The sequence below is a fragment of the Anopheles merus genome, chromosome 3R (genome assembly GCF_017562075.2).
Source record: "Anopheles merus strain MAF chromosome 3R, AmerM5.1, whole genome shotgun sequence".
Lineage (NCBI taxonomy): Eukaryota > Metazoa > Arthropoda > Insecta > Diptera > Culicidae > Anopheles > Anopheles merus.
Genome location: NC_054084.1, coordinates 44,589,998 through 44,868,793, shown reverse-complemented (window position 1 = coordinate 44,868,793; position 278,796 = coordinate 44,589,998). Strand labels below are relative to the sequence as shown.

Sequence of the window (278,796 nt, the reverse complement as noted above, 5' to 3'; positions counted from 1 at the left end):
TGGAGTAAGAACATCCAGCTCGCAAGGATCTTCTGATAATGGTGTAAGGGGTCTAGAATTGAGTTGCGCTTCAATTTGGGTCAAAACAGTTACAAACTCTCCAAACGATAGTTGTCGATCGCCCAGCACTTTCCGCATAGTTCTCTTCGCCGCCTTCACCGCTGCCTCCCAAAGTCCGCCGAAATTGGGAGATCTCGGGGGGATGAAGCTCCAAGTTATGCCAAGCTTCACTGCTTCACTCTGAACGATCGCTTTAGCCGACTTGTTTTTCAGCATGCCCAATAGCTCCAACAGTTCCTTCTGCGCGCCTTGAAAGTTCAATCCATTGTCCGAGTACACATGGATCGGTAGCCCGCGCCGAGAAATGAACCGACGAAAGCCGCGATGAAAGCTCCAGTCGAAAGATCTTCCACCAGCTCGATATGGACAGCTTTGGTGCTAAAACAAACAAAAATAGAAATGTAAGCTTTTAAAGCCGCCGCCTTACGGTGCGTTGGCTTTAGAAACACCGGTCCACAGTAGTCCACTCCGACGAAAGAAAACGGCCTGGATGGTGTTGTCCTCTCAGCCGGAAGTTGTCCCAGAGGCTGCACGATAGGCAAAGGGTCCGCCTTGAAGCATGTCATACAGCTGCGACAAACAGCATTCGCAACCGATTTTCCACTCAGGATCCAAAACTCCTGCCGCACCAAAGCCAGAGTTAGACGGGGACCAGCATGCATCGCCAACTGATGATACGCCTTCACCAGGATTCTAGTGAAGTTCGTCTTAGCAGATAGAATCATAGGATGCTTCGCACCATACCCGATGGTAGCATGTTTAAGGCGGCCACCAACACGGAGTACACCTTCAGGATCCAAAAACGGTCGCAAGTACTTCAAGCGCGAATTCAAAGACACTTTGTCACCCTTCCGTAACGCCAGCAGTTCATCACCAAATTCTTGCTGCTGCAGAATTTTCACCAACAGTTTCACCGCATCACGAAATTCCTTATTAGAACACTCTCCTTGATCGTGTTCCTTTCCAAGACGTATTTTCACAAATCGGGAACAGTAGGCAGCAACACGAACTGTTTTCCAGTATGAAGAAAACTTATCCAGCAAAAAATGCGGTTCGAACACCTTTTCCGTCGCACTTAACAACACAATTTTCTTCCGCTCTTGTAACGCTTCTTCAGGATCAGCCAATACTGTTGCACGATTCCACTGCTCTTCACACATAGATAGCCAAGAAGGCCCTTTAAACCAACACGAATGTGCTGCAAACTCTTGAGGTAGTAATCCTCTAGAAACAATGTCAGCAGGATTTTCTGAACCCTTTACATGGAGCCACGGAAAACCCTTACACGTTTCCTGCACTTCAGCCACTCTGTTTGCTACAAAGGTAGCCCAAACATAAGATGGAGATCGGAGCCAACACAATACCACAGTGGAATCCGTCCAGAAAAAACACGGAATTTCCGGTTCCTTGAAGGCCCTGTAAACCGATTTCCACAACTTTGCTGCTAGCAAAGCACCACACAGCTCGAGTTTCGCTAAACTCACACGTTTCAACGGTGCTACTTTGGATTTAGCTGCCACCAAAGACACCTTCACACAACCACTATCATCCACCGATCGAACATAAAGGCACGCACCATAAGCCCTTTCCGACGCATCCGAGAAACAATGCAGTTGGAGTTTGCACTTTCCAGGCAAAAGCACAAATCGCGGAACACGTATACACTGCATACACGACAATTGCTCCACAAAAGATTTCCATTTGATCTCGATCTCTTTGTTAACCGGTTCGTCCCAACTCGTTGTTGAGATCCACAACTGCTGCAACAGAATCTTAGCCCATACTATCACAGGCGCAATGATTCCCAACGGATCAAAGAGACGCGCAATTTGCGAACAAATTGTTCTTCTTGTAAGAAATTCATTTTCTTCCGGTTGCCTGATCTCTACACTTATGTCATCTGAGCACGGTCGCCACAACAAACCCAAGGTTTTCACAAGAACATTTTCACCAAGATCGACGACATCAGGACACGATAGATTTTCTACAGGCACATCGTTTAGCACAGCTGATACATTAGACACCCACTTTCGTAATTGAAAACCTCCTCCACTCAACAATTCACTCAACTCAGCACGAAGGGTTTCTGCTTCCTGAAAGCTATTCGCGCCACTAAGAAGATCGTCCATATAGAAATCTTCCCTGAGGACACGCTGCGCATTAGGATACCTTGCACCATCATCTTCTGCTAGTTGCTGCAAAACCCGCGTTGCAAGAAAAGAAGAGGGAGCCAAGCCGAACGTCACCCTTTGCAGCTCGTATTCTTTAGGCTGCATTTCCACTGACGATCGCCACAAGATTCTTTGCAATGGTGTGTGGTCTGGATGCACTTGCACTTGCAAATACATTTTCTCAATGTCGGCTGATAACGCTATCGCATGCATTCGGAAGCGCAGCATTATCGCAAACAACGATTCCTGTATCACTGGTCCAGTAAGCAACAGATCGTTCAAAGCATATCCACTTGCGGTTTTCGCTGATCCATCGAAAACAGGTCGAATTTTCGTGGAAACACTGCTCTCCTTCACCACTGGCCTATGAGGAAGATAACACGAAACCACTCGCGAATCTACACTTGTTACCTCCTTCAAATAACCATTAGCGCAATATTCACGCAACACTTCACCGTAGCCGGATTTTAATTGAACGTCACAGCTCAATTTTTTTTCCAATTGCTTCAAACGTCGCAAAGCTATTTCTTTAGAATCACCCAGCAACATTTCGTACCCATTTTTCAGTGGAAGTTTAACCACGTAACGACCACTAGAATCTCGCGAAACGCTTTGTACGAAACTGGTTTCACACTCCTTTTCCTCATCGGTAAGCTTCGATGCTTCTTTTACTTCCTCTAGCTGCCAAAACTTCTCCATCGCCACCGTTAGGCTGTTTCCAATCAACACACTATGGACACCTTTTGTTTGCGCACAATAACCCAATTGTCCGAACGGTACCCATCCCAACTGAGTTAATACAAATTGCAAACCATCCACTTCGCAGAACTGTATTGTTTGGTTTGTTTTATGCAGCTCATAAAACACTTCTTGCCCCAATAGAATATCAATTCCACTACACTTGAAGAAACCGGGATCCGCCAATTTCAAATCTCTTGGAATTACCAGCTTTGACAATTGTAAAGTGTTCAAAGGTTGTTCACTGGTAATTTTTGGCACCACAATAAATGAAACGCCTTTCCTGAACTCATTGTATCGCGAAGCAATATCTGTCTCGACCACACACGTCGCTTTTAGCTCCTTACCACCAACCACACTAATACACACATCCGCACATTGTCCCGAAATCGCCAACGAATTGTACAGCTGCTCCGTCATCAAGCAAGATTGCGCACCACCATCCAGAAGCGCACGCGCAATTTTCCATTCTCCCGTTCCCGTTCGCACCCGTACCAATGCAGTAGACAATAGCTGATACGAATTCCGCGAATCTCTCACTTCAGAAGAGGACAAAGTCGTCACATTTACTCCCGAGGTCGAAGGTTCTGCCGATGCCTGCTGATCTACGGTTGTATTTGTGAACAACGATGTTGCTTCACTCGCTTGATGCAGCAAAGAATGGTGTTTTTTGCCACAAATTTCACAATTTCGCTTCGATTTGCAAAACCGACTAAGATGGCCTCCAGCGAGACAGTTCCAACACAACTTTCGAGATTTGACAAAAGCGATCTTTTCTTCACTAGGCATACTCTTAAACCGTTCGCACACATACAACAAATGTGTACCATCGCAGGCTCGACACTTTGGCGTGTCGCTCGCCGCGTTCACTAACACTTTCACAGGTTGCTTTCTAGCCGAACTTTCCTGTACGTTCTTGTTTCCCGACACTGCTTCTAATAAGCGATTTGCATTACGCAAGAATGTAAGCAATTCGTCATAACCAGACTCAGGGTTACCCACTACATGCTTCTCCCATTCTTTCTGCGTATTTTCATCCAACTTGAGCACTATTAACTGTGTGAGCAAAATGCCCCAACCATCAGGCTTTTCATCTAATTGCCCTAGCATTTTCACGTGCGTTTCACAGCAATTAATTAATGCGCGAAGTCCCTCCGAATTGGGAACTTTCATCTTCGGAAACAAGATAAGCTCGTTCACGTGCTTTTTCTTTATGAGATACTTATTTTCGTATCTTTCCACTAATGCCGACCAAGCGACCTCATAACCTTTGTCACTTATCGGGAAAGCTTGCACTATGGTCAACGGTTCACCTTTCAAAAAACTTTTAAGGTAAAACCCCTTTTCCGTGTTTGACAATGCACTGTTTTTGTGAACCACTTCCAAAAACATGTCATGAAACGATGTCCACGTTTCATAAGCTCCGCTAAAAGTGGGAATCGTAAGTTTTGGGAGCTGCACTGGTTTTCTTTCACTACTGTTAACTGGTTCTTGCAGCACACACACATTTGCATAGGCAAGCTTTTCAAGCTTCTCCGCGGCTTCGAAATAGACACACTCCACTTCCTCGTACAATTTACTGTCACATATTTCAAGCTGCAATGCGTTGAAACTCGTCCAAGCTTCCTCCAAAACCTTACTACGCACACTTATTTTCTCCTTTTCAGCGGTCACATGCGATTCAGCAAACGACAGTATGCGTCGCATTGTTCCAACCAAACACTCACACTTCTTCCTATGAAGATCGTTTGTGGTACCTCCTACCTTCTTCGGAGCCTCCACCAGCGTACTGTTTGACTTTCCAACGTAGCCGCGGAATTCTTCATCGCTCGACTCGTTCTCCATTGTTGACTGCTACACTTTTGCACCGACCGGTCAATTTCACGGAATTCAATCCTGGTCGCCACGGCACCAAATGTTGGGACCAAAGATTGGGTCTGTTTTCCTACGTTGTGTTTTTTATTTTAGCGAAATTGCAGTGCAAAAAGAGGACGATACAAAATTCAGACTTCTTATATACCCTTCTCTAGAACCTGTCGTTCCTGACGGACATAATCCTATCCGTTCCCAACTGACAAAAACCCGCACAACGGTAGCTCCTCATTCCGTTAATTCAAATTATGCATGAATCCTAACAGTAACTGTAACGACCTTCCGTTCACGCACACTGTCACGTATTTTCTTCGTTTCGTTATGCAACACGCATTCACACGCACCACCCTTACGTGTGTATTAGAATAAATTGTTTTCTGAGGGCTCTTTCGATTTCTGCAAAATCCTTCCTTGTGACCTACTGTTCCACATTGCTTGCATTTGTGATATTTGAATGTACAATCACGCACCCAGTGCTGCATACCACAATACCAGCATGGGGTTTTTGGTTTGATGCCTGATAGACCTCCTCCATTTTGCAAACGTTGCTGACTACCATTTTGAAAACGTTGCTGACTACCATTTTGGAACCGTTGCTGACTACCATTTTGAAATCGTTGCTGATTGCCATTTGCTTTTGGCAGAAATTTCGAGTTTGCTGACGGCCATTTTCTTATCGCGGCTACCTTTCTATTTTCACTATCTTCAATCATTGCGCTATCTGCGTGCAAATTAATTATGCCTTGACATTCGGTAGATAATTGTTCCAGGGAAATTTCTGCGTGCTTTTCGATCGTATTCAATAACCGCGTTCGGTACTCTAAATCATTTTCGTTCTTGAGACCACACACGAATACTAATGCCTTTAGTTGATTTTCCGTCATAGCTTTCAATTCAAAATCTTCACACGCACGGTTAACCCTACACGCATACGACATAAAGTCTTCCGATTGAGTTTTCACTATTTTCAGACACTTGTAACGCTTGCTTAAAATTGTCTCTTTCGCACTAAATAACGCTTTCAGTTTGGTCACTGTTTCCGCAAACGAAAAATCTCCGGGATGCTTGGGTAGCACAAAGTTCATATAACGCTCGTGTTCACTTGTACTAAGCTTCCTCAGAAGCACCTTAACCTTAGCTGCATCCTCTATGTGTAAAGCATCTTTCTCAAAAAGCTCCTCATAACGTGCGTACCACGCGGTAAACGTTCTGTTTTCTTCGGGTTCATATTTGTACTCACTGATTTGTCGCGCAATGAAATCCAGCGTTGTTTCTACTGGTGATTCACTGCTTAGGCCGGGTGTGGAGCGCTGCATAAGCGTGGTTAGCAGCTCCTGCTGATGAGCCATCTGCTGCTGCATCAGTTGCATCATCTGCATGATGGTTGCATTTGTGTCGCTTGGGCCGGCCGTGGCACTGTTTGGCTGAAAAACAGTTCCAATACTGTGATTAGTTAAATTTTGCCTTGGTTGGGAGAGACGCCTGAGATTCTCTTCCACTTCGAACTCCATTGCGTTCGGTTCCATTTTTGAGATGGATAAACGGCGCTACTGATAGCGGTTTCTGCTGCAAGGCGGTGAGTGTTTTACGCGATGGCGCTTTTCTTCACGATGCTGTGTGAAGCTTCCTTCTGTTGCTGTTGTAATTCACTCGTATATTTGTACTTCTGTATCTTTTCCGTTTGTACGCTTCTCCCCACGCTGCTCCAGTGGCGCCCTTTTTTCCCGTTCCCCCTGTTGACAGCCGCTGTCAGCCAACCGCTACCAGGTTGGTCCATTTGGTGATGTTGACATTTCGATGGTTATGACAGCTCTTCCCTCCGAAATAGTTATTTACAGTAGTAGCCTTTGTGGTGTTTTGATACTCCTTGCTGGTCGCCGCAGTTTTGCTTCCGGTGGTATTTCCGCTGAACATGGAGCCTCTGATGGAAAACTCATTGGTGGAGGGTTGGATGGTTGCGCTTGTACTATTGACCTAGATCCACAATCTGTCATTAGTTCTGGTGTACTGCTATTTTTCGGGATGGTATTAGTTTCTGATTCCAAATTATGCGAAGTAGTCTCTCTGCCTTGCCAAGAAGTGTTCCTATTTATGGGTTTTTGCATACTAATACCCACAGCGCGCATTTGATCAATGTGACGTCTCCAAGTTCGTCCATCATCTAACTCTATTTCATAATGCAGTTTACCTAATCTTGCTGTTACTTTTCCGAATTCCCATTTGTTATTTTTAATGTACTCCCTTGCAGCTACTCTTTGTCCTATTTCAAAATCTTTAGTTTTTATGATTTCTCTATTGTTCGAGTTTGAAGTTGGAATCATTATGTCAATACGGCTGCGTATTTGCCTTCCAAATACTAACAAAGAGGGCGAAAAACCAGTGCTAGGATGAATTATTTTTCTGTAAGACAATAGAATATTGCTCAACACTTCTGGAATTTCTGTACGATTACACTTTACTGCCTTCAGCTTTGATTTTAGTGTTTGAATAAAACGCTCGGCCTGTCCATTTGTCGCTGGATGGTAAGGTGCACTAAATTTATGAATCACCCCGTTTAGCTTTAAAAACCTGGTAAATTCCGTTGACGAAAATTGAGTGCCATTGTCGCTAACCAAAACCATAGGAATTCCGAATGTACTGAATATTTCCCTGCAGGCATTTATTGTGGTTTCGGTAGTCATGTTGTTGACGACACGGACCTCAGGCCATTTAGAGAAAGCATCCACTAAAATAAAAATGTAGCTTCCCATGAAAGGACCAGCATAATCCACATGCACCCTCTGAAAAGGCCCTTCTGCTTTCTCCCAGCAATGTATCGGTACTTTTGGTGGGTTTGCTCTTGTCTCTTGACAGGGTTGGCAGTTATTTACAATATTTTCAATTTCTTTGTCTATGTTGGGCCACCAACAATAACTTCTTGCCAAAGATTTGATTCTAGAGATCCCAAAATGAGAAGAGTGAAGCTCCTGTAATACCTTTTCTCTTAATGAAGGCGGAATGTAAACTCTACTCCCCCGCATAATACAATCACTTTGTAAATCGAATTCATTTTGATCAATACCAAAACAGTGTTTCGGTAAAATTATTTTACCCGTTCTGAGGGCACGCAGTAGTTCTTCAACATTTGGGTCTACAGCTGTGGCTTTTGCCAATTCAGGAACTGTTAAAGGCAATGTTTCGATTACGTTGATCTCAACTAAATCGGAATCCTCTATTCTTCTATCAGAATCCTCTGACGGTAAAGGCAACCTTGACAATGCATCGGCGTTACAGTGGTTTACAGATTTCCGGTGACGAATGTTATAATCAAACCCTTGTAAAAAAGCTGCATAGTGCTGCATTCGCATTGCCGACATCGTTGGTAATCCTTTGGATTCTGAAAATATCTGTGATAAGGGTTTGTTGTCCGTTACCAGAGTAAATTTCCGTCCATATAAATATTGGTGAAATTTATGCACTCCGAAAATGATTGCGTAGGCTTCTTTGTCGATCTGAGAATATCGCTGTTGAGTTTTGTTTAAAGTTTGCGATGCGTATTGTAATGGCCTTTCGGTTCCATCGGCAAATTTATGGCTAAGGACGGCACCTACCCCGTAGGGTGAGGCATCTGTAGCTAATATGAGAGGAAGGTTAGGATCATAGTGTACCAGTACTCTCTCCGTTTGCATTTCCCTTTTTACCTGAGCGAATGCCTTTTGGCAATGCTCGTCCCAAACGTATGGTATTCCATCTTTTAGAAGATTGTTTAAAGGATAGTTTACAGTACTTAAATTTGGGAAGAACCGTCCGTAATAATTTACCAAACCTAGAAAAGATCTTAATTCATCTACGGATTTCGGAGCCGGCATGTCCTGTATGGCCTTAATTTTTGTATGTAGTTTGTGTATGCCATGTTTATCAACTAGGTATCCACAATATTCTATTTGATCTGCGAAAAACTCGCATTTAGCTTTGTTTACTTTTAGATTGTACTTTCGTAATCTTTTTAGTACTTCTTCTAATCTTTTTAAATGGATTTCATCGTTTGGCCCTGTAATTCTAATATCATCAATAAAAGCAGTTACTCCTGGAATGTCCTGTAGAATCTGTTCGATTAACCTCTGAAATATTGCTGGTGCCGATGCCACCCCGTACATTAGTCTGGTAGGGCGGTACAATCCTTTGTGGGTTGCTAAAGTTAAAATATCCCGACAATCGGGGCTTACCTCCAATTGCAGATAGGCTTGGGAAAGGTCTAATTTAGAAAATTTTTCCCCGCCTGCAATATTTGTGAACAATTCCTCAACTGTCGGTAGTGGGTGCTCGTCTACTAATAGGTTTGGATTAACCGTGATTTTATAGTCACCACATAATCTTACATTACCCCCTGATTTTTTACTGGCACAATAGGTGTAGCCCACTCAGAATGATCCACTTTCTCTAGAACGTTTTCCTCAACTAACTTATTGATTTCATTGGTTACAGCATCTCGGACAGCAAATGCGACAGGCCGCGCTTTGATAAAAATAGGTTTTGTTTCTTTGCGAAGAGTTAATGAAGCTTGTAACCCTTCAATTTTGCCTATTCCTGCCTCAAATACTTCCGAATATTTTTTTAGTAGAGCTTCTAGTATTGAGCATGGAGTGAAATTTTCCTTTTCACAATATGAAACTTCTTGACTGGTATGCATAAATTTATTCAAATCTAACTTTATAGTTCTCATCCAGTTACGTCCAAGCAAAGGATTTCTGTCGGATTTTGTGACAAGCAATGGCAAAGGAATTTTTAAATTTTTAATTTTTGCTCTCACTTCGATCTCTCCAAGAACGTTGATAACACCGTTGCAGTAACTTTTCAATTTTACATTGCTTTTCTTCATCAATGTGTTAGGAAAACAATTTAATCTATCCCTGTTACTTATTAGTGATACTGGAGAGCCCGTGTCCACCTCGAAAATAAGTTTTCTATCAGAGATTTCCATTTCCAGCAAAAACTTACCCGCCAGATTTTGCACTGCTCTCAGGTTGAGCACATCCACAACGTCATCGTCACAGGCAGGAAGATCAGGCTCGTACTCCAGTGTGTGTACTCCTGCTCGTTGTAGTTTTGTACGACACACTTTATCCAAGTGTCCCATTTTCTTGCAGTAGTTGCAAATTGCATTCCGGTGTCGACACTTATCCGCAAAATGCTCTTCGTTTCCACACCGATAGCAAGCTGTTTTCCTTTGAACCGTTGTTGGCTTGCTCTTCTTCTTGCTCGTGGTGCTGATGTGCTGAACTGGATACGCTGCACCGGCGCCGTGTATTTCGTCTGCGCCTCGATTTGACATTTCCATACTAAAAGCTATGTCCTTCGCTTTAGCCAATGTTAAGTCGCGCACCTCGAGCAACCGCGATTGGATCGCACGGTTTTGGAGTCCGAATACAAATTGGTTTCTCAAGGCTTTGTCGAGGTAATCCCCAAAATTGCATGTTTGTGCTAGCTTCTCCAATTCCATTAGATACGTAGACAGTGTTTCGTTTTCAGCTTGCTTCCGATTTGCAAACTTGAAATTTTCCAAAATTTCTAAAGGATTTGGGTTGAAATGCTCTTGAAGAATGGAAACAATTTCCTGGAACGTTTTAGTTTGCGGTTCTGCATTCTTTAACTTGTTGCACAACACGTCATAAGTAGCACCACCCATATAATGGAGAAGGTAATCACGTTTGTCTTCTTCGGAAACTCGATGGATTTTGAAGGCAATTTGCAACCTTTCCAACCATCTCTGAAATTTGCAGTTTGTTGGATCAAACGGCTCAAATGAGAACATTGTAGACATATTCGTAACAGCAGTAGTTATCCCCCGGACCGAAACAGACAGAGCGGTACCTTCACCCACACTTGAGCCGGGCACCGATGTGCTGGATGTAGTAGAACTGGATGCCTTTGGTTTTACCGCAGCAGAATGGGCCGTAACAGGGCCTCTAGTAGAAGTGTTCGAAGAAATAGGCTTAGCAGTAGCAGAATTGTCCGTAGCAAGGACGCCAGTAGGAAGGTTTGAAGAAGAATCGGCCGTAGGTGTTCCGGTACTGGCAGATTTAGCAGCAGCCCGTGTGGTGACAGAAGCAGCAGGAATTTCGGTCTTCTTTGACGCCGGATCCATGAAAACAACACAAGCTTAGTTTGCTTAGGTATAATAACGTGATTTTCGTACTTCCTCGTCGCCAATTTGTTGTAATTCACTCGTATATTTGTACTTCTGTATCTTTTCCGTTTGTACGCTTCTCCCCACGCTGCTCCAGTGGCGCCCTTTTTTCCCGTTCCCCCTGTTGACAGCCGCTGTCAGCCAACCGCTACCAGGTTGGTCCATTTGGTGATGTTGACATTTCGATGGTTATGACAGTTGCGATGGCGGTTTCCTTCACGATGCTGTATGGGTCTTCCTTCTGTTGCCTTTTCTCGTCGCCAGTTGTTATGTCCGGGTTAGGGTGATATAGGACGGAGGCCGATTAAAACTCCGGACACATCGTTTAAACTTTAAAAACATATATTACAAAACTCCTTAAAGCTAACACGCTAAAAAGAACTGTCCGCGGCACGTCTGTGTTCCCTCGCTGCTGAACCCCGAAGAAGCACGATCGGCTTTCGCGCACGATCGCAGCCTCCCGATCGTTGACACCGAAACGTCTGACAGTTGTCGCACGGTCACGACAACCCAGAGTACCAATGTCGTGCGGCGCTGCTAGCGCCCGCAACAAAACACTATATTACAATAACGGTTTAACAACGCATTAAAACTTTACCTATAAGCACCGATACGCCCGCTAGTCCCTAACGCTCGCGCTCGTGCCTGTTAACGCTGATGGCCTGCAGTGAAGTGTGTGTGAAGTCGTCGTCCCGACCTCGGTCCTCGGAAGGATTGCGATGACGGCGCCCGTGGATGTACGTGGATGTTGACAGCTCTAGCGTCTGAAAGCCGTCGCACGTAACGAGCGGCCCAGAGCACAATGTTGCGCAACGTTGATTCCGTAAACAACAAACTCCATATGGAAATCACTAGCAACCTGAACTAGAAGTTCAACAGAGACAACTAAGGCCAGTGTCTGTACAGTCATTATCCGATATACGCTATCGTACGGGACCGAGCGCAATAGCGTATCTCGAGTTTTCCCGTATAGCGGATTCCTATGGAAAACTAGTTAACAATACCAGTTCGAGGGTTGAAATATGTAGCCACAGAGTTTTGCATTAAAGTTTTTTGTTATAAAACAGGTATCTTTTGCACAAATGTAATGCAAAATGCATTAAGAATATCAAGGAAATTCAAAAAGAGCATAAAATATTTCAAAGAACAAAAATATTTGCAAAAACACATGGAGCTGTCAAATTTCGCGTACTGCGAATTCGTCCCAGGAATCGCGTACGTAAAAATTCTGCGTAAAAACGTCCCAGGAATCGCGTACTGCGAATTCTCGTATATCGAATATCGCGTACTGCGGATAATTGCTATACTTCAAGATATACGATGAAATAGGACGTGTTGGTAAAATTTTATATGGGATTTGACAGATAATGTAACCCGGCGCTCTAGCAGCAATCGAACACGACATCGAACATGAAAATGTATGGCCCCGAAAAAGGAATCCTCAACGCTCTGAAGCAAATGTGCATCTCAATTATTCGTTGGGTTAGATTCTCAATTTCATTTATTGTACAATTTTCAGATCGACACTTCAGAAAGGCCTCATGTGACCGCTATGCACCAAATCTAAACTATCTCGATTAAATAAATAAAGGATGTATTTTTTCGTGCTCCTGAACCTTCTTTGGGTCGATTAGCCGCGCCCCTATAGAAGTGAATGCCATAGATGCTGGATATCTCTGCGAAACTGTTATATGGTTATACGCGCTTGAATGCGCTCGCGGAAACGCGTATAACTACCCAGCTATAGAAATGAAATGTCGTTCAAACGCGATATCAAGGAAACGCAGAGATGCTCATGCTGGATATCTCTAAGGAACTGTTATACGCGTTTAAACGCGCGTCGTGTATTTGCGGCCTTACAATACTATTTCATTTAAATGGCATCCAAGATGACCAATCCGATTTTGGCTAATATTTGACCTCGTTCCTACACAGTCCTTGGTCCCGTTCTAGACCCAGAGGGAACTGTTTAAGAACCAGTACGGGTACAATGTCAGTTCGAAGCCCGGTATGGGTTCGCGATCGGTTGTAAACTTCCGGTATAAGTTTAATATAAGTTTCAGAACCGGTATGGATGCAATATAAGATTCAGAACCAGTATAGGTTTAATTATATAATATATGATTTTCCAGGAAGTACCGTCTATCTCTTAATCACCCACAAAGTACGACATCGGAACGATTTTTCGTTTAACAACCCCAAATCAGATATTGAGTTCGAGCTGGCTATTTTGGGTTTATCCCCTTCATCTCCTTAAACTGCGCCGCCCTTAACGGGCGACTCGACGCCATCTTACCTCCACAAATCAGGTCTACCACGCCCGCTCTGTCCTTGTGGTCAACATAAAAAGAGTTTACGGGCTGGGTCGTCCGTTTCCATCCGTTTCCATAACATGTTCAGCTCACCAGATGCTGTCGAGATTGATACGCTGGTCGCCTTCAAATAGATCGTCGTTATAACGGCTCCCCCGTCGTCCTTTCACACATACGGGGCCAAGTATTCTTCTGAGCATCTTCCTCTCGAACGCTGCCAGAAGGGTTTCATTTGGACAATGCCCATGTCTCAGAGGCGTATGGGAGTACCGGTACTATATAGCTACTATATAGTCCCAGCTTCGTCCTTGGCGACAGGTTCTTTGGCAGCCAAGCTACAGGTACCGGACAACATCGGACGATACCATAAAACGTAGGACCGCAGACAAGAGGTTAACGTCGGACCGGGATGTGTCGGATCTCAGCGGGTCGATTTTGTATGGGATTTGACAGTTGGCGTTAACGGATTTATGGCATCGTCCGATGTCATCCGGTACGTGTAGCTTGGCCGTGAGGTGAGCTAATTTTTCAGGCTATAGAATGTCCGGTTGGCAGCCAGCATCCTTGCGCGCAACTCTGCTACTATGCCATTGTCGTTGCTGACCTTTGACCCAAGATGGGTGAATTGTGGGACGACTTCAAAAGTGCGTTCATCTATCTGTACGTCAGGCCTTCGTAGATTCTGATAATTTTTTGGTAGGTATGTTGATGTTGCCACCATCAGTTTGGTCTTTGCCTTGTTTATCTGTAATTTGAGGCTCTCTGCCGCCTGATCGATCCCTTGGTAGGCTTCTGCTACATAGGAGAGCCGCAGACCAATGATGTCTATATCATCAGCGTATGCCAGGATCTGGGTTGACTTATAGAAGATGGTTCCCGTAGTCTCGACTCTCGAGTCACGGATGGCCATCTCTAGCGCCAGGTTGAATAGGAGACAGGCAAGCCCATCCCCATGGCGCAGACTCTTGGTGGCAGCAAAAGGTCCTGAGAGTTTTCCATCCACCCTCACCTGGCAAGTGACGTTGGTCATAGTCATTCTAACCAGCCTTATAAGTTTGGCCGGCATTCCAAAAGAGCTCATAGCGTCGTATAGTTTTACCCTGACGACGATGCTATCATATGCTGCTTTGAAGTCAATGAAGAGATGGTATGTTATGTGTCTCTATTTTCTCCAATATGTGCCGCATGGTGAATCTTCCTTCGTTGATAAGGCCGGTATGATTTATCAACAAAACATAGTGCGAGACCATAATTAATGCAGAGGGCTTTCAACCGCAAAGAGATCGTGATGAAAATTTGTTTATGAGCGGAGGGAAGGTCAGTTTGCAGTTGCTGGAAACCTTAAATTTTTATAGATCATAGGTTTGTAGCATGTTAACCAAATGGATATTAATAAAAGATTCTAGTTTTTTTTCTTATATATTTTTTTATTAAAAGCACAAATTCTCACGAGATTAGTAATTAAAAAAAAACTAAATAAAAAAATCGCTAACGATACGGTGTACGACTGTCGCTAGGCTATAAACGATCGTCAATTAAACTACTCGAAAAAATTGTTCATATTTGATATTTCTCTGTCGTCAGTCTTAACAATTGTAGTTAGCTGCATTGTCGTTTATAATTTGACGATCGTATGTTGCTAGGATACCTGTACAAAAATTAACGATAACGATAGTCGTTACGGTTTGCAATTCCACTCATTGTTGGTGATATGATTAAGAATGTGCAGTATCATACCATGACAAAAATGAGAAGATTGCTTCAAGAAAAAATATGATCAAGAACATGCAGATATACAGTTAGATTGTTGAAAAACTGATCTTTGGACAGATGAGTCCAAATTAGAACTTATGTTCAAACATATCTAGACGCGATGCAACAAACGATGATGTATGAAGGGTGCAATGTGAAGACCAGGAAGGGTTTTTCTATACGAGAAGTGGGGAGCATGGTACGAATCGACGACATAATGAGAGTTAATATCTATGTAAGCATCCTGCGTAAATATATCTGTTTTCTGTGAAAAATACGGAGTTAGTAAATACATTAATGATCCAACAGGAAGACAACTCAAGATATACACGAATATTTTTTTCAATTGAAAAGATTAAAACTTCTTGAATGTCCCCACTTAGTCTTAATTTTAATCCTATCGAGATTTCGAGTGCGATTTTTGATTATTGTTCCACGGTGTAATTTCCTAAAGGGAAGTTCTAGACTGTAAGCTGGTGCAACGTAAGCTGTAAGTGCCCGATATTTCATTAATATTTTAGATTCTACATTATTCGAGGTGTTAGAAGTGGCGCTAACAATTTTAATTTAGGAATTATACATATATATATATATATATATATATATATATATATATATATATATAATTTTAATTTAGGAATTACATATATATATTACATATATTACATATATATATATATATATATATATATATATATATATATATATATATATATATATATATATATATATATATCCTAAATTAAAATTGTTAGCGCCACTTCTAAATTCTTCTTCTTCTTAAATTCACTTCTCGAATAATGTAGAATCTAAAATATTAATGAAATATCGGGCACTTACAGCTTACGTTGCACCAGCTTACAGTCTAGAACTTCCCTTTAGGAAATTACACCGTGGAACAATAATCAAAAATCGCACTCGAAATCTCGATAGGATTAAAATTAAGACTAAGTGGGGACATTCAAGAAGTTTTAATCTTTTCAATTGAAAAAAATATTCGTGTATATCTTGAGTTGTCTTCCTGTTGGATCATTAATGTATTTACTAACTCCGTATTTTTCACAGAAAACAGATATATTTACGCAGGATGCTTACATAGATATTAACTCTCATTATGTCGTCGATTCGTACCATGCTCCCCACTTCTCGTATAGAAAACCTCTTCCTGGTCTTCACATTGCACCCTTCATACATCATCGTTTGTTGCATCGCGTCTAGATATGTTTGAACATAAGTTCTAATTTGGACTCATCTGTCCAAAGATCAGTTTTTCAACAATCTAACTGTATATCTGCATGTTCTTGATCATATTTTTTCTTGAAGCAATCTTCTCATTTTTGTCATGGTATGATACTGCACATTCTTAATCATATCACCAACAATGAGTGGAATTGCAAACCGTAACGACTATCGTTATCGTTAATTTTTGTACAGGTATCCTAGCAACATACGATCGTCAAATTATAAACGACAATGCAGCTAACTACAATTGTTAAGACTGACGACAGAGAAATATCAAATATGAACAATTTGTTCGAGTAGTTTAATTGACGATCGTTTATAGCCTAGCGACAGTCGTTCACCGTATCGTCAGCGATTTTTTATTTAGTTTTTTTAATTACTAATCGCGTGAGAATTTGTGCTTTTAATAAAAAAATATATAAGAAAAAAAAACTAGAATCATTTATTAATATCCATTTGGTTAACATGCTACAAACCTATGATCTATAAAAATTTAAGGTTTCCAGCAACTGCAAACTGACCTTCCCTTCGCTCATAAACAAATTTTCATCACGATCTCTTTGCGGTTGAAAGCCCTCTGCATTAATTATGGTCTCGCACTATGTTTTGTTGATAAATCATACCGGCCTTATCAACGAAGGAAGATTCACCATGCGGCACATATTGGAGAAAATAGAGACACATAACATACCATCTCTTCATTGACTTCAAAGCAGCATATGATAGCATCGTCGTCAGGGTAAAACTATACGACGCTATGAGCTCTTTTGGAATGCCGGCCAAACTTATAAGGCTGGTTAGAATGACTATGACCAACGTCACTTGCCAGGTGAGGGTGGATGGAAAACTCTCAGGACCTTTTGCTACCACCAAGAGTCTGCGCCATGGGGATGGGCTTGCCTGTCTCCTATTCAACCTGGCGCTAGAGATGGCCATCCGTGACTCGAGAGTCGAGACTACGGGAACCATCTTCTATAAGTCAACCCAGATCCTGGCATACGCTGATGATATAGACATCATTGGTCTGCGGCTCTCCTATGTAGCAGAAGCCTACCAAGGGATCGATCAGGCGGCAGAGAGCCTCAAATTACAGATAAACAAGGCAAAGACCAAACTGATGGTGGCAACATCAACATACCTACCAAAAAATTATCAGAATCTACGAAGGCCTGACGTACAGATAGATGAACGCACTTTTGAAGTCGTCCCACAATTCACCCATCTTGGGTCAAAGGTCAGCAACGACAATGGCATAGTAGCAGAGTTGCGCGCAAGGATGCTGGCTGCCAACCGGACATTCTATAGCCTGAAAAATCAGCTCACCTCACGGCCAAGCTACACGTACCGGATGACATCGGACGATGCCATAAATCCGTTAACGCCAACTGTCAAATCCCATACAAAATCGACCCGCTGAGATCCGACACATCCCGGTCCGACGTTAACCTCTTGTCTGCGGTCCTACGTTTTATGGTATCGTCCGATGTTGTCCGGTACCTGTAGCTTGGCTGCCAAAGAACCTGTCGCCAAGGACGAAGCTGGGACTATATAGTAGCTATATAGTACCGGTACTCCCATACGCCTCTGAGACATGGGCATTGTCCAAATGAAACCCTTCTGGCAGCGTTCGAGAGGAAGATGCTCAGAAGAATACTTGGCCCCGTATGTGTGAAAGGACGACGGGGGAGCCGTTATAACGACGATCTATTTGAAGGCGACCAGCGTATCAATCTCGACAGCATCTGGTGAGCTGAACATGTTATGGAAACGGATGGAAACGGACGACCCAGCCCGTAAACTCTTTTTATGTTGACCACAAGGACAGAGCGGGCGTGGTAGACCTGATTTGTGGAGGTAAGATGGCGTCGAGTCGCCCGTTAAGGGCGGCGCAGTTTAAGGAGATGAAGGGGATAAACCCAAAATAGCCAGCTCGAACTCAATATCTGATTTGGGGTTGTTAAACGAAAAATCGTTCCGATGTCGTACTTTGTGGGTGATTAAGAGATAGACGGTACTTCCTGGAAAATCATATATTATATAATTAAACCTATACTGGTTCTGAATCTTATATTGCATCCATACCGGTTCTGAAACTTATATTAAACTTATACCGGAAGTTTACAACCGATCGCGAACCCATACCGGGCTTCGAACTGACATTGTACCCGTACTGGTTCTTAAACAGTTCCCTCTGGGTCTAGAACGGGACCAAGGACTGTGTAGGAACGAGGTCAAATATTAGCCAAAATCGGATTGGTCATCTTGGATGCCATTTAAATGAAATAGTATTGTAAGGCCGCAAATACACGACGCGCGTTTAAACGCGTATAACAGTTCCTTAGAGATATCCAGCATGAGCATCTCTGCGTTTCCTTGATATCGCCGACATTTCATTTCTATAGCTGGGTAGTTATAATATATATAGGAATCATATATATATATATATATATATATATATATATATATATATATATATATATATATATATATATATATATATATATATATATATATATTATATAAATATATATATATATATATATATATATATATATATATATATATATATATATATATATATATATATATATATATATATATATATATATATATATATATATCGATTATTAACATTTTGCTGAAGGCGTCCGTCTTTACCTACCTTCCCCTATCCATCAATACATTCGGTCCCCGAGATACACGGGACCAAAAACGGCAAATAAAAAACAGCTTATCTCGAATTTCCGCGTAAATCGAATCTCGTGATTTCCAGAAAAAATATCACTAATATTCGTATAATTTTGCAAGTAGGGGTGGTTTTATATACCTTATTAACTATTTGATATGATACTGACTGATTACATTTTTAACCTTCTGTTTTATAGTTATTTAACCTTTTGTAATGGTATTTCGCATTCGATCTAAAGAGAAATTATTTTGCATGTGACAATTTATGTGTCAAACTAGTAAAATTTGCTGAAACAACTGTCAAATAAAAAACAAAAACCGCGTATCTCCCAATCTTCGTATAAGAGATACCGTATATCTCGGGGACTGCCTGTATTGAAATAATAACTTATAGAACAGAAAGTGAAGCATGTTAAACGCTTCATGCACAAATATAAACAATATTTACTCTGTAGAGCAGGTATGTCAAACTGGCGGCCCACGGGCCGCATGCGGCCCGCGTCGATTCTGAATGCGGCCCGCGAGAGTATTTTGAGAATTGCTAAAAGCACTGCAAACCATAAATCTGTTATTACTATTTGTCAAAGTGTATTAAATTTTCCAGAGAAAAACAATCCTTCTGTTGGTATATTTTTCGAAGCTAACATGAATGTATCCATAGCATCTCATAAACTTATTCTACACAAACGTACATATCAATCGAGACCCTTAAGAATCATTGAATCGAATGCAAGCTCAGTCGTATTATGCTTCGATTAAATTCTGAATATTAGCATAATTTTGTGCACACTCGATTGCACATTCTGTATGGAAAAAAAATTGGCGTCAACTGTCTACAAACGAAAAAGGAATGAAAATAACTTGTTACACACACTAGGAAATTCTTCAACAACTAGTGATTGATTGTCGGAATCGCATCCACGACTCAAAACCATTTCCGATCATAGCTATTCCGACTTCGAATCCGGCCAAATCAAACCTACAGTTCCGTTCGGTGCCGTCCGAAGCCTATCGAGTAAAGGATTCATTCGGCTCCGAATGTTTTCCCACCTTAGAATGTTACATCATTGATATTCGATTGGAGCCTCTTCTGTTTTTTGTCATAATCATGCCACCATAAATGTTAATAAAAATGATTTTAGCCAAGTTGGAATTATTTGTACCCAACATTCAGCAAGACGTATTAATGTAATTTCCAACCTCCCCAAAAATCAAAACCAAAATGATATGATTACGCTCAAGCCTAAAGGATTTAGATTAAGGATAAAAATAATCGAAATGCCTAAGCCTTGCAATACAAAGCTTATTAATAGATTAGCTCACACAGTCCTCAATTCCTCAATTTGCCAATCATCTCCCTTTAAGTGTCAAAAATAGAATTGCCGATCTGTATGGGATCACACACCACGACTCTTCGTGAGATAAAATTATCGTAATTTAAGAAAAAAGTTATTCGTAAAATACGGGTTCTTGTTATAAGAAATGAATATATCACCAGAACACTTGGAACTTGGAAATTAGCGAAAAATAATGTTTCAACACGTGTTATTACAATTTTTCTCTAGATCTGTCAAAAAATTGCAAGAAAATATTTTTGTTATTCATCCAGTGATGGATAGCTCGGATTGTTTGAAAAAGAATCACTGTAAGCTGCTAGACTTCTCCTACTTCAGTGAAAAAGTGTGTTTGACAGATATTTTTTAGCAGAACTGCCGTAAGAGAACGCGAGTAATGAAAAATGTTCTATTTTTATAATAACATTGAAAGTACATTAAAAAAATTTCTTATATAAAAAAGAGCACATATAAAAATAATATCGCCAATTTGTACATAACAAACGATTCCAGATAAGAAGCGAGGAGTACTAAAAGACAATTTGTTTAACAATAAAAATCTAAAAAAGTATATTACATAAACAATGGGGTATATTTTCCATTCTCAACTTTGCGGCCCGCGAAACACTGAAAATTTGTACTAGCGGCCCTCTGATGAGATGAGTTTGACACTGCTGCTGTAGAGCAATGCAGAAAAAAAAAATAAAACGAGAAACTAGGGAACGCTTCCTATTTAAACTAGATCTCATGCTAGGAACAGTACCGCCAAATGAGGTCCATAAAATATGTCCATCTAATCACGATTGTTTTTAACCAGTTATGTTAAATATCCTCGGTTTCTGGTTGCTGCACCCTGTAGAAATAAGGTTGACCGGGCCATGTTGCAACAACGTCGATTCGCAGGCAACAAATAGGAAAATTTCTCCATTGTTCAATACCCAATTTGCTTACCTTGTACATTTACTATCATGCTTTTAAGAAATAACAAAAATGAACTTGTTCTACACAACATTGATCTTGACTACCAAATAAGTTTATTTTTCTTCTTTTACATCTGACAATATATCTTATACAATGTAAGTAGATTTTTTCTGCAATTGTGTGTGTGTATGCTTCATTTCATCCACGTATCTCCCCTCCTTTGTGCTAGATTGTAAGGACCGTTGTCCTGTTACGTTGCGTTTCGTTTGAATTCCTGCAGCTCGCTAGAATAAGTATGCTTGGGTTGAAATGTTTTCCGGCTCGTTATTAGTGTTAGCTGCGGTATAGTTTAGTTGACGTTGACTGATGGTGAAGGATCAGGAGGGCATGTGAAGAAGGTGAAAGCAAATGGCAATATTACAGAGGGTACCTTAAACCATAGTTCTTTCTACCAGCATACATTTGCCGGTAATGTTTACTCCGTAATTCATTTCGTAGATTGTTTTTTTGTCTTCTGTAATTGTTTGATTGAATGCACTTGCTCTTTTAAGTGCCGGTTTGACTGTTGATTTACATGTGTTTTTATGCTGAAGATATGTAAAACTCTTCATACACTTGTCGTTTTGGGGATTGGATTGAAAGTGTTCAACATAAAACCATTATCAAATGCGGTCTGCACGTCGGTAGTGTTACGTAAAACGGTTTAAGAACATACGTTTTTGGTTTAATTTTGGGCAAATTGCGGCTCACTGTACCGATTCGGTTCCTATAGCTAATAGTTACTTTTCACCATATTTTTAATGTTATCTTTACAATTTTTCATACATCAAACTCATCAAGTAATTCTTACATCGTAGATCAGTGTTTCTGCTTTTTGTTGTATATTGATAAAGGGTTACAAAAATGTAAAAGTAACGTTGTAGTATTTCACCGAGTGTATTAAAAGACAACAGGAAAATAAATAGAAAAAAATTGTGTTAAAAACTAATTAAAAAAAGAAACGCAAAACTAGCATGAAAACAAATTAACAAATCAACGAAAAATATAAACATAAACAGTCACTGCGTGTTGCGAGTGAGTATTGTTAGTTAGTAGTACTTAATTTATAGGAACTCTTTTTACCATTTTCGTTAGGTTAGTGTGTTTGTTTCTTATCTTCTTTTTAACATTTGCTTTTGCTGCTCTTTCCTTTGCGTTTCCCAGGGTTACATTTGCTCGTGGTTGGCTACAGAGGGCGGGGTGGATTTAACCGCTGCCATCAACGACATTGTTGAGATCCAGAACTGGATCCAGTTTGATGACCTCACTATCTCACCCTCTGGAAGAAAACTGGAATCAATTCAAATCACTCACCATGGAAGAAACAACACTTTGCTTCTGGTAGCTTCAGTGTCTCCCGAGTGAAAATTTGAATTGTTTCAAATTCAGTTTTCGTTTTCATCATTTGTAGCGTCATAAATGACAATCCTCTACCATCACGCTCACACATCATGTTTATCTAATCATTGTGAAACGCTATAATTTATTCTGCCAATCATTGAAAAAGTGTGTCGGAAGCAATACCGCTTCAATAAGCATCGTTTGTCATGGAGTATTGTAAAGTTTCTTTTTTTTTCTTGTCTGAGGAAAATTTGAACGAACGACTTTAAAATAAGACTAACAAATATGTTGAAATAACAAACTGAACAATTTTTCCCACGAGCACCGATCACACCCCTTGCGATCGCGTGCCAAAATGCAAGGGAACAGGAACTTTGTAGTAGAGGTTGGTTTTCTTTTTTAAGCGCAGTTTAGTCTTGGCCTTCTACAGGATGCGTTTGGTTTTTTGTTGGAGTTTTGGGTTTGAACTTGCTTAAAACAAGGAGTATAGATCACAACAGTTTAGTTGAGGGAAATAAACGGCAACGAAGAAAGTAGCCCTGGTATTTGATCTCTGTTCTGCTGCCTTCTGTAGAGTAGTTGTTAGTAGTAATAGTAGTAAGTAGTAGTATTGGTAGTAACAGTAATATTACTAGTAGTAGCAATAGTGTGTTATGTTGGTTGACATTTGACACATGAAAGAACGTTTTCTTCTTCAGCTTCCCTCATCTAAATGATTCACTTTTTTAATGCGGTTGGGTTTAAAAATTTTCTTAGTTTCACTTGTTTAATGCGAGGGCAAAAGTAATCGTTCATGATATGTCGAGTCTTTCTGTGTTTCTTTTATCTTCCGTTATCTCTTTCTCTGACTCTCTCTGGTTGTAGAAATGTTTGATTATTTGTGGTTGTGTGTGTTTGTGTGTGTTTTTTATCATTATGATTTGATGTTTAATTCGCATGAATTGCTACGGTTTTCTGGTTTTGTATGGTTATTTTTGCATTTTGCGTTTCTTTCTTTGTTAATGTTTGCCATATTCTTTGCTCACACTTGTGTTTTCTCGTTATCTCTCCAATCTCAAATAGGAACAAAATTCGTTTCATTTAAAGTTATGCATGTTTTGCCATTACATGTCTGCACCTTAGCCACCTTTTTGAAACAGTCAAACATACTGCTGTCCTCTCTCTATTCAACCTAATAAACTATTATTGTTGTTTTCGCGAGTATCAATTGTCATGTTTTTGTGTAACATTCAATTTTGGTAGTTTCAGTAAATTATTTTTCACGAAACAATGTCATTCAGTGAGTGTGTTTTTTTTTGTTTTCCATTATGTGCCTACGTGTGTTGGTGATCGCGTGCAGTGGTGTTTCGGTTTATTTTACCAACAAACCTTTTGTGTCCATATTTATACATCGAATAAAATGTCTCTTCGAGTAGTAAAGCGAACATTTTCGTTATAAACGAAACGATTCAATTTGGTGAACAATCCATTATTAAAAATTGTTATCTCAGACAGGCAGGATGCTGTCTTAAAAAAATCCAACGCTCGTTACAGTACTAATAGATGGAGTTCGATCCGGCAAATTAAACTCTCTCGATGCACTGGTGTGAAAGTTCCAATAGTGTTTTATACATTGCACTATGTTTCCTGCCGTTTGGACCGTGTAAAGCAGTTGCTCTAGACAGAACCTATCATCATCATTAGATTCGGTAAGTTCCCTTGCACATGCATCGAATCATTATTGGAAACTGCACAAACTAACTTAAAACATTATCAAACGAAACATTGCCGTTTATACATACGCTTGTTTGTTTAGTAGTATTATATAATAGATTCATATTTACGTTGAAGTGAGTGTGTAATGTAATGTCTGTAATATTAATGACAAATGGTCGCACACCCTCATTCCCGATCGACTCGAAGAATGCGGGTAATGCATTATAGGAACTTTTCATCAGTTAGTGCTACCGCTTAGCCACTGGCCGTATGACTGCCGTCTTCTTTAGCTCTTAGTAAATCTAAAAAAATATCTCACATCAACTGCTGGCTCAATCTAATCATTTTCCCTTTCTGCCGATTCCCTTTATCTCCTAAACAATAGCTGCAAATATTGATGAATTTTAATCCCTACAACGTTCAATCCGTTCTGCTGTCGACTTCAGCAGAACGGTTTGAAAGTTATAGCCTCCCCCGTTCACTCGGTTCACACACCAAAACGAAAGAGACAAAAGGAACAGTGAGCCTCCTCGCATATTCAGCACACCTTTCCTCTGTCTGTTTCATTGCTCAATTTTACCCTATTTCCTAATATCAAACTGTTGTCCGATCAATTATCGCACACAACATTAGCGAACAAATTTTATGTTTCATTGCACATGGATTGTATGTTTGCACATGAGCCGACTGATCGTACGCGCACAGCGAGCAACGATCGAACGCACTCGATCACTGTCACTGTGGGTGACGAATATAGTCGCTAGAGATCAATTGATTTTCTTCGATCGTCAATGAATAATAAATATTCAAAGGGTATGTATGCATATATTTAACTTTCATCTATTTTACGCACTCGATATTTTTTTGTTTTTGTTTTATGATTTTTATGTTTTTTTTTGTTATATTTTCCCACGTTTTAAAAAATATGTCTATGCATTTCGATAAGCTAACTACAATAGTATATAAGATCGCAATGCTTATCTTGTTGACTTAACGAGCCCGCTTGTGTGAAACGGTGGTAAGTTGATGTTGGAATGTTCCACTAGCTGGTCCAAACTGTGTTGTTGATCGCACAGAAACAGTTGGTTGTTGTTTATGCTGCAATGTATCGAAAATCGTCCGCTTCAAAATGTGGAAACGTGCAAAGAGTAGAGTTTAATAGCTCGTGGATCTTTTTGTCAAGTGTTTGGCGCTGGAAACTTTCTGCACCTTAGCCCAGAGAACAGCAAAAAGAAAGGTAACGGCGCAAAGATGTATGATACAAGAATCAAAACCCTATCATCGAGATGGATTATGAGATCGATCTCGATCTTTCTGCTGCCTTTTTGATATCATTATGTTCAATAGTGCTTTTACATTATACTGCTGCTTGATTTCGTTTTAATTACACACACACACACTCACACATCGTATGGCATTGTTCGCCATGATTATTCGTCTTTTGTGCTTTTCTTTTTGCAGCTTCTCCTGTCCATCACTTTATACATTTATTCATCAGTGTTTAATTGTCTCACACTTCGTTTTACGCTTTGTTTGCGTGTATTTGTGTAGCTTATGTTATCGTTTAATCATTCTGAAATGAACTTTCTTTTCACTTCGGCTTCAGTGTAACTTTCTTAATACTACATGTTATAGTTAGTAGAATTCTAGGTCTCATCTCAATTTGTGTTGAGATGAGAACAAGCGAGGTGCAAAAACTGTTCTGTCTGCCATGTGTGTGGCGACGTTTGGCTGTTTGTGTTTTACGTCATATTTGAATCTTCCATACTGCAGAATGACACATCGTTATAGCTTAGATCTTAAACCCTTTTTAAGGATTAATCGCGCACGGTCAAAGTGGTCTTCACGCTGAACAGTCCGGAGACCTGCTAGTAGGTTCCGATGGCGAAAAAACACTCCAACCGCAAGGAATTGATCATTAAAATATAAGGTCTAGGAGTAGGACTATGCATTATGCTGATCATGTAGCATAAGGGTTTTTTTTCTAATATGTTAAAACACAATCATAAACCAAACGCCGCCACCCCAGGGCAAACGTTCAGTCTCTTGTAACTTTACATTTTGTCACGATCACGATTTGCGTTCACATGATTTGTTTGCTGATGTTTTTCTTTTCTCCTTTTCTCTCCTACTCTCATGTGTGTATATGCGTCTCGGGGGGTGTGTATCTTTTCTTTTCATTTTCTATCTCATCTTCTTTTCGTTTTGTTTCACTTCCCAAAAAACATCGAACAATCCGATTTTGGGTTAAATTCATGCGCCTAAATAGTACAATTATTACACTCTCGTTTATAACGTATATTTTTATCTATGTTTCATGTTTCATTTTTCTTTATTTTAGAGTAGGAACTTAATTGTTGCATTTCTTCTGTTTATCTGTGTTTCTTCTTGCTTCTTGCATCTGTATCGTGTCGCACTTGCTCTTGCTTCTTTTGCGCGCATGTTTTACGCCGCAATCGGTTATGTCAAATCGTTTTTTTTTTCGTCAGGTTTGTGCTCCTGGTGAAACTGTTTAGTTTCGACACTCTTGTGCGTTTGCTGCTAGAGCAAATGCTCCCTTTCAGGATAGAACGGAGCGAAGGGTTCGTGTGGCGGGTATCGTTGTGTGCATTTCTCGTGCTTTGTTCAGTGTAAAGCGAGCGGGTTTCGGCAGGAATCTGTTTCCCTTTCCGTGGTTTGGAACGTATATTGTAGTTGTTGAAACATTCGAAATGTGTTGTAGGCTGTAGAACCCAAACCATTTTTAAGTTGATCATTCGTGCACGGGAGCGTGTGTAGTCCACTCGAAGGTTTTTTTAGTACTAAGTGATAGATTTCCAGCTAAGGAAACCTGTCTAGTAGTTTAGTAGCAACGTCAATGGACGAAGGTGTGAAAGCAAGGACAGAACGAGTGAGATTTCTTTTTTGTTGTGCTGTTAAATTGCACTAGAACGAGAAAATAATACAAAAAAACAATTTAAAACAATCTTTTATACACGTTTATCGCAATACACAAAAAACATACCTGTAATAAAACTAAGTAGTGGAGTTGGTTACTGCAAATAAATTAGCTAGAGTTTCCATAGCCGATTCCGTTGAGTGTTCATATCTATAACGAAAGCCAAGAGTACATAGAATGAGTAAACTGTCATTAGTAAATAGGAATTGGTATGACTATAAATAGAAGGACACGTAGCATCAGTAATACATAAATTACAGCAAAACAATACAGAACATAAAACTGAATGGCATAAAAAAGGAAATAAAATGGCGTCCCTCCGTTAGAAACCAATCTGCTGACTATGCGCTAATGCTCGCTTTCCATCTCAGTCAGGCGCATTCGCCTGTGTGTATCATCGTCACTCTTAATTAAAGCAGCAAATTAAACGAAGCACCATCGCTCTCGTTCTCCATGCGCATGATGCTGCGGAAAGGATCAGGGATGGGGGAGAACACGATGGAGAAGCACAAAACGGAAGCGCATTGAGACGAGATACTCATTCGCTTAATGGTAGTAGTGATAGTGGCTGTGAGACGACTAATCGAGACAAAACGATGGATGCAGTATAGTATAGAGATTATTTCCAGCGAGCGAACGATGGGTGCCGATGTACGAAGGGATGAAAGAATAAATGAATCAAAGTTACATTGGGATGATGGCAAGCCGGGTTTGCGTAAGTATGAATGAGAGATAATCAGCGTGAAAGAGCGAGAGAAGGAACATTTCGTACCACCCATTTTCATTTTCCTCGCTTGGTTTAGCGTCCCGTTTAGTGAAATGGTACGAAAGTAAAGAAATGCTTACTGTAGCGGGTGTGTATTGGTGTGAAACAAAAACCCTCGCTACAAAATCGCGACCGGCTTTAGATGAAGTGTGACAAGCGAGAAAGAGAGAGGCAAAGAGAGGCAGAGAGAGAGAGAGAAAGAGAGCGCAGTAGGTGAAGAAGAGAAGTTACCCCGTAAGCAAGAAAGGAACGGAAAACAGCATCTCCCCTACGAAGGATGTGTTGGAGACACCATCCCGAACCCACGAACAACAACAAAAAAGAGCATCTTTGGCAACGCGACGCCAGAAAGTGTTTATCATGCGCCTCGGTGTATGAGTGTGTGAGTAGGTGGAAGAAAGGATAGAGAGCCATTTGCCATTTATTTCCATCGGCCGTCAACCCGTACGTGCGCTAATGTGTGAGGTATATAATGAGATGAATATGGTGAACGAGAGATGCGGGGGATGAGAGGGAGGTTAGAGGTGCCTGAGGGGGTGTTGAAGAGAAGGAAACACGGAAGAGTATAGTGGTGGTGGTAGCAAGGCGGCAAGCAAACAAAGGGAGGAATAGAACGATTATACCAATGTTTTCCACCATGATGTTGCCATGGTTTTGCCAACGTATTAGTGAGCGAACGTTGACGTGGGGAGTCTCCGGAAAGACATTGGGGAAACGACAAACACACCAAGCTACACACCACCACAAAAGGAAGGCAGTAAGGAAGCATTAGCAGAAGGATGAGGGGATGAAACCACGCTCTCACTGTACTAATTAGTACGCCAAGCGGACAGAACGAGTGAGCAGATTCACTCGACACGAGGAAAGGGGATACCCGTTTTTTTCCTACCAAAGGACACATTAATTTATAGGACCGAACCGGAAAAAGGGCGTTCACGATGCTTGAGCTTGGAAAATTAAATGGCGTAGTAGCGTGTGGTAGAGAGGCAAAGTGAAACCCGTCCGGAGTGTAATTGGCTGTCGAGTTAGGTTGGGCTTCCCAGCATCCTATCATCCTAGGGGATGTAACAGAACGTATGTACATAATTTGCAGAGCCCAAGTGGAGCTGAAGACGATGGAAATAAAATGGCGGACGAGCTGATGATGATTTAATGTGCTACTTTGTAGCACGGTCGGAAATAGTTTCCACAGTGTAGAAAAGCGACGAATGAGAGTAAATTAAAGTACATAAGGTTTCTCGTAATACACGATAGAAGTACTGTACATATGCTATCATTACTAAAGCATTGTACTAGCCTTTTTGATACAGTTTTACATATTAGGTAAATAGATGGAAAAATTCGTTATCATTAACTCATAAAATCATTTGGATGTTTATTTGTATGAATGAGAAAATAGTTTAATTTTCTTTCATTTTATAAAAAGTATATATTTGATACATCTTCCTTTTGAATTTTTCTCTAAGAAAAATGTCCACATGATTTCCTACCTCCCGTTTATGGCTGTTAATAAAATCAATCCAAAACATCATGCGTCATGTGCGTCAACACAACGCGACGGCACGGGATGATGCGACAGAGTGATTATACTCATTGCAGACGCATAATAAATGCATCTTGCGTCAGAGCAAAGCATCATTCCACCACATAGGACTCCAACGACCATGATCGTTCAAGGTTTCAAGCATCCGTGCAGCATCCGACAGCTTCCAAACGCGGCACCGTATTTTTCGAACCGTACGGCCCCGTTAAAAAGGTCCAGATCCAGCCGGCCAGTATCCCTCTCCCTCCCCTTCGAAACACTGATTGTCAGATGTGTCGTTGCAGGATTGGCTTCTCCCGTACGGATATGTTCTCCTTCCACCGTTCCGCTATGATAAAGCGCCGTGAGATGAGATTATGGTTCTTTGTCCCACGTGGCTCATGGTTGCTGTTTCCGAAGCGCACCCCCCTCCCTCCCACACTGCCACCATATTAGTCCATTAGTCATTCAAAATTTCATAACCTCATGAATAGCTCATGGAGATGGCTCGAATCCGCTCGCCCCAAAAGCCGAAGCAGCAAGGCATCGGTACCGGCAAACCGGGCCGTGCCGTGATGGTACGAAACGAATGAGTATAATTGAAAATGTTGAAAGTTTTCATATTCATCAATAGATTAAATATGAATGAGTGCGCTGTCCTCCGCCGTGCCCGGTGCCCTCTCTACCCTGAGGGAGGCCCTCGTAGCATCGTAGCAGTGCACCCTAAATTGCGCACCGCGTGGACCATGTTCTAAGACCATTCAAACTAAAGCCCCTCGTTCCGGAGGACCGGAAAGTGATTTGGTTCGGGAGGATATTTGGGAATGGAGACGCCCGTTCCCTAGTTCGCTTGAACGTTGCCATACGTTGCATTCGAACCGGGATCCAAGCACAACCAACCGTATGGGTGCTAATGGGTTTTATTGGGGGTCTTTGCTTTTTACCAGTGGCCGGCCGGTTCTACCGATGGGTAGGAACAATGCACGCTGAACAAATTCCATGCATTCCGCTCAGATCGTATCGTCTAAGCTGCACGTGTTCGTACCGTTTTCGACATTGTGCGACTAGTGCAGCCAAATTGGGAATATATTTACATACAGTCGCACTTTCTGTTACTGTACAAGATTGGGTCCGAAATGCACCAAAGATCGCTCATTTCGAACGAAATGGTAAACGAGTGGGGCTTACTTAATGCAGCGTTTTCCCCACAGATTTCTACTTGCATCAACGGCTTGTGTGCTTGAATTGAGTTCAGCTTATTATTTTGGAAAATGCAAAAACCATCCTATCTAATAAAGGGACAATTTTTGGAAGCAGCAAATTATGGTTCAGTTTTCAACGTTTCACATCATAAAGTGATAATGGTAAATTCAGCATAAATTTCGAATCGAAGCAAAACGACAGCTCTGCAAACGGCTTTTTAGTACGCGTAGTGCTCGTTGTTTAATCAACACGGAACGCGAACAGTTTGAAATAGATGGCAAGCATCGTTCCTATATGGGATGATAACATGAACCCGGGCAAGGGAAAATTATTGTAATTCATAATTTATGATATACCGCTCACAAGCTTCCCTACTCTATTGAACCTTTATGGTATGTGATTTCTGCTCATGCACGACCATTGAATGGAGAGTTTAGTTTACTTCTGAAAATATTGCTTTATGTCCCTATAACATGCCCCCGTCCATTCGTTTCATTTGCGCGAATCGACTGTAACCGCAAAAACCCGCTTTGTGGCAATTTAATTTCAAAACGGACGATTTTGCATAAATTCAATTATCAGCCTCCCAACACCGATATAAACAGCAAAACTAAGCTCGGTCATCATCGGAGCTTTGTGGCTGACCGCGCGAATGAACGTGTGAATGATCGAACGCACGCATTCTGTTGGCGTGGGGAGTAGATACAAAAAAAAAACACACACACACACATAGAGCGATGAAAAGCGATGTACATTCGATCGTTTTTGTGGGTAGTTAGCAAAATTAGGATTCTATGGAATGATGCACCCCCTACATAGGAATAAATTGACCGCTAAACCGATTGGAATGCAATTGTGCAGCGATCCGATGATGGGTTAGGTTAATTTGTTCTGTCGTGTAATGTTTAAATTTAAATCCGGACCGGAAGCTCACAGATGAGATATCCGGTTAGGTTTGCATGATAATTTTTAAGAGTGTGTTAAATAAAAAAAACGCTTGGAATAGATAAACGTTGATTTTATGTTGTATTTGCTATCATCATATTTTACGCAGTTTTTAAGAGCAGTACAGGTTGTTTTGCTGAAATTTAATGTTTGGAAAGATAATACATACACAATTCATTTTTAAAAGTAGTATTAGTAAAAAAGAAACCTTGCATCACGCTATAACTTATTCTCGATGATATACAAACAGCTAAGCAGTGTTTGATTCGTACACATCGCAGACCTGCAAGACCATAACGAGGGCGATTTTGTCAAAAGCTCCCACGCAAAAAAGACTCACAGACACTCACGACAAAGTACCAAGAAATCGATAGCATTAGGAGAGGTCAGTTTAGGAATCGTCCGAAAATTCGACCTAGCCCTAGCGACACTGCGAAAAAGGCTAGGAAAAAAAGAAGAAGGATGCGATAACTTGACCAGAAACGTTGCACACGAAGCAAGCAAAAAAGTTGACGACAATGTGAGAGCCTCGCCCGTACAAATGAACTCATTAAAAGTTTTTGAGTATCACTCACAGCGGGCTACGTGTTTGATGCGATGAGCAAAAGCACTTAAGGAGCGTCCAAAATTAAACTTTTTTTTAATGTTTTGCATGTTTTTGTCGAGCGTAACTGTTTTTCATATGTATTTTGCTTTGGATTTGTAATCATTACTTGTTGGTGACTTGAATCTTTGGATCTCCTAAAAAAATCTTTGGATTCTACTAAAATATGCTATATATATACATATCTGTTAAAAATCCATTACACATTTTTGCTTCATTATTTTCTCCTGTTTTCTTCTTTATTTTTTAGTGCACACTTGAGTCCCTGCAAAAAAGCCATTCCCTACGGACGGTGTCAGACGAAGAAGATCATTAACGAACACGTTTCTAGAGGACTTACGTATGTCTGTTGGTTTTGCTATTTTTGCATTTCCATCTTAGCTTTACTAGATGATGTGGGTAGAAGGAGGTTTTTATCCTTCCCTCCTGATCAAACACTGCCACCTCAGCGCGCCCTTCATCCCCTTGCAGGGTGTTGCATTTTACAAGAAGCCCCATTGAAGTCCAATATTCAAACGGGAATTTGCGTTTGCAGCTTCCCTCTTTTTGCCACCCCACTCCTCCACCCTCACTGACGCTTTTGATTGCCCTTTGACCCATTCGCTCCCCCACTGAGAGCCCTCATTTCCCGATAATCCCTACCTTCGGCATCGTTATCGAAGAAAAACATACATATATGGGATTCTCTCGCTCTTCTTTTTCTCTCTCTCTCTCTCTCTCTCTCTCTCTCTCTCTCGCATCTCATTGTGTTGCTCCTTTTTTTCTCACTTTCTCACTCTCATCTTCTGTCCCAACTCCCAACCGTCCCGGGCACTCTACGTACAAGTGGTAGTCTTTTAGTTAGTGGGAACCGCTTTCGTGGGTCCCGGGGTCGGCAGCGTTCGTTAGCGTTGTAATGAAATTCTGCCATGCGCCGGCATTCCCTGCGCCACAGCCACACCATTCCCTCCAGCAGCCAGTGGCAGCCTTCGTGCATTTCCGGTTCCGCTCGCCTGCCATTTCCATGCTCATCGAGGCTTTGGGTTCCCTTTTTTGTGTGCGCACACGCTAACCACCGCCGCTTGCCATCCTTCCGGTTGACGACGAACCGAGGCAATTCGTTTTGCTTTGGTGAAGTTCAATTTCTTCATTCGATTGACTCGTGCCTTTGCCGGTGCTCGCTTTACATTCAGATTCCTTGCACCTTTCACAAACCCCGCACCCTGTACCGCCCCAGCTTTTGTGGACGATTGAGATTATAGGTGGCGCTCATTCGAAATAAAACTTCGCGGATATAAGGTTCCGATAGGAGTGTGTCTGCTTGTTGAGCCTTGTGCTTAACGCATTCCAGAGGAATTCGGGACCAAGTGTAAGCCTAAAGCGATGTTGTATGTCTTATGTAGATGAGCCCAGTCCCATCGGTCGCATACGTAATCGAATAGATTGCAGGGTGAAGGTAGAGCAAGAAGAGCAAAACCTTGCTTCTCCAACACGTGTGGGGAATTATGTTTGTGACCTTTTTTCAGTTACTTTTTATCATTACAGGGCTAAGTGTATGGGTAAAAAAGGGACATAGAAAAGCAGAGCCAAGAACGAGGATGAACAAAATAACTCTAAACGTTGTTAGTTTTTTAAAAACCATATCAGACTGGGGGATGGATACTTTAATATAAAGCCTTTTAGCTTTGTTTGAAAAAATAAAAAGGCAATTATGTTTTACTTAAATGAAGCAACATCCGAAATGACACTGACAGCATGTTCACGTGACACGTCAGACCAACCAAAGGGTAACTGGCAATCGGGAGCTAAAACATACATTGAAGTACTGCATCCTGCTCGATTTGTATTGGCCGACCGTGCCGACCAGCGCACCTTCCTTCAGACGTCAAACTCATTTTCCCACATCGTGACACCATGGCAGCAAGAGAAAACCATGAAAAAGCACGAGCACATTCACCTTACCGCACATGGCCGTGGATGGGGAGACACGTAAATAAATAAAACTCAAATTGAAGAGAAAGTTGAATAAAAATCAATTTACTTTCCATCTTCTAGCGCGGGCCATCGAAAGAAGACGGCCAACTCCCGGTTTCCGGGCTTCACTTGGGGTGCTGTACGCTGCCTCATACGGCTAATGTAAGACGACCTCACAAGGAACAAGAGCAAACAGCAAACAACTAAAAAAAAACGCATACAGAAGAAGAAAACCTTCGCGTTTACCATTTTCGCCCGTTACTTAGCAAAGGGCAGAAGCTTTGGGAGTTTTTACAGCCTCCTACAACTGCTGTGCGGGAATGTGTTTGTGAGTCCCACTCGTGCCGTGTCAGGGTAGGGCCGAGGTAAGACGGCATGGAAATGAAAATTGGTAGAAGCGAAAAATAAAGTAAAAGCATGCCGCACTCCACAAGCACACACACACACGCGTGCTCGTAGGATTCCACATAGCCCCGGCTCCGTGTGTAGCAACGGCATCGGTACGGGCGGTGATGCGCGTGGTTGGAAAATCGCAAAAAGGGAAGTGGAAAGAAAATTTGCACACGCGAATTCAATTCCACGCCACACGAGAATGGCGGCGGTGGGTATAAAAGGGTGTTCCCACTGTACACTCACCTACACATACACATAGATACACACACGCTCTTGACGTGTTTGCCATGGTAACGCGCGAATGAAAATCTCCTCTAAGCGCTTGCCTCACCGCACCACGCGGTCGGTTCGCTCTGCCGTCGCTTGCGTATCGTAAAGGGATCCCTTCGTTGGTGGAAAGAATTGCGCGTTCCTCGGAGCAATAAAGAGCTTTCTCGTGTCACACACCAACCAGGGTGAAGATGGAAATTGCCGACGGCTTTCCATTATTTTAATGACGTCGTGTCGAGCAAGTTGCCGGTGCGACGGTGTGTGGATGGATGCTAACGAGGCGAGGGGATGCAGATTGACGAATATATAGGGGCGCGTGGATGATGACTGAAGTTGACACCAAAGATGTATGTGACATACTCTCCTTCTCTTTCTATCTCGATTACTCTTTCTCTCTCTCAATCGCTCTTCGTCGCTCTCTATCACACACACACACACACACTCATTCGCACGCGCTGATGGAGGACGTGTGTGTATGGGGGTTCGAAAAGAAAAGCTCCCGATTTGCTTTGGTTTCGTTTCATTTCTGTTTCGGGAGTGTGTTTTTTTTCTTTCTTCTTTTCCTCAGGAAGTGGAGAGGTTTTGATTGCAAATGGCAGTTGGTAAGCACCAGCACGGCTCGGGTACACACTCCCTCACCCTCCCGTGCGTGGAAAGTGTTGGTGCAAAATTTGCAAAATTGAAAAGCGAACCAATAAACGGATTCCGGGCCCGGGTGGGTAGGTAACGAGGCAATATCGAAAACGAGTCTCGATTGAAATACGAGTGATTCGATGCAAAATCTTATTACCGCTTGCTTGTTAGTAGTTTGGTTGGTTGAGATGGATGAGCTTATCCATCGAGGACTGTTTGCGCGAAACAAGAGTGGTTTTCAAATAATGTTGACGTTTTTAAATATTTATAACACTAGGCAATCTTTTATTGTGTATGTACTCATAACCGCCATTAATCATTATCATGGTAGTATAGGATTGCTAATAATATACAAAACAATCATAGAAAAAATCATTTAATGTTGCTAGTATATTCCTATCAAGAAAAGCTTTCCTTCACTGTCGCATGACAATAATGGAATGATTTATTTAACGGTTATATTCACAACAAGTGTCCTTTTCCACCTTAGTGTGATAAAATCATTTTGCCACTTTTGCCATTTATGGACGAGGAAACAACCACGTGCAAGATCTTTTTTTCTTCTTATATTGAATCAATTCAAGCAAAATACCATATAACAGATAGCTTGAAGAGATCGCAGAACTGTAAACGGCCGATTTCAGTGAAACCTTTTATTTTGTGGCCAACCAAACCGCCCTTTAAAAAGAGCGATCGTAAACCGAATAATGCTTGAATCACAGTTTAAAGGACGCCACAGTAGACGAGATTCCCGCCAGTCAGCAAACCCAGACGGTGGAGTATCACCCAAAAGTGACTTTAAACACTTTTCAAGCACTCCTCGTTTGACCTTCCCTGAAATGATGCCCGGCATAAAGTGATGTTTTACGACAGACTGAATCGTTCTCTTCCCTTCATGGCGCTGCCCGCGCGCTCTCCTGCCTGTACAGGAATTTAGTTCACTTTCCCCCCCAGCTCGATGGAAAACTGCTACACCAATATCACTAGGCCACGCTCGCATACACACAGGTGCTGACCTCAATCGAGAGAACTGTCATACGTCCAAGGACGTTCGGCAGGAGCGTACTTCTTCTGCGTCGGTGATCCGGGAGGGGGCTGGACCGTCATCTGCGGTACGATGGATTGTTCAAAGTCATGCTGCGCTTCTGGTGCGGCTGTGTGTGGATTCTAGGAAGGAAGAATCATCAAACGACACCACACCGCCCCTGAACCCGAGCAACGGTGCACGACGCAATCTATCCCAAGCGCTCCAACTCCAACTCCAAAGCGCGCCCAACAAAACCAAAACCGTTGGATGCTACCATTTTCTAAAGCGGTTAACCTTTGAAACCTTTGTGCGTTGTTCGACGATTTTCTGACACTTGTAGAGGCCTCCCCCAAGAGTACATCCAGTTTGCCAGTGCGACCAACCGAAGGGTCACCAACTCTCTCTCTCGAGCGAGCGAAAAAATCGAAGGTGAACAAAAGGGAATGGCTTTAACTCGGCTTTCTGGGGCTGTCGGTGGCTCTAAAAAGCGGATGCAGCGGATACGACGGGGCTACCGGTGGGACGTTCAACAAAGTGAGGGTTATAGCGGCAAAAGCCACCCAGACGACAGCGGCAATGGTCAGTGTCTGACGCTACCGGTCGGTGGGTTATCGAGCGGTACACATGAACACATATGCTTTTGCTTGACCGGTTGTTTTCTTCTTTTTTCGCAAGTTAAAGAGGTTGCGTCCGTTTAAGGATCCGTGGACGAGACTAAACATATTTTGCTGTACCGCTGGGAAGGGAATATAAGGCATTGATGCATCCTCAAAACGGTGCCCTTAAAGTGTGAAGCTGGTTGGGTCATCATCGTTCGGAGATAAAACCATTTGATCGATAGCATGTTAAAGAAGATGCTTTCAACGGCTCTTTCTTCTGGTATGCGCCTTAAAGATACTGAAAGATTGAGTATTTGTTACATTATATTTTGTACAATCAATTCGAATGGCTTTGAAAATCATCGCGTTCCTTAAACAGCATAAATGTGATCGACTTTACTTACTTGCTTACTTACTTACTTACTTATCCGGCGCCACAACCGCTTTGCGGACTTGGCCTACCTCAGGAGGACCTCAATATGGGCCTACCACGCTTCCTCTGTCCTTGTGGAAAATGTTCTCGACATTCTTGCTTATTCATTAGCAATTTCGATTAAAATATCAATATTTTGCTGGTTCAATTCTGTGTAATTCAAAAGATACAAACTGAGAGAAAAAACAGTTGTGTTTAAACATCCGCTCTTCTAATTCTAAGTATTTTAATTTCATTCCTCAAAAGTCATTATTGTGCAAAGATTATGAATACATTAATGACGCTCCTCTATCATCCTCCGACGACTCGAACGGTTATTATTGTTCGCTTAGAATGATTTAATTTTACGGGTACACAAGCGTCGCTTAACTATCGGCCCGGCCAGCTTTTTTCCTAAAGTGCTTCATTAATCCCGAAACATTAAGCTTCTGCTGGATGGCAGTAGCATGACGAGCAGTACAACAAAGTAATAACAAAACCCAAGAAGCAATCAGATGGAAGCCATAATGAAAGTAATTTCCCCGGTCATCAGTCCCCGGGTATTCCGGTTGCCGGTGAGCGGTCGAAGCTCGAATCATTTCCACCCAGCGCCGAATGGTGGCGGAAAATCTCTCTTTTCTCCTTTTCCTTCCTCTCGCCAAACTGCCCATCCAAACCCCCATCATCCTGAAGCCGAGGGCCTCAACTCAATGATGATGGCAATGGAATTTAATTGTGTCGCCATCGAGGGACTCTTCGGTTTTAAAAACAAAATGCCGCCGCACCGTGATTTTATGCTGTCTGTGGTGTCCGCTGCTGTCCCCACCAACCCGGAGGGACTATTTTTTATGCCCTCCGGTCGATAGTCACCCCGTCTCCCTTCGTTCGGCTTATGCCGACATGCAATATTAATTTCCGCCACTTTTCCGCAGCGATGGTAGATCCTTCGACTCGGAGTCCGTAGCGGTCTCGTTCCTGTGTCATTTCCTTTTTGGACGTTTTTGTTTCTTGCTCCCTTTTTTTCCTCGATTGAAATCGTAGCATCCCTTTGGTGTGAGTTTTCGTTCGGTTGCCAGCAGATAGCTTGAACTGTATGTGTGTGAGTGTGTGTTTTTTTGTTTTTCTTACTCTTATCTCTCGAGTTTTTTATGCTTTTAATATCACTTTATAACGCTCACTCGATGACAGGACGACAAATGGTTCAAGTGACTGAAACGGCTAGACTGAGCGCGTGATAGTGCTGCGCGAATTGGGGAAAAGGATGCAATGCGTTCGCATTTTCACGCCAAACAATCTACCCAACCGAGGCAATCCCATGAAACTGTCTACTTCCCGTCGCAGTCCCTACTCGCACTCGCTGTCTGTACTTTTCTCATCCATCGTATAATTAAATTGAATTGGGTGTTCTTGATTATGGAGTGAATCGTTCGTTCGTTCGTTCGTTCGTTCGTTCGTTCGTTCGTGCGTTCGTTGATGCTTTCCATTCCACCCCGAGCCTTGGTTGGTCGGTTTTGCATTTTTGCACAATTTCTTTGCACTTTGTTTTGCCTCACAGCTCCAACTTTTTCATGCGAAACAAGTAAAACATTAGTGTACGAGAGACTGGGTTTTTTTCTTTCTCCGGAAAAATTGAAAATGAATAAGGGTACACACACACACACACACACACACACACACACACACACACACACACACACACACACACACACACACACACACACACACACACCACACACACACACACACACACACACACACACACCACACACACCACACACACACACACACACACACACACACACACACACAAGTGAACAGGGAAAGTTGTGAAATTTTTAGCGAACGCAACTGGGATGGGCTACGACAACGAGGAAGTTTTTCCCTTTTTTCGTATATTCCTCTTTTCGTGCCATTCGCATTCTGCTAATGGAAGGATGTAATTTGAATTTTAGATGTACACAGACACACACATACTTTTTCTGTCGTCTATTTTATTTTTTTGTGTCGTTCAACTTCCTGCGCCTTTCCAGTTCCTAGCATGAACGGGCGCATTCTAGCGTCCTTTCGCATCGCGGGATACTTTTTTTTCATCATCATCATCAACATCGTACACTTCTGTACCCTCCCTGCATTTTCTTAATTGGATTTTTAATGAGATCGTCCCGAGTTTGTTGCCATTACCACCTCCGGGCGTGTTCGTGTGCGGAAGGTAGTGTTTTTTTTATTCGAAAAAGAAAATAAAAACAAGAACATCGAAAAGAAAGCATGCTATACGATCCTTACCCACCTCTGAAACTGCAGCGCCAGGACACGGGCGGGAAGGAAAGAGCTATTTCTTATTATTTTATTCATCTCGCCGCACTCGGAAGTGATAGAAAAATGTCGATACTTAACGCTCGGAACGCACGTGGACGGGGGCGGAGGGTAAGGTTAATGGTTTTTTTCTTTTCTTTTTTTGAACTCTCTTCCACTCCTCCCCCCTCCCTCCTTCACATGAAAGTGTTTCCATCGAACGGAAAGTTCATTATCTTTCTCCATTCGGTGGACAGTGCTTTGCCGATGGAGAAATTTAACTTTCTCGCAAGTGGTTTAATCTTTCCCCGGAATCGCTTAAGCCATTCGGCGGAAGGAATGGTGTCTCTAACGAGACGCTAGCGCTCTATTCCGAGTGTATTTTTATGTGCTACTTAAAAAGTTTGCCGGCCTCCAGCGTTGTAGTGCTCATTTATGCATCTTTTGTTGCTATCACAATACGAAACGTCGAAGCAGTGAAGACTCACGGTACTGCTTATGTTCTGTGTTTTCTTAAGAAATAATTTTAATAAGCGAATATTGTCACAAAAATGTACTTATAGTATTGAAAAGTATCCTAAGTAAAACCAAACTCTCACACTAACTTGCGTTCAAAGCACAGTTTACATACATCAAAGCACGCCCCATTGGCTCTTAGCGATGGCCACTCGGTTGCAAATGCGTACGGAATGATATTGAAACAACCTTTTCAATCGTATGCAAAAGCATGTCGGGCATGCTCTTTGATCCTGTTGCATATCCCACAACCGATGGTGGTTTCGGACTACTGCCGAAGCAACAGTGAAACCCATCGTATCAGATTGGTTACTTGCCGTCGTCTGGCTGGCTTGGAAGTCAGAATAAAATAACAATCATATCAACGGTACAACAATGTGAAATAATGTCGAATATATTTTCCACCATTTTTGCCCTCTTTCTCTGGCCCACCAAAGAGTGCTTGTGTGTGTATGTGTTATCTCTCGTGATGCTTGGCATTTTTTGTACACGTTTTCGAGTGCGTGCTAGGAAAAATGGACACCCGCTAGGATGGATCGGTTACCACGTCAACCGGATGGACCAGCACTGTGCGGTGTACGCAGAGTGTATCATGTCTGTGTCCACACTGTACGTACACCAAGATATTGTACCATTTACAACAACAACAAAACCCAACACATTACATAGGTACATCAGTACCAGCTGGCAGAAGCGTGTGAAATAAGACCGAACCATTGGCCATTATCATCGCACGAGCGGAAAGGAAAGCGACTCAACCCCAGAGCTCGAACACAGCGCAACGGAAAAGTGATTGAAAGGAGTAAACTAAAGCACGAATATCAGTTGTGCGAATGTAAAGCATAAAAGAGTAAAATCGACAGCGAATCAAAATAACGAGATTGTCTTTGGTGTCGCTACTGCCTTGTGTGCACTCACCTCGTCCCTTCGTCCCTCTACTAAAGGGCTAAGTCATGTTCCTTTCACTCGGTGCCGAACACGCTCGGTTTGCCAATGTAATCTGCATATCCAAACATGGTCACATGATTCGCATGAGCTGTTTTCGTGCGAACACATACACACAGACAGTACGTCACGCTGCCACCAAGCTGCAGGACTTTGAAATGCTGCCGGCATGTAGGGAGTGCTTAGATGCTTTCTTGTCCCTTTTTATACGCTAATCTCGTGTGTGTTTGGGTCCTAGTATGCACGTTTCCTACGATAAACGTTCTTGTACGGCGCACAAAGACTAGCTAGTCTCCAGATGAGAAGTGTGTAATGTGAGGTGAAATTAATTGAATTTGATCGAAATCACGAAATTCATTCCCAGTCCAGACGGTTGACCAAATTCAAGAAATTCCTGCTATCGAACCCTTAGTTCTAGCGAAGGAAATAAATTCTCATTTCAACAATTCACCCCCCCTCCCCTTAAAGGGCACGAATTTTGGACGCGTAACAGTGGTGGAAATTAAATTCCACGAAATCGAATGCGGTTACGCCACGAGACCCGGCGATTGTTTGAGAAGGACCCTCCAAACCATCATTCAAAAGCTGGTGACTATCGTTCCCATAGTTTTACAGTTTACAAAACACCGTGAACCCGCTTGGGTGGGGTTTCTATAAATCTTCCCAGCAAAGCACTACGCAGCGCGATTGAAATCAAACTGGAGTTTATCCTTTTTTGGCTGGATTTTTTTTTTCGAATGGCAAGGACTGTAGATGTGCCCCTGATAAAAAAACACGATTAATCACCTAGGAACGGAAGGAATGAAGAGTTCGAATAGGCAGCCCTCGCAAAGCGGAACCGGAAGTGACAAACGATGGTTAGGGCTGCCCAGGACCACCGATTGGTTCGGTTTCAGCATTTTACAAAGCTCGTGTTGAGTCTGTTACCTTATCTTGATATCGATTTCGATTTCATTGCTACTAATCGGTCGGGCTGAAAGCACTTAAGGAAGCAGCTGGGATCCGGTTGAAATTGGCTAGCCTTTTCATTTTCGATATACGTTTTTAAAGAATGCCTTATTTTCAATAGCAAGAATGAAGTACAGCGTACATGATGTCAGATAATAGAAACAGAAAATCAAGTGTAAGTTATTGATAAAAATCTATTTTTCATTACTTAATTACTTACCAAATGTTACACTCACTTTCATTTGTTAAATTAAACTACTTATTTACTATTATTCCAATGAATCTTCTCCTATTATAAAATATTGCCCGACAATATCGCTATTGAATTTAAATTCCAAAAACATAAATGTATACTTTCTCTGTTGTCAGTACCATTTCCCCAGTTAGAGTTTTGTCGGACAGTTCATTGCTTTTCTACCCTTTAGTATAGTGAGAACCGCCCATGCGAGGACGGTACAAAATCAATTCAATAAATATAATTAGTTTTCCATTCAATCGTGCATCGTGAAGGTAAGGCAGGAAGTAGAGCCTTCCGGAAACACTGGTCGTTCTGTTCTGTGCTGTTGCCGTTTGGCCCAGGAACACCAGCCCATCAGAGCCAATGCTATGAGGGTCGAGCACCACGGGGAATGGGTGCAACGCAAAGGGGCGAAAAATTACATTAATTGACTTTCAGACCCGTCATTAAAATTAAATACCAGCTTTACGTGCGGACTTTTACAATGAGTGCTAGCGACTCTTTCCTCGATTTACCGTGTGTTTTTCTTGCCTTTTTCCGACTTACAACGTGGCACGGTTGCGGGATTGTCAGGAGCCATCTGATGGGACAGCGTAGCATTCACTGAAGCCATACATTTCGCCTGCGAAAGGTGGCCGGGTGTTGCAACCTACAGCGGGAAATGGATTCAAAAAATCGATTTTTTCTGGCGTGATGTGAAACGATTTTCTCCTGTTTGTTCCAGTAATTACAAAAATAGACAAACGGCGATTTTATCAAATTAGTTATTTTTTAATATACATAAGTTTGATGTTGTATATTGTTTTGATTATATTATTCGTAAAACAAACTTAAATGAAATAGACATTGGTAAAAACAAAGCGTTCTATATTTCAATAAAACCTTAAAAATAAACTCTAAGAAACTTTAAGAATATCGCCCCATATGGTCAGTTTAAGTTAAAAGGTTTATGATCTTCACCCGACATCATTAATAACAATGATAAACGATAAAAACTGCATCAGGTTCAAAGTTTGCGTTGCCCATTTCAAGTCATACGCTCTAGGTGTGGTCCAAGGGTAGTGCGCTTTACCGCCACAAAAAGGATGTTATGTTAGCTTTCTTCAGGGGAGACAAGGGAGGGAGGGATTTTGCTCTTTTCCTTAAAAATTTAACTCCAAGTGACTGTTCGTACACTATCCGGTAGTAACTGGCTATTTTTGAGAACAGTCCAGCAGCTAAGCATCGAGAACAGCACCGGAGTAAGAAGGTATCCCAAGGTGTGCATAATTTATGCATCATCCACATTTGTCGCCACTCCTAAAAAAGCAAATGTAAATGAAGAAGGAAAACATTCAACAGAGAACATAAATAAACATGAAAAAAAGTACAGCAACTGTAGCGCAACTATATCTTGAACGGAAAGCCACTTCGCCTTTGGTGTACACGGTGGTGGTAATGACTGTAGCTATGCTGGATACGGGAAAACAAAATAAATAAAATCCAATCTAGACCGGTGCTCAACGTCCACGATTCTTGGGTGCAGTATTTCACATTAGTTGAAACTCCATTTTTCACACGTCCTGCAGTCAGAAACGCCTCGTGCCTGTATCTCATGCATGGACAGCAGAGGAACATTTTTCATTCGGTAGAAACAGTTGCAAAACTTTTTTTGTATAATATTACACGCCACGGGGATACAGTTTCTCCGTTGGTTGGATTGTGTGCCATGCATTGGAATCCATTGTTTCAGGATGCATCCAAAATACGGTGTAGCATTGGTGGATTGCCGGGACGGACAATGATCGTTCTGAGTGAAGAATAGTCTTTGATTCTTATAATGTGTCTTAATTTAAGAATAAAGATGATATTTGTTGCGGTTTTTTTCCTTTTTTGTATTCAATTTGAGGCATTTGAATTCTCTAAAATATAAAAAATCTCCTCTCAGCAACACATTCAAATTGAAAAATAGTTTACAAAAAGAAAACATTTCAAACCCCAACAACAATAAAACATACAAAGCAATTTGTAAATGTAAAATAACACAATGATGGCATCGGGGCTGGTTGCCAAAATGGTGTCAATAAAAAAAACCCTTCACAACGCCCCTGGCTGAGCAGAGCCGAAAACAGAGACCATAAGCATGTGACATTTTTTGGGAGCGAAATAATAAAATATGGGCGACAGATTTTGCCATCGTTCGAGCAAGTTACGGGCCATCCGTGTGGCAAGCGAACGCGTTCCAACGTTAACATTTGTGTCGATATCCATCGCTTGCTGTTGGCGCTTCGTCAAAGGGCAATGGTGTAAAAAAATGTATGATCCACCCATGCGAATAGCGAAATGTGTGAAATTAGTGTAGCATACTTCGGCTGGCTGTCGGCCGGTTAGAACGTGGATAGAAAATGATGAAACATTTCATTCTGCGCCCGCGACATGTATGTGAGAAAGGGAACGCAAGTCAAAACCACCACATCCATGTGCAAAATGCGAAAAGCTACGAGAGTAAAAAAAGGTGATGAAAAGCGGTGAAACAGTTCGCCCTGGCAAGTAGAGTTTGCGTACCCACCAAGATGCGTACCCTGGACCGTACGTTAGGAAATGAATCTCGTTTAGTGGAAGAGTGTGTTTTGTTGGGGATTGGAAGCAATTGGGGCAAATGGACGGGGTGTGTAGCGGGTAAACATAAATATGAACATATTATGAAGGTTTTGGAGAAAGTATCACTTCCCAAAACCAAGACGTGTAAATGTTTGTACGACAGCTACGAGTTCCACGTGTTCCACACACGAATGCCATCCAAAATCGACGTTGTATGAATTTTGGCGCTATGAAACATTTTCTAATTCCATCCTCCTCCACTGGGCTGCGTTTATACTTTTCTTCTCGCCGTATTGGAAAGTAAAAAGTTATGTCATTATTCATTCAACGATACGACGCAATCGCGAAAGAGGGCGCTAGGATACAAAAAAACACACACACACACACACCGGACCCACCTCACAGGTTTCCCTACGTTATTGGGTTGCACGTGTGTGTATGTGTAGACAGAAATAGCAAACAAGGATAGGATTGGTAGAATGCACGCATAATTGAAATCTCAAGAGTGAGTTTTCTCAACATGAAAATTGGTTTTATTCCTACAGACTCGTACCGGGGGCTAATCAATACCACGCGTTTATGTTGCTTAAGCGAACACAGTGTATGCATAAACACACATAAATTTGAACATGTTTGCCTCATAAGTTTAAGAGGAACAGCAAATGGAACAGCAAAATATGCAAGTTAGCTGGAAATGTTCCAGGAGCAAAACATATCTACACATACGACCAGATACATCGCATATCTGGTGGGCAATGGCATAGAGATTGGGAAATTATTTCTCACTAATTTTACCACTTTTCATTTTGGTTTGGACATGATTGCGATCGTTTTATTGGACGAGCTTCGTTTGTCAACAAGCGGTGCTGGTGAGCATTTGGCCGCATTTTTTTTTGTGTGATAATATTACACAATGCACATTTTGGAGAAATTTTACAACGAATATGATTATTCTCTTTTGACTGTGTTTATAATATTACAATTACACGTCTGAACATTTAAAATTCATATACATTCACTGAAGAAAGTGCGAACATGTGAAAACCTTATTACTCAGCAACGCATTTGCTCCCGTTGATTCTAGGTTTTAGCTTTTGAAATTAAAATTAAACGAACAAAACAAGTGTTCAGCGTGGATTTGTTTGCTTTATCGCCTTAACTGCGACTACCCGCCAACAAATCGACATCTCATCGACCTAACTCCGACCCAGGTGCTCAGCAAAACACATGAATAATTGATGTCCTTTCCGGACCGTTCGGTTTCGAAGAAGCGGGGGAGGGAGGGGGAAGTGTATGAGGGGACTGAATAATTATGATACACTCCTTTCCGACGTTCATTTCCGCACCGGTTCTCGCACACACCAGTGTTGAAGACGACGCAAGAGGGACATTGCACGATTATCGCATGCAACATCGAAAAACCATCGAACGTGGTTGTGCACGTAGCTGAAGGGTATTCTCGTCAAGAAATTGTTTGGGTATTGTTATTAGAAAACGGTCGTTCGTCTAGAAAAAAAAGATGAGGTGGGTGAATGGGTCCTGAGTTGGCTGGTAAAGTGGATGAGCTTATGAGGTAGATTGTGGTAGCAGTAGTAGTAGAAGAAATTGTAGACAACCAAAGGTGGACTGACAATCGTTTGTTACAAATGAAATGAACGAAGCGGAAAGGTAAGGTGATTTTTTACCCCTCTTTCTGAATGTTGGTGTCTTGTTCGCACAGGGATAAGAAGGAAGTGTAACGTTGTATCATGTAGCGGCCCTGTTCCGCTAGATAGTTGATGACAACGGTATAGACGGTAGGAGGATGGTTGCGTTGAGGTAAAGAATATGAGTTTGTTTCCTCGCCAGGATGTAGTCGATGTGAACCAAAAGAAAAAGACTTGAGAAGTTCGGTAGCATATTGATCGATTATACATGCTGTTATTATGCATCGTATTCTTAGAGTGTGGTTTGGTTTTCGGGTGCGAACTGTGGCGTACCGTGGATCGTGGTCGCCAGTGGGCACAGCAATGGGAATGGCACAAACAAGTCGCTCGTAAACATGAAATCACGTGGTGTAAAAACTCGGTGGCGTCATAAAAAAGCCACAGGACACTTGACGGTGACAGTTGCGCGAACGAGCCGCAATTCTCCGTCTGTCGGGCGTTTACCAAACGTGCCAACGTTTTGCGACGCACTAATGGACGGTAGATGGTAGAGGAAGTGATATACTTAACGAGAACATGCTCGAGGAGAGTTCAGCTTAGAGGAAGTTGGTTGTAAATGCATTCGGTGTGTAATAGATATTATCGTTTAACAAATAAACAAAATTAAAGGAAAGTTTAACATTCCTCACAATAATTACCAAAACTAAAACTAAAAAACTCCCTGTTTTGTAAATTAAAAAAACGTGGATCTTTTTTAGTAAACCTTATTTATCAAAAATCAAAAGAATGAAGGTCTGGTGTGTCTATGAAAAATGAAAAATTGTCATATTTAGCGATTACAATAAAAAGATTTTTAAAACTTTTTTTATAGTTCCTCATTTCATGGTTGATTATTTATATAAATTAGGAATGCGAATATTTAAGCCCTTCCATCAATAATATTTAAATATAAAGCGACGTGTGGGTATGATGTATGTAAACCAATCGGCTTTGTTTCAAGTAAATTGTATTAAATTTACAGATATAATATTTTTAAAATTAAATATGCAAATTAAAACAAAAAAATTTGAAATATAATTATTTCAAGAAAACCTGGACTCATATGACATTCACTATCATTTAAGTAAGACCAATACTGGTTATTTATATGAAACTTTTGTCTTTTATGATTCAAAAAGTACCTATGATTTCGAACTGCTCGCAGCACAAACCATTGCAGCGTGTAGTTCCGGTTATTCGGTTACAGAAACTAGGAGTTTTTTTTCAGTAACCGGTCCGTACCTCAAGCATTGCCTGACGTTCGGCGATGAAATCAGAAGCAAATCGCATCGTGACAGCGATTGGTTTATGAGCTTTGATTCCGTTTCTAGGTCGTCGTTTTAATTTATTTACGTAAAATGACAACGGAAACGCCGAATGAGCCACCAGGAGCAGGGCCAGCAGGGAAACGTATTTCGTCTTGTTTTATTTTACTAGTACGTGGTAAAATACGTGGGACGTAGCTAACTCCCACCCGTTGCCACATTGGGATGTGTATTTGATGGTACCCGATTTGGCCTGCCGGAAGGCCACGTGCATAAGCAATGGTGAGGAAGTTTGATTGATTTTTGTGGTTTTGTGGCATGCCAGCTTTGGTGCTTTCGTGCCATCTGTGATGCTTTCGTTCAATGGCGGCTTTATTATCCGTTTCGGATTTACGATAGATGGCCCACACTAAAGGATGGCCTTTTTTCTTACCACCTTTTAAGAGGTTTCATTTAGCCTTGTCTGAGTAAATAAATCCTTGGCTTGAATTTAAGCCATGCTGTGGTGTATTTTGTGTGTGATTGTGTGTGTGTGTGTGTGTGTCAAATAATGAAAACTATTTTGCTTTTACACGAAATGACAGTGTCTGAAAGCCGCATTATGGTTTATGGTTGAACATTGCAACTAAGTTTTGAAAGTGTTTACAAAATAACTTTTCTTACTTAAATTATAATAAAATACTTTAACAAAAGCATAATAAGCTAAACAACTTACAACTCCTCTAAAACAAGCCTTCCTTCAGTGATTCTTACCTAAAAAGAGACAACAATATACAGAAAAGTTACTTCGAATGTTTTTTTTTTTTTTGTAAAATTTTTCAGTACAATGATCTAATCTAAGTATATGTAATAGCATTCAGTGAAATGAAACCTCGACTGAGCAACGCCAATAACACATATAAGTAGTCCTTCGATATTCATGATGAGATGAAAGGGTAAGGAAATGTACTCAAAAGCAGTTTTTCACAACTTTTTTATCCATACAAAACAAGGTGTGAAAGTAGTGCAACGACCATTCCATTGCAATGGAATAATGTTGTATGCAAATGCAGCGATGTCTACAGCAAGCAGTAGTTTTTCGCGGATGTAACGCATTCTCCAGCTTCTCGCTCTAGATCGCTTGTTGGTTCGAGATACTGTGTGAAGAGAGCTTTTGAAGAGGTTGGAAATCAGTTCATTCATACATGTGATTTATAGGGTAGGGGAACATTTCATCAGAAAGATGCATTGGACGGGTTTCCAGCTGTAAGGCTACGAGATTGAGGCGTAAGCCAGAACGCACACCTGCAGCAAAACCATAATAATAAGTTTAAGGATTACCTTCAAATTGCAATATACGAGCGTGCATATATGAAAAGAAAACATTTTTTAATAAAGCCCACCAGCAACACCATCACCGAGCTTGGTTGAAGGATTCCTGTTACTGGCAATTTTGGGAGTCTATGTGGTTTAGCTCTTTACTTCCCCGTTGCTTGGAAGCCTCGATGTTTGGAGGAAGTTAATTTGGATTGAAAATGGTACCGAAATTCTGCACTTTTCTGCAAAGTTGCAACTCCTAGAAGAGTAAAAAAATGTTGACGAAAAAGGAGTACAAATAAGCTACCGGGAAAGTGAAAGCTTTGAAGTTTACTGGACGGATTTTCCGGCCAAGAGTTTCCGTCCAGAGGATTTGTCAACGAACCAAAGCAAGTGTACACTGTATGCATGGAAGTATATTGACTAATATTGACAACCCTAACAAGCTTTAATTTGGCCAAATGTAAATATATAACCACATGCAAAGCAGCAGTAGGACGGTGTCAGAGCCTCGTTTTCGTTTTCCGGCTGCTCTTCTGTAAAGCACGAGAGAACGAAAACTAACGACGTTTTGTAGCGGGCAAAGAAGGAGGAAACGAAAAGAGCACGACCATGTGTAAAAATAACATCAAGCGAACGAGAACAGGATTTGAGCTGCAAGATCTAGGAAGTTTTGAAAAAAAGAGGCAGGTTCAAGAGATTGGAAGGAACCGACCGTGTACTGATATACATCCTTAATTGACTTCGGTTATGGTTATCGAGTACCGGGTTGTGTGCTTTCGCACTAAATTTATGTGTATGTAGCACACCTTTTTTAGTTCAAAACTAACTGTTCCAGCGCTAGTCGCAGATATATATATATATATATATATATATATATGTTATTTCATTCAAATCTATCATCGATAATTCATCACAATTTCCTAAAGTACGCATTGATACACCGAGAAATGTACACAAGATAGGCGAGTTTTTAACTCGTACAATGCGCATTACAGTGTATGGGACCAGCCCAAGTTATTAACAAAAGCACATTCTGCTCCAAGTCACGTTCCGGGAGTGTCATTCAATTGCCTCTGTTGTCGTGGTTTGCACGTTAATGAACAATTTTCCTTGCTAAACGATTGCCTGCAACATTAGGTCTTCTATAAGCCACTTAACTGCTATCGTCATTACTATTATTATCATCATCGTACTTGTTTCCCTTCTTCATTTATATCACTCTGTTTGGTAGGAAAAGTCATCAAGGGTACAGTTATAAGTGTAACATATGCTCACAATTCATTAGCTGTCGTGATTAAGTAGCACAGGCGAACGATTATGATGGGCTGTTGTTAGTAAGGATGGCATTAATGTGACTGGGAGATCCTACTGAACCCATGGAGCCCATGTTTGATATTGTCCTCCCTATTTCATTAGCAGCTCGTTATGGTGTCTCCTTTTATGTGTGTGGTTACGAACGGTAAGAGGGAAAGGATTTTAACCGACTACAAATCGTCCCATTATCTAGCGCAGACATACAACTCGTAGATAGCTTAATTAAATCACTTCCGATACAATAAATCATTTCATTAACATGGCGACATACGTGCACACGTTCACTGCCGGATGCTTTTCCGTTTTCCCATTCCTGTGTGCTGGTCATCGTATGCATTTCCCTGTCCAACATATGCTTAAGATTGAAAACATAAATTATATCGCACAATTCATGCCTCCACTGCAACGATCGTATCAGCTTTCCTTTGGTAAGATTCCCTTTGCTGGACCGTGTCTTCTGTCATCTAAATTGCTCGTAAATTACCACCAACCATCCAGCTGAATCGGACACTATCAGGCGGCTAATGTAGTAATCATGTCCTCGGACGCGAAAAGTTCGAACCGAATCCTCCTGACCATGCCATAAATTAACCTCATCTCCTTTCCATGTTTCTTCCATATGGATCCTGTCTGCAGAAAGGTCGGAAGAGAAAAGAAACGACCAACTGCAGTGACATAATTAGAAGGAAGTAGCCCAGAAGGTGCTACTACTACTGAACACACACGCACACTCCCTAGCGCGATTGAAAGAAGGTTGTCGCCGGCGGTTAGTGTACGGTGTGTTATTTTACCCACCCAACACCAGAGCTGCAACCGAAAGATGCTGACTTCTTGACGGACCATGATCTTATCGATGTTCGGTCCCTCGAAGGCACGATGTGTAAAAGACATTCTTGCACCCTCCGACTTGTGGTCAACTGGACGGGCCTCTCGAATGTGTACGGTCGTTAGTGCTGACCAAAAAACCCGTGACGATGTCGATGATGATGGTGATAAGACGATGCTCAAATTACAGGCCGCACACGTACGGGCTGGCTGCTCCCTGCAGCAAAAGTTATCGTTTCGGTGCTTGTTCAAAAGAAGCTCAGAGGTGTTGGGCCGAAAATGAGTGAAAATAGCAACCGTTTCGCAAATAATTCTGCAAGTCGACATCACATCTGAAGGGGGAAGTCACCCTGACATACCGGCAACCGAAATTAAGACCGAAACTGTTATTATTATTTCTTGCCTGTTGTTGTGGAGTACGGAAGTAGCACGAGACACAAAAACAATTGAATTGAAGCTCATTCCAGTTGAGCAAGAGAAGAATACAGTTTTCGGGACACGGTCGAAGGTATTGATAATTGAAAGAGGAGAAAGTTTCTACAATTCTGTTTTCCTTTCGGATTAGGACGGCCAGTCAACCGAAGGGACGTGAGTATGTATGTGTGCACTTCAATTAGCTGCCGGAAGTCACAACGTGAAGACATACTTCGTTACGCAGAACTGACGCAAACTTGACTGCCTTCTTGGTTCGTAGAAAGGAATGTAAACACACAGCCACACAGTGTGAACATGTCAATCTGGTATCTAGATGTATTGGGAAGCTGTTTTATTAAGACGCGATCCTGTTTGCTTCCGGAGGGTAAGTGTTGGTGCGTGTAATCGAAACTGAGTGCGTCGCTTTCATCCGCATTTGGCAGCAGTTTGTTCTAATTGGATCAATTAGTTTGTTTTCCTTTGCCGAAAGCTGAACATAGGCTGAATCAAATGCGTATGCTTGGTAATTGGGGTTTGGTCAGTTATTTGGTAAACAGACAATTGAATCTCGTGTGAAAAAAGATTTGCTCGGACAATGATGAGGGTGTTGGGAAGCGCTTCAACAGGTGTTTGGAAGAAATTAATTATCTCAGTGCGTATCGACAAAGATTGTGGGAAAATTTCCCTCAAACATTGTGCATATGATTTATTGCGATTAATTTAAGCAAAATGTAGATTTTTATTTGATCAACAGTTGCTAATAAATTGTGTCATATTCAGCTTTTAAAATGGAATCATGATAATCTATCAATCACAAATCAACGATTTTAAATTGTATCGAAATTATCAGATGCAGGTAAAAAATATTAAATTTACTGCAAGAGAATACCTTTAAATTTTAAAATCATATGAGTTCTCTTTTATCCAGGTGAAATAATTGACAATACACAAAATGTATATAATAATACCACAACAATACGCATTCACAATTCTTGCTCTAGCTCATTACGTTCAATTTGCTACCATAACGAGCATGAAAGACTGATCCGTACGTATGTGACAACATGTGTCCTCGCGCACGCTTGCGATAGGACGATAATTGATCATTACATCACTCATTTGTCCGTTATGATTTACATTATGCAATGACAGACTGCTAGCAGGACTGCCTATCTACAGGACCACCCTTCAGCGTCTGCCATCGCCATGCTGTACATCCATTCTTTGTCTCCCAATGTGTCCTCACTCCAACGGGAAGCTTCCCAGTCCGCGTCATTCCCGCTCATTATTATCGCCAACGAGGTGGAGAACTCATTAGTATGCATTCGTTTGTTGGCCGTCCGTCGTCGCTCTGTAACAATGTGTCGAGTGTTCATCCTTCTGGTACGTGAAGCGTACGTTACCCGGAGCCGTTAGTGTCCTTCTGGAACGTGGGTGTAAAGGTGGGTTTCGAAAAAGGGTTCGTCACTTCCGTATCCGGTTCGAAAAGCGCCTGAATGTCGTTTGATTTGTGCCGATTGGTTGTATATTATTTTCGTACGAAATCATTAAGCTTAGCTCTTGTGCTTTAATCTTTTACACTCTTGTACTACACTGTACTACGAAATACTGAATTTGCAGTTTATTACGCGTTTGCTGGACGATAATGAACGGTGTGTGGTAGAGAGCTAGGGGTGATTTCATAACTTTTCCATAATTATTCATGAACTTCCCACACCATACAGCGGTACCAACGGCTGATTGGTTTACTCGAGGCACAATCATGAAGGCCAACGCCGTAAAGGCCAGCCCGGAATGGTTTGAAAACGATAATTTCTCTCATTTGGAAGCAGCAGCAGGCGGCAGGTGCTGGCTGGAGCAGGGTGTACCAAACGTGCGAAGATAATCATTATGATGAATGATGATTTGATTTATAATTTATGCGTTACGAGTGATTAGTGTGTCATGTTTCCGGGCGCTTCAAGTTGGAACAAAGGGCAACCATTTCGGGGAAGCCGGATTGAAATGTGAAGGAACCGAAAAATGGGTGTGAAGGTGGAAGGGTCGAAGGATAGCGCTGTTGGGTGTGTAACGCTAACGAGACAGGCAAGAAGCTTAATTACTGTAGCGCTGGCTGGTATCGATTTTCCCCGTCGGTAGCAGTTTTCCACTTCTATTGTGGTGGTGGGTGGTTCTGGCCCCAGCCAGAGGTATATTGACGCATTTTGACCCTCATAAAAGTGGAATAAAATGCATTGGAATATGTATGCAAGGTGTATGTGTGATTGTGTGAACGTATGTTTAATAGGTACTAGGATATCATCAATCATGCATCTTTAGAGGGGATCGATTGTAGCATGGGAATAAACAAGAAATTGACGCTGTATGGAACTTTTGGATCGAATAACGTTAGCGAGGTGTACTTTAAATGTAACGTGAGCGTGGAGTTTAAAATGTTGTAATCTACACCAGTTCTTACCAATAGCATATTTGAAAAGAAACCGTTGAAATGATCGTCATCGTTTTCGAAATTTATACCTCCAAATATCTCTATAAATCGGACAACTTATATTTAAAATTAAAATGACCATTAATGCTATTATTGCAATGAAAATATGCTGATGAATGGACACTACAAGTATGTGAAGTTACAGAAAGATTTAATTATTCTAATCAATATTTGTCATATTGGCTAAAACCATCAATTCAATTTGTTCTTAATCCAAGCGATTATTTTAAGCAAAGTGCTAATAATAAAACTCGAAAAGTGAAAAATATCTCACTTCAGACGTTCATTAACCCTGAAAGACAAATTTCTCTTCCTGCTCATCCGAGGACTTCGAGACTCATTGTATTATCACTCCCAGCATCCTTTTGCTATGCAAAACAGGCAAAACAAATATCTCCATCACCAAGTGAAAACACTTCACATTGTCGAATAGCTTCCCTTGCGCTGCAAGAAAAGAGGGAAACGCGTTTTCCACTTGCTAGCGCACTGGATGATGCTTGTAAAAGGGGTGACTTTTCAGGTTTGCATACGCAACAAGCCAATGATGGCATGGTAGAGAAGGTGGTAGTGTTAAACAACCGCAAATTGCTCGCTTAATTAATTGCCAGCTTGAGAGGCCGTACCAGCGCAACAGGTTAATTAAACCTAACCCTTTGGAAAAAGGGGTATTAATTTTCAAGAGGGTTTGTGTTGTTTGTGTTGGGAGATTTTAGTCACCTCCTTTTTGTTTTGCCAATGGGCTGGGAGCAGGGTGTTAATTAAACGCTGGGAACGCTATCATCGTGGGAAAATTTGGCCCTATGTGAGTAATGCATAAAGCAATTCCTTTACATTAGCAATTGAATTGTAGAATACTTTGAATGTAGTACTGCATGCGATAGAAGATATATGAATACGTGAGGAATTTTGTTTAAATTAATGATAGTTAAAGCATTTCAGCAGTCACGTATGACATGCTGCCTTTTTTCATTTAAATTTATTTTTTTTTTTCTTTGGCACAACAACCGTTGTCGGTCAAGGCCTACCTGTACCACTTGTGGGCTTGGCTTTCAGTGACTAATTGATTTCCCCCCATAGCAGGATAGTCAGTCCTACGTATGGCGGCACGGTCCATTTGGGGTTTGAACCCATGACGGGCATGTTGTTAAGGCGTACGAGTTGACGACTGTACTACGAGACCGGCCGTGAAATTTAAATAGATGATATCTTATTACCATGCATAAACAAAACAGTTACACCAGATTCGAATCATTGGTCGAATACCATCCCTAATTGCCTACGTAATCTTCACAGATCAAGACATAATTTCTCATAAACATCCCACCCCATCTAACCATCGTCCGTTGTCTACCCAAAAAGTCAAGTTTGTGCATCTACAATGAAGCAAACAAGACGCAATAGAATACGCCAGCCGAGCCGCTGAGCACGCGCTGTGTGCATAACGATTTCCGCTCCCAGGCTTGGAGTTTTTTTTATGAATTATTATTAAATTATTAGCAGATTTTTTGCTGCTTTCAATTTAACGTAGAAAACCTCATACTAAAACAACCTTACTAGCTAGTATTCCAAGCGCCGTGACGTTCGGGGGTTGTCTGCCCAAACCAACTTCGATTGAATTTGTTTTTCCTTTTTGGCGTAACGAATCAAACCCCAACACACAACGTGCGAGAAGTGGATGGAGAAACGCAAAAAAAAAAAAAATGAAATCATCTCCATCCCAGCGGGAGTCAAGACATTACGAAGGAACAGATCAGAACAGAAAACGCACACATAGACGCAGCATCGTAGCATCGTGGTACTATAAGTCTGGTCCCTTCCGTCCTTCAGGCAGGTTCAGTCGTAGAGGGATTCGGGTCGATCCTTTTTCACCTGTAGACAGTGTAAAGGAACGGCAAGCAGGTGGTCAAGCAGGTGTGTAGCAGCATTATGAGCAGTTTCCACTGTCCAAACAGCAATGCCGGCAGACACAGAAAGGCAGCCGAACGAGGCACGCACAACCTCCAATAAACTCCTTGGCCAAATTATGCACGTAAACAGAATTATGTTATTATTTCCAGTGCTCCGCACAGTTCGCTGGTGTAAAGAAGGCCGAAAATGGAAGAATTGCTTTGCTTTATGCGTCGGGCAAAAAGGAGCGCCAGAAACATCGTTCAACGATAAGCAAAGATCCCCGCTCGGTGGAACGCAAAGAACGAAGGTGGAACGATGGTGGAAAGAGAGGACGGTGTGTAAGCTAAAAACCAGCGTCCGGCAGCATCACCTTCATCCGACTCCACGGGACAACACAGCATTATGAGGCATCGCATAATTTTCATTTTCCTCGTTGCCTTTCTTTGCATTTTTTTATCGTTCAGTCGAATAAGCGGTATGGTTTATACTCCCGCTGGAAATATACACAGACGAAAAACCCCGTCATCGATGGCGAACGGTGCGTTCGGTCATTGGTATGGAACGAAAATTTTCATCACCGTATTCTACGCCTAAGCATCCCTTGACTGTGGCCGTTCAATATGCGATGTAATCAAGAAATTAGATGATAGAATGTAGAGTCAGCCCCTCGGATGAGCTTGGGTTTCTTTTTTATGGATTTTTGTGAACTGTTTATTTTTCGTTTTGATTTTTGTTCCATCCTTTTATCTTGCTTGTTTGTCGTTGAATTGAGAAGGACTTTGATTTCTGTACAAAGTTTTATGGTGGCTTAAGTCATAAGCAATGTATACTTTTTTTCTACTATTTGGCAGTAAGCACACAAGGGTCAAGCTACATGCAAAATTGCTAAATTAATATTCCTTGTCTTACTTTGAATGATAAGGTGCTTAACATGGTGTGATACATAATGTAAAGCTCATAATATGAAATTTAACAAAAATCCTTTAGAGCGTTGAATCCATCAAAAAATGATAAAAAAGATTTTTATTTTCTTCAAAACGGTAAATTAAAACCCATTCCGACTTCCCCTTTGCGGAACACATTCTTCAAACCATGGAAAACCAATAGCCCCCTGTAGATGATTCGAGAGAAAGGAAAATGAAACTAAATGAAAAAAAAATCTTTGTGCGAGGCTTGCTGTTGCTTATTTATAATTTATTACTTCTACCATAGCCGCTCCGGTGCCATCGAATTTCTCCCTCGTGCACCTCTTAGATATCCATCCGATTCCATGGTATAGCTTTTCCAATATGACTCCGTACCATTTATCGTTTTGTCTTCCTCTCTCTTTCGATTTCTCTCTCTGTCCCCCTCTCAGTCTCACTCTCTTTCGCTCTCTCTTGTTCATCAATCGAAGAGAGCATTGATCTAGGCAAGTTCGATTCGTACTGTTCCGTTCGAAGGGTGGGTTTTGATTTTCCCTCCCTTCAAGCGTAAGGTCGTCTTGGCTCTCTATGCCCGAACGTATCCGTTGGGAATTCTCATCATCCCTATTTCGTACGGAGTTTTTACTTCCCTGCTCATTCACCATACCTAGCCGAAAGCATCGTGGATCGTAATTAAAAAGGGAAACGTCTGTCCGCTATACGCCTGGATAGAGTCTCCAGTAAAAGAATCGGTATCGGAAAGTAAAATAAAAATCGGATCATAAACCACCCCTTGCAGCGCGGATAAAAACGAACAAAGAAAAAACACAAAAATAGAAGAAAAAAAAGATGCTCCGTCACAAGTGCAATGGCCCTCGGTAAATGTTAGCACTGTGTGCGTGCTGTCAGCTTCCCTTTGGGCCGATGATAATGATAATTTTTTATTCCCTGCTACCACCACACCGTCACAGCCACAGGATCACGACCGTCTAATGACGGTCCTTCGAACTATCAAACGTTGCGTCTTTCTACGGCTCAGTTCAGCATGTGTCGGAGTGGTTTCTTTTTTTTATAAGTGTGGAGCACAGAGGGCATGGATAGAACAGGAAAATAAAAAAAAGGCACACATTAGAAACATGTGGAGAGGAAAAGCCGCTTGTTTTTCCGTTCCCCGTACTTTGCAGTGCTTGTGACGAACTTTTCCAACATTTTTGCTTCATTTCCCTTCCCAACACTCCCGCAGTCCCAATCATGGTGTTAGACTCAATAGGTGGCCCATCACATACTCGTATGTGTGTGAGTGTGTGAGAAAAAATGAAAGTTTTTGTACCTTTTTCTTGGTCATATTTTCCGGCAAAAAGAAAACTCTTCCGTGCCTCACACCAGCGTGGGACAAAAAGATGCTGTGCTCGTTTCTGGGTAGTGCTATTGCTGCTTATCATACACAAAGACGCTCACAGATTTTTTACTCGCCTACGAAAGCGCAAACACATTCATTTGCCGCCGCCGCTGCCGTTCCGTTGCCGTTGCCATGTGGATCGGCGAGCCAAAGTTGAGAGCTAGCCTGTGGTGTTTCTACATATGGGACGCTTGGGAGTCTAATGTTCCCCGCTTTTCCACTTTTTAGCCCTCTCGCCCTCACCAACACTGCTGGGAGGAATGGAATGGAAGCGAAGAGACGTTCGAAGAAGGAGGAAAAAAGTATTTTTCATTTTTTCCATCCCACCGTTTTCCACTTCACTATCCCCCGATCATGCAAGCTTAGCTGTATGTATGCTGTATGTACATGTTGGGAAGGGAAAAGGCAACTTTGGAGAAAGCGCCGAGCGGAAGGAAGGAACGAAGGATAGACCGGTTGGGTGAATGTTTATCCTTTCTTTCGCCTTCTTTGTTTGAAATAACACAATTAAGAAATTGTGTATACTTTGGCCACCGGAGAGGACTCGAACGACCCCAACGACGGACAGCGCTTGATGGATGGCTTGGATCGGATTGCACGGTGGCGTTGTTACGATATGTGCTCATACATGTGTGTGTGTGTGTGTGTGTGTGTGTGTGTGTGTGTGTGTGTGTGTGTCTGTGTGTGTGTGTGTGTGTGTGTGTGTGTGTGTGTGTGTGTGTGTGTGTGTGTGTGTGTGTGTGTGTGTGTGTGTGTGTGTGTGTGTGTGTGTGTGTGTGTGGTTGCTTCTGAGAACAGTTTTTCTGTATGGGTTTGTGTATGTGTGTTATTCAGCGAGAAAGGATGCTAGAATTTTTCATGCAAAAGAAAATAACATCTTTCCCGTAAGCAGACGGTCGAGGTGCATTGAAGGGAATCAAGACGGGGCGAGGTGTTTGAATCAAATTTTCATACATGGTGCGCTCTAATGGAAATTCTTATGTCACAATGTGGACCCGTTCGCGAACAGCGTATTCCAGGGCGAAAGGGATGCCATCTCCGAAAACAGATATTAATAAAAAATCGCCAGCAGGCGAATTACCAAACGACTATATGCTTATATTGGTCTTGGTGGCTCCGTGTTGGGAAGTAATTCGTGTTTCTTAAATTATAATAAATTGTTTATACTATTGATCCGATTACCAATTTTAAAACATTATTAATATAACAAATTTGATTTGTTTAATGGTTGGTTTATGAATTATTTAAAAAAAAGGAGAAATAAAGGTGTGTAAGAGTTGTCTGCTGGAGTTCAACGTGGCTTTTGTATATATGCGCTCATTAATTCAGCTTAAGTTGTAATTTTCATTGTAAGGGTTTTTAAATTGTTTAACAATTAATAGCTAGATGCATACTGGAAATAATGGTGTTATTAAAATTATATTTCAAGATAAAATATGTGACAAGATTAAACATAAAAAACCTCTTCATCTCTTAATCTCTTAATCTTCAAATTAAGGATACAATAAATAAATAATTACTAAGTAGAGAAACTGGCCAAAAATATTGCAATTTTATATGTTAAGATAAATAGCATTCTTTGTTTGATAATGTCGTATATGTTCCCATTTTATTTGGTAAATAGCAGCGTTAACTTTAGCTAAGATGTTTTTTTACGCAGCCCATTGCAGTCACCTTCCCGTAATATGATATGAAAATTTATATCTTTGCGCACACCTACTTGCATCAGCGTATGAGGCGGAAATTGTGTGCTGTGTGTACATAAGACAACAAAACTGTTGGAACTATATCGTGGCGAGGAAACCGCAACGGGCCGCATGAGATACGTTTATTAGTGGATATTGCCAAAACGAATTATGTGCTCGTGTTAAGGGGATGATAAGAAACTAATGGACAGGGCAGGCCGGCTTCAAAAGAACGCAGCAGAAGGAAGCATTGTGATTAGGTTGTCCTTCGGCGAAGAGACATATTTTTATGCCCCGTCTCATTGCGGGTTGCTTTTTACGGTTTTTTATATCATTGTTTTGTGCGCTGTTTGCGCTGTGTAAGATTATCATCACACACACATACACATATGTAGCAAACCATATAAAACCTCCAAGGGACGAGCCGGCAAAAAAGACGGAAAAATCATCAAAAAATCAGACGGTTCAAGAAGGACAGTTTTGTTTTCCGACTCAGGCTGGGCGAGTGGAGCAGGAAGTTAATCTTAATTGTAATTTCATACCGCACGGTAATGGGTCGACCGAACGTATGAAGCAAACCCGTGTCCACATTGTAGCTTCTGGGAACCGATTTGAGAGAACGTTTTTAATATCCCTGCCTCTGGGTCTGGACGGAGAAGGGATGTGTGTAGAAGCATGGGGTAGTAGTGGTAGAGGATGGAGATGCAATTTATTTTGGAATTAGTACAGACTAATGGAATCCGTAAATTATATTACATTCAATGGAATCGACCATAATTCAGACGGTACTCTGTTGGATTCAGATTTATTTGTTTGTTTTGTTTTATAGAAGTTTGTCTTTTAAGTTATGTTTTAATATTGATAATGTGTGACCTGTTCTCATTCACTCCATTTAATTTAATTGTGCTTGGCACGCATGACATTGTTTGGTGTTTTTGTAGAACAATAGACTTGACGTTATATTTAAAAAGATTAATGAACCACAATACTCAGCTGCCCACGTACTATTATCATACAAACATTAATCATGTCTGTGTAAGTATTCTATCGTCCCGCTGCGACCCTCACATGCTTCAGAAAGGGTGTGTCGGTACGAATGAAACCGAAATAACGCACACCAGTTGAGAGGATTCTTTACTTTTTTGTTCAAGCTGCCTATTTATTTCGTTTTTTGATTCTTCACTTTCTACACCACCAGCTTCTTTGCCTTCTGCTCAAGCTGCTGAGGGTGGAGTGGTGGAAATTTTGCAATGAAGATTGAACAAAACGAGATTCACCCGGGAGGGAAATAAGACCGCGCGTACCAATAGTATGCTCGTCCTTATCGCATGTGTTTTGTACGCGAGCTGAGATGATAAATATAACGTACGACTGTTGTTCCAGTTACAGTGGAAGCAGCAACGTGTGTGTGTGTGTGTGTGTGAGTGTTTTTTTTCTTTTTTCTTTTTGCACGTTCCGTACTCATCTACTGGCCATCAAGGAGTGACACAGCGGGCCCTAGGGGAACGGGAAGCAATGCGAGGCAAGGAATTACTCCGGAGCGGTGAAAGTCGCACCGCCTGCGCCAAAAGTACATACCGGACGACTCGTATTGGAGGGAGGCTAGCGCTTGCTCGATATTTATTCTCTACGTATGCAAATTTATTCGCAACCTTCCTTACATCTGCGAGAGGGTACGATATATTAGATTTCGCGTCACACATACGCGCTTATTTGTATGTGCATGGTATGTGCGCACAATTTCCATGGTGTGATACTTTTTCTTTGCCGAATCTTCGCTGGTTATTTTATCCGGCATTTACATGTTTTATTTTTTTCCAATTCGGCATCTGACACCAACATTAATCCGTTGAAACCGTTGGTATATGTGGAAAGCAGGGAGAGACATTCAACAGTGCATACCGATCGAGGGCAAGCTACTATTTTTTGTGAAAATGAAGGGAAACCAAATGGACTTTAAATACTCTTACTAATGATTCGAATAAGCAGGTGATGATGATTTGTTCGAAACTTGAATATGTCAAATGTATAATTGCGTCCAAGAAGCGTGTATTTCCAAACCTTGACAGGCAGTTCAAGAAAACTGATAAATTTAAGAATCATTCAACTTATACTATAAATCGACGAGTAAAAATATCACCACTCACATGGATTCCGACAAATGGTGAGCTAGATAAGAGCAAACGTGCTCGATTGGGGAACGGAACAAAAAAACACTCTCATTGCAAAACGTGAGGAATTAAGAGAACGCAGAAGAGGCAGCAACAGTCGGGTGAAATTTCCTCCCATGTCCTTCTAGCAAAACGATAAAAAAACCGAACCCATACCCAAAGAAATCATTCGTGGTGATAGAAAGAGAGCTAGTAAGACCATGTCCTGCCATCTCGCTGGTTCACGATAAGAGAAAGAAAGCGCAATTTAAAACGCAAATAACTTTCCCCTCATACACACGCGCCATACCACGTAGGGCACACATACAGCATGGTGAGATGATGCGAACCATTTACATATCCTCCCACACACCCACACACACACCCGCACACGGTTCACACATGTATGACAGTATATGTGTGTTTGCATATCTTCCTTTCACTCGCTCACTCTCTCTCTCTCTCTCTCTCTTTCACTTTTTATCTGTACCTCTCTCTCCCTTTCGTTGTGACTTGCATCATCCCTCTAAGGTACCATCGTAGTCCGCGAATAAATTTGGGGATTCGATCGGAAACGGTTCTCGAGCGGTCCTGATGGAAATGAAAGGACACGTAAGAAGGCCAAATATACGCAAATGAAGAAAGAATGAAAACCCGACAAGAACAGCAGTCCGCGGGTACCCCGTAGGGGGTAGGGTAGTCAAGGAGGCAAGGGTGCAAGCGAATGAAAATGAAATGCCAAGGAAACTAAGGAGGCTCCTTTCAGAAGCCGAATGACGTCTTTGGTGGAAGTGGAGACGGGAGGAGTGGAGAAAACCCAAGATGGCATCCTTCCACATCACTTATTCGTTGGGTGGTTTAATGTGTTTTGTTCTCTTTTGCACAGGAAAGGAAGTTTTAAAAGTTTTGAAAAATAATACTATATTTTTCATTTTCCCTCTTTAATCAATTAATCAAAATGGAAATGAACCCATTTAACAACAATAAAATAGAATTTATGTTTAATTCTTTTTTTTTAATACACCGTGATTTAATTTATGTTTAATTCTTTTTTTTTAATACACCGTAAACTATCTCAAATACTTAATTTAGTGACTGACTTTAAATATAAAAAAAAATCATAATAATATCAATTAGGAGCAAAGCAAAGAGTTAAATATAAAAAAAACAAATGCCACATATTTTTATGATTATTGAAATAAAAACTACAAAGCAAACATTAAAATAAGCGACACATTTCCTTTAACAACAAGCCCTATGTGTTGTTCTCTTGCAATCCAAACCCCAGTTCTTGTTCGATTTTTTTATCTCTGGTGTTTCATTCAGCTGCAAAACCGAGCATTCGTGCGCGTTGAACTGAAACAACGAACCGAACGAGGACGAGCGGAATCGAGTGCACGCCATGTTAGCATATATTGTATTTTAATGAAAATACATAAAGATCCATCGATAATCGGGACATGGAGTGGCACAGCCAGGAGGGGGAGAGCAAGTCGATAGAAAGTCGCTCGTTCCGTGATGCTGGCAGAGGATGATGGCAACAGGGGGAAGATCCCACATCGTGAGGAGGTAATAGGGACGACCCTAGATCTTTCCTCTCACGCCAACACGCCCTTGCTGTATGTGTGAGGTACATGTGTGTAGGTGCATTTTTTTCGATTGGAAATCGGTTCGCTTCTCGAAGTGTCGTTACACTCTCGGTACTCGGAGTGTGTGTCGTCCTTTAGCTCATTTTATGTGTGGTTGCGCTAGTCGTTTTTTTTACTACTCTGCCACCTTCTCGCTTCCGGCATAGAGAGGTGAAGGTTTTTCTTGTAGTTTTATTCGGCTCACTGTTGGTGCTCGTTTTCTCATCTTACAATTCAGTCCAGCTAACGAGTTTAAGCAGCGAAAAGAGAAGAAAGGACATCGGCCCTCCATTCGAAATGTCCATGCAGGGAGGTAGAGGAGGAGGAGGAAAGCAAATCTACTTTGCATACGCCCGCACATGTGCTGCTTTTGGGTCGGTTAATGGTTGGGAAAACGCAAGGGAAGATTCATTGCGAATGAAACCCCAGGACTTTTTGTTGGTCCTTTGTTCCTTAATATTAAATGAAAACTAGTGAAATAGAATATTTTCATCGGTTTCGGTTGTGCTCCAATTATTACTTTCGTATTTTAATTAAAAAATATGAAATATTTCATTTTATTATTGCAGCAAAAGTTTAACATAAACTAATATGTTCCACATATGAGAATTATGACTACACCGTGAAAAAATAACAAAGTACACCGACTTAACATCCTTCTTCGGTTGTAAGCATCATCCCAACGTCTGGAATGGATTATTGGCTCCCGCAACAGAAAGACAACATTCCATTATTTCCCGCAGGAAATACGCTTTCATAACATTTTCCTTTCATAGCATGATCTGGAAACCTGGCAATGGAACATGCAACAATCGCGGATTTAATCCATCGATAAGATGCCTCATTGTCTGGCGTCTGACTTCAGCTTCGTCTTTCCAACAGTGTACTCTACAGATTTGCCATATTGGTATATCAAACAATAGCAGACGTAGCCGCGTCAAGACAGTGATTCACGTTGGAGCAACAGGGCTTAGTACAAGCATTACGCTGCAGCTTTTGCAATATCAACAACAATTAAAACCATTTTCTGCACACAAAGTCGGTTAGATTACTCCCTCCGTCCCATACAGTTAGTTCGACCAGATGACCTCATTATCCATCGTTGCCATGACTCAGTGATGGATGTAATGTAAACAAAGCCTTACTCTTGGTAAGAGATTTTCGGTGGAACGGTTTTTTGATAAGGTTCCGGACGATTACTGCACGTACGGTCCCCTCTATTTCAGAACTTTCTTCATCTCAATTTGGTCCCTTAATTCTGCAATGCTATTGTTTCTTACTCCTGGTTGTGCTCCGCGTACGTTTTTTGTGGCCTATATGTCTCAAGATCTACAAAGTCATCGAATTTATGATGCAGATCCTCTAAAGAACCGTCTCGACAGCGAAAGTGACTTGTATATTTTGCTTCGGAAGAGACAAGAAGAGAATTTTACGCCAACACGTACCACCGAGCCGCAGTGCGGTTGGGAGAGAACGAAGAGACATCGGTAAACGGCTGCACTTCCGGCAAACTGGAGGTGGCACTCGGCACGCCCTTTGCAGAAATGACAATTTTCACCCTCGATTGAGTCTCGTAATTGTCGTTTAATTCGAAAGTATTGCTCAAAGGCCTTATAAATGGATTTTGGCGCCAGTATTATTACGTCTTATTGGAAAGACAATTCGTTTTCAAAAAAAGGTAACCCACATTTTGCGTTGCAATCAAACGTGTTACTGGTGTATGTTGTGCAAGATAGTCTTATACAATAGATGTTGTACTGTTCAAAAGATGAAATAACTTACATGTCTCCCGAAAACAAATAACTGTTATTGATTATGAAGATAGTTATGGAAACATCATTTACCTAAAATGGCAAGAAAAACAAACAACTTTTGTGAAATATGATCATATGCAAGATATAATTGAAAAAAGTTTATGAAGCTAATTTTTATTGTTTCATCAATATCGTTTTGGAACTAGAAAAAAAGTGCAGCACATGATGCTGTACATCTTGCAGTACTGATACTTTTGGTTATTTAATTATTTAACTTGATATTAGCGTAGTCTTTATTTGTGCTGGCCTTAGCAACTTAAATAAACTATCTTAATACTATGCCGTAACGAACGATCTCGCGTCGTCCCGTGGTGCAGTCGTACAGGGGCGGTCCCGTGGTACAGTCGTCAACTCGAACGACTCAATAACATGCCCGTCATGGGTTCAAGCCCAGAATGGACCGTCCCCTCGTAGCAAGGATTGACTAGCCGGCTACGTGGCAATGAATTAAGTCACGAAAGCCTGTATAGACCGGCATGTCCGCGTAGGACGTTACGCCAAATAGAAGAAGAAGAAGAACGTTTGTCATGGAAAAATAGTCGCAAACGAAACAAATGTGTTTAATGACAACATACTGGACAATTAGTTTTCAATCAATACGAACTACTTCCTTACGAAATTATGATACGTGTACGTGTAACGGAAAATATATGAAAAGGAAGGCAATCTCATATCAAGAAAAAAAGAAGCTAAATGCAATCTCTTACACTCGCTGAAATCAATTCATCAATACACCAACATCCCGTTCGTTGCTAATCCCTACTCTCGGGCAGAAGACAGGTTTTGTAGTTACACAAAAACATATCCAAAGCAAAACGGTTGTAACTTATTTTCTTACATAAAAATCCGTCTTGATTCGGTTGGTGGTGGGGGAATCGATGAAAGTATAGATTCACCAGCTTCTTTTTCCCCTCATCAGAAGAAACATGTTTCGTTCGTTTTTACATTAAGCGCAGAACGGGGCTCAAGCCACATGGCTCATAAATATATAAAGGGTAATCAAATTTTGGGATGAAACCCGTTGATTAGAATGCGCAAAATTAGGACCGAATTGTTTGGCTGCGCCCGACAATGTAATGCAATATGCCCTGAAGCAATTGGTAGCATGCTGCTGCTACGGTATCTACATGATGTATTTTTGGTATACTTTAATCGATGAGTTGTAGGAAAATGTATCATCAGTATATCAGTTTTTGTTGCATTAAATAGTCCCAAGTGTAGAAATAGAAGGTTAAAAAATTATGTTATGGAAGTTCACTAAAACCTTTTTTGGTTTAATTTTTCTACCTTTCTACAAAGAGAACTTTTTATCTATTTTTCTTTTGTATTTTTTATGTCCAAAGTTTTAGAAATGTTAACACAGTGATTATTTTTTTCTGATTGTTTCTGAAACGAAAAAAATCACATTCCATTGTAAAATTAATAAGTATTGATTGCCTTTCAACCTGCTATTCAGCATCAATATTTTTTTTGTGCAATAGGCCGTTAATGGATTACCTATACATCAATTACACACTCGTCAAACGTGCACTCTATCATAAAACATGACATGAGAGTGCAGTAGCTTTAAATAAGAGTTTAAAATAAAAACATAAAAACACAACTGTAGCACATTTATACAACTGATCAATCCTCCCACATATTTTGTCGGGGAGCAGCAACAATAAAAGAACAGTTCGTCAAATGCTCATCATATTCAAATCATCATATTCTTCATTCAGGCTCACCCGACCGTATGCGTTCGCCTTCTCGTTTTTCCACTGTTGTTCAGCATTCAAATTCAACGATTCAAACGGATTTTGGTAACAAAAAAATGCACTCACAATCGCACAGCAAAACATCAGCAGTACATAATCTTGTATCAAAAGCATTTATGAAATAACAGGATTTTTGTGTGTTTTTTTATTCATATTTTCGATCGGTTTAAAATACGGGAAAAGCGTAGCATCAAGTCCAGCATAACGAAGTAGCTCCGTTGCCGAGAGGAAAAGCAAAGAAAAAAATCTCATTACATCTTTTCAAATGAAAATGATACGTATGAACCTTTTCCAGTCCATTTTATCGGCATGATTATGGCATGATTACAACAGCGAAAGAGCATAGAGAGCATACTGCCCAAATGCTAAGAGAACAAGTAAAACGTCAATCCTATAACTACAGAAGGGCTACACTGGGTTCTTCTGCCGTGCCGTGTATCGTATATACCATCAATTGACGAAAGTTCGTTATCGGAACCGAAATGTTGGCCACATTCCATCGTTCGTTCAAACTTACTCCCGAAACCATTTATGGGTTGTGGCAGTGTGCATCATCAGCGGAAAAGATCTTAACTCTGCCCCGCCGAGTTACGGAGCGACTCCCTCCGGAACCATCAACCCTAGGAAGGAAGCTGCAATATGCTAGCATCAACGGAAAAATTGCGCCTAATTGGAGTACGCGCTTATACGATGTGCATGCTGTCTTGATTGTTTTTTATCGCTTCCGCAGAGGGCGCCATTTTTGGGCGAAATTTCTTTCGTCTCATTTTCGGCCCCCGTGGGTGCCGCACGTTTTATATATTGTTTTTCGCAAAACATACGCTGGCAAAAACGGAAAAGGACGAAGAGTACGGCCGGTTTTATGACCTATTTTTATGATACCTCATAATCCATAAATAATTTTTAATTGGATTTACGCGAGGCACTGTTGTGCGCACGTGTGTCCTTTTCTGAAACGATGCTTTTAGCCTCAGTCACAGGAGAGGAAGTTTTTTGTGACGATAATGTATGAGCAGTAATACAATAAGAAGAATAATCCAAACGATACCAATCTGTGTTAATTATTCACTATGCGTCATAGCATAGAAGCAACTAAAACATTAGTGATTCAATTTCATCGTTAATAATGTATGAACAAAGATCCATGCTGTAGCTCGAAGGCACAACTATGTACTGACGCGTATCATATATGAACGGTATATATATTTGTATTTGTATATATTTGTTATATTTGTTACCATAAGAAGTTATGCCATGTACTTAGATGGAAAATTTAGAGGTGTTTAGAGGTAGCAAACAAAATTAAAAATTAAAAAAGTCTATCGTTTTAACCACCAGGAATAGCATCTTTAGATGAAATAAGGACAATTTTCCTTATACTGCAGCAAACAATTATTAATTAAGCTTTTCAAATTTGAGTTCGCAAATTGATGTCTATTTATTCGCACATTTTGACAAATATTTTATAGAGCCATTGTATGAAAAACAACAAATTTCTATTGTTTCTGCATCTTACTTGTATGCAATGTAATTTTAGTCTAACAGCATTTATGGTGGTGTTAATTCAACGCTCATAAGTTGGTTTTCGACAGCTGTTATCGATTTGAAACACTATTGTTTTTGAAAAGATTCAATTAACATCGAATTAACAATGGAAACTGCATCTGAAAAAAATGTATTTGTCGGTTCTTCTTTAATTTTAATTTTTGATTTTAACCTAATAACCATACATGGTGTAGCACTAAAGTTAGAACGTGTTTATTCGAATGATAATTGGATAAATGTGTTTATAATCGTATATACACTTGCATGAAATCTAATTAACCACATTAAACATCTAGTGATTGTGTTAATTTATTGAACAAATCTTTTCTTCGATGGTGATATGTGCTTCAAAAAAGCTAATTGACTTAACAACCAGAAATAATGCTTAGCTAGTTTGCTGTTAGCTAGTAAGAAAACAGTGAGAAAAGTTTGAATTTTTCTTGTAAAGATGTAACATTTTTTATTTGAAACATCGCCCTATTCTTGGATTTAATGTCTCCTCAAAACCTCGCAAATCAAACCTGTTTCATCACCTCAGAAGCTTATTCGGAGGTGTTCAAAACATTGTAAGCTACTACACTACAAACCAATCATTTGCTAAAACCACAATACACCTCAATGCTCTGTAATGGTTTGGACGAAACTAGCGTAACGCCCTCCGAAAAAAAGGTTACGAGAATGTATGTATCCTGTTGTCCCGTCGAATAATATGCACTAAAACTGCACCCAGCTAAACAGTTTAGAGTATATTTGGCCGCTCAGCACACGGGCAACAGCAGTGATGCGGTGGAATAAAAATGACTGACATAAATAACGTCAATTTATGCAATACTTCTTCTTCAGTGCAGGAAGGTGAATTCTTTTTTCCTTCCTCCTGTCTTACGATTCACCCTCGGCAGCGCTAGTATGTTTCGTGGTAGAAAGAGGCCGAAAATCCTTGCTAGAAGCAACATAATATTAAACGAACGAATTTAGCACACATCATTGCAGTGGGCCACCATCCAAAAGAGACATGCATAGGGAAGGGTTTGGTGTCGGCATGGCGCAAAGCAAATGCATCCAATGTATGCAGTTCATTTAGATTTCTATCAAAAAACGTATCGATTTCTATCGTTTATGAGCGTCGTAGGTATGCGTCTGGGAGCAGGGTACGACCGAGGGATTATGATGCAACGAAGAAAACAAATGCACCGTACGCTATTGGTGTTTAGAAAGTAAATTACTCGTCATAAAGCAACGAAGCGATGGATGCATTTGCTGCATCAGCCCCGGTGCATCGGCAGCAGGTGCATCGAGCCAGTAGTATCTGTCTGAAAAATGAACCTCTGTTTACAGGGATCAATCGGGTGCATGCATAACAGCCCCGCTTCACATCCTTGCCCACGGTTCGAACGCACGCGATACGTGTAATAATAAAGGTAATAATAATCCTGCACCGTTTCCTGCATAAACATTGACCTCCAGCGCTGAGGTTGAGGATTGCCAAAGAAGGAGGAAGGAAATGAGACATGGGAGGAGCATTGGTGTCAAGGAAAAGCTTATTATGCACTTTCACGTATGGCAAAGGTACGGGGGAGTGGATTAGATTTCCTTTGCAGACAGGGCAACGATCGGTAGCTTTGGCATTTTCTTATAAAACACTATCAACCCCATGCTACCAGGCGGTTGCAAAGCAACACCCCGCCACGGTGGTGGCAATATGATGGAAAGCATCAAACGCGTGCCAAGACAAAGAAACGGATGGAGTTTCGGGTAAAAATTGCAAAATGCAGTAATGAAACGGTTGGGTTCCAAGGGAGGGAGGAAAGACAAGAAGCAGGAGCAGGTGAGAGAAAAGTAAAATGCAATGTGTTACATACATCCATCGTTCTTGCCCTTTCTCGGTACAGTGAATAACGCTGGCATAGGGAAAGTAACCAGGCACAGGGACCAACTTTGACAACGGGCCCGTAAGTTAAATGTTTGCTAGAATGCAATGAACAGAGGGACCCGTGCAATGCGAGAAAGTGAAATGGAGCATGAAATAAAATAAATATAATGTAATAAATTACACCTTCTCTTTGTTCCAAGTTTGTTGTCGTGCACTGAAAAACAGGGCCAAAAAACCTAGTGTATCGTTGTTATTGATATTTCTATGTTAAAATGTGTTATCCTTCAGATTGCTTCATGATATGTATATATCACCTTTCCAAAATTCAAAAATGTTTCATTATTCTTTGCAATACATTTAAAACAGTTATAATTGAAATATGCTACAACTTTTTTCACCGAACAAAGATCTTTTATTTATTGAAAAGAAATAGAGAAAGAAAAATAAAATTTGGCCGACAAGATAAACGAACAAAATCCAACGTTTTGGAATGAATCAATTCTGTATCGATTGTTATAACCTTCTCACGAGATTCAATACATAGGTTGTGCAGTGCAAGAAGAGAAAAATCGGTTGCTGGACTTATTTGCTATTACTTTTCTCGAGCCAATATACATCGTTTCGAATTTAAAACTTGCAGCAAAAGTACAACTCCGTTCCATTAAAACAAAACACCCTTTTTGCATCCTTCTTATGTTGAATGCGGATAAGTTGAGATTCTTTCACTATACGGCTGCATTGTTTTGGTGGCAGCCGAGGAGCAGGGGTGTGCTAAAGTGTAACGAAATTGGATTTTTCGTACCAGACTTTGATGAAAATGCCATTTGGTGCGAACGAATGGAAAAATGTAGCTGCACTGAGCCAAGTGTGAACTCCCTTCCTTTCCTACTATTTCATTGCAAACTATCAGGATCACAGAAAAAGGCAGTTTTCAAATGAATTGAACTATCAAAGTTGTTTTATTTTTTGTTTCTGAAGTTTTAAGGCATGATTTGTAATTCTGCTGGATGTTACGGCAATCCACAAGATCGGTTGAAATCAGTTTTATTCTTATTTATTTATTTCTTTAAATTCAATGTGTGTCTTGGTAACTGTTTGCTATTTTAAAGTACAATAATGAGTTTGTCAAATTCAATGAGTGGAATATTAAAATTTATATTAAGAGTAATTGAAAAACTATTTACGTATTATTACCTATTATCATCAAACTTTTACATGGCTTGCTACAATTAAAACAGATTTAGTTTTTTTTTCTTGAACATTAAACGAGCTTTATCTAATACCCATATTGATATGACCGAAAAACCACAACAAACGTTTAAAATGATTTACAAATCTCTTGTCTTCAAAATCAAAACCGAACCCCTGTTTTGGATTCTAAAGTGTGGAAAAGCATGTTGACAATCTGTAATTTATTCATGACCAGCGGCTCATTCTTTTCTAATCCGATAGGTTGCGTTTAATCGTCTCGACACAACCACTTGCCTTATTAACCTTTCGAATAGCTTGCGTTGGCAGCTCAATGCGGCAACCCTTCCATTTTCGGGAAAAACAGATTGAAACGGAAGTTAGCATCATCAGTCGCCAGCAACGATACGGATGACAGTACAAAGTAGATTCGCGTAAGGCAGGGTTCAGTGATTTCCTGAAATGAATATTAATTGGGTGTAATTTCCTTAATTTCATTCATTCGCCTTGTAAAGGGTTACCCTTTCTTGTGAGACAGATATAAAATGTTTCTGATTACCCCGTTGTAAGATTTCCTTCTTCCTGCGTGTACACAAATGAAGAAAACGGAAAGACCACTCATTAAAGATTTTCACTCTTCTAGGTCGTCGTTTCTAGCTGCTGCTGTGTGCCCGAAGGTATGTTTGCCGTTGTATTTGCCTTTTTATTTTGGCGCTGGACAAATGAGCACATCGCCCGAAGGGTTTGCTCAGTTACAGTGGTCGTCGTCAGTATGTTAGCATTGAAAGGGTTGAAATATTATTTTAATTAGGGCGCTTTTTCATACCACGCGTAACGAGTGGTTTCGTTACGGGTTGAACAAGAGTGATTTTGTTTGGTCCAAGGGTAGGAAGGCACGTGCCCAAGCGCGTCAGCATGTTTCACATCAGTGGGGTGTATCCAAAGAACAATGAATGGCAGTTACGGGATCTGCGCATTATGCACAGTAGCAGTTTATGATTTTGAGGAGTGTTAATCTTTGTAAAAGATATTCACACCTACTGTTAATGATTTGAACAGGTTGGATTTTTTTTTATTTTCTCGTTAGAACGGGCTAGTTAGTCGTATCAGTTAGAAATAATATATTGTTTAATTCAATTCAAGATTAAAACTTTTTCTTATCCACGCAGTAAGTGGTTTGGAATTTGAACGATGTTGTAATGTGAAAGACGTTTGAAATCGTTTGAAATAAATTAACTCAGTAAAGCACTTTGTTATTGACATTGCACTGTTTCGTGGTGCTAAAGATAAACAAAGTGACGCCACCGAACAAAAACATACAAACATTAAACGTATCAACAGGCGTACGCCTTAAACGTACACATATGTCCTTAACTTAAAGCTTACTGACCGCCTCTGTGAACATTTTCTTTGTCTTTTTATTCTCTTCTTCCCGAAAAAAACTGATAAAAAAAGTTCTGAAACACCCTGCAAAGAGCAACTTGAAGACAAGTGCCATGTGAGGGTCTCACAGGATAGCAGCACCAACACGCACAGTGACAGACCACAACGGCAACAAAAAAAACTATTCTCATCCAAACCCAAACAAAACCTTTCTGGACAGCTCCTTGAAATCGAAAGAGCCTAGCTAGCCAACGGCTATTATCATCGCCGCCGACAGACCAAAACACTTCTTCATCACTTCCACAAGGATGCGAAGAGTACCGAGCCTAGCTCGATGTTTATCTGTCCAGTCGTGCTTGTCACGTGGTGTGTGTGTGTGTTTTTTTTTTCGACTCGAGAAGGGACACCGGCATAGGAATTGAACCGACACAACCAAAACAACAACACGGAAAATCGCTTCAAGGTTTGGTTCCGATTTTCCCGCCCGCTCAAGCAGGGAGGCGGCAGCACGCTGAAAATGGGAAAGGAAATGAACGTTTTGTCCGCCGCGGTGCGTCCAGCTGGTTGAGGAGTGTGGGAATAAAAACATTCCCCTCAGCAGCTCACCTCAGAAATGGTCAAACCATAGCGGTAGTCTTGAACAAAGTTTGAGAGGGATAGTACTAACAGTCAGTCGCGCATTGAAACAGTTTGAAAAAAAAAACAACGCACAACGCAAAGGATCAAAAGGTTCCGGCAAAGCGTGTAGCATGAAGAACGTATCGGACACCCGGAAGCAAAAGAAAAACAAAGCAGACCAACGCTACACATGCTTTCATCGGCTACATGAACTTTGCGTGTTCGTTATCTTTATTGCTACAATCGTACCATTTTGTTCACCGGTGATGTCCTTTGGTCAGTTTGTTTGAAAACCTCGAGGGAAGGGGTTGCGGTGACAGCGTACGGTAGTAATACGAACGGTAGTAATGGTGCAACAATTAAATTCACATAGCACAGCTCGCACTAGAAAGCCTGCATTGGAACATCTGCTGCATGGGAAAACTGTGAGCCGGCTCAGTAAAATTTGAACTTTCTGTCTGTTGGTTAAACACACAATCAGTAAAACAAACAGGAATTGTTAGCATAATTATAACACACTGTAAAACTAGCCCTCTCATCGAGCTGTATTAACATAAAAAATGCAGTTAATGCGTGGACACTGAGCCTTTGCCAAAAGCAAACCATTCCAACAATGAAGCAAACCAAATCGCGACTGCTATACTCCGGCTTGGACCAACGTCGCCCAACGTTGCCCAACCGGTGAATAACCTTTGAGCATTGTCAATGTGAATCGCTTTTCAACTAGCACCAGCACTCCGGCTCTCTCTCTCTCTCTCTCTCTCTTTCTTTCTCTCTTTCTTTCTCTCTCTATCTCTCTCTCTTTCTCTCTCGTCCCTCGATGTTCAAAACCTTCCGCCTGGAATTCGACTGAAAACAACCTTCGCTAGAAAATACCCGAATCGCCAGCAACCATCCTGACCATCGCAATTTCATTCATCCATTTCGGTTTCCACCTTCCGGTACGGTAGCCCGCTGGAAGCATAGGTAGATCCTCCTTCTGTTGGTCTTGGACAGAAAAGGTAGCGGCCGGTACGCCGGGCTCGTTCTTATCATCCCCTGTACGCCCATTTCCCGCCAGCAATCGGACGGGGCAGCCAGCAACTCCTGCCGCTGTCCTTATTATGGGCTTCGAGTGTTGTAAATTTTTACGATACGCCAAAGACGACCGCTTGTGATGTGATGTTATGTATCAATTTTTTTTGTGCCGATTCTTCTTCTTCTTTTATTTTCACTCAAATGGCAGTGATTTTTGTCAAGGAGGATGTTTCCTAGTTTGTCCTACTTTCGCTACTAAAACAACGCAGCATTGGTGGTGTTTGGTAAGCAGCCAGGCAATACTGTGGTGTGCCAGTTTTGCATGCTACCCTTCCAAGCAAGTGCAAAATAGTATCGTAATTAACATTCATTTATTTTTTTTTTTTAATTGATTGGTTATTGTTCCTTTTATTCGACTCTAAAACATAAATCATTTAGTAGTATTTAAACCATTTTTAATAATGCATGACATTGAACATATTTTTATAGTAATATATTATTTTTCATATTACAAGAAAGCAGTACAAATGCTGTAAAAGTACATATAAAAGGCAAAACTCTATTTACATAAATTCTCTAATGAAAACAACCCCATAAGCTCAATGACAAGGATAGCATCTAGTCGAATGTTTTCCCACCGCTTCGGGGCGCCCTCAAAGTATAGAGTATGTACTTTCTTTTAAACCTAAAGTATATGTATGCACGTGCTCGTCCGTCTGTGTGTGCATGAAAAGCATTTACCGGCTAAGACCCGTCAGAGAGGATGCATTTGTCTTTTGAATTTTGTCAAAAAACTCGCCTCTTATTACACTCTACTGCTCTTGCTTTTCTACCTTGTCTGTATGTGTGTTGGTGTTTCCCTCTTAGGTCTGTTTGAATTTTCTTCAAATTTATCCCGCTCCTCTCGCGCCTCAGCACACTCTCTGTTAATTTCTTTTTCAATGTCTCCATAGTACTTTCGTATGCTTTCCTCACCAAGCGTTTCTCCTATTTGTTTTTCTCGAACCTCACTCGCGCACACACACAGAGAGAAAAGGTTTTTCTTGCATCTTTCTCTGTTTTTCTCTCGCAGTTACTTCAATCCTTCGCTTTCCCTTCTCCCTCATGACATAGGCGAGGGGTGGGTTTTTTGCTGCTCGCAACCCTCGTCAGCAGCTCGTGATATCGATTTTTACCGCACTTTTTTACATTTCTGAGCCCTTCAGCGATTGCAATTTTTTTTGTATTCCTTCCTCTCAATGCAGCTCCCTCACCTTTTCGGCTGCAGGCAAGTTTCTCTCTCCGCGTGCCACCAAGGTGCTTCGTCCTGCTTTCGCACACTCAAAGACACGGTACGTTCTTTAGCAACTGCTTCAACGATTCATTTTCCACCGTCACCATCCCTGGGCAGCTAACGGCTCACCCCATTAAATTCATACATTTGCCAGCATCTTTCGCAGCCCTTGTCTTATTTTTTTTAAGTTTCTACTTTTTTATGCACTCCCAGTTGCGTTTTTCCTTCACTTCACGCGACTAGAGGTTTTTTGCAAGATTTGACTCCAATGCCTGCCATTCCCTGATGACTCCTACACGCCCCGGCCTCCGACTCACTCACACACTTGCACATTCGCATTATATATGCAATAAATTATAGCCACCGTTTGAACTGCCCGTGGAACGGAGAGGAAAGGAAAAAGATGGCAGGTTTTTTTTTTGTTCCTCTTCCCTGGCGACAGATGAAAAAGGGAAGTAAAAAAACTCCCCATACCAGTGAGAGAGGGTGACTAATACAAGAAAATCTCACAGCGCTTTTCACCGGATGCTGTGTACGGTCGGCTTGATTTGAGTGGCGCGGAAGGGAAGTCGATTCGAAGGAAGGAATCGAAGATGAAAAATGCGATGATGATTTTGGACGGGGAGAGGGAACTGTCGAGTCGACAGAGAGAAAGAGAGAGGATGGGTAAGGAGACTAAAAAATGTGAAAGCACACACGAGCGCGAAACGAGTGGAGTGCTTTTGTTGCTATTGCTGTTGCTGCTGCTACCGCTGGTGATGAAATATATAGATATATAAAGTATACGCAGCCTGCAACATTGTCTCGGTAGGCAGCAATTACAACTACCAAGGTAGATATGGAGAAATTATTGATTGAATTTGAACAGTGAAAGAAAAGAGATTGTATAGAATAGGTTCACTTTCGAAATCTAGAGAATGAGATTTCTGAATGAGAATGAGAAATATGATAGAGTTGGCGACGTCGTTTTCCTCAATTTTAAGCATATTTTATTTTTCAAACAATACTATAAATCAACCTTAGAGAAAGTCAAATGAATCTTTTTTCTCAACAAAAAAAAATCTACCTTGAGCACTTATTCCAATAGATCCTATATATAAATATTCAATATATGTATTTATATTTTTTGCTAAATTGCGCATTTAATAATGTACCAAAACATCATATTTCCATAAGAACAAAGCTGTACTAAATACTATTTTCAAAACAATGCTTGCATAGAAAGTATTAAGTGTTAAATATTAATATAGAGAACTACTTAAAAATATCTCAAGCGGTTGTCCTGAAATATTTTGTTTCCAATCCATACCTAACAAAATGACACACACACACAAACGCACACATCGACACCCCTTTCCGTTTCCGGCAATCATCTACCGGGACCTTCGATGTGCCATCCGCCATGACGTTAGCGAATCGCTTCGTAACGAACAACCAATTACAAGGCGCAGCATCGTATATGTGTGGCCTGATTTTCATATTTTGCAAAATCAAATTTCGCGCAAAATCCTCACACATGCATCTCGCCTTCCGTGTGCACGATTGCATGGTGACACGAGTGAGCAGTACAGATGGCCAACAGTTTCACTCCCTCGCACCGACTACGAATAGCATTGGTACCCTTCTCCTTTTATCCTTTCTATCCCTGTCACACTTTCTTCGGCTCATTTCGGTGGCTCATTTACTTCACACATGTGCTCGTATCGGTGGGACGACTACTAATGTTGCTACTAATACATGTACTAACAGTGCTAGTAGCCGACTCCACACCAACACACGTGCATAGCCGGATCGTAATAAACACCAATGATAAGCTCAAGATTGTTTATGTAATTATGATTACATCGCGCGCAATGCGAGATAAATCGAGAAAAGTGGCAGAAAGAGAGCTGCTGTAGGAGGACGAAAAGCCAGCGATAGTATTTAACCGTACTGGTAAAGCTGTGTTGGTAGTTTTTATGTTTTCCAAGACCTGTCGCACACGAACAGGTTTGGCATGCTCGCAGGCAGTCACTTTTTTATCCCTAATCCCGCTCCTATTGGGAAAAATTCTCTCTTTCCGTGTTGCTTATATGTTTTTTTAAGACACACTCATGCACTGCACAAAATGTGTCCTCTCTCGCTCTCATCCTCTCATCTCATATTTTGTTTTCGTTTCTGTGCGAAGCCGCGTTTCCCCTTATTTAGGATTTTTTTGGTCATTTTGTATGTGCAAATGCATGATGAGCAATGTTGGGGAAATTTCTGGTGGGGAAAATGCCCCCCGAATGTTAAACTTACCATTTTAAGGAAATGAGAAATTACTTTTAAAAATCTTCTCAACACTAGTTTTATGACAGTGTAGAGTGAATGTTTCAAAAATCGTAGTATGGTCGTTGTGACGTTGTAGTTTTGAAGCGTAGGACAAGTCCTGCTTTTGATGCAATAAATCTATTAGTATAATCTAGCTTAAAACCAGAAAATTAATTGAGACTTCATTCAGACTGCATTCATAATTTGATGAATTATTTCAGGTAGTAATGAATGGTATTAAGATTTATTTAATTTAATTATCTTTTTATCATTACTATTAAGCATTACATTTGATGTATATCTATCAAGCTATTAATTTGTACTAACAAATATGTTTTGCGTATTTCCCTGTGAACTAAATTTTATACTCACAAATTCATTTTCCTCACATTTTTTACACACATGCATTTTCTTCACATGTTATGCTCAAGCACTCAAGCTTTACTTATTTCATTAATATTCACTTTATGTCAGTTTTATGGTAATTAAAACATGGTGCAAATTATTTATATTGCCTGTAACCCTTTTATTAAAGAAGTCTTGTTCTCATTTTACACGAACTGCGATTAAACTCAATTGCGAACTGCGCTGCATAATTTTCTCTGCATTTGCTAGTTAAAAGTATTCCTCATTTTGTCGCCCGCTATTGCTAATGTATTACACTTAAGATCAAGTTGTTCCTGGTACAAACACGAACTTTTTTTATGCCATGCTTGGACTCTCTATCTTTCCATGTAGCTCTCTGTTCTTTCCACCCACCCTAAATTTCACCCACCATCGACGGAAGGTCTTTACAACCAACGAACTGAAATACGCGAGAGCGAGAGATTAGCTGATGATGAGACGAGATGAAAATAAGTACATGAGCGCCAGAGAGGTGTGTATGTATGTAACAAGCGACAGCGCTTGGAACGTTGTTTGATATTTCTAACGACGTTGGCAGCTGCCTCTAGACCGTGATGGTACGGTATGGAAAATGCGACAGAAGGGTGCAAGGAGCAGTGGAAAACTTAGGAACCAAACAACAACAGCGGTAGCAATAATAAAAAAAAACACACACACACATTCATATGTGTCGGGATGCTGGGTGCTCATTGTGGGAGTATGAATTTGGATGGCAGTTTTGGTTTCATTCTTTACCAATTTTCCCTCTCATTCTCGTAGCCGCAGTTAAAAGGCATTGCTAAGATCCTGCGTTTTTTTATTGCAATATTACCTCTCCCATACACGAATTTATTAATAAGATGAAGGGAAAAGAGAGCATGAGAGAGCCAGCTTTGGCACATGTGTTGAGGTGAGGTTGAAGTTGGTACACATATGTACGTGTGCTGCCAATTGAGAAGTGGAGAAAAAGCATCCCGAGTAGAGGGAAAACGAAGGCCAAAAAAAGGGAAGAATATGGGATTTTTCAGCAGGAACTTGCTGAGGGGGGAAGGGAGGGGGGCGGTGCTAGGATACGTGCAAGAGGAAATTCCGTTTGCTTGCACTCGCTCCATCATTGCTCAGAGAAATGTCACACGTACACGAAGTGTGCGCAAGAAAGTTTTGTTGCTGTGGCTGGCAAAAACGACAACGGCACAGCCCCGGCGACGACGACGTCGGCGAAGACGATGAAAGTACACGCTTACACGATCTTAATGGGTGGTGGCCTCGCGTTGCCAGCAGAACGAACGGGAATATGCTTATGGGCTTCCACCACCATCCGCTTCCACCCTTCCATTATCATGTACGAGGCAAAACTGATCGTGGAATGATTTCGCGCGCGCGCTTACAGCAAAACAGCATACATGAATTTATGTATATTGTCTCTCCCACGGATGAGGTTCGTACGTACGAGTTTCGAACGGTAAATGGAGAAAGGGGCAAAAAACAATGGAGAAGAAGTGCCAAGCAGCGCCGTTGGAAAATTGGAATTGGAAAATGTTAATGATGAGCAAGCCCTTGGTGGGGATCCTCCGCTCAGAGTATGTGCGAGATAAGACGTGAGATGGAAGGAGGGAGAGAGGAACAGAGTGAGAAAGAGAGAAAATAAGAGAGAAGAAGTGTCAAACATGCTTAAATAATGCATAAGCGAGAAAGAGACCCCCACACGAGAAGGAAAACCCGTACCTTCTAGTGACTCGATTCGGGCGAGGAAAATGAGTGGATTCCGATGGATTCTGAGGATGACAATGACAGCGGATGTATGTTTGGAGATGGTTTTCCGAAGGGTTTTACGTTCGCTTTTCTTTTATTTCTTTTTTATTTCGTTTGGCGTTCCATTCTACCGGGTGCTCGCGATGGACATAGAGATTAAGGATTCCCATAAGCAGTTCAACGTAAGGGGGGGGGGGGTCTTCCTGCTGAGTGGCGGGAAAAAGCGAGACAGTCGAATAAAATTATGCTAAACTACCTTACTCTTCCTACACACAAACACACCACCGTTGGTTATTCGAAGGACGAAAGAGAACAGTTTAGTAGTTAAATGGATAATAAAACAGGAAAATGGAGTAACGATACACACACTCCCTAGGATATGACAATATAGCTATTGCGTAGATGTGGGCGTTTCCAGGGCCACGATTTTTTGGTTCCAATGGAAACAGATTCAATTTCGTTAATTGTGTTAAATTTAGATCATCTCAAAGGAGTTCTCAAAACATATCAATTCACATACTATTGATCGGTTATTACAAAACATAATCAAAACATCCGCTTGTTTGTTTAAAAAGCTTAAGAAAAATACTCGTAAAACTACCTGGAATCAAACTGCCCGTTCCGTAGTTCAAACAGAATCTGAATGATCAGTTGATGTGTATGGGCTAAGTCTCTATGCCATAGTATGCTCTCGGTGAGGCTTTTGCGACACTGACGATGATGCTGAACATTACGATGAAACTGTTTTCGATGACGAAAGCAATGTCTCGGCTTGTGTTGTGAGTGTGCGTGTGTATGTGTGTGTTTTTTTTTTGAGTGTGTCTGTATAAAACCTTGACCTTCGTCGCTTACGCAGACACGATGATTTTGACCAAAATTTTACTTCCAACCTCATCCTCGTCCGATCATCCATACCGGCCATATCACGTGGTTTGAATGGTGGTAAATTGGGATAAGGAAGCAAGGTTTTTGGCGAGGATCAACATTACGAAATCTTCTGGTTGAATCGCATTTTTTCTATTTCTTTTATCTTTTTTTCATTTTGCTTAGTTAATAGAACAAGTAGACCCATTTTGACCACGTGGATATAAGATGTAAAATTGTTAGACATAATGAGATAGTTATTCTTCTTTAGTACAATAACCGTCGTCGGTTATGGCTTGGCTGTACCACTAGTTGGCTTTTGCTTTCAGTGACATACTGATTACACATAGCAGGATGTTCAGTCCTACGTATGGGAGCACGGTTCATTCGGGGCATGAACCCATGTCGGGCATGTTGTTAAGTCGTACGCGTTGACGACTATACCACCAGATCGATCCTGAGATATTTATTAGACTAGCTCAAAGCATTATTGTGAGTTACGGAAACAATTTTTAATTCAAAAACAAAGTATTATTGTGCATTTTACATGTTTAGTCTAAACATATTAAATACACAATCTCTTATCACAACTGTTCCCATGAATCACTATAAACCATGGTGGTAATAATGGGTCCCATGAACTTTTTTGTGCTCGATGGAATTTGGAAAATAGATTAATGTCAAAATGATTAATCATACATAAAACATAGTACTTATAGGCGTATATGGGACTGTAGTAAAACATAAAATCGATTTTTTACACATGGCAATACAAAGACTTATCTCAATTATAACCCAACCAATGTGAATCATAAGAATATTGTATCGTTGCTATTGTTTTTTTGTAATTCAGAGTGCGACAAAAAAGAAACTATTAATTACAGTCATTATCCGATGCGCTATCGTAAGGGACCGAGCATTATAGCGTTTTAAATATTCTTATCTTAATATTCGAGATCGAGTATCTGCTGTACTGTTAAATTAAATATAATGTGTATAACCACCACATAAAAAGTAATAGACAACTGAGGCAACCTGGATTTTACAACATGGGGGAAAAGATTAAAACATACCTTGATATAGTTTAGTTGTTATTAGTAACATTGTTGCTTTTCACGTTTGGTTTGAAGAATCATGGTTGAATAATATTCATGTTCAAGTCTAGAAGAAGAAAAAGACAAAGGTGATATTTATAAGGAAATATTTAGTTTTATTATATCGTTACGATATATTACGTTTATACATTTGCATAAAATTCAAATCTTTAAAAAGTAATTACTCTAATGATGAGACGGCTTATCCTTTGTTTTGAATTATACAGAAAGAAGCATAATAACGTCTTCTAATCTTCTGATCACTGACCATTGGACATTGATGATATGAATTGTTTGCTTTTCTAAAAATTTATGTATGCCTTGCTCAATTGCGACCATTTTAATCAATGATTGAATAATGCAAGAAATACAGCTAAGTGATGTTCACTATTGAGAATATGTTGCACTCTATGTCATATTTTATGTGTGGTATTGGTTGCTGTTGTCAATAACAATATCATTATAGTGATATAATTTTCAACTGAAAGAACTGACCCTCAACAACAGGTCCTATGCAACACGTTTGCAGAACGGCGAAGCTCTTTTTTCAACCAAAAACGCCACTAGAACCTGAACAAATCGGCCATATGTGCTGCATACACACTATACGCAATTCGATTCCCCGTACGCACCCCGGAAATGTGCCAAGCCGTAGCATAAACCCCGCTAGGGTTGGCTGTGTTTATCCGATAGGTTCATTGAACCAAGGCCTTTGGGTCGATGCTAGGAGCTGTTTGTATCGACCTCGCCAAGCCTAGGTTGGCAGTGCATTGTTTAATCAATAGTGGAACAGTTAATTATTATACTAAATAATGGCCGGGCGAGAGCGCCTTCAACAGTTGTGAAATTGCGTACGGTATAAAATGAACTGTTTTGTTGATTGATCACTCCATACTTACCAATAAGAAACGGAAAATAAATAAACAACGGGAGTCATAGGCAGCCAAAGAATCTTTACAGGAGTTTCACTTGCCATTTTCTGCACACCGTGCAATGTTGTTTAAAAATGAATTGAACGAAGAATCACAAAGTTCGCACTGCAGGTAGCAAATTACTTGCTGTCCAACAACACCGATTGCACTGTGTTGTGTTTTGTGTTGAAACCATGGTTCAGCAGCACGTTCCAGCTCGTTCCGGTACGGCACAAACAGCTGAGTCTCGCATTCACATTTATGCTTATCACCGTCGAGGCGAGAGAATGCACTCAATACTATCGTCGTGTGTCCTGCCGTATCCTTCCGCGAACCTAACGACGCTCGCACATGATGATGACGCACTAGGTTACCATAACCACTACGAAAGGCGGGCACGGGTCATCACGCATCGAACTGGTTTGTTTACACTCAACGGTAGAAGGGATGAAAGTTGACCAAATTGAACGCAAAATATGTTGTGTTTCCAAAACTTTACAGTGTTATTGTACGTTCACGGATAAAAAAGGCCACAAAACGAAAACAACAACCGTTACTGCTCCGGGCTAGATTCACCAAATCACATGCACTCACGAAAAAAAATGCGAATTGAGCGTTTAATTAAACACACTCATTTATCCTTCAATCTGCTTCCGTTCCTGTCGGATGGTTTTCCACTGCATGCACCGGAAGAGCTACAACATCTTGCACAATGACGCGAGGCCACTGTTGTCCACTGCACGTTTATTGTTGACAGGGTCGGATGATAATAAACAAACGAAAACGTACACTTTTCACACCGGTCACGGTTTCGGAGAAGGATAGCACACACGCTTACGCTGCACGCACACCACCGCCTGGAGAGGGTTTGTTTCCCTGCCGAACTGCTGCGACTGTTGTTGTTGTTGTTGTTGATGTAGTAGCACAGTTTGCATCAAATATTTTTCCAGCTGAACGCACGCACTGACCACGACGCAGCGAAAGGGCTGCTTGCTGGTTGTAGCCCATCTTTGCATCCTTTCGACGGTATGACCACTTGCACTCGCACTCAACACACTCAAACGCACCACACTGCCGAACGCTCGCGTTTTCCGTCCAGGGAAGGATTTGCAATCTAGCGACACTACTGACCATACTGCCTTTCGGCTACTAGAACCCGCTGGCAACTGTTGCGAGGTGAACAACTCTTTGCTTCGGGAGTGGGGGGGCTGTTGCGAAAGCGGCTACGTTCAACCAACAGCAGCGGCATCAGCAGCAGCAGACAACCGTGTCCCAGCCGATGTGTATTAGCCGAGGGACATTACACAGTTAGCCGCTGCTGCCGTTGCGCTGTGTGGTGCTGCTACTGCCGCCGCTAAATTGCTGGCTAACGGCAGCAGTAGCAGCCAAAGCCAGCACCCAGCAGCGCTTGCCAGGAACCGTCTGCTGCCGACGCCGCCTGCTACGCGTATGCATGCATAAACAAAGTGGACTGGCGTAATGATGTAAAAATGGTTACCGCGGAGCAATTATTTCACACCAGAATGAAGTTATCACCGAGTGGGAAATATTAAAAGGAAAAATTATTTCATATATAGCAAATATATGCAAATTAAGCGCTTGCTCTCTCGCTCTGGCCCGTGGTCTACTGGCGCACACTAACACCATTGCGTCCGACGCGGGGTAGTAAATGTGCATACACAGACACACAGAAACGTCCCTGCAGGAGGGGAGGCTTTGCTTTACGCTGCTCGCTAATGTGCGTTTTCCATCCCGCCGAGCGGCGGTGAGATCGTCAAAGCGAGATGACACGTGTCGATTAAATACCCTTCGGCTTCGTCCTTTTCATGCTCCGGTTACTTACGACCCAGCAGGGAAACGTGCGGATATGGTGCGGATGCTCGGTGTGCCGTTTCTTCCACCCCGTCTGCCTCGTCATGCCGTCAATGAAGGGTTGATTTTCCCTGCCACGAGCGCCACATTGCAAACACGGTGATTGTGTGTGTACCAAGAGGGGAAAAATGAAACTGTTTGCCTTCTTTCTCTTTCCATCTCATCCCAATGGTTTCTTTCTATGTGAAAGGTTCGAGGTTGTATTTAGGAGCGCTGGTTTTAATTGTGCTTACATATGTATGTGTTCAAATATACTACCATGGAAGTGTGTTTGTGTGAGTGTACAAGTAAGAGAAAGAGAGAGAGAGAGAGAGAGAGAGAGCGAGAGAGAGAGAGAGAGAGAGAGAGATCGAGAAACAGAAAGTAGTGGACAGGGTGCATAGTTGGGAGAGCTGAAGGGAGAAAATTTACGTAAAAGGTAAACAAACGCCCGAGTAGCGTGCTCGTGCCCGGCGTTCGAGTTTTCCGCACCGTATCCTTGAAGCGATAGGGGTGAGTTATATTTACTGTTTCTTTTTTTTTCTCTCTCTTTCTCTCTCTCATGCTACCATGGCTGATTTTTTATGCCAGTGCGGCGAAAAACAAAACAGTGCTGGAATATTTGCATGGGTTATTATAAAAAATCAATTTTTGAATTGGATCTTGCTCTCTTATTTTTTATATTTTGTGTAGATCACCCATATTTTACAACAAATAAGTTATTTCTATTGAAAAAAGCACTTCATAATCTTGCAATTAATTAATTAATTAATTATATTTATTATTATTTTTTTGAAAATAGTAGCCTATGGAATGTTGATGTACTACATAATACTACAATACATTGTCATGTTAATTCAAATAATTAATTAATTAAAAAAATGCGTTAATCATAACAATCATATTAATTACAAATATGTATGACAGAATTTAATATATTTTAATTTTACTTCAGATTGTACAAAGCTAGCATTGTATAACATAATTTCGCACATAACGTAATAAAAAAAGACCGAAAAGTTGGCAGCACGGTCACGAAGGAACTGAAAAATCATCATATCTTACCAAATGAATGGGGCGTTCGGGCAACCTCCCGCGACTGCTATGCTGATGAGAACACCCGGATGAGACGGTTGTTGAACCACCGCTCCCCAACAACCCCCGTTCCTTCGCCAACGTTCACGTGTTCACGAGTGTGCGCGCAAAATATTTCCTTCAGTTTTTGGGACGCAAACAGCAAAAATTTCCTTCTTTTTTACTCCCCGCAAAAAAAAAGTTGCCCTCAAGCTACTTAAAACTCTACTTAGTCACTCTTACTCAGCAAGCGTGTTTGCATGTATGTGTTACTATTTTATGATTCCTTCTCGCTCGAAGTGGCTCTCCTCCCGACTGGATACGAATTTCCCTTCGTCTTCGTCTCATTTCCCTTTTTCCCAGTGTAGTGAAGGCATGGTTTTTCTCATTTGTGTAAAATTAGAAGCGCGTTTGTTCATTGGCTAATGAGAATCGATTGCTATGTGTGTATGTGTGGGTGTGTGTATGTGACCGTATGATGGCTAGTATGTATGGGTACTTGTATATAACCATACTAGTACAGTACTGCTTGATGGTATCCGCGTCTAACACCCTCTAACGTTTCAAATGCTAAAGGAAACACATTTTCCCCAGCGAGCCTGTTTTCCGAGCCTGCACCTGCGCACAATGTGCTTTCAAATTGGTGGTGGTACGTTCATTGTTTTTACTCTCATCAAAACATGTGGTTCATTTTCCTCACTATGCATTTCTCAGTAGATTCTCCCCACGGTGTGTCGCAGGAAAAGGATACAGCAGCGATTTCCTTTTTTTTCTCCAGTTGCTGCTCCCTTTCTAATTCGCTCTCCTGCTCTCTGACATTACCTTGGCTATTGTGTGTGCAAACCAGTGGCCGAGCAGAACACGAACACGAAGCAGAGACTCATAATTATTCGGTCCCTTCGGCATTGCCGGAAGCCGACGAAAACCCAGCGGTGGGAAAACACGCTGCACCGAGAAACAATGAGAATAATTATTTAATTTTTCCATTCGCGCATCTCGCTTTCGCCCGAACTGGTTCGTTCTGTCCCGTTTCTGCCAAGCCGTTCGCACTACTCTCAGTCTCTGCGGGGGGTTTTCCCGATTAGCGAGTGGAAATAAGAAGCGAAAAAAGGCTCTCCGGACCCAGGATGCTGGAAATTGTGTGTCCCGGGAAAAGTCGTCGCTCGTCGTTTGCGGGCGTTAGCGCCAGGACGCTGATTTGTGGGTGTTGCCAAGTGCGAAAAATTGCAAATATGTATAAGCCAATGGGTTGTGTGTGTCGGGGGTTTTCTTCGGCTTTTTTTCTGCTCCTTTTCGTGCTTCCTTCCCAGCTCCTGCGCTCCTTCATTTGTCTTGGAACAGTGGGCACATAAAATCTGTTTGCCAAACACTTTACGGCTGGCGTGAGAAGAGGCGCGGGTTGCCCTGGTGATGACGCTCTTGCGCACAGCAATCGCTCCGTCCAGCCTGGCAACATTTAGCACTCTCATTACATAAATACTGACAAAGGATAGTGGCGAGCTATGGGGAGAGTTAATGATAATGAGCTTAATTAATTTCGTTTGCTTGCTGCTCCAATCGGCGATTTGCTCCTCCCTTTCGATGTTGGGTAGGTGATTTCTTTTGTTTCATTCCGATACGTTTGTAAGTGAGTGTTTCTGTGTGTGTGAGGGAGAGCCATCGGGATTCGGGATGACTAAGTCTATGTAGTTTTCTTTCGCGTGCTTGTAGAAAAGTGAACAATTAATTCAATCTACCACCTTGCTGTGTGCAGTGTGTGGATGGAAAGCTTAGATGAGAATTATGAGACGAGATGGACATGGCTGTGAGCTGTGAGTATTTTGCAGGCGTGAGAAAATTCATCTCACGGTGGAAATTCTCTCGGGAAGGAAAAAAGGCAGTACACTTCTCCACATCACTTTGTTTTACAAGAAAGTTTGTCGTTAACACTTCTCGAAGCGGCAATATAGAGCATTGGCAAACTAAAACATGTTTTCTGCATACGGGAAAACAATAGGAACAATGAATCATATGCATCAGAATCGCATATAGATTTTTGTTAGGTGCAACTGCAACAAAATCCAATTCTTTGCATATCATGCATCAAGTACCGCTGCACCAGCTACAGAATGTTCTGTTGAAGGTGTCAGTGGTTAGTTGTTTTTTTTTTTTTAATTTATTTTTAGACTGTTTTAAGTAGTTGATATGTGGTAATGGAAATAACCTAGGTAATAGGTAATTACAAATGCAAAGGAAAATGTATCGTAAAGTGACGGTAGCGTTCATATAATTGGGATTATTCACTTAAAAATTGTTTATCATTTTTAAAAATTGATTCTCCTGCTCAATACAAATTAATTTTTTTTATCCGATGTAGAACATTTAACATACGTATATACACTCCTCAATACTCATAAGCATCCGTCCCTAATAGCGACATGTTCGCGAATCTCGCCGAAGTAATTAAAGCAAATGTGCCGTCACTATGCTAATGACCAGTTTTAAATCCCCTTTTCAAGTCATCGTTAGCCGTACACTTTAGTGTCATTAAACGACATTGTCATATTTTTTTTTTTTGGCCTTCTTCACATTTTTGACCATGAAATGAATAGACGAACATCTAAAAGGCTGAATTTAAATTGAATTGAAATAAAATTAAAAATACTCCTTGCCATGGAACTACACACAATACACAACAACAGCAAATGCAGAAGAAAACACAAAAATTCCCCCATTTATTTGCGGAAAAGGAACGGAGCCTAACTAAGAATAAAAAATAATGTCCTCACCGTAGGTTCCCTAGCCTAATGCAATAAAAATAAGACAAAACCATCACGTTCACGTTCTCTTGGCGCAAAAATAAAAACTCACACTGTCGCCACTGAATACCAAAAAAGTGCGTCCTCCGTAGCGAAATACAAAAAAAAAACACTCGTCCGCACAATCCGTGGGCCTCATTTTTTATCATTCGTCTAGTTCCTGCAGCATTTTGCCGGTTGCAAACGACCCATCCCTTCCCTGCCCTCTCCCGGAGAAGATTTAATGTCGTTCCCTGCTTGCATCGTTCCCCTTCCTGGCTAACCTGCTTTCCACAAATGAGCGTACTCATCTGCTCCGGAACTCGGGGGCAGTGGTTTTTTTCACCCTTGTTCACACACAGAAGAAAAAAAAACGAAGGGAAATCTTCCACGGTGTCGTTTCGACGTTGGACAAAAAATAATGAAGGGGACACAAAACCATTCGAAATGGTACAAAAATGCAATGTTCTATCGCTGTATAGAGGAACAAAATTCAGATACGCTAAATTTCGAACACAAAAAAAACAACAAATTCAAACAACAGATAAACAACAAACATAGAAAAAGAACACAAAACACTGTAACCCAATTAGCAAAAGTAAAAATCGTTAATTTTCTAGAATTTTTTCTACTAAGGTTTGAATTATTATGTGCGTGAAATGGTCATTAAGAGTTAGACAAATAAGGCGTTACTGCATGCTTATAATGGCATCCTAAAATTTGGTATGTATGTTACAATTAAAATCAAATCATAAAAATGAAAATCAAAAATCATGACACATTGTATGTATTTAATCAATATTTTTTTTTATATTATCTACCATTGTTTTAATTTTAATTAAAAATACGAACATAATTGTACAAATTACAACAGAAATTACTTCGTATGAAGATATGTGTTTGGTACACCCATTGAACGGAAAGCTGAATTAGTAAGCTATTTAAGCTAAGACAACAACCTATTTTCTTGAGTGAGCTTTCGATTTTAGGAAGATACATTTTAAAATGTGTGCAAATAATTGATTGCACTAAAAGTTATATCTTGTTTAATTTGCCAATTGTTTCAATATTTAATCCTTTCTGTAAAAGTAACTAAGCATCCAGATTATTTTAGCCTTTAATCCATAATTTACCTTTCACCATACCAAGATAATTACAAGATTTTTTCTTCGTATTTTGTTGTTTGTACTTACCTTGTCGGGTGATAGTGTTATGCGAGTTTTAAGTTTCTTTCATGTTTCTTACGTTAGTAGAATCATTGGTGATATTAAATCTGTTAAAATATTGACAAAAGAAAATAAGATATTGGAACTACCTACATCAGTAATACAAGCACCGGAATCCAGCTCGATGAAACTCTAATCGATTCCACTTCAAACTGGCATACAAGAATTCAGTACTTGCTTGCAAGCTGTATGCAACAACAAAAAAAGTAATCACGATAAGTCACAGAAGCGTAAATGATTGGATCGCGAAACAAAGAATGGGATACTAATTTAAAATTATAGCTTTTGTTTTAAAACATTTCAGTTTGGATGTCCTTCGGACTCATAGATAAATGAAAAATTTAAAAAGCCATACTTATGAATAATAGAACTTATAAATTCGAAGCTTCTCCCATCAAGGTAAGCAAAGCTACGCAAAACATAAAGTTTGACTGTTTACTTTCATTTACTTTATTTATAAGAAATGTGAAATTTACCGCATTAATAGCTTTATATTTGTGTTATTTAATGATTATGATTCTATTTCAAATGGTTACTAGGTTTTACCGTACTGCAACAGGCAATTTGTAGAAATAAAATCAATGAAACTTCAAACAATCCTTCAAGGTCCTTCGATTTCGGATTTCCTCTATAGAGGGTAGCTAGTAAAGTACGCGGTTCCCATCTTTGCACGGGAACGTACTTTCACCATCCCACCGTGAAACATCCACATGAAAAGAGCGAAAAATGCTTCATTCGTACAGTATGGTAGAAACGGACGATACGGTTGAACGTGATTGATTAATGAAGATTGTGCCCCCGAGTTTAAAATGTAGTTATTCAGGTTAGAAACGACAGACAGGTGTAGAAATTCACTGATACTCTGGGTTCGTTAAATCTTACATTAGTGACATTTAAAAAACGAACAGCGACGAATCGCAACTCTCTAGCTCTAAAGTTAGAAAAAGAAAACCCGTTCCAAAAATCCAGTTAGAAACTACGGCTGATGCGAAATACTACTAGTGAACACACGAGCTCTTGGCAAGGGAGCTCAGTTTGGGGATATATTGTAGAGAATCGGCATGGTAAGAAGGGTCTAATTCCTGATTTTTATCATTTTCTGCCCATTTGGGCATCTACTAGTTTCGTTAAAACAAATAATTCGCCTGTTAACTTTTCTCATGTGACTAGCTGCTCTGCTGTTTGACTAAAACAAAACACAATTGAATAAAACTTCTCATGACTAGATTCGTATGCAACGCAATGCGCAAACAAAAAACGATCCTCTTCTTGTTTGTGGTGATTGTGCGTGGAATCATTATCGGTTTTGTCGTCTAGCCAGAATGGCATGTCGGCCAAATGATGACACTCGTTATCCTGTTGCATTACTGCAATGAGCGAACTGGCCACTGATTCAACCATTCTCTCCTGCTTTGCATCCTTGGCTCTTTCAAAAAGTTAATGCTACAAACATAATTCTGGAAAATCCATCGTGCACCGCGTGTTCCAACCAATGCTAATCTCTCGTTTGCTCTCGGTGCTTCGGTTCGGCGTTCATTTGTTATGACTCGACGAGGTGAGCATTGCTAATGACAGTGGTGAACATCGAACGTGTGTCATTTTATCTGTTGAAAGTAAAGAGAGAGAAAATAGCCAAAACGACATACATTGGCCTGGCTTAGTGATGCGTCAACGACTACTATTGCGTACAGTACAGTAAAATAAACAAGCTTTTTCCATTGTTGAATGCGTCTTTGTGTGCCTCATTGTACAGTTTGTTTAAACAAATTAAAAGATATTTGAAATGATATTTCACACAAAGGAAAAAATATAACACACTATGGAATGGTCATGTTTGAACCAGGACGCAAAATATGTACATGACCTTTCCTGTACTGTTGTTCGTGAAAAATGAAAATAACATTGTGGAAAAAACATAAAACATTGTGGAAATACAAAACCATTGTTCGATAAACATTCCAAACAAAATGAGCACAATCAATATTTGTATCAATTAGCATAACAACGGAAAATATTTTTTCACATTGAAAACCAACCTCGCAACGTTCACCGAAGGCAGAGAAAAACAGAAGCTTTGAACAACCACCAACAATAGAACTACGCCACAAAACAAACAAAAGAGAGTATATAACATAACATTGCACACAAATCACATAAAAGAAAAGAAAAGAGAAGACGTAAACTAAAAAATAGAACAAACTCGAAACAGTAAATAAAGATAAAAAAAAATACATCAACAAGGAAAGGACGCCACACAACGATACAATTAGTCATGCATGTGTATGATTTATTCTAGCAGACGTGTAAAACCAGTACACCAGTAACTATCATGATATTTACTTCCATTTTACAATGGACTCGTGCATGTGAAAATAGGGCGAATCTCATTTATGTTGGGTTTTTTTTTGTTTTTGTTCTTGCATTCCAACGAATTGTTTACAAAATTGTCCCACAAACCCCTTATGGCCAGTATCTTTTTTTGTTTTCAATACATATGATGTGATGTGGGTAGTGAAGTGTGCCAGTTGTTACCCTAAGTTCATCTTTGTGTGCCGATATAAAACGACCAAAAAAAATAACAAGTCAAACATCCAGGCGAAAGTATGCAACAATGATAGAAATGGTTTGGTTTTTTGGTAGATCGGTAGTGCAATTAGCTACACACGCTAATTGTTTTCTTTAATTTTTCTCTTAAATTTTGCACATTTTGCACAGTTTCGCTGCTTTACGTGTTTGTTGCTACACCGGAGTTGAGGGAAGGGAGTTACAAACATTCGGGAGTATTTGGGTTTCTTTTTCAGATTCTGCTATTGCATTTACATAATTAATAGTTGACAGGACAGTACCAACAAACAAAACAAACTGAAAAACACCGATCTGATAGGAACTTAAAGCTAATAGACAGAACGCAATGAGATTAAAAGCAAGATGGAAATTTAGCCCTGCTGGGACGATCAAATATGCCACAAGTTTTGCTTTACTTTTTTTCCTTTCTTTGCCTTCCATTTTTCACTTTTCCAGCTTCATTTTACATACAATGCATCTTTTTTTAGGATGTACACTAAAATATTTCAAAATCTTTAACATCATAAATCAAATCATTATACGAATAACATCCTTGTTTAAACTAAATTAAATTGAAAAAAGTACAAACATACAACAAAACGTTTTCTTATGATACATAAAAGGAACTGAAATGACTGACATGACGCCAGCGTAAGCTTGTTGTCAACTTCCGCACAGATCTTTTAGAGCTTTATGTTGATTGATTTTCGCATTTGTTAGCATTTGGTTCCTGTTACTCTTATTTAATTCTTTTTTTAACAGATCCTTCGTCAAGGACTGAACCACAAAACGGATGCACTGAATAGAAAGGAGGGTAGCGGAAACAAAAGCTGCTACAAGCTACATCTTGCATCACTGTAGTTAGAGATTTGAAGCTGATACTCTTGGACACCGATTGAAATGTTCGACGATTTGAAGTACTGTGTTGGCCGAAGAGGCAAAAAGTGGCACAAAGTAGTACGGATTTGATAGTTTCGATTCGTCGCTGAAGCTCTCTGCTTGATGCTTATGGTACATTTGTTGTAATGGTAGCAAGTTGTTGTAGTAAATAGTTGATTGGTTTTGGGGTGTAGAAGTAGTTCTAGTGGTAGTGGTAGTTGTGGTAGTAGTAGTAGTAGTAGTAGTGGTAGTAGTAGTAGAAGTAGAAGAATTATCGGTAGAAGATAGGACGCTATTTACATGATGACACATTTGCCCTTCTCGGCCCAAGGATTATTCTTCTTGTCCGGTGCGTGAATCAGTGGATCGTTCTTTTCGTTCTCCTCCACGTATTCTCGCATGCTGGAAGAGAGGGATAAATGCAATGATGGTTAGTTGGAACACAGTATTTGAAACGATTTAGTAGTTTTATAGTTGAACGTTTATCAGAAAAAGGATTATTTCCTGAACAAAACTGAGTAATATAAGCCTTGGACATAACATACATTTTAGACCTGTTAGCTTTAGTGAACCCTAGTTTCTAAAGGATAATTTAAAACATTTGTAGAACTGGCAGAGCATTGGTATTACATAAAAATTATTAAATAAATTCATGAACAAAAATAGTTAGTATTATCTGTTTATTTCAAGTAACATGAAGAATTTAATATTGAAAACATGACTTATAATGTGCTTTACAAACTTCTTCAATCAGGAAATATGATAAAAAAATAACCTTAAATAACTATTTTATTCTGTCAATTTCCAGGTGTGATCGATCTCCAATCAGACAGTCTCTCCCAAAGAGAGGACTGTCTACCCGAGGGGGGTTTTACTAATAAATCTCAGAAGCCTATATAGGCTGACCGTAAAGTTTAAGAGTACGAACTATTTTATTTATTACATTCAAAATGACTGCATTGAACATTTTGCATCTGTTGCCCAATAGCTTTCTCCCGATTTATGTAAACATGAAAATCAGGACAACGAAAACGAAAACTGTAAAACCTGGAAGACCACATTCCTTCTGCATGAAATATTTCAATCTTTTTCCGGCTTGGATGGAAAACAGACCTTTATACTTTATATTTTGAAATTTTCTCAGAAAAGGGTCGAAAGCATTTGCCGCATTAGAATGTGATTCGCTCTTTGATCAACCCGTCGGAAATATGATGAGAATAAAAGGAACAAAAAAAAGGATACCTGCAAGCCGGTTACAGCGAAGGAACGTGTTGCCATGACAGCTCACAGCTTTTATTGGTTACTTACTTCTTACCCAACCGTGTCGGTTGCTAGCAGTAAACCTTTTGTAAGTGCGAACGCTCTCGTGAGTGGATGGGTGAAAAATGCAAACTATTTACGACACATAAGCTTTAAACGGTTGATGTTACATTTCTCATTTTATTTTTGTTTTATTTTTAAACTAGAATCTTGTAGTTTTGTTTAAGAAAATCCCACAAAACTAGTCAAAATCCTACATTAATGATACAAAATTGGGCTCCAGCGTTTATAGCGAGATCAGGAATTACCCCTGTTAGTAGTAAGTGATCGCCACTGTGTTAGTCGCAAAACATACAAGGAAGTTAGGTGGACAAAACCCGACCCAGGATTATTAAATATTGAACATCGCACACCACGCTTCATGTTTGCGTGAAAGCTTTGTGATGGATTTTTAATCTCCAAAAGATTAGAAAGATATCTTTTTCGCGTAACAATTTCCCTGCAGCTTAAATGTAATTGGAGTAGCCGGCCAGCTAAGGTTATTTAACGGTCTGGATAATCAGTCCGTCCGAGAAAACAAACTGATTAACCAGAACCGGTTTAGCTTGTGAAGAGCTTTGGGAAAAGCTCCAAATATCTGGCACGTAGAACAAAATGCATTTTTTTAGATTTTTAACGTGGATCTAGAACAGGGGTCTGCAAACTACGGCCCCCAAGAGCCTGTTATGTGGCCCGTGATGACTTTGTGAAGGTCACAATAAATAGTAAATTATATTGAATATTTCAATCAATATTATACACCTGTTCTCACTTTCCTCTGAATCGTTATTCGGTTGCTATGGATCGCAATCCATGAGAATGGATCGCAATCAACAACGTCTGAATCGTTTTCAGCTACGTTTGGATCGTTTTCAGCTACGTTTGGATCGCTCTCAGCTACCTTTGGATTTTACGGTAGCTCGCGCAAATTTTGTTGCGGCGCAAAGTTTATTTAGTGACCCCTTGGCGTACTGCACGATTGACATCATAAAAGACAATATGAAAAGCGACAAATTCATATTGTTCTATGTTTGAACCCAATTGAGAACTTGTGTTGAAACCCCAGTTTTAGGCAATGAATAACAATTGACAGATTTGTCGGCTTCTACGCATCAGAATAGATTCCCAACCAGATCGTCCCTCCATAGTCGGAATATCCGACTAAATCTCGAAAGCCTAAACAGGACCGAATGACCACGTAGGTTGTTACGCCAAAAAAAAGAAGATTGTGCAGGTTTATTTGGAAAACTTGGTCAAATAATCAATAAAGTATGGATGGTGATGTAAGCTTCAAATAAAAAAAAAATACGATTAGATTTTACAATTGAATGCATTAATTACACATTTAATTATTTCCTTGGAATTCAAATGTGTCCCGCGGTCACTGAATAAACGGTTGCGCTACAATGAAATTTGCGCGAGCTACCGCAAAATCCAAAGGTAGCTGAGAGCGATCCAAACGTAGCTGCAAACGATCCAAACGTATCTGAAAACGATTCAGACGTTGTTGATTGCGATCCATTCTCATGGATTGCGATCCATAGCAACCGGATAACGATTCAGAGGAAAGTGAGAACAGGTGTAAGTATTACTTTTTAAAGACGAAAATCAAGGTTGAATTATATCAACTTGTAAAAATCTTCAGTTTGTTAGTTTTTTCAGTTAATTTTTTTACTAACTCAGCGTGATTTGACGTTCACCCATTAGCTACTGGTAACGAGAAAATGGTCCCTTACAACGTTATTTGCAAAGCAATGCGGCGCGCGAACGAAAAAGTTTGGAGACCCCTGATCTAGCAAAATTCCCTCAAAAGTCCAATGATTGTAATGATACAACATTACTCATTTCATTTACAGCCCACATGAAGTGGTAAAACGCTTTTACACTGTGCGGAACAAATCGACTTAATTTGAAATACGAAAATGATATTTGATGCCAGCATTAAGAGTACAGTCATTGATTTTTTTTCATTTTATAACCAATCATTTCGTTGTTATTGTTGTTACGTTATCCTTGCAGCAAGGCAACAGCAACAGTGGCTCTGGAAAATGGTCTCTGCTTCTGAATTTCATCATCTTTGCCATAATCACCCAATACCGGTTTCAATGCGAGATCGTTCGAGCGAGTGACAGAGCTTTGAGTAGGGTCTTAGGAAAGGGAAAAATAATAAACCACACGCCCACCATCATCGCACTCGCTGATCTTCGCACACACTACACTGCCCACGAAACCCTGTAGCGAGGGTGATGGAAATGATGATTCATTCGTTCGCAACGATGAGGATTTTATTAGAAAGTGTCTCCCCACAGCTGTACGCCGTGAGTCGCGTGATGAAGCCGGCCTGAAGGATCAAGAATGGATGGATTCGATGGGCGGTAAGAAGCACAGATGTACTGCCACATCCACACATTTATGTTTCCTTTTTCGCTTGTCGTGTCGCTGTCGCGGTTTTTCACAATTTCCGCTTCAGCTGATCGAATATCGCAAATGGACGAAAGAAATCGTAGACTGTAACCCTCCCATAAGCTCTTGCATCATCCAGAGAAAATGTGGACAGTAAGTGATAAGGATGTGGTAGTCATACGTGGTAGATATTATTTTTTGTAATATGCCTGAGTAAAATGAGTCATCAAACGAAAATTGCTCCTTCTGTGTGCGTTTGAGTGAGTTGCAGCATCAGATGACTTATTCAAATGAATTTCTTGTGTGCTTTTTTATGTTAAATTGATTTAATGCTGGTATCAAGCGCAATTGTTTGAGCATCAATGTCAAATGTTTGTCAGGTAGAAGAAATATCATATGTTTAGATGTACAATGTACAATATTATTAAGTTATGGGATATTAGCAATAAAGTGCATGATGATTTGCTTTAGATGTTTGATATTAACGTGACAGGTTATATCTTTAAAGATTACATGACAGATAATTCATTTGGTAATTTTTAAAAATAAAAATGAGCAAATCCCTCAAAAGGCATACACTTTTTCCAAGTGTACAACCATAGCAAGCTAAATATGCATCGGCGCAATAAAGTAACATACGCAGATAGCGATAATATAGGTTCAGGAAAATAAATCCTACCTCCTGCAAAGGTGAAAACACCAACATCGCAAGTTAGGAAAAATACCAGCTTAGAAAAATCCAGACCATTCGCGCAGCTGAACGAACCTTAAACAGACTAAGATTTTATTTTCTAACACACTTTAGCATAGCAAAAAGGAACCGTTCCAAAATTACAACAATCTGAAATAAACTCCAACCAACGGAAAAAAGTACACACACAAAAATAGTTAAAAGAACATTTCTTACACGCAGGACAGCGTATACGTCCTGAAGGGTACGTGCAAACGAATAAAGCAAGCAATAATAACACACACATGGAAAAATAGAATAGAGAATCTTTTGAATTTAAAATAGCAATATAAAATTGCTCAAAACAGCTCAAACTATTTTACGGCTTTTTACACGTGAGCAGAATTTTCTAAACATAATTTCTATATCTAAAGCAATTTTTTGATACAGGAAGAAGGGCTTCAACCGTATTGCTAATAGTTTTCCAAAACATTTCGCCTCCGAAACATGCTGCGCAACACATAAAACTGAATGGGTTGAACTAAATTGTTTGCTAGAAGTTTCAGATCAAAGAGAAGAACCCGTTTCTAAAATTACCTCACTCATAATAGACAGGTAACAACAATTCAAAAAAATCTTTTCAAATGTGACGCAAATGTGACGTGATAAGTATATACAATATAAGTACAATGTAACAATTTTATCATTGTTACAATAATACAGCAATGAACAAACATCGTGTAGCCAGTTTGTTATTATTTTTAACTTCATCTTCACTTAACTGAACCAAATGATAAATATTCACTATTCTGCTATTTAGCAGCCACACATATTCGATCTAGGTACATCGTCGCTATTTCGATAATGGATTCAATTACAAGGACGCTACCGTTTTCGTCTTGTAAAAAAAGGTTGCACCAATGAAAAACATGTTTTCTTCTGGGAGATGTTTTTCGACACCCTTCCTGGAACCGATAACAATTCATATTAAAGCATGGTGAGCTTCTTCATTGAATATTTCGAGGAAGTTTCATATCCTGTGCTGCTTTCAATTTGCTTGTGAAAAAGCTTCATTTGAATTGGCAGTATTGGTGAGCTAAATATGTATTCTTTTTCCGTTTTTTCTTCTTCAAAGTAACCGCCAATGTTATATTCCTGCAGCTGCAGCTGCTGTTGTTGATGTTGGCGTGAATTAATTTGGTTCTCGAAACTCGTTCAAGCATTTCGGCGAAGGAGCTATTTTTTATTCGTATATAACGGCGCCGAAGAAGATCCTTCAATGCCGGATGTAAATTATATTCGCTATCAGCTTGCTTCGTAATCAAATTAGCCAACTTTACATAAATAATTCGTTTTTTTTTTGTAAGCAGCATACAACAAATAAAATAACATATTATTTTCCTGGGAAAAATCATCTACAGAGTCAGCAAACTCTTGCATGTTAGCTTCCATGGAAAGCTTTACATGGATTAAAGACGATAAATACGATGAATATCATGTCACTGTCATGAAGCATGATTTTTATGGCTGTTACTGTCTCTATATATCTATCTATCTATCTATCTCTTCCTTTATATGTATCTCTCTCTCTCTCTCTCTCTCTCTCTCTCTCTCTCTCTCTCTCTCTCTCTCTCTCCCTCTCTCACCATATACAAATTTTTTCTTCCATCTTCAGCTCAAGTTCGAAAGTAGCTTATTTGCCTTGCCTACCCACATCCGGCAAATTCCGGGGAAATTGTAATTAAATTTCTTTCTCTATCTATGGGCATTACCGTTTCCCACAAATTCCAAAGCAAATCGGCTACATGTTGGACGGTATTAGGGATGTTGCGAAACGCGCTTCCTCGGCAACCATCTGACACCATTCCTATGGCACCGGGAACTAATCAAGAGTGTATGACGCTGCTTGTTATTGCTACATTCCCTCCCTTTTTTACAAATAATCACCTAATGAATCCTACAGTTCGTTTGAGGCAGAAGCAGCCAGGATACAGATGCCGCAAATGATCGATCAACGTCTAGAGCAGTTGCTAGGTCGATTGATATATGCTCTGTTAGCTAAACCGTCGTTTGTCACATTCCTCTTTTTATGCTACAAGTGTTCCGATTGACGTACAACCAATCATCCATTAAACCTGAGTAACTATGCAACCTATGTAACGTAGGGATAAAAAAACTATTTATAGGCTGTTATTATAAAACCAAACTAGAAGCACATGAAACTTTGTTCAGAAGAAAAAATACAAGCATCGAACGATACATCAAACAACAGAGCACACGTAATGATTTCAATGAACGCATCGCTTTCATATCGCTAATCGAAGAACGAAATCGATAGCCCTCGTTAATCCTGTTACGTCCGTTCGGGAAGCGCTTCCAGCCGAGGAAGCTTTTTAAATGAAATCCAATTAGCAGCTACTACCACCGCACACCATCCGTTCTTCTCTTTTTGCTGCTGGTGTTGTGTGTTTATGTGCTTGAACTATTTTCTGTTCCCCTTTTTTCTTCGCCGTTTACTTTCCATTCGCCGGCCTGGCGGCATGCGACTACATTTAAAGGTGCTTGTTGTATTTTTTTTGTTCAAGCAACAGGCTTTGGCACGATTGCCTATGGACGACAGATATAATGGATTCATTACGAACACAACACAGGAAAGCACGTCACGTTTGAGACAAGAATGTAATCCATTTTCCAATCATCACCCGAAGAGTTTGCGAATCCTGTTGCCCCAGCGTAGGACAATTCCTTGTCATTTGGCCCCCAGCCCATGCGAACCTACCTGGCATAGGAGTTTTGCGTTCCCCCGACCTCACCACTCACTTACTCTCGCCATGAATTGCTTTTACATTGATGGTGCACTTTTTTCGTTGGTGTTCATCCTACCGAGTACCGCGGGTATGATTACTTTTCATTAAAATTTCAATCACGCACACCCCGTGACCCGTTTACCCGTGTTCGGGCGGGCCGGGCCGTTGGCTCACTAGTGCGGGGATTTGTTTATGCTTGGGATTGGCAATTTTCTGTCCGCACGGGCTGCCGGCCCTTTTCCCGGACAGTTTCTTCGGACATTTCAGTCCTTTTTTTGGCGTTTTGTTAGCGAAAGTTAGCGTAAGGTGTTAAGTGGGTTTAGCGTTTTTAGTCAGCGTTTAGTAATGACCCGAGAGGCCGAGTCGGCCAGGGTGGTTGCTTATCGTGGATGGAATTAATCGTTTGCTTACATTGCTAAGGTTATTGCATGCAGTTATTAGTATTGTTAGTAAGTGTTAATTTGTTAGTTTGTTAGTTATCGTTGTAATAATATTTTTTTACAAACTACATATTTTTTATAGATGTATAAGGTTCATTGCTGTTTTGTAATTCTTCATAATTTGTACCGTTAATACGTATTTCCCAAGTCTGACATTAATCAAACTATATTTGCCTGCTTTGCTAACAATGCAATTCAAAAGGTAATTAAATTGTTTGCCATTGTCTAGCACCATCGTATCTAATGATTGCTCGTAATTAAACTGTAATCCATCCGGAGAAACTATTCTCTGCTTCTCAATCACTTTGCATTTGGTTTGCTCGCATGCACGCAGCATTGCTATCGAACGCCCCATTCCGACGCCCCATGTCTTATCTGTAACAAGTTGCATAATGCCAAGCACTGGCAGCAATATGTAACTCGTGCAATGGCAGTCAGAATGTACTGTTGGGCACCGACACACTATTAAAATAAGTAAAAGTAGGTTAAAGAATCAAAACGTCGTTACTACTCCAACACGAAACTTTAGCAAGCAATATCTATATTACTTCAAACTAAGGACGCTTCTTATCTAGCTGGACAAGCTTTTTCATTCATAATGTGGCTTTTCTGGATGTAAAGAAGGATGTATTTGCAAAATTTTCATTATATGATACATTGATATTCTCATGAACGGCAAGCTACTCGCAATAAGTTAGTTCGTATCGTATGATGTCTCTCATTTAATGCAGTATCCATCAATGCCATCCCTCAACACAAATTCTGCTAGTTTTGCTTAACATTTTTTTCCTATCGTTCTAAGAAAGGTAATGGTGGCAAAAGAGCCCAAAAAAAAAACTGTTGAGAAAAGTATCGTGGATGGCAGTTGTGAGAGGATGAGAGCATACGAACATCATTAGAACATGGTAAGTGGAGCTGTTCACGATACGGTACTAATGAACCCAGTCTTTAAGTGTTTGTGTAGTTGACGCAGCAAGTGGGCAAGCATTGTAAGAAGAATGTAATAATCAAAGGAAAGAAAGATAAACAAACCCAAAGAAATGCTACTATTAAATAGTAGAATATATATGTACTTCAACATCTATGAAAAACCGTGCGTATTAAATTGAAAGTAATAATCTTCTTATACCTGTCCAGTTTCATGTATTTCATTCCATCGCTATAATGCTTCCGTTCATTGTGTTATAAAATTAGTGAGGTAATGGAAAATGTTGCTAAATATCCCTTGAGATATCCCTTGAGCTCTCCCATGAGAAATGTTCGTTCTTTAGTGATCGTTCAAACATTGATGATTCGGGGCGTTTTATTACCGTTGCTGATGTAACCAGCTGATCGTAATTGATTATTGATTTACTTACGAAGGAAAGCTTATACAGCCAAACAGTGCAATGTAGATGAAGTTGAATGGTTCTCTAAGCAACAATTTATAAAAGTAAGTAATAATGGCTCTTTTAAGAAAATTGCATATTTTTTCTATCGGGATTATCAACCGTCGTTATTCTTACCCAGCGTCAAACCATCACATTTTTCTAGATTTCATGTTTCAAGATGTCGAATCTCCACAGATAAATCTCATCTCGAATTTACTCATATAAATGTGTTGAGCCTTCAAAACATAAATTGATGGTATTTATTTAATTTATATTTTTATTTTAGATAAAAGTATCTTATGTACAATTACAAAATCTGGTACAAAAATATCAGACTCTTCAATTCAATTTTTCTAAAAATCATTTAAAAGCTTTACAACCTATTCCTTAACAAAATATTCTAAATTAAGTTTGAGAAGTAAAAGAGCAAAATATTCTAAAATAAAAAAGCAACATCAAAGAGTTCGATTGAAGCAAACCAACAATAGTAATAGTCACTTAAAGAAGTGCTTGTCAATTCAGAATTATTATATGCTCACTTTTTCAAAAGCGCCTCACATGAAGTGAACGACGACATTAAAAACAGTCCATTTGCAAATGTAGCATGAAAAGAACGCATTGTGTTGCTTTCACAACGTCGCGATAGAACACATTGAATGACTCAATTGTTGGCAGTTATATCTCAATCGAAATGAAAATGCCTGAATGGCCTGTTCGGTCAAAGAAAACCAAAATGCATACACGCTCGATTGTTCATCATTGCCCGCGGATATGGTTTTAATAATTATGCTTCGTTCAATTAAACATTTAAGCCACGTCTACCTGTTCATTGATATCGTTGAAGGTGATTGAAAATATGATGTTTGTATTTTATCGATACATAAACAAGTTCAACACAGCTCTTTAAAATCTCAACCAGAATGATGATTTGTAATCGAACGTTACTTCACACTTTGCCTAAATTGTGTATGCATAGTTTTGCTTGATAAAATTTTGTTATTCTGTCAAAAATTAAAACCATTCATCGCCATTCGAAGCAAACCAAATGCAGCGATAACAATACGATAAGGCAACAGTAAAGGGGGGTGGGGAATACTCACACACGGCAAGCAAGCACAGAAGCGTGCAAGAGCGAAACAAAATCGTACTCCAAGCCAAACTGTATCGCCTCCATCCCGGATTACTTCCATCCCATTTGCTCTATCATGGCCAAGCGGGCCGCGGCCACGAAAGGTGATAATGCGTCTCCACCGCTCGGCAGCTCCAAAGCCTCTTTTTCTTCTTCCACCCTCTCTTCACCCTCTCTCCAACTACCGGTGGGAACGTTGGCATTCTACCTTGGCACTGTTTTCCCACACGCACACCACGACGAGCACGCACACGACAGCTAAAGTACGTACCACCGTGCAGCACAACTACCATCGTCATGGTGATGCTTGAATGAGTGGGTGAGCGAGACCGCAGCATACAACCTACAGCTATGTTGAGCCGCCAAAAGATAAGAACACTTAGGTAGACTAGAAGCTGCTGGCCCCTTCTGCCATCCCGCAACACCCACTGGTAAGTGGTGCGCTAGTCACAGCCACCCTGTGTGGAGGTAGCCACCACACACTAACACATTTGCACCCGACACACTGTGAATGGGCCTTCCAAAAGGCTACAATGATTTGTTTCCTATCGAAACTGCACAGTGTTTTGTGAACCAATAAAGAGGAGGATTACAAGCTGGAAAATTCCAACGTCACACGCGCTTTACTGCCAGCTACTGTCGGGTTCGAATGCTCCCAGCAATATTACCAATACCATCAACGCAATGTAACCGAGTGCCGCCAGCAGCACCGACCGCCAGAACGAGGGTTGGCTTCTTTATCGATTTTTTCCCACATCCGTTTTCCGTTGGCTAGGTTGGTCTCGGACGGGAAGGTAATTTCAAGCAATCGATCATCCTATTGCCGTTCGCTGCTGCATAAATTCGGCAAGCGGATGCTGTTTTTGGCCACTTGCAAAACACAAATAAACGATTGCCTTTTCGAAACGGCTATAATTACTTGGTGGCTGAAGCGAATCAGCAATTGCTTCTCTTGCTTCACTCAGTACACATGCACTCCTCACATGGCCGCCAACACCTTCGGTTCGGTTCGATTTGCTGATCGCCCGCATCGTCACTTTTGACCGACCACACTTGTCACTTTTAGCAACCGAAGCCATCGCTTAGCTCAACCCCGTGGTCTGACTCATTACTACAAACACACACACACACCCCGAAAATATCGACTGCAAAGGCGCTACCCTGTTCGTTTTTTTTCCTTACAGCTCGATGGGCACTTTTTCCACCCTTTTGCATCAACTCATTTGAACGCGATTTCTCAAGGGAGTGTTTCTTTTTCCCTTTTTTTTTCTTTGCTACCGCACAGGCCTTTTTTCTCGAAACGGCATACATTAGTAACTGAGGTATCTAAAATTATTCACTCAATGCACTAAAATCAACTATTGATCTCTTCTGGCAGGACGAAATTAAAAGTGGTTCTAGGGAAAGGGGCAGAAACAAGGGGGTTAGGGTTGGCAATGGTACTTACGCTGCGATACTCTTCGACAATGGCCACCGCTCCATCGAGGCTTGGTACTTCATGTTTTCGATCTGCTTTTTCAGTGCGTCACGGTCCATGGTTGCTAGAATACTGGGATCCATCGCGTCTGGAATGTTACCGCGAGAGATGGAGAAAAAGGGTGCGTTAGTGTGTGTGTGCGAATCGACATCGTAGGGAGGGGTGGTTTTTATCGCTGTGTTGGTTAATCGATGAATCGGGCGAAAATTACAAACAACAGTCGTTGGAAACGGTTTTCCCAACGGCGCCGTCGTATTCAATAAATGCACCTTTCTAGCAAATGCGTTTAAACATGAACTGATCGATTCATTGAATTAATTGATCACATAAAATCAGACATTTGATCAATCACGAACTGCAAAGCATTTCGTACTTATTATACTATCCAAACCAAACCAACAGTTTCTCAATGTGTAAACGGTGCTTCATTGCATTTCAACTAAACAAACCCATCACACGCCGACGGAGGTTTGCGTGCGTGTGCGCATGTCTCGTGTTCTACAATAATCGCCCTTTCGATAGCGTTGCCTAATCGGTGCGATAAAATTTTGACAGGGGCTAGATTTTGCTGCAACAACTAACGCGTACACCAACACGATGCCATCCGTGGTTGGTGCCCTTTGTGATGCCCATGCACACACCCTTATCGTGTGGGTAACCATTTTCCCCTTTCGGAAGAGCATGCGCAACAAGAAATCGATGAAGGTTGGAAACTTTGGAACATGATTTTCAAACCAAACTTCGACTAATGGGAGGGCATTTGAATGCGGTTTGAATGTGTCGTTAATTAAAATTTATCTTATTTAGCATATCACATTTGAAGCAAAGCGGTTTGTTGAAGAGAGATAATTATTATAGCCGTGTTAATATATGATACTCTTGCAATAAAACAATTTTCAACCATTAACCATTAATGTTTTTATAACAAAAATATTAATGAAATACATCTGTTTTCTTTGATATTTTTACGTGACATTCATAAAGACTCGTTGTTGCTAGATGACTACATTGATGAATACAAGTTAATTAATCTATTTTCAGACTAGTTCAAAGTAATAGCCAAAACTAAAAATGACATTAATTCAATACGAGTGAAACTTGTTTTTCCTCAACGTATTGTTAACAACTCCTGAGTATTGTATGCCTGCAAAAGCTGTTTCCAATGTTGTTCTGTTTTAGTTAAGTTATTCTTTTTTTCTTCCCCAAACTGTTAGTTTTTGATGAATCGTTGTGTGGAAATAAATATAAACTGATGGGCAGACCTTAAACAAACAAAAAACAGAAATCATCGACCAACGATAGTAATGGCAGAAGCCGCAATTATGTTAATTTAAATAAATAAACTATAATCATGTAAGTAAGCACTTCAAATAAACTCAAAAGTATCCCATTAGTTGATTTTTCACGAATAATTTAATAGATAAGCTAAGACAATCTATTGCAAAAGTATAAAAATGAAACTAAGAAAGCAAAACAAAGCCAAAAAAACTCAAAAAATAAGAATGAGAAAAGAGAATTAAATTTATCAATTTGATAATAGAAAATAAGGTGATCTATGAAACAAGTTCGATAGTAAAGGATTTAATGTTCTAATACATATTCTGATGAAATGTATGTATGTTTTGCTCCTAAGTCGTAACAAGTTGTTTGTGCTTTTCTGAATATTTTGAGGAAAAGTAAAAAATATAAAGCTAGTTTGTTGTCAAGTAAGACCTTTGAGGAAAATGTAACGCCCAGTTTGAATGCGCAAAGTTAACAAAAATATCACTTTTGTAGAACTGATCTTGAGTGACAGAACAGGAGATATCATAATACACAATAGCTAATCGTAAAGTAACTTTTATCATGTATTGACTTTCGTGAATGACTGCTTCCAACGCTAATTGAATGAAGTATGGGAGAATTAAAGTAAAAACTTAAAAACCAGTTAAACCATAATTTATATTAAATTTTCGACGCTATCAAGTTTGAACCCTCCGTACCACTTCTAAACACCAATTAAAACGCTCATGCATACACGCAAAGGTAAAAGAAATTAAGCTAGCAAGTGAAATCCATACGTAAACCACAGCTACAATTCCGCCTTTCCGATCCGATCTTTTTTTCCGCCAGAGCCAATCACTGAAATAACCTGACGAACGATCGCGAGCGTGCGAGAGATCGTGTCAAGGTAAAATCCACACTCGAGTGAAAACAATTAGCTCCCATTAGCCAAAAGAGGGCAGTAGGTGGTTTGGAGCGCATCTAGTCAGAAAGGTTCAAGCTGCACGCTGCACACACTGCACTACGACACATCTTCCACAACCCAACGCTCACGCTCATGCCGCACTCTTACCAATACTTCAAATGCTCACGTGCTCACTTGGATGGCTGTTTGTTTATTTTTTCTATTTGCATGATCATACCCCGATCTTCGCTAGCGTGTCAATCAGGCAGAGAAAAAGCGGCGAGCAGCACACAGTCACAGTCGCAGCGGAATGTCATGACAGATAGAGCGACCAATTAGGTAATGGGTTAATCTTGTAAAGGGAAAGGTCAAATTACTGAGCGGCGTACGATCAACAAGAAACATTGCTTGAATTCTAACAAACAAAAAGAAAACATAAACGGCAACCGGGTAAATGAATCTTCACAGCACTGCCACAGTGATCGTTGCTTCAAAGAAAAAGAGAGATACTTATAACATTGATATACAACTTGATCGTTTGACGGCTAAAATATCCATTTTAGAAACAATGCATGTATTACACAGGTTATTGAACCATCCACAAGTTGATCACGATCAAGAAGAAACACTTGTAACCAATTTGACTGTTGGTAAAAACAAACTCTTTCCAACCCATTCTGAGTGAAACCAGTGGAAGAGTTTCGCTACATTCCGTCCGCATTTTGCATTACCCAACTTAGTTATTTACTCAGAAGCACATTCACACACACCTTAGTTTATGCTTCGCTATTTTATCACGATTTGACTCACTTTCCTTATCTCGTACCGACAGTGTAAGACGCTAGCAGGCTCGAATAAACAACTCTTCTGTGTTGCGTTATTGTGTGTAGAAGGTTTTGCCAAACTCCTAGCTGCCTTTACCGGAAGCTTGCTCACGACCGGGAACCTATCGCGCCGGGCAACGGTATGCGAATGTTTTCGAGTTGACCACCTGAAGCTTACTTTATCGGACCAGGTGAGTCAAAGCTCTCGGGCTCGGGCATTGTCACTAACGGGGACGAGATACGCTTGTCTCCCCATCGCAGTCAAGCCTTGGTGTGTGCGGGTTTGGTGTTGTGCCGTTACAAAAGCCTCTACTGTCGCCGGACACAGACTGTAGCAGATACAGACAACGTCAACGGATGGCTTCGGCGACAGACACGCTTTCCGCTGTTGGAAGATAAAACGTGGAGTGCTTGCAGATACGGGCTCACGGGCAGCACGACTAAAGGGGACATGGTCGGATCTGTGCGGTAATAGCATTGTTCGATTGAGCGAGACAGGCGATATTAAAGTTGGCCCAGTGCACTGGTAAGTGCAGATGGAACCTATTTAGGGAGTCAAACCTTCTTGCATTTGTTATGATAACCTAGTAAGTGGTACCTTGTTTTTGATAAAGAAAAGAAAACGACATGTCGTTGGAGTTTGAGCTGTGGATGTGAAATAGGTGAGGGATTGTTGTTAGTATTTTATTTAAAAAATAAATTGAGGAATATAACTTATTTTGTTTGTAATGAAAGTTTGACAATGAAAGAACGTTGTCTAAAAGATTGCTGTTAATTTTTTTTATAAAAACATAGTTAACGTTCATATAATGGGTATATGAGGTGTTGGAAACAATCAATAGTATTAGAGTTTTTTTTATATTGAATGTTAAACAAATATTGTAAACAGAATAAGCAATTATGCTAAAATAGCTTCTCAATTCATTTTAATACTTTTAAACAAACGAAAGAATAACCAAAATCATTATTTTAACATTGTGTTTGTATGTGTGTTTTCAACTATTTCCCAAGAGGAAACTAACATCGACCGCCAATGAACTATTGGGAATTGCATCATCGGAAAGAGCATGCATGTTCTTGTTGAGAGCAACACCAGCACACTGAAACCTTTTGGAACGTTTCGAAGCTTCTCAAAGTCGATAGTACCAGTGACGAGGCTTCTCCACACATATCTTTCGTACGTTTTCGGAAGCAAAACTATCATGAACTGAAAAGAAAAGCATTACACTCCAAAAAGCACCGACAATCACGCTTTCAGCAATTGTTGCTCATTTTTAACAACCAGTCTTAGCTGGTTCTTTAGCGTGCTGTTTTTGTCTATCGCCTCTTTCTCGGACACACATATGAACGGCACATACTCCGTTGGATATGCACATATCGTTTCCAGAGAAAGATGCAGTTAGTTGCAATGCAAGTTTCTCTTTTACTCTTGATCAAGCATAGTGAAATAGTTGGTAACCGGTGCGAGATCCTGAGCGCCTGGCATCGTCTAAGCAACTATTTCTAATATATGCCCGAATCTTGCAAAAAGACGATTTTTAGAGGCATTTGCTATGGCTGCTCTACAACTTTATCCACAACATGAACATTTTCACTTGTTCGACGCTTTTCGGGATTTTGCATAGGAGTCGGCTAGCTTGAAATGTTTGCTTCTTGCTCTTCTTACTGTTTGATGTTTGAATATTTATAATTTAATGTTGAATGTTTGTAATTTAATTTATTTTCAACAAAACAAGTTAAGTTCTTATGAATGTATCACATCATTCTGTTTATTTTGTTTTATTTTGTTTTAAATAAGATAGGAATGGATTCGGCCGTATCGCTGAATTTTAGTGTATTATATTATTATTCATACTATTGCGAAACATTTTCTTGTCGAAGCCATCGAAAAGTACCTTATCGGACGTTATAGTTCATTCTAATTCATTATTCCGTTGATTGTGCTCTAATAATATCCACACAGTCGTTTTGAAAATAGCACATAGTTTAAACAATTGTAATATAATACTATTACTTCTTCTTTTGGCTCAACAACCGTTGTCGGTCTAGGCCTGCCTGTACCACTTGTCGGGTTGGCTTTCAGTGACTTTTGGATGACCTCCCATAGCAGGATAGTCAGCCCTACGTATGGCGTAACGGTCTATTTGGGGCTTGAACCCATGACGGGCATGTTGTTAAGGCGTACGAGTTGACGACTGTACCACGAGATCGGCGTAAATATTAATTATATTATTCAGCTAAAGATAATTTATTTTATTTTAAAAATATAACAACTACATATAGATGATATCATAAGACTGTAAGTATGTCACAGTAAGTAGGCTAACCAACTGCCAAACAGCAGCCTCAACCAAGAAGTGATCGATATTTAACATCTTTTTTTTATCATGCTCAACTGCTGACCAGTAATACCATTCCAAAATAAGAGCAACACAAACCAGAGTAGAAGAAAAATGAACCATTTTTATTTGATGAGCCCATCAAAGGTATAACACATGTTCGCTCAACCTCAAACACTGCAACACGTACATGTCGCCTGCTGCACATTGTGTTTTTCGCTATTTTTGCATACTTTTTTTATTTTCTCTTCCCACTAACAGACCAAGGACATGTGACGTTGAACGAAAGGCAAGTGAAACAGGAAATTCGATTTTCTCTATTGAATTAGCTGCAAAAATGTACCGTGCGCGCTAGGCCACGCTAAGTGCAGTTTGAGGTACGGAACTGTCGATCTGACCGTCGATGGTGCGGTGATGATGGTGGTGTGGGCGCAGAAAAAGAACCACATGCTTTCCGTTGACGAGCCCACCGGCAGGGCTTTAGTAAATGAATAGTTAGTTCATTTGGTGCTGTTATTTTCCCGTGGGTAATACACATATACTGCTATATCACTTCCAATATGTGTCTCTTCCAATTCGTGTGTTATAATCAAATTAAGGTATGAAAATATCGGAAACTTGTAAGATTTCTCCGTAAGAACAGAAACCGTTGATGAATATGGATTTGTGTAGGTATTTGTGCGTTTTTATGTATGTTTTTGTACCTAGGGCGAACCAAGGACAGCTGTACCCAAACTCATCGACTCCCGATTATTCCTATGGGGGCGTAAACCCATATATAACCGTGTATGGCACAACAATACAAGCCTACAGTAGAACAATCGATAGAGCGATTCAGAGAAGCCTTATGAAACAATCACACTTTTTCAAGCAGGTGATAAATTAACCTGAGAATGTATACGGTTTAATGTATTGCGGTAAGGAAAACCTTTTCATACTTATTTTATTAAATGTTTTAAAACACCATTATTCGGAGACAACTAATCAATGCATATACACTTTCAAATGAACTCAACTGGGCTTGAAGTGGGCTCATTAAACACTCACATTCTTTGCCAAACTCTGAAGTAGAAAAAAAATACGTAAACGTATACTCACTAACAAATAGCAATGTCCTAAAGACAATCTGCCGGACAAAGCCGGTCTCATGGTACAGTCGTCAACTCGTACGACTTAACAACATGCCCGTCATGGGTTCAAGCCCCAAATAGACCGTGCCGCCATACGTAGGACTGACTATCCTGCTATGGGGGGAAATCAATAAGTCACTGAAAGCCAACCCCACAAGTGGGTTGGCAGGCCTTGACCGGCATCGGTTGTTGAGCCAAACAAGAAGAAGAAGAAAGACAATCTGACCAATTTGGAAAAAGGGTCTTAAAAACTGCGAACAACCCTTAGACCTTAGATGCACAACCTAGGACCAAGGACACCCGGGAATTATTCAGAATGTTTTGCATAGAAAATAATGCTCAAATTTACGTTATTTTCTATGCAAAACATTCTGAATAATTGGCCTAAACCGGATGAGTGAGTTTTTTTTCTATTATAAAACTTAGGATCGATCCTTCTGTTAGCTTATGCTGATCATACACAATCATCCAATCATGCAATCATCATGCAATAGGGATGGGCAAAACGGCAGCGAAACCGGAGCCGACTCCGACTGGTTCCAGATAATTTTATTTTAACGTGAGGACCAACGAACGCTCTACAATGCATGACGTGCCGTCAATACTGCAACCGCATCGAGTGAAGATCGCACCCGCAAGAAGATACATTTGTTTTTTATACTATCATACAATACCATACAATACCATACAATCATACAATCTCCATTAAATCGTTAGTCCGGAGCCGTTGGTTCGGAGCCGGTTCTGGAGCCGTTGTGTGCCTGGTTACTATTAGACCGCGGGCCATGGGGTTTCTCAACGATCATTAGTGCTTTTGATAAACCTGCGTTCTCAACGTTTGTCAAATCGGCACAAAACCGGTTTGAGAATCTTTGAGAATCTTTGAGAAAGTTGACGATGCAGCGAACGGTTAACTAAAATATGAGCAATTGTGCTATTCGTTTTTCTGTAACCTCTTTGGAAAATGTGTGGGAAATGAGTGGCTATATTAGTTTCTCAGAGTAAGAACAATTGACCAAAGCCACGGCCTCGCGCCTGAGAACAAGTTTTGAGTGCTTGAGAAACTTAAATGAATGCTTGACAATGTTTTCTCAACTTGAGAAAGCCCAGTGGCCCCACGGCCTTACATTTTCCACTGTGTTGTACAAAATGCATGCGTGCTGGGATAAGATACTCCATTACAACGGTGCAAAATGTACCAAAATAAATGCTAATTATATCAAAACTCATTCTAGTTTGTACTGCATTATTACACTGTTGCATTACATGCGGATCTGTTAGGTGCATCCTGTTGGCCTGTCTTGTGGTACAGTCATCAACTCGTACGACGTAACAACATGCCCGTCATGGGTTATGGGCCCGTCAAGTCCCGAATAGACCGTGCCCCCATACGTAGGACTGACTATCCTGCTATGGTAACAATAAGTCACTGAAAGCCAAGCTCACTTCACTAAGTGGGTACAGGCAGGCCTTGACCGACAGCGGTTGTTGTGCCAAAGAAGAAAAAGAAGTTAGGTGCATCATGTCTCCGGCCATAATCGAAAAAAATATTAAAACGCGTGTAAATCTGCAAACTTACCGACAAACTTACTTGCAAATTTAAGCTCTGAGTTAAATTTACCAAAAAAGCTTTGTACATATGAAATAAGAAAAGGTGCGTTGTGCACCCCAGAGGTGCATACCGTTAAGGCCTTATTAGACGGAGGAAAATACTGTCATTTCTCGATTGGCATTTATCTGTCAAAATTAGACTTTGGCACAAAAATACCTCTCGTACGTGTAATAAGGCAAGATAATTGTTCTGTCACCTTTCACATTTATTATTTAATTTATTGATTTTCCTGGCTTTATGCGAAAGAATCATTCGTTGTTTCTCATTTTTGTTGTTTTTATTCATCATTATCAAGAAATTCAATACGCTCTATAGACATTGACAGCAAAAATCTACTCTTGAGCAAATCGGAATTGATCATGCCGAATTTTGATTTTTCGACTGGCATCTATCTGTCAAACTCTGTTTGAAGGATGGATTCCAAAATCAAATGACAGTACTTTCCTCCGTCTAATAAGGCCTTTATGAATCAAATTACGGACAGATTGCCATGTTGTACTAGAATAATTTAAACATATACAGGGTTTTCGAGGATTATATAGACATGTTCAGCGAGATGTAGATTTGTTCAGCCATATAATAGACTCTTTCAGCGAGATATAGATTCGTTCGAGCATATAATAGACACTTTCAGCGAGATATAGAATTGTTCGGAAGTAGGCGTAGACATGTTCAGCGATTCTGTAGAGCTGTCAGTTGTTTTGTTTACACACTGTGCCGCAGGGTTCAATTTTTCATTCTTAAAAGTCCTTAAAGAAGCTAATAATCATTCCCCAAGCTGTTTAATGCATGAATTAGTTAATACAAACATATTTTTACGAAAATCGTTTGTTTACCTTCTGATGAGAACGATCCAAACTGCAGTCCAAGGGGTACGAAAGTGACAGCTCTACAGTATAACCGAACATGTCTACACCTACATCCGAACAATTCTATATCCCGCTGAAAGAGTCTATTATATGCTCGAACGAATCTATATCTCGCTGAAAGAGTCTATTATATGGATGAACAAATCTACATCTCGCTGAACATGTCTATATAATCCTCGAAAACCCTGTAACTAACCCCTACTAGGACTAATGCCACAGTAAATAAATATTTTCTGTCGGTCGGATAATTTGAAAAAGGTTAAGGTTTCCACAAGGACAGAGGAGGCGTGGTAGGCCTAAATTGACGTGGCAAGATGGCGTGTAGGCGTCCGCCATTAAGGCTGGGATAACGGACTGGCAGACGAAGGCGCGAGACCGTGAGTGGTTTCGGACACTCCTGAGGCAGGCCAAGTCCGCAAAGCGGTTGTAGCGCCGGATAAGTCAGTAAGTAAGTAATCAAACTAATCTATAAATCGCATCTAAGTGCATTGAAATACATCGGAATCCATTGTGGAAGTAGTTATCAACGTGAAAAAAACAGTGTTGTATCATATGGTGCTCTGAATTTCATCATATAACGTATATAATTCTGTCCGGAATTCAAAAATTCGATTTTTTATCCTTTTTTTAATTTCGGATAGCGAAAGTAAATTGTAATTAATTGTGTAGTTAATAATATGTTTCTAGAAAGCGATAATAACTAGAAAACAATGATATTTGAAGATTTATGAAACAAATGCCCGTACGGGAAAGCCCGAAAATTCGCGTAGCAGTTCTTCGGTTTTATGCATCTACGAGTACAAGAGCAAAACAGCACCCAAACCCTGTTGTTTTGTCGTTATAGGATACCTTTACTCAGAATTAGAAGCTCGAAACTTAAAATACGTAAAAGCTAAAAAAGTGTAGTATGGGTATGAATTTGAAGATAATAGACGAAATTTTGAGGCTGTCCGGAATTCAAATCAAAACGTCCGTAATTTGTCCGTTTGAATCAAAATATCGTTGTAATTTTATGATTTTTTGCAATGTTTCTAGTAAAATTATTCGAACTCTTATTTTTATCTCAAATGTAGAAGGTTTGCTTCAGTGAAGGGAGCTATATAGAGGTTTGACCGATTTAAATTGAATTAGTGACAAAAAAGTGAATGCCAAAAATGCCTGTATTACCCCAGCAGCCTCTACTGCGTACGTCATTTCACAGCAGAGTGCACCACAAACGGTCATCAGAGCTGATTGCGCAGCGGATCGGAGGTTTGTTGTTTATTGTTATTTTTAAGATAGTTTTAAAACACATACATAATTGACTCGTTATATTTGTGAAAAAAACATTGTTTTGGAGATAAAAATAAAACGATATTTGGAAAAAAAAAAATCGCAAAAATATGGTTCTTATCTTTCACATAAAAACACATAAAGAAACATCCTGTCTTGCTTTTTCTGCTTTATTTAAATTCAATAAAGTATATGTGTGTGTATCCTTTTGGTGTGTGTGAGTGTATCGGTTTGTGTTCATGTGTTGTTGCTCGGTTTTTTTTAACAATCCGAGAGAGACCCTTATTTCTTCTCCATTCTGCTCATCACAATATCCAAATCTACCCGAATACAGGGACATTCCGTAGAGACATATAAAGATTTTTGTTTATTATAATCGATTTCTCTTGCTTGTTTAAAGTTTGGTTTGTTTGTCTTTGTTGTCGTTGTTTTTTCTTACGTTTTGGTTTGGTTCTATCTTCTTGCTTTATCTTGGTGATGTTCTTTATTGCTCTCCTCAACTCTCCTCTTTCTTTCTTCTTTTTACTTTCTTGCTTTCCTTTTTTCCTCTTTCTTTTTCTCTCTTTCCACTATCCCTTTCGATCTCTTTGTTTTGCTATTGCTGATTGCTGAGTGTGTTTTTGTTGAGTTTAAACGTGATAATGTAGAAGACAGTTTTAGCCAGACATCAATATGCTGCAAACATGTTCAAGTTTTCGATAAACGGGGACAATAATACGAGAATTTATAATACTTTACGATATGTCTTACGGGCTAGTGATTAACTAAAGCTAGTTGTTTTCTCTTTTTACTTGTTGTCGTTTACTTTGCTGATGTTATTCTTCAATATAAATAAATCAATTACAATCTTTTTTTTTTTCAGATTAAGATTAAATTAATGCAGCGTACGCAACGCTCTTGGATAAAAACTATATATTCTCTATTGCTGCTGCTTCTACTGCTGCAGCTTGAGACTAGTTTAACGGCGTCACGTCACTGAACACGTACACTTACTTATACAGCTGATTTTCGATAATAATTAGATTAAAATGCTTACACATCATATATACCGCCACACCCTTAGCTTCCCTCTGTTGCTTTTTTGTGATATTTTTATTGCTTACTGTTGGGATTGTGTGGGGTCCCGTGTGAGGGTGTTTCATCTGCCTTCTGCCCACTGATAACCACCTCTTTGCTTTTCTTCTTTGCTGACAGCTTGATTGCTATTGCTTGTTTTGTTCGGCACAGGGGCGCTGAAAGGGTTTCCTCTTTTATTTCGCTAAGCATTACTGACCGAACGGACTGTGACTGTGATTGGTTGTTTTTTTTTTCTTCTTTTAATCGAACTAGTGGAATGGTTCGTGTTATATCTCCCCGACCCATCTCATGGACTGGAAAAGGGCCGGGATAGGTGGTAGTGGTGGGTAGTTTAGTACTATTAACCTAATTTGCCAAAAAACACGGAACGAATGCAGAAAAAACATTGACACGGCGAAAAGGGGCGGGGAAGGGTGCAAGTAGAAGATAATCTGATATAAACTTTATTAGTTCATTTACTTACTAACTTGTGCTTGCTCGTGTATTTTCAGCTTGGTAACTAGGAGCCATGTGATTCATATTCGTTTAATTCATACTACACACCAAAAATTACTAAACTTGGAAAGTGTAATGACATAAATGTAGTCAATAAATTGCACCAGGTGTATTTGCTTTAACAACTTTCTTCTGCGTTCGCGCTCGATTCAATTCGCTAAAGTTTTTCCCACGTTTAGTTTGGCTACGTGTTTGTTTTTCTGTTTTTTATTTAAATTTTGTCTAATTCATTTTCTCCACAGCTACTAGCCACTGGTTTTTTTTTTTTGCTTTTCGTTCTTCTATCAATTCTATCCTTTTAGGATTATTTCGATTCGGGTGTTATTTTCCTAAATTTGTTTCCGTTAAAAATCTCCCAATTTTGCTTACACACGTAATTACACGTAAACTTTTTTTGTGTCTTTTTTTTAACTTTTCTTCCAACGTGTAAATGGTAAATTGGTTGTTTTTGTTTTGTTTATTTTGTTTTTATTATTTTCTAACTCTCCTTACAAGTTAATATCAAAAATGTTAACATTTTTGTCCTTTTTTATCTCCTTTTTTAATACTTTATTTGCTCCTTCCTCAACAGCAGTTTCCTTTTATTGCCCCTTGATTTTTCCTATCTTTCCTTTCACTTTAGCTTTTCGTTCACTAGTAACACGTTTGACGTGTTGTTTGTTTCTACTTTCCCGTTTTCTTTGTTTATACTTTTGCTTCCTGCTGCCATTGTTCGTTGATTTTGGCATAACAGCGTGGTTGGTATTTGGTAGCTGCTGTGTTCGTTCGTAGTTACCTAAGTGCTTAGAGCGAGATCAGTATTTTACGGTTCAATTCAGTCGCTTCCTCACTAGGATTCGCTGGGGGAGTGTTTGCTTCAGTTTCTTTGTTTATTACTTCTCTTCTGCTTTTTCTACTAAAATGATGTTAATTACGTTCTGCTATACATTCATAATACTTTCTTATAGATTGTTAGCTTGTTTGTTTTGTTTTGTTTGTTTGTTTTATTTATTTGTATGTAGGTTTGTTGTTCTTCTTACACAGTTGCAAATACTTTTTCTTGGTTTTACATTGGTGGGATCACATGTTGTTTTATTTTTATTTTTTCTATCGACAGCTATCGATACTTGGGTTTGATTTTTCACCGTCCGCACACACATCCAATCGGTTGGTTGCCCCGGGTTGTAATAGTTTCATCTTCAAATGTTAGCCTTATTAAACATTTCCTATCAATATATATATATACGATACTAGCAAAACGTTTGCTAAACATGTAAAATAGATTAGCTTGAAAATTTTACCCACACGCATTCACACACAATGTCTGATTGGTCGTGATTGGGTATTTTTTGTTTTTTTTTTTTTTTATTTATCTATATAGGTTCAGTGTTCCTATCTCATTGCTCTCGTTCCGTATTGCAGTGCGCTCTGTTGCAGGGTGTGTATCCCCTTAACCCCTCTTTTTTGCTGCCTCTCAACGGCCATTGAAAGAGAAAGTAGTACCTAAATGTGCAGAAGTACAATATAAATAATTTTAAACACGATACCATAAAGTATGATCGTTTTGGTTTCTTCTTTTTTTGTTTGGCAAAAAACAACATATCGCTTTTCATTACTTTTCATGTGATCCGGTACAACGTAATGACATGCATTGAGTAATTCCATTAGTTCTTGACCGTTTGTTTGTTTTGTAGTTTTTTTTGGTTTGGTTTTCTTCTTTTTATCAATAAATTTGCAACAGGAGCTCTTCACAAGTAAATAAGATCAAGAGAGTAGGTTTGATTAATCGAACGTTAGTGATTACAAAGAGAGGTATTGATAAGAATAGCGGACACATAATTAAATAGTTTGAATAATATAAACATTTATAGCTACAATTCTAACTTTCATTCTCCATTAAACGCTAAATTAGGTGTCCCTTACGCTGCCTATGCTGACGTAACTATCGCCTGTATCGGTTCTGCTGGGGGAAGTACTGTAGGATGGATGTTTCACATCCGCTATTCGTTCTGCACCATAAATAGGAGAAGAAAGCAGAGCTACATTCTACTACAATACTGATGTGATTCGTTATCGTTTGTTGTTGTTGTTTTCTTTGTTAATTTGGTTTAGTTTCTGTTTCTCTTTTGTTTATACTTTCCAATCGCTATCTTCCGGCATCTTCATGGAAGTTTTTAGATTGATAGAACTAGCGGTCCAACGAACAATTTCATTGATAGTAGAGTGTGATGCCTATGTGTTTGTGTGTGATTTGACCGATTAATGTAACTGTTACGGTAAAATCTGCGATATAGAACTATACGTATATAGCATTTAAACAACATCAAATTAATGCAGTGAATATGTTAAAGATGGACAATCAATATCTCAAGAACATCGGCTGCATAGTAGCGCAACCGTTCCCTCTTTCCTTCTCGATCTCTCGCTTAACTATTGCACTTTGGCCCGGCGGTGGCGGTGATGGCTACGGGATCGTAACGTTTGCTTGCTTGTGGCTTTACTTAATCGATTATGCGTTAATTTTCCTATCTGAGAATGTAAATATTGAATTACATGTATATATGTTACTATTGGACTAATAAGGTTTAATGCCTTGAATGTTCTCCTGTTATTGTATTTTCCTTTCCCACTCTATGACCATCCTTCCTTGTTTTTGCTGTTCTTGTTATTGTTTCTGATCTTGATGTTGTTGTTTCTGTTGCTGTTCTAGTTGCATTTTTCCGCACGGTTTCTTTCTTTGTGGTGTCCAAGTTGCTCCACCATCTCCATGCTTTTCGCTTGAAAGATCGCGCGATCGATGGGAGCTATAAATATAATTTACTTACTTACTTGTACAGGCGTGTTCACTATAGTAGATGTATAGATATATAAATATCGTAGACTCTCGTACTCGGGGTTTGTTCCTGTGCTTTTATCGTGCTTACATTTGCTTGTGTTTTTCATCGTCAGTTGGATCAGGTTAGGGAACTTTCGTGGTTCTCCATGTAACACACTATGTACTGTTTGCTCTAGGTTAGTGCTTCGTTACCTCCATCGTTATTGGTTTACCTTGTATTGTGCGTTCTTTTTTATCAATGAACGCCTTTGCCTTGATTTCTCTCAAATCGTATCGACTAGCACAACCTGAATTTGTTTACTCCATTGCCATTGATTGAGCAGATCATTGTGTTTTCTTGTTAGTAACTAAAGGGTTTCTCATTTCATGGGAAAGGTGTCGACACAAATTGGCCAGTTTTTGTTGTTGTTGTAAGATTTACTGCTATCAATCGAATATCGAAAGATCACTCAAACTGAGTGGTTTCTATATTCGAAAAGCCAAAATCTTCTGCGTTATTCCCACTCTGTAGATAGTGGAATAACCTATCAAAAACAAGTGCATCCAAACAAGTATTGGAATGAGTCTATTGGCAGGACTCGACCACAAACGCAAACATTAAAATAATTATTATATACTTTCAACACTGTGCACAGCAGCTCATGCGTCTAGCAACGTTCCTTCACAAGCAGGAAAGCACAAAAAAGTTTCTACCGATTATACGCTCCCATTCTAAGGGCATCGAGTATCAAAACCGTCTGCGTGGGTGTGTGTGTGGTAACGTTCTCCACAGCAATGGTGTTGTATATAGATACACTACATGCATTTGTTTGTTTTGTTTGGGCGGAATTGGAAACAAGCGAGCAGTCGTGCATTGAAGTTATGCTACTGTTCGTATAGTGTGTGAGTGTGTAAGAGAGCGAAAGAGAGTTGAGAATTACCACCGTTTTAAACGATTCTAAAAAGTTGCATCTTGTTTTGTTTTTCTTTTGTAGTTTCTCCTCGATCGCTACTACGCTTCGCTACGACTGGTCAATGTGGTCCCAAATAGTTTGCGTTCGCTTCGCGTACGCAGCGGTACGCTGTTGAAGGTGGTTGCGGGCCGGAACGTGACTACTTCATGGGGCAACGTAGTAGGTTCAACCGTACTCACTGTGTTGTTGTTATTTAAAACACACAAGTTGTAGGGAGGAAGCCGTACAGAAAACAATATAGAAAGAATATTTAAAAAATAAAGACAAAAATAAACAAATAATACACAATTCTAAATAAATAATATTTTGAATACAATCTTGTTTCCATATTTGGTACTTTCTTTCCTTTCACTTTACATTGCTTTGCGCACGGTTCACGAGTCACGTTTTTTTTCTATCTCTCCACTCCTGATTGTTTTACATCGAAACATTTTTTACGCACCAACAACTCTTGTGAAGCAACTCAATTTCGATACAATTTCGCTTAAATAATCGATTCAAAATTATACAAACGAACTCAAACGCGTGCGATTAAAATTAAACTATGACATTAAATTAAATTGCGTGTGGATTTCTTTAACAAATTCTGTTTAAGCTATCTTGAACACAGAAACACACCAAGCTAGTGTAAGATTCGGCAAAATATTGATTAAAATAAAATTAATTTGAAAAAGAAACGAAAACAAAAGCAATAGTGTATTATCTAGCAAAACTAACATTGGACATTCTCTAGCACATTGATGTACATACACGCCATACGTTCAATTTTGCGACTAGCACCTCAGCATCCGTTTCACCTTTACCGGAGAAAGGAAGAAAAAAAGTAAAGATATCTAAACATTATCTGAGACTGAAGGAAATCTCTTGCGAACGCCATCGAGTCGTGCACCTCATCTCTCTAATAGTTTTCGCAAAAAATGACACCAAACAAATGGCAAAACTAAACCACAAACAGCATGGAACAAGTGATAATCAATTGAAATGTGTGTGTATTAAATAATATTCAATAGGATGTGTGTGTGTGTGTGTGTGTGTGTGTGTGTGTGTGTGTGTGTGTACTTTTAAATTTGTGGCAAAACACTACTTCAAATAAGGAAAGGAACGAAGAATATAAAAATCAAAAGCACTTTTTAACTTAACGATACCAGTTAACGGCGCGAACTGCCACTCTGGTGATGCTTAAAAACGAACAAAACTCGAACGAACGCAAACACGCACAAATGAATATAAATAAGTTAATTAAATGTGTCTAAACAACCGTCAGCATCTCGGTTGCTGGCCGAACGCAGAACCGCCAAACCCTCAGAGAAAAAGGGGAGGAAAGGAAGCTTAAGTGAACAACTGCTTTCACACTGCTTTGTTTCTTCATGGTGCAAAAATCAGCGAGTGACATCATCATCATCATTATCGATTACCCTTTTGTCTAGCAATCCCATGCCCTGGGGAAGCCCCCGTTCGATGTTACTGCTGCATTTTCTCTCTCTGTTTCCTGTATCTTTTCAACGCGCACACATCCCATTCGTCCTTTCTGTTGTACATTCAATTTTCCCACCGTTTCTTTTTTCTTTCCCTTTCCTTCACTACCGTGAATTCTTCGTGTTTCGTTTACTCGTGTGTAAAACCTTGTGTAAAATTCTTCTAAAAATGTTTTGCCTTCCATACATGTGTTACGAACAAGTTACAGATACTCTTCACTCCATTCCTTTTATGCTTCTCCTTATTAGCGAGTCTCGTCGGGGGTGTGGCGAGCTCAAACCTCCGTTCAAAAGTCAGATCGAAAGTCTGACCTGAACATAGGCGATGTTTAGGGATGGTCATTATGACGCACTTCCGCTTACGACAGTATCACTAGCAGCAGCATTCATTATTATTACGGTTCCGGTTTGCATTACGTTTGCTCTTCTCCTCCACTCAGCAGCCTGACTAAATGGCTGTCGAAACGAAGGTTATAGCTATTATTGCACATTTTCCCCCCCTTTTTCCCTATTTTCCACTTTCGCCTTCGAAAATGGGCGTTTTTTTTTTCGATGGAGAAATTAATGTGCAAATGATAACTAACACCGTACAACTTCTTCGCTAGAGATATTACACAAACTTGTAGAATCATGGTGTATCTTTTCACGTATTCCCTTTTCTTTACGCTTCTTTTCTGATTCTATATTCTTTTCCACTATGAGCCTTATCTTTTCGTTTGTTTCCTCCTTTTTTGGTTTGTTGTTTCCTTTGTCTGTTTTGCTCAACTGATGCCACCAGATTGTTGCCCTAGCAGCCCTGTTTCTCAATCATCACGCCATCCTCGTAGCAAATGAAAAATGCGTAAATGATGGGCATTAATAAATAAAGTAAACGCGTCCAACGCTTATCGGATTGGACGCATCTTCAGCAGCTCATTAAGTTCGCTCATCCATCCGTCGAGGGCGCGCCGCTGGTCCAGCATTCCGAACTCCCGCTCACCACCACCACCACCACCACCACCACCACCGCGTGACCGTTGATGTCGCCGCGAAAGTCCTATAGGATCCTCCTGCCGCTGCCGTCCGAGTTCGTCTGCCGGTCGACGGCGACGTGCATCCTCTTGCATCTCACCACCGACGTTGTTGCGGGCCGCGGTTACGATCGAAAGCTGAGCCAACCAGTGGGCCAACAGCTCCGGTGGCAGATTGGCTTGATTTTACGCATTTTTTGACTTGTTTGTCTTGAAGCTGACCTGCAGTACCCGGTTACCGAGCGTGTAACCGTTCAGTGATTGAATCGCGACGACCGCTTCATCATAATTTGTCATCGTCACGAACCCGAAGCCTTTGCATTTGTTCGTTTGCAGATCCTTAATGACCTGGAAAGAAAAAAGAAGCAAAATAAATATAAAAAAATCATTTTGCACACACACAATAGGGATGCTGAACACTAACTTTAAGCAATGCATGAAAACTATAAGAAACGTTTCGCTGCAAGATTCATACATAACAAGGCTGCTTTTAGTTCAATCTACGTTTTACTGCCTCGGCGCAGTGGATATTAATCTATCAAATTGTCAAAACCGCATCTTTTACTAACCTTAACGGATTGGACGGCACCGAACGGACCGAACAGCTGCCACAGTACGTTTTCTTCCGTTTCCGGTGCGAGGTTGTAGACGAAAATACACCAACCGGATCCGTTCGCGATGGCATTGGTAGGAATCATCGAGTTCGCCAGTAAATCTCCTGCCAGTGGCGAGTATCGATAGTTTGGAATGGCACTGCTTTAGAAGCACAACCCGAACCCAGCACGATGCAATGGACGAACGAAATAATGAAACAACACAAAACATGTTGTTAATGTAAATACAAATACAGTATATAAGAAGCTGGCCTGTGGCTGACAGAGCTCTACCTAAATCGTCCGGTCGGATGATGGATCGGGCCCGGAAAACGGCGAGCTGCTTGTGGACCTAAATAGGCTGCTAGCGGTGGTACGGTTTTCGTGCTGCTTGGGTTGTTGGCAAACTTGACGGTGATCGGTTCGGTTGACCCTTTCGGTACAGTACCGTTCAACTCCTTGATAGCCTTCTCCGCCTCCATGCGCTGATCGAACCGGATAAAACCGACACCTTTAGAAAGACCTATGAGAAAATACGAAGAAATAGTAAATTAATTAAACATAAGATTTTTAACATACCTTCTTCCTAAGCATAATTTCATTTGTTATTCCCCTTCCGTTTTAAAAGACTGACAGGGACTATGAAAATTAAAATGATAAAATACATACCATTACCGTTTTCACCAGCAGCTGGAGTGCTGTACTGTCGCGCTTTATGAAACAAAAATAAATAAATAAAAAAAGAAAAACAACAACAAAAAATTTAATTAAAATTAAATAGTAACAAAAGTGCAAAAGAAAAGTTAACAAGAAGCTATACAATAATAACACATATAAAAGTTATAAAAACTAAACAAAAACTTCAAAAAGTACTTAAATGATAGTATGAATAGAATAAACCAACCAAAATGAATCATTAAATGAAACAAATGAAAACAACGATTTTACCCCTACTGACCCTTACTTTGCTTCCAAAAACTCCACTCTTGTTACCTGTAATATTGTCGCACAGGATGCGAGACGTGATGATGCGCCCATAAGGGCTAAACAGTGCCTCCAGGTCCGCCTGCAGCATGTTCTTCGGCAAACCAGACACGTACAGATTCGCACCCTTGATTGCTTCCGAGCTCGGGCGAGCAAACGATACCTGGTGGTGGAATCGAACAAAAACAAAAGTTAAGTATTCGGTAGCAAAAAACGAATACTTCTCTTTAAACATTACCTTTATTTGCTTGTTCTGCAATCTTAGGCCGTTCAGTGTGTTGATCGCTTTGCTCGCATCCTCGGCTCGCTGGTAGTTGACGAATCCGTACCCAAGGCTTTGCCCTGTAAGCAAGTAGCAGCCATCGAATAAATGAATGTACGTGTGTGTGCATGGTGTAACACAACCGGGCTCAGACATGGTCCATGTAACAATGCAAACGCACCCCGGACACCCACATCCCTCACTTACCGGTCACTTTGTCACGAATCAACTTGCAGCTTTCCACCTCCCCGATGCTGGAGAAAAGCGACCGTATCTCCTCCTGGGTCATCTGCTGTGGTAAATAATTGACGATAAGATTGGTCTTTGAGTCCTCCTGGCCACCGCCATTTTGTTGCGCATCAGCGATTCCGTTCGTCATCATGACACAGTTAAGCGACGATGAACCAGACGATGGGCGGCGGTGTGGATGTGTGTGCTACAGTTGTCGCCTTTGATGCTTCCCTTCTCTGCTGCCGGTACTGCCGGTCGCAAGCCAAAGCTGGTTCTGTCGTTGCCGGTCGATGGTCCGCTTTTGTGACACCCGGTTCGGTTTGGGCAAAGTGGATAGCTTTTCGTCTATCGACGATGCTTTTAATGGAAGTGTCAACCGTTGTGCGGCGTCCGTAAATGATTGTAACCGACCGCGCTCGTACTTTCGCTTCCCTTTTCGGTGGAGGCGTTGCGCTTCTTCACTTCCTAAGCAGCAGCACCAGCAGCAGTACCAGTAGCTCCCCCTCCCGATACGTTCTTACACAGTTAAGACAGCAAATTTATTGGATGTCGTATTTTCAGTGTTTCGCCTTCGTCGTCGTTGGCTTCAGCCTTGCGTACTGTATAGTAACACTATTAATACTGATGATATTCCGGATGAACACCCGGAAAAGCGTTTTTTTCCGATGCGCCTTAAAGCAAGCGCTAAAGCTTGTACAATTTACTTCCTGCAAAAGGTACACACGGACCGTTTTTAAACGTTCACTTTGCGGCTCGTTACACACCGTTTAGCGATGTGCATTAACTTAATGCATCTATATCAGATGTGCAGCGAACAAATATGTTGGTTTTATTTCTAGACCGTACCATTGCATTTGTACATTGAAAAGAAGGGTAGAGAAAAATGTAAAAAAAAAACAGAAAATTAAGATTAATAAATGTGTCGAAGCGAAAGTATTTTGCGATTATAGAATCTTTAAACATTTAAATTTATTAAAATTAACTATCATTAAACATTTAAATTGAATAAGGCTTAATACTATTAAAAATGTATATTTATTTTAGTAAACCACCATTAAACTTTTAAATTCCTTAAGTGTGCCTCTACACATATGAAACCAACAAAAAGAATAAACATATCCCACTTTGTCAGGCTAGGCAAGCAAACACGCGGAAGGAACTTCCATTTCCTATAGACACGAAACAGAACTCAAGACATGTGTCGTTAAAGACATCTCCAATGATTACAATCGTTCGTTCCGAGAATAAAGACAATCACATGCATTGTGGAGTATAGTGAGAAATGCCCAATTTTCTTCGAAAATAGATTCTTCTTTACATCATTTCCCCATGGGTTTTGCTTACAATAGATGTGCAAAAATTGAATTTCCTTTTCACATATATAAACATCGAAGCCCGTGTGTGTTTGATTGTGCTTTGAATAGAAAATTCATAAAGAGGAGAGAAACACCAACCGAAAATATACACTTAAGTGATGAACTTAACAGTATTGAATTGAAAGCTTTCGTTATACGAATTTTAGTGATGTTTTTAATTAACATTTATTTTCCAATTTCATTCAAAAATGTTGCTTATTTACGATTAGTAACATAGCCTTCCAGCATCAGTATGTTACTTTCATACATAACAGACCATGCGTCTCCACCATTGGGCAAAAAGTCGCCATCATTTTTATTGCAATAACAAATGTTACTAATACTCCGAAGCACCCTTTTCTAGCGGGAAAGCAATCTGATGTGGGATGTTCACACAACAGATTCACTTTTCTTGACTTCATTTTTTCCAGTTTCTGTCAGGTCTGGATTTTCTGTGTCCTGCGGGTTACGGTTACCACGGTAAGCGTCTGCAACACAACGATAGGTATACAACAAAAAAAAAAACACATATTCAACTGACTGCCAAAATCGGCTTATAGGATTAAAATCGCCATGAAAAGACAAAAAAGGTGCTATTGGAAATCTTTTCTATCACAGGTTGTAGGCTAGGATGAAAATCGCCGGAAAATAAAACTAGCGACATAACAGATCGCATTAACTTTGGGTCAATATACCTTTCCAGGTGAACTTTAAGTTCAAACAAGATCCATATTATGAGATATTTGTTTTGCAGTTGATTGCTTTACGTTTAGAGGCCAATTGACACCATGCACACAAACAGATTATTGTGTTGTATAGAGCAATGAAACGTCAATTCAGAGATAATGTAAACTGTTTTTTGAAAAGCATACTATACATGAAATAAATAGCCATTGCTTTAATTTATTCAGTTTATTCGTTTTCTTTTCACACAAAACATCATTTCAAAGCATACCAAATCACAAACGACCAAGTATTTGGTTTTGGTTCAGTGAACGGACCATTAAAAGCGCTCCCGAAATAAGGGTGAAACGCTTTTTCCTTTCGGGGTATCAAGTACAGACTGTTCGTGCTTACGGAAACATTTGAATATCGTTCACCTGGAACAAATTACGTTCCACAACAATTGATTATTTGATGAAAAACTCGCGAGCGAACTCTCACACTAACATAAAAAGGAAACTAACGAAATGAAGGCATACAACGGTGTAAAAGTTTAAAGAGCTATCGAACAGAGCAGCTTGACTATCAGCCTAAAAGCTTACACATTTCAAGGAGCTTTCTGAAAACAAAGTGATGTTTTATACAAGAATACTTACAACCCGTTTTTATCTATAGTATTAGACGTAGATTAGCTATAACTCATTTCCGTTTTGACTAGAAAAATCTCGTAAATGGAAGATTTATTCAGTTGTTGTTAATCTGCAAAGAAAAAACAACACAGGTATCTCGTTAGGTCGTTCAATTAATTTGTTGTAAGTTGAATTATATAATGCTTTTTAATTAACTAAAAGCTTCGAATGAATCACAAGCAAACGAATAGTTATTAGCGCAATAAACCTTTCAAACTCTGCCTGATAAAACAAACAATGGAACTGGAAGCAAAAACACAATATACCCGCATTTGTTTCGATGCGTTTACTAAACCGCTCAAGCATAAAATGAAAGCGTACCGATGCAAATAATCTTCGGTGAACAAATTCTTGGCAACTGCATTCTTCATTCATCTTGTGAAGAGAGTTTAGCCGTCAAATGGCGTTCAAATTCATTAGAAGAACGGTCCCAATGAACTTTGCTTCAATATTTCTCTCGTCTAAACAAACGAATTCGAAGATAAAACTTGAAACAAAACTTTCAAGCGGAAAGCACAAGCTAAACAAACCCTAGTCGCAGACAAAAAAAAACAAACTTCCAATTTGTTTCATTATGTATTCGTCTTTTGTTCCCCGTATAATAAATAATTTTTTTTTGCAGCTACGCCATAAATTACCGCTACAAAGAAGAATTAATTCAATTTATTGTGAAAACTTGAAACGCATTCAAGCGAAGATTTGTGGAAAACATACAAACATCAGACGTACGAATGATCATTGTTCCGTAGAGTATAGAAGCAGTATATTGTAGTAGAACGGACGGGTGTGTCTAGTTTTGGTGTAAGTTTTAGAGTTGCATGTTTTATTCGCTTTTATATGTTTACTATCCTAAAGTCTCTAATTTAACCAAAAACGGGTATTACATACATTTTAAAACGAATTATATTTTCTGAGAGTTCCATAATTCCATAAAATTTGCGGAAAAAAAACGCAACAGCAAAAACAAAAATCAAACTGTGATGACAAATACGACATGCTTTGAATTTTATGGAAAATACGCTACAATAACTGACACATTGTACATCATACATTCACACCATTCTGCAGCATGATGTTTAGTAATGTTGCGATGAAACGTCAAGTAATGGTCAATAAATCTTACTGAGCTTTGGTCATAATTCTAAAAAGCCACATTTACGATTGGCTTGAGTATACATCACGACGGTATGGTTTGCTTCTGGAATAATGATGTGTCCCCAAGCCAACTCTGTACAACAATTACAAACTATACCCATCAGTGCTCGCTTCTTCAACACTCGCCACCCATGGAAATCATAATGCTCTTTTCCTCCAAAACAGCTGCAAGAATGAAACCCAATCCCAAATTGAAGCCCTAAGCTCATCCTTGGGGTAGTACCATATATTGTACAAAACCCTTTGCTTTTGGCACGTGCTATTCTTCCCACTGCAGCCAACTACGGATGGATGCAATCAAATTGCGAGACCGCACACACTGCACCAAACCGGATGCCATCAGTATGGCACGACAGGCTTCTTTTCGTCTGACGACGGCATGGGACACAGAAGCGCGCGTCATTCAGGCACTAGTCAGAAGGCAGGAATGCCAGCATTACTCGATTCGGTGATAGATGAGGGTATTTGCTTTTGAAAAATAGCATCACAAATCAGCATTGCCTGCCAGGGCAGAGCCTAGGAGGTTCAACGGATGCTGCCGCTGGTTGGCGGTCGTCCTATAAAGTGCAGGGTGCTATTGTGCGCGTGAAAATATGTGTGGCAACCGGTACACGTCTGTACGGGACAGAAGTGGAGCAAATGGATCGTTTTATCACTCGCGACCCCAAACGTCAGAATAGGTCGGTGCATCCGATGCATCCGTCAAACGATTGATCTATTGCTCCCGGTGTCTACCTCAACTGCTATTCGTTCGGTGACAGTTCCATTAATCATGAGCCCATTTCACAGCGACTGGAGCTTTCGGCTGACAATACTTGTTAGAAGGAAAAAGCTGTACGACGGGATGCTTATTACAACATCAATCCATACATCATGCACACTACCGAGATTGAAATTTGACAGCTTCCGAACTTTTTGGCAGTTATGAAGGAGCAATTAAAACAACTTTAGGTGACATTTTTACTGCTAAATAATAGGACTTGTTGGTTACCTACGTTACGTACACTGTTCTGTGTAAGCCATTGCAATCACATTTTTACGTAAATTAGACATTTGACTGTTACTCTTGCTGTTCCGTATGCCGTGGTACAAGACCAGCTGGGCTGTTATGCTTCCTTTTCAACCCAATATTTTTATTGCTCAACTCCCGACCATAACGCCATGACCCTTACACAACCGCACAAACATTCTTTTGTCACCAAACGTGCCTTAACGATTTTAATTCCCGGGGCACCTAAACTCCAAAAATAAGCGCGTTTTTTATATACAATTTCATACACAGCCAGCAAGCAACTACGCGTGTACCTTAAGTTCGCATTCAAAATGGCACCGGTAATAATGTGCCAATTCCAAAACCCCACATTACACATAATGAATCGCATAAAAATGAATGATGAACGCGAGGCAAAAAAGCAACCAGTCGGCTGCCAAACAGGAAACAGGGAAACAGCTCTAAGCTTTCGTTTCCTTTTGAACGGACGTTTGAGATGAACTGTACGCGAAACAAGAGAGAGAGAGAGAGTCGGCGTAAGCAAATTGAAGTCAGTTTAGGGTGCAAATAAAATAAAGCAAACCGGAATTGCGTTACGGCAGGGCAATTAGATTCTGCTCCTAACGCCGCGAAGCATTTCTTTTTATTGCTTTCAAAATAAGCACACCGATCATCATTTTTCATGACATGTTGTAAGTAAAGTTTTACCCAAGGTAGACCCCTACGCTGTGACACTCCTCCACTCATTGGCCAACAATTGTGGTGTGCTTTTCCTCCAAAAACATAACCACGCCTGTTGCCGTTTGCCTACTGGCCAACAACAATGGAAAGCAACAGGAAATTTTTAATCGAATACTACCTTCTCTCGCCAAATAAGATTAAAACCGAGGTGAGCACCGTAACCGTTAAGCCGTGCAAATTTAATTCTCTTCTATTTTTGTCCTTTTCTCACGCCTAGACACCACTCGACATCGGTTCAGTTTCTCGGAGCTGCAGCTGGAAAGCATCGATATATTGTAGATTAGCATTGAACCGATTGCTAATTGGGAAGCAACAAATCGAACGAATGCTCTTTCCTTGCTTGCAGTGCCCTCCAAAGGTGTGGCGTGTTTGATTGCACAGCACCGTGCCAAATATTTTCTCTCTGGCCGGCGTGTTCAAATATTGTTCGGAAAGCCGCATCGAGCCGAAGTACAAATATAGATCTAGTCCCCGGGAAATAATGCGGGGTTTGTCCGACGGATGGTAAAGGAAAGCTACGTGTGAAATAGAAAAGGATGGAAGGATGTCATTGTTTATGCAAAAGGATGCAAATCCCTTCAACCACCGCCCACAACACGGTCCCGAAAATCTATGAAGAGAACCTCGAGCAAAGGTGCATGTTTCGCTTGTCGGTAATGACCGAAATGAGTGCCAGGGTTTAGTAGGGTTTCCGTTATAAAGCACGATGAGATTTCGATGATAAATTATTGATAAGAGACAAATGAGGGGGAGGAGTGCGGAGAGAAATTTTCCGCACAGAGCGATACATTATCATGCTGCGGTTAAATTTACCCCTTTCGAGCAAGCAGCAGCAGCACCACACCACAAGATGCAAATGAATACCTGAAGGGATTTATCGTGTTTGCATGTGTGAGTGCGTGTGTTTGCTCTCGCACCATCGATTCTAATGCACGCATGATAAAGGCTTGAAGCATTCTCCCCATAAACGTACCTGCATTCGTTTGCTAATGCAAACAAAGCGCACTGGAAAACCACTTCCACCCTAATGCGTTAATGCGCTCACGAGCCAAACCCGAAGCGACGGCACGGTACGGCAAAAGACCATAAAACGGAATATATTCGAACGCGAATAGCTTCGATCGATAGTAAACTTTCATTCCGCAGATAAAGTACCCTTAACCGAGCAAACGATTAGATTTTGAACTGGCACGAAAGATTCTGAAACTTCAGTTGAATGTTCTTAGCCTCACGCAACACGCAACGCCTGTTGTCGCATGCGTTATCCTTTCGCTATCCCGAGAATACCACGTGAAAATGGGTAAAAAATGCACAAATACACAGGCCCCACACAACACTAAACTTTGCTCAAGCGGGTAGCGCGGCTATACATTTTGAGCCGTAAACAGGCTCACACCGGTCGGGACGCACTCGGTTGGAAAATGCTTCCACGCTGATTAGAGCAGATCCACAGCATCCAACAGCATCCCGCATTGCTCCCGTCCTCCTTCCCATCGTTTGCTTAATTTCGGATTGCCACATGACAATCATCAAGCGCATCAAGCGCCTAGGTGAAAGGGTGAGAAATGATTTATGAGCGAACCGCCGTTTCGTCACAGCAAAACGGTCCTCTTCATTCACACGCTGAGACGAAGAGGCTTCTTCATCAGCCGCTTCTACATCTTCTTCCAGGGTAACACAACACGATGTGGTAGATTCAAAATTTCAGCCACGATGCTGCTGCGTACGACGAATGTTCTAGCGCAATGCGCGATTCTTTGGCAACACATCACTTCCGCCGATGTCACGAAAGATGTCGCGGAAAGGACCTGCTGCTTACGAAACACACACACACATTTGTTGTTTTGAAAGGACGGAAACAACGTGCGGCTTGAGACATTTGCAGATAGCAGAAGATTTACGAATAATTAAATCCAAACTTTGACGGTATGATTTGCATAACAAGTGCAAACATACAAAAACCTTTGGTATGTTAGAATTTTCCGCTGTTGCCCGGATACATTTTCCATCAGTGCACAACCGTCCTTCCACACTGGCCTCTAGAAGAGAGTTTTTTTTTAATAAACGCTTTTTGCTATAATATTTGTAGTATATTTTGCATTATCATGCATTCCCATACAGCGCTAATAAATTCATTTATTGATTATTTCTTTATTTTTATTCATTATTGAGCTTGGTATAGTTTTTAGGGGTTCGAGTATTTGATTACTAAAATCATTACCATTTCCATGTTCGCCGAAAACTCCTCTACAACGCTCGTAAACACACACAATCGAATCAAAATGATCGTTTTACCGTTCAATAAATATTTCTCAACAAAAACCGCCTGAAAAGCAACCGATCCTAATAGCCTGCACCATCATCCATTGATAAAGAAAAAACGAATTTCCCTTTATTGGATCGAGCCCGAGAGCATGAGCATGAATGTATGTATCCACATTCTCGCTGATCGCTCGCTTTATCTCTGGCTTATCAAGAAAATATGTGCGTCAAACAATTTCGTGCCTTATCGGCGGCAGTGCCATATGTTGACGCTGGCGTTAATTGCTTTGATAAAACGGGAAATCAAAATGTTATTTAAAAGATAAGAAAAAAGGAAATGAAAAACACATGCCAGGAAAGTCGGATGCTTAGCGATCGATATGAGGTGGTTTCGTGTTGGTAAAACATATTCCCATGTGGAAAATTCACTCTCAAAAACAGATTTTGCGGGAATCATAGTGAAACTGAAGCAATTATAGTTATAACTCTTTAACCATATCAATTCCCATCGAGAAAGACACATTTCCAAATTAAACCAAATAGAGCTGTTTCGTACACTTTACAATACTGGATATCAAACAAACAACAACGAGGGGTATTTTTTTTTTTTGTAAATGACACCGGACATTATTCTGACAGCCACGCATGTTCGACATGAGAGCACAGTTTCGATCGTTTGTGTCGTAAGAACATGATATGACACTATGGTGGATTCACCATTGCCCCCTCTTTGCCATCATTTAAGCGCCTATCACACATACACATACATACCGACATACGCAGCAACGTCTAGCGTTCGTACGGTCTGCAACTTGTATCATTTAACGACATCAAACAACAACGACAATGCACGAGGAGCTTCAACAGATCAATAGCAATATGGTACAGAGCCGTAGAAGTGCAGCAGGACGACTGCTTCACAGACGAACAAATGCATTTGCTGCAAAACGGATGAAATTCGATACTCGTCTAACAGTCACTGAGGGCTGCATTAGTGTGATAATAGTTTCGTTCATTTGAGTGTGAAATTAGCTTTTACAAAGCAGCACAATGAATATAAATTCGTTGGGCTTTTCTTCCATGAAAATGTTCATAAATGTAGTTGTAGGCATGGATCTTGAGGAAACGATGCGATGCATTTCATTCTATTAAAAGAGTAGATTGAACTGTAACTACACAGAATTGGTTGAAAGAAGTGAAAGATAATACATTTAACTAGATCGGACGACCCAATTCAGATTCGATCGTAACTTTTACAATGGATGTGTAAACTACATGATCGTTATGAACATGCCAGATATACACAAAATGATAGTTAAAGTGGATTGAAAGTTTGAACAAATGTAGCAATAACTTTACCTTGCTTCATTACCGAACTCAGAAACCCCAATCGGAATGTTGAAAGGTTTGCATACATAACTAAAAAACTAATGCCTAAATAACTCAACAGTGGGCGTAATAAAATTTAACGCAAGTTTAAAATAAACCCAACATAAAATGAGCATCCTACTAAACGAGTCCGAATGCAAAATGAGTCGTTTTTCGTTTCATCGCAGGGTAGCTGCCCGGTGATATCATGCTGCTGGAACGTTCGCAAGCATAAGAGTGTACCCACAATTCATCACATTTTATCATAGGATATAAGCAAACGCACGATAAACACACATATATGCTAACATATTCACCACGTGTCTGTGTGCTGTGGAATGGTGCCATAAAATGCATCATTTATGCATACTTCGAACGATACTATGCAATAACGCTGACAACCACTCATTCCTACACAGATGCATACATAGAGACATTATAGCTTGGGAGCTCCAAAACTGCCCAAAAGAGCCAGAGCGCAACATTATCTGGCCTTATTTCCGTTGCATCCCTCAGCCAGAGTGTGTGCGTGTGTGTGTGTATATATGTGTGGTCACATTTGCATCGATGCTGAACAGCAGAATGAATGATGAAAAAGTAAAAGAGACAAAACGAAAGCTCTTAAAATAGGCTACCAAAACATGCATTTATCGTGACTGCATTGAATGTGTCCTCGTTTTATTTGTTCCTTAAACATGGCACACATATAAAGGAGCATGCAAAAGCAAGAATACGTACAACACGTTTAAGCATCAAATAAAATCTGCATCGCTACTGTACTGAACCCGAGCGTCCCGTACGAACGAGAGCCTGATGAAAACACCGGCTTAGCTAGCTGTTCTGAGCCCTAGAGTCCATTTTAATTTTAAATTACAAAAATAAACAATAACCTTCCAAAACAGTTTCCGATTTTCACAGCATCATCATCCATCTCACCCAAAAAGCATCTTATAATCCGGTTTGTTTTTTAGTCCTGTCGAATAATATGTCTCCGTAGGGGGATGGCTTTTCCTATTCAACTAGGTTTTTTTTTTTGAAAAACCTGTTCCGTTCAATAGACGGATTTGCATTAGAATCAACTGCCACAGTTCAAGATGTACTATTTGTGTACACTTCTTCTATTTGGCGTAGCGTCCTACGCGGACATGCCGTCTTGTACAGGCTTTCGAGACTTAATTCATTACCACGCAGCCGGATAGTCAAATCTTTGCTACGGGGGGGCGGTCCATTTGGGGCTTGAACCCATGGCGGGCATGTTATTGAGTCGTTCAAGTTGACGACTGTACCACGGGACCGCCACATTTGTGTACACAGACCAACAATATCACGTACGTTTGTAAAGCATTTATAAGATTTGATTTATCTGACTTATGATATGAATGACAACGTTTCAATCAAGAGTTTCCTCCAAAACGTCGGTCTAATGCAGGTGTCTTTCTCTGCAATATTTATTTAAAGGTTTCTTTTTTAACACAACCAAACAAGAAGGTTCCGATCGATACAAGGTATACATTGCTTCAAGTTTCGTTTCGTATTTTTTAAATTAGTTTTTGCTATCTTTAGAGCATTTTACAGTTGTTTGCTGTGATTTACTAAAGCATGAATCCACTCCATTTTTTGCGAATTTCTAACTAAAAATCAATACCTTCAAATATTCTTCTCTGAAAGTTTCAGTGAAAGGCGATTCATTCTATCATGTTTCTTTGTGCAATAACTTTTTCTCTGACTCTGACTTTCCATATGCTACCGAGCAAAAAGTTTCCACTCCACGGTATTTCCTTGCCTTGCAGTCCAAAAGTAGCCCATTCCTAACGAGACGAATTAGGTCGAGATGAACAATAGCCCAACATATCTGGTGCACAGACGGAAGCAGCGTCCTACTTTTTGCTTTCTTGATTGCTGATGACGAAAAAGTTGAGCGAAGATTTTTGCACAAGAGGAGTTTTGCTCTTTGTTTTGCTAGAAAACACTAAAATCGTACGACTAGCGACTGTGCCAATAAGCACGTGGAAAGAAGAATAGATGCACTCCACAGTACGCCAACGGAAATCACTAAGATTTGAATACGAATTGCTTAACAGTTGGTCAAATAAAAGCACTGAGCTATGTTGGGACCGACTTTAGGTGCCGGGTGGGAGCTGTCGTGGACAAATCGTAGATAAGCTTGTGACCCACCCCAGCCGTGCAGTCGCGCTTGTTTTACAGCAAAACTTTTCTAACTCTTCCATCATTTTGTCACTCGTTTCAGTCTTCATAAATCTACATTTACGCGAAGGATCTGGAATTGTCACCATAAAGTTTATACTTTTGTTCATCCCGATGCTATGATTGAAGTTCGTTTGTGGATATGGTTGTTGTTTTCATTGCTGATGAAGAGGCAGTGTGCAGAAAACATGAAGTTTACCATTAAAGTATCAACACCCGGCATCATGTACATACGCCATCGGTCAGGCTACAAATATTCTCCCTACTCACAAATAAGAGTCCGTTTGTTTCCTGCTTTTGACCATTTTTTTTTTTACACTGATTCGCGCCAGAACTATACTGACGCAGAACGCTGGAAAAGTAAAGCGACGAGGAGTACAAGGAGAGAAGCACGCGTGCGAAGAGCATGACGAGAGAAGCGCATGGCCGCGACCAACACGCGGAACGCCGAGAGTGTTTATAGTCAAATTTTCCGAAGGACCCGAAAATAGATTCTCGGCTCTTCAAAATTTCTATTTTTGAAAATTTTTGAACTCCCCAATCCGCACGGTACGGCTAGCACAACCACAACCATCATCAGCGCGCGCGTCGTTAGCGTCATGAATCGCTCGTCCAACTCGCCGGGCCCGGTCGGTGGTTTGGTTTTGTAGTGTGAAATTTCACCAACAAACCCTTCTCGAGCTGGCGTGCTCTTTGCAGCCGTATGCTCGATGCTGGAATTGCGAAGCGGAAAACAATTCGGGGCGTTATTCTATTCAGCAACATCAGTGACTAACTTCTTCGATATCCTTACTGAGTAAATAATTGTTTATTTTAATTACTTGGATAACTATTTGTTCACGAGTTTTTAATGTCTTTGACCTTAAAAAAAGAAGAAAAGATTCCCTGCAGACGTAACATGCTTAGTTATAATTTTTTTTAAAGCAAAACATCAAATTTATCCTGTTAATTACCAACCAACATGCGTGCATCCATTGTATGCGGATCATTAAGCTCGTTTATTGGCAGTACAAAGGTCCAATAATGGCAATTGAAACTAATCCAAAGTAGCCATCATCGTCATCATCAAACCATATCCTACCTAATCCTTTGGCCCATTTTATTGCATATCTGCGTGAATTTTTCATCCTCCCGGAACGCTACTACCACGCCCCTCGCGATGAAGCTCGAAACCCAATCGTACCACTAAACCCTAATCCAGTTTGAAACAATCCTTAATGGCAATTTAATCCTCCCGAATTTCACTGAGCCTACAAGCCCAACGCCGAAGTGGTGTTGTAGAAGATGCAAGTAAAAAAAACTATACTCTACCAGCTCTAACACTACGGAACCAGCCCTCGATGGGTTGTATATAATGTTTCGCTAATTTTATCGCTTCCATAAATTGTCGATCGAACATTAATGAGTCCTTCGCCCAAATTGCCAAACGATGATTATTGTGCCGTGTGCATGCATGCGCTGGCTAGAGGGAAGGATGAAGGTATAACAGAATAGATAGCGAACAGTTTCTACACCGTACAGTCATGTCGGAAATTTGCACGGCACTAGCTAGTGACACTATTCGATCGGGAAGGGTAGCAAGTGGTTTGTCGCGCAAGTATCCGGAGAAAATGGTGCTTTTCCATTCAAAAGCCGGCCGGGCGCGTCCGTTCATCAAAATGGGTCAAATCGCTTAAAACCACGGGCGCTCGTTGGTGGGGTAATAACAGTAAATTATTCTAAAATAATGTCCTTGCAATGGAACGAAGGATGCAAACAAACGTTAGAGCGAGCTTTTCTATGGCTAGCACTCCGATAAATGTTCCAATTTTGGGAAGATGTATTGGAAACCGAAGGCAGAAAAGATGCTTGCTTGAGCAGCTGCTTTCAAGCGTTGTTTCATACATTCCAAAAGGTTTGATAACTTGTCACAGTTTGTGAAATTTTCTGATATTAGAACAAACGTATGCACTGCTTTAAATTCTAAGCCGTACTGCTCACGTCACACTCACGCGTTCTTTGGCATACAAACCACAAACATCCAACAAACACCATCACCATCACCACCAACACTAATAACAAGCCGCACTAATGACAAACCGTTCCGAAAAAAGAAAAGCACATCTCTAGCTCTAGCACCCCAAATATCCATTTTGGCCTCCCCGTGGAGAGAAAAGATAAAAATAAAGCACGCGCGCAAACTCACCTAATAATAATAAATACAGTGCAGATGATACGATTTTTCGATTGTAGTAGGAACATTGCCGTTTGGGACCACGCGATGGTGCGAAACGTGGCCAAAGCGCGCTAGCTAGTATGCAATCCGTACTACAACACTTGCCGACCGAGCGATACACGCAGAACAAAAAGGTTCCGGGTTCGGAGTTCGCTCGATACGATGCCAACGGGTTTTTGCGCCACGATCCTCGTCGTCACGCTGCGTCGAGTATTAATAATAATTGAATAAATATAACTCTCTTCGTGCATGTATCTATATTTAGGCATAAATGGAAACACGGGTGGGGAAAAACGCTTCCACCCTCCTGTTTTCCAGCCGAACACCGATTAGCGTCGGGGCACAGGGAACACATTGGAAGTAGTTTAATACGTCGCATTCAGAACTACGCAAAACTATCGATCACAACACACAGAAACAGAGAGAGAGAGAGAGAGAGTGTGTGTGTGTATGTTTGTTTCTGCCTCGCTTCTGGGCACTTCTGAGCACAGTTTTCGATCCAGGTTGGTTATGGTGTGCTTACACTTGCTTCATGTTTCGAGGAAGTACGACCGCGTTACGTAATGGCTCGGTGTTCGATCAGCGATATGACCCACATTTTAATTATATTTTGCGCTTCAAAAAACCCTCAAAATGATCCAGCCCGACTTATATATTATCAACATAAAGGGAAATTATAGATGATTGACATAATCTTTGTTTTAAGCCACTTTAAATACGTTAAAACTCTTTATAGTTTGCCTCAAAGTACTTGCAGTTCCGTCTTAGTATAAAAAATGTTTGTTTTGTGATCTTGAATTTACGCTTAACCTACACTTTCATCCTTTTTTTGTACATTTTTAACCTACACAAAAACTTGCTCGTTGGAAGTTATTATTAAGGTCTTGATTATTTCACCATTGGTCACCGTTTGAACGTGATTAAAGCAAATGAACACCGGCGCATCTACTGCCCCGCTGTTGTCCACTTACACGATGCTGATCCCTCTTCACTACCGTTCGCTCTACAAGCAACCGTCGTATCAACCTAAAACAGAGAACGAAAGTACTAGCACCGGGACCGGAAAACCGCAAACGAAAACCGCGAACGAAACCGGAACGAAACGGAGAGTGTTAAAAACGGAAAGGAAAAACCAAAAAACCCAGCCGGCGATCCGGGCGATAAAAACAGCGGCAGCTCGTGAGCGCAACCAACTACCCTTGTGTGTGGTTCCCGTTAAACTGAACTGAGGGCCCCCGCTGGTACGGCTAGGTATGCGTCCCAAGCGCCAGACGCATTCCCGACCAACTAAGACAGTTGCAACTACCGTCCGAGACACACAAACACAAATAGCGCGAACCTGCTAGACACAGGCGCAAATAGCAAGCATGCGTCGGACGTGCAGGGAGGGAAGCGCTTTAATCGCGGCAGCGACAAGGTGTGATCGCAGGCAACGCTCACCTTTGCAATGTAATCCCTGCGCCGTCATGGAGAGGCGGAAGTGCGGGTTGGGTTGGCAAGAGCAAGTGCACCAAGGAATAGAGCGGATATGTTTCGGGAGAGCAATAATACGTAAGCTGTGGTGAAAACCCCTTGACAGTGGTGAATGAGGTGAGAATTTGAATATTAACGCATTGGAAAGTAAGTATCGCAAATTGCATTGTGAACCTTAGAAATAAAGAACGTGTTTGTGTGTGGTTTTATAAATTATCATATTCGTATATTTTCTGTACTTTTCATTAATGGTTGTTATCCTGTAACAACATTGCTTAGTTACGAATCAATGACATAGAGGGTTCCGTTTTCTATCGTAATCCAATTTTCTCGGACAAAACCCCGGAAATCCAACACGTTATCCACGAGTACAGACGCAACGGAAAAACGTCTATATTTATTATACCATCAAGCGACCCTCCTCACATAACGCTTCGTAACCTATTGACAGCCCATTAACGGCTTAAAAGAGAAAAAATAGACTTGAACAAATGAACATTTTTCTGCTCCACGTGACATTGCGTCCGTTAGACTAATAAGTGTAAGTCATGGTTTGAACATATATCGCGGAAATAACAGCAACGCTCACACGGGTACCCGGTAGCAGGTCCGTATGGGTGGGCTAGGACATTTCAAACACCGTAACGTTCGTTCATACATAGAAAGATAACTTACCAAAGTTTTTCAAGCCACAGTGCAAGTGCTACGGTTAATGAACCCATGCGCAACGAAACAAATACTCGCTACCTTAATCCGAGGCTGTGCAGTAAGCTACCAGGCAAGAAATGGAAACCAGAAAGAGCGCACAAGAACGCCGTGCTACTTTCAGCCAGGGCATGAAACTAGATAAACTTCAAGGTGAAGCCTAACAAGCGCTACAAATATCAGCAATTAGATGGCGTGTGTGTGTTAGTGCTTGTACGTGTTTTTGGCGTTAGGATGTGAAGCAAATTGAAAATAAAATCGAAAAAATATGTACGTAGCATTGATTTTACATAAATAAAACAAATATTACAGCAGCTTTTAGGGGTTCTCATAATGTTGCGATACGTTCTTGACTCTATCTTAAGGGAACTTTATGTAACAGCAGTTTGGCTCTACGGCATCTTTTTTGGACAAACACATTAGAAATTCCTATTGGAAGATCTCTTATTTTAAGAAAAAAAATTAAGAAACTGTCAAAATTATGAGAACACCTGAAAAACACTGTATTAACGTTAGATTGCCAACAAAAAAGAATAAAGATCGAAAAAATGTATACATAGCAATGATTAAGCCTAAAATATCCAACAGATATTCTTAAAACCACTATTCACTGTTTGTATTGAATGGTCCCAAAGATGTCCGCATTTTCAACATCATGCTTTTCTTTTTCTTCTTTATTTTAGCATAAAAAGCAGTCAAGTCACGTTGTACAAATTTCCTACACTTATCAGCATCAGTGAATCGGATTGTCCTAATTAACTTAATAATATACCCGTCATGGGTTCTAGCCTCAGGCTCCTCGCACCAAGAGCTGACTATCCAGCTGCATGGTATTGGTAGTAACGAAAGGATAAGTACGCGACTACACTACAGTACTAAATAAGTCTGGAAAGCCTGTATACGCCGGTGGGTCTGCGCGTAGGACGCTAAATAGAAAAAAAAACATTGCCAGCGACATTGTTCAACCATTGTGGCAGTACGGCCTAGCCAGTCCTAGTTTTGCCCGTAGGACTAAGGACTTTTAGGATTGTAATCGAAGCTGTCTGGCCTAGTAGAAACCCGAGTATTTAAAAACATTTTTAATATAGGGTAAATGTACCAATAGTGGTGCAATTTGTGGTGGTACAGATGTATTTTAATGGATTTAAAGTGTCAGGAAGGACAATTTCTGAATATTTTAACACATAACAGTTGGAATATGTTTTATCTTCGCAATCACAACCATTTTTACCATGAAACACATCAAATTTACGAAAAAATACATATTTTTGTGATTGCTTCGTTGTACCTATGATGGTGGTATGGTTCCTATAGTCGTCGTATTGTGTTCCTATAGTGGTGGTAAACAAGGATGCCTCAAAACAGTGTATAATATCCATATAACTTAGTTTTGAAGCTGTTTTCGTGTGAATAGCAAGGATTACTGCGATAATAATGATTTCTTTCGTAATTTCATCGTAAAATATGTATGAATTTGGTTGATGAAAATATTCACTAAAGTACTGAATAACACCTGTCGTCAACCCATACCCAGAAGAGTTTGCTTGATTTGAAGTCGATTATTCACTCAGCCAAATAAGCGAATTTTGGCCTTTGTTTGGTAAATTACTTACAGAAAACTCATTTTTGTTGCCTATTTTAATGAAAACAGAACGACATGTCAAAAATGTCGTCGAAAAAAATCTAAAATTACCTGTTTTTTATTGGTTTTAGAACTAGGACCACTATAGGAACATGCCTGTTTGGTGTACCTATAATGGCACTATCGTAAAAAACGCTTAAAAATACGTAAATATGATCAAAAGCCAATGAATTTAAATAAAACAATATCATTTGATAACAATCATGTTAAAAAAAAAACTAATAATTGCGTTGTTATGTGGTCATTTAGAACGTTAACAAGAATATGAGTATCGTTATGAAATCCTAAGGATTTTGGAAAAATGTTGATACCTTTCACAAAATAATGGATTTTTCGGTCACTAAGAAACGGAATGGCCCCATTTCATTTTTAAATCCTTTGTAAAAGGCTAGAGAACATTTCACATTATCGTAGATAACTTAACTACAGTTAATTTTTCGTATGAGACGCATTTTAGTGCAATACCACCACTATTGGTACTAGCACCACTATAGATGCGTTTACCCTACTTGAGAAATTATGTTTTCGAGTATAAAACATACGACTTTTCCTATCAAAGTTTTCTATTTAGCGTGCTATTTTTGTTGAGTGCTGAGTTGGTGTAAAATTAAATTAATTTAATATAACGGTATTCATAACGGCACTGTATAATTTGCGATATAAGTATGACAACAATACCCATGCTTTTTAATACAAAACTTCGGACAATGATAATTATAAATTCACAAATAAACAAAGTAATACAGCTTAGATTAATATTTTATTGCATTTAATACAATTAATACTACAGAAGTATTCCTTAGTTTCATCGTTATTTTGTAATTTATCAAAATATATTACTATTGAATAGTACTAGAAACAAGAACAGATTGTTTGGATTACTAACCAGTCCATTGTTCCATTTATCCTGTTGCAAACCAGTCCATCGTTGCATTTGTCTACAACTTCAATCACTAATGTACGCTCCGTCACATAATCTCAGAAAGCAATAAAATGCAATTGTTGTGCCTACGTTACAATATGCGAACAGGTCTCGAACCTAGCATTTTCCTGCCCCATTAGGTACGTGATTAGAAATGCAAAATGCTCCTAATCCTATGGTACGTGTGGAAACAGACAAGTGTACCCGTGCACGACTTGCATGTCGTTGCAAACTGGAATAGGACAACAACTATGTGTTTCGCAACAATACACAGTACACTGAATTAGAAACCTTCTACCGAAATGAAACCTTGATTAAATGTATTATATTTTAGTTTACAATTTAACCTTCTTCTTCTTGTTTGGCACAACAACCGCTGTCGGTCAAGGCCTGCTTGAACCCATTAGTGAAGTGAGCTTGGCTTTCAGTGACTTATTGTTACCATAGCAGGATAGTCAGTCCTACGTACGGGGACACGGTCTATTCGGGGCTTGAACCCATGACGGGCGTGTTTTGTTAAGTCGTACGAGTTGACGACTGTACCACCAGACCGGCCAATGCTTCGATAAAATGAAATGAATGAAATGTAAAACTATACAAAATGATATAAAATAGAAATCAGCCTCCTAATGTGTGTTTTCCTGACAAGCACGTCGACACCGGTTACCTTGTTGAAAAGCGTATAGAGAAGCTACAAAAAATCATCCACAAATCGAACACAATATGAGAGCAAAATGAATCGGAAAAGATTTGGAAAATGTGTGGCCTGTACAATTGCACAGTAAATTTCTGCTTCAAGCAGAACATTTGCCCGTCCAGCAGAGTCGCAGTGACATCTACGATCTCGGCCTTCGCATTGTCAACGACATTGTTCAACCATTGTGGCAGTACGGTGAAATTCCATTCCCTCGTCAATTTTCTTCTCGGAAATACATAATGGAATTTGGCCCAGTGCCAAAATGCCGACTGTGCTCAAAACCAGCCGAATCCTTTAACCATTTCATTTTTATTTTTTTCTCCTTTATTGTTAAGAAAGTCGTTGAAGGGTTTCTCTGTGTAGGTCCCAAAGCCCGAATCGATATATAGTCGGCTCGGTTCCAAATTCAGCACTGAAGCAACCTTCTACCAAGATGCTGAAGTGGCAAATCTAGCCCCTAACGAGCGATCCGTCGTTTGAACATTGCTACACCCATAGTCGGCACCCGATATTGCTCGCTGCACAATTGCATCATGCATGCAGCACCGTAAAGCGACCACGCCTTAATCTCATACCGGTGGCTACTGAGACAGTATAAAAACGCCAGAGAATGGTGGGAATATTGAAGAATAAGGGCACCAGCACTTTCCTTCCGGATTGTAGCAGGGAGGAAAAGTTGTGCAAATTCCTCTGGAAAACTTTTTACTCCCGAATGATTCGCTTTTCCGTGCACACTGTTCTGTTTTGCCCCAATGTGTAGTGGCCTTCCGTTTCTGAAGACACACAACCGCACTACCTACATTCGATCCTTAAACGATCGTGACGATGAGTGGTATGCAGGCGTGTAAAAGTTTGTACCAATTGGTTGGCAGCTTTTTCATAACACAGCTCTCTCTCTCTCCCTCTATCTTTTATAAAACTCTCTGCGCACTATCCCTTTTCGCTCATCTGCAGATCCTTCCTTGGCCAAGAAGGATCCTTCCAGCTGCGCTACTTCCTATATTTTAAGCGTGCACATGCTACCCGTGAGGGTTTGGTTCGACTTTTTTGCCATTTAAGCACCCGTTGCACATCCAACATGTTCATAAAAGGCAACTAGGACGTCTGGGTGGGGTCCTTTTCGCTGCATTGGTGCTTCACCTAGAGCAATGTTCGGAACGAAATAAGAAGCAGTGAAAATTGTTCCACATTTTTGTTTAAAATCACTTTTCCTTCTGTGCACGTTCCATTATAATACAAGACCTATTTATTTTGCACGTTGCCAAAGTTTAGATTTTTCAAATTTGATATTCAAAGGCACGCTTGTACCTTATAAAGTTTAAAATCTATTTGAAGCCAATCGAAACAAGGCAATATGTGCTGCAAAACGGTTTATAAATTGTGGCGTTTGCATACCAAGTGTTATTGGTGCATTTGTGTATTTTATCGAATATGCTGAACGTAGATATGTTCAAAGATATGTGTTTTTATACTATTTAGAAACAGTGTGTGTAGTTGTAGATGTTTTTTTTTATTTACACACAACATCATAAAAAAGTTCCATAAACTATGCTAGAAAACTGTGATTGAAATGTGATTGAAATTAGCCTGCAATTTAAAGCAATCTATAAAAATATTAAATCGAGAAGTATTATTCTTCACAACCTACCATAGGGGAAAGCGAGGCAAAATGGGCACCCTCTATTTAAGCATTATTTCACTACAAAGATACTTTTCAATGCTCAAAATGTATTCATTAGAGTGTTCTATGAACACCATGTATGTTTCATAACCATTACATAACAAATAACCAAGAAAAATACAAAATAAGGTTTAGTAGCATATTGATGTAATTTTTGCCAATTCGAAAATAAGCTTAAACCAGTGTCACTGGGACGCGTGTCAAAATAGTCTCGTAAAACATCAACTTTTATTTTACACTGTTTTCATGGTTTTAAGTTGTTTTCATTCTATGCGGCAATTTTAATCCATAGATAAAGGGAGGAGGCTTACAATAATGAAAGAAAAATTGTATTTTGTGGCATATTCAAAGGAATATTCAGTAAACTGCTTAACATGCCCCGCTTTCCCCTTTGTGTTTTAACAACTTTGGTTTGAACCCTTTCTTTGTGTTCCTCAGTGTGTTTCGCAATAGAAAGATCACGCAAGCAAGAGCTAACCTTGTAGAATACCCTTAACAGAAACGCTATCTTTTTTAATCCATAATGTAGATCTAAGTCAAGTGAGCTGGTATGAATTACTAATTAGAGCGACCAAATACTTACAGTGTAGTATTAAACAGCACCAAGAGATCTGGAATGAAACAGATAAATAAAAATTGATTACGCATTGTTTGACTGATCGGATTGTTCACATGCCTAATTAAAAAATAGATACTGTCGTGACAAACGCTAACAAATATACAAACTGATTCATTAAAAACTGATACACAACACAAAAGACATTTAGCTGCGACAAGTAAACAATACGTTTATAAATAGTAGTAAAAACATAAATATGCATATAAAGGCACATTAATTTTCTGTTTAAAGATTGCACTAATCCTTTGGAATTTTATGTTTCTTTGTAATTGTAATAGCTAAATTAAGATATCGTTTCCATGACGAGCCCGATGCCCGATTTACAATGAACTAAATCTATCTATCCATTTATAATGGTTGTCATAAACAATATATATGTAACAAATGTACATACGCGTCCGATCATTGGCAATTCGACTTTCAACCAATCGATTCGAAACCCAAGGAAACGCTCTTTCGAACGAGTTATTACAAGGCCAATTATGTTACTAGATCGATAGAAAAAAAATGTCAAAAACACAGTTTTGGTATTATGATTCGTGTTTCACAAATCCATTTGTCTCTTGTTTGACATTGCCAACTGAACGAATGATTTTGTCTTACATTACCTGTTTTTCTCAAACAGCTTTCTGTCAGATCAGAGCGACGGAAAGTGTTCTATTTTACGGTTTTCTATTGATACATTAAATTTCTACCAAACTCAATGCAAGTCATTACATTCGGCAATGAATAATTATCATTTATTACTGTAAAAAGTGTGGTAATCCCAGAATGGTATAACAGGTGGTATAGAGTATATAAAACAGTTTCTCTTCAGATTTGGAAAAAAATCCATGATCATAAATGTCCAAGTATAAATGTATATAAGTCGCTTAAAAATGGAAAATGTTTTCATAATTCTCCAAAAATGTTAACGTACAGCTACTAGACATTTCCCAGTAGACTGTTTTCATCCAAAAAAGGTCAGTATCATTTAAATTGAACAAATGTTTGAGGGAAATATTCTTCAATACGATTTTTTTATGATTTCGATAGATTGATAGGCATCAACTATACATTACACTTGTAGTCATACGAAACATAATGGAAGAAATAAGCACTACAACCACTCTAATATAGTATAGAAAATTATACTTGCAAGACTAGGCTGAGCATGTTGTTTGTATGACACTTGATGAAGCTAAAGACGCAAAAGGTCTAAGCCGATTATAATAAATGTTTGGCATAATGAACAAATCGTTTCGCATGCATTGAGTATAATTTCGGGCAGGTCAAAGCTACGATGCAGTTGCAGTACCTTTGAGTTATGAAGATAATCATATCAGCCCAAAACCTGCACAATTCCCAAACCGCTACAATTTATAGCCGGAAATATAATTGAAGACCGTTGAAAAAATACAAAATCCAGAATAACTACCCGTAATCGTCCAAAAGGTCATACTTCCCAAATCCAATTGATTTGATCCTCCTACACAAACCGGCGGGAAATATTCAACATGTCAATAATTCTGAATACCTTTACCTTCCGGTAAGATACGCTTTTCGCAAAGCGCAATAAAAAACGTTGTGATACTCTACCACCAGCCAGCCGTGAGCAGGCAAATGACAAGAAGTATCGAATGGCGGAAGGATGGTATATGAATAAAGCAAACATTTCAGGATTCCATCACACATACACGAAAATTCGACTGATATTCTCAGTCTAAAGAAGTAACGTAAGAAAGGTTTGAAAGGGTATGATTTTTTTGTCGAAAAAAAAGCTACTACAAAGTAAGGAAATTGATAGAATCCAATAATATGTAAATAATATAGGCATCCTTTTATCAGGCTCGATTTCGACGCGCAAAGACATCCGGTAGCGATGCCTAACCTAGTTGTATCGTGGAAATTGGAAAAAGGATACAGCCATGATTAAAGTGCTTCGATTAGGATTATAATAGAAAAGAACGCCCCAAAAACGTGTATGCAAAACAACTTCATTCATTTTATCAGCGGCAGCATTTCTTGTGATAGAAGGTTGTGGAAAAAAAGTTTTTAATATGTAAAGTTTCTTCGGCACATTATGCAAGATTAGGATTGAAATGAGGTTACTGACATTTTTATAAATACTCTTGCAAGAGATTCATAAATTTGATTTGCTTCTAGAAATTAAATAAAAGTATAAAAATTGTATAAAAAATATTATACAACTGGAACCATTCACTTCTCTAATTTAACATTATTATGGAACAAATACATATATTTGATATGATATGTATGTATGTATATGATATGTAACATATATTGTTATGTATTATCGAAGCATGCCACAATAAAGAGTGAAATAAAATATCAATTTCAGCCGTTCTTTTGTAACGGTTTCAATCAAAAGTCGCACCAAACAAACATTGCCGTATGCCAAAAATGCGAAAGCGCCTGTTCAAATCCAGTATCGTTAGTCAACGCAAAATGTTGCTACCATAGCTCGCATTATGAGGATGGCCTCCACCACCAAAAGACGGATTAGTCTGGTGATTGGCTAGCTCCAGCATTTGCAGTATGATGCTGACACACAGATACATGCGCCCGCTATACTCACTTCTTATTTTTCGCAAGCTCTGACCACGTATAAGTTTTGCAGTTTTGCCTAATAGCAGGCTGCACAGAAGCGAGAGCAGAGGCAAAGCGTACGTACTGACCATTGCCACGCGCATAGGCTGGTGTGCGCCTTCGGGAAGGAAAGATGTTCATAATTGAGTTGGATCTACCGACCGTTATTGATATATCGAGCCGAGCAGATTGCCGAGTACTGCCTACGGGCGGTACACAGAGGGCTCCAACACTTTCTGGAAATTCCATTAGCTTTCCATTTGGTTGCCGACCAAAACCGGGCTGTGGCTGCACGAGAAATGACACGACTAAAACTGAGCAGTGGTGAGCATGTGTTGGAAATATAAAATGGCACATTCAGCTGAATGTTCATCGTACGAGAGCAAACGATAGGTGGTAAATACGGCAGGATTAAACCACCTGAGGGATATGATGATCGGGCAGCGGATGCCGCCCGTATGCAATATCTCGCACAAAAATGAACGTGCAATATCCGATTCCAGCGGTGGTTTTCCGCCTGGTGTGTTGTGTTTTACCCATTGACCCATCAACAAAAGAGCCGTTATTAAATTTCGCTGCAATAATTCAACATCCAATGATAGGAAATTAGATTGCATTTCCTGGCCGGTGAGGACAACAAACCATTCATGTCACACCAATTGCTTCTGTCTGTATCGTGCTTCTATTGATCATTTTCCACTGAAAGGTTTTACTGCAGTGTCTTAGATAGACCACGCCCCTAGGATAGAAGCAACAACATCAAACCACCCTGAACAATGAATTATTGTTATACGAAACAATGGATTGCTGTACCTGTTGAACTAGAATGGCGATTCTTTGCAACATGGCAGTATCCGTTACCTTTTGATGGTGATTCATTACCGTAACTATAACTGTTCATGTTTCGAGCACATGTTTTCAGGGGTGTTTGCATATGAATTTGTTAACAATTAACCTCAGATTACACGAAACGTGTTAATTATTTATATTAAATTTCAGTATTCTCAACCGATAGCAAGTAGTACTATTTCATAACGATTTGAGAACTCTTTAATATGTTTGATAAAACTAGGAAAAAAGTTTAATTACAAATAGTTATGAATGAAACAGCAAAATTTAAAATATTTAATGCAAAACCTATTTCTTTCGTGGAAGTTGCCGTTTTACATCGTTACCTATACTCTTACACATTTGAAGATAAGTGTTAGGTTATAAATTAGCAATGGTATCAATTGACGTAACATATTAATTGGCGACAAAGATTACAAACAAAGAATATTGTACTTCTATTTGATTTACGCCTAGTGGGACATGCTAGCTTATACAGGCCTTCGAGACTTTATACAAAACCGCGAAGTCGTATACTCAGTCCTAGCTACGGGGGGACGGTCCATATGAGGGTTGAACCCATAACGGGCATGTTGTTAAGTCGCATGAATTGACGACTGTACAATGAGACCGCCCCAGATACATTCATAATATTTGTTAGCTGCCATTTCGAGCTGAAAGCACTTCTCAGATCTCTATCTGATCAAGCAATGTATCGGAAGCGATCCATAGCTTCATATCGTGTTTGTTGTCGGCAACGGTGCAAAAAATGGCTATTGGTTACATTTTTGTAAAAACTATGTTTATACCCAAACTTGCCAACCGCATGGATTATTTATTTTTCATGCTTCATGTGTATGCAAAGTAATTTCCTCACTATTTTTTATTGTTCTTTTAATCTTCTTCTTGTTTGGCACAAATTTGCCTTTTTTATTTACCCATAGCGGGACAGTCAGTCCTTTGTACGGTAGGCACGTTCGATGCAGGGCTGGAACCGATAAAGCGCGTGTTGTTAAGTCATCTGATTTGACGACTGTGCCACAGTACCGGCTTAACGGGACCGTAAAAGTTTTAGTAAACTGTTTTTTTTTCTTGTTTTAAGTCTACAAAGTATAATCGACTAAAATGGGCAAAATTTATGCTCCTTTCAAAAAATCCACAAATAAAGAAACTCAATCTCCAGCAGTTCTATCTGTTCCATGTTTCACTCCATGCAGTTATACATACACATGCTACCATCCGCGCCCCATTATAGCTAATGCATGACGTACACTCCTGCTAAAAATGCACCGAATACAAAATTGAGGTCGGAAGCGAATGGATCATGGGTTTGCTGAATAATACATTCATATCATACTCGATTGATGGATAAAAAATGTATCATTTTGAAATTATATTCTCAGCACATGAGGCGCAAGCTCAATGCTAAGGTAATAAATGATGAACTTCGCCGTCCGGAAGCGGGACACTAAACTAACCTTAATTTGGGTCACGTATTGCACACCAAAGATCATCAGTTTCCCGCAGCGTGTCTGTGCTCAACGAAGAAAACGTTGCAAATGCATCCTATAACATGCATACAGCTGGCGGATACAAAATTTTGCCAATAAAAGAAAAGCGACCACCACTAGTAGAACAGGCAGCAATTTTCATAATGATGTTCAACCCAAAATCGATGGTTGACAATGATGGTGATGAGGTTGAAGTTCGGCGACATGTATGGATTCATACGGGAATCATCCTTTACCATCCACATCCATCCATCGACGTGTTGATTTTTATACCCCCGGGGAACCCCGGGTTGGGACAGCGCAGCTCTGCTGAAAGCTCATCAATATTTCCGTAGCACTGGCACTGTATCGGATGGCACTGTATTGTTACCAGTTCGCATGATGCCGTATAACCTCGAACAGCCTGCCGGAAGAAAAACTCAGCTAGAAATGCGGCATTTTCCGCAACTGGTTGAACTGCAATGACCAGAGCCCACGGTAACCGATGGCAGCGCAGATTTGACAGAGCTCAATTATTTAGACTTTCATTACCGATCACATTTTTGGAACGAGGCCAACCGATGTTCAGTCTCGCTAAAAAAAAAGAAGCCTGTCCTCCTTCTCATCAAGCATAGGCGTTTCGGCATAAGCTATAATGACAGAAATAGCCATGGCCACAACACGAAGAGGTGGTATTTAATCAGGTTTGGACGATGTCCAACAGGCACACAAACTCATCCGTTTGTGTTTTCTTCCGTCGTCTTCCAGCCACACCGTGATGCAATGGAATATATCCTCTTCATCCTTCATCGGTGGATTGGTAATCCTCCACCATGGATTTTTTTTATATATATTCCAGAGCAAACCGAACGGAGTAAAGGTTGCAATTGAGCCAGCTTTTCACAGACAGGCTAGCTGGCTGAACGAGAAATCATTGAAGTTTGTCGCATTACGAAAAATGTTCGCCGAGTTTTAATTTCAAAACTAATTGAATTTTCCACTCGATGTCCTACGATAAAAACCTCAGCAGATACGATGAAATGAGAAAAAAGAGAGAAAAAACATCGATCGATTGAAAACTAGTGGTATGAAATCAGGATATCCGATTTTAATTGAACATTCCCACTCGTTGGTTCCCACTATAGCACTGGATAACATGCGATCGTCCCGCTCAAGGACGAAATTTTATTGATGTTCGCCTTTTAATACAGCAAATTAGTGCAATCAATCATTGCCCAGGTATCTATACTAGTGTTTTATGTTTGAAAAATGAGAACAGTTTGACGAAACTGCTTTTTTAGATTAAATTTGTCTAGGCACACCTTCAAAACATGGTTTTTAACACTTCAACAGCCTCTAATGGCGACGAAATGGTTGACCCCACCTTTTTATATTGATATGCGAGAAAAAAAAAAGAAATCCTTTGATGCTACTCAAGGCTATATGGCAGATGATCACCAATTTAACATTTTGTCTGGTTAAAAAACGATGGATTGAGCCGATGTGTGAAAGCTCGCATTGCCAAGGTGAAGACAGATCATACTTCAACAAATTTTGCCGTGAAAACTGAAGTGTAATTGGTAATAAGCAAAGGTAGAATTGAAAAACATGCTTACACGCATTTATCCGTCATGGCGAATGTTTCGGTTAACTGTAATATTGGGGCCCTTCACGATTCTAGTCAGCTGAAATCATGTAAACACCCCATACAAAACCACACACAAAACTAGCTTGCGATTTTCAGCCTAGGTTATTCTAGCCTCAAATCTAGAATTAGATTCGAGTACCTGCTCGAAAAAATGGCAAAACAAGGTGGGGCAAAACAAGGTGGGGCAAAACAAGGTCCCAAGGTGCATTAAAGAGATCAGGAGGTGGAATCTAGAAACATAGTGTATGTAGTCCAGGTGGTCTCATCATGTTTTTGATAACCAAATTTGAGCATCTGTTTTGACAGTGCGGGTGAAAACTTTTGCTCAAACAGGCGCTGATAGCTTGAAAAATACACAAAACATTCTTAAAATCTTAATTCAGAAGCAAAACCGATACAAATCAGCCTTCTGAATTCATACACCATGGGATAAGCCCACCTGTGTATTGTACCCACTTAAATAGCTGCTCGAAAACTGCTATACAATGCAAAGGCTGAAATTGCAACTCAAAACGGAAATCGCCCCATGAATAGATTCAAATCTAAAATATAATTTGAGATCATTTGAGCCATTGTGGGATATTTCAATTCTGCTTCAAACGTTTAATTGTGCACTTCATCACTTTCTCTAGATTAAAAGGATCGATCTGATTCTAGACACATGACATCGATAATTTTGCTGATAACATTATTTTTGAAATTTAAAAATACCTCACAACCAGGGATATACCAAATTGGGAATTTTCAATATGGGGATTTTTTGAATGTAATTGGTATCAATGACATGGCTATGATGGAACGATATCCAAAAAAATTTTAAAGCGAGAGTGTCAAGCATGGATGCACAAAGTTTAAGTGATTTCTGTAGAACATACATATATTAAATGTAGAACATAGAACACATTAAAGCTACAACTCCTAACAGAAAGCGCTGAAGCGCTTCTATTAGTGATGGGCGGGTCAAATCAAACCTGCCAGGCCGGAGCCATCCGTATAGCGACTCGGAGTCGTACGGGTCGACCCGAAAGGTACATAAGGTTCAATATGTGCAACGATTCCGGTAGGTGCAAGAACCATAAGCGACTCTAACCAGTTGGTGCAGCGATTTCGGTTCGGGTCGAGCCAAGGTAGGATTACTTCGTCCCGTAGGTCCATCGAGTCCGGGTCGACCGGAATTATCAGTAGGTGCGAGAAAGCATAAGCGATTCCAATCCGATTTCAAGCGTTAATGTAGCGAGTTCGGATCGGGAAGGGTCAAGGTAGGTTCAATACCCTACCCGAACTCGGAACCAACTGGTTGGAATCGCTTATACTTTCTCGCAGTTTAACATCAATATTTGTTAAATCTATTGCATCATCACCTATACAAACATTAAGGGACTATATGGCTTTGCTTAAACCGTATTTGTATGATTAATACGTCAATTTTCCAGCTCGATCAGCGGATAGTCTGCAACGCGTTTTCTTGTGCGTTCACTCAAACTTACTAAAAGATCTTTCAATAGTCAATTCGTTTTTACAGCCATGTTATGTATAACTATGTGCGTGCCCATTTTTTTATCTGATTATAGTTGCCTACCTTAAATTAGATTTAATTTGGAGGATGCCAAATGTATCGGGCAAAACGCTTTGAATTAATCGCGTTTCAACTTATTGTTTAAAAATAGTTCTCAATTCGAGGAAAAAGTATATGCTCTTAATGATCGAAAATGTTGGAAACTTTGTGAAGTATCAGATCGTCCTATTGAAACATATGAACAAATATTTTACAAACCAAGATTGAAAACCAAGATTCTTCAATGAAAAAATAAGTGTTGAATCATAGTATTTTCCTAAACTGCATATAATAATATAGAAAAGTCTTTTTTATACAAACTTTCGAGAAATATTTCTAACATAAGTGATAAAAAAGTATTACTCCATTCAATTGAAAATACCCAATATTTACCCCAATATTTAGTCTAGAAGTTTTGATTCTATGTGACTTTAACGACCATGTTATACATTTTAAACAATTGATATTTTAAATCTCAATGCAGAACAACACACACTAGCAAGAGCACACGTTTAGAAACATAGTTTATAATATTTGGATGGAAAACAGAAAAAAAACAAATTACTTTTCTAGCGATCATTTACGAACGCTTTTAACATCATCCATTCCATGTGGATAACATGAAGGAGATAAAATCCTATCTTTCTCACGTGTTTCCTTTTTGAATGCTACTAGCATCGCAGTCATACAGTCTTTTCAAACCGCGTATACTGCACTCCATTCAGAAGCACACTCAAGATCTACACAACGTACTGCATTATGTTGAAGTATTATGTCATAGCTATCCACCAAATGCTTGTCAGATGGTGCTTCGCCGGCAGTGCCACTTTACTGCTAAAAAAATGATGTTTTGATTTTTTGAGCTGTTGAATGTGAATTATGAATAAACACAATAAATTTACCTAAGGTAATAATTTGTGAACAGCTTATTCTAAAACCATTTAAAATTTTCTCTCTAAAAACGATTAAAACAACCTTAGTTAGTAGATAAGTAATGTTTCAAAAAACCTGTAAATATTGATATTCACGGAATGTATGTATATGTATATAAAATTCCTGTAAAATCAAACATGTATTAAATATTATTTTATATTTATTAAAAACAAAAAGTGAAGCAAACAAAACAAGAATGACAATGAAAGATACGAGACATTCATTTTATAGGAAACTATCTTTATCCATAACATTCGAATTGAATAATTCTACTCATAAGTAGAATTAAAAATAAAATTACACACATCTTATTCACCTGTTTTACTCACAACTTTACACATTAGCTGCAAAAGGAAGGCTAATAAAAATCGTTGCCGTAAAGGTTTCTTAATAGAAAGCTCTATTGATAAGATTAAATTGACATGAGACAGCTACGAAATAGAGTTTCCTCTTTTTCTCCACTCCTATTCATTACAATGCTTGGCTCACATCCCATTTTGACCTGATTTTCCTTCATCACGTGTCGACACGGTGTCGACAATTAATTAAATTTTCGCAGTTGATTTCATCCGTTCAACACATTTCATCAAACCGCACCATACAACGACCAGTTTCAGACTCGCACAAACGGACATTTGACTTTTAGGATTGACCTCATTCCTTGCGGAAGAAGCTTTGCTCGTCTACGTTCCGCCTGTTTTCCGCGCTTGTTCGCTAGTATGAATAGATGTCAAAGCAACACACACACAGTTAGACTCATTAGCGTTATTGAACAATTCATTACGGAAGCCAATCAATCCCCTTCACTTCAGATGCATGTGCTACAAACGGGTCTGTGGACTGACACAAATGTTTGTGGATTCGTGGGCGCTGGCTGTAGCCTGTAGTAATATATGAAAAGCAGAATCAAAGAGGTATGTTCCCGTAAATGGTTGGAGAGTCACAGAGAAACAACCATGGATCTAGCTACATCAACACATTATGATTAAGGAAGAGATAGTATATGACCATACCGTTCATATAACTATGTAAGGGATTCTTCCTTCCTATGTAAGGGAACTGCATACGTGAACATGCCGGCCTTTTCGCGGACATGCCGGGCAGGTTTCGTGATTTTATTCAATACCACGCAGCCGGATAGTCAATACTTGTTGCAGGGGGACGGTCCATTCAAGGCTTGAACCCACAACGGGCAAGTTGGAAAGTCGTATAAGTTGTACTGTCGACTATACCACGGGACCGCCCCTGTGATAGGATTAGTTTTGATATATTTACTTCCATTTAAATTCAAATGAATCAATAAACACATTAAACCTTTGTAAAAAATCACTTTAAGAAACTGATTCCCCTGGATTTGATACATTAAATTATAAATGATTAGAACTAACCATGTGTGTAGTAATCACATATAAAAACAAACACAACAACACACATCACAACGCTAAGAAGAAACGTATGGAAGATATACATGTTCCTGCTTTGAATTTTGAATGATTTGCAAAGATTATTATTTTTCATTCATTTTCCCTTATCAAAACCCTTTACTTCAACATTGCACATACTTTATAAATCCTATTTTCCCTTTATCAATCTACCAAAACCCATTACATGAAAATATGTACGATACCCGTAAGCTTATCTGATCGAAAAGAGCAGTTTCAAAATAAAACCACCCACAACCATCTCGACTACAGCGAACTAAGAGGCGAGAGATTGTCGATATCATAACGTTGAACGAACTGGAACCGCGACTGGAAAAGATGAAATGAGAGATATAAACCACTCCATCCCCAGCTTCTCCCATCCCGCAGCTGTCGGTAAAAAGCTTCCTCTTCCTCATGGGGTACAGACACTAGAAAACGAGGTCGAACTACGAAACAAAGACACATCACATGGCTGAGTGTTTCCCTTTTGCCGCGTCAGTGTTGGGTGGCAAACTGTTGTTCATTTTGCACTCACCATAAGGATAAGCGATTGTAATCGATTCCCTACTCTATCGTGCGAAAAATATACCGAAGAGAGAGAAAGAGAGAGAGAGAAAACCGTCAAATACATAACAATAACTTCGAAGGGTGTTGGTAGATAGTAGTTTAGAAAGTTGACAAATTAGTTTTTGTAAGAAATGTAATGTTTCTACTGTAGCTTTGCTTCGATTTCTTTCAGCACTGAAGCCACTACTTATCAGAAGCTGCTCGCAAAAGAATATTTGGATGACAAAACGATAGCATAAAGTAGAGGTATAAAGCATTGCCTCATCTATGTACGTTCACGCAAAACAAAAGTTCAAATAAATTCGATCAGTGGACCGTAAGTAGATGATGAAAAATAACAATGTTTGAGTATGGAACGAAACAAAGCAACAACTCGGGCAGCACAAACAAATCCCCGTTTAGCGGAGGGAAAATAACGAACAGCTCTGAAAGGCAGGCCGCAGAATGGAAAAAGCACTCGTTTGACATGCTTCTTTTTTTTCATTCCACTGGTCGTTTTTACTAACTGCCGTTCGGTACAACGAGAGCAGAAAAAAGACCGGAGTTCCTAGCCATTTTCGTTTCGGAAAGGAGCAAGTTTAATACATTTCTGCCACTGGCAAATTCATTCATCTTTGCTTGTCGCTCGCATCCTGTCCGCTTTCGCTACCCTTCTTTATTAGTGTCACCAATCAGAAGGTACACTCCTTTCGCAATGACAGCTTAAAGGATATGCAATAGCTATTCTAGAAAAAAGTTAAAGCATATAAAGCTTCATAACTCTTTCATAGCATGTGACAAAGTGATCCTTGAATGAAGTAAAGATAATGTTCATAATGTTGAATTCAAAAATACAGTTACATTTTACATATGCTAGGACATCAAATGTTTACATTATTCCATAAAAAGGATTAAATTCAAACATAATAGAAATACACAATATAAATAAAAAATAAATATAAATTGTGTAAGAAAAGTTTGCTTAACAGAATTGGTGTGATAGCTAGCTATTGTGTTGATTTGATAACCAATATTAATTTCATTTCTATAAATAAGCATTCCTAGCCTCGTTATAAAAGTGTACCAGTAACGATGTACCATTCTACCAAGTCAACTACTCCAAGGACATTTGGTAGCTTCATTCTAACGAAAGGTCAGTGGACGTTATGGAAGAAAAAGCCGTAACAAATTTACAGCTAGTAATAGATAAATTCTGTTCCACCATCTACGGAATGTTAGTAAGAAGCACAAAACCAAGGTAGGCACAAAAACACATTAAATTACCATCGAGACCAAATTTCAGCCAAACCAGCAAATGGAAACTGATAGCCGTGATTTATGGCGTGAGCTCTTTTACTACACTGAAATAACAATACTAAGGAAAAGATCTTTCAACACTCCCAACCATACACCACGAAAAGCTTTTAGAATGAAAGCAGCGAATGAAGCACAAGTATTCCACAGCAGCTCGTTCAAAGCAGATTCCTACAAAAACCCCACTTCAATTTAGTTCACATAAAAACAACTTCTGCAAGGCCAGAACAGCTTTGTTCGCACACAACACCACCGCACTAAGGCACAATCGCAATGAAAAGGTAAATAAATGGCAACACGATGCGTACTCTAGCTCCAGCTGAAAATCAATTTCAAATTATGACTTGCGATAGAAATAGAGTTCATCCGAGACGATAAAGAATCGAACCATTTCCATCATATAATTCTACTACAGCTTGCTCATCATATTTCAATCAATCCAATTAGACCTATTTTCATTGGAACGGTGAAAGAATTGTTTGTAGCAAAAGAATGATCATAAAATTCGTGTTTGCATTAGTTGTATCAAGCAAAGTCTTACTTACTTACATATCCAATACAATACAATACGTACGCAAATTGGAGGAAACGAACTAGACTATTTATGCTCAGGACTTTGTTACAATTATTAAATAGTAAATTTAATCTCATAATGAACTGTATAGTTCTTTACCAAATAAAATTAGGAAAAAATAAATACAAAAATGTCAATAATTATAGTTAAACGTTAAATGTATTATTAATTGCGATTCATGTGTGTCCTAGATATATTCATTTTCCAAACATATCCATTAATCGCCGTCAAACTTCGGAATATGAATGCTCCAGGTTTTTATAACATTTTTAACCTTTGCTTCAACTACCCGAAAGACCGAACTCTGTCATTGAAGGTGAATATATTGAAAGTTTCCTTGAAGCTATATGTGTTGCCATTAGCCTTGGAAATCTGGCAAGGTGATCTCGATTCTCAAACCATGTCACTTATAATAGTATGCTAGTGGGCTACATGCTTTAAAGATTTGACAGCTGAATCAATCAAGTTCACGGAAGCTATACTGAGAACTGTGAAACAATTTCGTTCAAATAACTCATCGTAGGGCCTGCTCCTATCGTCTGATTAACATTCATTACGATTTCGATCACAGGCTTTTTTCACTCTCCTCAAAAAAGAAAAAGAGAAAGAGGAAAGAGAGAGAGAGAGAGAGAGAGAACATTATGCAGAAGCGACATAATCAGAAGAGAGCAACGTAAGCCTTGTACTATATTCTCCGCAGAATGTCAGCTCTCAAAATGTTGAAAGAGTGGTACTTTTCGGCCGATCCTGATATGTTTTGGCCGATACGATCGGGCAAATTTTTCTGTGATTCTGCCATTTTTATAGAAGGAAGATACAATCGATTGGATGCTGAATTCTAAAAGTATGATCTTTTCTAGAGACCAGAGGATTCTGCAGGAGCTTGAAGTGCAAATCGAAGGCAACACGGCTTCTTTTTCTGTATGTTGGACTTCAAGGTCGTTGTCCGGTAGCGGTCATAGTTGCTTTCAGCTTTGTCCCACAACTCTAACCTACTTTTTCTGTACGTCGGACTGCAATGTCGATGGTAGCGGTTATAGTTGCTTTCAGTTTTGTCCTACAACTCAAACCTAGCGCTGAAAGAAATGAAACGGTTGGGCGTTCTGTTAACTGGTAGCTCTGGTAACGCCCAAGCAACTTCTTCTAATGCTTCGATCGATCGAGAGTTTTTATACCAAATCGAGGAGGAGAACATATGGTCATATGCCTTTCATCACCCCAGTCAAAGACGTTTTAATTTAAAGGCAACAAGGGAATCAACAAAAAACTAATTATATTGTTTTTGTCACCCATGCCTAAATCCTTCCGCCCCTACCACAAAGCGTCGTACAAGAAAGTAGATTTAAAAAAATTAAATTATGGAAATCTTACAGAGGAAATAATCCATGTAGTTAGTACCAATATCTTATTCCATGTTTTAACCACTCACATGAAATATTTTTTTGTTAGGAACATGTTAGTCACTTAGTCACAAGTAATCAAGCTCCCTTGATTTGATGGGCTTGCTTTGAGAAACTTTGCCTTTAAGCTTTTTCATATCTCTACCATTACGACCATTATCGTTCAAATCTTTATAATGCCACATACTACTATATGTTACATTGCCATCTTTAGCATTGTGTCTTCTTCTTCTTCTTGGCTGAACAACCGTTGTCGGTCAAGGCCTGCCTGTACCACTTGTGGGCTTTGGCTTTCAGTGACTAATTGATTTCCCCCCATAGCAGGATAGTCAATCCTACGTATGGCGGCACGGTCTATTTGGGGATCGAACCCATGACGGGCATGTTGTTAAGTCGTACGAGTTGACGACTGTACTACGAGACCGGCCAACCTTCGTGTGTATGTTGGATATATCTCGGACAAATGCCAATCTTGTAACCAGTTTTTAGCTAAATAGTAGGGCGAATTGGCCGGTCTCGTGGCACAGTCCGAGGACCCGAATGGACCGTGTCCCCAGACATATCATACCATTCGGTGCAACAATGGTTAATTCCAAAAGCATCATTATGGTATATACAACCAACGACAGCCGAACAAATGTAGGACCATCTTTGCGGAGTAACTTAACAAACAGTTTCCTTTCTCATATTCACTTCAAAGTAATCACTACAAAAACAAAACTATCTAACTGAAAACATGTTGACACTTTACACCCTCATGAAACATATTAAGGTATCGACAGAGATTGAAGCACTTACGATGATTGAATTTTGCGGTTGACAAGCAAGACGATGTTACCAACTACACAGTAACACCGTTCCCCACTAAAAAGTTCCAACATTCATTGCAAACAGCAGCCTAAAACTAATCTTCTTTTCCTTTTCTTTTTTCTTTTTTTTTGTGCTCATATACAATTTTACGCTTAAACTTTCTTGTTTTCAATCTATACGCTACCGACAAGGTATGCAAATACGGTAGAGCTTATCACGCTTCATACTTTCGATGAGCCTCTTTTTGTACCCAAAAAGACGGGTTTAGATAGAAAAAAAGAAAACTTTTACTAGAGCAGAATGGAGAGGGAAAAAAACCCCCGTAAGACCTAAGACATAACCGTACAACTAAGCCCTCCATGATTGTGCTTCAGGACGGTTCTGGTTGCATAACCGCTTTCCAACAACAACCAAGCGAGAACCAAGTAAAGAAATAAAAAAAACCCCTTTGAAAGTATTAATTTAAATTTATTCACCATTAACAACCCTTACAAGCATCCCAACGGAACAGCCACCACTGGTAAATGGTTCGTTTCCAACCACTTTTTCCAGCCCTTAAGGCATTTGACCCAAATTAGATTTAATCCCAGAGTCATACAAAAATATTATAAGAGCAATAGATAGGTGTACCGAATAGACAGAAATACTTTAGAAAATTCAGTGAATGTAATATATTTTTTGGTTATTGCATAGTTCCAACTGATACTAATTCATCCTAAAGAATGACTTTTTTCCCATTCCCGATCATTACATTGATGGAGACGCATGGTACTTCATGCAAGGCGCATGGCATAAGTACATGCTCTAGTCAGCTCAATATCATAAGCAAACATTTAAAATGTAAAAATAAACATTTCAACAAAATCACTCGAAATATGTAATCACAATAGTAGCTCGAACAATTTGTCACAACAGTAGCAGGAATGCTCTATAATACCCTAACTTTACTTACTTACTACTTATCCGGCACTACAACCGCTTTGCGGTCTTGGCCTGCCTCAGGAGTGTCCGAAACCGCTCACGGTCTCGCGCCTTCGTCTGCCAGTCCGTTATCCCGGCCTTAATGGCGGACGCCTCCACGCCATCTTGCCACCTCAATTTGGGCCTACCACGCCTCCTCTGTCCTTGTGGACGGCCTAAAAAGACTTTACGGGCTGGGTCGTCCGTTTCCATGCGTATAACATGGCCAGCCCACCGGAGCCTGGCGAGCTTTATACGCTGTACGACAGTGAGGTCGCCGTACATCTCGTATAGCTCGTCATTATAGCGGCTCCTCCATTGTCCTTCCACACATACGGGGCCAAGTATCCTTCTGAGCATCTTCCTCTCGAACGCGGCTAAGAGGGTTTCGTCAGATTTGGACAGTGTCCATGTCTCAGAGGCGTATGTGAGTACTGGTACTATATAGGTACTATATAGTCCCAGCTTCGTCCGTCGCGACAGGTTCTTTGAGGTAAACTGCTTTTTCAGGCTGTAGAATGACCGGTTGGCAGCCAGCATCCTTGCGCGCAACTCAGCTTCCATGCTGTTGTCGTTGCTGACCTTTGACCCAAGATAGGTGAATTGTGGGACGACTTCAAAAGTGCGTTCACCTATCTGTACGTCACGCCTACGTAGATTCGGATTATTTATTGGTAGGTCCGCTGATGTTGCCACCATCAGTTTGGTCTTTGCCTCGTTTATCTGCAATCCGAGGCTCTCTGCCGCCTGCTCAATCCCTTGGTAGGCTTCTGCTACATAGGAGAGCCGCAGACCAATGATGTCTATATCATCAGCGTATGCCAGGATCTGGGTTGACTTATAGAAGATGGTTCCCGTCAACTTTGCCACCGCTAATTTTGGCTGATGACGGTCAATGTATCAAACTATCTTTGTTTTCTAGGAATGCATCTATTTTTCTATTGCATCTTAAGAAGTAAAGCATTGACATCGATTGAACTCTTTATTTCTTCTCTGATAAAGTCGAATTAATGGTACACCAGTCCAAATAACTACCATGATCAATCTCAAATTAGCAGTCGTCTGGTCGAAATACGCATTCTCACTTAAATTGAATAGCTCCTTTATATCCTGTGTCCGATGATTCGAGAATATAAATAAATTAAAACCAAAAATGTTAATCTTTCTCCTTCAATTTTTGAACAAAATAATTTGAGCAAAACTCTAAAAACACATCACTGACCACTTCCATTCACAGGGTTTTACAAACCAGAATCAAACGCAAAAAAACAAACAAAACATTTTCAGTGCCTCAAGATGCACTTTAACTGTCAAAAGTTGTTGTTTCATGGCAGTGTAGGCATTCACAGGCGTGTATAATTTTTCAAATACTCAGCTTTGTTTACATGCATTAGTGTTCATAGCTTTCTACACAGAGAAATCCAATTGTTAATTTAAAAATTCATTTCATTTCTATATAACGTCAAAATGGAAACGGACGACCCAGTCCGTAAGGTCTTTTTAGGCCGTCCACAAGGACAGAAGAGGCTTGGTTGGCCCAAATTGAGGTGGCAAGATGGCGTGGAGGCTTCCGCCATCAAGGCCGGGATAATCGACTGTCATACTAAGTCACGAGACCGTGAGCGATTTCAGATACTCCTGAGGCAGGCCAAGTTTGCTGTTTGAGGGGCATGTTGTTAAGTTTTACGAGTTCTTTATTTGTTTATTTGTTTATTTGTTATTTAGTATCTTGCATAGATTTGCTGGGACACTTACTTATATAATAAATCCTTAATTCATCTACAAACTTAACTACAGCGCTATCAATAAGGAAACGAGAGACAATTGGTATTTGTTGAAGCTATGTATCATTTGTTTAATAGGCGCATTGTGGGAAAGTGCAGATCTTGAGAACGTAGGTCTTAACAGCTCACGTATCCTGAGGGGTCGTTAGGGAGCATAAAGGTTCAGCTTTTTTAGCAGGTAGGGAGAGTCTATGTCTCCGCTGATTAACTTCGCGACAAAAGTAGCTAGTAATGCCTGAATATTAGATACTAAAAACAAAATTTATTTTTTTCTTCTCATTATTGATTCGAAAAGCATTACAAAATTGTAATCTATCTATAAATTATTAAATATTCATATAAATTCCATAGGATTAAGAAAAAGATTAACAAATACATGTTTTCATTTACAAACTTTATGCCTGTTGGGAACAAACAGTTGACTGAAAGTGACATCGCGTAAAAGATTGCAATGAAACCTTTGAGTTTATGTTTAATGTTTTAAGAATGTGTAGTAAAGCCAGTAACAGACCTTAATGGCATGCCCATTTTACCCCATGTTCTCATAATAATAGGTATCAGTATTTTTGTACGTAATTGATTTCCATTACAATAAATTGAAACACATGATAAGTTTCACAAACATAACCTCAACATAGCCTTTCATTTTATTTGTATCATATGGCAACAAATAAATACTAAGACCGTGTGAGACATTTCTATGAATCCAGATGATGGATCTAGACGTCCCTTCAAATGATGGATTAACATTAGGATATTGTGACAAGCGCGGATACGTATAGAAGGTATGTAGTGGTTTGCATAGAAAATACAACGCAAGAAAAAAAAAGTGAAAATAAACTATTGAACGAATAGCATTGCTGTAGCTTAAGTATATTTAACACAAACTGACCTTTTACGCGTCTCTTCTCGCTTGCACATCAGCTTCGCAACCGGAGATGTGGATGTCACGGTGGATGTTTCACTGGAGATTAATAGTTAAGTCCTTTCCCACGAATGTGTAACACAAAACAGGGGTTTAGGGGGGGAGAGCGTACCAGTAATCCTCACTTAAATGGGGGGGCACATTCACCTAAGATAACCGAGTGCACACACACACACCGTCGTCAAGGTACAGAGCCGGAAAAGGTCCGCCAGGGGAACAAAATGAGAGTACAAGCTCAATCGAATCACAATTTAAATTCCTTCACTAACTTTACCACGCCCGAACACGCAAAGCTAAAGAGAGAGAGAGAGAGAGAGAGAGAGATACAGAGGGAGAGAAGGTAGAGAAAGCAAAGGATCAGTGAGATGTGTTAGAATGTGAAAATAGGGCAAACAAAATTACAAATCAATTTATGTTTTATGGCACACAACTTTTATTATAGTCACGAATGGGCAGGACCCACCCAAAAATGTCTTCACACGGACACCGCTGGATATTCTCACTAAAGTGACACACACTCTCACGTGGAGGTGACTAACCAGTGAAAAGTACACCTCACTGACCATGGAATAGCGGCAATGGGCAACGCCTGCCGATTACTTCAACCTTATCAGTTAGCACACTGTTCCTTTGTTCCTTTTTTACTTTGCCTACACTTGGCTCATACTTTTATCACCTAGAGATGAAAAACAATTCAGCACATTTTCAGCTCACACACACACAAACACACGCAGAAGCTCACGCACGCACACAGGGACCAAGCTGATCTGGGCCGGCAAACGTTAAAGGCCACGCGAAGGATTAAACGAACGAGAGAGGAGAGGAAAAAACAAGCACACTAACCGTGTGTGACCTAAAAAATCAGACATGTTTCAGACACATTTAGACACACATACTCGAGTACACCCACACAGACACAGACTTGGCAACAAAGAGGAAGAAAACAAGTAGAATTGAAGTATCCTGAGACTCCCGGCACTAGCACCACTTTTACGCACCCAAAACGCACACAGAATGGGGCACAGGGTCTGTTTTTCGCGATAGTTAGTGGGGTGGGGTGGAGTGAAGGAGGGAAGGGGCGGGGATGAGTGGGGACAATAAATGAACGCAGGCAGTAAAATCTACCTCCGCACTAAGAAGCTTGCAGATAAGTCATAACAAATCGCTGCGTCAGGAAGCCCATCCCCTCAGCGGGATCACTGCCACACACACACACACACACACACTGGAACGCTTTCTGGGTGTGTTGGGATGAGGATACACAGGACCACCCACCAACTAAATTTTTTTCACTTTCTTTGCAAAATCCTCAGAAACCAAGCACACTACGCCCAGTTTTGCCCAGTTGGGGCAGCGCACTGTCGGGATGCTGCTGCACCTTTTTGATTGGAACATATAAAAAAAAAGAAACAGAAAATTCGTTGCACCTTTTTTGCACCACGGGTGGGGCTGCTGCTTGCTGTTTTGGATGTTTATGAATGTGGTTTCGTTCCACAATTTTGTTTTTTATTTGCTTTCCGCGATGTAACGACAGCAAAAGAGGTTGACAGTGGCAACGATGATGATGGCGGCAGCGGTGGCGGCGGCGGTGGCAACGATACACACAGAGACAGAGAGATAAAAACGGACACAACTTGATTCGATTGAGTGCGGCAACTAAATGACGACGGGCTCGTTCGAAACGGGTCGCGAAAACGTGTCCGCTAAGTGAGAGATGGTGGAAATGGCGGAAAAAGAAGAAGCTGGTTCCCTTTTTTCCCCACCGTGCCGAGGCACAATACTCTAAGAGAGTGGCGGCGTGAGTGTGTGTGTGTGCGTGTGTGTGTATGCGGCTGAACTCGTATGGTTTTTGGGAAAGATGGGATCTGTTATCACATCTTGAGCGATGAGTGGGACAGAGAGCCTCAAACATCCTTAAAAGCATAACGCATTGATTGAAAGAAAATCACACTAGAGCGTAGCAGTGGTAAGCTGAGAGAGGTTGCTGTGCGTGTGTGTGTGTGTGCGTGGAACTCTCCCAGGATCGCAGCATCCTTTGTGAGTGCCAGACACGAGGACGTTTCAATGAGTGACACGCGCATACACATTCACGCACACACGGTGGGGAAAGCATGTCGCGCCCAACTCGCATTCCGATGCATTCGTTTGCGTGTTCCACAAAAAGGAATGCTTTTTAAGGGTTTGGTTTAATTAGGACTGCATGAATCATTTTTATTGTTATTAATTATACTTTTAACGAGATATTATTAGTACATCAAGTTTTTGTTGCGTTTTTTTATCGCGATAAGCGGGTGTGTTCTAGTGAGAATTCTCATTATCACGCAAGAGCATGCGCGCCAAGTACTCTAGCACCAATTGCTGGAATACTATACGAGTGAGTACGAGAGCCGGATTCTGAATCGGTATCGCTTTTTTCTATCCATTTATTTTTTTTTTCTATCCACCTTCACACCGAGACCGAGACCACGATCCTGGCTAGCCTGGGATGATTCTGTCGGCGACTCCCAACACCCGTGTCGTGGGTGCGTTCGGTGCATTCATCTCACACACATACACATACACACCGTCAATGCCGTGTTCCCGGGAGCTTATGGGAGCGCGTGCGGTCACTTGACCGACATTTCCCCCTCGGCCCTCACTGAAACCGGACGCTTCAAAGCATTGGCGAGGTGAGAGGAGCGCATGGATGCTGAGGTGCTGAGGGCTGGAGGATGCATTTTTCTGGGAAAACACGCATCCTATCCATCCACGCCCGAGTAAAAAGCAGAACAAGAACAGAAACTGGCAGCAAAGGGATGTTAGGTTCAGTGTCGGTTAGCCACTTCCAGGGACCGAGCGTTAAGTACTCGGCTCGGCAGCTCAACAACTTCACCGTCCGTCAGCGGTTCGGTTCTCGAGCGCAGTCAATGGAGCATACGACGATGGTGAGATGAAGTGTTTCGCGGTACCTGCGAAAGGGAGTTCCTCCTCACCCCTCTTTGACAGCGGTACGGGAAAACGGTTGGCAAATTAAAGACAAATGCAGGTCAACGCGGGTCATTGCACGCGGAAAACGGAACAATGGAAAGCAAGTAGATAGAATTTTAAGATATGTTTATTGTGCATTCTAAATTGTTGTGTACGGGAAACAGAAACACCGCTATACAACGACAGCTAAAAATGTAGATTCATACAGCACCTATTTCAAAGCTGATATGGTGTACAGTCTTTCCCCGAGTTACACGACACTCGAGATACACGATTTTGTTAATTTTGACATTTCTTACGTCAAAATGATACAATTTCCTCCCACAATTGCCAAATTCAAAATACAGGTGTCCCCTGAGATGTATTTTTTATGTATTTGGGACCGAAAAATTGTCCCAAAGTAAGGTGTAAGTAGAAATAGTCGTCGGTCGAATATCTATGAATATAAAGTTAATAACCAAAATTGCAGAATCGGAATCTATGATAACGTGTATTTCATTTAAAATAATGTTCGAAAATGTATTAATTTTACTTCAAAAGCCGTTTACACGATATAGATATTCAAGATCGGGTAATTGTGGAATCTTTGGAAATGTGTGTGTAACGGTTATCAGCACAGAAATTCAAATAAATACTTCTATTTCTTCTCAATGACAACTTTTTACTGTGAAAATCAAAATCGTCGTATCTGCGAATCATCGTAACTCGAGGGGGTCGTAGCTTGGGGGACGCCTGTGAGTTGCAGTTTTGTACAAAATATGAAATCCACAGAATTAACAAAATTTTCCACACGAATTGTATGAAATAGGTAATAATGAACACTAACTTACTAAATTTAATCATAAATAATGTTTTATCATTCATATTTAAGCTGAAAAACGGGATTTTCAACTTACGCGAATGTCCCTGGATCGCATTATTCGCGTAACTCGGGAAAGACTTTATTGAATAGTATCTAATGTTTCATTTTCTTTAGCGCTTAGGTTGTAAATTCCAATTTAATTCACGGAGTAAAATAAAAAAAAACACCACCACGTTTACCTGCGGAAGTTTTTGAATTACCTTACCGATGAAGCGACTATTGACAGCTTTTTGTTTATTTAAGAATATTATAATAACCTCTGTTACAACGTTCAAGCACATTATTTTTATATTTTTATACTTTTAACCTTTATATTTAAACCCTTTTCAAGAATAGGCCGGAATGAAAATACTAATCATCGATTGCAATTAGTTTAACGAATCGCTACTCCATGGACAAATTATTTACAGTTCTACTTGATGATCTCATCCAAATTTACATACATAAGGCATTTGAGAATCCAAAATAAGTAAACAATTCAATAAATTATAACCTTATTCGGTCCAACAGTTACTCATACCAACAAAATCCTCTCGCAAATGTGCGCCTTTACAAACCACCAAAAAGCGTCATGCCGTTAATGCGTGAAGCCAAAATCGATGACATTCGAAGATATACGATGAGAAGTCCATACACAGCCAATTTTCTCATCCTGTTTCAGTTAAGTTTTTCAGTAAATCTAAATTTTATTATGCATTTCAATACACTGCATTTGACTGAAAATTAAAAAATCAGCAAACAATTTGTCGATTCACTGGTTATCTGTAAAATGAATTACTGAAAATGCTGCAATTCACTCTGTCAAATCAAAACGAAACAAAACGCGATGTCCACGTGTTCGTGATGTGCAAAAATTTGATTTGGTAGGCGCTTATAGGCCCCCGCTAAAATTTCTGGTGAGATTTCGGCTTGCAGGATTAATTTGAAACAATTGACAGCCGTGTTTATGAGTAAAATCTTTGCTACAATTCACTGTGCTTACTGAAATTTCGAGTGAGTGCTTACTCAACCATCACAGCATGTTGCAGCAAAATACAGAATAAAAACTGTATCAAACAACATAACACATGGATGAACATGAACTGAAGGATTCAGAATCTTTTCGCATCATCAAAAACCTTAATTTGAAAGAAATATTTCGTCACTTTTTAATCGCTATCGTTTACTGAACAGCCAGTAACATCAGAATGGCTTTACCGTGTTTTCAGTAAACGAGATGTAATTCTGGCGAGCACCAAATATTACTGAATGGGTTAGCATTATTTTTACTAAAAGGTTTACTAAATTTTAAGCTATACAATACAATTTTACTGACCTGCGGTAAAAAAAAGTTTGTTGTGTACAAAAACAATTTTTTTCATGGCGATGATATTGCACAAGGGTTTTTTTCAATTTTTCTAACAACGATAGTTCCAAATAGGGCTAATTAAAGCATTCCAACAATAAAGAAATAAAACAATTCGAATCCATAAAAAATCATCACATAAGTAATGTTAACTGTACAAACATTTTCAAATCAATAAAAACTTTTATACTTCTACTACTAGTACTACTCATGGCGATGAAATTTGGAATTTCATCGAATGTCGTCCCACCATAAGGATACATACATGCATGTTGGCGTGAATTATATCAGTCATGCTGATTTTTCACGCTTCATGAGTATGAAGTATTGTCACAGCGTGCGTATATGTCCCAACGTACCAATAGATAACATGAAAGAAAATTTAATGATATCCAATTCAATACCTCAACTAATAGCAACATTATATTACAATAAACTACGTTGAATATATGTTTTCTACCTTTCCCAATTGTCCAAATTAGACCGTTAATTCATCGTATTTTTTAGCTACATAAAATAATATTTTTGAAATGTAACTTCATATTTGCAATGAGGATTGTAGTTTCATTCTAAACGTGAATAAAACACCCAATATTAAAAAAATATCGCCGCAAGCAGTGAACAATGTTCAGATAGGTATCATTATATCAGTTATATCAGACTTGAAATGTTTACTTATGCTTGTTGAAAAGTAGCATAATATTGTTTATTTGGGCCCGAAAACGGTGTATGTGCAATATCAATCCATGGCAAAATGATGAATTGTTTTCATGAAACAATCATGTATTCGAAACTGTGTCACAATAAAGTACCCGGCCACTCTCATCATTCTGGGTGAATCTTAAGAGGAATAATATTTGATTCAATTAAACCACATGGTAAATGACACAACAAGAGATTGTATGACCCAATAAAACAAAGCAAAATTAAAATTGGGAAAATGGGGAAGGGAAAATGCATAAAAATAAAATGTTAACTGTTCCGAACGGATTGGAATAAATATTTTTATTTGTTCAAAGTTTGTTTTTAAGTTTACACGCATAGTACGAATAACCCATTCAAGGCAAATATCCAGGATCAGAATGTTTAAATCTCCTGCCTGTAGCTTGGTTCAATGATAACTATTGTTACCATAATAAGAAATTGTTAATATTAAAAACCCGGAATCATTTTGGGGTCAAGTCGCGTATGACTGAAGCCTAACATACGCAGTCATTGATAACCAATATGAAAGTAGGGCAGGCATACCTAGACCAACCATGGTTGTAGAAATTCAAACCTACACCAACTACGGTTGTGGAAAGAAGGAAAATAATTTAAAATATTTATGTAATTTGTTACGCTAAAAATAAGAAATCGCCCAAAAAGTGGTTGAAATGTCACCTGCGAGCTTAATCTATATGCGATGGTCTGCGAGATCGAAAGTTGTAAGCATCAACATAAGATAAATACCTTCTTACCCAATAATGAAATATTAGTGTAATAATTCAATATTCTTCTTCTTCTTTGGCTCAACAACCGATGCCGGTCTAGGCCTGCCAACCCACTTGTGGGGTTGGCTTTCAGTGACTTATTGATTTCCCCCCATAGCAGGATAGTCAGTCCTACGTATGGCGGCACGGTCTATTTGGGGCTTGAACCCATGACGGGCATGTTATTAAGTCGTACGAGTTGACGACTGTACCATGAGACCGGCTCATTCAATATTAGTGTAGTAAATATTGGGTATTTTCGTTTGATTGGAATTTATAATGCATTTTTGTTACCTTTATCAAAAATCATTCTCGGAAGTTCTTATAAAACAAACTTTCTGGTATCCTTATACGCAATTTAGGCATATATAACGTCTCTTAGTCTAAATATCTAATAAATAAATAAAATATATTATTTATAACGAGACTACGATTCAACATCTTGATTTTCCCATTGACGATGTCGTACAACCAGATGTTGGTTTGTAAACAATTCGTTCAATGTTTTCAAAAGAACGATATAATTATTCATAAAATGTTAACATCTTCAATCATCAAGAGCAAATACTGTTCCTCAAATTGTTAACTATAACATTTTTATGGATTATATGAAAGCATGTCTTATCAATAAGCTCAAACGCGATTAATCAAAGTGTTTTATCCAAATTAGATCTAATAAAAGGTAGACAACTAGGATCTGATAAAAATTGACTTTAACTAGTTTATACATAACGTGGTCTCAAAAATATGAATTGATAACTGTCGAAAGAGCTTTAAGCATGTTTAAGTGCACAACAAAACTTGCAACAGATTATCCACTGGTCAAGCTAGAAAATTTACATATTTGTCATACAAATACGGTTTTACCAAGGACTTATATTCCCCTAATGTTTGTATAATAGGTGATTGAATAGATTCTTAAGATAAATACTAAGTGAAAACTAAAGATACGTTTATTATGGTTTCCTTCACAACTACCAATTCGTATTGGTAATGTAAAACAAGGATGCCTTTTGCAACACCCTTTCCATAGTCTTTTTTGCAACATGAAAATGATTCTCGGCACGGTGTATTAATGAAATGTTAACATATGATTTAACGCTATCCACGAATGACCATACAAGTGCTTAAGTACATTCTGAAGGAGCTGTAGCACTGATGTTTTCTATGTTCTGCATTTTAGATATTTTCTACTTGAATCACTTAAACGTCGTGCATTCATGCTTGTTAACATGTCCACACTCACTTCAAATTTTCTTTCCTCCGTTGAAGGCGAGTCAAAGATACCAATTACATTCAATATATAAAAACTGACATTATCTGTTGCACCAATGAAAAACCCCAATTTACTCGGGAAAATACCGCTTTTACCGGGTGAAAATCCCTGATTGTTTTCCCAAAATTGAAAATACCCGGTTTTTGTAGATCCCTAGCGTTCACAGAAAAAAATGAAAAAAAAAAACAAACAACAGCTATGTTGGATTGATAATCACTTTAAATGATCTATCACTATTTGATTTGCATTACTTCCATTTCCTAAACATTATTTTGATTTTTGAAATAAAAAACAACATGTTTGGCATACTGTTTGCTATGAGACGTTTGGTTTTGTGAATTGGGACATGACAGACGTTTATGACGTTAGGATGACAGGTTTTGTTTTGACAGAAGGGGTTTTGGGCACATGTCCAGATAGGGAAACAGAGGAAGAATTAAGAAACACAACGTAGGATCTGAATAAAGGAATTCCAAACTAAACATTGGTGCCGTAGTGACCAAGATTGTGAAAATTGTGGAAAATGACGGATTTCAGTTCGGACGAAGAAGCTTTCCTTGGGTTTAAAGATTCATCTGTTAATGAAACGATGTTGCCGGCCTGCCAACCACAGCAACCTATGTCAAGCAAGATGGCGGACAAGTACGATAAGCAAGCGCAGCTAGCCCGTAAAAGTAATGAACAAACGAAAATAGCTGGCAAGAAAGCGCAAAGAGACGCCATCTTGCGTTGCATCGAACGGATCGACAATTTTGCAGAGCGAGCAAACGGCATAACGCAGGAGCAAGCAACGACTCGACTCAATCGATTGGAAAAATGCTGGATGGAATTTGAGGCAATTGCCAACGAGTTGCGACTCTTGGATGATGCATGCCATTCTGATGAAAATGAGCAGTTATATGACGCCGTAGATGAAAATTGTATGCAAATTGCGGATCTCATCAGATTGAAGATTATTAAGCCCCCACCAGTAGAAGCTCCAGCAGTGCGAGTGAAAGAGTCGGCAAGTCAAATGCAAGATAGTATGGGTGAATCAAGCTGCCTTATCAAATTACCAAACTTGTCGCTTCCAGTTTTTTCAGGAAAATACGACGAATGGCTACCTTTCCGCGATATGTTTGAGGCAAACATTCACACTAATACAACTCTAGCGCCTGTGCACAAAATAGCTTATTTGAAGCAATCGTTAAAAGGAGAAGCTGCTAGCCTAATTAATTCTTTTCCATCGACAGGAGCAAGCTATATGCCAGCCTGGAACGCTCTTGTTGAGCGATTTTCGAATGAGTATGTACTAAAAAAGCGTTACGTTAATTCTTTATTGCAGTATCCCGCTTTGAAATCCTCCAGCCAGAAGGAAATCCACTCATTAGTGGACACGTTTGAGCGAAATATAAAGCTTCTGAAGCAGTTAGGAGAGAGTACTGATGAATGGGGTATGCTTATTATCCAAATTATGCTATCAAAGCTGGATGAAAAAACACACCATGATTGGGAGAAATATGTAGAAAATTCAAAAAAACACAGTTTGGATGATTTAGTGAAATTTCTTCATGTTCAGTCTCGAGTTCTAGATGCTGTTACAGAGGATCGTGTTCAAACCGGCAAATTAAGAAAGACAGTAGAACGACAATTGGCAATGAACGTAACATCCCAGATTCAGATTTGCGTAAAATGTGGAGAGCAACACCTACTTCATGCATGCAATCTATTTAACAACATGTCAATTGATGACAAATATCAATTTGTAAGCGAAAAAACGGCTTTGCCGTAACTGTCTACGCCCGGGGCACGTCTCTATGGCATGCAAGATGAGATTTCGATGTTCCGAATGTCATAAAAAACACCATACTCTTCTGCATAGAGAACAGCTAAATGGATCGCTATCGGAACAAATGAACGAGCTGAACGTGAACGAATCGAGTAGCACCACCTCGTCAGTAAATGCAGCTGTAACCGCATCGCAAAATCATATATTTTTATCTACTGCGATTATTTTTGTTAAAAATTCTTCAGGAAAGCAGAAACAAGCAAGAGCGTTGATCGATAGCGGTGCACAAGTAAATATTATATCAGAAGCTCTATGTCGCAGTTTGCATCTGAACGGAAAAGGTCGCAGCCAAGAGCTAGTAGGCGTAGGCAAATGCCCGGTATTCACAGCTAAAACCGTTGAAGCGGAAATAGCATCAAGGAACTTCGCCTACAAACGTCGAATGAATTTTTCGGTGCTACCAATGATTACTGGCTACCATCCGGAACGTATCGACACGTCACTATTTAATCGTGATTTTCAATTGGCTGATCCCGAGGCTGGCAATGGCGGTCAAATTGATATTTTGCTGGGCTCAGAATATTACCATGAATTTTTGCAGACAAAGGGCCATGGTACAGTCAAGGTTAGGAAGCCTGTCGGAAACATGCCAGCGTTTATTGATTCTGTCTTTGGGTGGTTAGCGACCGGTAAAGTAAAGGGTGAAGCTGATGATAATAAGAGCATCGTTCCGCAGTCGATCATGCATGTTGGTACCAAACCTTCGCTCGAAGAGCTCATTGTTAAATTTTGGGAAATAGAGCAAATTCCAGAGGCCGTTAAATGGACGTCCGAGGAACAAGAGTGCGAGGACAGCTTTCAGCAACAACATGATCGCGATTCCTCCGGGAGATATATTGTGAGATTACCGTTCAAGCACGCTGGAGTGGCTAAAAACTTAGGTGAGTCTAAATCTTTTGCTATACGACGTTTTCAGCAGCTAGAACGCCGTTTCGACCGAAACCCTGCTTTGAAAAATGAATATGCGGCAGTGATTAGTGAATACGTAAGTCGAGGTTATCTGCAAAAGGCTAAAGGTGATAACGATATATCCGTACAATGTTTCTTGCCTCACCATCCTGTAGTAAAAGAATGCAGCACTAGCACTAAAATTCGTCCAGTGTTTGATGGATCGGCTAAGACAGCGAGCGGCTGCTCGTTGAATGACGTATTAATGAAAGGCCCGGTCATCCAAGATAGTTTGCTGAACCTTTTGCTAAGATTTCGATTGCATCCGATCGCTATAGCAGCCGATATAGAGAAAATGTACCTCCAAATAAAAGTCCATCCAGACCACACCCCGTTACAACGAATACTTTGGAGGAGCGATCAATCTCAGCCGGTAGAAACCTATGAGTTGCAGCGAGTAACCTTTGGTTTGTCCCCGTCTTCCTTTTTAGCGACTCGTGTTTTAAAACAACTTGCTATTGATGAAGGCGATAATTTTCCGGTCGCAAAAAAGGCACTCTTAAATGATTTCTACGTAGATGATTATATAGGAGGCGCCGATACAGAAGACGAAGCCTTGCAGTTGTATGAGCAACTCGTGAAGCTACTTGCGAAAGGAGGTTTCCGTTTACAAAAATGGAGTACGAATTCAAAAATGTTGTTAACGAAAATCAACCCTGGTGATCGCGCTTCGAAAACTGCTGTTAATTTTATATCTGATGATCCAGTAAAAACTCTCGGAGTCGTTTGGCTACCAGCATCTGATCATCTTTATGTTCAAGCCAACACCATTGAGTACGCGGAGCCTTTAACGAAGAGAAGAATTTACTCCATGATCGCCAGGTTGTTTGACCCGCTTGGTTTGATAGCTCCAATTATTTCTTGGGCAAAAATAAGGATGCAGAAGCTGTGGATTGCGTGTCACGACTGGGATGACCCATTATCGTCAGAGCTTGCAGAAGAATGGAAAGGATTTCATGCTAATCTACCCTTGCTATCCGACATCAAGATTCCGAGATACGTCCGTTTGCCAAAATCGACATCGATGCAGCTTCATTGTTTTGCCGATGCATCCGAAGCGGCATATGGAGCAGTCATGTATTTAAGATCAACGGATGGTGATGGGCAAATAAAGGTCGAAATACTTGCTGCAAAATCTAGACCAGCTCCGTTAAAGAGAATCAGCTTGGCCCGATTGGAGCTTTGTGCGGCAGTGGTGGCGATAAATTTGTGGAATCATGTAAGCAAATCCATGGGCATGCAAGAAATCGAAACATTTATGTGGAGTGATTCTAGAGTGGTTTTGCATTGGCTCAAATCTCCTTCGTATACATGGGTCACTTTTGTAGCAAATCGTGTATCGTTGATACAGGACATCGGAAAGTGCTGCAAATGGATGCACATTAGAGGTACAGAAAATCCGGCTGATATAGTTTCAAGAGGAGCTCTACCCCAGCAGCTATTATCGTCCGATTTGTGGTTCCATGGCCCTAGTTGGTTGTCATCGCCACAAGAAGAGTGGAAGGAAAGTAAGATGATAAAAGTTCCACCTGAGGAAATGATGGAGCGCAAGAAGCAGAACATAGCAGCAATTTCGATTGATTCGGTGCATTGGGTGAAACGTTTTTCTTGCTATTGGAAGGCGCTAAGATTCACGGCATACTGTTTGCGATGGAAAGGGTACAAGCGCCAACAGAATCCCTCCAGAGAAGCATTTATTACCACCATAGATCTGGAGAACGCAAAAATAACGTTCGTCAAAATGCTTCAAAACGTCTACTTTCCGAACGATATGCGAGAATTATCATCCGGAAAACCTGTACGTGCAACTTCTCGTTTGAAATCTCTGCATCCTTTTATCGATGCAGATGGATTACTCCGTGTTGGTGGCCGTCTACAGCAAACTGGGATCGAGTACTCTGGAAAACACCCTTTGCTACTACCAGGAAGTAGTCATTTTGCCAAACTAATAGCAGTCGAATATCACCGCCGATTGCTTCACGCAGGTCCTCGCGCCACGTTGGCTGAAATGCGAAAGGAATATTGGGTGATCGACGGCCGACGAATTGCTAATTCGGTTTGCAAGAGCTGCGTAACGTGCTTTAGAGCGGATCCTAAAACAGTATCTCAACCTATGGGGCAACTTCCTGAATCTCGTGCTACGCCTACGCGCCCTTTCTCGGTTGTAGGAGTTGACTATTGCGGGCCATTCTATCTCAAGCCCCCTCATCGTAGGGCTGCTGCAACAAAGGCATACGCGGCTGTATTTGTCTGCTTTGCAGTCAAAGCAGTGCATTTGGAGTTAGTGGAGGATTTGTCTACGGCGGCATTCCTTGCAGCATTCCGTCGTTTCGTTTCGCGTAGAGGATTTCCTACTAAGGTTTACTCAGACAATGGGCTAAACTTTCGAGGAGCAAACACTGAGCTAATGGAGTTGCATCGTCTTCTCAACGATTCGCATCATAAGGAGGCTGTACTGGCGGAATGTGCTAGAAACAAGGTAGAATGGCACTTCATACCCCCGCGTGCGCCTAATTTTGGTGGACTATGGGAGGCAGCAGTCAAGTCGGCGAAACGTACCTTGCGAAAGCTTTTTCGCCTACAACGTCTATCGTTTGGGGAGATGTCCACAGTGCTGGTGCAAATAGAGGCACAAATGAACAGCCGCCCTTTAACTCCCTTATCTGAAGATCCTAGTGAAGTAGATGCCCTAACACCGGGGCATTTTCTCATCGGGACGGCTTTGATGGCGCTGCCTGATAACAACGTTGTGGACGTCCCTGAGAACCGCGTGCGCCGATTTCAATTGCTTCAACAGCTAGTGCAGCGGCACTGGAAGAGATGGAGGACCGAGTATTTGTGTGAACTACACAACAATAATCAACGGATTCTTGTTCCTCAGCGTGTGGCTGTCGGCCAAATGGTGATCTTGAAGGAGGATAACTTTGCTCCCTGCGAGTGGCCACTAGCCAGAATCCACGAAGTTCATCCTGGTTCCGATGGTATCGTTCGCGTGGTAACTCTTCGCACACAACAAGGGTTTCTGAAACGTCCAGTGTCGCGCGTATGTTTGTTGCCATTTGAAAAGGAAGAGCAGTACTAGTAGATGTAAATTTAGGAAATTTAGGTGGCCGTAATGTTTGCTATGAGACGTTTGGTTTTGTGAATTGGGACATGACAGACGTTTATGACGTTAGGATGACAGGTTTTGTTTTGACAGAAGGGGTTTTGGGCACATGTCCAGATAGGGAAACAGAGGAAGAATTAAGAAACACAACGTAGGATCTGAATAAAGGAATTCCAAACTAAACACATACAACAACAAATTTTATGATTGCTTAGTAAGAATAATATGCTTAACCTTTAAGTTGGCAACCGGATACCCGGGTATTTTTTTCAGCTTCGAACTGCAATAACTTTTGATTCATTGCTTTTATTGACCTGAAATTTTCCGTAGCCTCCCAACTTTTAATTTATGAGTTTTTGGTGCCTAAGTTGTAATTTTAAACAGCCTGTAAGTATTTTATTTTGAATTTGTTTTAACTTTACCACGTAAGTTGGCAACCAGCATACCCGGGTATTCCATACATTTTGTATGGAGAATGACGTTTCTCTTCTTCCTCTTTTCGTATTGTGCTTATTTTCGAGTCAAAATCAAGCGATTCCAAATTTCAATTTGACCGTTATTTTTATCAAAAAAATGAAAAAAAACTTAATGAATAAATGAAATAGAAGAGAATATATGGTCGGCATTACTTGCCTACAGCATTAAAATATAGAAAGCATTGTTTACCTATGAAAATCGTGAATTTTTTACATCAAAACGTGTGGAATACCCGGGTATGCCGGTTGCCAACTTACGTGTGTAAATCTGGTTGCCAACTCTACGGTTAATGCTTAATAAAAACAAAACCGATTCCCATCCAGCACCCGGAAGCCAGTACAGGCCGTCACAATCGCGTAGGTTAAGAAAATGAATAAACACAAACATAGTTTTTATATTATTCTTAGTATATATGACTAACATTATACTTCCATTGAAAACTTCAAATATACTCGTGTTGTGAGCCTTGAACCTAGGACAAGCATCTTATTAAGTTGTGCGAGTTGACGACCCAAATAATAATCACTCGGTCGTTGCACCTACTGAACCTAATTGTACCTTTCGAGTAAGCGACTCCGACCCGGTAGGTTCCGGTTGACCCGCCCATCACTAGTTCCTCTTTAAAAATTTTAACATGAAGTGAGGAACCGCTATTAGAATTGCTGGAAAAGTGATTGCACGTGGAAAAGCGAGACTATATCGCTACATCTCGTTATGGATTCAAATTGCGAACGGACAGGCAACTTACTATTAAATGGGGATTATTATTCTACTTCAACCAACAAATCAACGCAAATAACAAAAGAAAATACAGTGGTGCGCCGTTTATCCGGGCTTATCGGGACTCGGCCTCGCCCAGATACTCGAATAACACGAATAATGAGCCTCAAAGTATATATTTTATCACAAATTCTTATTTTAAAAAAAAATCATTTAACGTTTTGATAAAACATTGCCAGTTTTCATTAACCTCATCATTTTCCAATCGAAAAAAATTGAAATGCGCCATGAATTATAGTGTGTTTTGTTCTGACAATATGCTCTGATAACCTTTTTTTTTTAATATCTTCCTCAACACACAATTTTACATTTGTATTGAACTGCCATTTCTCAAAAGCACGGATAAACGGACAGCCGGATAAAAGGTACTCCGATAAGGGGCGCTCCACTGTTATCTCAACTAGTCAATATTTTAAAGAACACGTATCTTTTTTATATTATTTTATCTATTCAAATTTTAAGCTGTCGATTTAAACTAGCCGTTGTGTCCGATGTTTGCGTACGATTATTTAAACCACAATTGAAATACGTACGAAAGAAAATGCATTAAAATACTATTAAAGCACCTTTTTAACCGCTGTACATCGTTTTACAACAGTTTCATGAAACGCGCATTTGTGCATTTATTTTGCAAAAATTTAAATCATTGAACGAATTTGATGCGCGCACCCACAAACACACACATACACACATCAATACATACATATACAATCTGTCGTTTCGATAGAATTTCTTACGCACCACACCAACACTACCAATGGAACGCGGGCGATGAGGAAAAACTTCACTATCAACAACCAACTGCAGTACGGATTGGCAAACGGCGGCAGTACGGAATATTATTCCATTTCAAAGATTGATATTTCTGCATACGTACCTCAATCATAGACAAAGCGCACAAACAGGGAATTAGAACGGTAACAAAACATCAACCAAACCAAACCCAGCTGGAAGCACGTCGATGAACAACATGCACCTTTCTAACCTCTTTCGTATTTTATTCCACTTTGTTTTGACAGCTATCTGGTGCCCGTAAAACAAAACATTGTTATTTTTGCCCCGTCCTGTCGCTGATACCGTCGGTGACTGTTGTAAGGCTCTCTTTCGAAATTTGCTTGAAAAGGCCGTTTTTCACATAATTTTAATTCGCAACAATAAACAAATTTGAAACTAACACAACCATTAATTTAAAATGGTTGTAATGAAACTCGAAATTTAACTTTGTATTATACAAACCAGCTGAAGATAAATTATTTGCTATCAACTGATTCATCGTCAAAATTTATTGAAACGTTCCTAGGCTCGTGTTCCTGAAATCGTCAACTCTGAGGAACATTATGCATAGCTTTTAGTTTTAGTTTCATTCTTCGATCCTCAAGCCATTACTGTGTGCTATCATCTATAAACGAAATGCAATACTTACCAATACTTATTGCTTTTGCTTCGAAAACGGACGACATAAATGCAATTTGCTCAACACGCTTACTTTCAGTTATTGATCATTTTTCTGATTTTTTATTCTAAAAGTTCTACATAACTTCAATCATTTTAAATTTAATAATAATATTAATAATAATAGCAATGTTAATGGTATATACTAGTACTGTGTATATAGAATTTATTTACAATTCTACTCTGTTACGAATTTGTGTTTCTGTTTCAGTTTTTTTATACATTCCTGCGGCCGTTAATCCCAAAGGGCAACCTGCAAGCGCGATTATCTTCCCTTCATTTTTTGGTCACATCCTTTGTGTGCCTTCTGTCTATCACCATAAATAAACTCCCTACCCCCGTTTCGTCTCTTTTCATTAGTTTATCGTTTTTTTGCATTGCATTGCACAGCATTTGCAATAATAATAATAATACTCCAAATGAAACTAAAAAAGGAGTTTTTTTTACTTATTGTGTAACACCAAGATGTTGCCCACTGTTGAGAGGCTGTTGTGTTCCATTAGTTGTTTGTTTGTCTTGCTTGCTTCTTGTTGAGTTTCCTTATTAATATAGTTTAACTTACTACACGTTTGCTACACGTTTCGTTTCATTGCTGCTAGGTTGTGGGTTGTGTGTTTGTGTGTTTATTTTACATAGTAACTCTAAGTCAATTGTGGTTGCTTTATGTGCTGTTCCTTCGTTTGCTTAAAATCGAGCTTTACTTCTCTTCAATCTATTCGTTCGTGATCCGTGTGCTTGATTTAGTTTCTGTCCAATTGCGTCAGCTGCTTTAAAATGCAGATGTTTTCTCTAATCTCTTCTTTCCGATACATCTGTTAAGTTTTGTTCTTCAATTTACCCCCTGCGTTTACTATTTATTTTCTTTCTTCTTTATATCTCATTGATTCCCTATGATGTCTTATATCTCTATATTTCAATTGTGTTTCCCACAGCGTGATCAACTCTACTCTGTATACAATATATAGCTTTATATATATATATCGATGTGTACGTATATATATGTATATAGATGTATAGTATTAATATAATATCTCACAATACACTTTAAGCTTCGGTTTCATTTAACTTTATGTTGCTTGTTGAGTCGACCGGTTAATTTACCGTTAAATCGGACTTTGATTCATACCGGTTGTTAGATGTATAGATGCTTGAATTCTGTCACGACCTTTCATCTATAGTTTTGTTGCACTGTCAACGTATCCGTTCCTCAACTTTAATGCTGTTACATTTGTGGTGTATTGGTTAGTTTTGCACTCGCTGCACACCCTTTTCTTACGCACCTTTTTAAAAGTAATGCGCATCAAATCTGAAATCATCTTCTAGATCATCCTCTAGTAGCCCTAATTACCATTGCTCTTCGTGATCGGGTTTAAGTGGTTCGTGTGTTGTGGTTTCGTACAATATTATAGTCTTTTAGTTTAGTAATGCTTTCAGTTTGTTGCTCTTTGTGAAGAGTTTGGTGCAAAGTCGCCCGCAGCTTTCTTGTTACCAGTTTGTTTACCATTCGCTTAAATTATCAATAGTTGTTGCTTTTGCTTTGAGTTGAGTTGCACTTTGTGAATATAGGTGTTTCTTTTGGTTGTTGTTGTGTGGTTTCTCACACTTCTGCCTACCCACAATATATTCTCATTCTATCTCCTCTAGAGGACATCTCTTTACCAATCGTAAGTTACATGAATTGCATGAATTCTTGCTGGTTCCTTCCACTTTCCTATTACACGAGATTTCTTTTATTGTGGCACATACAAGAGCAGGCAAAACTTAAAATTGTGTTAATGTTCATTGCAGGGTCATGAATTGCGGGACGATTGATACCACATTGAATCGCAACTAAATTAACGGTAGTAAAACACCAAAGTTAACTGTATGATTTGTGAAATGTGAAAACATTTCACATAATCATGCACGGGGGCTAGAACGTGATTGCTAATTTGATGCCTCTCACTACCCTTTTTAGTATACGTTTCCATTAGATGCAGCAAATAATCTCTATGAACCCTCTCAATTTAACCTTGACCAATTACACTCATTCATCCAGGGCAAGAACCGAAGGAGAGGAGTACCATTGATGTGAAACCATTTGATTCTCGTTAAAAACGCATGCACAATTTTGAATGTGATAACATGGTAAAAGAAATAGTTAGTCTGCTTCGTCAGAAACACCTTTCAATAATGCTCCGAATGCCAAATGGTAGCTTACTGCATTTGTAAAGATCTTTTGTTGCAAGGACAAATTGTTGATTCGTTCCCAAACGTGAACTTTAATCCCGTGGCAACACTCTTCATTGCAAAGAATAATTAGGTAGGACATCCGAATGTAGGTTTATTGAGCTATTTCACGTTACTTTTGCTATCATCTTTGGAGTTGATTGTATGCATAATAATAACTATCAACTGTTTAGCTATTGGTTGCTGTAGTCGCACAAAAGAATTAAATAAGTTTATTATCATCCATCCAGCAGGTTCATGCAGACTTTCCTTGACAATGGTAATGGTTCCAGCAACACTTCTAGTGTTGCGAATAAAATGTTACGTTTCGATTGACTTAATATCCACATGTACGAGAAAACCGTATTCCCTTTGTTCCTGCTCCTCAGACACAACTGCCAAACAATAAAAATGTCGTGAAGAATTGTACGAAAGTGAGAGTGTATTAATTAACATTAGCAAAGTGTTGTACACTTACAGTTTAAAGAGAAGCATATAAAACATAATTGTATTTGATAATATAATTGTGACGTTTAGACTTGAGAAAAAAGCATTGCTGTTCTTTGCGGCACCACCTGTTGTCACACTCCACATTCCGTGACGTTATTTAACTAGTATTTCTAGCAAACTTTTGTTAACGACTTACCAAACCCAACTTTTTTCTCGACTACGTGTGTAGAACAAGGTAGATAAAACAAGTGTATGGCGAAACTAGCGGTAGAGTATGGTTTTGACTAAAATTTTCTAAATTATCTTTCATGCAGACGGATCATTGTCCTTCGCTTTAGAGCTGTTACTATTGCTGCACAGTATTTTCATTTAATAAATTAAACTACTGTTGCATTACTTTTGTGTATCCTTCTTTCGGTTCCTATTCATATTTAAACTCCTTTCTTGTTGTTGCTTCTCCTAAGTTTCGTAACAAACTTCAACCGCTCTCTTTCTGTGCTTTACTAAAAGTCTTGCCATTTATATGTCTCTTTGATAAGTCTTTCGTGTGTGTGTGTGTGTGTGATCCTTCTATTACGTGAGCATTAAGCATGTAAATAATTAAAAACTCTATAAACAACATATAAAATAGCCTTATTCATAATTTTCCACCATGTTATGTACCCCTTGACTAAATGTAACTGTTTGTGTGGATACTTGTTTTTACCGTGTATATAAAAGAAAATTATGCGTTTTCCTTGCCTCCGCGCAACCTTGACCCATGCTACAATTACATGTTTTACAATTGTTAGGAACGGGATCATCGATGGTTCAATAGTAGTGTCTTTGATTATTCCTTAAGAAGGATATGAAATGGTTGCTGATATCGATGAGAGTAAACTGTTCCCAACACTGTTCGCGTCTAGCTTTGCCCGACTAAAACAATGCATCTCTTACGAAGAACGATTAACGATTCAAACGCCTCAGACAAATTTAAGCACGAAATACACGGCCTTAAGAGACAAAAACTGCTTCTCTTATCAGTCCACTATGAAGCACAATCTAATTCAGCGCCCTTCAACTGATGGTTTTATGAAAAATGTGGTAAGATCCTACAATTGGCCTATCGCAGTAAAACGACTAAAGTTTCTAAAAAAATGGCAGACACCTTTTCAAAACGATAATCCACAACAAAATAAAACTAAATACCATTTATCATCTCTTAGCTTGATAATTTTACATAGTGTTGCAGTTGCTCTCAATAACTTAATTCATCATTCTGCGTATGTTTAACGACAAAGCAAACCAACATATAAATTATTCTATTATACCGCCCTCTCTTTCTCCCTCTCTAGTGTGGTCCATGTATAACAAATACGATTACTTAGTTGCCTCTACGGCTGTGAAAATAACAAAAGCGCACAGTTGAGCCATTTTGGTTCACCAAAGATCACGAAGCTGTTGTTGCTGCTGCTGCTGTTGTTGATTGTTTTCGTATGCTGATTTTACCATTCCCACCAGCATTCGGCTGGATTCTAGTGTTCGGCCAACTTATGCTCTCATTTTAACAATTTGATTGGTACATTGCAATCGTTCATATGACTGAAGAAACGCTATGACATGTAGTTGAATTTACGTTCGTAACGTCACTTTGAGCATCATGTAACGCAACAAACACCATTGACAACATAGCTCTGGAAATTGTGGAAGTTGTGATTTGCGCCATATGGATTGCTTTTGGATACTATGTAGATCGCGTGGTAATACACAGAACGGTACTGGTCCAATATATCTGTCATCTTATATTGACAGAAAGCGATGCTGTGCACAGACTTAAGAGTGTGAAAAAATATTTGTTCAAGCAGAGGCTTTTACTTCCGTCTCGTACGGCATTCCATATTCTTCAGCGTTTCCGTCTGCTCGTCGTTGGTCATTATTGTCATAATAAGAAAGTTCTCTAATTGGCTAGAACGGTTCTAGCTGCTTCTGCACCGGTTCCACCAGCATGACCCAATGTTACATACGCCGAAGCTTCTGAATCCCAGCTTGTACGTACTTTACGACATTGTACAGGGAACTGTGCAGCGTCATGGGCCCGTTTTCGTGATCTAGTTCGATGAAAAATTCTAAAACAAAAGCATCATTAGCAAACGCAACATCTCCACAGCCTCTTCCCATCAGCCCCACTTACCGACATGGTTCCCGCGTGACACTAAGCTATCCGCTTGCTCCCAAAGATCGAGACAAGTGGAAAGATGAGTAAACAACGTAGTTTGCTTTTGATACGCTGCGTGGACCTAAAATAATTCAAATGCAGTGATAAATACTGTCACTGCGATGCTGTATATCTATGGCTACCATTCGAACTTACATTTATTGGCATTATAATGCATTGAGCAGGAGAAGAATTCATCGGCGGCATTGATCCAACGTGGTTGTTTTGTCCAGAACTGTAACCAGAGCTCTGCAATAACGAAACAAACAATACATATCCGTGAATTCAGTTTTTTTCTTATTTCTTTAGGATTCGGGGCTATTGTATTGTTAACAAATTATTTTGTTTTATATTTTATGTTTTATTACTTAAAATACTAAATTGCAATTATAGATAGACATACCTGCGAACCAACCGACGTGGGCGACAGTGGAGACGGAGTATTACCATTAGCTAGCTCCGCCGGTACTGTGCTGGTTTTGTGATTAAATTCGCCGATTGTCTTGCCCGTTTCTTTCATGTCCATTCGGCGCATCTTGTATAACTTGAGATAGATCAATGATTGACAACGCAAACTAAGAAGAAAAAATCGCACAAGCAGTGTGATCAGTTAAATTCCATTCATCTAATTTGCAGACATTCTCTTACCTGAGAATCGCCACCTTTGTGTGGATATTACCCTGCATCGTTTGATTTTGTAGTTGACTACGAAATTTAGACGAAATGAACCTAAAGAGGACAAACAAAGTATAAGGTTAGTTGTCGTCCAGCATTTATAATTCATTCAGGACGTTCATGCGATAGAAACGGTCAGTAAGGACGAACAACGACCCGTCATCCTACATTCTGTCACACTCACTTAATCAAACAAAGCGTATCTTTGTACATCGTAAAGGCAGCTTTCTCTGTAATCGGGTCTCGCTCCATCGTGTCGCCAGTGAGCAGGAAAAACAGTACGGCTTCCAGGTACAGCATTGCTTGTGCTAAATGGTCTCCCTCCCGATCGGCCGCGTGCTTTAACCGCTTTGCTTCCGAGAGAAATCGGCTTTGGTCCCGTATTTCCGGTACTTCCTCGTTGCGTTCGAAGTACGACACATACACCTTTTTGATTTGCACTGGGACTTCTGCTGGTGGTCCAATATCACCGCCTGTTACGGGCGCAATGCCCGATTCAAACCCATTAGCACCGACCATCAGATGTTGTTGCTGCTGTTGCCCTTGAACATTGGTGCTGCTGTGCTGCTGTTGTCCGTTTCTCTCCATTGCTATCGCTGTTCGACCTGAGCTTGCTCCCGATGAGCTTTCATCTAACCGATCGTGATTGGTTGGTGGTAGTTGGTCAAGTTGATCAGTCTGGAAATGGGGTAACGAACGGAAGAAAAAAAAAACATAAATAACAAAGATTCCTTCAAGTAAGCGTTATGCACAAGACGATCACCTGTAAGTTGGCGGATGATTTATCCTTTTTCCGGCGCTTCTCCTTGTACGTATTGTTACTCCCCGAGCTGACGGATCGCTTCCGCATTCGTCCACTGCCTCCCGTATCTCCATCTCCTGTTGTACCATTTGTCAACGTAGGTCCCATGCTCGGCTTTCCCAGCTTATTATCCGTCAACAAATCGTCCCTATTGTACTCCTGTTTAATCAATGATTGAGCTGCTGGCGTACTGCTCTCCTGCTTTATCACTCCCCCATAGTTGGAGTATTTTCCACCACCGCTGCCACGGTTGTTGCCGTAAAGTAGGGAAGTTGTCTTGTCCTCCTTCAAACGCTGTTCGTCGTAGCCTAGTTTTTCGGATTTTGTCAACAATTTTTCGTCGTACTTGTCACTTTCGACGCCTTTTAAACCAGCGTCGGATTGACTGGCAAGATGTTGATGATGGTTAGTGTAGGTGGTTTGCGGATGATGCCGATGGTGCAACGAAGGTGAATTATTTCCGTAAGAAGCATCCAGTCCTGCGCGATAATCTCGCGCCTTCTGGGCGGCACCACTGTGGTCACTGTTGATGGAATTGCTTCTGTGTCGCTCGGAGGATCCAATAATTCCATTTTCTAGCACTGGCGATGATTCACCCGCCAGTAGTCGATTGGGAACGCTTCCACCATACGACACACGATCATCCAGTAGCCTGGGTGTCGAGGAAGAACTGTGCACTGAGCTGCCACTGCGATCGTGGTGATCTTGCTGGCCCACCGAACTTCGCCGCCGCTTACCGTGCAGCTGATCGTACGGGCTTTTGCTCTTCTGTCGCGCGGAAGAGGCACTGCGGTGTGCGTTGTAGTTATCGTGTGATCGCAGTCCAGACTGGGGCCGGTTCTGTGGTGGTGGCGGTGGAATTTTTAACAAACGACTTAGATCGATCCGACAAACGAGCGAAACATTGTTGTTGCTTAAGGCACCACTGGTATGTGAATAGAGCATCTTGTCCAGTGTAGGTGAGACGGCCGCCGCTAACCCTACCGTTCCCTGACTGCTGGGTCGACTCTCTCCTGTGGCAGAAGGTGGCCTGGGAGAAGTTTCCACCAGTCCTGGTACGGTGAGGTGCTGATGTGCCGATCGCCGCATCTCGGTAGTTGCTGTTCCAGCTTGATTGTTAGCGTTTGGTGTCGTCGAAGCTCCATTGCTTTTCGCTAGATTCAGCTCATCAACGTGGTCAATGTAAACTTGACCCTTGCCTTTTCCACCCTTTCCTTTGCCGCCCTTTCCCTTGCCACCACTGGCAGCAGCTGTGTTGATAAACACCCGAGCAAAGAGAGCCGCTTTCTTATTTTTATTTTGTTTCTAAAGATGAGAAATAGAATGCAACATGAATAATAAAAGTTAATCAATCTGTGATCATAAAGTTAACGTGATTTGAGAGTAAGTACCTTTTCTTTTTTGGTTGGAGTATCGCTATCACTATCGCTGTGAGAATCGGAGCGATCGTCATCATCATCATCGTCGTCGTCATCGTCGTCGTCGACAGTCTTGTTTCCGTTGGAGTTGAGCACACGGGATTCTTCCTCATCGACTGATGTCTGACTGATTGATAGTTTATGTGATTTCTTGGGAAGGTTTCCACAAGTTGCAACTTCTCCTAACCTTCCACCGCTGCTTTGGAAGGGCGATGTTATTAAAGAAGGCCTCCTGGAATGACAATAAACAGAAAGCAGACATGTTTAAAGGTTTCGTAATGTTAAACAACTGCAACACAGCAAAAAAATCTTTGCAACAGGTATGAATTTTACGGCCGGGTCGTAATACTCAAGCAAATAAATAAATAAATAAACAAGGTATGAATTTAATCTACTTCACTGCTTGCAGCCATACAACACTGAAGCACTGAAGGATTGTATCATTGATACATGTTTCATTGTCAATATAAAACTTACTCGTCATTGCTGTCGGATGAAAGATTCTGCAGATGATAGTTATTGTTACTCCGACTACTGCCGCTTCCATTGATGGGTCCATTTTTTATAGAAACATCGTTGGTGATCAATCCATTTCCCTTGTCCGCTGATATGTTGCTCGTCAAAGCGTCAGCCGGTGCCATTTTGTCCAGCTTCTTCTTCGATTTATGCTTCTTCGTCTTCGTCACTGGCACAACGGGATCAACTGGTGCAGGTGTAGATCGTTCGTGGCCAGAATTAGTATCCGCAGACTCTCCTGACGATGCTACTCCGTCCTCCTCAGCAGATGAACCCGACGAAGAGGAGCTACTCTCGGTGGAAAGCACTGTTTCGCTGCTGAGAATCTTTGACGAGCGCGGTTTGCGGGAGTTTGTCTTTTTCGACAGGACGATTCCATCAACTGACGGAATACTAATCGGAGGGCTCATAATACCCGCAGCTCCAGTATCACCGTGAGCGTACGGCAGCGAATTTATAGCCGACGAGGCGTTACCTTTTTTGGTAGGTGTTGATCCATGGGAGGACGTTTTGCTTGACCGGTGTCCACCTCCACTCGTTATAGAATCTGCATCTGAATAACGAGCACTGGATGCGGCACTTGTAGTACCACCACCTCCACCTCCACCACTACCATGAGTATTGCCACTGTGTCCTTTACGCACTCGACCTCGCGGTTTCAGATGCGTCTTTTCCTTCTCAAAGGACTGTGATCGACTTCTTCGCGCGGCACCGTATCGTTCGTCTTCGCTGCTGCTTGTTGAACTATCGCGAGTTTCACGCTCATTGCCGGTTCCAGCAATAAGCTTCCGTTTCCACTTTTTCTTTTTGACAGCGTTAGCTGTCGTTGATGCTAACACTACGCCATTTCCCGCCGCCACCGGTTCTCCATCCGGTTGATGAGACATATGGGTGTTGACGTGTTGGAGATTTACACGGTGCTGTTGCTCAAGGTCGCCACCGACCATTGAGGGTATCACTGCATCATCCGAATCGGAATCCGACATGCTCGAGATGGGTTTGATCAGGCTAAACTCTTTGGCTTCCTGTAGGGCACATATCACATCTACCTGTTCGACACTGTCATTAAACAGGTGCTGCTGTTGGCGATGGTGGAGGCTATAGTTACCGACGTGATGTTGCAGCTCCGGACTTTTCGCAGGACTAGACAACGATAACCGATCGGCACCGTCATCCTTTTGCTCACTCTTGATTCCGGGCGGCGAGGCACTGTTTTCGCTGGGATACGGTTCCTGTTTTACGTACGATGACGATGAGGATCCTGCATTGATACCGGAGGACAAAGATACACCCTGGCCTACAGGCAGCTCGCTATTGCTCGCGTTACTGCTCGCGTTTGATAGGTGGTCATCGTCCAACGGTGCCAGGGGTTCGTTTTTTACAGGTGCAACCGTCGCAGAGCGTCCGTCCGCAATAGGGGATGCAATGAATCCTTGTACGACTTCACTTAAACCGCTTAATCTTTGCTGTCGCAATGGAGATGATACGGAATTTTCTTCATGTGTGTGGTGTAAGTTTTGGTGATGATGTTGATGATGGTGATGGGCACTAATGCGATCCCCAACAGCACCACCACCATGGGGAGCACTTTCGTTTGTTGGCACTTGTTGACTATTGCTGGTAGGCTGCTTTAGGAAATTCAGCAGTGACCAATCGCTTGGCCTCCGCACGGGACTGCTATTGCCATTTCCATTTCCTGTTCCAGCCGCTCCAGTCGCTCCTTCTCCTGCTACTCCGCTGACACCATTTCCATTCATTCCTCCAGCCATTGGACCGCCAGTCACGGGAACGGTTCCTCCCAATTTATTGCCAATGTTAGAGTCCTCGCTCGATGATTCGTCTGCGCTTTCATTCGATGAGGTATCACTAGAATTGCGTTTCTTCGACTCTCCGTCTGCACCGTCGTCGCTATCCGAGCCATTGTTTGGATTATCGTCCTCTATATTTGAGCTATAAAATATTTTAACAAAATCATTATGAAATAACTATCTTTACCTAAACACATATAATATATTGTAGAAATTGGTGAGAACACTTACCTAAGTGGACGAAGCATCGCCAATCCCGAAACTGTACCAAAGCCCAATGTTCAATGAAACAGCAAATATGAACAACGCCACCAACGGTCATGTTGGTAAGGAAGAGGCAAAACATGACAGGCGCACCAATCAATCCATCATCGGGTCAGCAGCACACAGTTCCAAAGACGGCCAGGATAATCCAGTGTCGTGACACACATTGACATCATTGTCCGTATGGCGCAATGGTAAGATTCGTCGGAAGACACACGAATCAAGCACAGCGGGTAGGGAAGGATAGGATAGTAAGAAACAGAAATATCGATTAAAAATTTGTAATCAATAATTCAACGATTAAGGACGGACAACACTACGACAGAGCTTGACAAAGCTCCCCGATAAAACTAGCTCGCTACTAAATGGGCGTTTGTATGGCATCGGTAAAGAATCGTTAGGACAGTAGCCAGTAGAAATATTTAAGCTGGTTCCAACCGGTCCATGAATGGTTTGTTAAGTTAACCACATGGTAATGCGAGACAACAGCAACAAAGTTGCCTCAGTCCGTTTACGAGACTCTGAATATTTGAATTATTTCAATGTGAATTTATAACAAAAAATATAATTTATTTTTAATTTTTTAATTATTTTCCCTTTTTGACCTTTGAACAGCCTTTGAACAGATTTGTTATTTGTTATTTGTTATTTGTTCAATATGATTGAATATGATATTCAAGAAGAGCTCATTTGTAAAATCACTATTTTTCTCCAGATTAATGTGAAATTCCATACTCAATCATTACTGCATGAACGCTTGTCTAACTTTCCCGGTGAATGCAACCTATTCGAATTAAAAGAAGGGGGAAAACAACAACACAAAAGCACATTTACTGCTGCCTCTAGAGAAGAGTATAACAAGCGCTAACGCACCCAACCAACCATAAACTCAATTACTACGCGATAACTACCCGGCACGTGGGTCAGACTCATCTTTCGCCATGCAAACAAACGCCTAGCTGCCAGGCTAGTGTGTCCGTCGTTCCCCCGCGGCAAAAGCAAAGGTGAAACATTCGCACACCGTTATACTTACGGGACGATTTCGTGGTACCACCCGCACCTCCAGCCAAAGGTTTCAGCGGCCCCAACATAGAAGGCAGAGTGGCGTAAACGTGCCTCGGGTTTGCGCTCGGGTTGTTGAAGTTAAACTTCGATTCCAACTCCTTGCGCGGTGTGGCCCCGATTTCCGTCAGCGGCGTCATGACGTTGATCTTCATTTCGTTCAATATCTTCTCCACGTTGCTGCCCTGTTTGAGCGGAGTTGAAATATCACTTGAGTTCTGTTTTTCGTGTCATGGCAGATGGCATTGTGTCGCGTGTTTGTGAGTACGTGTATTGGTGTGTTTTGTGTCGGATGTATGAAGATGTTTGGCACCAGTATGAGTCGCGAAGATAAATAATTAAGCAGGCGAACGATCGAAATTGACGATATTATCGTGAAAAGAAGGCAAGAAGAAATAAAAAAACGCAAAAACTGATTAGCATTTTTTTTTAAAATATAGAACACTCTTTAGCGTCCTGGGAGAATGAAAGTGTGCAAAAAAAAAGACAAATTACAACATGCTTGGTAGTTACAGTGAGATGCTACGAAATATAAGTTGATCAACACTATCTATTCTACAATTCGATGCACTAGACATTTTGTTTTAATACAGGAAACTGATAAACATCACAATAAACAGTGTTGCAATACTAAGAAAACTTAAAAACGACACACAGTAAATAAACGCAATAAATTGAGTAAAAGATTGAACAACAAACAAAAAATAATAAAAATCTTAATTTCACTATGTACGTTACAGATCGATCATGTTCAAAACATAAACAATTAATTCTTTTAACTACATTAAATTTAATTACTAAGTGACAATCAATGTTATTATACGTTGTCTCTGAGGTAACTAACGTTCAGCCATGTATAGAACAAACTTCCTGTGGTGCGTGCGTGCAAATGGATTCGTGTAGGTGAACATAAAAGACATAAAAAAGGAAAACTAACTACTCTAGGCATTTTTGAGTTTGCAACCTGGGACAGTCGACCGTTGGGCATTTGCGAGGGTAACTTATCACTGCCAAAGGATGGACCACCGGTTCCACCACTGCTGCTGCCGATACTTCCTCCCGCTGACGAGGTACGGCCGTTCATCAGTGAAGGTGGAACGGATGAAGGCGGTCCTTTCGATGAGAAGTTGTGTACCTGTAATAAAAGATACAGTTTATTATTAGCATTTATTTCAAAGCGGTCCAATAATTTGAAGAAAAAAAAAATAATGAAAGAGAAAGATGATTGCTTGACTCTCAATTTTGATTGCAGGTAAGATTGTGTTGTTGTACTTGTCATTCATATAATGATAATTTAATATACAATAATATTATATTCCAACATTATGTATTTGAATAGTTTTTAATTCAAATCGATAAACAATACAAATCTTTCTTGTTTTTTTTAAGATAAGTAAAAGATAAATCTCTGCATATGCAAACTTTTACAATTTGAAGTGTTATTTTACAATTGAATGAGAATATAGCCTTACCTCGTGTTTGTTAAACGACCCCGCTGAGGATGAAGAAGAGGACGTATAATGGCCCGGTAGATTGTTCCATCCTGCGCTAGATCCCGATGGCCGGCCATTGTAAACGGAGCGATTGTCGGCCGGTTTCACGAAGTTGACATTACTATTGCTAATGGTACTACTACTATTGCTATTGGTTTTTGGTGGAAGCGACCGATGGTGGCTACCGGCGACCAGGCTGGGCATCGCGCTCGACGAACGCAATGGCGTTGAAGGAGTTGGGGCAATTCCGATAACATGATGCGATGTGGACGGTTCCAGGATGTGTTTCTTGACTACCTCGAAGTTACCAAGTCGCTTCGCGATGTGCATGTCCATATCGGATGGACTTTGCTGCAAAAGTAAAAAGTAAAAAGAAGAAAATGTTATTAATTTGTTTATCCTGCATTCATTCGTGCATGAAAATATTGCAGAGTAGATGTTAAATTGATTGCTCCATAAGATTATGCTGTTGTTTCTTGAAATATTTGAATTGCAATGTTGTTTCTTGAAATATTTGAATAAATAAAAAAATCCACATTACGGCCACGAACTGTAGGCTTACTAATTCCGCGTAATTAAATATCCACATGCAAACGCGAATAACTGTCAATAAAATGACAAGTATGTATTTTCACCACGAAAAACAATATATTACAGATTTCAGTCCAAAGTAAATGCAACGATTATGTATCCAATTCGTACCACTCATTCATCATTAAAATCATTCTGTTGCTTTCCATTTCATTCTGCAACCTTGTCTTCCTGAATAATCAATGGTAAATATGCATCTTTTCAATCCACTCGACCCCCGCCAACGAAATGTTTTGTGCCCTTTTTCCATTCATTATCCTTCATCGAACACTCCCCCATAACAAATGAACGGAAACGTCAAGGATGCAACAACAAACACGGTTGTTGTGAATAATCAATGCAGCGAGAAATCAATTCATTTTTTTATGATTACGCGCTCGCTTCATTTCATTAAACGATTATCGGGTTTAACTTGTCCCGTTCCCCTTCGTCCACTCTTGCTAACCCGACCGACAGGGGCCACCGTTTTAAGGCACATCATCTCGATTTCATGTTTTCGACGAGATTGCCTCGTCACAGACATTTCCGCAAGTCTGATGATTGAATTTTCTGTTGCGATACTGCGTTTGTCAACTGTACTAGCAACGGTATAAGGGCACAACGGAAAGCTACACTTGCCTCTTATCAGTGCTTTATCGATACCTGCCCACACTCACACTTTCACCTTTACTTTTGGTCTAGGAACAGAGGCATGGCTGCGGGTTCCTCATAGGTGAATTACTACTTCCCTGAAAACGATCAACGGCAACGGATTCAATCCAGCTCAAAAGGCAATTTACTGAACTATTCAATTATAGCTAGACTAATTAAATAGAGTTTGCATACAAGTGTAATTTGTCACTTGTTCAGGCAACATATAAAAAGCAAAATAATTATACAATCATTTATGATCGAGAGTCACACCGTGTGACTCGCACGGTGAGCTCGCAAGAAATACTATACGAAATCGGTAACTATAAGAAATACTCACAACAACAATTAGTTTCGGAGTAAAAAGTAGAAATGCATTATTTATTTATTGCTTCAATGATGTATGGCACACATTGTATGCAATCCTTTCGTTTTGACACACCAATATTTTAAAGTCAGTACGCATCTGTTCCTAATCGTTAATGTGCCGAATGTGTAAACATGTGATGCGAACTTCCCAGAGACGATACCATCACCATCAAGTGCAATCGGAAACACGGAAATTCACATGCAAAACACGACAACGCACTTAAAGGGAGCGCGTTTGCGTTGCAATTTTCGCTTCAAAAAGCAAATGCCTGATTTACGGCAGATGCATCGTTCTTAGGAACATTCTCCCTCCGTTGACTATACGTAGTCTCACCGGAATCTACACAATAATGCAATCACTGTACAACTACCTACGCTTTGCAGAAGGTGCAAAGTGGCGTCTGAAGCTTCTGGCATAATCCGTATATTTAACCGTTTTGGCGTACTGTTCTTGTCATTGAAAAGTTTCCGTTCAAAAGGATGTTCTACCAACGTGTTGACAAGAGCATACGCGTGAATGCGTTCAGGGAAATTGCAGACAATTTACCGTATGTATGAAGTTTGGTTAGGCAAATGTTTTAATAGAGTCTAGGTAAATTTTAAAAAAACATACTTTTTTTATAATTAATATTTGCTAGGCTAATTAAAATGAAAACGCTGAGCTCTTAACAGATCTACCATTTGGTTATGGCCATTTGGTTATGTTTGGATAGTGCAAAAAGATGTTAAAACACGCGACATGTTCCAAAAAATACACACTATGTTATGTACTTTGAGGGCAAATCTATCGATACGTACGTCAATGAAACGTGAAATACTCCGTAAGCAGACGAACGGTCTTCTCGGTTCAGGAAATTGCAATATAAAGCAGCATGCACATTTTGCTTCAAACGTGAGAAAAGAAAAACTTCTACACATCGATATCAAAATGTCTGCTAAATAACACGGTCATTGGTGCGTTACATTTCACGCTAAACAGTAACGAGCGAGAAGATAAATCTCTCCCCGATCAACCATGCAGAGCGAATAGACAAAAAAAAACGATCAAATACGAACTCGTACTGCTTCCTCCAACGCACCACACAATCTCATACGGCAACTTGTGATTTATGTTAAAATCAATTTTCCGACCATCTGGGGAGATGATGGTGGCCGCTGGTAAGGCATTCGCGCTTACTGTATCAACGAAACATGAATGCAAGATCACAATTGCAAACCCTCAGTGGAACAACATTCACACCCGGTCGACGAAACATAAATTTTGCCCTAGAGCGAAGCATTGTCGTCCAACAGCGCGTTTGGTCGGAACGTGCTTCTTTCAGCATTGATACAATGCCATTTCACGATCACCCATCAGCGTCGCCACACACATAAGGGATCCGACAAAATATTTGATTCGCGTAAACTATACCGTGAGTGTGCTAATATCGATGACTGGCACAAGTAAGCCTGTTTGTGTATGCTGCAAACTATCGGACTAGTAGAGTGAACAAAATCAACACTAATACGAACGTTTGGAAATAACATGACACATAAAATGTAAAATTTAAAAGAATAATTATGACTTTCAAAGGGCTCCACTTTGCGCATTTTATTACCGTGAACTAAAAAGGAATAACTATAACCAAAACATTTCTTGTAAATTACATGTACTTTTCACTATTTTCAGACATTATTTGCTTTTCGTTATTAATGTTAACACTTTTATTACAAATATATGAACATCGAAATGTACTCACGTCCCAGTATTTACATTAATCGTTGAGTATGATAATTTAATGCATCGGGAACCATCAACTAAATTAGTGCTATCAAATAGGAATGCATCTCACCATAATTCAATTTTATTAGCTCGCGAAAAACATATTTAAATCTCAGGTAAAATAAAAACCTAATGTCAAGTAACTAATTTAATAAAAAATATAAAAATAAATAATATAACTAAAACTAAAGAGATGAGAACACGATAAACCTTTTACAAAAAGACTTGAATATTGTTTAGATGTTTATTTCTCGTTCAATGGATAAAAGTGATCCGTGAGAATGTTCTTAAGTCTAATATTAGTTTAAAATAAGTAGAAAGATCAGCTTAATCACTCGTTTCTAAGGCAGTTTTTAAAGGATTGCACTGAGGTTCCAAAATCAAACCTCCAATATAAAAATAAAATAAAATGTTGATTCAATCATAGTTTATATGTTGTCAAATCAATTTAATAACACAGCATACAGTGGAACGATAAAACAAAGTGAAAAAAATTATTCAATAGATATTGGGAATATCCTTTTCTGAGAATTGTAAAACAAATATATCCTGAAAAATGTAAAACATAGCCTTTTCCTTTCAATCTTATTGACAAACAGATTTTATGCACAAAAACCTACGCAATACTCGAGCTTTCTTTTCTGTTAGTAAACACAGAGTCACAGTAGCTCTCAATAGTGACGCATTTGTAACGTTTGCACTCCCGCGACGGAAAAAAGCCGTAGATGAGGATTTCAATTCATTCAATTTGTAAACAAAATAATCAACAACACAGATTGAACAGCAGCACGGATGGATAGCAAACAAGAACAACACGACATGTTTCCCACACAATAGTAATGATGCCAAATACTATTACCACTGCTCCACCTCTACAACTAATGGTTTGTAACAAGAATGATTCTGTAATTTTATATTTCTTCAATCTGTATAGCGCATGTAAACGAGAAAAAATTATTGCAATAGAAAACGATACTTTATTGCCTTCACATTATTCGTTATGGTGATTTAACATTCCGAGAAACGGAAGAACTGTAACATGCCACTCGCACTATGTCGATTGAAAGTAACGCATACTCCAAATAGAACTCAAGTCAGTCGAATAATGAATCACAAATTCATCAGTACATCGGATGCTTTAAACTAACTTCAAAGAGCTTCTGTATAAAAGTGACATTAAAAAAGAGTCAATTTATACACACACGGTTGACATACATAAAATCAATAAAAAAAATAGAATGGTAAACATTCAATTACATTTAACTATCTGAATGTTCATGCTCACTCACTGCATCCACCATGCCATGTGACCAGAAAAAAAACGATAAAGTAAAATAGAACCAGCATACACTCGCAATCCTGGGCGTAAGAGGATTCGGTAGAATGTGATAAAACCACACGAAAAAGACATAAAAATCAAATGATCTGTTTCACGTATGAAATGCAGTCCGTTTGTGTACCATCCGTTGAACCAATCAAGTTGAAAATTGATTGCTATAAACCAGCTGTGTCAAACTCAATTCATAAGAGGGCCGCAAGTACAGATTTTCAGTTATTCGTGGGCCGCAAAGTTGAGAATAAAAAATATACCTCAATACTCAATACTAAAATATTCATATAAAATACTGTTTAAAATCATTATTGTTAAACAAATAGACTTTTTGTACTCCTCGCTTCAAATCTGGAATAGTTTCTTATTATTATATTAAATTCGCTATGTTTTTTTTATTGTGCACTTTTTTATTTAAAAAAAATGTTTAATGTACTTTTAAAGTCACATGCGTTGTTTTCATCCTTATTATTAAAATAGGAAATTTCTCATTAGTTGCGTTCTAACACGGCACTTCTGTTAGAAAATATCACTCAACCACACTTTTTCACTGAGGTAGGGGAAGCCATCAGCCTGTTGCGAATCTTTTTCAAGCCATCCGAGCTATCCACCGCAGGATGAATAACGAAAATATTTGCATGCAATTTTTTGATAGATCAAGAGGAAAATTGTAAAAAAAAAACCTGTTTAAACATTATTTTTCGCTAATTTCCAAGTTCGAAGGGGTATATGGTGGTATATGGTGGCATTTCTTATTACAAGAACCCATATTTCCCAATCTATTAATTAGCTATGTATCGCACGACTTCGGCATTTCGATTATTTAAATTCTTCATCTAAATACTTTAGGCTTAAGCGTAATCACATCATTTTGGTTTAGATTTTTGGGGAGGTTCAAAAGTACATTAATTCGTCTTGCAAAATGTGGGGTATACAAAATTCCAACTTGGCTACAATCATTTTTATTAAAATTGATGGTGGCATGATTATGACAAAAAAACAGAAGTGGCTCCAATCGAACATCAATGATGTAACATTATAAGGTTGGAGCCGTGCAAATCGGAGAAATTCGGAGCCGAATGAATCCTTTACTTGGCACTCGGGGGTATTGAGATGGTCAAATTCGGTGGGACCGACTGGATCCATTTCTCACTGTAGATTAGCCGCTCCCTGCGACAACCGATGACTCCAACGGTTCCGAATGGCTTTAAACGGCTCTATAGGCTTCGGACGGCACCGAACGGAACTGTTGGTTTGATTTGGCCGGATTCGAAGTTGCTTTAGATGCGGATTCGAAGTTGCTTTAGATGCGGATTCGAAGTTGCTAAGATCGAAAATGGTTTTGAGCCGAAGATGCGATTCTGACAATCCATCATTAGTTTTTGCGAAGTTTCAAAGTGTGTGTATCAAGTTATTTTCATTACTTTTTCGTTGGTAGAAGGTAGTCGCAAATCTATTTTTCCATATAGAATGTGCAATCGAGTGTGCACAATACTATGCTAATATTCAGAATTCAATCGAAACATAATACCGACTGAGTTTGCATTCAATTCAATGTTTCTTAAGGGTCTCGATTGTTCTGTACGATTGTGTAGAATAAGTTTATGAGATGTTATGGGTACATTCATGTTTGATTCGAAAAATATACCATCTAATTGATTGTTCTTCTCCGGAAAATTAAATACACTTCGACAAATAGTAATAACAGTTTTTTGGTTTGGAGTGATTTTAGCAATTCTCAAAATATTCTCGCGGGCCGCATTCAGCATTGACGAGGGCCGCATGCGGCCCGCGGGCCGCCAGTTTGACATACCTGCTATAAACCATGGATGGGAGTTAAACAAGCAGCATTTTTTACCGCCAGTCTCGGACCGCAGCATACATTTTACCACCAGCTTTACATTAAATTAATTTCAATGCGTTGTTATTGTTTCCTTTTTTTGATTTTCTTGCGATATTTTAGAGCAGGGGAAGTTGAATTTGAATATGAATAATTGAATGTATTTATGTGAATAAATTTATTTTAATTAATAAATGCTCATATATTTACTAACTATTTGTGTGGTAGTGTTTTTTCATGTATGTATGAAGTAAAATTATACATCTCTAGATTAGAATTCTTACGATACATGTGTTTAATTTTATCTATTTATTTATCGTGCAGAACGTATTCGGACATGATACTTATCTCCCTGTTGCAATTATGTTTGAAAAATCTGAACCCTCTGAAAAATCTGAAAAATCAACCCAGTTCGTCCATAAAAAGGGTCTAAATTTGTGGTAGTGTTCAGTTGTTCAATGTTACCATCAGGCACTGAAGATCGAAACCAGAACACGTTCTACCGAAATACAGCTGCTGGTTTACATTGTCCGACTTATTTTTTGCACTTTGTACACGCTACTAAACTAAGATAAGACAGCTTAAAAAAAGGTGTTGAATATCTTAACAACGACATTTCATCCAACATTCGAACTGCGACCAAGTACAAAAACACACACACACATACACAAATGAAAATATTCTAGCTCGCACGTGAGGTGACGGTGATGTACGTGAGCGTTTTACGCTGTATATTAGTCCCTCTTTCTCACTCAGGAAATCAACCAAAATCCCAAGAGATCCTAACTTCTTAGCTACATGTTGAGAAAACATCATGTGCGCTTCCCGGAATCAACATCTTCGCCCGCTACATTGTCGAGGTGCAAAGAACAGGTTCCAAAAAAGTTCCCTTTTCACCTGTACCAACGGAAGAATAAGAATCAAAAGAGATGTAAGAGTGAAGTGAGGCGCCTTCAAACTAAAAGCGAAACCCTGCGCTCATGTCTAGCGTACGCGAGCGGAATTCCAAACGCGAACTAGACACGCGCAACCATGAAAAGATGCAACGCGAGCATATATCAATGTGTCATTGTGGCTTTCATTGAGCACTAGAGAGCACCAAGGACATTGCACTGTCCGTGTTTGATTTGGTAAGCAAAAACAGTAATCTCCACGTGATCTCACACCGCTCTCTTAGCACAGTATTCCTTCTTCCTTATCGACATAGGTTATCGCACCTGCTGGTACACTATCACCAGGGGGAGAAGAGTATGCATTACAGCAGCTTCAGATCAACCACCTCAACTAACTTACCGGTCCTGGATCTGCGAAAGCGTTTGGGCGAGATGGTACGGATCACGTTTTCGGTGCAATCATGAACATCTAGATTCTTTTACCAGGAAACATAAAACGTCAAATGCTTGCTCACTTTGTAGCAAAGCAGCTGAACTTTGGAGTGAAAAGTGAAAAACAATCATGCTTCTATCGAATCCTTGCGAGCTTGATTTTTACTTTTGTATGTGTAAGTGTGTATGTAAGTCTATCTCTCTATATTATTTAACGTAATACATGTTTCATTCAACAAAACATAATAATTTTCCGCGCACTACCGCGCCTAACAAGGGTTTTCATGTCAATTACGCCGCAGACAAATTTGGATCACTCTTCAACTAATTATTTGGAAACGAAAATATCAGTGAACAATTACTTTCCAACATGAATGCAGTCCTACGTATGGCGACACAGTCCATTCGGGGCTTGAACCTATGACGGGCATGTTATAAGGTCGTATGACTTGACGACTGTACCACGAGGCCGGCTTGCTAACATAAGAAGTTTATTTTCAGCGTGCTTTTCTATGACTTATTCGCTCACCTACAGCTAAACAGTCATTCATAAACATGTTAAATACGATCCAAACAAGATATGAACTCAAGACAATCAAATATGTTCATTAAATGATTAAACGAAGGGAATGGTTTGACATTAAAAATTAAGTAAAACGTAATAACTCAGATGACACCAAGGTTAACCTGCAACGTCTAATGTTGTTAACATTCATGTACAACGATACTGCGACAGATAAAACAGACAGCATCACAAATTCAACCATAACGCAGTAAAATTACACACCAACACGATACACTTTGCTGCCAATTAATCATTCTTTTTGTCTCGCCTATGTTCTTCCTTTTTCTGTTTTATTTATTACTATTTTTTGCATTGTTTGAAACATGATTTTTTTTACTTAGTTTACTTATCTCTTCATTTGCGGTAATGCAATAAATCTGCACCTGTCGTGAGTGGCATTGGCAGATGTTGTTTTAAATTATATCATCGTTTTACATCGCCAGCTTAACGGACAGCAAAACGGCTTTTTTGGTTTTTGTTTGTACATACCAAAGGGCATCAAAATGATTTTTTTCTTTTTGTTGTTGTTTGGTAAAAGTTGTGCCAGACCTGTTCCTGTATTTTTCAAAAGCACCGCCTAGTGTGCGAAAGTTTTCTGTAGCTCAAATGAGGTAATTTTATGTTTAATACCTCACAACTTGATAAATTAAAAGCAACAACATATGCCACCAAGAAACATCAAACATGACATGTCAAATACGTTTAAATCAAATTAGTGAACGATGTTATAATGGTTGAAGTGTTGAAATTGCAACCCATAGCAGACTCATAAGTTGCAAAAAGGTAAACTCAATGATTCGATTGAAAATGTACGCTCAAAAAGGAGAAAGAAAGATCCATATTCCCAGCTACAGTTATATCGCCAATTCAAACTTAATAGCCATACCAATGAACATAAAACCCACTCCAATGACCCCTCGCTTACCGAAATAGAGTACTTTTTACGTTTCAAGCTCAACACACTCTTTGCTACTAAAAAAGCACACTCGATTTACCTTCCAATCATGAACCGTCCATGATTAATTGAACGTATCCCTATGTTATGTTGGACGATTTATCTTCCAAAAGAAAATGAAAGCCAAATAATGTCACGGTATGCAGAGCAATGAAATCAATACTCTTAGCGAGCCATGTAGTGTAAATAGTACTAACAGAAGAAGAACAAACAATTTGAGGGGAGCAATTAAAGTGGCCCAATAATGTTCAATTAACGTTGATATACACAAAACTGTCAGGAAATATTATTTCGATGATCAAAAACACACAGCCTCCGTCGTCACGTGGACTAAACGTGTCAGCACGGTTCATTCATTCGGTTTTATTCTTGCCTCGTTATAGGTTTCCACCCACGGCGAGGTTTATTATCGTTTAGCAAAATGCTTTATTTTGCATTAAAATTGAACGCTCGCCTGGGACATTGTTGCTGTAGAGCACAGAGTACGAACCAATCCTGCCAGCAGGGCCACGTGAGGCATCCGATTGGGGCAATCGGAGTAAGAATTTTAACGCTCTCCCACCATTGGAGACTCGGTCGTTCACCAATACAACGCAACTGCTGGCTTGATCATTAGCTCCCAGAGTATCGCGGCCCAATCAAACACAGAGCGCCATCGAAAGTGACGCAAGCAAAACGTCAAAACCAAAGCTCAAGTGAACGAACACCCAGCAGCGCGCAGCACACAGCAGACACCTATGTATACAGCTCAAGCAGTAGAGAGGCCTTCGCTTGGAGAGAACTGTAATACACAGTGTGACGGCGGAACAGCTGAATCTGTTGTAGTGTGAGTGAGCTGTATTCTTTTTCACCATTATCGTCAAGCAATACCAATAGGCAACATTCGTGGAATGATTTTTTTTTCTCTTTTCTTTCACAGCAACATGTTTATCGAAACAATAACAAAAACCTGTGCATCACAGAGTCGAAGAAAGTAAGAGTTACGAAGATACGAATTGCCAGTTTTCTTCGCGGCCCTCTAAATTCAAACTTAAACAAACAACAAACTCAATTCCTTATGCTTTTCATCGGAGACTGGTACTGGTACGGCTGGTAGCTTTACACCAACGGACACAGCACGAAATAACCACCAAACGTATGCTAATTTAATTCGCATAATCGTACAACAGCGTTGCTAACAGGTCAACCAACAACGACAAGCTTCCGGTAGGCAAAAGAGTTCGATTAGACGCTAGAGGCTATCGGTAACTACATCACTGACTGGTCACCTTGTAAGAAGAAATATCAACCGAGCACGCAACACACACACACACACACACGATGTTTTTAGTTCACAAAAAAGCTACCATCGACAATTGCCCACGTTTCCACTGTTTTCCAATAGTTCCGGTTCAACACCCTTGCCACGTGATGTTTGGGAAGGAATTGCTTCCCAACCCCTGCCGGAAAATGTGCGCATAGGAAAAGGGGGAGACCGACGACCGGAGTTGAATGCGTGTATAAATAAATTTGCAATCGATTACAATTTCATCCGAAGCGGTACGCTATTTATATGCAGCGACGACGTTTACTACCCTATCCGTCGCGTATGCTCTTACGCAGTAGAGTAGTGCATCAACGTTTTCGGAGAAGTAATTTGATGCACTATTATAATCATCAAGCACGGACGCTAACGAGAGCTTGCATGATGGAGGAATTTATTCTGAGCGCACATTGATAGACCGCGACAAGATGTGGGGTGTTTATGGGTTTAATTAGTTCTTCTTCTGCACAGCAACCCCAGTTGGTCAATATTCCTAGCGAATCTGTTTACACTGACCATCGATGACTAATTATCTTATCCAACGCAGAAAAGCCAACCCTTTGTCTTGCCCGGAATGGTCCGGAATTAAAATCCATACCCAACCGACAATGTAGCAATTGACGCTTCTGTCCAGTAGACCACCAGAACACTTAATTTATCGAACCACGAACTTGACATATAACAAGGGTTAGGCGCTGCTCTACAAACTGTTTTATACCGACAAACGATAGCAACAAAACTATAGCATTAAAAACAGCAAATTAGCTATGCTAACAGGGCAAGTAATAACATTATTAAGTTACATTACTTTTTAAAAAAAATCTATCAGGCATATTAAGGTCAAAGGGATATCTATTTATATATACCATATCTATTTAGCAGCTCGGTACAAAACAAATAATTGAGGGAAACAAGTAAGCGGTCTCATGTATGTACTGGTTTGTACACAGATAACAACACAACTTGATATCCGACAATAGGCTGTTTGATCAATTTTCTTAAAATAAAACATTTACACTTGTACCGTAAATTCAAACGATTATAGAGCATTTCCATTCCCACAAACAAATTACGTATATAACACATAGTAAATACGGCGAGCATTTCTTCTTCTTCTTCTTCTTCTTTGGCGCAACAACCGATGTCGGTCAAGGCCTGCCTGTACCCACTGGTGAAGTGAGCTTGGCTTTCAGTGACTTATTGTTACCATAGCAGGATAGTCAGTCCTACGTATGGGGGCACGGTCTATTCGGGGCTTGAACCCATGATGGGCGTGTTGTTACGTCGTACGAGTTGACGACTGTACCACCAGACCGGCCCAACGGCTAGCATTCATTGTAGTAATCTATATATATAAAAATCTCGTGTTACGGTGGTTGTTGCGAGCAACCTCCGAAACGGCTGGATCATTTTCAACGAAACTTTGCACACACCTTATGGTGGTATGAGAATAGGTTTTAATATATAAAAATCGTTCAAATATTACACTAAAATTAATTTAATAATGATTTTCTAACTCCCATACAAAGAGCAGGATTGTTGTTGTGTTGTATGCAGCACTTTGACACTTGGTGTAAGGTGGCCGGCGGTTTACACTCGATGATCGGATCCTGAGATCCTCTATCGACGACGGGTACGATACAAATATCCCAAGTAAAAAAGCAATAATGGAATATTTTAGTTTTTTTCGGAATAACTCAGTTTGTCGGGCCAGCTAGTATTTTGTATAAAAAATCTGCACGAAAACTCTTCAACAGCTGATCCTTTCTATTATTTTCAAACTTATCACTTCTAGCATATTAAACAGTCCCTTAAGCTAACTAACTCAATCGTAAATAATGGCAATAATTGAGACGCTGAGGGAGCGAAACCCCACTAATATCAAGATGCTTCTTTTTTCTTGAACGATCCTTGCGGTAGAAAGGAAAATGGAAAAATGTTCTTGGTATGTGTCATTTTTACTCTGTTATAATTTTTAGTCAAATCTTTTGTCTCGCAGCTTTCGTGAAAGCTCACGGAGCAGCAAACTTCAAGAGAGATATGAGAATGGAACGAGGCCGCTTATTTGGTAGGATTTGTGCATTTGCCATGCGATGAAATGACGTGAAAAACTCCAAACTACCTCTCATTCCAGTCATGCGGATGGATGTGCATGCACAACTGAAAACTGCCTTCATTTTAGCTCGTGATTATTATTTTGTTGGACTACGCTTTTGCTCAACAGTAGCATCCAGCTATGTGACACACATTCCAAGTTTAGGAAAGTAATATAATAAATTACCACTACTCTCGGCCAAAAAACAGGACAAAAAAAGGACATTTTCATGCAGAGACTTCGCTTATGCAAAGACCAAGGTTAAAATTAGATAATAAGATAATTTAAATGTTATCACATAAAACAGGGGTCTCCAAACTACGGCCCGCGGGCCGCATGCGGCCCTCGAGAGCCTATTAGGCGACCCGTGGCAACTTTGTGAAGGTTAAAATAAATAGTTAATTATTGTGACTATTTTTAAAGAAAATGTTGGTGTTGCTTTTCAGAGACGTAGTTCAAGCTTAAATAATAGAAAGCTATGGAAGTTTTGTATAATATGTTTGTGTTCTTCTTCTTTGGCTCAACAGCCGCTGTCGGTCAAGGCCTGCCTATACCACTTGTGGGCTAGACTTTTTGTGACCTATTGATTAACCCCTAGCAGGATAGTCAGTCCTACGTATGGCGGCACGGTCCATTCGGGACTTGAACCCATGACGCATGCATTAGATACGGGCAACGGAAAAATAGCCCTCAACACCATTATATGTGAAGCAATGCGGCCCGCGAACTGAAAAGTTTGGAGACCCCTGATATAAAACATATCCACGAAACGTGTTATTGCTTAAATCATCACTGATGTTTTTTTTCACTCTTTTTTGAAAACGCAGATTAGTTACATACTCACTTTTCACGAAAGTGTAACAAGTATAGAATTTTAATTTATTACACGCTTTGCGCGATTCATCAACCATTCCACAGGATTTTGTTAGTCCTGGTAACATACTGCACATGCTCTTCTACTTACACAGTACCAGCGAAAGATGCCCTCCCGGTTTCATTTCGCGATACATTACAACAAAAGAGGAAAAAAGTATCCTAGCGGAAAATGTACATTGCCGCGCACTTTCGGGTGAACCCTTTTATCATGCTATGTGTTGTGGTTACAGGTTTACAGCACGCAAAAACGCCCTTTTTTGTCACTCCTATCCACTTCCCTCCCCATCGGACCGAAGAATCATCCAAGCAGGCGGTTAAATGTACTCCCCCGCGCGCCTTCGGAAGAGTTCATGCTTTGTCACGTACACCTTTGCATCCTTTGCTCTACTACTTTCCTGCACCACCACTACCGTTTACAGTACTGTGCTCTCTTTGTGGGCTTCAGCCGAAGGACACACCAACACAATTTCCCTTATCTTTGCACCAACCGGTGCACGTTGTATGTGCGCGCGCGAGTGTGCCGGCACGTGAGCGAAATGGAAAATTGAATTTCAATTTCCCTTGCTTCCCGTGCTCCGCGCCACAGTTTCAGCATTTTTTACTAACGATTCTTCGCGTTGGTTGAGGTTATGGCGCCGTGGGCAATATAAACGAAGTTGTACGTTCGTTTGCGCTATCAAGAGAGTTTCCGATCTACGTTGGTTGTCTAGTTCTAGGACATTCATCCTGGTTACAAGAATTCGTTAGTAAATAAATACATAAGATATTGCACTTCAACTGTAGAGCTCTTAATACTTAAACGCTTAAAATGGTTTGGTTTTACTTTTAAACAGCAACTAAACAAGTATGTAATTTTACTTCATCTCTAATAACCACATTTTGAGATATTTTAATCCATTAAAACGTTCACTTTCCGAAATACCCACTACTACACTACAGCATAACTACCTGATAAACAATCTTCAACAGATATTCCTATTTAAAACTAAGCTCATTCGTAAGCAGGTGAAGCGCATGTGTGAATATTGCATCGTCTGAACGAAACATAACATCGCAATCTGTGTTGCTCCGTAAAATGCATACGCAAGTATTTTCACCTTCCTTCATTCCCAGCATCAACTTATGATAAATTGTTAGCAAGTTTTAGGCAAAATAAACTAGCATATGGAACCGTACAGTCCTGCAGATGACACATAGCATCGTTCCGTAATAAATCTGAACATAACACATACGGCCCACCTAAAACCCGACACAGCAAGTCCACTTTCCACTGTTTCAATCTAACTTTTTGTTTTTGTTTCAGGGTAATACGTTGAAGCACAATGCAAGGTGGATCAGCAAACTGAGAGGACTTTGCCCGGCTTGTCGTAGGTAACTCTAACACAAAACAGTAATTTCTTTCAACGATTCTTTGCTGCTAGCAAATTAATAATTTCTAGAAAAAAAAATGTTATTATTTTGCAAGCTGCAGTAGGTTTACTATTTCATCTTTATGATAGTAATACTAAGAGTAATACCAATAGTCAGGGAACCCGGCTAATCAGGCGATCATCGCACATAATGGTAAAACTTTAACCTGGAAGTGATGCAATTCTGCATACATCAACATCCAATGAGTTTCCCCTCAAACCAAACCCTTCTATAACTAGGAGTTTCGGATCTGTCTAGGGCTGCACTGTGTGCACCATTTTGTTTTCAAAGCCATTTCCATCATGCTTCCCTTGGAAAACTGCGCGATTATTCCTTTCCATAGCCCGAAGTCCCCACCACGCAGTTATCCGCTCAGCGTTGACCGTAGGTCGTAGAATGATGTGTAATTAAACTTGCAACAACCGGATCATTCTGTTCGTATGATGGAACCTTCTTTTGTCGTCCGTTGTACATGGCTGGATACAATCCGTGAGAGCATCGCACAGAAGGTAGTGTGTGGCTAGGCGTATGTTTGTGTGTGTATGCTCAGAATGATTATTCCTGAATCTGAAGCCTTCCGAGGCACCGTCGACATCAGACAACACACCACCGGTCCAGTCCTGTGGCGCTTCATGCTGAGGTTCGACCTGACCGATTTTAAACTGTTGTTGTGCAAAATGTAAAGCTGACAGGCAGAAATAGGCTGTTCTACACCACCACATTCAGTCGTTCAATTCAGAAGAGATGCATCATATGGGGAACGAGGCACCATTGGCATGCATATCCCACAGTCACTACACTCTAACGTTCTTCGCTTCATTGATTATGGAGGAACCTAGACAAGACCGCTGGACTCTTGCAAAATTGTGCAAAATGGTAACTTAATCATTCTTTGGTGTTGGTGTGGTGCATATATTAAGTGACTTTATTCCCTTATCTTGTTGAACTATAGAATTCAAATCGTCTAGGAACAATGCACAACAAAACTCTTAGAATTAAAAGGTACACTAATGGCGAATAATATAAGGATATTAAAACGTTTTCAAAAGTGTTAGAACATTATATTATACATTGAGATTAAGATAATCAGTATAACTAAACGTGCATTGTTTAGGTGATACTCTTTTGCTTTGGAAGAGATGTGTCCATGTATCGAGTCATATTGTTTACCATCTAGCACGTCTCCAATATTCCAGTAACCGTCCACCATATAAAGTCATACTGGTGACGTTTTGATGATTCCATCCATCCACCGTCAACTCATCCCTTAAACGACGCATGCATCGAGGACGTTCCATCATCCACAGCATCAGCAACATCATCATCACTGGCAGCCTACGATACGATATACCAGCACACCAGTCTGATTTTCCACGACACAGATACATTTTCTCGAAGGATATAGAAACTCTAGCCGAAAGGTCAATGGGCAACACTAGTCCGTATTTATCGTGATCACGTTCGCTCACCTTTTACAAAATGCTCGCGGTATAGGAGGATGGCGCAAATTTAATCGTTGAGTGTGAATTTGTCGAACATCGTTTTTATGGATCAATTATTTCAATAAGCACCTTACATCAACTAGCTACACAAATATTGTCCAAGTGTGCAGATAGGATTTATGCAAAATAATCATTAACTAATATTAACACTGCTAGACATTTGTCTTGCGCTTTCCTGTGCTTGATAATATGCTTTATGCATTGATGATTTTTAGCACGAGAATGGATTAAATTACATGAATCTACAAAAATACAGCAAATAAAAGGTATTTGAAAAAACTACCTGAATATATCTAACTAAACTATGCTTCGCATTATTTATTGCCCCTCTTCGCACTATTTTGAAATTGGTAACGGGCAAAAAGACAGTCTTCTTTCTCTTTTATAATACATAATATCCTAAAATTTATTTTTTACAGTTTTTATTTCCAGTTATCATGTGAGTTATCAGCATATGAAGATAGAAAATCTATTTCAATCGAAGTTTCCGCTAGATCATTAAAAATCAATCGTTACTTTACAACAATTGGTTCGGTGCCAAGCGTCCTACCGAAAACAGCAAAAACGCATTTCGCCCCGAAGGACATATATATGCCACACGGATGTTGATTTTTGTTCAGAAATGCAAAGCTCCTGCTTTGCAAGAATAATTATCGATTCGTAATTATTCTCTCTCTCTCTCTCTCTCTCTCTCTCTCTCTCTCTCTCTCTCTCTCTCTCTCTCTCTCTCTCTCTCTCTCTCTCTCTCTCTCTCTCTCTCTCTGTTTAAATTATCTGCTTTTTTCTCTCGTAAGGGACCCTTCTCTTCAAGGTACGGTGTTTCGGATACATAACGTTTCTCTTGTTGTGGGGCGCGCGCTTTTGCAACAATTTCCAACGATTAATTATGGTAATTAGTGTTTGCTTTGTCAGGTACAATCACCTCTCCGTGCTAGTACCACGAATCCAGGTGGTGCCATAATTTTCGGTAGCCTCTTTCCGACGCTACGGTAGGACTGACTGAGAGGAAAACTTACACATTGAATTGTATGATGGTGGTTCTTGTTTCGGGACTGATCAGATTCAGCAGCTAAAAGGTTTGCGGTTTGAGAAGCCGCTTTGTCACTCTTTTTTTAATTACAGTTAATGATTGCAAATGCTTTCAATCCGCGTGTTTTGAATATTTGGACATTCCACACAACCATTAAAAATTAAATTACAAAACGGTTTACAAAGTCATCGTGTATTTGCGTGTAACACATGCTAGCATTTTTTTTTTCAACATTTCATCGGAGTAGCATATAACAAAAGCTTTTTTCACTTTCTTGCTTTCCCATTGCTGGTATATTTTCTGTCCGATCCGTAACAAGCATCACGAGTGATTTTTTTTTTCATCCGATGCAGCAAGATGACACATCCAGAAGCACAACAGTACCGAAATCATACAGCAATCAAGCTACACACCAAAGCACGCGAAAGTTCGTGCACTCGTGGGATTTGAAAGAGTTTTCATAGTTTTCCAGAACGACATTTCGTAATATGCTTCTTCCGGATCGTCCGGTGCAATTCGACGAACGACGATACTCTGCTGCTAGATAAATGCTCACCGAGAGTAACATTTTATGGTGCACCATGTGTTCGAGGATGCTTCTTGTTACGTGCGTTTCTCCAGCCCTTCCCACCGGCAAAGGAACACTTACGGTAAACCTAAACCACCAGCATCTCTCGCCATATACGCCACGGGTCACAAATTTCAGTCAAAGTGGTCAAATTGAGAATAGGAAATATAACCACCAAACAAACACAGCAGACGGAAAGCGCATCGAATAAAGAGCGAAACGGAATATACACCTACAAAGACGGCTTGGCTTCGTCGCCGTATTCGTCGTCACGCTTCGTAGATCTCGTAAACCTATTTGCAGAAGTTCTCTATGTAACACTGAAGCAGCAGAGCAATCATCTAAGCTAGCAATGCTCGCAATTGGAGCGCACACGATAAGGAACCGTGCTGTGCGAACAAAACATTCGAACGGTAAGAGACAAGCGAACTCTGTAAGATTGCTAGCAATACAGTTAACCAAACAAGCTTGCTTAAATATTGTCTGACAATCTTTAAAGTATCGAAAATTGACACAACCATTCAGGAAAACAAGTAAAATAGACATTGCGACAAATTTATCGAACTTTACGAGCTTTATAAGCTTTTTTTATAGCTCATCAAACTTACATCTTTTTTATAACATACGTTTGTTCAATCCATTGAAGGAGTTATACCACTTTTAACTACAGTATGTTAAACGTTTTTAAATACAAATTGATTAGCGTAGTTATGAAGTTCAAACTCTAATAATTATACAAAATACGCTTAGAACTGTAAAATGTTCTGTTGTTACCTTCTACATATTATACAAAATGAGCACCTTCAACTTTATGACATTGTAATTCAAATCTATAATTGAACGGAACTATATGATAGCAAAAATACCACAGACATTTAACTATAATCAACTATCTCCCCGTATCGTATAAACTCGTGCAGTTTACAAAAACAGATTTACGGCTCTAGGAAAGTTGATGCCCTGTGTAACTGAAACTAGCAGCTGGTAGTCTTAAACACTCCGAAGCATAGTATGTAGCAACACGCAGGTAGAATAAGTAAAAGTCCGGTCGAACAGATCCATGTCGAGAGATGAAAAAAAAAAGTTGCAACGATAGCTAGCATAACCCTATTTGCCTGGTTCACGGTTGGATAAACATTGAACTTGCTAGTCTTGGGAATGTCGGAAAGATATTCCAACCACCAATGGGATTAGGGGGAGATTCGGAATGTAGTGCATCAAACCTTGCACATACATAAGCACAATCCCCACATCCGCTATCCGAATGTGTGCTTAACCAACAAGTGATATGATATCAGTAGTGGAGTACCCATGTATGAACCCGTCCGCACTCACGGCACAATGAATGTGCACTTACATCCAGCAAACTTCCAGTTTTCTATTTCAAAAACAGCTAATTTCACAGTGTGGGAAACATAAAATGCCGCAGAAAAAGCGGAACAAATAACTTGAGTTTATACACAATCTTTTCAAGAAACCAAACATTGAGAAAAATGCTACATCCTTTGATCGAAGTTCCGGTTACCCACCGGAAACCATGAGATGCTTTCTAGAACGTGACCTTTTGACATCAAATTGAAGAAATCAATCCAAATACAAAAAGTGGAACCAGTCAGGAACCGATTGAGTGTTTAGTATCCCCACCCAAAGATCCCAATCATGTATATAACATACCCCAAATATCCCAATGCAAAGTTCTCCAAAACACATAATATGATGCCATTGCAAAAATCCCATTAATGGAACAATCTTTAATTCCACTCCTAGACAGTAGCATTCGACTGAATCTTGGCGGTTACTTACCACTTTAACTGGTGCTGCAAATAGTGGGGCTGTTGGTTCCGGTTCCCGTTCGGCCTGTAGCTGGGCACGGGCCTGTTTATCCCGTTCTCTCCGCTCCATCCTTTCATGCTCATCGTCGTGCCTATGCCAAAAGGGTAGAATACAATCATGTTAAAACTGGTTGCAATTATGAATAAGTTTTAATAATATATTGCGATTTTAATATTTCACATATTTTTAAATTCTAAAATGTATGCACTAGCTAGTAAGACTTGATCGGAAACATTTAAAATTGTTAAACTTATTCTAGTCTTTCAATAATCATCGGAGTAACACGAAATACACATACAACCACACTTCGTGTTCTTATGACCATTACCGTTTTGATCAAAATGGTAGAATTAGGTAGCAACCATGCAAATTACAAAACAAGTTCCACTGAACTGTGCAACAATTATTATTGTATACAATTTGGATATTTGCAAAAAAAGCCAGGCGGATCAATGTATCAGGATTTATTTTGTATGTCCACTAAACTAACCTATATTGAAACAATCGGCACACCACATTATAACATTCAACCCTTATTGATCGTTAGTTTTTGCGTTTTCCCAACCAAGCAAGGACCAATAGTCCAATCGAAAATAACTACCTCTGCCTTGCATACACTGTCACCGTGTCTCAATTCCTTCCAGTACGATGCTATTATAAAATGAAGTTACCGACATACATTAACCTTAACATTATGCCAGTGCTTGTTTCCCACGCACAAAACTCCTTATAAAATGAATATTTCTGCAATGTTTTTGTTATCATGCTAAATTATTTATCACTCTTTTCTGGAATTTCATAACCACCTCTTCTCATTGATGGCAACATATGCACACGAGGGCGTCATATGCTTTGCAACCCGGTCTCGATGTTTCTAATGCGGCTACTTGGCAATTGTATTCAGAACTCTTGGTTAAAAAAAAACACAGACATAGCGCACTCTACGTTAAAACGTAAGAAAATGCAAAAAACGAAAGCACATAGGGACATGTAAAAATTAAGCCATTGAATCACTCGATGGCAACCTGCATTGATTTTCTTTTGGCATCCACAAGATGGATCAGGCCAAGCGCAGAAGCTTCAGACCGTGTTCTCATTCACTGTACCAAGCATACACACGCACACTATGGAGTGTACGGGGACGGAAACGCACATTGCACGTGCAAACTTCGCTACAACACACATACGAACAAACACACACTCGATGATGTGCATAGACCGGTACCGGTAGCGCACGATCGGTACATGATGCATACTTAATGGTCTTGCCCGTTCCTCGGCGAACAAGCCGTCACCGTTTGGAAAAGCTGCTGCAAAAAGGACACGAACCCATCTATAACCGAGTAGACAAAGAAAAATTGTCCATGGGGAATACTTTATCGTTCGCAGGATAACTTTATATGAGCTTTGCTGAAACGATGGTACCTACAGCGTGGCAAGTGACAGTATTAGTGGTAGCTTCTGCGCACCCTGCGACAGGATTGCTTGACATTGTGCTTTATATCGCATTGATTTTCTTTTCTTTACTCTTCTCTTTTTTATCGATAGAGCATATTTCTAGATCACACTTTTTCGTAATTCTACAAATAGCTCGCAGCTCAAAATTTTACAAGTAGACGATGACGATGGTTTAATGAATTTTGTATGCATCGTCTCTCTTTCCGGAAGGAAAATCATAACATCCAACAACTCCGCTTACAACACAAGTAAGTAGGGCGAGCACTGTTGTGCTTCCATTTATCTGACCGACCGACTGACTCTTTATTTGCGATTGCTCCAAATTAACTTATAAATTGTGAAATGAATAAATAAAGCTACATCCCGAAACAAAAGATTCACTTATATCATGAAATTCAAATTCATGATACGATTCGTAATTCAAATAACACAGTTTTTCAAATTGAAATGAATATATAATTGATATGTGCAGAATAACTCGTCTCTTCAAACACATGGTAGTTGAAGGATTGGTTCAATGAGTACAATAAATGGGTTAGCTAATGTTAGAAAATATAAAAAAGTGGAGAACTGGTTTCACTGACCAATGTTGAGCTTAGATTTGGACTCGAAGCGAATCCAATTTGAAGCATAAAAAAACCCAAAACAATAGTTTCATTCCAAACAATCAACACAACGTTGATATATCCCGCTTACAAGAATAGAATACGCCTGAACATCTTTAAATAAAACAAGTAACAAAAGCAACAATGAAACAATATTTGCTTTCTGTTAGAATATCAATCATAATGCTATTGGTGCAATTGGTCCCTTACAGGCAAAAAATATTGCACGCCATCAAAACATGTTTTCTTCAAGCTATAATTTAGGCAAATACTTTTAACTGGTAATAATTAATTATGCATTGCGTTGTTTTCCAATATACCCACAATTAATATCAATTGATTTTATGAACAAACAAATTAAACTTCATGTTGCAATTGTGTTTTGGGAAATTGGTACACAACAAGCTATAATTACTCGCTTATAGCACTACTTGATGCATTCAATCGGTAATCAATTATTAGCAGCTAGTTTAATTATACGGTATCGATTAAATACATCTTTCTCATCGTCATCGAACCACTCCTCCCGTTTTGCATCGAAAGTTGCAATAACATTAGCAGGAAAAACAGACAACAACCAAATAATACAACAAAGCCACACACACATAAACATGTGCGGTAAATTAGTAGGTAAAATTTAATTTAAAAACATAAATGATTGGAATAATCGATACATTATATACCAAAACACCCACAGGCCAACAGAAGTCCAGCATGTGTGGGGTTGTTGGTACTCGCAGAGCGATTTGTTTGGATTAGTTGAAAAAAATATCGTTACTAGCAAGCCGCGGTCCAACTAAACAGTCAAAGCTTTTAAAACCCCCCATACCCATACCCCGATTGGAAGCAGTAGGAAGGTTTGCAGCAACGAAATAGAGCACCCGGAAGCTGGTTTCAATTCATGAGAGGAAAAAAATAACAACAAACCATCCCCTTTTTTGCGTGGTGAAAACTTGTGCGGTGGCCACCAGATCTCTCGGGGTGCTTCTCTTTCTCCCTTGGCATTTGGTGTAGAACGTTTCGCTGTAATCTGCTTTCGGAAGTTTCAGTTTAGATCGATCCGAGCGTCGACCGAGTTTCGTCGGAATTGCATCGCACTCGTCCGTTTACATCATTCAACTGGAGCGCCGGCTAGCTCACCTTTCTGGTTGAAACCATCCATTGCTACCGCGAGCTCCAGTTGAGCAAAACAATAAACAAACAAACAACACCGATCAAGGACATGACATGCACTTTTCTGTCCATTGTGGTAAATCGACGGTAAATGATTGTTAACTTAGTTGTCCCTTTTGATACGCGATTCCTGAAAGCCGAGTCATCACGCACTTTTTTATTAATGTGTTAACACTAAATATTATGCCAGTTAAGTAGATACGGTACTTTCTAATAAGTAACTTATTATTTTCTTACTTTCCTTTTAGTCTTAAAAACGTAGCGCGAAAACAATGCGCTTCATTTATCCCTATAACGACCATGAGAGTATCTGCTTTCGAGTACAACCTGTTCAAGATTATTCGCAAAAAGAGCGATAAGCAACGGAATAAGTAGCAGTTTTCTATCGGTGACAGTAGGTTAACTTTAAAAGCCAGATAGCATGAGTTTTTACCCTTAGAAAACACTATTCTCTTGCCAATATTCTTCTAATATATTAATCCATACCACTCAGCGCATTTGTGCTCAACACAGTCCACTATCTTCTTTCTACAAACATTTATTAATGTCATAATTTGCTTAACAAATGTAACCTATTTTTTCGAAACAAATATGAGGCTTCTACTAGTACCGGCTGATCATTCCCAATATTGTTCTCTCTCCGTAGTCAGGAAGCGCGAACCATACGCATGCATTCTCCCTTACCTAACGTACGAGCGAAGCCGACGCAAAACAACCTCCATGGCGTGCGCTACAAGCACTGATTTAATGGTTTCAAATGTTTTCCCGCTTGTTTCTGTGTTCCCTTTTGTCATAACAAAATCATCCGCACATGCTCCCCCACAGTAGCACACAGTCGAATCCACACACCAGCCGCAACAGCACAAAATGAGGACACTCGCAACAGCTACAGCCGGGTTCGCATTAAGGTTTCATTGGTCGATCGACGCAAATGCTCCGTCGGAGCGGATCTATGCAAACCGAAAACAGACTACCCCCCCAACCCCGGTGGTGGTGGTGGTGGATAAATATGATGGTTTATGATTTGATTACCACGTGGCTTATCAGGTGCGTGCATCTCTCCTACTGCTGGCTTCCTACTTTTGCGCTTTCTCCTTCCCAAGGGAAATCGTTTTATGGGATATTAGCATTTCGGAGAACTTCCAACTCCATACAGTGACAGTATCTCATGTGTATGTATTCTTGCAAACAGTGTCAGCAGTGAGAATGACACCGCAGTGAACTTAGTATTAATATAATTTATGTATTTGACAAAATACTAAATAAAAAATGTACAATAACTTAACATTTTAGTCTGATTTTATAATTCCGTTTTAATTCAATCATCAACAGAAGTTAACTTAAATAATAAGACGAGGAATTGAATGAGCGCAGCCAATACTAGAAAAACTATATACATACATAGACATTTTACATTTATTTCAAACTTTGACCAACTCAAATAACAGTGCAAAATAGTACTTTACTGCCTGAAAACAACCAACGCGAAGTGAAAAAATTTCCATTCTCTCCCTCTATAACCTTGGTCACAACTTTGCAGACAAAACGTCAGCTAGAAAGTCCAAGCGCCTAGTCAGGCGCTGCTATATGTGCTGCTGAAGCTAAATTCTGTACCTCTGTTTGCTCATTCGCTAATAACATACGATCGTGAAACTGCCACCTAGTTTAAAGTGCTTCAAAGTTGTAGCTACGAAATGTTCCACAACCTTCGCGACAACCTTCACCTGCTCCGTTTAAATTCCATCAACGCTATTAAACACCACCACCACCACCACCACCACACCATATACAGATGGGCTCACCCTCCGTACGGGTCTGGGCTGTAACTTGTTACCCTTACTTAATCCCCCGATGAAGAGATTTCTCCACTTTCGGAAACATGACGGAACCAACTCCGCACGAAGTGCAAACAAGAGAGAGAGAGAGAAAAATGTTATAACATTTAAGATACTACTACCGCTGCTACCATGGTGAAGTGGTAGAAGAAAACAACGAAAACTATTCCACACTCATACACCCCGGTAACTAGCTTCGCTCAACGTGCAACAACTTTCACCTGTTCGGGTCTCAATTCCGGTACCGATTGACACTGCTCGCTGTTGCTGAAAAAATGTTAGATCCGGTTGGGCTGAGAGGTCTCAAGCATATCGGAATGATTTTTTACTTTGATTATTTAGTAATTGTATATTTTACACCTAAGTAATATTTATGAGTTGAGGATAATATCAACGATATCAATTTAATATAAACCAAATACTATCATAACTATTACACCTAGCTAACACCTAACAATGCATAGAATACAACTTAACAGATTGACTTGTTTGATTATTTCTTATTTTCTTGCTCAATAGCTCGAGCAAAGGACATGATGCAGAATATCGAATCATTATGTTAATTAAATTGCATTAAATATTTTCAATCACAAGCACGTGTCAAATATGCATACGAACAACTCCTGACCACACCAGCTGTATCATACAATCCAGAGCTACAGGATTTGTTCATAAATAATTTCCCTTTTTGTATGTTCGCTTTCTTTTTCTGTGATTAAAACATTTCCATCGAGCCAAATATAAAAGGCCATCAGAAAATTATTTTATGGCCATGATTCCATGAACATGATTCACAAACACACACACATACATGCATATATCTTAGCCATAACACAGACGTTCTCAGTGTGCCATAGCACGCGATTTATTGCTGATTCACGTTCTGTTTTTCTCTTTTATTACCCAAGGTGTAACTACATGAAGCTGACACTAATTAATAGAAATATGCTCATCATGCACCATCATTTTCTAACGATTTTTGGATTTTTGGCTCTTTTTATAATGAGAGTTTTGCCACGTATGTTTTTGAAATCCACCTACAAGAAAAGGTTTGCAATAGCAGATTACTTCTTCTCCATGTAAATGTATAGATTATTTACGAAATGTAAATATTAGGATCCAGGCGTAAAGCGTTGCTTTTGGAAGAAAAGTAGTTATAATGCAGCGAGAATAACCAAAAATATTATTTGTGACATTTTTGAAAAAAAAAATTATCTACATTGAACATTTTTACACTAAATACAGAGTTTTAATTATTACTACTCCTGTCAAACTGCAATTATCACTAAATAAACGATGCCTGCCACAAATGTGATTAACCTTTACTTTATATTATTATAATGTTAAATAAGGTTCTTTGTTAAATTATCTTTCAAATTCATACCTCGTCTCATCCATTGTATTAAACATCAAATGATTTTTTTATACTATCCCGCTGCTCATGAGACCATTACACTCCCTTTTAATCAGTTCTAATGTAACATATTGCCCTTTCGGACCGGAAGTAAGAGAATTCTTGTGCTGACTATATACTCTCATTGAATCTGTTGTGATATGTGGTTGTAGTAGTGGCGCATGCTATTACTATATACTTGTACATGAAGATTGTTTACATCGCAACAACAGTCAATGGCTTACAATTGTGCGTGATCAGTGTCTATGTTGACACACTTCATTCAATTTTAGTGTGCTATTTTAATGTTTGCACTAGACACTATACTACACATGTTGTAAAACTCAAGCTACTGAGAAATCACTGTATATGACAATAAACACGTGTTTACACATTATGAAAAACAAACAAAACGAGCAAACAGGATACAATAAAACAAGCTACATCGTTGAAATGACAACATGTGTTTGATTTGCAATCTAGGTTAGATCAAGCTCTTAATTGAAAATATTTATTCTATGATCGGTAAATAAAAACCAAACCGGTATTGTGGTGTGGTATACGCTTCTCTTCGATCTGAAGTCACTTCATGGCAGCCCGTAAACCTGTTATAAATTACTGTGCATCTTTTAACAACTGTATTGGTGTAAAAAGTAAATAAATACAAACACAAAACACATCTGTTCTGACGTACATATCATATTCTTGGAGAGACGTGCGTAGTTTCACGACTCAAAGTCTTTACAAACGAACCAACCATTACTGCTCAAGTGTGTGTAGGTCTAGTAGCGATGGCAGTTTAAGCAGTCTGTTAACCTACATTAATCAACGACTCTTTTGTTGACATTCACACGTTCGTCCACCACGAAATAACCCATTTTTCAAAACCTTATCATTACCAACAACCACTGCCCCTGTTTTGTCGCATACTCTTGTGTAATTTGAAACCAATTTGCTTGCAAACGCTCACTAACAATCCATCGATCATGCATAGTAATTTGCTAAGCTAAATATTCGCCAATCGTCCATAGGATCGTTATCGTTTCGATTAATTGTACAAAACTCTTCAATATCAAAGTGGTAATATATTCCTTTAGATTCCTCTTGTTTCCTTTCGCCATTTTTCGCTGCCATTTTTTCGTTCATATAAGTAGTTGTATAAAGATAATAAGATAAGTACCAAGATAAAATACAGCTAGTATGCGCCGATCGTCTTCACCTGTTGCCTATCCTCGCACCCTGTGTCTGCCTCATGTAACCTTATTTTATGACACAGTTGATAAAAATATGGCACTGCTATAAATAAACAAAAGAGGTCAGCGCATCTGCAAAACCAAGCGAATAGGTGCCGTTTTTGCACAACGAGTGGTAAATTCTTACGATCCGCATCAACCTGCACATATCACACAAATTGTTCAATCCCATCGTGAATAAATGGAAACTTAGTATGTAGACACTGTCGCATATTCCTCGTGTGTAGTAAAAAAGCAGAGCTCTATAATTCTCGCAACTCAAACAAAATAATCTTAAATTAAAATAAATCTTCTGCAACAAAAAAAACGATAACACACATATGATGATTCCCTTCCAAAGAAGGGGCTTGAATGAGCCAAACAGTATATCTATTCTTTTACTGTTACTTTACTACATTGAGAATAACTATAATCTAACACCGTTCAAATTAACCGTATCTTTTCTTCAAGTTGGACCTACGCATTAATGAAAAAGAAGTTTGTTTATTTTTTTATATGTTTTAAAAAATCTCATGGTTACATGAAGCAGTGAAAATTGTTTAAAATTCATTTTCACAACCACGTTACAAATCTCGTCCCGTAGGGTCACTTTTTCGAAGCGTATTAAAGCTTGTGAAGCTCCTAAGATGAATAGAGAACGAAGCTAAAGAATGGCTTCGAAAAGCCAAGAGCCATATTACGTCCCCTATAAACCCCTCTCTAGCTGATTTGCTGAGTCGGCAAAAATCAATGAAAAGCGCGGTTAAACTTTGCACAATCTCAACATCCTGCAGTGCCTTCTCCAGTATATTGGATGCCAGACCCAGCCACCCCACTTGCCGTTTGTTCTACTCCACCAGCAGCAGCAGGAAGTTTTCGATATTCAAATGAAGCTCAATGTTTGCCCATCTATGATTTCCAACTTCCTTCGTGCTTCTTTTGTTGATTGGAAGGCGCACACAAATAAAAAGTAGGTATATGCGCCAGTAATCAAAAAAACATGAAAAGTATTCTTTTCATATGGTGTTCGATCTCGAAGAAAAACGAGTCCAAATTAAAACAGGACAATTTATATAAAGCCTATTTTTAGTTAGTTCGAGAAATATTTGAATTATTGAAAATTTAAGTAATATTTGATTCTTGCTAGATTATATTTATTTATTGTTCGGTAAGGACGGCCCGGGCGTATTGCTCTGCTAGATTATATAAGTTGCATACTAATAATCGAACTAAAACCTCATATGACGGTTAAAGGGATAAACATTTGCACGATTATAGATGAAAATTTGCTTCCTTTTGTTGTGCATCGACCTTTATATCGCGATATTAAACATATCCGCGTAGTACGTCGCAATCAGCCGTTACGTATGAAATTACACGTTTCTTCTTAAACATCCCAAGCAGATAATTTCAAATGAATTCAAAGCGCCTCAAATCCTTTGCCAATAGCAATCACATTGTATGCACGGAGATACCATTCAAGTAAATAACGGAATGTAAGGGAGGTTCTAAGAATGTTTTTTTACAAATAAACATCCTAATTTGTTTCCCATACACTGTGTCTCCCCAAAAACAATCAACTTATATTTGACTTAAGAACTGCTTCTTCTTCTCCGGTTTATCTTAGTTCACAACTTTGTGCGAAAAGAAATTAAAAAAAAAACACCAATGTGAAGCTCATGGAATCTATTTTGAATTCGCTATTTGAATAAATAAGCCCGAATCTATTTTGACAAACGTATGTCACCGGATCGTAGCGATCCCTCCCAATACGGGGATGTGGGCTTTCGGTTGAGAGAGGAGAGTGTAATAAAATGTAAATGTCAAAGTTGAAATTGGGTGTTCCATGCTAGCTAGTTTGGGATGAAAATCGGTGAACCGCAGTAAAGGGTTACCATCCTGGATGGATAGAGGAGAGTTTGCTTCGAACACCAAGCCTGTTGTGGGTGTTAAATATGCATCACATAATGATCCCAATTCTACTGAACCCTTACCTTGGGTAAAGCGATTTGTTCATGTCCAATTCACCGACTACGCCGGTCGTCCGGAGTGACGACGCGGACGACAGTGCCGATGAAGACGGAGATGATCTGCCGATCGATCGACGACGCGGTCTATCTCTTCTTATGTCCTAATCGTTTATGCGTTTATGTGTGAATGTTGTGGAAAGCGCAGACACACGCCGTGCACTCTCCTGCTGCGCGAAAGAAACAAAAGACGATGCTACTGTATCTGTCAATGCTAGCGCGATGATGACCGCACTGGTTCATTGCACTGCGCTTGCAACGCGCCGTAGATTGCAGCAGTAGGAAGAGATTAATTGTTGCTGCCGGTTTTTTTTCGATTTAATATTTTTCACTGACAAATCATCTTTGCCGGGCTGGGAGGGGTTAGCCCACACACACGCACCCGGGTTTAACGCGTCTAACTAAAAACTACACACAACATGCTAATCGGGCACAACTTTTGTTTTGCGCCAATATTACTCTTCTCGGCGCTTCGCTATCCTGCACGGCACCACGGTTATGGTTGGGTTGGCCTTTGGCCATTTACCGCCTGTCGGCGGAGCCGCCTTCTCCGAAGGAAAGTAACACCACACTTCATCCACCAGAACCGTTATTGCACTTGAGGGGCGGTGGTAGTGGTTGGCTCCACATCGATGGGAGATAAACTATGTTTTCTTTAATCACCAACTCACGCTCTAGGGCACTGATAAACCTTTCGCACCGTAACCACACACACGCGCAAACTTGTGCATAAATACTCGCACATACACACACAAATGCACCCACCGTTATCACTTAATTCTTGCCTCTTGCGGTATTATATCTCTCCCTCACACACTACACCGCTATCGCTCTAAGGCTACTTTTCTATTGCAATTTGATTTTCAAAACTATTTTCACATTCCATTGCTTCTCACCACCAAGCTATACCGCCACTAGCACCCACACACTCACACATACTTTCTTTCTCGGCGCTGTTACGGCAAAGGTAATCATCACACGCACACACATGCACACATCCTGCAGTGATTTTTCCTTTCACCCTTCTTCTTGCTCACACATCTTTTCTTTGCGTACGGGGGTTGTGCATCACACGCGTAACAGTGTGCGAACCGCGGGACCACCACCACTAGGCGTTACACTAATTTCACCCTCCTGCCAATACACCCGCTTCTGGGGCAAGCGGGACCAGAAATGTGTCTCTTGAAATTGCACCGCTATGTAATCAGCAGAGCGAAATCCGCACAACCACCAACACCACTCTCTCAAACCCACTCCGCATCCCCCTCCTATCACTATCAGCACCGACCGATGGGACGCACCAACTTCTCCCGCGATTCCAGCGTGCACACTACTCTAACGCCTGCGGCAGCTCATTTCCATTGCATTTGTAAATAGAGAATAATGCACGCGTACCGGTGTGTTGTAGCCAAAGTTACACACAGAGACGTGCCGTGAGCCGGGTTTTCCACACTATTTTTAATTTTTTCTTCACCACTTCTTTCTTGCTTCTTAGCTGCTGCTTTGCTTCAAGGCGGCTGCTTACTGCTGCTGCTGTGGAGGCACGTGTATGCTCGTGTTGTTAAACCACCTGCACCACACACTTACACAACACAAATACACTGATCTCCCTGCAAAAACAAAATAAAAAACATTATGAAAAATGTATATTACACCAGTACAACGTCTCGGGTGGAGTAAGAAGACTTTGGATACACCGTCGCCAAAGCATGGATAAGGTGTTTCCGTCCCTAGCACACAGATCCCTTGTTTATGTTCTTAAAACACAAGCACACATAATGGCACACACAGAGCTGCTGTTGTGACGAGATGGTCGTAATAGTATGGATTTCACATCTGAAAGAGAAAAAGAAAAGGAAAACAAAAATCAATCAGTTTTTCCGTTCGAAGATACAATGTACAAACTACTATCGAAAAGCCAACAGATCCAATAGACCAGCATCACAGATCAGATTCAATCACGGAACAGAAAACCTCAATCAATTAATGATAGATTTGTTGATATTGAAATATTCCATTCATCTCATCGTAGGATATACGTTGGAAATTGATTACTCCGTGCACCAACATGGAAATAATTTCCCACTCCTTCGTCTAGGATTCGAAACACAAACCAACCATCCTTTGCCTTGTAATATCAACCCCTAACATGGCCGGCAATCATCTGCAGATGCAGAGAGAGAGAGAGAAAAAGAGAGAAAGAGAAAAATGTGCCAGTGCTCATCACATTAGTCATTGACCTACCCTCGTAATTCCCAGTAATCTGGAAACAATTACCCTGGCTAATGGAAACGAGAAGGTCAAGAACCTGTAAATATCAACGGAAAGCAAAAAATAAAAAGGAAGACCACGAATAGTCCCGGGAAACAGCCATCGTTCTAAGGAAATCACCCGGTGGCTGGCAAGTTGCCAACGAAGGGCAGTGTGAGAAGATGCTCTTTTCCAACTCATTCGTTTGCAAAGGATGTTTTTACTTTTAGCTTTTCGTTTCATACATTTGTGAGCACTTCATCAATTGTGCGGCATAATACAAACTGAGATTTAAATGCTCAAACAGAAACATTACCGCACAATGGCAACAGACACGCATTCAACTCCAATAAATATTCTATTTACAAACACTTCAGCGAGTGCCAACAATGAACAAATTACTTGTAATCTGTTTCACAAAAGCAGACGTCACATTCATTCGTTTGACATTCTACCACCGCTTTCCTGAGGTAGTGAATCGATTAAACAAACGTCACATCATCGTCATTATCATCATTACAATTGTTATGTTTCGTCGTTCTGTCATTTTCCTGCGGTACAGCGGCAATGTTTCCGAGTCTTTCCAGTTGCAACGCCAGCTACACTGGTATTTAAATTTAATTACAAGTTTTAGAGCTACGCTGTTGTGGCAGAGATATTATAATCACGCTTTCTAACTCATATTGCGCCAAGTCACGAAACAAGCGGCTTAAAAAAAGAGAACATCATTTAAAGATTGCTTCAAACCTTAATATTTTTCTAGACACTGAAAAAAGGTCAACATAAAACGCACCACCATAATCCATCATCCATTTGTTCTTGAATGTTCTTGGTATATATTTTATACGTTCTTTGTGTATCATTAGACGGTTTGTTCGTGTTTGAAAAAGCCTTGTCCAACAAACAGAAGCTCGATGTGTCGTGATAGTTTAAGTAGCCTTTCTTTAATCCTCAACCTATTTCCCATTAAAGCATCCTTGCTGTGGAAACACCCCCTCTTTTGGCATGACCTTGTAGCTCGGTCGTTCCCAAAAATCGACCAACAATAGCTGGCAACAATATATTTTACCATATTCCCCTTTCAGCCCAAAACCACCCAAACCTGCCACCGCACCAATACCCTAACTGCACCAAGAGGTGCTGTCTTTCCGTGTGTTTTGCAAATCCCTCATAGTTCACGCTATCCAAGCGTCCATCAAGCGCGAACGACAGAACATCAAACATAAGCGAACATCCCAGTACCCTCCTTGCCAGAGTGGCGTTGCTTTACTATAAACGGGGAATTTGCAGGATCGCTGGAAGAAAGCTTTTAAGAAAATCGACATAGACGGCGTCGTAAAAACTCAACACCAAACCCACACCATCGCGCAGCGGTCATAACTTTCTGCTGAACACAACCCCCACCAACTTGACTACTACACCACACCGGAGTTACCTTATTATAATCCATCAAATATAGTTTTCATCAGTCTGTTCTTGGTCGTCGTCTTCAAACGAACAAATTACGCTACACCGTATCAAATCGAATAACGTTTGAAAGTTTAAAAGCTCGACGCCAGACCTTACGACTGGTGCTTCTTTTACTCCAAAGAACACTTTGAATATGTTCCGCCAACCCGTTTCTCCCCTAAGCTCCGTCTGTTTGCCCTATAAAAATCCGTTTACGGTTATTCCACTCATCGATGAAAATGCTCGAAAGCTAGTTTCAAGAAGTTTGAGTTTGTTTTTTAAATCTTCAGCATTGGGACTGAATATATTAAATTCAATCAAAAGGCGACAAAAAACTTCAACTATGAGAATGTATTCAAAATGAAACTAGAAACGTCAAGAGTGATTGCAATTTGTTGATGACTGGGGGAAAGACAAGCGATTATGCGACATTATGAGAGTTCGAGTTCGTGCAACAACTTGATCATTTGTTTCTGCCATGACATATATGTCTAGACAGACTCAAAAGTGACAATATAGAGGAAGAAAATGATAAAATTATGCACTGTGTGTGTGTTATTTTTTTCTTTTGCTAAATCCCGCCATACCTGAATGAACCTACCAAGCTAATTCTCGCATAGATTTGATAATCAAAAATAATAAACAAAGATAAATTAAGAAATTAATTAAGAATTAAATATATCATTTTTTTAATCGTCGTAAGAAGGTAGTACTTCTGACCTATGCCACTTGAAACATGACCTGCAATGAAAACAGTCATAAAGACAAACTAGCAATTAGAACAAACGGAATCATCATAACCAATAAAGAATGAAGACATTTTATTCTTCCTAACTAAGCAATCGACATGAGAACGACGATAATGATCAAACGTCAGCATAACCTACTTATGAAAGAAGGTAGATTTCGGTAACTTCGCTTAGTTTAGTCCAGTGTGACTACCATTCCAAAAAAAATGTGCTCAACTCACCTCAATGCGGTTTGTTTTTAAGACCACAGCACATAGAATGGAAAGGTAATGAGTATAGTATTATGCAATTTAGATGTTCGGCAAAGTGGATTAAAACCAGAAAACTAGAGGAAGGAATGAAATGTTCAGGGATACATACACTGCATTCGATCGGCAACGTAGCCAAAACAATAACCAACCAAGTTCGTTGCCAAGCGAAACATATATACACAACATATACGGTAAGCACCACCTCGTAATACCAAGGTAGACGACTATGGCCAGTACATGACCACGATAAGCGCACAAAAATGCACATAACCATAGCGAAATAACGGATCCATCGCTAACCACCAACATCTAACTTGGATGTTCACTTGGAATGGACTATACCGATTAGAAGCGATTTACTACATCAAAAAGCTACCGATTGTGATCCTTTGCAGCCGACATAAACCGAAAAAAGAACACTAGACGCAACGTCTGATGAACGACGTTTTGCCATGACACGATTGCATACTTGATCCCTTCAGATTGTCCGTGGATTGGTCTTATCCCTTGGTGGTAGATTGGTCTTATCCTATGTGAAAATGTTCCTCAATCATCATGAGAGAGGAAAGATAGTTTAATTGCCTTACTATTTACCCTAACATGTTCTAGGGTAATCTAGTGAAAGTAAATGTCAATAAAATGACAATCAAGCAGCGAAACGCTGGCCAAATCCCATACGATGTTTCGCTTTAGAGAAATACGTACATTACATCGTCAAAATAAAAATGGTTGTGATCTGAACTAAACATATATTTGATTATAATCTGTCATAATTTAATAGAAATTGAAAAGTTTAAAAAGTTTATTCAAATATTGAATTCAATTCATTTGCCACAAATGAGATTAAATCTAATTAAAATGTAATAATAACCGAAGAAGCGAATCCTTCAAATGGCTAGACGTAATATGATACAACGCAACGCAACGCTTTTTATTCCCTTTCTATGTTTCAATCCGTTCAAATTGCTACACACCTAAGTGGATTAGACTTCACTTTCATTCAGACTCGTAAAAACATAAACAACACGTTAGTCGTCGTCCGTTTCGCCAAGCTGATCGGAACGAACCATCATAAAACCAGCATAATCCTCCCCCTTTATCCTGTTATCCGTACTTAGGTTGACCTCAGCTATCCGGCACATACACGCACCTTACCTCCATGTTTGCAGCTGGTGCGATATATACTGTAATTGTGCTTGTTAAACACCGATGACATTCGGCTCCTACCTTACTCATCTCGGCATCTCTCCTACCTTACAAGCGTGCAGTGATTGTGAGCGTATCATCCACTGCACGCTTGTATGTCCTAGACGTTGGTCCGAAAATAGAAAATATTTTCGAAAGCAACACCCGTTCGTCAAGACGAAATAGTATTAGTCACACACAAATCGCGGCACCGCACACAAAATAAAACTCTCCCGTCGGATCGCACAGCAGCAGCAGCAGATACACCGAACCGAAAAGAAACGGAAACCCTCCCCCTTCTATCCAACACCCACGCGTACTGTCAAAGGTAAGCCCCCCTCTTCTGCTCGGCAATCGGACGCCCAAACTCATGAAGGCAAGAGGAAGAGAGTAAGGATACATTTTTGCATGCAAAGCCAAGAAAGGGAGGAAGTGCACTTAAAATCTGTCGGCACGCTCGCGCGACGGTACGATTTCCTCTGCCGCGACCTCTTTTTTAAAGCGTGTAACGGGCGGTGATTCCCCGCGTACATCCCCCCCCCCCCCTCCACCCAACGAACCAAGGCCGCCATGGTTGAGAGTGAAAGGAATGTAACAACTATACGGTCTTTCATTCTCTAAATGCGCGCGCGCGCCTGTATGTGTTTCGGGGTGGTATGGGAGATGCAAACAGTACCACCAGCTCAGCAAACGCGAGCGCCCAGCGGTTAGGGGTGGGGACAGTCGATCGCCAGTGGACACCTATCTGGTGGGAGAAAGTGTGAAAGCGAGCAAAACTGATCCAAGTGATGAGAGATAAAGTACAGAACGGGTATAACGTATAAGTACATATTCAGAGCAATCAATTACACGATATATTATCAGATAAACGACAACAAATGAGAGCAATTATCACAGCTATTGCCTAATTAATCTTTGCAACCGTAATGCCTGATATCGTTATGCGAGCCGAACAATCAATAGACCTATCTAAAACCGAGTGATATTGAAATACATTCGTTCCGCTTTCATTCCGATACCGAAATCTTCTCTAATATTTTGACAACTATGCCATGTGGAATCCCACCACCCTAGGGCTCATTGGCGCTATTACGTTTGATTTTTCGTTCATCAACATGACCGCCTACAACAACGTCATGTTACTACAGCAAAACCTTAACCACCTGCTGGGACAAACTGCCGGAGATGCACACTCACACACGAATGTGGGCAGAGTAACATACATGGCCACTAAAAATAGGTCCGTCTGCGAAGAGCCGTTAGCATTCCGCACCACAGCTGACCCTAAATCGAAGGAAAACAAACACAACAAAAAAAAACCCCTGTAAAAGACCAAGAAATTGAGAGATTCGCGTAGCCGGCCGGCCGGCCTATTTTGCGGGCCAGTTTCGTCGCGAAAATCGAGAAAACTCTACATTTATTTACTTTTACGTTTATCGCACCCGCAGGCAAATCGATTCTTCGTAGGTTGAGGGGTGTTTGGTTGTTTCAATTACTTTATTTCTTGCAGCAAAATTTAAAAACACTTTAAATGTATTTTTCTTCGCTTTCGATGATATCGTTTTCATCCAAGAACAAGTATTTGTTGTGGTCGAAGATGTGACTTGTCCACAACGATGTTTTGCTACAATGATTCCTTATTGGTCTAATCATTAATCATGTACGAATGAGAAGATTCTTTCATTCGCTATTGATCCTCGGAGTAAGATTTGATCCATTCATTTTTTTTTTCATTCGAATGTCATTCGTATTTCATTCATACAATTAAAATTTCCTTATTTTTGCATATATTTTTTACTAACATCATCCACTCATTTCTATAGCCTACACAATGTTGTAATAATGGCTCGGAAACGACCAAATTGTGCTTGTTTTCGACATGAATTTATTGATCATGAATTACTTACGACAGTCAAGAACAAGTTTCTTCTTCCTTGGTGTTCCTCTCACGATTGAGCACGTCAGTTTGCCAACCATCTTACTTCGTCTAGAACAAGATAGATATTTGTCTATTATTAGACAAGAAAATAAATTCCAATCACACTTAAATGTATTATGTTAAAAAATAACAAAAAATTTATACAATAAAATGCAATTAAACAGTGATAAGTTTCTATCAGTGCAGGCGTAATTCACTGCAATATTTTGAAGTTGGCACTGCATCCGCACCACCGCCCACAAGCATAAAGAAAGCGTAGCCATGACCATCAAAATTAAATCTGTCATTCCAATGCATAATAATGTCATAAACCGATAATGCGATCGTAAACATGCGATCGAAACAGTTAGAACCAAACAGACACAGCGACTTCTGCTCTCAGCCCGCTCACGCTTTATCCACTTACGTACTCCGCCTGCACCCGAAAGCACAAGAACCAATGGTTCGAGAGTGCTAAAGAATGTGCAGTTTGCAGTTTGCGGTAAAGAAACCAACTGTTGCTTCCTATCTCCCCGGTCCGATGCTATTTTCGCCCTTGTCTTACGCTGCGCGCATGTGAGGGCGTACCACCACATCGTGTCTCACAACAAACAAGGGTGACGCGGCGGTACGGGGCTTTTTTATGGCCGATTAACGACCCTACTTATACTCTTGGTGCAATCCGACACCGAGCATCGGATCGGATGTGCACGCGTGGTGTTGGCGGCACGGAGGCACGTCGTCGAGAGAACATTCAGCCACTCTCGGCGCGGGAATAGGAATGGGAAGGGTGTGCGAGTTTCTCATTATGCACTCACAAATTCCCATCAACCCGTCGAAAGGTCGGCATACATATCGAATAGTATGCCCTCTGATGCAGCAGTGTTTAGCTGGTAGGCAACAATGTTGCAAGTCGCACCGGGGTCTCTCCATTCCATCGCACACACACGCATGATTTTTGAAGACCGCGTTGAAACGGTCGTAAAATGTAATGCCTGAGATGGTGCAAGGAAGGCACCCAACTGCTGGAATTATAGGCAAGATGGAGCTTGAAAAAACGGTGCACCCGCGCACTGTGCGAGCCAAGAAAAAAGAGAAAGAAAATAAATGTCACACGCATTCGGAGCACAAACAGCTGTCACAACCATTTGACGCGCACTACTATCACCAATTATTGTGCCTGTGTGTTTGAGATCTGTTTATCCACATGTGTTTCTTTTCTCGCTTCACAAGCGATAACATCTTGGGCGGCAGCAGCAGCACCACCACCGGAAGACAGGCGTACCGAATTGCTTACTCAAGTGGATATGTGTATGTGTGTTTGTGGTGCGTTTAGTCCAGTGAAATAGTCCATCGATTTTCAAACAGTCGAATTAAATGTAGAATTTCAGCATATCCGACACTGAATGTTTTGTCGTCTAGAATACCAAGTGTTGTTGTTGTTGTTGATGTTGCAGGCGTTACTCCGTAATCCTATCAATTTCACGGTCACGATACAACCGCAGTGGGAAGAGTGTTCAATTTTATATGCTTTTCTCGATGGTAATAACCATTTGAGCTTGAATTATGAGACAGAAGGGTGTAAACAAGTATTGGTTCATTAATTACGGACAGCTTATTACTACACTGTGCTACAAAGTCTTTCAGAAACGGGCTAGTGGAGATGATTTAATTACAAAATCGATGAACGATATGGATACAAAATAAAACAACAAAAACAGTGAATAGCTTTCAGAGCATTAGCGCCAGCACAACAGAACAGTAAAACATGAACAGTTTTACACAATTTCACGTAATCTTTGTTGTTCCTGTTCTAATCATGGACTAATTTTGTTTTAGTTGCTGTTGCTTAATGCAAACTTTTTCGATAATTATGATCGTATCTAGGTCAACATAGAATCGAACCTCATCTTCCTTCACCTAACCTACAAACAGCGCTGTACACAGCTTAACGACCGTTTGATTGATCTATCAACCCGGCCAGTCACGAACACTATTCGTCAGTTGACTTCGTAGCCGCCGGGCAACATAAACCATCCTCCCATCGGCCACATAAAAATTCAAACGCGTGCGCCAAACCAGCGTCGAGCTACGGCAGGGCACTCGTTCTTTTCCATTTGATTGTTGCCATTCTTGATTGACCAGCGTCACGCCACAGCCACGCCACCGACTGGCGATCGAAGCGAATTCCAATAGTTTCGTTATCGATCGACCACAGTCTCCCCGCCGAAAATCCCCGCAGCACACCCCCGGTAATGTACTCGCCCACAGCTGCTGAACGCGGGGGGCGGGTGCAGCATAAATTGCTGCTCAAACAACACCGACAGAACCGTTTTCGGTAGGTAAATTCATTCCCTATGTTCCCGCACACATACACATACACAGTCGTTCAGTCTTTCAGCACCAAACACAGATAGATGCATTACGTGGTGGTGGAGGCGTCAACCACAAACAATGCGGGAACGCACGGTGGTATCAAATCGATATTTGTAATTTTGGTACATTGTTGTTGTAGTTATTTTGCTCTTTATGCTTTTATTTTCTAGAAGTTGAGGAAACATTTCACATTTCCCAAACAATGCAATGATAGCTGCCGCAGTTTCCTAGCTCCCCCCAAACAGGGTTAGGGTGCGCGCGCGCGCCATGCATGCATGACAGCACTTACAATCATTTTACGATTTTTCACTCTATCCTTTTTCCATTTGCACAACTATTCGCAGACCACAAAACTCCATTTGCACACGGGACGCAGAGCAGTACGGGATGCAAAATATTCAAAAAAGTGAAACGACTGGTCCTTTAGAATTCAAAAAGCAAAGAGAACGAACATGCAGCAGTTGCTTGCGCTGTTTTCTGATTTTGTTTATTTGATTTTTTATTCTACCGTCAGTATTTCACTTTTTCTCTTCCCTCGCAAAATAGCACATTTTACAAATGCAACTTGCATCGTGTGGATCTTTTCCCTAAACATTATTTAATTCCTGCCGTTTCTTTGCCGCTGGCATGTTACTATGTCACGTTACTGGAAAACTAAAACATAAAAACTCAAAACAGGAAGTGGAAAGTAAAAAACATCGTGATCAAAAAAAATCCATGATACAAAAATCAATAACTAGAGACACAGAGAAGGAAGAAATAGAGCAAGAGAGATTGCAAACATATGAATTTAACCTTCCTACATTTTAAGTGACACATGCATACTTGAAAACCCTGTTAACGAACATATCGTCGAAGGTTAAATTGTTTGTTTAAACGCACACATTTGTCAATAAATAAAATGCTCTTAATAGTTGCAGCACGTCAATGTACAGTTATAATTTATTTTTAGGCCTGATTGAACCATTTATTTATTACTAAACTACATATTTACATTCATACACCATCATTAGTATGACGATAGACCAAAGCCTCCATTCATACATTAATGTGGCATTACATTTTCATCATAAGCTTTTTCGTATGCTCTTACCAAATTGTAAAAAAAAATATAAAAAATAAAACAGAAAACACACAAGCACTCGTCTAGTGATATTACTTACTACACATACAGTGCATACGGTTTTTTTTTGTTGCATGTCCAACAGGATAAAAAAGCAATCTCAAACCTTTTATGGCAAAATGAAATGCATGGCAAAAGCATCCTCCAACGCAACCGTCGAGCGTCCTCCACATTCGGTAAATAATCTCTGTTAATGCTGAAAATGAAACATTGCGACAACAACATCGCGACCGACTTCAACGACTGGCAGATTGCAGGCTAGAGCAGTGTACAGACGATTCGCAAATGTCGACAAATGTATCGAGAAGAAGCTGTGCAGTGTTGTACCATGCCCGCATTTAGTCTTGCGCAGTGTGTATCTAAATGATTAGTTAACAATCCACTGTAAGCAGCGCGCTGGTGGGCAAACGCCATTCCCCATGGATTATTATATGCACGGTTAATGCCCTTTCACTTAATCGAAGCGCTACTCGGGAATACTAGTTGGCAGAAGCATTTAAGTTCTACCCTTTAAGATGTATCTGTTTCATTTTCAACTGAGGGATAGTCACTTTAGATCTGAAGTGTCTGAAACTGATATACACATTAGTGATAACAATTAGCGGGATGTTTGGTTAACGAAAATAGCATCGAATATAAAGCTATTTGTAAAAGGTCAACGTGATATTTAAAAAAACACACACACAATTTTTATACTAAAACTTACTCGCGTATAAAACGTTGAACATTGAAAAGGTGAAAGAGCAAAAACAAGCCAGCCCAACAAAGCGGGACAGCACCTTCACTAGAGGTAAAGCGTGAGAAAGTGAGAGTGAGCGCGTGAGCATGAGGACGTCGTAGTACAGCAGAGTACACTCTACCCTTCCAAACAGAATCATAACAAAGAAAGTAAGGGTACACCATCAAATAGTCGCCCCAAGGTGGTTGGTGATGGTGATGCAAGAGCGTGGATGCAAGAACAGGGCAGCATAGTAGAAACAGAGCCACCGCCATCCAGCAGCAGCAAACCCACACACACACACACACACACACACACACACACACACACACACACACACACACACACACACACACACACACACACCACACACACACACACACACACACACACACCACACACACACACACACACACACACACACACACACACACAATGAGCAGAAAGGAAAGTGACGGCGCAACCATACAGACATATTTTCCCAAGCGGTGAGCATAACGCACGCGTCAACTGAATTCCGAACCGCTTTTCCCGTCACATTCTTTCCCGTTCTATGTTGTGTTTTTGTCTCTTGCCGTATCACAAACAAGCCGTCCCATCCGGCTTCTCGACACACACAACACTCTAGAGCACGCACATGGTTCGCGATGGCACAAAAATAAACGTGCCCAAACTGTGTTCTCACTCTTCCGCTAAACCGTCAGTAATATTGAACTAACCAAGGTTTAGTGATTTGTGTGTCCATATTAGACCATGTTTTTACTGTTTATTTTGATTATCAATCGCTTATTTTCTGTGCACGGTGTAAATACAACATTGTCCAAAAGCAGAATACAATTATGAGTAGTGGACATACGGCGTTACTACTCTTGAGCATTCTACATCGTTTCCCAAAGTGTGTGCATCAAACTAATGCCTTTTTTGTGGAATTGACATGGACCATTGTAAAAATTTAATTTTTAAAAGAAAATTTAGTAACCCATTTTGCATAACATCAGCTGAAACAACTGTGCTAACTCTGGCAGGGCGAAATCAATTCTTGTGGTAAAGAAAAAAAAATACATAACCAACCCTACTTATTTTGCAAATTATGTAGGATCATACAGACGATTTTTCATACACTAAAATGGTCTCCAACAAGAAAAGAGAAAGAGTACGAGATAGAACGCGCGCAAAAGAGATAGAAGTATGGAGAGAGAAAGAGAGAGAGCAGACAGCATTTACGGAAAGTTGTGTGGTGGGTGGGTGGCTGGCTTGGTTTCGACTTTTAGCTATTTTTGTGCATATCTCTTTACCGGTGGACAAAACAAAGCATGACTTTTACGTAGGAGCATAAGGAGTACCACCCTCGGCTACCACAATGCAAAGGCTATTTATAGAAGCATAGTAAAGCGCCCTTAAAAGTATGGAAAATGATATTCGAGCTTCCATTTATGATTTCATGACGATAATCAAATCTTTTGTCTTTAATGAATCTAAAACAATTCATATTAATATGTTCCAAAATATTACTAGATTAGATTGCATCTTTTGAAAGTCAATTGAAAGCCATCCAAGATAAAAATTGTGGCATATTTATGGTTTTGTAATTGAAAAAAATATAGCCACCAACTACCTACTATAAACATATAATAAAAAAAACTTCCAAAATTCTGAAATCTAGTAAATTTACACCGCTGTTAAGATTTTTCGCCTAATAGGAAAACCTTTCACATTTCAACAAGTTCTAGGATAAATTAAAACTCTTTAAATCGAACGAACGACACATTACGTGAGCGTAAGTACAACGTGCACCATTCCGATAATGGCAAAATAAAATGCTAATCAGTTGTTTGACGACATGGAAGGAAAATCCAAATGCAAGCCCCGGCCGATTCAAGCACAAGTTGACCTTAATAGAGAAAACACATACCTTATGGCACAAACCAATCCAATGTCCGGCGCCAAAAAGGATTTTGCAAAGTGTCGATGGCAATGTGGGACAACAAACAACCGCATATACGTGCATCGGCCAATGATTCATTCGTGGTTTTTTTCCCCACCTTCGCCTTTGTTGTGACTCATCGGTATCCGGTATTGGGAGTGGGAGCGGGTAATATAATATTCAAATGTACTAGTAGCACTAGTAGCTTGAAACTTTACTCGAGCCAAAGTGCGTCTGTATGCACCACAGCAGATGGATGATTAATTTCACCCTCAACCACCAAACCTAAACCATGCTCTGCTGCATCGCGACTCTATTTGCGTCCAATTCTTCCCCAAAGTCAAGGATTGCCCACCATTTACTCTAATTAAATTACATACTAATTCACCCGAACAAGCATACACAAAGAATGCAAGGCAAAAAACGTTGCTCCTGTTTGTAGAATCGTTTAATGTATGCACAAAAAAAAAAACTAATTACTATCCAATACAACACAACGTGGTGAAACACAGCCAACACACAGCAGTGTGTTGTGAGGGCCACACCATCAACTGGCGGTTCCAGTGCGCCACCAAGTTCGAGTCTCACCCGCCCGCTCGTTTGCTCGCTCGCTCTCTCACTCATTGTAGCAATTAATCACAGACGCGACCAGGTTTCTCCCCCAGCACGATCTTTAATTCCAATTCTCCAAACCCGCAGTCATCTGTCTCAGGGACATCGTGCAAGCTTCCAACAACAACAAAAGCGGCAGCAAAAAAGGAGCAAAGAAAACTGAAGGTGCTGGTGCTGCTGCTACCTACCATCCCTCCCGCAAACGCTGTCTGCTGACGGTGGCAATGAGCATTTAACAACCCTTCTTTTCGAGCACAAAAAAAAACATACACACATAACTCCCAACCACCCACCAAGGTAGTAGACACCCCGTATCTCACCAACACACACACGCGCGCACACGCACGCAGCCCCTTCAGAATCGACAAACTTGGCTTAACAACGACACTGCAAAAAGCACCGTCGAGCCACCTGCAAAGTGGCACACGCTTCATTCATACGTACGCAAGAGCATTCCGACACACAAACACGACCGCAGCAAACGAATAGAGCCATAGAGAGAGAGAGAGAGAGAGAGAGAGAGAGAGAGAAAGAGAGAGAGAAAGAGAGAGAGAGAGAGAGAAAGAGAGAGAGAAAGAGAGAGAGAGAGAGAGAGAGAGAGAGAGAGAGAGAGAGAAAGAGATGATACACAACAGAGCAGCGAGCCACACACACAAGCGCAAGAGCCGCGCGCGTGTGCATGTAACGCAACAACAACAAATGGAAACTTTTCGGTGTGTAAAAGGATGCGTTTTCGATTGATGTTTTTTTTTTTAATCGGCATTTTGTTCAAGGGTTTCAAAGCCAGAAATGCAATGACGATGGCGAACGGCACATGGGACAGAAGATGGTAACGAATCCTAACATACCTAACCTCGTAAGTATTTTCCCATCGAATTACTCTGTTTCTATGGCACGCCACAGATTCAAACGCCCCAACGTTGCCAATGTCTTCTGAATTGGCGTTGGGGCGCCTCTCAAACACAGAGCGCGGGGCAATTCTTATGTCGAAAATGCCACTTATCTGCTATTACTCCACATCCTGCAACAGATTGGGACATTAGCACCGGTTTGACGATCGCTCGAGGGGTATTTGGATGCAGTTCGAGCACTTTAAAAAGCAATCGGTTGCAATTGATTGATGAACAGACGCACCTTAGCAGTTCGGATATTGGATGCATTAGATATTTCAAATAATGAATGATTATGAAAAGAAGCTATGGTAGCAACGTAGTCGCTAAGGAATCAGTATAAATTTTGCAATATGCTACAGATTGTTAACTTTGGTGATGTAATTATGTACAAAAAATATCAACATTTTATTTTAAATGGAAACGCTGTAAAAAAAACTAAGAGCTGTTATTCTCAAGGCGATTGATGAATACAATTTCATGACCAAGCTCTAGATATTTGACGCCATTGTAAGAATTATGAGTAATTAGACTACATTTTAAATTAATGTCAATAAAGTCAATTTTGTGTAAAATTGATATCATTAACCACAGAATAATAGAATAATCACGATTGTGTACATGTGCTTTTTCAACATTTTATGTATGGCGAAAGGCATTTACTTTTCTACCAATGTGCTGCTATTCACACGTTTAATCACATTTTTTACAGGCTCTGAATTTAAGCTAGAAACATTATTGTTTGTTAATCGAGTAATATTTGATTATTGTTTCTATGCATGTTTAAACAATATATTATTTCATGATATTCAACAATAAGCATTAATTCAGAAAATATCCGTTGCAAACTTACAGCTCTAGCCTATCATGGTATTAATTTAGCTAAAAGAGGAAAAAACCACGCACCTAACAATTTATGACTTGGATCACGTACGCACCCACACTGTCGCAGACGTGTGTGTGTGTGTGTGTGTGTGTGTGTGTGTGTGGTGTGTGTGTGTGTGGTGTGTGTGTGTGTGTGTGTGTGTGTGTGTGTGTGTGTGTGTGTGTGTGTGAGTGTGTGAATACAATTGTTATGTGTACGTCGATGATTATGATAGAGTGGACTGTTTGTCGCTAACTTTCAAGAGCATGACCATTCATTGTACCAACAGCCAACACTCACCCACCCATCGTCCTTTATTGTAATAACAAAAACAACAACAAAACTCAACTCACCTTGTCGAACTATTTGGATTGGGCTCGGTGCAGCAGCTCACACACAATCTTATCGAGAAAACGTTCGTTCCGGCGGCACCCAGAAGCCAAAGGCAGCAGCTGTTTTTTTTTGTGTGTTGCGCCGAGGGCTTCTGTTCTTCACTATGTGTGCGTACATTCATCAATCAATAGCGCATAACGTTTAAGGGTGGCAACGGTAGCAGCAGCACCACCACCACACAACCTTCAAACTGTTTCGCTCGCATCGGTGTGTGAGTGTTTTGCGCTGGTTTCGTTTTTGTTTTTTCGTTTTTTTTTGTTTTTTTGCTTTTGCAACCATAGACCATGGAGTATTTGCGTCACCGTGTTAGGCTTTTGGCTACACACCGCAGCATACGCATCACACACAAACACACCGTTCGTTTTTTATCATTCCTTAAAGTTCGCCTTCGTCTACACAAGTGCACATATTCACGTACGTAGTATTTAGTTGTGGTTAATCACGTTTGCTAGCTGATTACGATTGCACGGGTTATCACCATTAGAAACCACGATCGAGTTCTCTCACAAACACACGCACATACACCACTTACACTAACACCACGCATGTAAAATGGTACCAGATAACTGAGCTGCGTGTTCGGGTATGTGTTTGTGGGTAAATGTGTGTGTGTGCGCAAATGCATCGTATGACACGCGGATTACGACTTGATTGCGCATTACATTTGAGGGTCGTACGAGACACACCGAATTGCACGGCGGATTGAATTGAAGAAAAACAACCTCCCCAACAACACAACAACACAAAAACACAACAACACAACAACAACAACACCACCACCAACTCACATACACACACTATGAGGGGTAGGGAAAAACAACATCCTCTTCAGCCATCACCACTACAGCCGTACGCGCGCGATTTCTGTGCTCGTTTTCTGCGCCGCGATGATTGCTTAGATCGCTCGAAACTTTCAAACAGGAAAGTGAAATCTTGCTCAATTTATAACATTTGCTCCAAGCAGTACGTACGGCCGGCGGTTGTGGCCGGTTCTTTTGAATAAAAAATAATATTTCCTCCTGAGCTTGGTCCGGGATTCCCACTGACTGCCATCGTATTTAATTTTAAAGTATTCACTCCCCCCCCCCCCCCCCCCTTTACAGGTCGTGTCGTGTTGCCTATCTTCACATTCACTTCTCACGTTCCGAGCGGAGCAGCTTTTCGCGGCTTCTTTAACCTTACATCACCCCATCCTCCCATCATCGTCATCACACTGGCAGACAACTTACTCACTGCAGCCTCGCGCATAGACCACTAAAACGAACTAAATAAATGCTCAATTCTTGCTTGATGCCAGTCAACCACATCTGCACAATTGATTTTTACATTAAAATGTAGTACAATTATACACAACAGTAACATGACATCGTTTCCACAAAACCCTAATGACCTCGTAACATTTCGTCTGCAAAAAAATCATTTCTTGAAAACAATAACACACAGACACATAATGTAATCAGTACAGACAGAACGAACACACACAAGCGCACACAGGGAAGTGTGTACCATAGCAGCGCGCACGGGTAATACTCGAATGATTTACACCAGTCGAGGTAAAATAAACACGCACGCACGGCGAAGTCAAACGTTGCTTGATACGCTTGATGTAGTAGTACCAATTGATTTCACAATCAATTGAAAAAAGCAAAGAAGGTAAAAGGACAAACCCAATCAGCGTTCGAGTGCATGTGATGCCCATTTCTTGCCAGGGCATATTACATGAATTTATCGCTGCTATGCATGGCCCCCCCGCAAGATGCTTCTTGCGCGCAACTCTATCCTAATACGCCCCAGGCACAGGACATGCATTTACAGTGGATAGTAATTTGTTTTCCTCAGAAAAATGATCATTTAAATAAAGGGTAGAGCAACAAAGAATAATGACAAAATTTAGCCAAGTAAAAATTCAAATCTTATCGCCATGTCGGCATACTGTTGATAGAGTTATTCGAAGTATTTTTTCTTCAACATATATACCATAGCAAAAATTTGTATTTTCAAGCACGTAAACGAACAATTGCAACACAATTAAACAGGACATAATTTTATACATAGTTACTGGGGTAAACGATATTGAAGCGACCTCTCATAATATTGAGAGTATAGTGTATGTAAATGAATTAGGTATGTGCTTATTCCATTAAGAATGTGAACATCAAGATTAGGGATTCCCAACAAACAACAAACGCACATCTTTTCAATAACTATGATAAAATAAAAATTACTCAAGGCGCTACAGTACAACATTCCAAGAAGCGCTTAGGCATATAATTAAAAAACAATCAGCCGTAGCAAATATTGGGATTGATCCTTGAAATATGCAAAGAAATCCCTTTTCCCAGTCACATTATCCGAACCGACTCCACAGTCATTACCAAAAAGGCGTCTTGTTTGATTTCGGGGACTGGTCTTGCAAATGATTGTATACGCACACCACCACACACCTTTGTGTGTATGCATTAAACAAAACAGTTAACCGTGTTGTAGACCTTCATAATAATTCTTTCGTTCCTCCTTGTGCGCCCGAGCCTTGTGCGTTGGTTACCGAACGGATTTCCTTGCCGATGTCATTTCGCTTCCGTTTGGCATTGTGGGACATGCTTGAAAAGTGATCGCAGTGCACCAAGGGACAGCCGGCTGTTGTTGAGTTGGTTACGTGTTTTTTTTTTTCATTTTTCCCTGCTTTTGCAAAATTAACCTTTTCCGCCACCAAAAAGACGCACATACTTGTGTACGTAAAAGAGAGCTCGCAATGTGTACGAATCAAGCTAAAATCGGAAAAGGATTCCGGCAGACAATCACACACACACAATCGCACGGAAGCACAAAACATGCAGTTTGATGCTTGAACAATCTAATGCTTGTGATGAAATACAGCATCGATTCGAGTTCGCTGTGTGGTTCGTTCGTTCGATCGAGCTTCATAATCGCATCTCATCCACACGGTGAGGCCTCACTGTTCATTGGCGATTACCTTCTTTTTTTTCCTTTTCTTTTTTTTGAGAGTTGACTGCTCTCATTCGCGAGCGCTGGCTCGCGACGCACAGCTGCTGCTGCTGCTGCTTGGTGCTGTTGGCTACTGTTGCCGTGTTGTGTGTGCTGTGTGGAGCCATACGCCTTCTTCGCTCGCTGCTTGTGTCACAACCGTAAAGGTTGTGCCGAGGAAAAAAGAAGAAGCGAACGAAGACAATCGGAACGAGCGAGACTTACGACGAAGGGGGATGGAGGGTGGAGCACACGGGTGGAGACTCCAATGAACCAACGTGCAGCGAAAAGCACACGCACACCGCCACGCCATGGTTATACTCGTGCGATCAGTGCCTACCATTCTCGCACATAATCACACACAGAGTCTAGAGGGCCCCTCTCTATAATTGGCTGTATCTTGTAGTGAGGGGTTTTTTCGTTACTTGCTTCCTCCTCTACCGCCACCCATTGCCCTTCTGCCATGCCACACACACACACTTCACGTCTGCTACGTTCCTTCCACGTACTTCACCTCAAAACATCTCATTACGAATGGACGGGTATTCACTTCTCACTGGGGATGGTGGTCGCCTCTTCTCACTTTACCGTTTTGGGGTTGACTTTTTTAGTCGATATTTGTTGCTGTCACTGTACTTCCTTCCCACCCAAACCAATTTTCGTTCCGCATTCAATTGCTGCTATGACGGGTGTCTTTCTTCTTTTTTTTTTGTACACCTCAAAGAGTTTTCATTTGCCAATGTATGTGCGGTACGTACACGGTACGTACCTTCAACCTAGCAGGGCTTCTTGTTTTTCGCCTTTACCACCGTTTTCTTCACCAATACCAATACACACCCCGTGTTGGCAGAGCAGCTCAGCTACAGTCGACGGTGCTTTGTTTTCCCAATTTTTCTTGCACTCTTTTTTCTGTTTTGTTTTACGTCTTTTTTTTTCGTTCACCGTAGTACCAGCGTTTACAGCTTTCACCGAAGACGATTTTTGTTTAACGCAGAGAGCACTTCCTCTGTCACACGTTCACGAAAAGAAAAAAAGACGTCACAATTCACGACATCAGGTAAAAAAGCACCACACCGCCAACGTTTTCATAGTCCATCAAATAATTGTAGAGCAGTAAATATGCTGCTACTCAAAATGCAATAAAAGTTAAACTTTCAAACCGTAGAAAAGCAGCAACAGTCTAGCGGGGACTGCTTGAAATCACCACACGCATGCATGGCATGCTTCGGTGGGAATAGCAATGCACACATCGTAAAAACACGCAACCGCACATACACACACTCGCCCACCAATACGCGCACACACACAGATACACAAGGTGTGTAGCCTTCGCTTCTTGCAAATGTCAACCGCACAAGGACTTTTATGGGATTTCTGATAGTTTTTCTCCAACTGTGTCTTTCTTTCCCATTAAATTTTTGCTCTCTTTCGCACACTCTGTGCAAAGGATCATACCGGCGCAACGTCGACAGGATGCCGATTGTCACCATTGTGTGTGTGTTTGTGTGTCTATTTGGATATCTGGCTGCTTTTATGTGTGTGTGTGTGTGTGTCTATTAGAGAGAGCAAAAGAGTTTGCGTGTGCAATGCAACAATGTAACACACAATGTGCCCTCTTCTCCTCTATTGGTTGGTGTTGAATGGCAGGAAGGCAAAAATGACATAAAACTACACGATAGCGTGTACTTGTTGGTGGTCTCTGCTCTTCGCACCATAAGGACACACACGCACGTTGACTCACAAATACTTTTACGCAAGCACACAATGTATCGTAATGGTCCGCGGTTAGGGGTTTGCAGGGCACATCATCACACTCTAATAGTACGCAATACTCTCTCGTCGGACGGTTGATAATTTCATTTCCTTCACCCCGCTAACACCGCACCTTTCCCACGTCAGGCTGCTTCGACTTTGGCACTTTGGTACATTCGAGAAAGAACGAGCAAATTCAAAAATACACCTTTCGCAAAAAAGGGCACTCATCTAGCCCGTCGATAGTAATGATAATGAATGAGCAAAGGTATAAAGGAGGTGAAACGCATACTATGGGGCTACACTACCACACCACAAGTCTGGGATTGGCGGAACAGGGAGGGAGAGGACTGAGGGGTGCCAAAGCGATAGGAAAAGTAGAGCCGTCGGTTACAAACCGAACGTATGGGGATTTCCGAGGTCTGCACTGCAACAACGGTATAACGGCATTGATTATTTGGCGAAGCACAGTTTCGGTTATTTGCCTTCTCGAATTCCGACCTCATAAGGCATCAAAACGATTGTTCGATTCAAGATTCAATTTGCGACCCTTCCGACGAGACGGGATTCGCTTCGTGTTCGCTTTTCACAGTCACCGTCATCCGCGCTCACCCCACATCCATCAGCCTTCTTCTCCACCACGCATTACAAATTTCATGCCCCGTTCGTTCACACACAACTCGCCAACAGAAGAGTCATCCGTGGCCACCTTATTTTAAAGCGTTCTTAATGCTCCAAGCTGACTGAGCAATTCTTTGATCACTAGTATTTCCGACAGCTGGACACTTCCGACGACCCTTACGCGCCCGTCATGCACGGTACCGAATCACTTTCAGTCGTAAAATCACCTTAAACGGCCGCAATGAAAAATGTACAACACGCAAAGATCGCCATTTTATTTTCTTATTGTTGTTGTCATTCTTGCTCTTCGGCGCTCGATGCACCGTGGTCGATCCGGCGGACCTCAGACAGTATGTGCGTTCCTTCCTTCCACACTGATGGATGGTTATTTTTGTAAAATACATTTGTGTTTTGCAAAGCGTTTTGTTGTATAGACCAAAATAACGTAAAAGAGATATTTCTTACCTTGTGCTACATTATGTTATCATATTTTCATGAAATCATGGCCTTGCAAGAAGATAAAGAATACATTTTAGCTTTGAATGCATTCTGATTCATATTAAATTCCGTGTTGTAATCGTAAACAAATCGAACACAATCATAGTTTCAACAAATCGTTTAAAATATCAATTATTTTTGACGAAATCCTATTATCTTAATTAATCAAACGATTTTTTATCAAGAAACTTGTTTGACATACGTCACAGACCCAAATAACAAAACAGTCCTGTCAATACAATACAACGGCATTTAACGGCATTTAAATCCGCAGAAAGGCACTTTTGAAGTCCTGCAACAGAAAGAGGTAGGAATTAAATGAAAAAAAAAACCGGAGATCTTCAGAAAAAAAAAAAAACAAATATCCAGCGAGCGATTTCGCGTCATCTGTATTATGTGCTGTTTGTTTCTGCTTTAAAAAACGATTCAAATAAAATTATGTACGTTTGTCCATAAAATTTGTTTCATTATATTAAGCGCGAAAACTGAACGGTTTTGTTTGTGATCAGGAAGTTAATTTCAAATTAGTTCAAATGCTTTTAGGATGATCTTAATCGAAATGTATGTCCCTGTTTAGATGGACCATCTATCTTCAACGTACAGATTTTCGCATTGCATTTGTAATTGAATTTACTGTATAACTTAAGTGCATCTACGCGACGAATTTACAACACTCTGTTGAAAATAATTGAATGGTTAGAGCTAAATCTGGTCCCAGCAATTGCTGTAAATTTAACTGTTTAGGTTATATCTACACTCACTATTGAGAGAAACTCGAATAAATGCATCAAATTTCTATTCCCATTGTTACCAAACGACGATTTGCCGCTTTACGAAGACTAGTACATTTACTAGTAATTATCATTGATTACATAATAAAATCTTAAATACTGTATGTCCTATATCGATACGTTCATTTGTGTTTATTCATTCTAATCGTTAGTTTTTTTTTATTTACTCTAATATTGTAGTGTTTATCTTTATTTTTTCGTGTACATAAAATTAACCACGACGAATACAACCGAAAACACTGTGAATATTTTGCAACTTCTTTCTAAACGGAACGAACGAAAAGCTCTGATTTTAGTTGTTCTTTTACTCGTTACCTATATGACACGAGTGACCAGCAGGGTGTCGGAAGTTGGAGCTGCTTTTCCAACAGTGAGTTATCTTTCAAAGCTCTTTTTGCATTTACACTAGACCACGATTACGAGAGTTTGTGTTTTAATGAGGTTATTTATTTGTATTTTCATCTGCCAAAAAAATATTCCTACCTCTTCACAATTCAAACCTTTCCTCCTAGGGTGTCGTCTCTAGTTTCGCTATATCGTGATTTTACCTTTTTGTTAAACAACAAATATGAATTGGGGACATGTGTAGTTTAAGTGATTTTCTACCGATGTTTTTTTTTGTTTTGTTTTTGTTTTACACCTACTTCATTCGCTAAGAGTCAGTCCGTATGATAGCGATGAAATGTTGTACTTACACACGCAAACGCACTGTTCTAACTTTTAATCCAGTTTCGTGGAAAAGTGATTTGAATTCAACTTGAAAAGACCAATATTATTAGTACGCACAATTGAAGGTGTTTCGCAATAAAAAAAGAAGAAGAAAACAACTTTGATGCAAGTGCAGCAACTAGACGCTATTACACAGCTTCACACACACGTGCGCGCTAATGAAATCTAACTAAAATTATAAAAAGAATTTGGGATGCTATTTATCGCCTATAGCTTTCCTGCTAAACGTTAGAACGATATAAACACTCGCTCTTGCTTGTTGCCGTTTGTTTTGGGGACAGTGTACGGGGCAGCTACAAAACAGCATAGTTATCTTTTCGCAATCGTTAAATCTAAGAGAAAATATGTTGAACATGTAAAGAAACTAAAAAAAGGAAAAACGATTTCCAAATTTAAAATTATTTATATACCCTCTTTCAACAGGATTCCCTATTGCAGCTTCGACTGTGCATTGTGTGTCTGCTAGTATCTAGAGCCGTTTGCTCTATTTGCTGTCCTTACTCGATCGCCACCATACGTGTGCATGCATATTAAACAAAAAAAAACCGTGACGACAAAAACAGTTAAGAACGGTCGCCTCAAACCTGCAAACGTTACGATTAGAACTGAAAGTCAATTTTCGTCCCATTTTTAATTTCCCTAAATGAATAAATGCTGTAAGTTTAAACTCACATCGATGTTTCAACTATACTCATGCTATGAAACAGGCAAAACATGTTTTTCACCTTCAACATGAACTAAAAAAAAAGATGCTTCGATACCGTCAACAAGCGGGTATGTCATCTTTCACCATTAATAGCCACAATGCTTGTCTTACGATCCAGCACGTGATTGGCATTCAATAAAAGACATTAAAATAAGCCACAACGCATGTAAAATCTGGCATACAGAAATCGTCATTTCCACAAGTCTACACTACATTAACGGAGAGCCAATCGAGCAGAGCAAAACGTGATCTACTGCGACAGATCGGTAGCAAGACACAAATAGCACATGCAAATGGATGGTTCGCTGCGCTGTATCCAACACGCGTTTCACATCCAAATGTTCGTCCCTCTTTTCTCCTACTATCGACATTACTACTACCTCTTTCGTCCTACTACTTCGGTTTGCTGTTCGCCTGCCGCACACTGTGTGGTCGGTTCTTTACGACGGTCGTCCGCCCGGTCGCTGTTAAAACCGTGCCCGCACGTAGACCGCACTGGCATCGTGCGAACCGTAGCCGAGACGTTTGGCGTGCTTGTACACCTCGTTGGAGGCAGCTGTGATGGGCAACGATTGCTCCAGCCCATCCGCTAGGCTCAGTGCCAGCTTCAGGTCCTTCTGCATGTGCTTCAATGCCTGATGAGTTGGGAATTCGCCCTTGATAATAGCTGTTTCAGTAGGAGAGACAATTGTGAGGATGAAAGCAATCGTTGACAAAATTAGCCATCCAGAGCACACGATAAATGAATTAATTGTGCCTTACCGTTTCCTTTCTGCAGCATCATCTCTGACGACATGTTGGTCAACTCAAGCACCTCCAGTACGTCCTTTTGCTGCAGTCCAGCGCGATCCGCTAGAGAACAGATTAAGAATAGTGTTGGTTAATGTCGTCAATTGATCAGCATTGATGATTTAGATATTGGACGCTTTGAAATGTTTGTATAGTTTAAATCCTACTGATTCTCGCGTAAATTTAGGTACCTAGTGCCATAGCCTCTGCCACTCCGGCAAGCGTGATCCCTGAAATCATCTGAAGAATCAAGTTCATTTTTGTCGCATTGCCAACGTCGCCCAGATAGAATGAGTTGCGGGAAATGGCCTCGAAGCAGCTCTGACATTCTTCGAATAGCAACCGATCACCGCTGGCCAGTATGATAAGTGTTCCCTCTTCCGCTTGATTCTTCGAGCCTTGTATCTGAAGATAGAATGTACGAAGTTGTTGAAGTTTTACACATTACGTTACCGGTTCATTCGACTGCCAGACCATGGAGCATTGGACAGAATTTCTACTCACTTGTGCTTCCAAATAACGGCCTCCTTTGGAGATGATTGCTTCATTGATGTCATTGGAGGTTTCCGGGTCGACGCCAGTCATCTCAACATAACCCTTGCCAGCCAGGTTAGCCGACATAACGCCGCAATTACCGAACACCATCTGAACAGCGAGAGAGAGAGAGGCACACAATGCATAACACCATTTAATTCACATAAACAATAAGTTATAATACATTCAAAACAAAACATTTGCATTCTGACTTACATCCTTTGCAACCTGCGGATCGGACACACAGGAGTACGTAACATCGGTCATTTCGACCACATCCGACGGTGTGTCCGCAACCTCTGCACCGACCTCCTGGAACTTGCGGCACTTGTGCGCGCTACGATTCCAAACCACCACCGAGTGACCGGATTTGATCAGATTTTTCACAATCCCGCATCCCATCACGCCCAGCCCGAGGAAACCGAACTTCAGCTGGGATGCCTTGATATTGCGCGACTGTACCGCATTCGATACGCTCGACATATCGATTTCGGGCGTCTCCGGCCGGGTTACGGTCACCGGACGGTTCAGCAGATGCGTGACAGGCGCATTGCGTCTCACCGGGCTAGCGTCCAGCGAGGATAGCTCACCGGAATCGTTCAACAGCTTCTTCTTGCGTTTGGGCGACGGTGCACCGGACACACCATCATCAAGCATCGCTTTGGCTTTGTTGCCAACCGAACGCGGCTTTGTAACCGAAGTCTACATGTTGGGAAACGAAACAGTTAGTGTAACAGAGTAAAATTAGTTTCAATAGGCTGCCGGTAATATTTGAAATAGAATGCACCATCTTCTACAATACGGGATGCGCCCACTAATAAAGAATCTACGAGAGGACACAACTAGATATACAAGAATGGCGCCAAACTGAGCATTGGAAAGTAATAATCGATTCACACACCACCTTATCCACGTTCAACTTGATAGGCAACGAGGCACGTACTTTCTTCTTGGCCGACTTCTTCACCATCGGTGTCGAGGTGGCCTCGTCCACGGATTCCAAGACGGCAGGCGTCGTCGTGTTGTTCACGGAAGCTCCATCCTCGGCCCCGCTTTCTTCCGTTCCGCTGGCGACGCCCTCGCGCAATCTATTGAACTCCTCGTCCGGATCCGGACGGTTGGCGGCTTCGTTTTCACCAACAAACAGAGGCTGAAATTTCTGTAATAAACGTTCAGTTCAGTGTTAATACGTGTATGTCACTCGCTGCAGGGATACGAAATCAAATGACTTTTTCCCGTTTACCTCCGGATTCACGCGGAATTCTTCGATCTGTTTCAACGCCTCTTTGAACTGGGCACTTTTGGAAGAGTTTAGGTGCGTATCCTTGAACTGCAGATAGGGTTTGATTTGCGTTTCCTCAATCCAAGCACTGCAAAGTAATGATAAATTGCCATTGAGCAATTGGTGCGTGGTAATGGTTAAGGGCTCTAGAGCACACTTCGCTCCGATCTTCATACTTACTAATTGTTGGATCCGAAAAAGAAAATGCACTTCACTGGATTGTTCTTTTTGACCGCAATTTTACGCAGCTCTGCCGGAGGAACCGAGATACGGCCTGGCCATGGCGAAAATCCCTTCATTTTGGCCCTGAATAGCGGGAAAAATGTGACCAAAAGCAAAAAAATAAATATCAACATATGTGTATGTATTACACCAACCCATCGGTGCAAGGTGGAGACAGAAAAACAACACCCCCTGTTTGAGGTTATGTTGTGTATTCTCCCGCTTCTTTCGCTTCGACGTTGATGCAAATGCTATCTCGGCACTACATTCACGCACACACGGTGGGCCTCCATGCCACCGACTTTACCAAAACCCCACAAAACCCACAAGGGAAAATCAAAACAGAGCGTTCATTAGTTGTGCCGAGAAATGGTTCCACAGTGGGAAAATCACTCACCAGACGAGATCGTTGACGGCGTAACCCGTGCTATCAGACATTTTTGTTTATTTTATGCTGGTTGCTGCTTAGAAACTGCACCACCGCCTACTGCTGCTTCTACGAGTCGATGCTTCCGTCGCCGTTTCCTGCACTTGAAGGCTTCCACCACTGAGACTGCTTTTGCTGACTGATGACTACGGGTCCGCACGTATGCTGGCTGGTGCCCGCGCGTACGCACCTTCACACGCACACACACAACTAATTAAGCCGTCCGATAAGCCGACGCCAAGCCGAAGACGACGTCGATGATGATGATGATGATGATGATGACGGTGGTGGTAAGAGGGGAAGTTGAGCACACTTAATGTGACAATTATGCACACGTAGCCGAATGGGCAGTAATGCACCGTAAAGTGGAAACCGGATAGCTTTTCCGGCGTGCCCTTACGGATAGCGGATGGAATTTGCTTCGAGTGTTTTTGTGAAGCGACCGCGCGTCACTTTCGTTCACTGTGGTGGTCGTGTGTTAGTGCTTCCTCTTCGTACGCGCGCTCAGTCACACTCCTTCTCGCTCACTCGCCTACTCTTCGTACACACACACACTTACACATACGCGCGCACAAAAGCAAACTTATGGCAAGCGCTAGCAAACGATTGCCACGGTAAAATTTGCCTTTGGCGGAATCCTGCCCAAAACTGAAACTCACAATTTATCGACACTGCTCACTTATCCTTCGGTCTTTAAAACGTACGGGAAACAATTGCGGGTGTCGGCAGAACGAGACTTTTGCTTGCCACTTTTGTAAGCACCCACTTTTCTTTGGCGGAGTTTTTCACAAATGTGCGTGCCCACTGCTGCAATCGGCGATAATAAAAAATGGCGGTTGTTATGATTTTGATGCTTCAGAACGAACTGCCAAAGTCGACATAGCAAACAAACACACACAAGCCGACATAGATTCAAAATCGTTGTTTGGAGATTTGAATTTTTTTTTTTATTTTGGAGCAGGAACTTATTTGAAATATTGCCGTCTGCACCTATCGATTAAAAATGAATTGAAAATGCCTATCTAAAAGATGCTAAAAGCAATCAAATATATAGACGACTCTATGACCGACGCTATCACAAAGGGCGGCCACTGTGCGTTTCGTCCTTGCCAGACGTGTGCAAGACGTCAGACGATTGAAGCTCTAAAACATTCAAAATGACAGTTTAAAAAGAATGATGCGGTTTTTAGATCAAGTTCAAAACATTCTATTGGATTCCAAATGAGCCTTTTAAAAAAATATGCCTTTGTTTAAAGTTACCTTAAGAAATAATTATGTTCAATTTTTTACAATCTCCCTGTTAAAAAAAGATGAGTAAAAAAATGACCCAATTCAATTTCTGTTTAAAATAAAAAAAATACATTTATTTATAACGATATACTTGAGATCAAAATTTCTAAAAAAATGAATTTATGGAACCTGAATAATAGACTTTGTTGATGATGATTATACTTTGAAGTATGAGGTTGCCTTTTTAATTTCGCAAACAATTGGCAAAATTGTACCAAATTGTGGAGGAAAAAAGTTTTTTCACGAGTTATATCGAACATGTACATGCGTAGAAAACCCTGATATACACATTAAGGCAAATACAGTGTAACGTGCAACGCGAAGGATGTGTCTCCCACTCTCTTTTTATTTCTTATTTCTCTATTTATCTCTATCTTGTTGGTCTGCATACTAAAGAGCGCAGGTCGTCGTGGCATGGCCCGATCAACAATTATTCTCCATGATACTTGGTCCTGGCTGTAGTTTCTTACAGGGTTTCCCACGATTTATTGGTCAGTTCCCATGATTTTTTGGTGCGTTCCCACGATTTTTTGGTCGTATCCCATAGATTTTTGGTTCGTTCCCATAATTTATTGGTATTTTCCGATTGGATATCAATACAATTGGACCAAAAAATTCTGGGAAACGACCAAAAAATCGTGGGAACGCATCAACAAAATATGGGAACCCACCAAAAATTGATGGGAACCGACCAATAAATCGTGGGAAACCCTGTATTCGTCCAGGCAACCAATCTTCGACAGGTCCTGCTTCACCTGATTCAGCCATCAAGTTCAGAGTGCTTCCCAGCGTCTCGTGTCGAGCTCGTGCCGCTATCTAACACCTTCTCGGGGGTCTGACATCCTCATAACATGCTCCAGCCATTGTATGTTGCCGTCCATAGCTACCGCGAGGATGGCCGGGTGCCGTACAGTTCAGCAAGCTCGTACTTCTCCACACTTCATGCTTGATCCTCTTCACACTACATGCAACCACACACCGCCAATGTGTGTTCGGAGCTTGCGTCGCTCAAACACACCCGGAGCATTTGCATCCTCCACTCGGATGGATGGAGTATAGTATATACAGGCGTCCCCCGAGTTACGACCTCCTCGAGTTACGACGATTCGCAGATACGACGATTTTGATTTTGACAGTTAAAAGTTGTCATTGACAAGAAATTGATGTATTTTTGAATTTCTGGGCTGATAATCGTTATACACACATTTCCAAAGATTCCACAATTACCCTATCTTGAATATCTATATTGTGTACGGCTTTTGAAATATAATTATTACATTATCGAACATTATTTTGAATAAAATACACGATATCATAAATTCCAACTCTTCAAATTCGGTTATAAATTTAGTATTCATAGATATTCGACATACGACTTTTTCGACTTACGCCTTGCTTTGGGACATTTTTTCGGTCCCAAATACAGTCGTATCTCGGGGGACACCTGTATACCTTTCTTACATCCCGAGCAAGAATGAATAAGAATGGTCGTGTGGTCAGATACGTGGGTATCAACACCAACGACTAATTGTTTAATTGTTCAAATCTCACTTGCTTCAGTGCTTATAGCACCGACAAACCGACGTGACACTGGCGTTACAAAAGTGTCCCACACGAAAGTACTGTCATTCACCAGTGAGGCGAACACTTCTGTCAAAGTAAACTCTGTTCACTGCTGCTTCGATGTAAACAACTTTTCTAAATACAAATGGCAAAGGAAGTGTGAGGCAAGATTTTGTGAGAATTATTGGACAAAACACCCAGGAAAATCATTTTATAAGTTTCCAAATCAATGCAAAAGATGTGAGAAGTACATAAAACAATACGCATTGGAATTTGCGAAGAAAAACAAAAAGGGGTTTAGCAGTTTCTTCTCTGTGTCAGTGTAGTAAGCGAATCATTATAGAGATGGCGCTAGTGTTTAACGTATTTTCATTTGAAATAAGGAGACAACTTTTGAAGCTCATTTTGTTCGAAGTGTCACGTCGGTTTGTCGGTGCTTATAGTTTTGTTTGGAGTTTAGTATTTAAACAATCGTACCCTCGTTCTAGGATCCGTATCCTCGTTGCTCTGTAATGGGATGGGATCCGAAGCCCCATTGAGGGATAATACAGGCTCTCCCATCCAACTCCTATTCCGACACGTCCTCGTCGTGCAGAGTGGTAACATGTGCCTCCACATATCCAAGCTTGGGTACACGGGCTTGACCCAACCCCTCGGGCGGATGGTGGCACATGGCGAACCAGGAGGGGGGTGGGTATCCCGGGAAACTGGGTGCCTGAACGTCGGGGGGGCAACCCGACGCTAAAGAAAACGGTCACGTGGGCGCGGGGCCAGTCACCCAGTCCCATGAATCAACGACTACGGAAAGCCACAGAAGTTTTCGAAACGGACATCCCGATACCGACCATACGCAATGCCCCCGGACTACTCTGAAAATGGGCTCATGGAACGTACGCACTCTAAGCGAAGCCGGAGCCTTGAAAAAACTTGATGATGCCCTAGCCACACTGAGCATGGACCTCGTAGCTTTACAAGAGATTCGGTGGCTAGGGAACGGTGTGCACAACAGGCGTGGTAAGCATTGCTACGACATATACTACAGCTGCCACGACCGCCACCGCGTGCTCGGAACGGGTTTCGCCGTAGGTCCCCGGTTGAAACCCGCAATCATGGATTTCAAGGCTATAAACGATAGGCTATGCACCCTGCGCATGCGAGGCAAATTCTTTAATATAAGCCTCATAAACGGTCACGCCCCTACCGAAGATAAAGAGGAAGAGGAGAAGGACCTTTTTTACGGCCGCCTCGCTAGAATCGTAGATGCGTGCCCCAGGCATGACCTCATAATCATCCTGGGGGCCTTCAACGCAAATGTCGGTAGGGAGCCAATGTACCGCCAATACATTGGCTGTCACAGTCTGCATGAGCACAGTAATGATAATGGTAGTAGATTGGTCCAGTTCGCCGCAGCGAACAATCTGGTTGTAGGAAGTACCAAATTTGCGCGCAAAAAAATCCACAAAATTACATGGGCGCACCCGGGTGGAGAATCTTTCAACCAGATCGACCACGTGTTAATAAGCCGCCGACGACAGTCGAGTCTGTTAAATGTCAGAACATATCGAGGAGCCAATATCGATTCCGATCACTACTTGGTTGGCTTAGTGATGCGTTGTAGAATCGCCCGCCCCCGCGCCAATGGGGGCGGAGAAAACACGCAGCCTCGGCTCAACACGGACTCTCTAAGGGACATTACTGTCCAACAGGAATTCAAAACCGCTTTAGAAGAGTCTCTACTACCAGAAGACAGATACGAAACTACGAGCGAGAGGTGGAACGCTCTAAAACCAAAAATAATAAACTGTGCAAGAAATATACTCCCACCACGTCGTGGCAACACCAAATCTGGCTGGTTCGACGATGAATGCAGACAAGTGACCGAACGTAAGAATGCTGCATACCGAGCAATGCAACAACGGCATAGAACGCGGGCATGCGCAGAGGAATATTCACGGCTTAGACGCGAAGAGAAACGAGTTCACCGCTCCAAGAAGCATGCTTTGGAAGAGCAAAACATGCGGGAACTCGAGCAAACCAGAGAGGCGTACGGACCGACACGAAAGTTTTACCAAGCGATAGCAGGTCACCGAAACAACGTTGTACCTAAGGTAACCTGTTGTCGCAACAAGGATGGAGATCTGGTTAGTAACCAGCCAGAGGTCCTCTCGCGGTGGGCTCAGTACTTTGATGAATTACTCAACGACCAGTTTAGCGAACAGCTAGAAGCGCCACTAGCAGATGGTGACATGCTACTGCCACCTAGCATAGAAGAAACACGAAAGGCTATCCGTCGGCTGAAAATTAACAAGGCACCCGGAACCGACGGAATTGCAGCTGAACTGGTCAAGAATGGAGGTGCACGACTAGAAAACGAGATTCATCAAATTGTTACTGAGGTGTGGGATAGCGAATCGATGCCTTGTGATTGGAATCTCGGCATCATCTACCCCGTATAAAAGAAGGGAGACAGGTTGGACTGCAACAACTACAGGGGTATTACGGTGTTGAATACCGCCTATAAAATATTCTCCCTGATCCTTCAGGATCGCCTTGTCCCGCACGTCGAAGAGATAGTCGGAAACTATCAAAGAGGATTCCGAAACGGAAAATCTACCACTGATCAGATCTTCACCATGCGGCAGATCTTGGAGAAGATGGCTGAATACAGACACGACACATACCATCTCTTCATTGACTTCAAAGCCGCATATGATAGCATAGCCAGGGTAAAACTGTATGACGCTATGAGCTCTTTTGGAATCCCGGCCAAACTGATAAGGCTAGTTAGAATGACTATGACCAACATCACATGCCAGGTGAGGGTGGATGGAAAACTCTCAGGACCTTTTGCTACCACCAAAGGTCTGCGCCAGGGGGACGGGCTTGCTTGTCTCTTATTCAACCTGGCGCTAGAGAGAGCCATCCGTGACTCGAGGGTGGAGACTACGGGAACCATCTTCTATAAGTCAACCCAGATCCTGGCATACGCTGATGATATAGACATCATTGGTCTGCGGCTCTCCTATGTAGCAGAAGCCTACCAAGGGATCGAGCAGGCGGCAGAGAACCTCGGATTGCAGATAAACGAGGCAAAGACCAAACTGATGGTGGCAACATCAGCGGGCCCGCCAACAAATAATCAGAATCTACGTAGGCGTGACGTGCAGATAGGTGAACGCACTTTTGAAGTCGTCCCACAATTCACCTATCTGGGATCAAAGGTCAGCAACGACAATAGCATGGAAGCTGAGTTGCGCGCAAGGATGCTGGCTGCCAACCGGTCATTCTACAGCCTGAAAAAGCAGTTCACCTCAAAGAACCTGTCGCGACGGACGAAGCTGGGACTATATAGTACCTATATAGTACCAGTACTCACATACGCCTCTGAGACATGGACACTGTCCAAATCTGACGAAGCCCTCTTAGCCGCGTTCGAGAGGAAGATGCTCAGAAGGATACTTGGCCCCGTATGTGTGGAAGGACAATGGAGGAGCCGTTATAATGACGAGCTATACGAGATTTACGGCGACCTCACTGTCGTACAGCGTATAAAGCTCGCCAGGCTCCGGTGGGCTGGCCATGTTATACGCATAGAAACGGACGACCCAGCCCGTAAAGTCTTTTTAGGCCGTCCACAAGGACAGAGGAGGCGTGGTAGGCCCAAATTGAGGTGGCAAGATGGCGTGGAGGCGTCCGCCATTAAGGCCGGGATAACGGACTGGCAGACGAAGGCGCGAGACCGTGAGCGGTTTCGGACACTCCTGAGGCAGGCCAAGACCGCAAAGCGGTTGTAGCGCCGGATAAGTAAGTAAGTAAGTATCCTCGTTCTAGTTCTAGCGATGCATAACTTCAATGCAAAACTATACAACAGAGAGATGGAGAAAGCTCTCAAAGCGATGAAAGCGCGCTTCCCTGGTTTGGTTATATCCTACCAACATATGGCGTCACCAGCTTTTTGCTATTTTTAGAATGCATGAGTCGTTTGCCATTTGTTAAACGAAGTCTTTTTAGATTCCTTTAAGGTTAAGAGCTTGAGCCATTTAAAACCCGTTTAGTGGTTCTTCACTGGATTTGTGGTACTTGGGTATTTTGCCGGTCCTTTCAATTTCATGACTTCGCGGATAACATCTACATAATCGACAAGACGACAGAGAAGATGTGTGAGGCGTACCTAACTCATACGCGAAGCATCAAGAATTGGATTGAGAATCAATGCGGCCTGCTTGCCGAAGGTTCAATCCGAGATAAGGCAGCATCAGCAGTAAAATCTGGAGAAACATCGTACAGGGAAATCGTGCATAAATACTATAGGTTTCCCCATCTGCTGAGATCCAGAAGACTTCGAGTCCGCGCGAAATGTGAGATATATCGTATACAGGTGTCCCCCGAGATACGACTGTATTTGGGACCGAAAAAATGTCCCAAAGCAAGGCGTAAGTCGAAAAAGTCGTATGTCGAATATCTATGAATACTAAGTTTATAATCGAATTTGAAGAGTTGGAATTTATGATATCGTGTATTTTATTCAAAATAATGTTCGATAATGTAATAATTATATTTTAAAAGCCGTACACAATATAGATATTCAAGATAGGGTAATTGTGGAATCTTTGGAAATGTGTGTATAACGATTATCAGCCCAGAAATTCAAAAAATACATCAATTTCTTGTCACTGACATCTTTTAACTGTCAAAATCAAAATCGTCGTATCTGCGAATCGTCGTAACTCGAGGAGGTCGTAACTCGGGGGACGCCTGTATAGGAAATGATTAGATAGATGAAGGCAAACAGGCAGGCAAACAAACATTGCAAGAAAAGGACAGCAATATAATGATCAGTTATAAAACGCCATCTGTTGAACAAACCAGTTAAGCTATGATGGAGCTTTCGTTTTTTATGGATATTTGGTTTCCAGTTGTTTCAGCTTAATCTGTGGCGCTTGGGTATCGTGTCACAGATGCCGTTGTCTAACTCCACCCTTCGAAAGGCACCATAGAAGGCCTCAGACCCCTGTAAAACTCGAATGATTCTGACATCAAGTAGGACTGCACTCTAACCTTGCACTGCACCCCGTTCAAGATGGCCTCTATTAGCCGAATCAAATACCCAGTGAATTGGTTCCACTGCATGATGTTCCATATATTTTTCCAATGTGCGGCATCGCAGGCCAGGACACTCTCAGCACTTCTGGATGATCTGCTTAAAAGTGAAAATTCGATTGGTGGTGGAAATGCCTGCAATAAACCCAGCCTGATAGCAGCGTACGAAATTCATAGCCAGAGGTGCAGAACAAGATCTGGTCCTGCTGTACACGTTGTTTGTTAATTATTAGTTATTTATTAAAATTCAACGATTGTTGCCGCCCGTTGTAACTGATGGAGCTAGAAACCAGAGGATTTCCGACAATTGTTTGCGAAGTTCCACAGTACACGTGAATTACCGCGGCAGCGCAAAACCGTACGCCGTAGGTGTCCCAGGTAGCGGAACCTGTTATAGCGCCGATAGAGAGAGTGTGCAGTATTAAGGCCGGGCTACATTGATCGTACTCCGTAGTGTAATTTTTGTGAACGCGTACGCCATCTAGCGGCGGCGGGTTGAAGCTAGATGCTGGCATAATTTATCTGTCAAAAAACGTTTTGGGTCGAGGAGGCTATAATTTTACCCAATGATGGATAGAGAATGGAAAATGGGGAAAAATGTTGCCCAGCGCTTTGTATGAATGACGATTTGTCCAACAACAACAATTAACGACCTACTTTGTTGCAATTTATGGACGTTTATAAACATTTCCTACGGCAAACAGGTAGCCTGGTCGAAACTTGATGAGACACCAAGCATGAATAATTTTGGCACTTAAATTATACCCACATCTAGCTTGCGCTGGTCGCCGCCAGATGCGCTAGTGAATATAAAAATTACACTTGCGAGTACGATCAATGTAGCCCGGCCTTTAAGGCCAGGCTACATTGATCGTACTCCGTAGTGTAATTTTGATTTTCACTAGCGCATCTGGCGGCGGCTGGTGGAAGCTTTTTTTTGGTCGTCGGGGGAATGGTCGCGTTGAATCTCAAAATTAATTAGTTTTTACACCGTTTTTTTTAATCGAAAACTGCTGAAATACTTGCACGACATATTTATCTATCAATTAAAAAAGCTTTTCCAGACCAGGTAAAGTAAAAAACATGGGAAAATAACATATTTTCTGGAGCGGCTCCAAATTGTTTGGCAAAATGCTTCGGTCAGCCGCCGCCAGATGCGCTAGTGAAAATCGAAATTACACCAGAGAGTACGATCAATGTAGCCCGGCCTTTATGTGCCACATATCTCTTCGCATTCATCCGGTTCCTGCTTTTTGGATATGATAAATTTGCATGAACTCTATCAGCTGAACGGGATGCATAACCATTCAAATCAATATCAGAACCTGGTACTCTCCAACTCTGCTGCTACTGCTGCTTGTTGTTCTGTGTATCCTGCTTCGTCACTGCTCCTGCCCCAGGATGCCCATCGTCCTGCTCTAGAAATTGCATTACCGTCTTTTTTTTCTTTTATGTTTTGCTAGGTCAGGACTAGTGTAGTTAGGCTTAGTTTTTCATGAATGAATTTGTTTATTAGCTAGTGTTTAATTAGTTTCAATTCTGTTTTATTTTGCCTTGATGGCGGATATTGGATTGAATAAATGAAATGAAATGAAATGAAATGTACCCTTGAGCATTGACATACGTACGATAGACTTTGAAGAAAGAAATAAGCAATTGTTGTCAGTACTAGTAAATGGAATGGATAAATTGTTAAGGCTGGGGTACATTGTCCGTACTCGCTAGTGTAATTTCGATTTTCACTAGCACATCTGGCGGCGGCTGGTGGAAGCTTTTTTTTAGTCATCGAGGGAATGGTCCAAAGGCCGGGCTACATTGATCGTACTCGCAAGTGTAATTTCGATTTTCACTAGCGCATCTGGCGGCGGCTGACCGAAGCATTTTGCCAAACAATTTGGAGCCGCTCCAGAAAATATGTTATTTTTTCATGTATTTTACTTTAACTGGACTGAAAAAGCTTTGTAATTGATAGATAAACATATTGAGCAAGTATTTCAGCCGTTTTCGCATAAAAAAAAACTACTTAATTTTGAGATCCGGTGCGACCATTTCTTTGATGACCAAAAAAAGCTTCCACCAGCCGCCGCCAGATGTGCTAGTAAAAATCAAAATTAAGGCCGGGCTACATTGATCGTACTCTCTGGTGTAATTTTGATTTTCATTAGCGCATCTGGCGGCGGCTGGAGGAAGCTTTTTTTGGTCGTCGAGGGAATGGTCGTGCCGGATCTCAAATTTAAGTTGTTTATTCACCGTTTTTTGATGCGAAAATGGTTGAAATACTTGCACAACATATTTATCTATCAATTACATAGCTTTCTCAGTCCAGTTTAAGTAAAAAACGTGGAAAAATAACATATTTTTTGAAGCGGCTACAAATTGTTTTGCAAAATGCTTCATTCAGCCGCCGCCAGATGCGCTAGTGAAAATCGAAATTACACTTGCGAGTACGATCAATGTAGCCCGGCCTTTACACTACGGAGTACGATCAATGTAGCCCGACCTTAAAGCTATGATAAGAATTAAATTGTTCCTTGGGTACTGTTAAGAACTATTAAAACATTCAGTATAGTTAAACTCAATAAACACTTATTTTAACCCTACGATTAAACTTGTTTGCTTTTTTAATTAAAATTGCATGTGCGTAGCAAAACATTTCTGCTTTGCTTCTTTATTAAATTGTATAAAAAAGGAATAATGATGAATTTTAAAAACAAAAATAACTAAATGTCTTGACGTTTCTATTATATATGCATTGTATAGCGGGCTACTTAAGTTATGCTAAAGTTAAGTTTCTTTCAGTAGTCGAATTGTTTAACTCATTCGATAAACTATTATTTGGGTTTGTTTGTATTGAAACTGTGTGATTATAGAACATAGAAGATATTATACAATATTGAATGGATACTTTAAAGTGATCCATATATATAATGAGCAATTGTAAAGCGTAACCAGGGCAGGATTTCCTCAATATTCGGAACTATATCCATCACTATAAGCAGTGGCGAGTTTAAAGTGTCGGGGTCCCTAAGCAGTAAGAATATCTGAGGTTAGAATAGCTCTGTACATAATTACCGGGGGGTACACGGTACCCGGCCTTCTTGATAATGTAACATTTCAATTTAAACTTTATTGCTACGGGGAGGGGGGTAGGGGTTGCTCAGGGTTTGTTTAGCCCATGGGGCTCCATCGTCCATCACCCATGGGGCCCTTGTTGCTAATACAGTGCCATATTCTATCAACTGTTATAGACACTGGACTAAAGTTATATGGGGCACAAAAGCAAGCATAAGAGCACAAAAGCAAGCTGTTTGGTTGTTTCAGTTGGATAGTGATTAGTGATCGGGCCATGACTGTACACCATACCCAACTACGAATGGATCAATCAAGAAGAATAAGAACTATTTTTTTAGTATATGCGTAATAATATCAGCAAACCCGGAAACATCCCACATTCTTTGCAGTCTTACCTAAACAATGAATATGATAAATCCCAATGGATTTTTTCCTAGCTGAGGAAACAATTTCAAAACAATCTATTGCAGCTTGTAGCTATAAAACCAGGATGTTTCGGATGTGTTTTTCTTGCTTTTCTAATGCAGCTCCATCCGTCCTTTCATAGTAGCGTATCATTTATTTTTTGGTTCATTTCTGGCGGAATTCAAACGCCACAAACGGTGCCCGGGTCTGTTTAGAAGGTAGCGAAAACAATCGCAAATCCCTCACCTTAAAAAGTGAAGCAGCATGCTAACTCTCCGAAAGTGACAAGTAAGTGAAAATGCAAGCAGAATGGGAGAGGTGGAATAAAATTTGAAATATTTGGACAAAAAAATGTTGCATGCGAAATTAGAGAGAGAGAAAAAGAGAGAAAGAGAGAGAGAAAGAAAGAGAGAGAGAGTGAGAGAGAGAAACCCGGAATACTATATCGGAAAAAGTACAAGTACAAGACGCAACCGGAAGTTGAACACCGGAAGCAAGAAGGCTATCGTGAATGAAAATATTTCTTGCTTTATTGAGGCAACTGGAGGTAGCGGATGGTGTAAACTGTCCTGAACACCAGACGGGTGAAGACTAGTGGTTGCAAAACTTTTGCACCTGATGGAAAATACTAGCACTGCTTTAGGCGATAACATGGCCGTAGAGTCTATCATCAAATGAACCTCGAATCGGTCGATTCCCGGTATGCCTGCGTGTGGCAAACGGGAACTGAATAGGAGTTTGAAAAATCGAGTCCAAAAAAGGTTATAGCGTTCTTTGAAGACTAACTCGGCACTCCTGCCTTCGACCATGATATACATGGTATGATATGTACATATGGATGATATGTACATATTACGTACAAGTTTGTGTGTGTGCGTGTGTAGCTGTGTCGCAACGAACTTGCCATTTACCATCAAAGGCTGGACTGAAAACATGTCACGATGGTGGTGAGTTTTATATTTTACGCTTTCTACCACTCATTCGTTTTGCAACGAAAAACCACCACCGTTGGAGGTTGCTTAAACGAGCTGAATTTTTGCCATGGAACGCTCGAAAACTGTGAGTTTTTCGCAAGAAGTTTGGGTTGCGAGGTGCGGGAATCAAGTTGCTTCACAAGACAGTAGCTAGCTGTACCAGGACGGGGAGCGTTGTCAGGGGCATGCTACAGCAAAAGACAAAAAACCAATGGCAGCAATGAAAGCGTGGTTTCGGAACCGGTGCCAACAACCGTTTACCGATCTCGCTTTGATGTTATTAATTATGAGCGGAATTTGGAAGATTTTTGTTAGAATATCTTTTCAGTGGCACAGGCTTCGTCGCCGCTTGAACTCTTCCCCTTCCTCCTCAGGGTGAACTAGAGGGTTCGGTGGGTGAAGGGGAAGCAAAGGAGAAGGGAATGAAATCCACACTTCCCCACTGTCTTCTGGTGCTGGCAGCAACGGTAAGCGAAACATTGGTAGCAACTTTCTTACAATCCTGTGCGCGCCCTTTCTATTCGATAACGGTGGGACTGGACCTGGTGCACGGATGCCTCGAGATGGTGCAATGGAAATGAGAGCCGCGGAGGGGGGAGGAGAGGGATTTCAAAGAGAAAATTCGGACTTTTCGCTTCATACTGAATCAAACTGCTAAACGGAAGAGTAAAGGAATGGGTCCGCTACGGAATGAAAAGCGCAACACGATTCCGCTTGTTTTTTCTCTTCTGCTTATCCGGTTGGAAATCAGTTTGAGCAGTTTTAGTCGGCCTAGAAGGAGAATAAAATACAAACAAAAAAATAAAACACATAACAGGCAATAAAAACCCCGGCACCCCGGTTTTATTCGGCGTGTGTTTCGTTTCGAAAAGTATTTATGATTTTTAAGAAATTTATAAACCCACTTTTATTTGATTTAACATCGAACATTGTTTTATGCGAGTTTGATAGACGCCTTGCGGGTGGTGAGTTTTTGTACGTCCTTTTCTTGCTCAAAATAGGGGTGGAGAGTAGGGAACTTTGTTTGCGAAAATTTGCGGCCGGTTGTTGGGTACCGGCTGGCATAGAAGTTCATAAGATCTCAGCAGAGCAGTAACGGTGTAGAGAAGGAAAAAAAACATCAAGACAGAAACTTCAAAATGCAGCCCCAGGCTAGACTGGAAATTGTGAGTGGATGAGTAAAAATTTTGGTCCGTTTAAATGAGCCACAGTAATTCCAGGCAGTTAGGTTTGTTTCGTGCAAAGAAAGCATAGTTATTTTAATTTAGCCTAAATTCTAGTAAAAACAATTTAATAGAAAATTATGTTCTTCAAACTTGTTTGGTACCAGATTTCAATTAAATATGCGAAGTGTGTTTATTGTCTTTACTAAGAATGTTCGCTTGTATACAAAAAGAGGAAGTCGCTAGTATGTGGTGGATAATTTTCCTACTTATGTTGTAAATTATGGTACCATAGGATTATCGAACTGCGAACTGTTTTTAGGGTGAATTTTAAGCATTAAATGATATGCTCAGCGAAAACTTGCCATAATTTAATAGTGGATGAAAGAGTGTAATGTTCTCATTTGGATGCAATATGATTTATAATTAAGTATAGTCCGATAAAGTATCAATATCCTTCGAATCTTTGCAGGAACCAGTCAAATTATGTAAGAAAACTCTAAAATATCACAATATTTCAAAATGACTCAATTTTTACAATTTAAACATTTTTTGTCACAAAATTGAGTTATTGTGACCAAAAAATGTAAAATAACGATTCTATAAAATAATTTCGTATAGCACATGGAAGGAATACCTTTTTCAAAGGGAAAATTGTCTAGGCATGTTTCGGTACCGTGTTGATTCAAATTACTGACAGCTTCAAGCTCCGTACATTCGACATGTTTTTAATGAATTCTTTGCAGTTTACTTGAAACTGATGGTAGAGTAATTTCTGCAATATCTTTTATTGATCTGGTCTAGATGCATTGAAACACATCGGAATTGATAAAAAGTAAGTAATAATAATTGCATAAAAACAATAATATAATAACGATATAGCAACGCTATTTGAGTGCAGATGTGATGAATGCTTTGATGACCGTACGGGAAAGATCGTTACCTGGTAGTCAGTAAGTCTGTCGTACTGTCGGTCTAGAGCAGCGGTCGGCAAACTTTTGAGGCAACGGGCCAAATTTAGTAAATGATCTTAAGCCGTGGGCCAAGAGAATGCGATTTTTCTATTATTGTGAATTAATTATTACATTATAAAATTTTAGAAACAAAATAATTGGTTAATGATATCAAGCAATGTGATTGGTGTTATTGCTGTTTTCCCATAATTGTGTCATCCAAACATGGTTCAAAATTGATATAACCTACTTATAAACAATTTTTTTTAATATACAAAAATATAAATCATAAAATTTCGTATGCGACCTACATTTCGAAAGTTTTATTGTGATGTTAAAATAATCTTAATATTACATAATGGTTGCATTAAAAAATGGACAAAAATTGTCGATTTTTCATGGGTTTATCTTAACCCGCAGTAACAAAACGTTAATCACAATTTGAGCAGTAGTATCTCATTAGTTAGCAGACAAAATTTGACACCTCTATCAGACAAACTCTAACCATGATGGCCAAAAAAATGAATCAAAAGCGTGCGCGTCCAAAATGGACTCCGTGCGGAAGTTTGTGGACGTCGTATAAACCCGATTCGGCATTTTGGTCGCCAACATCTTGACACTATTAGGCAATAATCAAAGCATGGAAAGAAATCCCAGTTTCATTTTTGAGGTTCCAAAAGAAGTTGAAATGGAGACAGAGGCACAAGTAGCTACATTACTGCGGTGGCTGGATCGGGGGATCGATGCATCCCGCCAAACCGTAAAATAATAGCTGGGAAACATGAATAAACAGATCAGGAATTAGAAATCGCATCCACGGGCTTCGCAGTGGCAAACAATTACGCGAAAACTCAATGCAATCATTTCAGGTGAATTTTGACAGAATTTCGATATAACACCCTGGTCCGCAAACTGGTCCAACATCCGTCATCAGTGTCTCATCGATTTTTTGTACACCAATGTGATGCAAAAACTCTACTCTAACAATTTTCTAGCAAAAACTTAGGAGGAATTGGTGAAAAGGTAGAACTTAAATAATGCATGTCTCCGTCCACCATGATGAAAATTCCTAATAACTGACGAAATGCAATTCGCCAAGTCTTTAACTTATTTGTGCAAGTAATCTGAAATAATTCCCTTTCAACAGATGTAAAAGTAAAGAAATTATCATTCCTAGTTTTTTTCTACAGCCAGCCGAAAATGGCATATTTTCGTCACAGTGATTATCAGGTACACGGTGGCGGTGCAAATCGAACCACAAACCATGGTTGATTGAAACTTGTAGAGTTTAATCAAAACCAGCTCCGACATGTCACAAAGCACAAGCGACAAACTGCACTTTAAAGTTTTAAATTTTTTTACATTATCAAGCAAAACGGGGATATTGACCTCGAGCTCGAACATACTGAACGGTCCGTCATTCCATAGTACTTTAATAAAAAGTTGAAAAAGTAAGATGGTTTGATATGGTATACTAAAAGATCTTCAGTAATTAGTGTATGAATCGTTTCTTCCCATCTTTCAAAATCAGTCAAATTCTTTCGCGGGCCGGATTGAATGTTGTGGCGGGCCGCATTTGGCCCGCGGGCCGGACTTTGCCGACCGCTGGTCTAGAGGACACCGATACTCAGCATTTTGTGTTAGGCCTTGAAAAAAGTTTACATCTAAAAAGGTGTAGTGTGTGTGAATGTGAAGTTCATTGACGGAATTTTGAGTCTGTCCGTAATTTGAATCAACACGTCCGTAGCTTGAAAGATGAGTTCGAAACTGTCTGGAATATTAATCAAAATATCGTTGCATTTATTGCATCGTGATTTATTGCAATGTTTTGAGGAAAATAAATTTAACTCTTTATTTTTTGTTCAAATGTAGAAGGTTTGTTACAGTTAGGTGAATTATGCAGAGGCATGATCGATTAAATTTTAATAAATAAGCAAATATTACATCCCAAAAATGCCCGAAAATGTCTGTAATTCAAAGCAACACGGGACCTGTAGCTATCGTTTTAGTTTCAAAACATGATATTTGTCAGACATTCTATAGCTTGTTTTAGAAACAATAAAAAATATAGGCAATACGACTTCGCAATTATTTTTAAACAAAAAACATTTTTTATAGGCTAAAAACCTAGGGCAAAGGTACCACAAGTAGCGAAATTTGTAGTGGTACAGATATTTCTTCATGAATTTTAAATTTAGGGGAGGTAGGCAAAGGCGGTCTCTACGGGTAAGATGGACACTTCTCATAAATGCACCAAAAAGGTAATTTTCGAATAATTAAACAATGCAGCATCCAAACTGAAAGCAAAACAAGACATTTGATAATATGTTTGGCATAATATATGCAAAATTGGTAAAATTCACGAACAAAACTAATTTTCAATTGTGTGCACCCTATTGGATCTAATTTGACTACGGCAGATCTTACACACTCAGACATGCCACGGCAGACACGGCAGGCAGACACTCTGTCATAGGGAAAGATGGACACCGAATTAGTTGATTTATGTTACTACTATATCGATTGATAATAAATAGTTGTCATTAAATATTTAAGTAAAGGTAATCGGAGGACATTAACCATCCATAAACTAAAACATGCATTGAAATAAGCGAGAAATGATACACTGGTCAAAATACCAGTCATGCGTTATGCTATTACTCGATCGACGCTGGTGAGGCAATTACAGAAAACAAATATCTTGCCACAACTTGGACAACTTTAATCAACAAAAGTGGATGCATCGTTCAGGAATAGATGAGAGATCCTATGGGATTACAAATATCAAAAAGTTCAATCTTAAAAAGAAATAATGTTTAACAGGTCCCTCACAATTGTTGCAGTCGTGAGCTTTCCGTGTAGTAATTCCCTAAAAGGAAGTCAGCTGTTAGTACCCGATATTTCAAAAATGCCTAAGATCCACCATTCTACGATCTGTTACCACCGGCGTATACAATTTTTAAATTAGCGACTGAATGAACAGTCGATATAATTGACTTAGAACTCGTTTATGTAGGTACCAGGACGTGGAATGCAATGGAATATGTAAACATATTATAAACTTCTTGAATTTCCATCGTTTTTTACAGGTGTCAATCTTAACCTTCATGACGTTCATCTTTTCCATATCAGGTGTCCGTCTTAACCGAACATTTCAAAACTGCACGAAAATATCATGTTTTTATTTCATGAACAAAAAAACCATAATAATTAATACAAAATTAATAGTTTCTACACAATTTTCTGGAAAAACATGAGTCTAAGATAATGTATGCACATTTTCAAGGTCGTTGTATTTATATATCCCTAACATTTTCATTTTCCTTACGGTTACGGTTTTTAACATTTTCCTTACGGTGTCCGTCTTGACCTACCTTTCCCTATCATTTTTTTTTTCAAAAACACTTTTGTTTTGAGACCATAAGATACGAGAAATTGAAGAAATCCTGATGCTCTGATGTCCCTATTATGTTGAAATTATTCCTTTTCTTGCAGTGCTGTTGATTTAGATCATCAATCAGCTGGTAAAAAGTCGTTGAGTTGGGATTTTAGGGAGGATCGCAACACTATAACATTTTTGTAGGATTTTGCTGATCGTCGAAACCCCGAGAGCTTACGGTTACTGTTTAATAGCGTGACGAAGGTATGTTTCGAAACCCCGTTTGTTTTCTGAAAGAATTTTATGAAATCCTCAATTGCCTTTTATGAAAAATGTGGTGAAAAAGCATTAAGTTAAATATTACCACCACTATTGGCTAATCTGTAGTATTAATAGTTCCTAATGTGGATATGGTAATGCGGTTGACATTTATATACATTAAATTCTAATATTTTAGAAATATATATTTAAGGATTGTAACTTAAAAAAAAATATTACTCAGGAATTAAATTTTTCACAATGACTCAAAGTCTGCTCGTTACTTTAGCTGAACTTCTTTACTTTAACTGAACTTTTTTCAATAATCCTAGCCAACTCGAGCGTAAGCCTACCGTGCTGATACGACTGTACCACGATACCGGCATTGTGGCTTTGTATCAACTATCGTCTAATTGAAGATACAGGTTGAAAAATATGATATAGTTTTGGGCGATTTTGATGAAAACCATAATTTCGTAATGAACTGTTGCGTAGGACAGTTAATTTTTTTTATCTTCCTTGCCCGGAAACAGACTAATATATGGACGCACCTTGAAATAGAATTGATCGTTATTTTCGCGCCGTGGAATACTTCCTTTGCGGAAAAAGGATCACTTCCACTTAATTACCTCGCCATCCATTGGTATGTTGTCCTTTCGTAGTTTGGTCAGGGAACAAAAACACGTTGTGGCATTGAAATTTTGTCATTTGTCATTGATACAGGCGAAAGTTTTGAGTAGGGTCTATTGCTATTGAGACCAAAACGACCAGGCTGCTAAAGCTAGCGGTGTGAATGGTAGCACCGGCAATACGACAGGTCGAGTGGATGATAGTGTATATTTATGAATTAACGTTTTGCCGCTCGATCTACAAAGTGCGGCCAATTTTGCACTTCTCCCAAATCGTTTATCGCTCTACCGTTCTCTGGTCTGGTTTTATGGGGGGCGTGAGGGTGGTTAAACGGCTGTGGATGGATTGTGGCAGCGCTAAAATTGTGACGGAAATGTATGATTGCGTTGTTATGCTTAAAACAGTGGTAGCAGGGAAATCAGGCGTCAGCGGGGAATAACAGACAGGAAATGGGTTATTTCGCAGTTTTGATAAATGGTTTTGTGACTTCTGCCGTTTATTCACTGAGCTAGCGTTTTAGGGGTTTGTAAGATTGAGATCCATCATTCGAGCACATCCGTTAACGTTAGTATTTGCTAAAGTGAATTGAATTTAACATTGTTGAGTTTTTGAGTTTCTAGTCTTAGAGTATTCAAATAGCTTATATATTCTATGATAATTTTTCGCTAGATTTGAGTTATTTTACTCAACATTAGGAGTGTATTACTTACTTTACAACATAACTTGTTTTGGGATAAGGGTTGTTTTTTTATTATAGATATTTTAAGTATTCAAAACACCACTAAAGTGACATTGGCACTTGTAAATACGTGCTTTAAATGTCGAATATGAACTTTTTTTAGTTGTTTTTATTAACTAATAGGATAAACAGTTACCCTTTGCTCAATGGTATTTGAATAATTAAACCGATTTGATATATTGCTGGGGGTGATCAAATGTCAATTGATCACGATAGTAAATTCTCTGTGCATTTAGGGTCGAAATAATGAATGAGCAAAAAATACACTAATTCAAAAAAAAACATCAATTAACTGTTGATGTTTGCTCAAGGGGAGCATTCCAGCGAGACCCTAGACAATTATTAACTAAACGTTAAAAATACCTAAATTGTTCGGGTTTATTTAAAAATTTTATTACAGTTTTTATACTATTATTATTTTTATGTGGAAATGATTCCACAAGTTTGGGCTAAAATCTGTATTTTTTAGTTATTTCACACATCCATTTATTTTCAGTTATTTTATTTATTTTCTTCTTCTTCTTCTTCTTTGGCATAACAACCGCTGTCGGTCAAGGCCTGCCTGTACCCACTAGTGAAATGAGCTTGGCTTTCAGAGACTTATGATTACCACAGCAGGATAGTCAGTCCTACGTATGGAGGCACGGTCCATTCAGGACTTGAACCCATGCTATTTTATAGGAACTTAAACTCATTGCATCTAAATTCAATTGAATTGGAATGTGAATATTCTGATATCTTGGCGGAATCTATTAGCCAGTAGCTGGTAGATTAGATTTTAAATTTTGTGAATTTATAGAAGAGTATATGTATCATGTTTGCTAAGAAAAAATAACTATAGATAGTTTTTAACACATTTTGGAAAGCCAAAGCACATCATTGCAAAACATTTATTATAACACACTCAACTAATCAGATTAAACCATCCTTCTCCTCCATGCTCTATGCTCGAACACACCACCAAAGATGGTCCGGAGGATGCTTCGCTCAAACAAGCCCAGAGCGTTTGCATTCTCCGCTGGTCCAGGTCTCGTGTCCGTAGAGCACCACCGGGCGAAACAATGTGCGAGATATCTCACATTTTGTGCGGGCTGCAAATGGCAAAAATGGCAAAACTCCTTTACCACCTCGAAACTGTCGCCGCCAACTAATACACTGCTTCCCAGATGGTCTGAGTCACCGGCAAGCAGGTACTTCGTCTTCGTCGCATTGATTCTCAATCCAGTTCTGCTTCGCGTTTGAGTTGGGCGTACGCCTCACACACCTTAGCTGTTGTCCTGCCGATGATGTCGATGTCATCCGCGAAGCCAAGAAATTGGAGGGACCGTTAGAGGGTCGTGCCACGGATGTCGTTGTCTAGCCCCACGCTTCGAATGACACCTTGCAGAGCGATGTTGAAGAGCAGACAGGAGAGTCCATCACCTTGTCTCAGACCTCTGTTAGATTCGAACGATTCCAACGTGAAGTTCGATACTCTCACCTTTCACTTCACCCCGTTCATGGTGGCCTCTAACAGCCGGATCATCGATGAACAGGAGGTGCGTAGGGTACTGTTAGCAGTTTTGTAGCAACTCGCTGGGGTGGATCCGAAAAGGCTGCGCTGGCTTCTCCTGTCTTGGTTCCCTGCAGGACAAGACTTGCGGGGCTTTGCAAGTCACCCTCGTAAAAAACCATAACTGTACGAAACCCATAACTGATTATGAGTATAAATAAAACCAACTCCGAACATGGCAGACCAGATTCGTTTGGACTGTCAGGATTGGACTTTGCCCTTCCTACATATTTCGACTTCTCATTTAGTTATGTTTTAGTTTATTCAAAGAGTTTAGTTATGTCTCCCAAGCATAGGTATGGCCTCGACACTCCAATGTTTCAAGTAAGGGATGGTTCCAAGGTTTCTATGATTGCCTGGACGATCAAGTGTTGATAAGATCGCTTCGAAACAGTATCCACGTCAGTTCTACCTATTTCGGCAAAATGATGACCATCCTTAACAATGTTTGAAGGGTAGCCTGGCCAGCGCGAGTTCTAGGATATTACTTGGCGACCGTATGCAAAATCATACTTACTTCGTGGATTTGGGACATTTTGGACTGCATGGAGACATTAAAAAATCAATTTTTCAACTATGCCCATTTAAGTTTTAATTATTTCACCTAAGCCATATTATTAAGAATTTTACTTTAAATTTTTTTTTACCAATTGGTTCCATCGTCTTCTTCTTTTTGCCGAAACGTCCTATGTGGATATGCCGGTCAATATAGGCTTTCGAGACTTATTCAGTATTACTCAGCCAGATAGTAATATCCTTGCTACGGGGGAACGATTCATATGAGGCTGTAGAATCTAGTTATTTGTAAAAAAAATCTAAACTAGAGCCCTGTTTATAGGTTATTTTTATTGTTTTTCTATTATTATTTGTCCCCAACAAAGACAGCAAAAAGAGGGCATATGACTATAATGCCTTAGTGAAAATATGTAAAAATACGTGACAATTGCTCATCAAAGCGAATTTGCACAATCGATGTCACGGGTTTGCATTGCGCCATGAATTATGTATAAAATAAAGTTGTAAAAAACTGTGCCGCTTGTCTTTTTATACTGCGATGGGTTGGGATAGTGATTTGCTAGCTTCGCTTGGGCTTATTTTCACGACAACTAAAATAGAATGATACCTGATAAAATTTTATGCCACCGGATATAATGACGAGAGTTTTTCAATGTTATAGCACTTTTAGCTGTGCAATCAATGGCATACGTTGGTGTTAAATTGGTAGGATGAACTGGTATGGGAGGATATGTTAGAATTAATGAGATTGTGTTTTAATATATTCCTCATCTGGTACACCTTTTGAGGATGACGTTGCTGAAACGAACATGGAGCAGTAGATTTGTTTTTAGTACTATTACCCTTTATTTCATCACATAGAGTGCGTATTTTTTCCGCTGTTGCTTTGCCTAGTGAAAAAAATAAATAATCACAATGTAACTGATTATCGAGCGAAAAAAAAAACAATAACGAATAATGAGACAAACATAACGCACCATCAAACAATTACGATAATCATTTCATGAAGGATGAGCTTTTTGTATAGAGTGCTATGCAATTATTTAAATTAAACTATAGATAATCCCCATGAAAATTAGCTTCATTTGGTGTGAATACGATGCTTAATTTAAATCAACATCATTAAATTTAAAACATCAAGCTGTCAATGCACCATTGTATGTAATTTGTGCGTTGCGTAATGATAAACAGACTTCAAGCACTGTAATATACGAATACATTTATAAACAAGCAGTGTTAGCAATATTTTTATGAATTGCATGTTTTTGTAGTGTAATAAGCAGTAAAGTCGTATCTCGATAAACTACTCTTAGATAAACTCACGATTGGTGAATCGATTTAACCATGATAGCATGTGTTAAAGCTTAACTCATTCACTGTTACATGAGCTTACTCCACTCCGTTATACTTACATTTTTCATTCAGAAAACTCCACGAATTCGTTCACACCATATATCGTTCGGGCGAAATAAAATGTATCATCGCTTCTATTTGGTGAGTTGATTAAACAGTTACAGCAGTTCAAATATTGCTTCAGTGCTCTACATTGTGTTTATCGTACACAAACGACTGTTGAGAGTTATGTTTGATCAGTGTTTATGTTTGACATTCATTCAGCTAAAAATATACGCCAACTATTTTAATGCACTAAAAAAATGAATTAGCTAACATATTCATTAGATTAGCTAATTTAATGAAAATATGTATAGTAATAAGCTGGTCGACTGAAAATCACGAAAACGAGTTGATGATTGTAAATTACAAACTTATTGAATCGAATCACAGAAGTAGTTATTGAAACTAAAATAATTCTTTCGATTGTTTATGTATTGGATAAGAGTATTGATTGAGTATAAACACAAGGAAAAGCCCGGTTATGAAAAACGAAAATTTAATGTAATGCCATTTCAAGCCCTTGAGCTCTACATAAATTTGAAACCAAGATGAAACTGTAAAATGTAATTAAATTCAATTAACCTAAAATTCCATTTGCTATCATTCTCCAAGAGTGGCACATTTCACTTTCATGAGCTTATTCACTGCATTGTATTTAAAGACAAGGTATTAAGTAAAAAATGGTTACGATTACGCCACGTTCCCAGAGGAGGGTGCAAATTTTCCATCACTTGCCACTTCTGCAGTCGTCATAGTGTAAGAACGAAATTAACACTTTGCAAGGCGATGAAAAATCATTCCCATACCCGTTCCCATTTGCAAGGTAACTTGGTGCCTGGAAACTCGGTGGAAAGATGATTCAATCAAAATTAAAACAATTACCACCATTTATCCTTCCCTGTTCGATGCAAAGTGAGCGAAAGCGAGAGCTGCACAAGAAGAAACTCTGCTGAGTGGTGCGATACTCGTGCGCGTTCATGCAGCACCATCTGATAGCGTTTGGTCGAGTCTATCGGGACAGTATCTTCATCTTGCATCGTGTGATATCCATCCATCAGTCAGCATAGGCACCAGCCGTCGGTCAGAGAAATGCGCTACTCAATGAAGACTTCCCAGCGCTACAAATACAAGCGTATACCGTAGACGGGAGGGTTTCTCCCGATCCCCACGGGAGTCTTTGATTTGCGTAAGAGTATTAGCATGGGGATAGCACGGGTAGCACGAGATTGACGGGCAAAGGGAGTGCTGTGGTGAGTTTCCGATCCTGCCCATCCAGCGAAAGTGTAAGGCAAGTTTAATCAGCTTCGGGGATGATTTATTGAGGTAATTACGTGCCTTAGATTAACAAGGAGCTGTTTATTATTAGCGTCCGGAGATTCACTAGCAGGATCCACTCCTTGAGGAGTGGATTCCGTTTATTTTTTGGTCGGTTATTGTGCTACGGAGAACTACGGATATCACAATCAAAGAGCTGTCTCGGGGAGATTAAGGACCAAAACATTCAGCGAACCGGTGGCATCGGTGACCGTTGTTGGTTCGCTTTTTATCCTCAGTTTTACCAGAGCTAATCTTACAAATGCTTAAATCGAAAGGATTTTCTGGCCCGCTGACATCGGCGGCATTAGTTATGTGCGCGTTTAGCATTTGTCAATCGCTGCTGTCGCCTGTTCTTGGTTGGTTGTGAAATGGGAAGGAGGATGGTTTGATATCTATTTGTAAAATCGACTAAATGCTGCTGAATCGGGCACACGAGCCGAGGGATAGAAGGAGGAATTAATTATAATCTTTTAATACACAGTATAGCACAGCGAGTCAACTGTACCGGACAGCATTATGGTTTGGTAACATTGAAACAGTAATAATCTGTAAATACATTGTGGGAGCAATTGGAAGATTAATGTATGTTTTTCACTTTTAGAGTGACTACCATATCATTTAAAATTTATAAATTAGTAAGGTAAGTTGTTTCTTAGTGCTATTTAAACATAACATAACTCACATGATATTTATCTTCTTTATGTAGTTAACACTAATTAAATTGGTCCGGTTATAGGACTATGCAACAGATCTTGGGGAACTTACGCAATATCGGCGATATACACAGCTATGAACGATTGTGATACGTTTGAGAGATAGGAAAATAGTTTTAATTTCTCAAGCTTATAAACACTTTCAGAAAGATTGATTTGTTTGAGAAGATTCCATGATTACATATACAGTGGAACCCTTCATAACGAGTATGACGAATTTTTCGCATAACGAGCAAATCTAAATGCTCTACGAATACCCCTCTTAAAGTATCGAATAACGAGCAATTTCATTTTTATTTTAGATACAGGGTTTCCCACGATTTATTGGTCAGTTCCCATGATTTTTTGGTGCGTTCCTACGATTTTTTGATCGTATCCCATAGATTTTTGGTTCGTTCCCATAATTTATTGGTATTTTCCGATTGGATATCAATACAATTGGACCAACAAATTCTGGGAAACGGGCAAAAAATCTCTGGGAACGCACCAAACAAATATGGGAACCCACCAAAAATTGATGGGAACCAACTAATAAATCCTGAGAAACCTTGTAAGAAACCGTTTGG

At 40.2% G+C, this 278,796-nt stretch overlaps 5 protein-coding genes and 3 long non-coding RNA genes across 31 annotated transcripts; 1 reads left to right on the top strand and 7 right to left on the bottom strand.

Annotated features, from left to right (window-relative positions):
- Positions 1–6,564: 6,564 nt before the first annotated feature.
- On the bottom strand, positions 6,565–11,119 carry LOC121597861. The gene is made up of 2 exons (XM_041924074.1): positions 9,819–11,119; positions 6,565–6,815 (listed from the first exon to the last, which is right to left on the bottom strand). Exons 1-2 carry the CDS (start codon positions 10,963–10,965, stop codon positions 6,808–6,810), a joined length of 1,155 nt encoding a protein of 384 aa, XP_041780008.1. The 5' UTR covers positions 10,966–11,119; the 3' UTR covers positions 6,565–6,807.
- A 10,233-nt stretch (positions 11,120–21,352) lies between these two features.
- Positions 21,353–85,326, bottom strand: LOC121595986. The gene is made up of 4 exons (XR_006005226.1): positions 83,813–85,326; positions 82,893–82,980; positions 27,336–27,419; positions 21,353–27,256 (listed from the first exon to the last, which is right to left on the bottom strand). It is a non-coding gene; the product is annotated as an uncharacterized LOC121595986 (long non-coding RNA).
- LOC121595987 lies at positions 72,273–74,943 on the bottom strand. The gene is made up of 3 exons (XR_006005227.1): positions 74,487–74,943; positions 72,758–72,818; positions 72,273–72,693 (listed from the first exon to the last, which is right to left on the bottom strand). It is a non-coding gene; the product is annotated as an uncharacterized LOC121595987 (long non-coding RNA).
- A 5,852-nt stretch (positions 85,327–91,178) lies between the features above and the next one.
- On the bottom strand, positions 91,179–108,954 carry LOC121596140 (guanine nucleotide-binding protein subunit gamma-e). Of its 3 annotated transcripts, none has more exons than XM_041920818.1 (4): positions 108,729–108,954; positions 105,762–105,879; positions 94,497–94,598; positions 91,179–92,356 (listed from the first exon to the last, which is right to left on the bottom strand). In XM_041920818.1, the coding sequence occupies exons 2-4, from the start codon at positions 105,872–105,874 to the stop codon at positions 92,353–92,355; spliced, it is 219 nt and encodes a 72-aa protein (XP_041776752.1). In that variant the 5' UTR covers positions 105,875–105,879; positions 108,729–108,954; the 3' UTR covers positions 91,179–92,352. The 3 variants fall into 3 exon arrangements, with proteins under 3 accessions (XP_041776752.1, XP_041776750.1, XP_041776751.1); XM_041920816.1 differs by having other exon boundaries at positions 108,769–108,951; XM_041920817.1 differs by lacking the exon at positions 91,179–92,356 and having other exon boundaries at positions 93,019–94,598; positions 108,769–108,951.
- Positions 97,045–98,180, top strand: LOC121596141. The gene is made up of 3 exons (XR_006005250.1): positions 97,045–97,076; positions 97,203–97,442; positions 97,515–98,180. It is a non-coding gene; the product is annotated as an uncharacterized LOC121596141 (long non-coding RNA).
- A 7,294-nt stretch (positions 108,955–116,248) lies between the features above and the next one.
- Positions 116,249–167,731, bottom strand: LOC121595237 (ELAV-like protein 3). Of its 4 annotated transcripts, none has more exons than XM_041919029.1 (11): positions 167,490–167,731; positions 166,030–166,355; positions 147,247–147,274; positions 128,574–128,676; positions 125,876–126,734; positions 125,645–125,748; positions 125,416–125,569; positions 125,092–125,133; positions 124,717–124,945; positions 124,399–124,582; positions 116,249–124,177 (listed from the first exon to the last, which is right to left on the bottom strand). In XM_041919029.1, exons 5-11 carry the CDS (start codon positions 126,048–126,050, stop codon positions 124,016–124,018), a joined length of 1,050 nt encoding a protein of 349 aa, XP_041774963.1. In that variant the 5' UTR covers positions 126,051–126,734; positions 128,574–128,676; positions 147,247–147,274; positions 166,030–166,355; positions 167,490–167,731; the 3' UTR covers positions 116,249–124,015. The 4 variants fall into 4 exon arrangements, with proteins under 4 accessions (XP_041774963.1, XP_041774962.1, XP_041774965.1 ...); XM_041919028.1 differs by having other exon boundaries at positions 124,399–124,585; positions 167,490–167,730; XM_041919031.1 differs by lacking the exon at positions 125,092–125,133.
- A 15,063-nt stretch (positions 167,732–182,794) lies between these two features.
- LOC121597854 (AF4/FMR2 family member lilli) lies at positions 182,795–247,560 on the bottom strand. 17 transcript variants are annotated; one of them, XM_041924044.1, is made up of 17 exons: positions 247,225–247,240; positions 245,630–245,866; positions 225,140–226,782; positions 215,420–215,540; positions 195,445–195,816; positions 194,910–195,107; positions 193,944–194,190; positions 192,878–192,908; positions 190,800–192,788; positions 190,296–190,554; positions 188,866–190,209; positions 188,287–188,780; positions 188,076–188,156; positions 187,831–188,002; positions 187,584–187,676; positions 187,404–187,509; positions 182,795–187,338 (listed from the first exon to the last, which is right to left on the bottom strand). In XM_041924044.1, exons 3-17 carry the CDS (start codon positions 225,160–225,162, stop codon positions 187,229–187,231), a joined length of 5,640 nt encoding a protein of 1,879 aa, XP_041779978.1. In that variant the 5' UTR covers positions 225,163–226,782; positions 245,630–245,866; positions 247,225–247,240; the 3' UTR covers positions 182,795–187,228. The 17 variants fall into 17 exon arrangements, with proteins under 17 accessions (XP_041779978.1, XP_041779986.1, XP_041779976.1 ...); XM_041924052.1 differs by lacking the exons at positions 245,630–245,866; positions 247,225–247,240 and adding exons at positions 226,962–227,008; positions 241,836–242,163; XM_041924042.1 differs by lacking the exons at positions 245,630–245,866; positions 247,225–247,240 and adding an exon at positions 247,461–247,560.
- Positions 247,561–249,045: 1,485 nt separating this feature from the next.
- LOC121596467 (putative oxidoreductase GLYR1 homolog) lies at positions 249,046–254,063 on the bottom strand. Of its 3 annotated transcripts, none has more exons than XM_041921447.1 (9): positions 253,182–254,063; positions 252,743–252,868; positions 252,524–252,650; positions 252,182–252,439; positions 251,497–251,982; positions 251,251–251,391; positions 250,938–251,151; positions 250,720–250,809; positions 249,046–250,624 (listed from the first exon to the last, which is right to left on the bottom strand). In XM_041921447.1, the coding sequence occupies exons 1-9, from the start codon at positions 253,220–253,222 to the stop codon at positions 250,425–250,427; spliced, it is 1,683 nt and encodes a 560-aa protein (XP_041777381.1). In that variant the 5' UTR covers positions 253,223–254,063; the 3' UTR covers positions 249,046–250,424. The 3 variants fall into 3 exon arrangements, with proteins under 3 accessions (XP_041777381.1, XP_041777382.1, XP_041777384.1); XM_041921448.1 differs by having other exon boundaries at positions 252,185–252,439; XM_041921450.1 differs by having other exon boundaries at positions 252,224–252,439.
- Positions 254,064–278,796: the final 24,733 nt, after the last annotated feature.

Excerpts from the sequence above, each read along its gene's own strand:
- LOC121597861 (XM_041924074.1), bottom strand. The coding sequence starts at position 10,965 with ATGGATCCGGCGTCAAAGAAGACCGAAATTCCTGCTGCTTCTGTCACC.
- LOC121596140 (XM_041920818.1), bottom strand. The coding sequence starts at position 105,874 with ATGGATCCCAGTATTCTAGCAACCATGGACCGTGACGCACTGAAAAAG. Across the intron at positions 94,599-105,761 it reads TTGTCGAAGAGTATCGCAGC|CATGCGAGAATACGTGGAGG; the intron begins GTAAGTACCATT and ends CCTCTCTTCCAG.
- LOC121595237 (XM_041919028.1), bottom strand. The coding sequence starts at position 126,050 with ATGATGACGAACGGAATCGCTGATGCGCAACAAAATGGCGGTGGCCAG. Across the intron at positions 125,570-125,644 it reads TGCAGAACAAGCAAATAAAG|GTATCGTTTGCTCGCCCGAG; the intron begins GTAATGTTTAAA and ends TTCCACCACCAG. Across the intron at positions 124,178-124,398 it reads GTGCCGTCCAATCCGTTAAG|GTCATTAAGGATCTGCAAAC; the intron begins GTTAGTAAAAGA and ends TTTTCTTTCCAG.
- LOC121597854 (XM_041924042.1), bottom strand. The coding sequence starts at position 225,162 with ATGAACAAATCGCTTTACCCAAG. Across the intron at positions 195,108-195,444 it reads GGTCGTTTAACAAACACGAG|GTACACAACTTCTCATCGAA; the intron begins GTAAGGCTATAT and ends CTTTTATTACAG. Across the intron at positions 187,677-187,830 it reads CCACGTCGGTTGGTTCGCAG|AGCTCTGGTTACAGTTCTGG; the intron begins GTATGTCTATCT and ends TCGTTATTGCAG.
- LOC121596467 (XM_041921447.1), bottom strand. The coding sequence starts at position 253,222 with ATGTCTGATAGCACGGGTTACGCCGTCAACGATCTCGTCTG. Across the intron at positions 251,983-252,181 it reads AGTTGAACGTGGATAAGGTG|ACTTCGGTTACAAAGCCGCG; the intron begins GTGTGTGAATCG and ends CCCAACATGTAG. Across the intron at positions 250,625-250,719 it reads GATGCTGCAGAAAGGAAACG|CTATTATCAAGGGCGAATTC; the intron begins GTAAGGCACAAT and ends CTACTGAAACAG.